This window comes from Malus domestica, chromosome 11 (assembly GCF_042453785.1).
Source record: "Malus domestica chromosome 11, GDT2T_hap1".
Classification (NCBI taxonomy): Eukaryota; Viridiplantae; Streptophyta; class Magnoliopsida; order Rosales; family Rosaceae; genus Malus; species Malus domestica.
The window spans coordinates 4,398,472-4,612,245 of record NC_091671.1 but is presented as its reverse complement, the minus strand read 5'-3'; the positions used below and the strand labels follow the sequence as shown (position 1 = coordinate 4,612,245).

The window sequence follows — 213,774 nt, the reverse complement described above, 5'->3', positions numbered from 1 at the left end:
ATTTTTTAAACTTAAGTTCTCATCCTTTCTTTCTCTGTTAGGACAGTTGGATCGCACAACACTTTTTTTCTTGTTCAAATCAATAATAGAGGGGTAGATTCCTGTAATAAAAAGTCACAGGATAAACTTACTTTAGAGGTGGCTCCACCTCCTTCAGTGACTCGATTGTGTTGGATAAGTCTTTTCTTTCAGCAGTTTCTACATCCTCGCTTGATAAATTGGCAGATGTGAATTTAAAGAAAAAAAAATATTTGTGAAGAGTAATCGCGTTGGTGATGGTAGAACTAAAACAGGTGGAGTTGACAAAGACAATTACTAATTCAAAATAAATGATAACTGTCATTGGGCTGCCCTTGCTCAACAGGTGGAAATCCTCTTAATGTAGATAATATCTTATATATCCAACAAAAGAAACTTACACACCACTACATTATTGAATGAGATACCACCACGTGTGCGAGAACCCCATTCCATTCCATGTATGTTTGCTCTCTAATAATAGAAAGTAAATTTAAAACCATACTGCAATACTTTGGCTTAAGGCTTGAAGACTAAAAATGTCTTGCTAACACATCCCCACTGTCATTAAGTTGAGAGAAATTCCCTGTAACTAAGATGTGTCATTACGTCGATATCCTAAGTAAATCGAGCACTACCATGCGGACTAGTAATAAACACATCGCAATGCTTAATTGGGCAGGGATAATACCACAACATCTGTGCCGAAAATATGAATAGCGAAACCGCTGCAAACTGTGGCATCTCTACAAACAGTAAGAATGGAACGTCAATTTCAGTGTACTTTGTTACAGTTTTCCCTAAACAATTCTCCAACTAAAACAACCCACATTATCCGAAAGACAAAAAGAAAATAAAACCCCTTCTCAAAAATAAAATAAAAAAATAAAAAATAAAATAAAATAAAACCATTCCATGGCTCGATATCTTACATCATCACCGCAATAATTCGGAAGTCCCTTGGGAATATGACATACCGGTTCTTCCAGACTGCATGCATTCCTGCTTCTTGACATAGGTTACAGATCTGAGACCACCACAAAGCTTCACTATCTTTACACTCGGACACAGAATACTACAGGTGAAGTCAAATAAGAGAACTCATATTCAAATTTATGGCCATTCATATTGAGGTCTTTTTTATCAAACATCAAAAGGCTAAATCCAACCCCATTTGACGATGTTAAAGTCTCCAATGCTGGCAATATTTACAGATCCGTCCCATATAAAACATGTACATTCTTAACACCATAATTCTTCTAAACTTGTATACAACCGAAATACTACTTCAACAGGAATATCTACATCAGGATTACCACCGAACGCAGACTATCATTCGTCTATTATCTTTAGCTGAAACCCTAATCACCATCCAAGGGTATTGTAGATGGAGGACCAGCACTGAATGAAATTTCGCTCCTCCGGGGGATCTCCAATGAAGTCAAAGACTAAATCTGCATTATGGAAGTCTTCTTCAGCTGTGTACCTGAAACCGGAGTTTTAAGAGATGAAGTGAACATGTTTATCATTTGACCCCGATAAAAAAATTTGACATATGTGACTAGCAAAGATTACACCCAACTCATGCCAATTAGCTTTTTAACAAATTTGAAGTATAATCTGAGACAGTGGCGGAGCCAAGATTTCTTGTGAGGAGGGGCCTCAAACAAGTATAGAAGAATAAAAAACGAATAGTGGTTATAAAATTACTAATGCAAAACATCATAATATTTATCCAAATAATTAAGTAGTCAAAATTAACATATGCATAGATAATTTTATCTATCCATAGTAATCAAAATTATTCTTGACAAATTGCAATGAAACAGTTGCATAATGTCATCTATTGTATTTAAATAATTATTAAACTGAATAGAGAGAAGTACGAAAATCTTTGCAAACCCTAAAACTCAAGTAAGAGGTGGGATAGAATAGAAACAAATGTTTTATAGTGAATAATAGAGTATTACAAACCTTTTTGTTCTTTATTCAATAAATTTGGGATTTAGAATGGCTAAATATATGAAATTCAATAAGAAAAGGTAAAAACTCTCGCCGTGAATAAGTGAAAGACGATTTTATTTTAATTAAAAGTGAATGATGGGTTTTAATTTAATGTTATTGATTTGTGAGAGGGTTGTGCTATCCACACACCTCTTTTTGCTTTCCATATACCCTCTCAATTTGCGATCGTCTGATTGAATGAATTGAATATCGAATGACATAAATTAACAAGAGTGTGTTAAAGGTAAAAAATGTATGCAGATAGCACTACTTTTTGTGATAAATGACCATTTAAAATATATACTTATTTTTGGGATGGCATCTATGAGATGAAAAATAGATAATGATTGAATTTGTTTTAGTTGTTGAGAAGGGCTGCAAAGCAATAGAAATAGGTGTAGTAGACTAATCTTATTTTTTAAGTGAGAGTAGGCCTAGGACTACTGTAGTCCTTAACTGCCTCCGCCACTGATCTGAGATATCAAGAAGGTGGCATATATGGAAGCACTCTTTTGTTCATATAGGAAAGTAAGTTACCCGCTTTTGGTTACGATACACTTCATTCCATCAACTTTGTCTGCTGCAAGGTCTATGCCGATGTCCTCGGCCACAACACAACTGCGGAAAAATGAAAGACGTAATTTTTTATCCTAGAAAGTTGGGGTAGAGAATGCACATGTGTTTGTAGGAGTAAGTAACTTGTTTGCAGCTTGAATTTTCTGCTTAAAATAACATAGACTACTTCCTTCATATCTGAAATGCACAATTGATTAAAAACACGATTAATTCTCAATGATAAAAATGTTAATCCTTTATAATGGCATAAGAAAGTGGCTCAATGGAGACAGTATTTGTTGAATATTTCAAGAATATATATATATATACCATTTATTATATATATATATATATATATATATATATATATATATATATATTTCATATATATTCATGAAATATTATATACATATATATATATATATAATAAATGGTATATATATATATATATATTCTTGAAATATTCAACAGTATTACCTTCACAGCCCCAAGAATCTGTAAAATACTGGGCCGGACGTGGCCGGACTTGGGTCGCACACCCACGGCTCACCGGAAAACTGGGTTTAGCACACCCGTGGCGTCTCCGTGCAATTTCGTCATCCCAAAAACACAATCCAAGTTAGTTATAGACCACAAGGACAAAGATGAAGGGATTTCAAGGGTCCCGAGGCTTACCAATCGTCGGAAAGACGACGAACTCGCCGGAGTTCCTCTGTGCTCAACAGAGACGAAGAGAGAGAGAGAGAGAGAGAGAGAGAGAGAGCTAATGTGGTGGTGATGTTGGTGCTGCCGTCGTTGTCGCCATGTCGGTGGTTGCATGGGTGTGTGGATGCAGTGGCGGATCCAGGATTTTAAATTCAGGGGGTCCTAATAATAAAGGTCAAAAAATTTATAGACAAAAATAACATTGAAAAGTTAAATATAATACACTTCATTCAAAAATTATATGCAAAACAACATTACAAGTTATAAAATCCTAAATTCAAGCGTCCAAGACGAGGTTTCATAGTCTGAAAATGTTTCATGATAACTTCATTACCAATACATGAAAAAACATCTTTCTCAATGTAAACAATTAAGATGTCACATAAACATTGATCTCCCATTTTGTTGCAAAGTGGATCCTTAATGATATTCATAGCGGAAAATGCCATTTCCACTGAAGCGGTTACACTTGGTAAAACCAAAACCAACTGAACAAGCAAATATACATATGCAAATGTTCGATGCAACCCTTTCTCCACCATTTTCTTAGTAAGATCATTAATCCCCTGCAATTGAGAAAAATCATTATCAGAACGCACAAAATGAATATAAATATCAAGTTAATCTTGAATTCCCAATCTATCTCGATCCGTCAAATCTTTAGGATACATCTGAGCAAGAATTCCATCCAAATTTCAATGATAAAATGAGTATACAAACATAAAACATATGAACAATCATATCAATAATAGACTAAAAATCTCCACCAATATCTAATATAATTTAATTGAGATTAGATTAGAATACCAAAAAACTTATTTGAATTTTGAACCAAATAGTGATGGCTTGGAGAATTGAAACAAGTGAAGGTATGATATTGGAGTAATATAATTATAATATGGGATTGGGTGGGATTAGAAATTTAGGGTTTTAGGGGAATATAAAAAAGTTGGGGATTAGGGGAAAAGCAGAGGAGCGGGGAAAGGAAAGGGAACTCTCGGGAAAGATGTGGCCCATGTGGGGCTAGGCTTTAAAAGAATATGGAAATTGGAACATAATAGGCAAACGGCAGCGTTTGCCCCTTTTGATTTTTTTTTTTTTGAAAAATTAAAACAATTGGCCAATTGTTAAAACAAACGGCAGCGTTTTGGACCAATTTTAAAAAGGCCTTGTTTTCTTTCTTCTTCCCCGCTGTCTTCTTCTCCATTGCACCTGCAACCTGCAACCTGCAGCGCAGACCTCGTGTTCGAGTACGAGGGGTCCCCGGAAAATTTCAAGCAGCAATTTAGGATCGTCGAAGGGTCCTGGGACCTCCCAGGTCCCTCTGTAGATCCGCCCCTGTGTGGATGTGTTAGCTACCCTCGGGGAGGGTTGGGTGCAGCGAGAGGAAGAGGGAGAGAGGTTTGTTCGAGAGTGAGAGACAAGGGAGAGGTCTCACGGGAGAAGAAAGAAGAAAGAGAAAGGGAGAAGAGTGGGCCGGGGACAAACTCAGAGGGTGGCCCCACGTGGCACACCATTTAATGTTTGAATGCATAAGACATATCTTGGATGAAGGTTTAGGTGTTGGCCATCTGGGGTATATAATCATTTGAAATCACACTTAGGCCTTGTTTGGCACACCGTATAGAGCATCGGATAGGACTAATTATACGGAGCCGGTTGTTTGGTGCCCTCCCGTATAAAATAGCCGCCGGATTAATTTAGTCAGTCTGCCTATTTAGTCGGGTATACACCTGCTTAATAAACCCTTCCAAAATGAGTGGATTATTAGTCCGGCTCACTTCCCTCTCTCTCGCACTTCGTTTCCACGACATCTCCTCTCGCTGTCATCCCTCTCGCCAACGTCGTTCTCCCCGTCGTCATTCTTGCCGGCACTGTCAACGCCTACGACCTCCATGTCTTCCTCTGCTACAAGATCCCCGAGGTCTGGCCGTCGGGCGTTGAAGGCTTTGGGCTTCTTCTACAACTGGATCTTGCAAATAGTCGGGGAAGAAGAAGAAAGGAGAGAGAGAGAGGGAGTTTGGGGGATGCGGCAGAGAGATCTGGGCAAGAAACTGTAAAGCTTGCAATCCGGGCTTTGCTTGAGGTTGTCGAGAGTGGAGGAAAACACATAGAAGTTGCTGTGATGACAAGGATCATGGTCTGAAGCAACTTGAAGAAGCTAAAATTGATGCTATTGTTGTTGACATAGAATCAGAGAAAGCATCTGCTGTGGCCGCTAAGAATGGACCACCCAGGGAGACATGATAATACTTTATGGTTAAAACTGATCTCTACAGTTTATCTTAAAATAATAATACTTTAAATTCCTCATATCTGGTATAGTACCAAACACAATATAAATAATACGATCATTAGTCCGATACTGCACCAAACGCCCGACTAATTTAGTCAGTACTATCCGGTGGCTATTTATCCTATCCGATAGAAATAGTCAGTACAATCCGAGCTGTCAAACGAGGCCTTAATATATCTGAATATCGATTGGTCAGGGACAACAATTTTTGTCAAAAATTGTTAAAACAGTGTTTATGAAGCCAAAATGTGATCATGCTTCCTTTCTTTATAGCTTTTATCTTTTTTCTTGCAAAACAAAATTCAACTCTTATTTCTGCCTCAATCTTCTAACGTCAGATATTTTCACACCGTCACACAATGTTATCCAATTATCTTGTACTATACTACACATATTTATTTATCTTATTTGGTCTCCCTCTATGACAGATTGAAATAGACAACTCACTATATTTAAAGTTATGATGATAGAGAATGAAACAAAATAAATGCATATAACTTGAAGGAAGAAAATCGAGGAATTATTGTTTTAAGTAAAGAAACTTATTCGTCCTCATATTCGTCTTTGTCTACTTTTATTATAAACATTGGTAGGTGAATTATTTCCTATATTTTCATGCCAATTATTCCTAAGTTTTGTTAAAGAATTAATTTTAAAAGAGCCTTTTTACTTTGCCTTTCTCAATTTCAGCTAAGTTGTGCACTTAAAACATTTTGTGATAAATTGACTTTTCGGAGGAATGTTTTTTGCAAGGCCAAGCGTAGAAGGAAGCTAAACGTTTTTTGAAAAATTCCTTTCTTTTGTGGCCTTTTAACAATTTAAGGGCCACACTTTTCTATCTGCGGCTAAAACATGCATGGACAATTTACGAGTATTTTTTTTAGAAGAGGTACAATATTCATTGATATGAGAAAGAATACGTACAGATAGTAGGATATAATGCATTTTATTGGGCCTTGATAAAAACCTTGCCGGGAATTTCAACCCAGTCGAAGGGAAAAAGAGCGTCCCGCACCACAAAAATATAAAACTTAACTATCCTCTATTATAAGGCCAGTGATTACATCAAGAGATTCCTCGAACCAAACTCATCGCTGTTCTAGAGTGAGTCCCAATTGCGCCAATCTGTGAGCAACCTTGTTTGTCTCCCTGCGAGCATGCTTGAGTTTGGTTTGTGGAGTGGAGCGCAGGAAGTAGCGCTCCTCATTTACTATACTATCCATCAACGACAATGTCATCTTAGATTTAGCACAGCAAGGACCAACGCTGCATCTCCTTCAAGTTCCACCAGTTCCTTGTTTAACTCTCACACCAGCAAGATTGCAGCACGTGCTGCCTCTATTTCTGCCAACAACGGTGAAGAGATGCCGTCCAGTTTCATCGCCAGCGCTGCCACAAACTAACCTATGTCGTTTCTTAACACCACTCCAATTCCCCCTCTATCTTCCTGTTCCTTCCATGCCCCATCAAAACTGCAATTTACGAGTATTAGATGTCATAAGAAGATAAACCATCTTTTTTTTTTAATCAAACAACAATATAATATCTATTCCAGCATTGCTATTATGGAGAAATATTGTTGCAAAAATATTAATAAAAAGGTCGTACCCAGTGCACAAGGCTCCCACTTTACGCAGGGTCTGGGAGAGGTGAATGTCGGCTAGCCTTACCCCCATTTTATGGAGAGGCTGCTCCCAAGTCTCGAACCCGAGACCTACCGCTCATGGGCGAAGGCACTTGCCATCGCACCAAGTGCGACCTCTTAAAGTAATTGTTGCAAAAATATTAATAAAAAATGAAAATGAAAGAGCGAGAAACAATGACCTCAGCTCAAACAAACTTTGAATCTCAAGAGAGAAACGATCAACGCAGAAGAAAGCCCTTGTAATAATTCACCGATGAAAACTTAGTCTGCTTGAGAAGAGCTAACTTGTGCTTCAACCGGAATATCAATATTCTACCGAAGACATTGTTACCTGAAGACATTGTTACCTTCACAGCCCCAAGAACTCTCTGTAAAATACTAAGGAGTTGAGACAGTGGTGAGTGAGTAAACACCATCATGGAAGAGACCCAAAGTACCCAGTATGGACCTACACCGACATCGTATGGGCATTCCATGTAAACTAATTTACTATCTTACAAGTAACAGAGCAAACCTTGTTTTGCAACACAAATGATCTTACGACATTGTTATCATCATGGCATAATGAGTAAAACGTTCATGGTGAATATGGAATGGAGAAAACCTGAAAAATGAAAAAAATACGTATGTGCTTAGATTGTTCAATGTAAAAGAGAAGGAGAAAAGCACACCTTATACACTGGAGCTGATATTACAGACTGATCCCAATAAAGCATCCAGAATTTCTATCTTTCATTAAGGACAGTATAAGTTCATAGCACTATACGATCCTTCCATATGTGCAAGCTGGCCTACGTCCATGCTTAGTAGTTTCTGCGGTTTTTACTAGAATAATGTAGGTTACATTTTAAAAGGAGCATGAGAGAGTCTTTAAGAGAGCAAGTGAAGAGAGAAAGAAGTTACAATTAGGGTAGTACAATAGTTGTTTCAAATCTCAAGCTCTCCCTCTATTCAATAGCTGGCTGCTTCTTGCAGTCTCCTTTCACAGCAATGCAGGGCACAAAAGATGCCAGGAAGCGCAAGCTTCTAAAGATCCACACAACACGAAAAATAAACTGAATTCAAATCTTGTGCAAACTCATAAGGATGCATTTCGATTTGATGATGAGTATCAAACAAAGAATATTGATCCAGTTGTAATCGACAAGATAAAAGATTACCAATTTCTATCCAAATTAAGATTTGATGATAAGGAAACATGATTGAAGTTGAAGAATGATATTGATCCACGCATGAGTTTTGGTTGAAATCCCAATTCTGCATGTACAAAGATAACACCAAAACAACTTAAGAACAAATATAAACAACAAATTTCAAGTTTTCAACTGAAAGTAAAATGTTAATTGAAGATTCATTTACCTAATCAATAGTGTGGGTACAGTCTGTTCGTCAAGTTACTCGAGGTTTCAATCACAGAGACAAAAGTCAACTGAATTCAAATCCCTCTGCATACAATTTAAATATCTGTTAAAAATTACAAGTAATCATAAAAATCTCAGTCCAAAATCTTCATAAGAATAATAACTAATTTTATGGAAGATTCAAAGAGAAAGCAGTTCCAGTTATTTTGCCCAATTTCCTCATTATGCAAGAATCAAATGAATAAGGAAAGTGCTAAACAATTTTCATCAGGATAAAAGTCATTAGTCCGTAATTTTAATCTCATTCGAACAAATCAACATCAGTATCACTCTCGATAATTGCATTTCAACTAACTTTCTCACTGAATCCCGAAAAGTCTCAAAATCTTGAATGTTCTGCTAGGAGAGACAAAATTCAACAGTAATATCGCTCTTGATCATTTCAGCAATAATATGGGTACTCAACAGTTCATCAAGTTACTTGAGCGATATCAACTGCAGACACAAAATCAATAGTATTCAAATCACTGTGCATACAATTCAAATATTACACGTAGCCCCAAAACTATCAGTCCAAACTTCATAAGAAAGCAATTACAACAGTTCCATATATTATATCAACATCGTTATCCCGAAAACAAGTCTTGGTTTGCTCATTGTGCAGGAACCAACGGAATAAGCGAACTGCAAGAGATCGATGCAACAAATATGATAAATCTCCCACTACTGTTGTGATCAGGATTAAAATTCAAGAGCTGATAATTTTAAGATAACAATCTGCCCAGAAGAAAAAGTCCACTTAAAAAGTTTTGGAACAAACAATGTGACTCAGAATGAGAACTAGTCAGGGCCTGTGAAACTAAAAGCGATCGACTGATGGTTGAACAACCAAATCCGCTTAGATTTCAATATATTTCTCAATAATGCAAGGCAATTCAGAAATTACATGCTAGCTTGAAAAGGACTGTAAGGCAAGTAGATTATTGAACAAGGTAGTATGAGAAATTTAGCAAGCAATCGATGAAAGAAGGACGAAACAATATCTAAACCAACAAACACTATTTTTCTGGAAAAACACATCTTGTGCATCAGTAACTGGACTCTGTTTGCACCTAATGCACTACATCATTCCAGTTGAGTAAGAGCGTCATGAAAAATGCCAAAGGATGCTAAAAGAGTTATATATGTGTTGAGCAAAAATTGCACACAATATGTAAACAAATAATTCACTCGACACAATTTCACCCTCCTTCATTTTTCCAAAGAGGGTTTTATTAATTCGAGTTCGACCCATTCTACGTTCATTTTTCCCGAAAAGGATGAAACAATCTAAAACAACAAACACCAAATTTCTGGAAAAACATATCTTGTGCATTGTTACCTGGACTCTGCTTGTACCTACTGCACTACATCGTTCCATTCCAGTTGCATATCTTCAAACAAACTGTTGTCCCAGGCCCAAACTGATCATTTAAAAGAAAAGGGAGAAGAAGAAACAATTTTGTTATACAACTTTAAATTTGAGTGTAGTACTAGTGGAGACACGGAATAAAAGAAGAAAAGAGATAAACATATAACGTCAGCTCTGTAATTTGATTTCAATATTTTTAAAACTTACTTGAGATATGTGGAATGTGAGAAATCTTAGGCCAATCTGTGCCGCAGTCCTTGGTGCATCTTTGCTCTAAAAGGGGATGACAATTATAAATCCTTAGAGTTTGTAATTTGGTGAGGCGTTGCATAGCTTGGACACTTGGTAAATTCATCAGATTCTTGCAATAATCAATGCAAAGATGTGTAAGGGATGTAAGGCTACCCAACCATTCTGGCAAAGTTTCCACTCCCTCAAATGAAGATATTGTCAAAGATGTTAGAGAAGTGAGGTGTTGAATTTGTTGAGGCATAGACTTGAGCTTAGGCCAACCATACAAGTCTAAGCTTGTAAGATGCGTTAGTGATCCAACATGAAAATCAGGGAAGGAATCCAGCTCCTCCCAAAACCCAGCAATATACAATTTCTCCAAGCCAGTGGGCCACTGTAGCCCCGTCGGCAGATATTTTACGTTTCGCAAACCTACAATCGACAAAGTACGGAGAGAAATGAGGTGGTCTAAACTTGGAAGAATCTCTAAATTAGGGATATTGAGTATTGCCAGCGTCTCAAGAGAGAGTGGGAATTGCAGGCTGCTCACCCAACTTCCTAATCTTTCACATCTTTCAATACTCAGATGTCGAAGGGAGGTCATGGTTCGCAAGTCTGAAGTAGATTGTAGACTAATGCATTCCTCCTCAAGTCTGCTACTTTTGACACCAAACGATGATACCTTTGGGCATCCACTTATCCACAATTTCTGAAGAGAGGGACATTGTTGTGGAAGAGCAGGTAAGCTTGTTAATTCATGGCAATTCCAGATTGTCAATTTCTCAAGAGAGGCGGTGAGGGACAAGCTGCCTTTCATTTCAATTGATGTCGGATTACTGCAGTAATGTATATCCAATTCCACGAGAGGGGACCATACACTCAATGGGCCTGATAATCCATTGCAACTCCATAAACTCACTTCTAGGAGAGAGGCCCATAAGCTCAATGTGCCTGATAATTCATCACAATTCCGTATAATCAAATTCTGAAGAACTGTGCAGTTCTCTAACCCACTCGGTAAGCGTGACAATCGTCCACAATCTCCAATCTCTAATTTACGTAGAGATGCCATGCCCTGTGTAATTGGAATCGACTCTACACTAGGACATTTTGATATATACATGTACTTAAGGCCCTGTGTAATTGGAATCAACTTTAGACTTGGACATTCTGATATATACATGTGCTTAAGGAGATGGAACGTGTGTATCCCACCCGGCAAATGCCTCAGCTTTCCACAATTTCGAACAACCAATCTCTCAAGAGAACTGTAGAACTCACCGTCAACACATTTCAAGTTAGCCATTTCAATAATCTCAAGCTCCGTAAGATTGGGTAGATGACCGAGCAGTAGGACTCCATCACACTTGTCCCATCCAAGTAACTGAATCCTCTTCAAGTTCTCAAACAGCAATGACCCATTCATCATCCACAATGGAAACTTATCGCCCATGAAGTTTTCAATACGTAAGCTCTCCAACTCAGGATGCGGTCGGAGGCCTTCTAGGACATCGTCCTCCTTGTTGTTGTCAGTCGTTGACCTATATCCCGTCCATCTGAATGTCAAGTGGCATGCTTTCGTCTTTTCCTCTAGCTTAGCTTTCTTTGCTTCTTGTCCGTTCTTTACGTGCTCCAAACCACAAATGATTAATTCACCTTTCAATTGATTCAAGCTAGCCAACTCTTCAATTCGATGACCAATCTCATTACCCACTGAAAAGTAAGGTAATGTTTGAAGGCAAGTCAATTGCCTTATCCCCTGTGGGAATTTCGTACTCTCATCAAAATGAATATGCCTCAGGTTGATCAAGTTTAGCAGTTCTTTTAGAAACTCTTCAAGGGCACATTTCGTTGCCCTTAACGTTTGAAGGTTATAGAGCTTGCCTATAGACTTGGGGAGTGCTTTAAATCTTGTTTTGGAAATGTCAAGATACCTCAAATGTTTCAGCCTACCAATTGAATCTGGAAATTCTTCAATATTAGGATTACCATATTTTAAGACGCGTAAAGTTTTGAACCATGGATGAATGTTATTAGGAACTTCACCGTCGTCCAAAAACAATGACTGCAATTTTCTAGCACTTTTTTTTGGAATCTTTTCTAGTTCGGAAGTAGAAACCCAAGCAACATGTCGAATCTCAAGTGTATTATCTATGCCACTTAAGTCACTTGTCAAGATTTCAGATTTGGATACAAATTCTGCAAGATCGTGCACAAGATCATGCATCTTGCATTCTCGAACAATGCCATCATAATTCATTGTAGCATCTTGAAATAAGGAGCTCTGCAATAGAATATCAAAATATTCATTGCCTATGTCCTCCATATCTTTACTTTCACCAGGTGAAGGGTGGAGTAGTCCTTGAGCCATCCAAAGTTGAACCAAGCTATCTCTTTGAATTTCAAAATCTTTCTTGAACATTGAGCAATATGCAAAACATTGCTTCAGTGATGATGATCCTAAATTGTCAAAACTCAACCGCAATACTCGCCTAATTCTATCTTCTTCTTTTAATAAGTTGTCCCATGTTCTACTATTTTTAAATGACAACCAGTCTTCAATACCTTTTTTAGTGCTCAAGATTCCTCCCAAAACCTGTTAATTGGATTAGAGAGTTTCTATCAAATATCATTAAGCAATTTACTTATGACTATAACGATTTTTTGGATCTATGTGAAATGCAACATATCTCCACCGTATCCTTTTTATCAGATGAAAAAAGGAATAGTTAGTAACTAGATTAACTTAATGCAATTGGCTGAAGCCGCTTAAGTAATTTAATTGATTATAACTAGATTGGTTCCTTTTGGTGACGTTTTTACACTTTTTGGAAAGAGAATAACTTACATGAAACAGGTTCACCACCACTTGGTGTCCCTATCCAGTAATACATTGCTATGTGCAGAAATACTTGCATATGACAATACATTATTAGATAAAAAATGCTACATAGTTGTGAATCCGGTTCATATGTGTTTCCCCTCTAGAAGACCAATCTATGTAAATTGAGGTTTCCGAATTTGAACACAATTCAATCATTTTGCAAATAATATAACTAAAATTCAATGGGCTTGGAATAGTTTGTTTGCTACTAAATATAAACCAAATTAGAGATTGTTTAGTCATCTATATATATTGAACAAATTGATGATGTTGGTACCAAGTAAAATATCCATGTTTAACATGGTAGAGCACATAACAAACAGAAGAACAAACGAATTACAACCTGCACTTAGAGACTTCATTTTGACCAACTTATATACAAATGAATAACAAACATCCATTTATAGTATACTAAATCCTAATATCTAAACAAAGGCCTAATTCTAACGGATTGAGCCTAAATCTTTAACTTATTATTTTCCAATGCCCCCGTCAAACTCATAGCTGTAAACAACATGAGTTTGTCAGCAAACAAAAGTGGATACATGATCTCATAGCTGTAAACAAGCAGGTTTCGCTATGCGAATAGATAAGGGAAATCTTGAAAATAGCCAATTTTAGAGGCATGAATTGAATTTTAACCACACTTACTAACTTCTTATAATTTTAACCAAAAACTCAAGTAAAAGGTTTTAATTACCCCTAATAATAGAAATTTCCCAAATTTAGAGAAAACCCTGTTCTATCATTTCACATTACAGAACCCAACACAAAACCCATAAAAGGAAACCTTGTATCCAAACAAGTCACCCAACACAAAATCTAGAAAAGGAAAACCTTGTATCCAAACAAGAAGTCACAGAAACACACACCAAGTCCAATTTTAAACGAAGCAATCTTCCCTGTCACTTCACAATGCAGAACCCATCACAAAACCCAAAAAAAGAAAACCCCGAATCCAAACTGCAAGTAACACACTCACACATATACAGACATGATCATATAGAATTCCAAATAAAGGAGGCTTATGAAATCTCCTTCAAAATTTCTTAATTTTCTTGCAAACCAACCACGAAAGGTAGTGTTGGGTACCATTCATTCATGTTCTTAGTTAAGTAGTCTCCAATTATCAACTTAGAAGATGATAAAGTCCTAAGAGGCCAAAGTCGGAGCCAAGACTGTTTTCCGGGTGGCATACACAGAAATCAGGCTAGGTAATACTATCGCCTACACCTCCAAACGGAAAGGATATGGATTGTTAGGGGTAATTAAGACTTTTTATCTGGATTTTTGGTTAGAATCATAAAAAATTAGAAACTTTGGTTAAAATTCAATTCATGCTTTTAAAATTGGCTATTTTTCAAAAATTTCCCAAACAAGACGATCCAACTTAACATCGTGTACGTGTACTCAACGTTACGTGAGTGGCTCCAATCTACTTGCAATCGTTGTGTCAGACCAATAGATTCCATACACAGGCACGGGCCAACGTTAGCAACAAATGGTTCAAACAGAAGTAACTTCATTACTGGGATCATTTTCTCGTCCCAATTCAATAAAGTGGTCCAACAAAAAGCAACTTTTTAATACTTTTTCAACTTTCAAAAATAAAAATAGTAGTAATACTGGCAGAAGACAAAGTGGGTTTTGCGGCAACAGTGAACAGTGCGATGTGGGTTTGAGGACAGTCAGCAAGACGGTGATGGATCGGGGTTGAAGGAGGGTTCATGCGGCAGCAGATGGTGGGGCGACGGCACGATTGCAGGCGTGAAGCAAGCAGACTTCGACAGGGCACGGAGGTTCAAAGGCGGTTAAGCAGCGGGCAGTCAAATAATATTTTTACAATATGACAATTACTTAAAAATTCAAAGAAATCCATAATAGAGTAATGTTATTCTACCCATAGCTCTAGCTATAAAATAATGTAGCCATGTAATTATCAATATATAATAAGAAATAACTATTAATATATTTAAAACATAAAATAAATACATATAATTAGCATGGTGCATTCACAAAAAAAATAGGGGCACAAATTAAATTAAAAAATGGGTGCATATTAAAAATTCAAAATTATGGATACAAAATAAAACTAAAAAGAATATTAGTATAAATTATAAATAAAAATATGTGGAAAATCTGACGATGACTTGTAAAATGAGAAGCCAATGGCGAATCTAGGTACATATGGAAATCTATATGAGCTAAAAACACTCAAAATTGTATTTCGTGCTACTTCTCCAGATCAAAAGCCAGCACCGGAGGAAGGGGGAGAGGTAGCGGTTTGATGAATCAAACTAATGGGCTTGACATATGATAAAGCACGGACAACGATATAGGTAGAGAGCTAGATACCAACCAAAGCATATCAAATCCGACAAGGATTAAACTTGCTCTGATACAAAGTTGAATATCATAGTGCGCATAACAAACATACAGATTACAAACTGCGAATATTATTTGATTAGTGGAAAAAAAGAAACAAGATTGTCGAGACGACTATACTTAAAGACTTGTGACCGACTTATACACAAGTGAATAACAAGCATACTATTTATAATAAACTAAACCTTAATCTCTAAACAAAAATATAATTCTTTAACGAGCTGGGTTCAAATCCTAAACTTATTATTTTCCAACAAATATCATATAGTTACTATCTATAATTTGAAATGAAATTTTGTATTAATGTACGAAAATGAATGGTTTTAATTATGAAACTTGTACGATCAAAATTCGTTTGTCAAAAGGCCTTGTCCTAATTGTAAGGTGGTGAACCTCATGGGGTAAATGAAGGTATTGTCCTAATTTATAAATTAAAACGTGTGAAAAAAGTAAAAATAAAATGGTGCTAATTGCATGCTATGATACATAATAATAGTACGTACCTTTGCTATCAATGGAACACCACCACAATTTTAGCAATCTCTCTTCCAATTGCCTCGAACGCAGGAGCACTGCTTTCGAACTCAGGAGCACTGCTAACTGGGAAAGCTCTATCTTTCATGATGGACCAACATTCATCGACAGAAAGTTCTCCCAATTCATATCGTGGAAGTAGCTTTTTCGGGATTGATGCGACTTTGTCACTGCGAGTGGTGATAATAATTTTGGATTCCCCAGCAGAATTAAGCTTTGACAAACATTCCATTAAATTATCCCATTTTTCGAGATCTTCGTTCCAAACGTCATCAAGTATGAGTAAGTATCTTTTACCTTTCAACTCTTCTTGCAGTTTTTTAAGAATTGCATCCTGATTACCTTTTGAAGGGGCTTTTGTCAAGATAAGAGATTCTAACATCCGACGAAGAATGAGAGTGACGTCGAAAGTGTTGGATACACAAACCCATATTCTCTTTTCAAAAAATTTGCGTATCGAATCCTGATTGTATACTGACTTGGCCAAAGTTGTTTTTCCGAGGCCTCCCATTCCTACAATGGCCATAACCGCAAGATCTTCTTGGTTATTGGTTTTGGAGTCGGTCAATGTTTTAACTATATTCGACACATCATCTTCCCTTCCAACAGTTTTTTCATCTTTGCCAATTAGTGAGTGGGTTTGTCTGTCCTATCTAATCTCCTGAGGGGTTGCATCATTATTCTTGGAAACTAGTCCAAGAGGAGTTGCTTTCCTCTCAAGATCCACCAAGGATGCATTGATCTTCTGAATTTTATGCGCCATTTGAAGACGAAATGCAAGTGGATTGGAGAGTGAAAAGAAGTTAAGAACCTTTTTGTTCATATGGTTTTGGATTTCGACTTTACACCGATCAACTTCGTACTTGAATTCATCCAAGACATCCTCAGCATCATGAGCTACGCCTTTGAGTTTCTTCACCCATTCCTCTATCGGCGGAGCTGTTAGAGAATGAAAACAAGTTAAAATACCTTGTCATTGTAGCATGTGTGTGCGAGATTATAAGAGAATTAAAAAATACTGCAAATATGATTTTAGCCCTTGAAACTCAAGTTTCTTTACATAAAACCCGACATAGTCTTTTTACTTGAATAAAACCCAATGACTAGGCTCCACATAAGCAAATTCATTAATTCTGTTTGACTTTACACATTTTGCATCTTTCAGATGCCTAAAATACCCTTAATTACAATTTTAATGTATACATTTAATTCTATGCAGATTTGAAGGGAGGGATTAATGAAATAAAATGTATTAATGTTTAAATTCATTGTATATTAATATATCATAACAAATTGTATGTTAATGCTTCTGGCAAAAAATAAATAAACATTAATGTTATACTTTCCTTTAAATAAATAAATAAATAACAATTTTAACTTAATCTTGTCATTTTCTTACCAAATGGAAACTGAAAGAGAACTATGGAGTAATTTACATAAAAATATAGGTAAATTATTTGGACATATGTGTTAGTAATAAAATATTCCCAGTATATGTAATAATACATGCAAAATAATTTATCTACAAAATAAAAAAAATGTTATTTGATTCAATATTAATTTATCTACATTTGATATAATAAAGTATAATTGCACATATATATTACTCAAATGTGCCCAATATATGTAATAATGCATGTAAAATTATTTACCTACAAAATAAAGGTATGTAAGTTGATTAAAAAAATATATATATCTACTACCTTTTTTTTATGAATTTTAATTTACCTTTTTTTTTTGTACAAATGTAATGTACCTACAATATATAATTCCTACTAAAACTAATATATATTTGCACATATATATATATATATATATATATATATATATATATATATTAGTACTAAAATGTGCCCGGTATATGTAACAATGCTTTAAAAAAAATTATCTACAAAATAAAGGAATGTAATTTGATTGAAAATATAATATATGTACTACTTTTTGTTTATAAATTTCAATTTTTCTTAAAAAAAAACATATTGTACCTACAATATAATTTACCTATTATTTAATTCTTATAAAAAATTAATTTACTTATACTTTACATATAAATATAGATAAAATATTTTTGATACGCATATATAATAACAAATCAAAATGGCTAATGTATGTAATAATCTGTGTAAAATAATTTACCTACAAAATAAAAGAATGTTAATTGATTCTTGTTTTTTTTATTTATCAAACAATATTATTTGATGCAAAATAACTGATTATACAAAGGATCCTTTTTTTTTATACAAAAAATATGCCTATAATTGTTTATGAATATGGGTAAATTAATATATATATATATATATATGTTAATAATATTTATGAAACAAAAAAGGTGGGGTTAATTGCTAATCATAATTAGGGTGAGTAATAATATTTATTAACATAATTAGGGTTTTGTGGCATAATTTGTAAATATGTTGTAATAATTGGTTATATATTTATCTACATGGTAGTCTATTTGAAATTTGGGTTTTATTTGAATGTTTAATATTAATTGGGTTTTTGTTTGAAAAATAGGAATTTCAAGGACCTTTCTCTAAAGAACCCTAAAAAATATATACCACCTTGTGGTTTGTAGGCAACATCATTCAATAAAAGTTCAATGGTAGTGAATGACTCTTTAAGCTTTCGAAGTTCAGCTTTGAAACCCCATGCAAGACTGAATTCTTTCTCAGCAAGTGAAAGCACCTTTTTCAGTATTCCCTCCGCAGCAAAAGTAACCACAGCTTCAGCTGCCATTCCTTCAATTCCCTGCAACTCAGCTAATCACAGTGTTTAATTTGTCTCTTGGATACAAATTACAATACAAGTGAAATGGAGGATGGTATGATAGACAACAAGCGTCGGTAGGTTTAACTTTTTATAGCGTGAAAAGGGGGTGCATGCAATAATTGAATGACTAGCCTTCATGACATCCGTCGCGTGCAAAATGTATTTTTTGAATTACAGCATGCTACGCGTGATTTACACATTTTAAATGTATTCATATACGTAAATTGATAAAAGAAAAGTCAAATATCTGAAGTAAATGAATAATCTTAGATCATGCTAAAAGAAATCCCTCATAAATCAATTAAAGCAGCTAAATTCACATAATAAAATCGGTATCTATTGAATTTATATTAAGAATAAAGAAAATAATATTTAATAAACAACTGATTGAATCACATTATTACTAGCTCATTGTGAGGCTAAGCCCACCCCCTCTCCCTTAATGTAGATAATATAGTTTGTTCAAAAAAAAAGAAAAACCAAATAAACAACTGATTGAATCACATTATTGCTAGCTCATTATAAGGCTAAACCCACCCCCCTCCCCTTTAGTGTAGATAATATTGTTTGTTCAAAAAAAAAAAAATACAATCATTTGACAACTAATTTAAACACATTATTATCTGTGTACGAAAGACCTTTTTTATAACCGGCATTACAACCTCTTAAGATGAAAATTGTATTATTCAACCTTGGAACCTGCCACTCTTGTTTCTTAAAGACTTAAAAAGTAAACTGTGTGATCTTTCCACTATTTTAGGTCATGTCTCAATGAGTACTCCACCATTTAGACAACCATTTTTCTAATTATTACGTTTTTTTGTTAATTTTAAATGAATGTCTCACTCCATAACTTCAAGACCGTTCTTCAAATCAACGTAACATATCAATCAGGATCCTCATATATATATATATATATATATATAGTTGATTTTTCAAACTTGTTGAAATTTGATTAGTTCAACTTTCTCATAGTTTGAAATTTCTATGGAAGAATAATCCTCCGGATGCCAAAAAATCTTTTGGTATAGCCAACTGATACAACAATCTTCATTCCTAACTTATATTGTATGCGTGTTGACAATTGGGTATCCCAAATCCATGAAGTTTCTTGATTCACCAAGCCCCCACGCATGTCTAACTACATCCCAAACTATTGTGTTTAGTTTATGATTCACTAACCTTCATGCACGCACTCACGCGCGTGCAGAAGGCATTTTTTTAATCATGACATGCTACACGCGACTTACACGTTTTAAATATATTTATATGCGTAAATTGATAAAAGAAAAGTCAAATATTTGAAGTAAATGAATAATCTTAGATCATGCTAGAAGAAACCCCTCATAAATCAATTAAAGCAGCTAAATCCACATAATAAATCGGTCTATATTGAATTTATATTAAGAATAGAGAAAATAATATCTAATAAACAACTGATTGAATCACATTAGTGCTAGCCCATTGTGAGGCTAAGCCCACTCCCCTATCCCTTAGTGTAGATAATATTATTTGTTCAAAAAAAAAAAAAACAACTATTGAATCACATTAGTGCTAAACCATTATGAGGCTAAGCCCACCCCTTCCCCCTTAATGTAGATAATATTGTTTGTTAAAAAAAAAAAACTACAAACAATCATTTGATAACTAATTTAATCACATTATTATCCGCGTGCGAAATACATTTTTTATGATCGACTTTACAGCTTCTTAAGATGAAAATTGCATTTTTCCAACTTCGAACCTGCCACGTTTATTCCTTAAAGACTTAAAAAGTAAACTGTATGATTTTTCCACTATTTTAGACCATGTCTCAATGAGTACTCCACCATTTAGACAACCATTTTTCTAAATATTACGTTTTTTTGTTAATTTTAAATGAATGTCCATAATCGTTATTCAAATCAACGTAACACATCAATTAGGATCCTCGTGTGTGTATATATATATATATATATATATATATATAAATAGTTGATTTTTCAAACTTGTTGAAATTTGATTAGTTCAACTTTCTCATAGTTTGAAATTTCTATGGAAGAATAATCCTCTAGATGCCAAAAAATCTTCTGGTATAGACAAATGATATGACATTCTTCATTTCTAATTTATATTGTATGCGTGTTGGCTGTTGGGTATCACAGATCCATAAAGTTTCTTGATTCACCAATCACCCACGCACGTCCAACTACATCCTAAACTATTGTGTTTAGTTTATGATTCACTAGCCTTCATGCAAGCACTCATGCGCCTGCAGAAGATATTTTTTGAATCACGGTATGCTACACGTGACTTACACGTTTTCAACGTATTTATATGCGTAAATTGACAAAAGAAAAGTCAAATATTTGAAGTAAATGAATAACATTAGATCATGCTAGAAGAAATCCCTCATAAATTAATTAAAGCAGCTGAATCCATATAATAAAATTAGTCTCTATTGAATTTATATTAAGAATAGAGAAAATAATATTTAATAAACAACTAATTGAATCAAATTATTGCTAGCCTATTGTGAGGCTAAGCCCATTCCCCTCCCTCTTAGTGTAGATAATATTGTTTGTTCAAAAAATAAAAAAAAACTGATTGAATTACATTATTACTAGCCCATTGTGAGGCTAAGCGCACCCCTCATCCTTAGTGTAGATAATATCGTTTGTTAAAAAAAATAAACAATCATTTGACAACTAATTAGTCACATTATTATCCACATGAGAATGATCTTTTTTATAACCGGCATTACAGCCTCTTAAGATGTTTTGAACTGTTTCAAAATTGAAAAAATAATATTTAATGAACAACTGATTGAATCACATTATTGTTAGCCTATTGTGAGGTACTAATTATTTGAAAAAATAAAATAAAATTGTACAAAAAAATTAATTATTAAAAACACACTGTTAAAATGACGAAAATACTCCTACCACATTTGATGCATTATTTTGGGTAACTTTTGAACTTTTTTGTTTTAGGGGCATTTTTTTCAACTTATTTTTTGATGAAGCTTGTGACCTCAAAAATACTATTCACTTTGAGCTTGGCTTTATATATAGAGATATATTCAATCAATTAATTAAGTTTACACAAAAACCACACGCTTATTAAATTATTGCAACACTAACCTTAAAATATACGATGGGGTCAATTATTTAGGCCCTAAAGAAATGATGAAGAGCCAAGGGCTGCTGCAAATTTGTTTGTCTACCTAGGTACGAATAAATCTCACATTGACGAGATGGAAAATCTTTTATATGCTTATAAGTAGTTAAACTATTTTTCATACTGTCAATTGATTTTATGGTTGAACTTCAACTTTCTTTATAGTATCAAAGCAGATTGTCTCATGTGTGAAGCCCAAGGACCACATGCCCTCCACGACAATCGAGTTGTGTTGTCCACGTGTTAGGCTTGAAAATTCACCACACATGAGGAGACATGTTGGGAATGAATCATACATTAATGAGATGAGGGACTTTACTTGTGCTTATAAATAGTTGAGCTACTCCTAATATTGTCAATTAATTTTATGATAAAATCTCAACTGTTTTCAATAACATTACTGGCAAACTAACAATCAACATGGACGTCAATTGGACGGTGTGTATACAGAGAGCATAAATTTTGTTAAACAGTTGATTACACACCGTCCACATGTATATACGTATTCGTCATATTCCCACATAGAGGAACCTTTGATGTTTGACAAATCAAAGGTTGCTAGATTTATGAACCATATGGATTATATATGTAACACTTCTTTCTAGAATATATTGCCGGTTAGTTATTAGATTTGTGAACTATATGGATTATCATATATGTAACACTTCTTTCCAGAATTTATTGCCCGTTAAGTATTAGAGTTTATTGTAGTTTTCTTTATACATAGGACTTTTGTATTCGTTTATTTTTGTTAAGTCTAGCAAGATATATACAGTCTTAGGGCTTATGTTGCCGTTTTAGCGAATTTGTATGGTTTCTAATTCCGTAAGGAGGAATCATAAGCTATCCTAAATGAAGTGGAAGAAAACTTCTTACCTGTTATGGAGCAGGGGCAAAAAATCTTAAAGTCGCCCTCATTGTGCAACTCTTTTCATATTTCTGTTTAAAATTAAACTAGGTCTGCCATTCTTGTTACCATCAGTTAAAACTTGCGGAATACAATTCTCCGGCGTGTTTACGTATCCGTAATCGGAATAAAAATGTGGAATTGAATTTCGATTACGGAGTACTCTAGTGTTTACTAAACATAGAGGAACCAAAAAAGCAGTGGGGCCCACACAAAATTTGGAATTCAATTCCTTGTATTGGTGGAATTGGATCCCCTAGATATAGGTGGTAATCCAATTCCTGATTGTTTGGGTAATCGGAATGACACTTTTGTTCATTTTATGCCCTCACTTATTTTTTATATTTCCAAGACTATCATTTATAAACCAATTACAGTATATAAAATATTTGATTTAGGACAAAGGCATTTTAGTAATCATACTAGTTTATATTCCGATTCTACTGAATTAGTAAACAGCTTTATGGAATTCTATTTCGATTTCAGAACATTTAAGTAAACAGCTTCAACAGGAATCCGATTCTGACTTCTCCTTATTCCAACTTCTTCTCAATTCAATTCATCATCAATTCAATTCCTCATATTTTCATTACCGTTACATAAACACGTCATCAATATCTTTTTGTTCCCTCCACTTCCCTCTCATTTTATTTGAACGGTCACAATTAAGTCATGTCAACTCTTGTGATAACTTTTTTAGAAAGAGAGACAAAATGAAGAGTGTGAGATGAGAGGAGCTTCTCTCGAGGAGAGGAAAGAGCAGGGAAATAGAGGGACAAAATCTTGGACAAGGATTGTCTGCCCTCCCACTTTCCGTGCCTTCTTGTTTTTGTGGTCACGGTTAAGTCACGTCAACATTTTATATTATTTTTTTATAGAGATAATAAAACAAAAATGAATAGTAATATAAAGTGTTGACATGACTTAACCGTGACCACACAAACAGAAGGGTATAGGAGGGCACGAGAAGTGAGAGGGCGGACAATTTTTGTCCCAAAATCTTACCCGTGGCAAGTTGGCAACATTGCACACAATAGTTAATTTATTAGACTGTTTGTTAATGTTGGACGCGAAGGCTGTTCTATCATATGACTAGGGGTGGATTTTTTTGCCAAATTGCCGTGCCAACCGAATTGCCAACCGTGCTATACCGATTTTGTGCCAAATTTTTTGTACCAATCGGTAATGGTACGGTATTGTACCGTACCAAAATTTCATGGTACGGTATTGGTAACGGATACCATTACCACGGTATTACCGTACCATACCGAAAATACAATATAATTTATAATTTATAATTTATATAATACATAATTATATAACACATATTTATAATATTCCAATAATTTGAAAATAAAACCCTACTTATATTAGCATGTTGTTGGTGACTTTGATCTCTTAAAATTGTGGAAATCAAACACAAAAGAGTTCCTAATTCTTTCACAAATAGCCAAAATATCTTTGTAACCCCCACTTCTACTGTTGCTAGTGAAAATGCATTTAGTCTAGGGAGGAGGGTTGTGAACCCTTTTAGGGTATTCTTGACTCCTAAAATAATTGAGGCACTAGTGTGTACTAGTGGTTGGCTTAGGGCAAGTGAAGTAAACTTCTACAAGGACCAACGGCAGATATGCTTCAATTTTACAAGGAAATAGAAGAAGAGAAAACAAGAAAGATATGCTTGAATTTTTTTAGTAAATTTGTTATTAAATAGTTTTCAACTTTAATTCTTCTTGCTACTAATTAATATGTTTTCTTTGTTTGTAATGTAAGCTTGATACAAACTCAATCTTCTACAAGTTCAATGCCTCCTCCAAAAGCTTCGACATCTCAAGCTTGAATAACTGATCAATGAATTCTCCTTCTTGAAGTTTACTTCCAATTTTCATTTGGTTTGAAACTTTAATTTCTATTTGGATTGTTAACTTCTATTTGTTTTGATTCGTAACTTCTATTTGGATTGTAAACTTAATTTTCATGATGAATCTTGATGCTTCATTTGAATTATTATGTGTGTGAATTGTGAATGATGAATAATAGATGAATTTAATCTATAATGTATGAGACAAAGGTACAAAAAAAAAAAGTTTTGCCCTTGAATTGGGTTAAAAAAAACAAAAACATATTTTGTCCCAAAACAAAATGGCAATTACCATTGCCATACCATGCCAACCAAACTTTTGGCAATACCGAACTTTGGTATACCGAAAGTTTGGTACGGTAATGGTAATAGATTTTACCAAACCGAAAGTTTGGTACGGTAATTGGTACAAGGGTTTTGGTACGGTAACCGTACCGAACCCACCCCTACATATGACACAATAGCTAATTTATTAAGACTTTTTCTAGAGTTTGCCGGTAAATAATGACATAGTGCACAGATGGTTACATTGAGGCTTTGAGTATAGTCCAAAATTTCGAATTTCAATATAGAAATTTGGCCAATAATGAAAACATATATTCAATGACAAACAAAAACTGACATTTTTTAGGTAAAGTGCTACATCAATAATCTTACCAAACAGTTTTTTTACTCAAGAGCAGCATATTAAATGATAATTGTAAGACCAACCATATATATATGAAGGGGTCAATTACTTGGGACCTAAAGAAATGATGAATGGCCAATGGCCAAGGTTGGAATTTGAATGAATGGCCAAGCTAAGGTTGGAATTTGAGTTGTTCCAAATTTGTTAGTCTGGCTAGGTAATAACAACCGAACCAAACAAATATGTCACTAGCAAATTATAAAACACAATATTTTGGAGAATAATAATGTTCACCAACCAGTCGTTCGTCTTTACTTCCAAGTTGTTGCAGACTCACAAATATAATTTACATATCTTCCAGAAAACTAATGTAACAATTGACGACTAATCTTGAAGCATTATTATATAAGCTTTTGGCCATGCCTTGGTAGGTGGTGGGAGCAAGTACAAAGAGGAGTTTAGGAGCATCTGTTAGGGGGCAGAGGCTTCAATCATACTCCAAAACCAATGATGATCACTTATCATTACATAATGCGATTTTTTATAAACTTTTTGTTACCTTATGTTTTTTGTACAATATTTTATATTGTTTGCATGAGAATTAACGTTAAATTATAAGGTGACAGAATCTCCATAGAGAGTCCCACTTAGAGAGAATCACCCTAACATTTCCTATGCATTAATATAATAATTTTGATTATATATTAACCCTGGTATTATAAAATAAGTCTTTAATTAAATAAACTGAATTTGGTGACATCGGTTTACAAATTTAGCACCTAATTTCATAAATGTCACTTTTTCTAAAATCTTTCAAAAATAACATAAAACCCACTTAAATAGACTTAAATACCCTCAAAATTAAAACCAAATAAACATAAGAATGTAGTTGGTAATGTAATGAAAAAATTCTGAATTGTGGCCTCTTCTAACTACATAGTTTTTCAATGAGGAAAAATAGTCAATGGCAGATGGATTGAGATATGAGGTTAGCAATCCTTCTTATATACGCATTTGATAAGGAAGATAACTTTTGGCAGCTGTACGGTGTTTTTCTACGTACCCAATGCAGATGATTGCCCTAGTCTGCTTCTAGCTAGTGAGGTAGATTAATTTACAGAACATAAATATTCATTGTTTCAAAACTTGTAAAAATTTTGGATAATTTATTCATGATTATCTTTGCTTCTGCTCCATATCTGTTATAGGTGGAGCTTTCAGAACTGCAGGATCCCAATCTTGCTTCAACTATGAGAGAACAGCAACACCGAGCCTTGGAATTTTGGGAAAAAAATTGGGTATTAATCAGCGCTTATCTTGTTATCATTATGTAGAAAAAAAATTGATTACCATTTGTTTTAACACCTTTTTGCACTGAGTATGGCACAAACACGATGCATTGGCATGCAAACTAGAATTGGTGCGCTTGTTCATGATGCAAATATGCTAATGGAGTAAATGGAGAAACAACAATTCATTCCAGGCATCAGGAATACACAATGACTGCAATCTTGAATCCCAACTTTCTTGAATTTCTTCTATGGATGTGAATTTTGAGGGTAATTAGGTCTATTCACGTGAGTTTTTTGTTATATTTGAAAGTTTTTATAAAAAATGACATTTATGAAATTTGATGTTAAATTTTGACTATTAACGATAATTACTCCCCTAGCATTATCCTAAAGTTAAGTAGAACTTGATATTGAGCTCACAAAATAAAATTAGACAAAGCCCATAATGACCTTTTGTGACATGAAAAGCCCACAATGTTCTTACTTGAAATTAGATGCCTTCCTTCACTGAAAAGTTAGACATTTAATGTAATGTTAACTTTGTTAAGAAGTCTAATTGACGAGGGTGCGATAATAAGTTAGAATTGAAATACGTTTATGGTTCAATTCTATCCATTATTAATGTATAGGCAGGCAACGTATGTATGCAACATCTATTTCACAATCAAATTCATTTGTTATATGCTAATGGCATGATCAACTATTACGAAAAGGAATGTAGTGGCCAAAGCTTCAAGTTAGACAATGTGCACAATTGCTAATAGCTGTTTGATTTAGCGGCACATAATTTCTGCTTCTATAAAAGACGTCATGAGTTCAAACAATAATTGTTGATTCATAGAAAACAGATTACACGTTTTCTTTTGTATTCTTATAGTACTTGATGGCAAGATTCTAAAGATACTAGGTGCTAGTTGGGCGGCGGGTTGAGGCCTAGCGCCTAGGCGGCTAGATGGGAACTAGACGGGGGCCTATGTGGATTAGGCGGATTTAAGTAAACTTATTACATATTGTATCAATAAGTGCCTATTTATACTTAAAAAAACACGTAAGTTTTTTTTTTTTTGAAACAAACACATAATTATATTGAGATACATAAATTGCACAATAAAATGACATATATATATATACATATATAAAGTATTACAATATATTGAAAACATGAAGAACAAACATATAATGAGTGTTAATTCAAGTATTCAACAAGTCTATTACATTTTATTGAAAAAATAAAATACAAAATGAAAGTTATCGATTTTCTGTCTAAAGTGGGAGTCGCGACCTAGGCGGGTTTACGCGGCTAGGCGGACGCCTAGGAGGGCTAGGCAGACTCTAAAGCGGGTCTAGGCTCCCTTTCTTAGTTTATAAATGTCTAAGGACTAATCGGGACGGTGACCAGCCGCCTAGAGCCCAGGTGGCACTGGGCGGTAATTTTTAAAACAATGTTTGATGGGGAACTAGTTTTCAAATTGTATGCGAGGCGGAGCCTGTTTCGTTGTTCACTATTTGTCAATGTCTCTACCCAAAAAGAAAAAGGCCAATTACTTTCTTCGTTCTTTATGGATTAGCTTGAGATTGTCCTATGTTATTGTGAAGAGAGAGAGAGAGAGAGAGAGAGAGATATATATATATATATATATATATATATATATATATGTGTGTGTGTGTGTGTGTGTGTGTGTGTGTGTGTATTATCGATGAGTCTACAACAATCATTGTGTGATCAGAGTCAAGTGAGGCAGAGGAGGGAGGGCGAGACAGTGAACCGGCCGGTGGCATGTGAGTTTCTCTTCCTAACTTATCGGGATAGGGAGGGCGAGACAGTGAACCGGCCGGTGGCATGTGAGTTTCTCTTCCTAACTTATCGGGATATATAAGAATCTTTCCAAGCGTAGAGAACCTCGACGAGTTCAGGTGCTACTATTTCCTAGCTTAGCTAGTTCCATGATTATCCAGTTGGCCCTAAAAAAAAGGTGTGGGGGGAGGAATGAGTTCATATTAGTAGTCGTTGACAAGAAGGTTTACAGGGAAGGAAACAACCATTCAATTACTATGAACATAAATTTCCAAATATTTAACACAATATATATTCTCCATACTGATCATATATAACTCTCCGTTAACGTGTATATATATTTCTACAGAAATTTAAGTCCTGTAAATATGCTTTTTTCTGACTAAATAAGCATATGATTAGCTAGAAAAGTAGATAGCTAGACTTTTGGGACACTAACACAAACAAAATAAATATCATAAAGCATATGATGATCATATTCATTTATTTTCACGGCATGTACAACTTGTTGCCACATTTGCACCTCCAAGCCTCCGGGTAGTACTCCGCCATCACCGGCGTCCCAGGTGGCACAAACACGTGAACCGGCTTGCAAGGGGTGCACCTGCCGCACTTGGATGTGCACCGAGGGGGCGACGATCCAGGTCCACTCAAGTACCTCCTAGCCAAGCTCAAAGTCATCATCCTCTGCTCCCTCATTTTGTCGCTGTGCTTCCCAAATTCCTGCACCACTTAAGTTAGTTAATCTCCCCAAAATTAGCAATTATATATAACACAATTATCCACCAACCCCTCTGCGCACACAGTTTGCTAACGTCTGCTGACTTGTCAACATACATCCTTAGTGCTAAAGTGCGCCTACCAATGCTAATGTTCGCCGGCCCCCATAACAATTTTTAGCTCACGGGAGTACACTATACAACATGGTTTGAGCGGGTAGGGCGCTGAGCACAGCAGGCGCAAGTTACCAAGATGCAGTAGAATTTTTAGAAGACGACAATATGAACAACAAAAGCCTTTTCTTTTGCTTCTGAAAAGCCAAATAAAAATAGGTGTCCTCCAAGCCCAAAGCTATGTGCTAAACTACGCCTGTGGTGCTGTGTGCTTCTTAATTAGGCAGGCTGAGCCGTACTACAAGACCATTTTTCTTAGTATGGACCAGGCCCGGTAAACAGCAGCAGGACCACCCTGTCCTTCAGTCAGTGTGTGCTACTTATCAAAGCACCATGGTGGCTGGTGGATTGATCAGTAATAACAATAATAATATGGTTCTATTTTTGTCTTTTCAATTTCATACATGCATATGCAGTCTTTATCAAAAACCCAGCTTGGGTCAAAGTTAGTCAAAGCTACTAGAGACTTGCTGTAAGGTCATAATATGTGATGATTGATGTGATTGATGTGGAGAACAATAAATAACATAAGAAAGAAGCATTAGTGCTCATTGAATGTTGAAGTATCAGATAAGGTAGAGATTTTGGCACTCCTGGTTAGTGATCTATATTTAAATTCCGGCACTTCGTAAGTGCCAGCAGGAAGCTAAAGGAGTGTTAAAATCACGGTCCATAAAAGATGATAGGTATAGTGGAACTACCTACCTGAAAATATGAATCCAGTTTGCCCGTGAAGGCACAGTTGTTATCTGCATTTTAGAAACAAGTAGATAATTAAATTCGGTTTAAATGAATATTAATTCAGTGAAAAATTCAAAATTTTTTTTTTCTAAAAAAAAAAACATAAAAAATTCACCTGGACATGTAGTGGAAGTGGAGCTGATGGTGGTGAAAAGTGCATAAATTGAGAAAATGCCGATGGTGGTGAACCTTATTAGTCTGTGAAGTCTTTTCAACTCCATGGACAGCAAGATGGAAGCTCAAGAAACCCACCAATGGCAGAAGAAAACAGCAACTTTATCTGATATTTTCTGGGCTCTCTCTCTCTCTCTCTCTCTCTCTGGCTATATTTCTCTCTGGGACCTTTTTCAGATTAACTAGGTTCCCTTGTTGCAACTGTCAGCTCAGCCCTTAAGTGAGGGTGGTTGTGTGGGAGGTTGAAAAAGAGGGATGGTATATTTAAGCAAGTTTGAGAGAGAGAGAGGGAGGAAAAAAGAAAGTGTGAATCTAAGAGGGCCGTCACATCCTAAGCATTGCCATGTTTGGTTGTTTGATACTCTTGCAGGCTTTTTTCTACTGTCTTTCAACAATTCCCAAACCCAGAAATGTAAAAACAACTATTGCTCTGCTACCTTCTACACCTCCTCCTTTTTTCCACAATCCACAATCCACAATCCACTCTCCTCTTTTTCCTTTTTTTCCCTCAGCCAACTCTTACTCACTCCCCCACCCTTCTTTAACTATATCTTCTTTGTTTTTTATTCTCTGCCATCTCTTTCCACTTCTTAAATTTTTAGAACCAAACTTCTATCTCTTAGTGAGATAGTGTATCTCATGCATTGAATGAATAAAAGGTTAAATATGTGTCCAGAGATACATTAATTAGGAATTTAACAGTCAAATTTCAATGTAGTATACACCGATACATATTAAAAAATCTCTTTAACACGTATCGTTGCATTAGATATATATATATTTTTATTATCACAAGAACTATACTTTTTTTTGGCTCCCACAAGAACTTTACTTGGGTCCTAACTACTTAGGACCCTATATCTATGATTAGGTTGAAAACAATTAAATAATTTGTTATTAATTTGTTTTTAAAGCCGGTATAAAATGTGTTGTATTAGTATTAACTCATACTATTGGATAAGGGGAACTTTAACGAAAAGCTCCCGGTACTGTTCACTTTAACGAAAAACCACATTTTTACACTAAAAAGTCAATCCTGGTACTATTTACTTTACCCTTTATTTTGTCCTTATCATTAAAACTCAAAGTTTTCAAGTCCTTTTCATTAGTTTTCCTTTGGATAAGGGTGTGCGGTTGTCAGTACCAAAATAATTACATTATTAAATAAGATAGCTCTTAAATTAAGTATATTATCATTTTTGTTTCAATTGGACTGTGAATTGAATGAGTTATTTAAAATTCGATGTAGTTGATAGAATATCAATGGAGACTTTGAATATGATGATAATCTGATCTGACTTAATTGATACTGTAAGGATGTTTAGGTCATGGGGAGTAGTTATTTTATATTCGTTGGGGATTCTCTAGTAAGTTTACTTTTCTTATTAAAAAATGTGATATCCATGTTAGTATAGAGGTGATTTTTTAACAAACGATATTATCTACATTAAAAAGAAGGAGATGGGCTTAGACTCACAATGAGCTACCAATAATGTAATTCAAATTCACATTTAACGAGAATCAAGCTTAAATCTTCTCACTTACAAGTGAAGAGAAATATCACTAGACTGTTTGTATTTTTTTTCCTTTGCCTTTCGGTTGAATATTGCAAAATATACTACTGAATATTAGTTAAAAAACACTTTAAGAATCATCTTAGAAACAAACCTATCAGAGGTTAAATATCTAATACAACAATAGTCAGGTGAAATAATATATAGTTGAGTGTATGAGTATTTGTTTTTCTTTCTGTAACAGTACTTTTTACTACGAAATCTGCTTTGATCGACAAACTTATTTGTATAGAGTCGTGTATAGTAAATTGGCAACTTGTAAAAATCGGGGAAGCATTATTATGCACCAACCATCTTTCAAGGCTTAGATGTGTTTGTTCAATTCACAACTCCCTTTTTACCCTGTTTGCTTTGGATTTTTGGGAAAAACAAGAAGTACACACTGCCTGTAACATGCAGCAGTGGACCTTTGGGGATGAAAGGAAAGCATTTTCTTTCTGGTCTATGGTGAGATTAAACTGTTAGCATCTAATCAAACTGCCGTGAAACAATCCCCAAGCCGTTAATATGTGACACTTCGGGCACAAGAGGATGGGATGTCATGGCAATATGCCACAGAATCTGACCATCAAATTGGCTGGCCACTCCACTGGACCCACCTAAGCAATGAAAACTTCGAGATTCGCGAAGCAATCAGGTGTGGACAAATTGTCCAAACAAATCAGCAAGAAAATGGTGGGTTTGGTGATGGGTTTGGAAATGCCCGATGTAGGGCATGGATAATTGACAGTTTACTTGTTCTTTCACATGGCTTATAACTTTCTACTTCTCTTATTAAGTTCAAGATTTTCTGAATGTTCTACTCTAAATATTAATCTATGTGTAGTTTCATTTCTTAGTGGTTTCTTTCTTTAAGATCAATAGCAATTCTAATCTTTGGCCGTTAAGCGCCCTAATGTAACCTCCGATTATTTTATAAAAAAAATCATTGACAAGATGTACATAATCTTTCTATCCATGATTAATATTCCTAGTGTCAATACACAACTTTTTCTTGAATTAAAAAAAAAAATATTAATAAAAACATTAACAATGAAGCAAGACTTTGTTTAATGGATATCTTTAAACCATTGTTCAATTTTCATAAAATGCACATATAATCTCTAATTTTACCTAACCCTGTTGTGTTACCTTAGAGGTTCTATTTTACATGATAGGGTTTTCTCATGTCATCTTCCTATATAGCTAAATCTCCGAGAACGAATCAATTTAAGAGCCAAATTATTGATATGGAGTGCATTAGAAGGAAAATGTTTGAGTACTCCCTACGTATATGGACTCATTCCTTCTTCTTTCATGTTTCTAATGAATAAATATGTGTATACATATTGTTGAGAAAAGTTGAAGTTTCATCTCATAAAATCAATTGGCTATATAGGGAGTCCAACTTAATTACTTATAAGCACACGCAAAGTCTCTCATTTCCCAATGTGGGATTAACTCTCAACACGTTCCTTCACGTGTGGTGTTTTCAAGCCTAACATGTGGACAATACAAATTGAGTGATGTGGAACACGTGTAGCCTTTAGGCTTTCATACAAGAGACAACCTAATTATACCATGAGGAAAATTGATGTTCCACATAAAATCAATTGGCTATAGAGGGAGTAGCTAGTCCAACTACTTATACGCATATGCAATATCTCACTCTTCCCCGATAATTCAAGAATTAACTCTGAACAATTGTGATTAACATATAAGTAGGAATGAATCTTTCGTTGTGCATTATAATTAGAGAATGTTAACTGTAGCAGAAAAGGTAAACCTCTTTAAATACATTACTTAAAAGGGTAGTGTTATCCACACACTCATTTTTACTTCTCATAAGCTCTTTTTAATTTCGGACTTGAACAAGAAATAACATGGATATAAAAATAATAGTAAAATAAAACATGAATGGGGAAATTAAAGTTACTTTTGCTTATCCATGAGACATTACAAAGAAATAATTGCAGCATTATGAAGTAATAGCTTTCGCTAAATTTGATCATTTACTCTATCAGGAAAAAAAGATAAATTTGCTATTTGCTAGCTAAATCCTTCATCTCACGCTTACGAAATTAATGATAGAATAAGCTTATGTACTCTTGGAAGAGATGGTGAAATGACAGACCTCTGTGTTTTTCTTTTTCCTAACATGAATTGACAACAGACAACGACATAAATCATGAACAAATTATTCAACATATAACCTAATCATCTGCAGCCCGCCTTGCACTCTTACCATACTATCCTTCCATCTGAAAGCATTTACATTTCTAACGTATCACTTGGCTAGGCCCCGTTTGGGATTGAGGTGATTTTAAAAAAAGCCACTGTGAAAAAAAGCTGAGGGTCATTTTTGTGTTTGGTAAACTGAAAAAAAAGGCTTATTTTGGAAGCTGCTGTGAGAATAAGCTGAAAATCAAAGGAAAAGCTGAAGCTGCTATTTGCTGCTTTGAAAAAAAGCCAGTTTTTTCAAAGCACATGGAGCTACAGTGCTCCTTTAATGAAAAGACACACTATCATCCTGCTTTTTTTTCCAAAAGCACTTTCACAAAAAAGTTTACCAAACACTCTACTGGCTTTATTTCACAGCTGCTTATTCTCACAGCACAGCCGCTTATTCTCACAGCAGCTTTTTTTCAAAGCACAGCAATACCAAACCAGCCCTAGGTGAGATGAAAAAATGCCAAGAGGGCAAATGGGTCCGGAATTATAATCACATTAGGGTTTTGCAAGGTTCTAAAAAACGCTAGGCGCTAGTCGGGCGGCGGGCTGGGGCCTAGCGTCTAGACGGCTAGGCGGGCGCCTAGGCGGACTAGAAGGATTTAAGTAAATCTATTGTATTTCGTGTAAATAAGTGTCTGTTTATACTTAAAATATATATAATTTCATTGTAAACTAGAAAATAAAATGACATATATATTATGAAGTATTGGAACATAGTGAAAATATGAGGACCAAACATATAATATGTGTTTATATAAGTGTTCAATAAGTCTTTTATAATTTATTGGAAACAATAAAATGTAAAAGGAAAATTATCTATTTTCTATTTAAGTGAGTTGCAACCTAGGCAGGTGTATATGTGGGTTTGGGCGGGCTAGGTGGGTGCCTAGGCGGTCTGGGCAAGTGCCTCAACAAGTCTAGGCGTCATTTCTTAATTTTCAAACACCTAGGCATTAATCACGATAAAACAGTGGGGTTTTGAAACACGATAAAAGTGAATATATTATTGCGCCATGAAGTAAAGACACAGAAAAACCAAATGTACAGAAACACATGTTCGACTTAATTACTCGTATCGTCCCTAGCAATGAATAAGTTGTTTGGAGCAAGCGTGGGCATTTGGGAAAAGTGCAGATGTGGAGAAAAGGAAACTAACTTATTGCAAGTCTCTGCAAATATTGCAAACCTGTTCTTGTTTCCATGCTTTTGTTTCTGCTCGATAGGGTTCTGATGCCCCTTGCTTTCCTCCTGGCCTTCCTCTTTGCTAATAGAAACCAAGTCCAGAGAGTCGTTGTCTCACATGTATATATGTGTGTGTATTATACATCTCTACAGATGTCGACCCACTTAGCCAGACGTGAACATTTCAATCTTGAATTAAATTTGACCGTTGTCCCACCAAAGCTAGGTTTAGAGTTTGATAGAGGTGTGGGAAATGCATTAGGTTAAATGAGGGTGGGACTCTCTTTTGAACAAAGCTGACAACTCTATATTTTGATTTTGATTTTGACAGATGGGGCTCTCTTTTGATCTGATGATCATAAATAATTGTTTGTGATAGCTGTGGCTGCCTTTCTCATATCAGGGACACTTTAGCGGCTATATAAGATATTTGGTCAGGATTCGATCCTATTGTGTGGTATGTATCATACACATACATTACCAAAATTGTAAGGGTTCACATCTAAGATATGTTTTCATACATACTTTAGTAAAGTAATTAAGCTCCTCAATTTATTACGTGGCTGATTTACAAAATTTTATGATTATGATTAGAACCGTTCATATTATAAATTGCATATTTTAAAGATCATCTCTACAAAAAAAAAAAAAAATTACATATGAGATCGTTTAGTCATCGAACCATAAAAAAATAGGAAAACTAATGAAAAAGAGCTTGAAAACTTTAAGTTTTAATGATAAGGACAAAATAAAGAGTAAAGTGAATAGTACTAGGATTAACTTTTTTGTGTAAAAATGTGGTTTTTTGTTAAAGTGAACAGTATCGGTTGCTTTTCGTTAAAGTTCCCTAAAAAAATAGATGGATGGATATGGTAAAAGAATGATGACCTATTTATCTATTTGTTACAGTTAATTGACTAAACAATCTTATTTTTAATTGATTTTTTTTTTTGGTAGAGATGATCTTTACAGAGTATCTTGAGGAGTAACTCCTCCTTAATCTTAAAAAAAAAAAAATTTACATATGAGATCGTTTAGTCATCGAACAATAAAAAAAATAGATGGATGGATATGGTAACAGAATGATTACCTGTTTATCTATTTGTTACAATTAATTGACTAAACAATGATAAAAAGCTTCGTGTCCACAATGGTAAAGGTATCAACTATCGACTTCTTAGAATAAGTTGTGCTTAGGACAATTTCCCAACATACAATCGTGTGACTATTAATTGTTGATGCAATCTCATCCGTATATGCATGTAAAGCCCATATTGCATTGCATCAACTGTTGAGAATTGTCAGATCTTGTTGTGCATGGACGAATGCTTAGAAATTCTCTTTAGATTAACCCAACAACAAATAGGACTTTGAAATTAATGGATATTATTCTTACTCCCTTTATGCACTCCAATACACTGTAGAAGAGTGCAAAATATAATTGCATTTCGGATATTTTTTGTTTGTACTCTCAGCTCCATACAAATTTACAGGGTTGAGGGTTCCATATTTATTTTCTTCTATGTGTTATGTCTCCTCTTCTTGATCCAAACGGTTCATGATATTAGATTGAAAAAAGCTGTACACCATCTTGTCTATTAGAAAACAGGACCTTTAAGGTCTGCCAAGACATATAACTACTACTTTTTATGGAAATATAATTCATTATCATATAAAATAAAAAAAAGAGGTACATAGAATGGTCCAAATACAAAGCGAAACACCAAGAAATAATATGGACCAGCCAAACAACAAAATAAAGGGACTAAAACAAGGAAATACGCCCAAAACAGAACAAACCCTAGAAACCCTAACTACTCATTCACCGCAAGAAACGCAGCCAAGCTAAATCAGATGTAACTCAAACAAACTAGTTTTTTTACCATGCTTGTAGTTTGAATTCAAACATGCCATACTTGTCCATTCTTATAGTTGTTTGTGGAAACAATTAAACTACAATCTTTTCATAAGTTTCTTCTACTCTTTTGGAGGAGTAGTGCTTGTAACATTAAAATTATATCAAACGGACAAGGTTTTATATGTCATATATAACTTATATGTGTCTTTCTCACATCTCAGACATATTGGTCACATACAACTTCTTTTAGTTAAGTACACTGATTTGGTTGAGAGCAAGGATACAAGCGATAAGCGCAAATGAACTAGGTTTTATGTTTCACGCCCATAATAATCCCATTGCAAGATTGAAACACTTTACTCTCCCTTATCTTATAATTTTGTTCCAGTAATATACTGTCATGAGAACTATTAATTATTTATGAGCATATGTGAAAACAGCAAGAAGAAACAAATTAAGGGGACAATAACATGTAGAATTTAATATGGTAGCAAAGATTTGGGGTTGGTATTGTCACTGTTTTCATGTAGTATAACAGTATTACAAGTGGGACTGGGATCAATATATTTGCGATTTAAAAAACGGTCCCCCATTCTTCTTCCTCAATTTGAATGTCGTTTTCACGATCTTGGCTCCATGCAAAGTCTCTCAGTATTAAACTTTTCAGGTTTTTGTGTTTGCTTGTGTCTCTCCCTATCTTTTTAATATTGGACTCACTTCTTGTCCCTTATAAGCTTGCATATTACCAACTCATCTGTTCAGATAGATTCTTCACGTGATTGTGCTTTCCAGTTCACCCCATATCAACAAGGCAACTGCTCTTCCAGTTACATTCTGCACTTTGACAGTTTCTGAAACAATAAGCCCTTCGTTCTATTAAGTTTGGTTTCCCCAACGCCTTGCCTTAGGGTTAACTAGAAGGGAAGCTGAGATTTTTCATATTTGTACCATATCTAGTATCAAATGAGAGTTTTCACTTTTAATATCTTCGATATTTTTTATTATAAAATTCAATACATAATAATAAGTAGTTAAGTTAGAACATATCGGTAATATTAGAGATAAGAACCATGTTTGGAACTATAAAATTTCGCATGTAACTTGTACTTCCTTTATGGAAATCCAGAATTAGGAAAAGCGTATTGATTGCGGCTTTTTTGGGTTTTTCCTTTTTAAATGTCCAACCTAGTGCGCGTACTCAACATTAATTTAACTATTAGAGATTTTTTATACACTATGTGATATTACTATTCTAAAAAAAAAACTATAATATGTAACAGCCATTTATGAAGAGTGTTCCGGCGCACGTAAAAATTTCTCTCTACACACGAGTCCATTTCCCTAAACGCCTGTGACATGTCCATCGTGTCTTATATTTTAGTTGGGGTAATGCTTTGAGAGGTCAAATTTAAAGGCTACGTTTACAAATTAAATAATATGTCACAAATAAAAATAAACACATCAATCATCAACTGTCATATATTTTAATTTTCAAAACTTTATGTATAAATTTAATTTCTCTATCGTTACTTTTTCGGTTGCGATCCCACATTCCACAGCATGTATTTCAACGGTACAGATTCAAACTGGAAATCCCAAACCAGCAGTAAAATTACAGAGCAGATCTCGGGATGCGCGTCGACGCTCTGAGTCCCTCTGAGTCTCTGACATAGACGTTAAAAGAAACTCGCGTGCGATCCTCTCTTTTTTTTTTACAATTAACTTTCTGGTAACTACGTGCGCTTCTTTTGGAGCTTCTTTCTCTAAAAAACAAAAAAAAATCCCAAAAATTAAACACTAAAAAACAATTTAAATTTAAATTCCAAAAAAAAAAAGCAGAAAAAGTAAAAAATGCAGGAATTTCAAAGTGGTGGCAGGAGGTTATTCAGAAGCCATAGAGATTCGCGGTCTGGGTTTTTAGCACATTTCCCAGAAAAATGAATAATATTAATTTAAAAAGTCACCAAATTTTATAGCCCTCACATTTTTCCAAACAATTTCTCAAAAAATAAAAAATTTGTACTGGTATGAAAATGTTAAAATATGATTACATTGGCATCTCCACCAAAACCCATTTTTCGCTGAGACTGGACATTGGAGAATGCAGAACAAGGAGATAGCTCTACGCCAAAACGCCGTCGTCTAGCTGCTTCACTTTGGCTTGTAAGTTTCCTGTGAATCCCAAATGCTGTTGTTCTTGCTTTGCATGTGCCCTGCTTCTACTGTAGAATCGCTTCTGTTGATTTCTGGCTTTTGGGTTTTGTAAAAGGGCTTTTGGGTTTGTTCCTGTTGAACTTTTGGTATATGGGTTTGGTTTGATTTGGGGTTTTTGATCCTCAAAAGTGCTTTTGGGTCTCTGCTGGCTGCTGGGGTTTTTGTTGAGTATAATATTGTGTTAGTGGGCTTTTTCTAAGCCGGGTTTCATGGATTTTCTCTGCCCAATTTGAGAGACAAGTTATATCAGATTCGTGTTTTTTTAATTTTGTGGAAGCAAAAGTGCTTTTAGTGAAATTGTTTATTGGATCTGCAGTGCTAGTTTCTGATTAGGGTTTTTGAATCTTTAAGGAAGGAAATGGAATTTGCTACTGCCAAACCCCTTAAACCCTCCTCAAACATATCTGATATTGTCTCCAAGTTTGCCAAAGTTTGCAAGTTGAGATCCATTGGCGTGTTTTCGTCCGAAAACCCGGATCATAACCATCAACCCAACAACCCCAACATTAGCAATGCACATTTGGGTGAGGATAGCAGCGATGTGACAGAGGAGACGGAGTGTGATGGGGTGAAGATCCACCCCCAACCCGTGGAAGTAAATAGAGCAAGTGATAAGTGTGGGGATGCAGAGTTATCCAAGTTGTTTGACATTGTTTCAGCTCTGAAATTAGCTTACGTTCAGCTTCAGCAAGCTCATTTGCCCTATAACCCGAAGAAGATTGTAGCTGCGGACGAACAATTTATGACTGAGCTTGAAGCGCTCTGCAAGATGAAGCGCGCACATAAGGAGAAGCAATGTATAAAGTTGAAGTCTGATCCCTCTCGTTCAGATATCTTGAAGAAGAAAGTTGAACTGAATGAGAAGCTACTGGACGAGTTGAAGTTTCAAATGGAAGTTAAGAACTCTGATATACTCTGCTTGCAAAAAGAGCTCAGGGATTTGGATTTGGTGAATGTGGCACTGGCTGAAAAGGTAAGGCAGGTAAGTTTGCAGAGGAAGAATGTAAGGGTGTGGAACGTTGCGACATTTCAGGATGCTTTCAGAGCTGCGTCGAAATCTATTCATGATTTTGCAAAGCCGTTAATTAGCTTGATGAAAGCTTCAGGCTGGGATTTGGATCTTGCGGCAAAGACAGTGGAAGTGGAAGCTGTGTATTCAAAAAGGGCCCACAAAAAATATGCATTTGAAGCCTACATTGCTAGGAGAATGTTTTATGGAATGTCATTGATATCTCATAATGTGGATGGTATTATGAGATATGATGACCCGATCGATGCCCTGATGGAGAACCCAGATTCCGATTTTGCAAGATTCTGTGGAGAAAAGTATCTCTTGGTTGTTCATCCGACGATGGAAGCCAAGTTTTTTGGGCATCTGGATCACAGGACTCTTGTATTGAGTGGCAAGCATCCGAGGACTTCATTCTACCAAATATTCGCGAGAATGGCAAGGTCGGTTTGGGTGTTACGTGGCACTGCACCTTTGATAGATTCTGAAGCAAAAATATTCGCTGTCGAAAGAGGAAGTAAATTCTCGGATGTCCATATGGAGTCCGTGGAGGAAGACGGGGAAGGCGCAGCTGTCTGGGGTGAACGACTGGTGGGGTTTATGGTCGTGCCCGGATTTAGAATTGGAGAGACAATTGTGAGGTCTCGGGTGTATGTTTCGAAATCAAAAATGTAACCATTGATTGGTAATGTTTACAGTTTACTGGCTAACTGGTAATTCAGCTGAACCTAACTTCTGTTATGAAAATGTTAATAGTTCAATTTGTCGAGAGCAATTGTTGGAGTTTTCCAATCCTAGATGAGTATGAATGTTGTAGACTGCATGAATCTGGTTAATGTTTCTTTCCACAATTTAATCATGGCCCCTGTTCTGCAACTTGGGGAACACATTGCTCGTTCGGCAACCACTTGTATTATGACATTTGATGTACCGTGTACTTGGTATATTAAAATATCTCTCGTTTACTTGGATTGGAATGGAACTATTTCGATTCTTGACTTTTCATGTGTTTACTAACATGTGTAAAGGTCGTACCCAGTGCACAAGACTTCCGCTTTACGCAGGGTCTGGGAGAGGTAACATGTGTAAAGGTCGTACCCAGTACACAAGACTTCCGCTTTACGCAGGGTCTGGGAGAGGTGAATGTCGGCTAACCTTACCCCTATTTATTAACATGTGTATTGGAATTATTTCGATTTTTGACTTTTCACATGTTTGATATCTCGTACTGAATCAAAAAAACATGTGGCTCCTACTATGAGATCAGTAATCCAGTACATGTAAAATCAAGATCCCATTTTCATTCCTTCTCTCCCATGTTTCCTAGTTTCTCGATTCATAATTATCGTCATTCTAAGTAAGTAAACATGTCATTAGCGATGATTGTTTTAGATTTAACATTTCAAGATTCCATTTCCATTCCGAAAATTTATACCCAACTCTGTCATCAAATTGTTCCCCATTTAGAGGATTTTATGCCTAGTGAATCATTTTTTGCACTTACACCTTATATTATAAAAATAAAAATATGACTTGGCATTTAAAACAAAGAATTCAATTTTTGCAAAATCACACTAACTTTGATCACTGGTAGGGGAAAACAAGTCCTTGCAAAGCTCCCCATAGAATCTCCCAACCAAATCAATGAAAACAGGGCACTTGAGGTTCTTCCAGCAATACAGAAGCTCTTCCACATCCATCAAGTCCCCCACTTTCCCTTCCTCAATGATCATCTCCACCAAATAGTTCTCAAAACTCCTGCACGCATCTTGCACCTCGTCATGACCCGAAGCCGCCGCCCTTCCTCCGGACATAGCCTTCAAATAAGCCGGTGTGACTGGTGACGAATAGTGCATTATTCCATTTCCGTCACCCCCTCTTTCGGAGAAGCTCTTGAGTGCTGCTAGTCTGTCCATTCCTTTCGGCTTCCTGGTTGAACAGAAAGATGATAGGAACAAAGTTATCCGACTCTTCTTCTTCAGAGACTTTTTATCGTCTTTAACTTGGGTGTAAGGAGATCGACGGAGACGAAGAGCTCTTAAAAAGAATGGTTTTTTGAGCTTGAATCTGAAGATTTGTAAGAAATTTCTGCATGGTTTGAGTAGCTTGGATCTCAAGGCAACTGATGCTTTCAACTTCATAGCTAATGATTGGAATAAGCAGTGTGATTGAAGCTAGGGATAGTGCAGGATGGTGACTTTGCTGCTTTTTATCACTTTTAAGAGTTTTGCTGTTGCAATAACGTTTGGTGTAACATACATACATATATATATATATATATATATATATATATATATATATATAGAGAGAGAGAGAGAGAGAGAGAGAGAGAGAGAGAGAGAGTTCTGTGCTTTCTCTTAATTGGGTGATAAATAATGTTGATGGGGTTCACGTATTGGAGTCAAAGTAAGTGGGATACCATGAAATTGGGAAATGAAGCGAACCCCAAAGTTCTTTAAGTGGGTGTCAATGTGAACAGCTGGGTTAACGCGTGGTCTTTGGACCTTGAAATTTTAGGAGTGATCTTTAGTCGAAGGTGTATATGAGGATAGGGAACACATATCGTGCTATGCATGTGATAGTATGTAAGTGAGACAATATCAGTCTGGTTAGTAATTAGTCGCTAGCTCATCTCTTTCAAATCTTGAAAAATTTGTATTCATTGTTCACTAAAATATAAATGAGATGTAAACATAATTTTTACGTGTGAAATTTATATCTCAACATTTGAGATAAAGAGACGGAGATAGACTCTAATATTTATAAAAGTTTGTGAGAAAATTGGAGAGCAAAAAGCCAAGCACTTGTGTGGATCAAATTTGACATGGTCTTGTTTGATAAGAGTACTCTATTTTGCTCAACGATAAGTTCTTTTTTCGGTTTTGTTCGAGATTTGAACATATGAATTGTTTTAACAAAATAGAGTTTGAATATCGCTACAAAAAAGTAATGGACAAAAATGTGACCCAAACCAATTTTAAAAACTAACAAAAAAATAAAAATATTATTGGCTGCCAATAATAGGGTGCCTAGTGTTAGCATAGTCCGGTCTAGCCCAACTAATCCATGGGCTGAAATGGTAGCCAGGTAAATTTGGACCTTTCAGGACTAATAATTGAGTTGGGCTAGATCTGACCCATTTTACGGGCCTATTAACAAACCCACGACCACGAGGGAAAGAAAAAGAAAAAAGAAATAGTAGAATGGTTTGTCGAGAGGTGTCTCATAATTCAAAAGTTGGGACCATTGATCCTCCTGGTCCCGATTGTTTTCTGTTTTTCTTGGTATGTACGAAAATTAATTCGATTTTTTACATGTAAGGAGTAATTGCCGTTTTAACATACTAACTGAAGTTTAATACGTGTGTGTAAACTTTTATGTTTGTGGTTTTAGTAACATGTTTATGTATATCAGTACGTGTAAAACTGCGACTTGCACAATTTACAAACAAGTATGAATGACTTCTTACAATCTCATTTGATATCTTGGGGTTGGATAAAATGGATAAACAACTACATTCAAAGTATGTTGAAAGTATACATAAATAATTTTTCAAATCGAGAGGATTTGACATGAAGGAAAAACTAATCTTACAATTTTGGGGATGAAAATAATGTTTGTCTGTCGGGACTTATTTTCATATCTCTGTCTTGAGCTAATGTCACTTGTCACAAAGTCACTTTGTTCCTATTTCATTGTCTCTATCATTTAATATCCCAATGCTCACACATTCATTTTACTCTTCACGTATTAGTCGATATCATGTTAGTTGTTAGGTCTTTTCTTAAATGTAACTTTAGGGTTTATGTCACATATGTATATATGAAATTCATCACTCTTCTTCTTTGAAGAAAGTTGAGTTTTACCATAAAATCAATTGGGCGATATGGGGAGCAATTCAATTACTTATAAGCAAATGCAACGTCCCTCCTCTTATCAATTTGGGCTTCATTCTCAATATGCCCTCCATATGTGGTGAATTTTCGAGTCTAACATGTGGACAACACAACTCGGGTGACGTGGAGCACGTGTGACCATTGTTCTTCACACGTAAAACAACCTGCTCTAACATTGTGAAGAAAGTTAGGTTCCTCCATAAAACCAATTGACAATATAGAAAATAACTCAACTACTTATAAGCACATGCAAAGTTTTTTCTTTTATCAATTGAAGATTTATTCTAAACATTTTCTCTTGTAATATATGAGGTTCAGTTTCAATCCATATCTATCAATTACACGCTTGCGGTCCCTAGTGTGTAAAGAAGAGATTGAAGCATTAGTCTAAACCAAGGACGAGAAGAAAATAATCGCCAATACCGAGCCCAAATTCTTACCGTTAACGTTAGTCTATTGTGAGCTCCTCCACAAACATAAACTGTAAGAAATAACTCATGAAACGTGAGCAACTGAACATATTTATATTGGATTGACATTGTATCAGTATTATAATTATATTGGATTGACATGATATCCTATAGTATAAACTCATAGGTTATCCATGCTGTTTACTATTTTATATTAGGTACGTAGATTAGATATTATCGTATAACAATATTTCAATATCATACAATAATTTTTTAAACGTTTAAATACTGAAAACAATTATGCCATAACTAGCAGCCAGTGGTTATCCAGCCTTAGCTTTGAGAGCCTGCGGGCCTTGTGGAAATTAAGCACTTTGGAAAAGGCGTGGAATATCATCATTTGTAAAGCAAGAAATTATGGGAAGATATACAGCACTTAGTAGACAGATGGGTCTTAGCTGTTACTAGAATCATGATTAATGTTGGCTGCTTTAGGTAAACAAAAGGAGGAGGATCCAGATGAGATAAAATGTAAAAGAAGGGGACAACAACGCATTTGGGGTATATATATATATATGCAGGAGCCTGAAAGCATCAAATAAATCAAGCTCTAATTATATTCTTCATTGTTTATGGTAAAGAGTAAAAACGATATCGTATCATATATTCTATGTATAAATAATATAGAAATTAGACTCCTTCAAGCTTAAGATGCACTACCTAATCACAGCGATCATTGCTTGGTGTTTGCAAGATATCACCATGCATAAACAGTGAACTAATTGGACTGTGCCAAGTAATACAAACCAAACAATTAACCCTAGTTAGGGCTAAATATAAAACTCTTTGCATAAAAGTGTTTCTCCTTGTTAGAACTTAACTTTTCACTAGTTATAGCAATGAAGAGCTTCTTCTTTTGTTTTTTTTTTGTTTTTGTAAAACGAAAGATTTGTTAAATTTAAGAGTTAAGGGTTTCGAATCCACACCATAGTGCGAGGACAATACTCCTCTCCACTACTGTGTTAGAGGGCCATTTGCTAATTATATATTCATTTTACTTGTAACATGTTGCTTTCGTACTAAATTTTTCTAGTATTGGACCCCAATTTCAACCTTCGATGTAGACCATAACATTCAGCTCTTTTAAGAGTGAGAGCCATACACACACACACGAGTCAGTGAGAGAGAGAGAGAGAGAGAGAGAGAGAGAGAGAGAGAGAGAGAGAGAGAGGGAGAGGGAGAGGGAGGGAGGAGCTAGCTGTTTCATTCTTGATGGGGAATTACAAGTTCAGATTTTCAGACATGATCCCAAATGCTTGGTTTTACAAGCTCAAAGACATGAGCAGCACCAGAAACAAAAACCACAACACCTCCCAGCACCATCATCACTCCACCGATCAGAAGAAATCAACCTCAAATAAATTCTCACCACCCCAAAAATCCCACCTATCTCAAACAAGAAGATACTCCTATTACTTCTCTACACAACCCAACATAGAAAACAAGTTCTCCAATTCACCTATCCACCCAAAAGCCTCAGACACACATTTTCCCGAAAACCCCAGAAGAATATCCACCAGAAGATCCGAAAGAAAAGCTGTTTACAAGCCTTCTCCTAACAAATCTGTCTCAAAGTCCTCATCAAATTGCAACTGTCATGCTCAGATTAATTCGGTTTGGACTGATGAGCGCCACAGAAATATTCGGTCTCCCGATTACTTTGGCTCTTCTAGTGAGAGTTCTAGTGAGCCTGACTTTCACGAATTAATCCCATCAGAATTTGAATGTGACCTGAAATTTCCTGACATGAAAAATGAAGGCTCAACAAGAAAAATCCATGATCAGAAGCTTGATGGGTTTGATTCTGATCTGATCTCAGAGGTAGAGCTTCCTCCAATTTTAACAAAGCCACTGAAATTTGATGAGGCCACCAAGTTCAAGAGAAGTTCATCAAAAGTGAAGGAAATACAAGGACAAAGGTCTCTCACTGTCAAAATTGTCAAGGAGGAAAGCATTAGGAAGGGTAACCAAAGGAAAGTTGCCCGGAATTCGGTTCGAAAGTCTTCTGCCAGTTCAACTGGCATAAGACTTAGAGGCAACTCTCCAAGACTTGGAAGCAAGAAGAAAGCTCAGCCATGTGGTAGAAAGAGTGTGCCATCATCACCATCGTCGTGCTTGAAGTCGAAGAACAGGCACCTTTCAGAGAGTTTTGCGGTTGTGAAGTCCTCAGTTGATCCACAGAGGGACTTCAGAGATTCAATGATGGAGATGATTGTGGAGAACAATATCAGGGCAGCTAAGGATTTGGAAGACCTTCTTGCTTGCTATCTCTCACTCAACTCAAAGGAATATCATGAACTCATTGTCAAGGCCTTTGAGCAAATCTGGTTTGACATGGCTCGCATCAAAATGTAACATTTTTTACTGTCTTAGATTGTTAAATGCCAATGCATGTATATAATCTTAATTTAAATTACGATGGCTACTTTCTGACTTCTGGGTTTCTAAGAAAATATCTTGATACCTCAAAAAAGCTGCATGCATGTACTGCTTGTTGAAAGAACTGGATTCACTGATTTTTTTTAGCAAGGTAATATTTAACTATATCCACACATACTTTTTTGCTCATCCTTTATTAATTTTTATGATTTGATCTTCTTAACCTTATGACGTGGATTGTTCTGTTTTGCATGTTTAGACATTTAGGTTTGATTTTAGAGGTGTTATGTTTCATGTCGCTTCCTCTTTTCTTTGTTTTTTTATTTTTTTATTTTTTGTTTCTAGAAGGGTAAGGATTATGTTTCCCATTCTTTTTTATGTATTTTTTTATCCTTCTTTCTTGTATTATAAGAGGTTAGGTTTATGTTTCCTTAATAGGTGTACATCTTTTTTTGTTATTAATAAAATTTATCAAGATTTTCTAAAAAAAAAATAAAAAATGAGGCTCTTATATAGGCCACAATTTTGTGTTCCCTTATCGTCTATATAGTGCCCACCAAATTCACAACAAAGAGACACTAATATGCAAAAAAAATTGAACTAATAACTAATTTTTTACAAAACAAAAAGTGGATCAAAGTAGATTGGTTTTTTTTTTTCATTCACTTGGATGGTGCCTCTCTCATCCGATGGTTCTTCCTACTAAGATCCTACAAAAGGTAGAGCACAAATTCTGCTTTGGGGAATATCTTAAGGAGAACCGCTTGCGCCGGCACATTACTACTAAGAACGGCGCCACGCGTCCTTCCCATGCTGTGTGACAACGGCGCTACCTCAAAACAAAGGGGCCACCCACCCTTTCCCCGTCTTCTCACTCCCTAAGGAATGAAAGGCCACATCTAGCTCTGTCCACAATTTACTAGACTATTAATTGTTTCAATTTAACTACAGTGTTTTGACATAATGTTAAAGTTGAATGTCCGAACGTCATGAAAAATGGTAGGCCTTACCATGTCAAAAGAGTATAAACATGTATTCCTGTTTGAGGGCTTTGGCTTGGCTCTTGTCTGGATAATTTTGAGAAAGATTGCTGTTCCCCCAGGTTTTGTTTCTGGAAACAAGCTCAACTAGTTGGTACTAGATCATGAGTTGCAGTAGTGTAATCCAAAGGAAAGAAACTGTACAAAAGCACAGAAGCCAGATGAGAAAACTTTGCTGTATATATTATTTTGTACATATTAAAAAATTGAACTAAATGAAAGTCTTAAACAATGTGGTTGTCATGGAACTGTATATCTGCATAGACTATCTTGCCATGTAACAGGTTAAATATATCATCATGCTAAAACCTCTTTCTATGTATTTATTAATAATTAATATATTATAACACATGACAACCCGTTAATCGAACAATACCCACTATTCAACTTCTTACGTGATAGAGAAGTCTGGTTGAAGTTTTCTGTCTTCTGGGGTTATTAGAATCTCTTCTCCATAAGAATAAAGGTTAAAGGGCGACTTCAAAGAACTTGTATATTTAGATACACATATATTCATACTAAGTAGCAATTTTAAATTAATAGTTTAATGACGTAATATGTAGATAGAGTACCAATGTTCTACGTTGTCACAACGCACAAGACTTGTGATAGCTAGGGTTTCCACATGACTACATGCCATTCCACGTACCGCGGGCAATGCAAGAGTGATGCAGACCACCAGTTACTGCTCATTAAGTTGCAATTGTGTGGCAGCTCCCTATGGCCTATATATGAATGGTTTAGGTGGAAATGGCAAAAGGACTCATCATTCCGAATGCATTTGACTTGTTGATTTTGACACACAATTAAGCATATAGTACGAGGGTTGATATAAATTCAACCTAATTTCCGTAGATTTGGGGTTACTGTGCTGTTTTCTTGATGACAGAGGAGATCAAGGTCGAGGACTACGGGAAGAGATCCCCTTCCACCAAAACCACACAATCAATTAATCTGGATCCTTGAAATTTGATTCAACGGCTACAAACAGGGTCTATTTAAAACTTATAATAATTTTAGCCGTTGAATCAAATTTCAAGGGTCCGGATTAATTGATTGTGTGGCTTTGGTGTGAGAGATCCGGAGGAGATCTCTTCCCGATGACTACGGACTCTGCCCAAAACATAACAACCGTCATCGTTTCATAGTGATAATAGGTTGATATTTAAGGGTGTAATCAGGTAATTTAGAACCACCAATGTTTCACCAAAGACTGAATTATTATGAATCTTGGAAATAAATACATAGCTTCATAGTTAAAAAAAAGAAAATGTTTATATTTTGTTTGTAAAAAAGGTATATATTTATAAAAGATAATACTAAGGAGATCAAATTTATAAATCAAATAATATAGTGGTTGATGATTGAATTATTACTTAAGTGTTGATTAACATACATATTTCCTCTTGGTTACGCATTATTTGGTCTGCAAATTTAATTTAAAAATTTGATCTCTTTAGCGTTATCAATTTATAAAAGTAAATTTCTTATCCGTGCTTGTATGGTGAATTTCTCACTTACCTTCTCACTTCTTTGCATGCCATATGTACTCCACTAGCACTTAAACCTAAAATATAACCATGTCAAAGTCCCACTATTTTTATTCCTTTGTTAATATAAGGGAATGTCGTTATAGGATTCATATAGTCAACCTCACTTAGTAAGAAAAGGCTTTGTTGTTGTTGTTGTTGTTAATATAAGGAATTTTTTTTGAAATGTCGTATGAACTTATACTTTTTTTTTAATTTGTCACATGAACTAAATTTTAAAGCAATTTGTTATATCAATTTTCTGAAATCATTAATTTGTCATCTCACCTTTTTCATCCAAAAGAAATCATGTACAATGCACATGACTTGTGTTCAGGGTTATTTCGGACTTTTGAGACCTTTTCATAGATATGGGGTGGGAATAAATTAGTTTAGGACTTTTGACCTCATATTTACAAGTTCTCTACTTTTCTTTTGTACAAACAAAAAACATTTGGCTGGTAAAAAGAACATGTCGGGTTTGTTTCAAAAACTTATTGTTAACTACTAAAAAAGACATTAGGTTCACTAACATGAATTTAACTAATTCCAAGTTTTGAGAATTCAACGTGGCCATTCATGTCTATTAAAAAAAATGGAGCTAAAATGTCTAAAATAACTTTGAAATTTTAGAAATAATCTTGAAGGGGAGTGGGGAGTTGAAACGTCCAAAATAACCTTGTAAATAAGTGTGCAATCTACGTAGCTTATTTTGGATGGAAAGAATAACAGAGTTAAAGTGAGATGACAAATTAATTATTTTGGAAAATTGATATGACAAATTGCTTAAAAAAGATGTATAAGTTCATATGACATTTAGGATAATTAAATGTTTAGCTTTGCTTGCTAGTGTAACACACGTAGTAATAGTATGAATAAAAGTGAGAAGGTTTAAATGAGAAGGCAAGTGAGAATGTTGTTAGCACTCACTTTGGGTAATACTAGAATGAAATCGAATTATTAACCTAGCATAACCTAAAGAGCATTTTCGGAAGAAGAATGTAGCTACCTTCCTCATTTGCCTTTCCCTATCTACCTTTTTCATTCATCACTTGACAATGTATTCTACTAACAAACTAAAGTACATAATTCATGCTTTTAAGGTCGAAAATTAGAATTTACACTTTTAATGCATTAATTATGTAATTTAATTTGTTAGTGAAATACACATGTCAAGTGATGAGTGAAAAAAATAAATAGGGGAAGGCAAAGAAAAAGTAGATAGCATTCCTCTTTTTGGAAAACTAGTCGACCCACATATGAAGTCATTAGATTGCTAATCACTCTTAAGCTAGCTACGAGCGAGAAAATAACTTTGTCAAATATTGGTTCTCTCTATTTGGGTCTGGCTACAATGCTACGTTCAACTTACTCGTGCGAATTCTATACAAAATTTCACCCATGTAAAGATTCATTAAGGGAAACTTTAACAAAAAACTCTCGGTACTGTTTACTTTAACGAAAAACTACATTTTTACATTAAAAAGTCAATTATGATACTATTCACTTTACTTTTTATTTTGTCCTTATCGTTAAAACTCAAAGTTTTTAAGTCATTTTCATTAATTTTCCTTTCATTAAATCATATGCAAGATTTAACTCGTAGTTTTACAATACAACCACTCAGTAATACGTACTTTAAGAAAGAAGGTATTTCTAACAATTGCGACTGTGCAGTATGACAAGCAAACTTTACATGACGAGATAACGAATTTGGACACATCGTAACATGCAAGAGGACGAAGGAACAAAGAAGTACCAGATTTGAAAACTGAGCAAAAAAAAATCCAATCAGGACCACAAAAAATTCAGGAAGGAAGTCTCATTAGAGGACCGTCATAATCATCTCCGGGAATGAATCCCATGATCTCACGCTTGATCGACCCTTTTTCAAAAAGTAGATTGCTCTTTGGCCTTTGTTACTTTCAACTCAAACAATTTCTAGTATTTTTTATTTTAATATTAGAAGACGTTTTAAGTTTAAATTTTTTACTCCTAATAACTCGTTGAAGAAAAAGTATTGGCTAAATATTTCTTTTTCGTATTGTAAGAGTTCATTTCATAGGATTCACTAAAAACATGATATGGGGCGGTAAGTATATGATGATTTATCAAACAATTACAGCATGCTGTTGCTACCTAATCCTCTCATCACTACAACTCATTGCCTACTCCAATTGGGTCCCTAATTATAGTTGCATGAAAAAGATCTTAATCATGTAATTTTGGAATGGAGTTAATTATAAGGGCATGGCCTTATTTTACATGGGACCAATCATTACAATATTTGAAAGGATGGTCTTATCCACACACTTACTTTTATATCTCACACACCCCTCTTAGCATTCAACCGTTGCACTTGCATCGAATGAATTAAAGAAAATCAATGGATAAAAACTAACAAATGTATGTGAATTGGCATGAAGTTAGCAAAATTTTTGGAGTACAATGTATGGCATGCATTGATGAATTCAAATGCTAGATGTATGTTCAATTATTCAAAAGAATTAAACAGATAGACACGAACCATCTAAAAGATAATATTATACGCATTGATGTATGGTAGAAGGACTCGTGAGTTAGAACATGATCAAACTCTTATTCATCAAACCCACAAAAAATGTGCAATCCAGGATTCCCGGGTAAAGACTGTTTGGATTTTGCATATGTCAACAAGTCTACAGCCTTCACGTATCCAAAATTGGCAAAACACATCCATCAAGAAACATTTCCTAAACCTGCTACCTTACCAAACCCTATCTTCAATAATTCAACATTATGGATACAAGTAATTTGTGTAAGTTCCCGTCCAAACAACCCGTACCTAAAACATATCAATCTTTGTGTTTACTATGAATTAGATAATACTGGCAGGGACTACTCATACCAAAAACACATCAGTCTCTGTGTTCACCATCATCTTATAATGCAAAATGGCATATTTGGCACTTGCAGCCTGCTAGCTGTAAAGGTTAGGACTGAGTTCCTTCCAAACGATAAAAACTTACCTACATCGGGATACTAGTTGTGGCAATATCGCAAACCCATCATGTATTGTCATGCACTTTACTTTTCCTTACATCCCTCAAAACTCCATTTTAGAACACCTGATCTAGACCCAACTGTTGTAGTACTATAGGTGACGAAATTCTGTGTATATAGTTTGATTCGTTAAGTGTGTTTTATTAACGTTAATCAGTTGTCAAGACTAAACTAAATAGGATTTATTTTATGGCAAACACTAAAAGAAAAGGGCATCAACACATTTAAGAACCTAACACTAGCCATTTATCCTGATATCGAAGACATTATGGAAGCATAATTACAATCTGTCTGCACAAAATTTTTTACAACATACAAGTCACTAGATTCTTGAAGTGGTCCACAAATTCATTCGTATAACTTTGTCCTTGCTTGTGGCTTGACAACTATTCCCGCCATATCAGGAGCAATCAAGACAGTAAACTGTCATTTCTTGCATCTCCAGATTGGGAAATAAAATTTCCACTCCTCCCTTAGTGAGTTTACTGCTCATGAGAAATGTAAAAAGGAACTGGCGTAATTTACCATTCTCATTTCTTGTGGTTCTTGTATAACAAAACAAACAGCACCTAATGGGTTCTACAACTTCTTTGAAACCTCACAAGGCGCTTGAAACCCAATAGTTTCCACAGCTCCCACCGTCTTAAACAAGCGCTTCCTATTCACCTCTTCAACCACAGACCGGTGTAGTAGTTGGCTTCTTGTGTCTCCTAATGACCTATTCCTCATCAATTTTCGGCTATCCATGATCCTTTTATCCTTGGAACCAGATGCTAGAAAAGCTTTGCATCTCTCGAAATATTTTTTCGCTATAGACTTCCCAGCATTGCGTGTTTCTTCGGGACAAAACCTTGTGGACTTGTGACATTTTGATATGGGATGTTTGTCTCCTCCTGCGGGGAACATCTTAGTCCCATGCTCATTGGCAGAAATGAAACTTACGTTGGGAGATGTTACCGAATGTGATGAGCTTTGTGAGCTGGTCTCGTCAAGCAAATCATCTGCAACTACAATCATTTGCAATTAAAATGTAAGACTCAAAATCTTAAGACGGGGCTTTGCTTAATCCCCATGTCAGTATTTTTAGCAGGAAAATGCAGCCCTAAAGGCCTGGCCTATAAAACTTTGTTAGAAATGCATCATATATGTACGTGGATCAGACTTCAGGAGTAGCACACAACAATAGTCAACCGGCCCACACTCAAAACACCCATCCCAATGTTCAAGCCTTCATCCAACTAGATTTAGTCGCGGTTTAGACATATTCTGATATGCCCAAAATCAGCCTCAGCTGGAGGGCATATCTATTGCAAAGTTGAGCCTTTGCAGGTGTTACTTATGAACCCGAGCTCATAATCAACATATTATCATGTGATTTATGTTCTGGTCAGTTCGGTAAAGTTTCTTGACATATTTATAGACTCCAGATTAAATCCTTTATTCACCAAGGATGTGTTATAAGAAATGGAACAGGACTGCAACTAGCCCCCTTGATCTCTAATGGACTACAACTAGCCTCCATAGGCAATGTCCTTCTAGGAAAGACTAGCATACAGAAAAAGACGGCTAAAGTCAAGCCATTAGGCTTTTAAGTTCAAGGAGTAAAAGGCCCAAAAATAATAGTGAGTAGTCACAGTTCAAATTAACTTAGTGAGTTCTATGAATCATACCTTGGAGCAAATCACAGCCATTTGTCATTCCATTAATGCCACGAGAATTGATCAAGCCAGATAATGACGAGCGAGATGATGAGTAGGAGTGAGAGTTAGAAGGACGGTGAGGTCCATCTTTGTCATCATCTTGATACTTAAATGAGTGGTAGGCTTCAGGTTTCCAATCTGGTACCAGAGCAGATATCTCCCCTTCAATCATATTAGCAATTTCAAATGGCTCCCAATCAGTGATCTCCAATTCCTTGACCATTTCCGTTGCAACATCAAATGGTGTATCGTTTAATACGTCAAAAGGAAAATATATGTTCCTAAGAGAACCTGCATGAGAAAACAGTTGAAGAAACGTTCACCATTTGAATCTCTAGTTCACTTGAGCGACAACAACAGCCAGAGGAAGTTAAATAGTACCGTCTTTATCAGCGATCTGAACTTTGAGAAAGATGGTATCATCTTCAGAATTTAGCTTCCCCGTGATTGTCATGTCAGTCCTGGTTGGATGATCACTCAATTGCAGCTTCTCCATTTCTTTGTCGTTTAAAAATGGCTTTGGGCGTCCAAGCTTTCCCAAAGGCAATGATTCATCTTTACCACAGTCGAGAAATGGATCAAGCAATAATTCTTTAGCTGATAATCTCTTTGAAGCATTTACCAAGCATTTGCCAACAAATCGCTGTGCTTCCAAGTCTTCAATCCGGTAGAATGCTCCTGGAAGCTTCCCCTGAAGAAAAACAGTAGCAAGGGGTAAGGTTCTGTTCACTGATACCTATTAATCTTGACTACGAAACTTCACCTTACCGCTGTCACTTTCTTGTAGATTTGTGCAGCGTTGACACACTCACTATATGGGTATTCAGATGTAAGCATCTCTAATACACACATGCCAAATGAATAGACATCGACTAGTTCGTTGTAATCTTCGTCATATAGTTCTGGTGCCATGAACTCTGGAGTGCCTAAAAGTATAGAGACAGATAATTATCTTCCAGTGGAAATAAGTGCCAGAATTTATGTGCTAATAATGGAGATAAACGAGTACCTATAACACTGTGAGCAGATTGGGAACCACGGAGAATTGCTGCAAGCCCTAAATCACCAATTTTGACTTGCCCAAGGTGCCCATTAGCAAAGATGTTGTCACACTTAAGATCTCTATGGATCACTGGAGGATCATGTCCATGCAGATATACAAGACCCCGAAGGATCTGGCGGGCCCAGTTCTTTATGGCTCGGATGTCTACCTGATTATATTTCTTCCTATACCTGCATATGAAAGATAGAGTAGTTTATCAATACATTGAGTCAAATGCATTGAATAAGGAATCCTATTTCATGCTTAAGAATTAGTATCAAGGACAACGGTTCCCAATCTGTTGATCACATTGTCCTTCTCATTAACATAGATTTAACGAAGAGACGACTTTGGAGAGAAGAGGCTACAATTAGGGTCTATTGTTACATTTTCTCCATTTTCCAGTGTTTTACCTAGTTCAAAAGATATGCAAGTTGAGGAACTAGAGTTAGCAATACTGGAGTTGGAAAGAAGATTACTCTCTTAGTGTCCCCGATGTGAACATTTCAGTAATGAAGTTAAAAGTTCTGTGCTCAATGTCGATCCAGGAGGTGTAGAACCGAATTATGGAGTCGTGGTTGAGGGTGCTTAGGAGGTGAACTTCTGAGTAGAGCCGTTGCAAATCCTCTGGTGAGCGAAGAACTTGATTAAGTTTTACCTGATTCCATGCCACCTCCATCCCAAGCAGCTCATCAATTGCCTTGTACACTGTTTTCATTGCTCCTTTGCCAAGAACTTCTTCAAACTAACACAAAGAAAATGCTATTGTCACTTCAAAAAGCAATCGAAAATATCATTTCCGTTTATTTATTTCCATACATAAACCAGAACAAATTAATTGACTCAACATTCTATTAATTTCCATTGACTATTATTATCACTGAAATTTTCAACATATGGTTAATTACTCTTGAATCTATAATTAACCATATGCTCAGGAGTCAGGAACTGACTTTTAGTTAAAGAGTACTATTCGGAGAATAATCGGATTTGAAGTTCTCACTCTAATAGTATTACAAGGTTGTCCCTTAAGAGATAATATAGATAGCATAAGCACAACTGAATAAAACTTCGACCAAGATGCTTGCTGGCCAAGAAATCCTTTTGATTTTGTTTTAGGGGAGTGCTATTCACACACCTCATTTTACTTCCAACACACCCTTGTTAATTTTTGTCCATTGATCTTGTTCAGTTCTTTCGATCAGACGGCTGGAAATTAAGAGGAGTGTGTAAGGGGTAAAAGTTGGTGTGTGGATAGCACCACGCTTGTTTTACATCTAAACTAATGAGGCACCAAATTAAACAATCAAATTTATTTCCCAAAATTTCTCAACTCCTAACATAATTGAAAACCAATATTATTTAAGAGAAGATTTAGCATCTTGTATTAAATTAACAATCTTTCTTTACACCAACTGTCATAAAAAAATAAATTAAAATAAATAAATAAATAAAAAACTAGGGAACTAATGGGTTAGAGTTCAAGGTCATCGGGATCACCCGGATGGCGATTACTCCAGCTTAAACTAAAGTACTTAATGATGAATTAGACAATGACTCACCCACTAAACAAGATTGACCAAATAAACTATTCCATCCTTCAAAACTATCTAAATTCTATAACCAGACTTAATGTTATTCTACTTGTGTATAAGAACATACATGGATGCATGCATGCATACATATACACACACACATACAATACAATATTGATCACCTACTCATGAGTCATGGCGAGCAAGAAATCCATGCTAACCAACCATTTGATCAAACTCAAATATCTGATGATCTGAGATTCCAAAGTTTAAGCATTTCCATGGTTTTTCAGATAGTTCTCAAAATTCATTTAATTAAATAATTTCAAGAAACAAATAGTAACCAACTTTAATATATATACAAAATAAATAAATTTAAAAAAAAAAATGTATAAGCAAGTAGTACACTTTGAGCCACCACAAAAACAATCAATTCCGGCAACTGGGTAACGTCCATAATTTCAAAAAAAAAATAATAATAATAATGGTGAAATGCATATTAGTATTACATACCCGACCATATCTCGCAGTAGGATCCATTTCAACATAGCCAGTCTTATCTGCCATCGACATGTTCGAGGATTCCAGCTACTGACTTCCCAAGCAAACGTTGTTTCTTTTGCTTGATGAACAAACCAGAGAGCAGGTGATTACTAGAAACAAATTAAAGGTTGCTAAAAATTATCAAAAGGGTGTGGTGGGAAAATTAAATGAGAAATTTGGGAAATCAAATCCGAGGCTTTCCCTCGTGGTTTTCATAAGAGAAGACACCAAACAAGAGCCAGAAGAGCCTCGAGTAGTCAATCCTCAGCATAATCCAACCCATACCCACTACCACGGCGCGAGAGACCCCCTCGTACTTGTTGGCAACCATTTGGGACTTGGGTTTTAAAAAGATGTCAAATTTCAGAGGCAAATGGAAAGAAAGTTTGAAACTTGGAAAGGGAGAGTTGTGTTTGTTTGGGGAATTGAGGAGTAGGGAATGGTTGGTGGGTTTTTGGGAGGGGCAGTTTGAGAAATTGTCAAAAGTTTTGAAGAATCAAAGAGATTGTGGTGTAGTGGAAGATGGGGTACGAAACTTGAAGAATCTGTGGCTACACTTTGTTAGTACCATTTGTGGGAAAGGGGAGGAATCCAAATTGTAAAAGCACTTTTGTGGGATGTTGCTGTTGTTGTTTGTGGGCAAAGCAATTGAGTTTTCAAGTGAAGGGAGAGAAGTAAAAGCTGTAAATATAGAACAGGGAAACCGAACAGGAAGAGATGTATAAGTGTGGTCCCCGTGTGACGAGAGGTGGTGGTGGTGGTGGCGGCAACTCCATAGGGACTGTTTGGGTTGTTTTTATTGCGTCAAATGCTTTGGCTTTTTTGCATTTGTAGTTTGAAATTCTGTTGGTAATGTTACATGCATGGCTGTCAATGTTTTACACGGCTCGTTAATTTGACACAAAATAATACAAAAATAACGAGTTTTAGGTTAACATGTTAAATAGTCGGGTGGTTATTGGATAACCCGTTGACATGTCGGGTGGCTATCATCATTCGTTAAGAACCTAATGAGATATCATTTGTCAAATTCCAACATTAAGCGTGAGAATTTTTTGCATGACCTATTAATCTAACATGAAACGACATGACTAAGTAAAGAATCGAATCATTATTAAATCACTTGTTAAGATAACAAATTTGACACAACATGACCCGTGACATCACACAAATACCACAGCCAAGCTAAGCTTACATGCATGTATGATGATGTATCATTATTGTATAGTTGACACGAAACTACTGGAAGTTCTTTTATAAAAAATTAAAAAAATTAAAAAAATTAAAAATTAAAAAAATTAAAAAAATTAAAAATAAAAAAAAAAAGAATAAAAAACAATACATATAAATAAGATCTATGCAAGATATTTGTATCTTAAGTTGTTAAGCGTATTTTTTTATGCATTCAAAGTCATAGATTTGATTGCGCACATGTGTTTAGCTTAAATGTAGGCAAAGCACGGTTTGTTTAGCGCTTGTCAAGGTACGCTCACTGCTAAACAAATCTGACGGTCTTGGTAATCTTAATAATTTTTTTTTTTTACTTATTGAATTGGCCACAGAGGCGAAGCAATTAATGGATCACGAAGCTCCCATGTCCATTCTAACATTTTTGGTTTTTTAATCAAAATGGTATATATGATTTGCATAACTCATCATTTTAGTCTTTGAGAATTGAAATCAATAAAAAAGGTTCTTGAATTTATCCAACATCAATCATTTTATCATTCCATAAAAAAATATATTAAATAGGGACCAAAATGATAAAAACACTATCAATTTAATAAACAATGGGCCAAATGATTTGAAATCTCATGGACCAAAGTGAGGAGTTTTGCAAATCTTAAAGACCATTTTGGCTAAAAAAGTTTAGTGTTATGCTTATGATTTTTAACATTTTTCGTAAGCTCAAGCTCCCAATCCGACATTTTTACTTTAATTTCTTACATCAAGTTTGATTTGAGGTGAGTGGCTCTTATCGAGTTTAGACAATTTATTGCTTGTGAGCTTTGAGTAAGACTTTGGTCTAGAGATCACTGGATGGAGAGAAAAAGAAAGTCATAGAGGCTTGAGGTTTAGGTTTAAGACAGAGAATGATGAAGACAACAACATACCAAAACCAAATAACATTGGTTGGTTGCTTATCACATGCAAAATAAATTTTATAAATAAGGAGAGAGTTTCAGATTGAGACATTAAGCCCTTCTTAAACTAAAATTTTAATTTGGCCACTGATTCGCTATAGCCTTATATAACTCATGATTTTTATCAGGTTTGTATAGTTTAACAAAAATCATTATAAAAATCATTTTGAAGTGAGTTAAGACAGTTCCATTAGGTATCTTTGGCATGCAGACGGGACGGGACGGAACGGAACGGAACGGGACGGGACAGAACGAAGAGGGAGTAAAGATGCCCTTGGATGGAAACAAGGAGGAAGAAGAAGGAGACGGAGATATTATAATTTTGTGTTCCACAAATGTGGAACAAGTCGTTCCAGAAGGTGAGGCGGAACGAAAATTCACCCAAAATTCATCCCGTGGAACAGCGCGTTCCACCCGTTTTAGGCGCACCAAACGTGGGACGGAACGCCTCGTCCCACTCTGTTCCGTCCCGTCCTACGTACCAAACGGTACCTATTGCACACGCCAAAGATCTTGTGAATACTGTTCACCAAAAAAAAAATCTTGTGAATACCTCAATTTTGCGAGGATTCTTAAAGTTCATGTTGGAGACCCGAAAGTAATTTTATTGTTTTTATGATTACATTTTAAAGGCAAACGGCATTTTACTATAGTAGTAAAAAGTAATAATGTTTATAGTCTTGGTACTGGTTTGATCTCACTTATTCTACCTCCCTTTCCTGACGTTTAATAAGTTAGCATGAGTCAAGCCACTAAGAGCCTAGAGTGGTTTCGGCCCATTCTGTGTACTGTGTAAGAAATTTTTGATAGTCTCAAGTCTGCAATTGTAGAACCTTGAGACAAGAAGAAGAAAATACATTGAAGAATTTAAGTCGATAGACATGTATCTTATATTTGTCTAACAATTTTGTTTGTAGTTGCTTTCTAATCAACTATTATTTCTAAAGCAATCTAATCAACTATTATTTCTAAAGCAATCTAATCAACTATTATTTGATGCTCTTCACTTTATCTTTCATTTTTTTGTCAAATAAATTAGATTTTCTTGTATTTTAGTGACGTATAATTTAATTTGGTTTGAAAATTTCATCTCCGGCTGTGTTAATCCACTGAGGGCTCCTCCCACCTCATTTTTCCAATTATTTAGTAGTGGGTTGGCAAATCAATCGCTATCTCACTTGTCTTTTCATGCATTTTCAATTTTTCATTGGGTCCCCCCACTGCCTATTATATTCTTATCCTCTCTTTCTCAATGATTTTTTTCTTTATATTTGTCCCCATTTCTCTCCAGATCTTTATATCCGATACTAATGCATCAGAAAATTCAGATAACTTATTTTAAATTTTACAATTCTTATTAATCAATTTTACCGGTTCATACTCACATAAATTAAAGATCCGAATTTCTTCCTCTTCGGTTTAACAACCCAAATCTCTTAGTTCTTAAAGATTTGAAGAGGATCTCAATTCAATATATAACTGTTTGTGTCTGTCTCAGATAAATTATAAATGCTGCATGAAGTCTGTGAAATTTATAACCAGAATTTTTATACCTTATAGAAAATAAAATTTAATTTGGTTGAGCATACCAGTCTTGCATGCAGACGTGCCATCTTGCGCCTCGCGGTCCGTAATTTGCAATGCATTACAAAATACTTGTTTTATAGAACTAACTAACAGTTTAAAACCTGAAAACCCTAGTTTGCGTTTGGACGAACTCATCCAAAAGAGGACAGGTAAGATTGGGGAAGCTTGTTGCTGTGGGTTGTAGTGTACAAATTAGCAAACAACAATAATGTCATAATTAAAATAAATAAATGTTTCATTTTGTGGTTTTATAATGCATGTCTGATCAGTAACTCAGCACACTTTTTTTTTTTCTAATAAAACAAGATACTTGATAATATCGTACACAGTCCGTTAAGTATTTGAATTATAAGTTTAATGAGATTGGGTTAAAACTGATAGAGTCACTAATATATCGTTAAATAAAGAGTTAGTTCAACGTCATATTCTATGCAATAAATTACAATCATAAAAGACTTGCGGATAAAACTTACAAGATAAATATATGAAAACCCTAGTATGCGTTTGGACTAATTCAGACAGGTGAGAATGGGGAAGACATGTTGTAGGTTGTAGTGTACAAATTAACAAAGAACAAATGGTATCATAGTTTAAATGGATAAACTTTCGCTTATGTGGTTTACACAGCACACCGTTTTCTTTCTTTTTTATAATGAAACAAGTCATGACTTGTACGTTCATGCACTACGAACGGGAAAACAGTCAAACACAATGATTGTTTCACATATATATATATATATATATATATACATATATATGGTTATATATTATAGTGCGGGTAATTATAGTTAAGTATTATTATATAGGCAGCTCTGTACCCATTGATTAATTTGGCATGTAAATCTTTACGTGCGTAAATAACAACAAAAAGTAGGATGAACAGGTACAAAAAATTACAGTTTTATACCTACCTTTGTTTTACTGTATTATTTCCTGATATCTCTCGATGTTTATCTGTTTTTCGAGTAGTTTGGTACGAAAAACCGTGGCTCTAATACTGTAGGAAGACTTGGATGTCATACGTCTTCGTACGAGTGCTACACTTGCACGGGAATATATATATACGACCTAATGACATGCAAAAGTTCCTCCTAATCCCTCAAATCACATATCGATCATATTTTAGAATATATAAATAACCTTGATAGAGAGATTTGTCTTTTATTATACGTGATAACTAATAGTAAATCGACACAAATAGATTTTTTTATGGTTAGCTTACCTTTCTCGTATTACGACCTTCTACGTGAATTAATTAAAGATGCGTACACGAACGTCATGATCTGCCTAATCGTCAAATAGTAAAACATATTGAGTTAATTAATCCGCCCACATTTTGCTTGGTCCGCAGAGCTTGAACCTGAACTTGTGGAAATTAGCAAGAGGTTTTTGGCTCGAAAGATTTATTGTGACGTTGAAGGAAGGAGGCAGGCAACTGAAATGAAATGGACAGATCACATGAATTCAGCCAATTTTTATACAGTTGAAGTAATTTAAGCATTGTCTTTGTATAATAATTAATAATTTAATTAAGAATAATCATTGTGAGGAGAAGGCAATTTAGATGCTCTTTTTTGAAAATCATCATTTCCACCAAATTCACATAATCAAAGAATTTGGATTTTTAAAATTTGTTAAAAAAATGAAAATTCATTAAAAGTTATAATAACTTTATCCATTAAGTCAAATTTTAAAATTTCAAATTCATTGATTATGTGAATTTGATATAAAAATCTAGAGAACATCTCTTTCCCACCTTCTTTACTTAATTAGTGCCGCCCAAGTACGACTTTATTGGTTTCTTCCCTAAAATCCGTTGCCACGTTGGAATATGACTAGACAAAACTATCCTTTTCATTATTTATTTTTCTGAAAAATCAAAGGGCAAAAGGTCAGAGATAAATCTCTTTCTCATGAACAAAAAAGTAAAAAAATGGATGCACCAGCCGGGAATCGAACCCGGGTCTGTACTGTGGCAGGGTACTATTCTACCACTAGACCACTGGTGCCTTCTTGGTCAGTTGCCTGAGAAATACGTAATTAATGTGAATGCCTAATTGAAGGTGCAACCCCAAGAATGTAATTGTAGTAGAAAACTTGCTACGTTCAATGTGCGTTGCATGAAGAAATGAATAAATATTGCCCAACATGAAGGTAGAAGAATTACTTAATTCTCACAAAAACGTAAAACGATGTCAGGTGAGAGTTTCTTTTATCTCTAATCACTTATAATTTTCTGCTAAAACAAAAATCATTCACTTTGACCCTCTAATCCAATTGAATTGTGGCACCAAACGAGCCCTTACGTGCGACAACTTGTTCATCTTAAGCATAAGGTTCCTGCATGGTAACCTTTGTAGAATTCTTGTGTTTTTTTAGTACAACGATGTTCTAATTGATCAAACTTAGGTTTGAACATGATTGCTGAGAGAAAAACACATTGTTCTAAGCAACTTGATTAAACCCACGTCTGCAACTGTTACCACTTCACCAAAATAAACTCAACTTCACTGCAATTAACTTTCATCGATTCAAAATAACATTCGACCAAAAAAAATCCACATAACCAAAACTTTCCTAGTTACATTTATAGATTTCATCATGTGTTTAAAACTAGAAACTTTGGGAGGGAATGACAAGCCGAGGGGCCAACTTTACCCCGTATATACATCATCCACCCCTTCCAATGAAAGCGCACGACTGTGCGCGTAGATATGTAACTACAAAAACGAACCAGAATGTACAATATGTGTATGCTATATCGAAACAACTAACAACGGAGGTCCCAAGGAGATCGAAGGTGAGGGGGACAAGTCTTCCCGGAAGCTCAGTCTAGTGTCTTCATTGTCCAACGCATAATCCTTCCTTCAACGGCACTCGAGAGTTGAGCGGCGGAAAATCATCTTCATTTTTCAGGTGGAATGCCTGATCTTCATTTTTCAAAAGGTTTGATTGTTCTTCAATCCTGAAGACACAAACAACAGGAGAGCTTTTTAGCTTTAGAAGAAAACCGTTGTGCAGGACTACTTCGAATTAACAAATCCAACTACCTTTCCTCATCGGCTCCAAAAAACTCTGCTTGATGGTCCAATTCCGGCATGGGTGCCTCCTCCCATAACTGAGGGGATGAGGATCTAGATTCGAGTTTCGCTGGCAAGTTGGAGAAACTGTTGCCATGAAATGATTTCCAAAGAGGCATGTGAGGTTGATGGTAATCTAATGTCGCAGAGTTTCCATGACCTAGAATTGGGTACTCCACTTCTGAGAGCTCTCGGCTGCATTCTTTAGGGGAGATTGACTCTTGAGGAGCTACAGTGAAGCCATAACCAAAGGCGTGTCTCTGAAATCGAAAACAAGTTCCTGGTGCCTGTTTCCTTCCCCTCCCAGGCAACCTATCCTTAAAGGGACGGTAACACTGAAAAGACTGTAAGCAGATAACCATGAGATTATGAAAACCAGGACTGTAGTCCTCTGAGAATGACTTTGTAGAAAAATAAACCCAAAAATATGAAGCTCATGAATCTAAAATTACATGAATGCAGTCTGAGAAAATGATTATATAGAAAACATAATGGCACTACCGCATTGGGGATGTAGGTTCCAGTCCCTCGGGGTTTCCTTTTTTCTCCTCTGAAAGCAGCAACGGAGATAATGGAATCATTTGCTTGGTACGCATGTACTCCCCAATCAACACCATTTATGTTAGTTTGAGAATTAATATGCTGATGGAACTGAAGGGCTTCAGACGTACCTCCCCATGGGTTCTCTTTCCATGGCTGAGGTGACAAGGGAGGACTGGGCAACAAAGGAGGTGATGTAGCAGATCCAGGGAAAAAGGGACCATATTGCAGGTTCATTCCATGACTGTCAAAATCTCCACCAAGCTCCAACAAAATGTTCAAAGCTTCAGAACCCCCAGACAACGCATTATTGTGCACATTTGTCTGACCATTGCTTCCACGCCTATCCAAAGTGTTTGCAAAAAACTTGGGCAGCTCATCTGCTATGCATTCCCCTGGTAACGAAAGAATCCAACTGAGCTTGCGAGCTCCATATTTAAAAGCACTGCATATTCGATAGAAGTTACCTGTACAAAACCCATCAATCATACTACGATAAAACTCCACAACAGCATGAGAAAGAGAGAGACAGAATGCATACTTCTGCTGACACTACGCCCAAGGTTGTTGTTCTGTTTTAGCGGATCTATTATATTAAGATGCTTCAGGGGAAAAGCTCGCAAGTTTGTCTCATGCCCCTTTGATGGAACAGAGAACATTTCCACACAATTTCTAATAAACTCTTCACTCAGCAGTAGATCATCTCTCCCATTTTCTGGTGCCTCAACTGCAGTTTTTAAGTGAGTGAGTCAGAGAGTCAGAGAGAGACAGAGCAAGAAAACATAAATAAAGCATCTAACATCACAAACAAACAATAATATCTCTTACCCACTATATCAGGCAGGGACGATTTGCATACTGGTCCATTTAAACTTATACAGTAGTTCTCCCAGTCAAATTTGCTGAAGTAATCCAAAAATCTATAAAGGACCTATAAAAATGAAAAACAATTAGGCTCTTAAACTTATCTATGTATTTGAAATAAGGACTCAAAGTTGACTTGGGAGTACTCACTGCCAGAGGGCCATCCAGTGACGAATGAAAAAAATGGAAAACATATAGGATTAATGTTTCCAAAGCATATGTTGAAATCAAACCATGATGGGCCCCAAGAATACGACTCTCATAGTAGCACCAGGCTTTTGCCAGAATAATACTCCGCTTGAACAGATGATTTTTGCCAATATAATTATCAACCTGCAAAGGAAGCAACATAAGAAATATGACCCAAAGATCAAACCTGAGTGAACTTTCAGTTATACAATATGAATCGTAGCTAATCAAAATTTGAATTGCTAATACCTGTTCAAGAAAGTGCAGTGTACTAAATCCTCCTAACTGATTGGAGGATATATCTACAACTATATTTTGTATAATGCACTTCACAAGCTTAACCTGCAACGAAAAGCTCCAAATTTTAGATAACGTAACCTCGCAAATGGAAATTGAAAATGTCTAACAAAGAAAATTATGATATCTTCATCAACCTAGGAGCGTCATCAATGAACATGAAGCACTGATGTTAAAACGCAAGAAAGTAAAAGCACTCAACAAAATGCCTGCAGATGTTGAGTTCCACAATATCCAATCATGAATATCAGGAACTTACCCTATTAATAAAGTAAAGTCAAACAAATTCAACCTGGCAAATAGAAAAGCTAAACAGTTTTTGTTGTATAAATAAAAGGGGGTGATATGCCACAGGAGAACTCCAAACCAACATAAACAGTTCTAGACAAAGTTCGGAAGAAACAATATTCGAGAGAAAATTGAGAACATTTAACAAAATAACTTTATTTTGCTAACCGGCTTATTAATATCTATTCTATTCTACACTCAGGACAAGTCCACAGTATCTGTGGAGAAAAACTTGGTCAGATATAACACATCAATCTCAACACTCCCAAACATACATTACCACAAAAAGAGATGACGAAGTTATAGGAAAGAAATCCCACAGAAGAACAAGTATTGTATGTCGATGCGAACAAAAGAAAAATGCGATAATACCTACATCAAAGACTCGAACTCTAATAATATATGGAATTATAAATGTTTTCAACTGAAGAGACTGAAGGTTCCCAACAAAATATTAAGGCATCGAGTGGGGAAGAACCTCGGCATCAATGTAATGTACATCCTTCACATGAAATGGACTAGCTTCGTTATTCTCCTCGCCTTTCATAATTGCATACACATCAGTTGCAAAGACTTCATCAATGTTTGCACTGCCAAATACCGTCATATCAATATCGCCATCAGGCAGATACGTTTTCAAAGGAACTGACCCATAAGGAAAAACCTGTGAGATAACAATACAAAAAGCGCCATCGTAACTTATAAGCAAGTCAGTGAAATGAACAAACACAGAAACAACATTATAACTTCACCGATTCCTCAGAAAAAAATGAACTCGAAAAACGATATTGCTTCACGGTTTGCACCAAGTACCAACATTTCGTTGCTAAACAGAAATCGAACAGGAAAACACGAGAAAATCCCATTCCATTTATTAAAGTCATTACCTTGAAAAACTAAATTGGACATGAGCAGATAAACCCACATCGCCATTACCACCTAATTGCACAAGAATTACACAAAACAAACACTAACCCAGATGGCAAAACAGAATTCGAAAGAAATGTAATTGGGCAGAATTGTAATTACCTGACACCCGACGTTACATGTGATGAGGTTCTGCACATATTGAATGACCTCCTTCCTCGTCTGGTGGGCCGCCAGAGTGGGCTGAATCTTTGAGACTATCTCCTGGGTTGCCTCCTCGGCTCCGGCCCAAGATTCGGTGGCTATGACGGAGGGATCGGGGTTGGTGGTCGGCAATGACGGCGAGGGCGGCGAAGGGCAGGGTCGATCCTCGCGGAAGACGACGTTGTTCGGCAGCGCCGAACAGAGGAGACGGGCCATGAGATCAACGGAGGCAAGATTGGGGGAGGAGAAGAGAGAAGGAAATGACAGGAGGAAGAGGAAGGAAACGCCGAAACGGCGCCGTTGAGGGAGTGGTTGACAGACGGTGGTCGGAGATTTGGAGGAGGAATCAGAGGGTGTGATTGGAAGGGAAGACCAGTTTCGTTTTTCGGTGGTGTGAGGAAAAACCTTTTAAAAACCCCCCCAAACCCAAACGCAAAAGCGGCAAAAATCCTCCTCTCTCTCTCTCTCTCTCTCTCTCTCTCTCCCCTCCTTCTTCTGTTTCTTTCTTAATTTTTTTTTTTTTTTTTTTTATTAAATTTTCACGAAAGACCCGTCGAATTTTCACTTTCGTTCAAGTAATATCTTTTTGCTTACACTTTCATCCTTATGGTTCCATTATATTTTCATTTAATTATGAGCACTTCTTTGTAACTCGAATCAAAGTTTTCTCCCTCATGAGTTGAGATCTTTTTCAATATCAATTTATTATCGATTTTTTAGCAATAAAAAAATTATGGGTACTTCTTATTTGAAAAATTCAACTAGACCATAGAGTTTACTCAGTTAAAAATGACTTCATCGTCATAAAATGGCATTGACACTATTTTTTTTTTGATAAATGAATGAGATTTTGCTTTAACTAATCCATAGTGTAAAAATGAGGATATCGACTAAATGCATTTAGAGGGTAGATTCACTCTAATAAATATGATATACGTCTACCTTTAATGGAATTAACACCAACTTTTATTTTAACAAACGATATCATTAACACTAAGGAAGAAATAATTGGCTTAATCTCATAATGAACTAACAATAATGTGATTCAAATTCGCATTTGGCAATAATCAAACCAAAGATTTTTTACTTATAAGGGAAGGTGGCGATAATTAAACCTAAGACTTTTTACTTGCAAGTAAAGATGAATGTCACTAAACTGTATTACTAAGTGGCAAAATTAACACCAACTTAGTTGTGCACATTGTTCTATCATGAAATAAATTAAAACACGTGCTTGAAAGGATTGAAAGACGGATTTCTTAGTTGGAGGAGGATGAAAATGTAAGGAAAACTATAGGGGCAAATAAAATATACAACAAAAGTACGAGGGCTACTAGTGAAATTTAGCGTTAATTTTGGGGATTTTCGGTCGTTGTGGGCCACACGAGGACACATGTCTGCCGCATAGCGACGCGACGCCATGCAAAGCAAGCGCGAGGCTGCGGAGGAAACGACGACGCATCAGCATGTCATCATTATTACCAAAGGAAATGCTGCGCCAGGCAGACACCGCAACACGCTGACGCAGTCAAACGACGTCGTTTCGTGTCCTGCTTACTTTTTTCAAACGTTTGGGGATCCTTATCTTACTGTTTAACTTTATTTCCTAATTTTGCATTCGTTCACTGATGCATGTATGTGTTCGAAAGGCAAAAGGTGGATGGCCCCTCGCACCGTTCTCCAAGGGTGAATGGCACTTTTGATGATGTTGGTCGGGCGAGCTCCTGCGGCTTGATGTGCTGCAGGATGAGTTCAACGTTAATTTTGAAATGTGTTTTTGTGGGGTATTTGGTATAGGTTTTGAGGCTCACAATTAAAACTAATAAAGTGCTAGAAATGTCACTATTATCTCCGTTATAAAAGATGTAAAACAGATTTGATTTAACTTAAAGATCGGATATAAATATATCTATAATTAACAAAATTCTATATTTTTATGAAAGAATAATAACGTCGTACAACTCAAATTTCAAAGATTGTCTTTTGTGGCATCCCGCTAAGCACAAGATGTGATCATTGTGTTGTGTGTGGATTTGGATGGCAATGCACATGGTTTCTTTCAACATTCAGATGTGTTGGCCATCATGACTTTTGAAAATTTCCAAATTTAAACTCACCCGATTAGAAACGCAACTACGCTTGGCTATTCTGGATAAGTATTATTTTCGGATTCTTTTTATGAAAATCTGGATGATCAATTAATCATGTTCGTTTATTGTACAAATGTTAGAAATATTTTAAATTTTTAAAATTTTAAATTAAATATAAATAGTATATAACGAAAACTGATCTCACAATATACGATGAACAGACACAATTAATTAATCTTGGGATCCCCACAAAGAGGACCCGGAGAGGATCCTTGTTCGTCAATTCTCCTTTAACCTGGCATGCATTTCCTACGCCCGCCACAGCATCCATGTCTATCTACATCAACTGTCAATTGCTCCTCTGTGGACTTGTCCACCTTTTTCCTTACCCCTTAAGATGCAAAACCAATGTTTACAAAAAAATAAATTATTGTTCAAATATAACCGCCACGTCTTCACGAAATGCAAATTTACGTAAGGCAAATTTACTCGTGTTATACTCCGTACAACTTTTTGTTAAATGCCCTAGGTCCATCAAGTATCCAGCCATAATCAGTGGCGAAACTAATAATTGTCGATAAAAAGAGCGAAACTTAACCACTGAAATGATGCCGCTTGTCTTTTTTCTTTTCTCATGTCCAAAATGACGTTGTTCTATCGTTTTGGACCTGTTTTTTTTTTTTAATTAAAAAAAGGTCACTCACAACACAACAACGGCAACAATAGCCTTCATTCAAGCATTATAAAGCATGAATACAGACATGACTACACAATACAACACGTCAATACGAACAATTGTATCATGTTGGTAAATATTTAATAATAAAAATATTTGCAACATATTTTTAAATGAGCAAAAAAAAAAAATTCAAAGAGGGATTTATGGTTTTGTTATGGTTGGGCTTTAATCCCATTTAAACCCAAGAAAAGATAGGATGTGGAATAGAATGTGGTGTCGTTTCAGTACAAAAATAAAAAACGGCAGGTCGTATTTAAAATGAACGCTCAACAAAACGGTGACGTAATAAAGATTAAAAGGGTTTTGCTAATCATCTTCTTCACGAGGCCTTCCACCAGACCGAATCATCGCCGCCGCCGCCGCCGCCGTCTACTGTCGCACAAGGAAATGGCACTAAACTGACGTTGGTATCTGGCAGAACGATCCGTCGAGATCATCGCCAAGGGAGAGGCTTCACGACTTGCAGGTTTTCTGACGAGGGCAAAGAGGCGGACCGTCGCTCATGGGCTTCATTTCCGACAAGGGGAGGGCCCCCCCTCCCTGTCCCTATGTAACTTCGCCTATGGCCATAACACTACACCACATAGTGGTAGTGGTGTTCGTGAAGCATCAACCCTAACACCACTGTCCCTGGCATAAGACAAATTTACTCTCCGGATCTTACAATTCAGAGCTCAAACACTAGAAAATTCAAACCATTCAAATTAAATTCGACTGACCCCATTAACTCAATTTATTAGCCCACCACACAAACACAAGGGCTCCAATTTCGCTTTGCCACACATTAAGACCCTGGATTCCCTAACTCTTAGGCTCCGGACACTAAAGTCGAGAGAATCCAAATTCCGTAGCATAAACTACATCACCTGGAAGTATGATGGTCAGCAAATTCGGCTTGAATGCTTAGCAAACTTACAGTAAGGACAAAGCAAAACAACTGATGTTAACAACAACAACAACAACAACAACAAAGCCTTTTCCCACTAAGTGGGGTCGGCTATATGAATCCTAGAACGCCATTGCGCTCGGTTTTGTGTCATGTCCTCCGTTAGATCCAAGTACTCTAAGTCTTTTCTTAGAGTCTCTTCCAAAGTTTTCCTAGGTCTTCCTCTACCCCTTCGGCCCTGAACCTCTGTCCCGTAGTCACATCTTCGAACCGGAGCGTCAGTCGGCCTTCTTTGCACATGTCCAAATCACCGGAGCCGATTTTCTCTCATCTTTCCTACAATTTCGGCTACTCCTACTTTACCTCGGATATCCTCATTCCCAATCTTATCCTTTCTCGTGTGCCCACACATCCCACGAAGCATCCTCATCTCCGCTACACCCATTTTGTGTACGTGTTGATGCTTCACCGCCCAACATTCTGTGTCATACAACATCGCTGGCCTTATTGCCGTCCTATAAAATTTTCCCTTGAGCTTCAGTGGCCTACGACGGTCACACAACACGCCGGATGCACTCTTACACTTCATCCATCCAGCTTGTATTCTATGGTTGAGATCTCCATCTAATTCTCCGTTCTCTTGCAAGATAGATCCTAGGTAGCGAAAACGATCGCTTTTTGTGATCTTCGCTAGATTGCTCCGGTCATTAGTGTGGATAAGTATATAAATGGATAGAGATAGGAAAGCAAACACAAGATGTACGTGGTTCACCCAGATTGGCTACGTCCACGGAATAGAAGAGTTTTCATTAATTGTGAAGGGTTTACACAAGTACATAGGTTCAAGCTCTCCTTTAGTGAGTACAAGTGAATGATTTAGTACAAATGACATTAGGAAATATTGTGGGAGAATGATCTCGTAATCACGAAACTTCTAAGTATCGGAGTGTGGTGTCGTCTTGACTTGCCTTTTCTGTCTCATAGGTAGATGTGGCATCTTCTCTGGAAGTACTCTTCCTCCATCCAGGGTGGTATCTTTAACTGGTGGAGATGCACAAGGTAATGTATCAATTTCACTTGAAGCTTACTTGTAGTTTCAGGCTTGGTCAAGCGCGATACAAACCATGTAGTAGGAGTCCCCCAAGTCGCCGAGCTAGGGGGTCTGCTGAAAGAGGTGACAGACAAGGTAAGCAATCAAAGCTCCGACTGATTGTTCACCTTCTCCCCATCTTGCAGCAGCATGAAGGATAAAGAGAAGAAAAATGAGAAGAGATGATATGGGATACTTTTGCTTTTGAAGAAGTAACTTTCCACAGGCTTATTCTTGAACTGAGCTGGAGGGTTTTCTGGTTTCCTCCAGAGTATAAGGCCGACTGAAGAATTTGAGGGTCAAAACAAGTCCATCAAATCTAGAGTACGTTCCACCCTGCTGATATGGGATACTTTTGCTTTTGACAGAGTAATGGATGTATCGGCACGTGTGCTGATACGCTTGTCTCCACATGCTTCCTTGTATCCTTCACACTTGCCCTATCTGTTCCTCAAGCAGATGCGGAATCTTCCCTGGAAACATAAGATGTTGAAGATGAGTACTCGAGAGCAATGCCAGGTAAGTAATCAGGTAAGGGGTTCCAGGCAGTCAGTTCCTGGCTGGAAGCTTGATTCCAAGTGCTGACTGATTGCTCTCTTTCTCCTTGTCTTGCAGGTAAAAACAAGGCCAAAGGAAAAGACAGGGAAAAAGCATGATATGGGATACTCTTGCTTTTAACCCTGATGATATGAGATATTCTTGCTCTAGTATAGCTTGTTTGCAGAGGTATTATCGGGGGGAAAGAAAGCTGAATATTTCGAAAGGCTTCGTTGGGAGTGCCCTCTCAGATATGATGAAGGGTTGAGCATTTTTGCAGGTCTGCCTGTCCGTTGGGGATGGAGGTCGAAATATATAGGAGTCTCCCTAACAACAAGTAGTAATGCTATTCCTTTACCCTGCTTGGTCATAGCACGGTAGTGGGAGCTGCCAATTTCACATGTTTTAACTCTGTCAGAGCACTTTGAAAAAGTGGTATGTGGTATCTGGCTCTCGAGATTCGGAGAACGATGCCTCTTCGATTTTTGAGAAAGCAATCATGCTGGGGGTCTGGCTCTCGAGATTCGGAGAGCAGTGTCTCTTCGATTTTTGAGGAAGTAATCATGTTGGAAGTCTGGCTCTCGAGATTCGGGGGGCGGTGCCTCTTCGATTTTGGAGCAAGCAATCCTGTTGGGAGTGTTGTCTCGAATGTGAGTAAAGGTTGGGCATGTTTGCTAGTCTACCTTGCCACGAAGCACAAAGGTTGACACACAGGGACTTTCCAATTATCCAGCAATGATACTGTTCCTTTACCCTCTCTTCGCTTTTGAGAAAGTAGTCATGTTGGGAGTCTGGCTCTCGAGATTCGGAGGACGGTGCCTCTTCGATTTTGGAGCAAGCAATCTTGTTGGGAGTGTTTTCTCGAATGTGAGTAAAGGTTGGGCATGTTTGCTAGTCTACCTTGCCACGAAGCACAGAGGTTGACACACAGGGACTTTCCAATTATCCAGCAGTGGTACTGTTCCTTTACCCTTGTGGGTAATAATATGGTAGCTAGACCTTCAAAATTTATGTGTCTAAACTTTGTTAGTGCTGTTTCTTTGCTATTCTTTTACCTTTCTTGGTCAGAGCGATGTAGTGGGAGCTGCAAGCTTCACGTGCTCAACTTTGGCAGAGAACTTTGGCAAAGTTATCTGTGGTACCCATGAGCTATTGTTGCGTGTGGGAAGTGGGTGATTGAACAGTAAGATTCATGTGCTTTCTACTTCACCAGAAGTCTTCGACAGAATGCCCATAATTTCTGCAAAGCTGAGTGTGCGTGTGACAGGTGCTGACAAGGCTAGAAAAGTAGGTGCCTCTTCGATTTCTGAGATCGGCCCTCGTGGTCTCTGAGCAGCCCAGCTTTGGAGAAAGCAAGCGCCTCTTCGATTGATTCGGAGAACGATGCCTCATCGATTTTTGAGAAAGCAATCATGCTGGGGGTCTGGCTCTCGAAGATTCTGGGAGCAGTGTCTCTTCGATTTTTGAGAAAGTAATCATGTTGGGAGTCTGGCTCTCGAGATTCGGAGGGCGGTGCCTCTTCAATTTTGGAGCAAGCAATCTTGTTGGGAGTGTTTTCTCGAATGTGAGTAAAAGTTGGGCATGTTTGCTAGTCTACCTTGCCACGAAGCACAGAGGTTGACACACAGGGACTTTCCAATTATCCAGCAGTGGTACTGTTCCTTTACCCTTGTGGGTAATAATATGGTAGCTAGACCTTCAAAATTTATGGGTCTAAACTTTGTTAGTGCTGTTTCTTTGCTATTCTTTTACCCTTCTTGGTCAGAACGATGTAGTGGGAGCTGCAAGCTTCACGTGCTCAACTTTGGCAGAGAACTTTGGCAAAGTTATCTGTGGTACCCATGAGCTATTGTTGCGTGTGGGAAGTGGGTGATTGAACAGTTAGATTCATGTGTTTTCTACTTCCCCAGAAGTCTTCGACAGAATGCCCATAATTTCCGCAAAGCTGAGTGTGCATGTGACAGGTGCTGACAAGGCTGGAAAAGTAGGTGCTTCTTCGATTTCTGAGATCAGCCCTCGTGGTCTCTGGGGAGCCCAGCTTTTGAGAAAGCGAGCGCTTCTTCGATTTCTGAGGTCGGCCTTCGTGGTCTTTGAGCAGCCCAACTTTTGAGAAAGCAAACGCCTCTTCGATTTCTGAGATCAACCCTCGTGATCTCTAAGCAGCCCAGCTTTTGAGAAAGCAAACGCCTCTTCGATTTCTGAGCAGGCGCCTCTTCGATTTCTGAAGCTCCGTCGAGTGCAGATTTTTATAGGGGCTGGCATTAAGTTCCAAAGCACACTTGAATCTCCACCAGTAGAAGCTTCATTCTTGCACTTCTAAGATCTTGATTTGTCCGACCTCTTCTCTCTTCAACACCTTTGAAAATGTCTGGCCCCTCCGACCGTCGTTTTGACTTGAACCTTGTTGAAGAGGCAGCCCCGCCTTCTCCAGACAACATATGGCGCCCATCCTTCGTCTCCCCTACTGGTCCTCTTACCGTTGGGGATTCCGTGATGAAGAATGATATGACCGCTGCGGTGGTGGCCAGGAACCTTCTCACTCCTAAAGATAACAGACTACTTTCCAAACGGTCTGATGAGTTAGCTGTTAAGGATTCGCTGGCTCTCAGTGTTCAGTGTGCGGGTTCTGTGTCTAATATGGCCCAACGCCTATTTGCTCGAACCCGCCAAGTTGAATCATTGGCGGCTGAAGTGATGAGTCTCAAACAGGAGATTAGAGGGCTCAAGCATGAGAATAAACAGTTGCACCGGCTCGCACATGACTATGCTACAAACATGAAGAGGAAGCTTGACCAGATGAAGGAAACTGATGGTCAGGTTTTACTTGATCATCAGAGATTTGTGGGTTTGTTCCAAAGACATTTATTGCCTTCGTCTTCTGGGGCTGTACCGCGTAATGAAGCTCCGAATGATCAACCTCTGATGCCTCCTCCTTCTAGGGTTCTGTCCAGTACTGAGGCTCCAAATGATCCCCCTCCGGTGCCTTCTCTTTCTGGGGCTCTACCGACTGCTGAGACTTCTCCTAAGCAACCTTTGTGAAGGCTCCCTCTTGTGTGTTTATTTTGACTCATGTATATGTACATATTTGTAGCTTATCGGGGATATCAATAAATAAGCTTTCCTTCATTTCAACGTATTGTGTTAAATACACCAAAGCCTTCTTCGCTAAGTTCTTTGAATTTTCTTTTGTTGAAGCTTGTATGTTGAAGCTTTCTGAGTGGAGCATGTAGGTTGGGGTAGTGTTCTCTTAATTTCCCGAGTGAGGAAAACTTCTCGGTTGGAGACTTAGAAAATCCAAGTCACTGGGTGGGATCGGCTATATGAATCTTAGAACGCCATTGTGCTCGATCCTGTGTCATGTCCTTCGTTAGATCCAAGTACTCTAAGTCTTTTCTTAGAGTCTCTTCCAAAGTTTTCCTAGGTCTTCCTCTACCCCTTCGGCCCTGAACCTTTGTCCCATAGTCGCATCTTCTAATCGGAGCGTCAGTAGGCCTTCTTTGCACATGTCCAAACCACCGTAACCGATTTTCTCTCATCTTTCCTTCAATTTCGGCTACTCCTACTTTACCCCGGATATCCTCATTCCTAATCTTATCCTTTCTCGTGTGCCCACACATCCAACGAAGCATCCTCATCTCCGCTACACCCATTTTGTGTACGTGTTGATGTTTCACCGCCCAACATTCTGTGCCATACAGCATCGCCGGCCTTATTGCCGTCCTATAAAATTTTCCCTTGAGCTTCAGTGGCATACGGCGGTCACACAACACGCCGGATGCACTCTTCCACTTCATCCATCCAGCTTGTATTCTATGGTTGAGATCTCCATCTAATTCTCCGTTCTTTTGCAAGATAGATCCTAGGTAACGAAAACGGTCGCTCTTTGGTATTTCTTGATCTCCGATCCTCACCCCTAACTCGTTTTGGCCTCCATTTGCACTGAACTTGCATTCCATATATTCTGTCTTTGATCGGCTTAGGCGAAGACCTTTAGATTCCAACACTTCTCTCCAAAGGTTAAGCTTTGCATTTACCCCTTCCTGAGTTTCATCTATCAACACTATATCGTCTGCAAAAAGCATGCACCAAGGAATATCATCTTGAATATGTCCTGTTAACTCATCCATTACCAACGCAAAAAGGTAAGGACTTAAGGATGAGCCTTGATGTAATCCTACAGTTATGGGAAAGCTTTCGGTTTGTCCTTCATGAGTTCTTACGGCAGTCTTTGCTCCTTCATACATATCCTTTATAGCTTGGATATATGCTACTCGTACTCCTTTCTTCTCTAAAATCCTCCAAAGAATGTCTCTTGGGACCCTATCATACGCTTTTTCCAAATCTATAAAGACCATGTGTAAATCCTTTTTCCCATCTCTATATCTTTCCATCAATCTTCGTAAGAGATAGATTGCCTCCATGGTTGAGCGCCCTGGCATGAATCCGAATTGGTTGTCCGAAACCCGTGTCTCTTGCCTCAATCTATGCTCAATGACTCTCTCCCAGAGCTTCATTGTATGACTCATTAGCTTAATACCCCTATAGTTCATGCAATTTTGTACGTCGCCCTTATTCTTGTAGATAGGCACCAAAGTGCTCGTTCGCCACTCATTTGGCATCTTCTTTGTTTTCAAAATCCTATTGAAAAGGTCAGTGAGCCATGTTATACCTGTCTCTCCCAAAAGTTTCCACACTTCGATTGGTATATTGTCTGGGCCTATTGCTTTTTTATGCTTCATCTTCTTCAAAGCTACAACCACTTCTTCCTTCCGGATTCGACGATAAAAAGAGTAGTTTCTACACTCTTCTGAGTTACTCAACTCCCCTAAAGAAGCACTCATTTCATGTCCTTCATTGAAAAGATTATGAAAATAACCTCTCCATCTGTCTTTAACCGCGTTCTCTGTAGCAAGAACATTTCCATCCTCATCCTTGATGCACCTCACTTGGTTTAGGTCCCTTGTCTTCTTTTCCCTTGCTCTAGATAGTTTATAGATATCCAACTCTCCTTCTTTGGTATCTAGTCGTTTATACATATCGTCGTAAGCCGCTAACTTAGCTTCTCTGACAGCTTTCTTCGCCTCTTGCTTCGCTTTTCTATACCTTTCACCATTTTCATCGGTCCTCTCCTTGTATAAGGCTTTACAACATTCCTTCTTAGCCTTCACCTTTGTTTGTACCTCCTCATTCCACCACCAAGATTCCTTTTGGTGTGGGGCAAAGCCCTTGGACTCTCCTAATACCTCTTTTGCTACTTTTCGGATACAACTAGCCATGGAATCCCACATTTGGCTAGCTTCCCCCTCTCTATCCCACACCCATTGGGTGATTACCTTCTCTTTGAAAATGACTTGTTTTTCTTCTTTTAGATTCCACCATCTAGTCCTTGGGCACTTCCAAGTCTTGTTCTTTTGTCTTACTCTTTTGATATGTACATCCATCACCAACAAGTGATGTTGATTAGCCACACTCTCTCCAGGTATAACTTTGCAATCCTTACAAGTTATACGATCCCCTTTCCTCATTAGAAGAAAATCTATTTGTGTTTTTGACGACCCACTCTTGTAGGTGATCACATGTTCTTCCCTCTTCTTAAAGAAGGTGTTGGCTAAGAAGAGATCATATGCCATTGCAAAATCCAAGATAGCTTCCCCATCCTCGTTTCTCTCCCCAAAACCATGGCCACCATGAAAACCTCCATAGTTGCCTGTCTCCCTGCCCACGTGTCCATTTAAATCTCCTCCTATAAATAACTTCTCCGTCTGAGCAATTCCTTGCACCAAGTCTCCAAGATCTTCCCAAAATTTCTCCTTCGAACTCGTATCCAACCCTACTTGAGGTGCGTACGCACTAATCACATTGATAAGTTCTTGTCCTATTACAATCTTGATTGCCATGATTCTATCTCCTACCCTCTTGACATCTACAACATCTTGTACCAAGGTCTTGTCCACGATGATGCCAACACCGTTTCTCGTTCTATTTGTGCCCGAATACCAAAGTTTAAACCCTGAGTTTTCTAGATCCTTTGCCTTACTACCAACCCACTTAGTTTCTTGTAGGCACATAATATTTATCCTTCTCCTCACCATAACTTCCACTACTTCCATAGATTTTCCCGTTAAGGTTCCTATATTCCACGTTCCTAAACGCATTTTGCTCTCTTGAACTCTACCCTTCTGTCCTAGCTTCTTCACCCTCCCCCGTCTAATAGGATCAAAGTACTTCTTTTGTGTGTCCCGGGTAAAGTTGATAGGAGCATATGCTCCCAAACAACTTTGAGTGGAGTCGTTCGAAAAGAAGTTTCTATGGCCCCCTTGCTCATTTAACACTGCATCCGGGTGCCGATGGAGATACAGGACCATTACCATTCGGAGCTGTAAAAACGATTAGGAAATAGGACCATTACCATTCGGAGCCAACGAGGGCTGATCTTCAGAGATACCCAGAGATAAAAACTAGCGTAACAAAATCTTCAGAGATAAAATTCTAAGTGAAAACCAACAAAAGTTGATGAAAGTTAATACGAATATGAAAGTGTAAAGACTCTGGTTTTGAATCTCCGGCTGCCCTTTGTAAATACCTTCCCGCAACATGATAAGTACGACATATAAGACTGAAGCACTATATGATATTACACATAAGTCACAACGGAGTCAAAGACGCATTCAAAGATAAAATGGAAATAAAGCGAGGTAGCAGCCAAAATTAAAAGTCTCAATGCACATCCTCAAAGCAATTGAGCAACATATGTGATGCCTTTTCATGGACGAGCAGCTGGCGCTCCAGCACCAACAGGGCGTGGACCCTGACCAGGAGCACCAGGTGCACCAGGCCTAGGTGTATCCTCCTGAAATGCATAAATCGAAATTGAAAGGTTTATTAAAAGACAGTGAATGATGAAAGCAAATGTACAAACTAAAAAATTACGGCAAAATGTGAACCAAATATATCAAATGTTGCTTCCGGGTAGCAACTATCTAGCCAAAAAGGTGAAATGCTAACATTGGGGAGAGGGGATGCAGCTGAACTAGACAGATAGGGTGCTTTTATAAGTACCACACTTCAATCCTAATATCGGCAAATAAAAACCTTTAATTAAAGAATGAAAGCAACAGCTGGATTCGAAAATCAGACGGAGGTATAAAAACTTTAGCAGGGGAAACTCCTAGCCAGTAAATGTTATTGAGATATTACTACGATACTACATACAATTTTGAAGTTAAACAAAAAATTGTTTAGCATGAGTCTTCAAGCTCCTAAATGCCACTAGTAATGGAAGTACACGGATCATTTAACCAAATAATAAGTCTAAAGTTTAGCTACCAAATATGTGTGTCCTAAAGGCAAAGGAAATAGAGTCTTCACAGTTGGGTGCATCCGAACCTCTTTTAACCAAATTCAAAATGGCATTAGCTCCTTTGCTCTTAAACTTGTTAAGTTTGTATGGATGGACCCTCGTCAACTTAGGTGGAATGTATAATGAAATAATTTCAAACACGAAATCCCAACAAACATAAGTATTGAACAAACACAAAACATACAGCTTACGTGAAAGCATACGGCACACTGAACCATAAGCCAAATTGCATAGAAGCATAAACTAAAACAAAATAAAAGATAAAGATATATGGGGATGAAGTTTAAAGCATACCCGGCGCCTGTAACGCTGAGGGGGTTCACGGTTCCTCCTGTTCTCGCGAGACCGAACCCTCACAACGTGGGAGTGGATGGCACAAGAAACGCAGTATTGCATCTTAGCATACAGCTTAGGAAGAGTGTAACCTTCAAATCAAACAGCATTCCCAGTAAAACATTATCAGCAGTCATCAGAAATCAAATACTAAAATAACACCGAAAACAAAACGAAGAAACATTTACGGAATTAAACAGAAAGGGAAAGGATTATTACCATCGTAAACACAAGCCTCCTGAACATCCCTAACTGCAGCCTGCTCAACAATGTTCCTCACCAGAAACCTCTTGATAGCTTTGTCCTTTTTAACACAAACCCAATAAATTAATCATAAAACTAATTCAAAACCAGAACCCACTTAAAAATAATCCAAAAACTAATTAGAAACTCAGAACCCACTTCGAATTTCAAATCTTTCACCTCCAAAGATTTAAACTTTAATAAAAATACAAAAAGGGATAATGAGGTAAAAGCACACCTTGGGGCAGCATTTCCCGCAGTTGGAGCAGCGGATGAACTTCACGTGGCCGCGGCCGTGCTTGTTCCGGCCGCCATTTCTTCTCTTGAAAGTCTGCAAACAGAGAGAGACTAAGAATTCTAATTTGAATGGTAAGTAAAATATTACTCGTTAATCGTGTAATTTGGGGATGGAGATATGGGGGAGAGAAGATTTACCATGGTTGCTGTTTTGCCTTCAGGGAAGTGAAACCCTAAGCCGCCCTCTCGATCTGAGCTTCTTCTCCTTCTGCTGCCAAATGCTTCGGCGGCCTCTTAAGGTAGGAGGGTATATATTTGTGTCCGCTTTCTTTTACTAGGGTTTTGCGGGCTTATGATCCATTCGGGCCGGGCCCGTTAATTCATTTTCTCTCTTTTTATTTGTTTCAAAACTAAAAATAAATTATTGCTTCCTTGTTGTTTTCATTTTTTTTCCCCAACACTCCTAAAATATGAGAAATGTTTCATTGTGATCGGAACACGTGTTTTTATATAAGTAGTGAAAATTTTTACTTTTTAAGTTATTAACTTTTTAACACATATATCCCACCATTTGTATAATGACATGTGGTGTACCACTCTATGTACCGGTCACACTGAAAAATCTCTCCTAAAATATGGAATGACAGCTATCTTTTTGTACCATGGTGATTACATTTTGTATTGACATACTAGCTCGTTTGCTAATGCTTTTAAAATGATTGTAAAATGTTTTTAAAACTAATTCTTGATAAAAATACAACCGAGTCTTGAAAAATCACTTAAATGCTTTTAAAACTCAAAAACATTTTGCTACTACCGTAAGTACTTTTAGAATCCAAAAAACTTTTTCTCTGAAAGTGTTTTAAGTCATTTAAAACAATTCCTGACTTAAAACCACTCCCAAACAAGCCCTACATGTGCTGGAGCCATATCAAATTTGATATAGAATGATACATATCAAATTTACAGTCAAACAACATAAACACCGTACATTCCCCGACACCATGGCATGAGAAAGCATCTAATCACAATTATGCCTTCATTGCTCCAGGAAATTGCTTTTGTTTTCTCATACTGGTACAAGTGCGATTATGTTTTTGTTTTCTCAACTACATTTAGAGGGCTAACCTCATGAAATCTGCAGACCAAATACTGTGGTTCAGCAATTTTCACTAATACAACTAAAATTTGGGTTACAACACAAAATTTTCGGTATAAATCCGATTTGCCAAACCCGTTTCAGACAAAGTTAATAACCAAAACTGCTATATAAAGTAAGAAAAATAAGACATTTCTTTGACCTGAAGCTTCCTTCTACAACGGAAATTATAAACCCACAATGCCACAGATAGAAACCCCTCTCCAGCAACATCTTCATCGCCGGAACAGTTTTTCCGCCACTAAATTTGATCTACTGCAAATGAACTCAGGGATCACACAGGCGTTTAAGCTTGTAGGTCCTTGTTCTTCCATACAGGAATTTTAGGATCGTTCCCATTTCCATTTTCCACACCTAATAACTGAGCACCTTCACTTTCTCTCGTCTGCAACCATGGGGAGGATAGGTAGTATTAGCCAATGAATCGGCACAAATTTGGGCCAAGTTAATATTTCAGATAAAGGATATGGGAATTATATAGAGAACGTGTGAATGAGATATGAAAAATTGGGACGCACCAGGGGTAACTGTTGGGATACTTCATTAGCCTTCCGCTGGCTCTCGAGAGTGCAATAATAAGAATAGAGCACCATCCCGACTATAGCAATCAATATCCCCAAAATGTTGCGCCAGCTAAATGGGTCACGAAGTAGAATGTAGCCAAATGCCAAAACAAGGCATGTTTTCAGATGTCCAAGGACCTGATAGGTTACTGCAGACGTCTTTCCAATAACCAAAAATGTACTGAAGTTTACGGAGACAGATATCAGGCAGGACAGAACAATGAAGAACTGCAACATAGACAATATCACGGTAAATGAAGGATATAGAAATGTTGGAAAGGGGTCTGGGGAGGCAGCACTGGGGAAATATTGAATACTCACCAGCACTTGAGGGGTATATGCAAATGAGAAAACATTTTGATTAGTCAAAAGTCCATCTAGAAATGGACCAATGACAAACAACGTTATTGCCTGATAGGGGCAAGATTGGTACAGAAGTTGGGTTGATGAAACTTTGAACTTCTTCTGGATGGTATTGGTCATCTGAAATAGCTGTTAAGGTCTAAAACAATAAACACTACGATAATGCCATACAGTAATCAGTAAATAATGCAGATCTTATTGATATGATTTCTTTTTTTTTTATCAAAAGCGGTTTGCTTAAACATTAAACGTGTACAATGCATCTAATGAAATAGAAAAGCTCAGTTCAATTTAGGATACAATCTGAGCAACACAGGTTGTTAAAACTGCCAGCAGGGACAAAAAAGAACCCAGAGCATTGAGTTGAAGATCCGTCACTGTTGCAACCCCAACTCCCAAAAGAAGGATGGAGAGTGAAAACTGGACACTTCGACTGTCATAAGGTAAAGAGTGTCAGAACAAGTATGCAGTTGTATCAGTTGAAAATTCAACGAAATCGTGCATCGAAACTTAATATAATGACTCAGGTAAATAGTGAAAGCAAATATAACATCCTATATACAAAATTTCCGGGTTTAATTCAAACTAGATTGAACTACAAACAAATTCATCCCACAACCGATCTATGATAAACACTGACCTGAATTTCTTCTTAAAGAAAAGGGTCTCCAGAAGAACAGTACAAGGGATGATTGCCAGTTTTGTCATCTGATAAAGAAAATTTCTTCAGAAATTGATAATTTACATTAAAACTGCTGAAACAGTAACAGATTTTAAAATGAAAATGTAATATCGTTTGGCAAAGAAGTAAATAATCATAGCACGAACAGGATCACATACAGTACAACATTAAAAATGCATGTCTCAAGTTGATGAAGGCAGCCAAAACTAACAAGAACTTTACCTGGTAAAAACCAACGGAATTGAAACCCAAGCTAAGATTCAGAAGGCCAATAGAGATTCCATTAAGAATTCCAAATCCCATTACAGAACTAGCATCAAAAGGCTTGTGTTCAAAAAATTTCATCCATAACGCTACGTGAAGCGAACAAAATGTGACTAGAAGATGCCAGCTTGTCAAAGTTGTGGCTGCATATCCCATATTGTGATTTAGTATATTAATTAACATTGACAAGGCGATAGTACAATATCATGATCATTAGCATGATGTTAAGCTAAAGAAACTACATAATTACAAGAAACAAAGCAAATACATATGATACTCAAAAAAAGAGAATACATATGAGTTAAAGATCATTAGCATGATCTTTGTAATACATAATTTTTTAATGAATCACCTTAGAGAATACACAGAAGTATTCTCAAAAAAAGCAAACGAAATGAGAATACATATGATACTCAAATCTTTCGTATTTCCCTCTGTGGTTATCATAAATTAGCTCTACATTCATGAATCATGACCAACCATCTTTTCGGTTTCCATCAAAGTAAACCACATTCAAGCTTTTAAGATGCACCAGCCGAATTAACTAGAAAATCTTTTGCCAACATTATATGTATTGAAGCAACCAAATTCTACCGACATTTATCATTTAACACTATCTTAAAACCAAAAAAATGTGCCATAGAAGGAATTCCAACCACCCAAACAAAGCAGAAAACCAATATATACATATGCCAAATTTCATATCAAACAGGTGCATCAAATTTCATATCAAACAGGTGCATTACTCACCAAAAGTGAAACCAAGTGTGCTAATAAGCGCCTTGTTGCAAATCACGATTGACACCGACGACACCACCGACAAACTCAGAGCCCCAATGGTTCCCAGCTGGAACTTCGGGCTCTCTCCCATCTTCCACATTCTTTCCCTCAATTCAAAGCCCAAACCTTTACACGGATCTAGCATATCCCAGAAAGAAATATCCAACCAATTTCAATCAATTTCCAGTAAAAATCACAAAACAGACATACCATAAATGCCCACATTCAAAATTCGTACCTCATTATCCGAAATTTCAGATTTTTCAGGCGCAAAGCAGCTCAGAACTGCAGCAACAACAATGGCAAACACACACAATTACAAATCGCCACCGACACTGGCTCCAATTTTCGATTATGAAACTCTAGATCTGCTTCTTACTAAGAAACACCAAATCAACAGAGAAAGCGAGAAAAGGAGGGAGAGAGAAATAACGTACGGAAACGAAGATGCGGAAGCTGGAATCGGCAAAGGACGGTCAAATCAAATCAATCAAACACCGATCACTGAGATTGCAAAGAATCGAGTGTGGCATTGATGGCGGGCATCATCAGCATGTGTTCTTCGTTTAATTCTTGTGAAAATTCGAAAAAAAAAATTGGAAAATTGGGAAAATGAAATGAATTTTTATTTTATTTTTGGGGGGTTTTTTGTTGATTTTTTATTTTTTGATTCCGATTTCCGGGGGAGGGTGGCCTCTAATAACGCCACATCAGCATGTGTCGATTTTTTTTGGAAAACTTAACGAAATATTCTTGATCCTGTTCACATTTAACGTTAATAATATTTTTACTCTAAAAAATCATTTTTCGTATTATTCACTTACAATAACTTTTTACCCTTTTGTTAAAACTCTGAATTTTTGATCATTTTTCATTATATTTTTTTTATTGTTTGGGGACCCATTTCATGCTAATTGTTAGGGGTGGGCAAACAAGTATAGGAACCGCAGTTCGGGACGGGTACATGCCGGTTCCTATTTTGTAAAAACAAAAATGGGGCGGGGCAGGCTTTTGAAATTTTCAGTTCGGACTGGTTCCTGAAGTATAAGAACCCTGGGTACCCGGACTGGCCTATTTGTAGTTAGAATGGACGGATGAGATTGAAGAAATCATCTCTCCATCCAATCTGAATCGTTGGTTTTAGGTTTGCTAGTCCTCAAACCTATCGAACTTAAATATCACTCTCACTCTGTCGATCGAGTCTCTCTCGCCGTCTCCAGTGCGTCGTCCCCTTCCCTCCACCACCCCGACAGCACGACGACCCAGATGACCACCATATTCTCGATTTGTCACCTCTTTCTCGCCGTCTCTATTTGACATCCCAAAGACCCAGACTTATAGAACCCAGCCACCCCGCCACCCATCTTTTTGATTTGTTACCTCTCATTCGTCGTCTCGAGTGCGTCGTCCCCTCTCTTCATTGAGGAGGCGGGATTCAGATCCTGCAGGTTTACTCCAAGGAGATTAGAAAGCACATGCTCGACACCATCAAGTCCAGGAACGCCGTTGCTTCTGCTGCTCCAAAACGGCCCCATAAAGTCCGAGACTGCGAGCTCTGCGGTGGAATGTACCGATGCTACTGCCAGTGAGGATGCTAAGGCCGAAGAGTACTGATCTCTCCATATGTGTTAGGTCACTCTTAGCTTCGTATTAGGGCTTTCATATCGAGATTTGTTCATATTTATCATGGATTTCTTGTGATGCCTATATACTTAATGACCTGCTAAATATTTACACTTTGTTAATTTGGCTATGCGCTTCAACTTTTTGTGGATTATATTATCTGGGTTTCTGTTGTGAGTATTGATTTACTGAGTCTCAATCTGCTTTGTTCGGAGATGTTTATGCTGAAGAATTTATAAGGAAGTGGGTGCATTTGGAATTGGAAATTTTTCGAAATCTTTCCTCTTGCATTATCTGGGTTTCTTATTGCATAATATGCTACATTGGTGAATCTGTGCAAATTCCAGTTTTTTTTTTCAAAAAAAAAAAAAAAAACAAACAAACAAAACCAAGGACCCGTGGACCCTACCCGAACCAGCCTATTTCAATCGGGCCAGGTAAGGTCCAGTTCCTATGTAAGAAAATGTAATCCCCGACTCGCCCATGCCCGTCTCCTTTACACTCGGGTCTGGTTCGATCCCTTCAAATTTGGGTCCGGCCCGGCCTGTGCCCACCACTACTAATTGTTTCTATTGGATAAGCCCTTGGTTTTCAAAAGTCAAGGACTAGAATCCCAGCGTAAGCGATTTGTTTGTTTTAAACTTTTTTAGGGTTTAGGGGATCGCACATGCTTTAAGCTTGTAGGTCATTGTTCTTCCATACTTGTATTTTAGGATCGCACAGGCTTTAAGCTTGTAGGTCATTGTTCTTCCATAATGGTATTTTAGGACCGTTCCCACTTTCATTTTCCACACCTAATAACCGAGCACCTTTACTTTCTCTCGTCTGCAACCATGGGGAAGATAAGTAGTATTAGCCAAAGGGACATAGGTCAAAATATATCATGTTTTAATACAAAAATCGTCTTCAACATAAGGCTAGACCAAAGGGCTTGTGAGCCTTATCGGGCCATAATTCCATCTACTAGGCCAGCGGGTTGGCCAAAAAGAGCCAGCCAGCCCGTTTGCACCAGCCCAAACCTAGGCTAGCAGACGTCATGTTATTGTTGAATTCGATTTTTTTTTTAGACAAAATTTAAAAAAAATTCTAATTTTTTTCCTATAAATACCTAAGCCATTTCTATACAATTTCTCACATCATTTCATAATTTCATACTATCTTACATCATTTTATTCAATTCTTCACCAAATTTTCACATCCTTTTCATTATATAAAGATAAGAGAACCATAGCTTTATTCATTTAGCGACAAGTGACACTCAAAATATATCTGAAAATCTTATTTTAATATGATAGTTTAATTCAATTAGACATATTAATTCAATTAAAATAATAAATTATTAAGTGGGCTAAAAAATAGCCCCCTTCGATTAGAGATGAGTTTTTTTTCTTAAACGGGCTATGTTTTGGCTTATGATCATTTGACTCACTTGGTTGGAGATGATATAAAATATAGTTTGACACTGTTCATTAAAAAAATAATTTCTTACAAGGCTATAGAGTTAAACATGATCCTTTGATCTCTTTTAGGTTTGAGATAATCTCATGGTGGGAAGTGGCCGAGTCCCACCCATTATTTCGTTTTCGTGCTTCGATTTGGGTAGTGCATGTGATATGTTCTGTCACTGTCCATCCCTCACACATCTATTTGGGCAGTGCATGTTAACTTATTAAAGGCAATAAATTAAAATTTTATATTCTAGTTCATTATACATTGTACGATAAAAAATTATTTTATTTAAAATTAAACATAAATAATACTGATCGCACACGTATGATGAACAGGTAAAATATAAGGATCCCTATAATTTCATAAAGAAAATATAGAGAGATCCGCATAAGGGAGGGTGGCCTCTAATTACGCCTTCACCACCATGTGTCTCTTTTGTATGGTTGGAGAAGCATGGGGCCCATTTGCTGCGACTTGTCTCAGTAGAGCGATTTCTTACCAAATTCTGTGATATTTAATTTGGTTACTTGCCACGCTTTTTTGGTAGTTGTAGGAAAGAATAAGAGCTCCTATGTCTGAATTCCTACCGACATGGCATCAACAACCAAAAACTAGACCAAAGACCGAAACAAAAAAAATTTCTAAAGCCTCCACAGATGTTGACTTGCGCGTGGAAATCTTTGTGGGATAAGGAACATATCTGAATCTCTTCTACCAATTCATCTAATCAATCCATTCGAGCTCTTGAAATTTGATTCAACGTCTAAAAACAGGTGGTCATTTTAAAAGTTATAATAACTTTAGTCGTTGCATCAAATTTCAAATGTCTGAATGGGATGATTAGGTGGATTTGGTGGAAGGGATCCGGATGATCCCTTTCTATCTTTGTGAGCCTTGTCTATTTAATGAATTCTTATCTTCTTCGGAAAAAAGTTCACACTTGGAAATGCTCGACTCAAATAATTTCTCATCATATGCTTTTATTAAGATTTACTTGTAGTTCCGTTTTTTTAGAGCCTTTTTTAAGTACTCAAAACCCCAAAACTTTTTTCGAGGTTCCTATCGATCAAAGAATTGAGAATTCGTAGTTTGGTTGGCAGGGGACTTGGTTGTTCAAGAGCTTTCATTCAAATAAATGAGTTATAATCCTTCTAAACCGTATAATTTTCGTAGTATGGCACAACACTCTGTGGAAAACATGAGGCGGGAGAGCGTCAAAGCATGTAAAATAAAAATAAGAGTTATGGGATTAAATCTCATATTGCAAGAAATCCAAGAATCTCTGGGGCACTAGCACGGATTTCTGGAATTATTTTTTGCTCCAAGATTGGAAGAATCAATCTTATATCTTGCCTATTAGCTACATTGAGTACAAATGTGGAAAAGAAAATAGAATTTTATTTGCGTGCATAGCTCACCATGATTAAAAAAGATCTTTCGCATACACATGAACATGTCCAAAAATGCTAGTATTTATAATAGTAAGATAGGAGCGAATAAACACATTTACGTTGCTTTCGAAGATTAAACTTCAAACTATGAGCTACCAACTCACAAAAAGGAACGCCAAAAGCATGAGCTACAAAATAAGAGACTGAGTGCGTTACTCGGTGCATTTACGCCATGCGAATAAGAAAACAACACACTTCATATTAATATACTGTTATTTTTCAAGTATAAACTGTTATTGATACGTCAAAATAATCTTAGTGTACTTTTTCTAATTAAGAACAAAAATACAAGAAGATAAGAATATATGATGTGTTGTGCAACCTAGTGTTAGTGTCACATAGAGATGTATGATGAAGCTGTGAACACAGAAAATTCCTGAAACGAAAGAGACAAGAACAACGTGCACAAACAAATATTTGTATTTTTGATGATTTTGGTTTACAATCTCTCTCTATTTTGATCATCTGATTCGATCTCCGTAAGGTGTTGATTTGTGGGATGTGCGATTGATCCAAGGGCCGTCGAGGCTTGATCTTGGACGAACGAGGATGAACGGATCTTCAAGGGCTTTTGGGCTTGATTTTGAAGAATGGTGATTGACGGATCTTCAAGGGGTTTTGGGCTTGATCTTGAAGAACAGTGATGAACGGATTTCCGAGGGCTTTTGGGCTTGAACTCGAAGAACAGTGACGAACGGATCTTCGAGAGCTTTTGGGCTTGAACGGATCTTCAAGGGCCTTTGGGCTTGATCTCGAAGAACAGTGATGAACGGATCTTCAAGGGCTTTTGGGCTTGATCTTGAAGAACGGTTGGATGTGTGGATTTGTCGACGTTGTTGATCCAAATGGCCGTTGGGGCTTGATCTTGGATTAACGGATGATGAACGATGGTGCTTTCTTCAAGGGCCGTCGGGGCTCGATCTTGAATTGGTGGATGGTTGATCCAAGGGCCGTCGGGGCTTGATCTTGGAAGAACGAAGAACATTTTCTTCAAGGGCCGTCGGGGCTTGATCTTGAATTGGTGGATGATTGTTGATCCAAAGGGCCGTTGGGGCTTGATCTTGGAAGAACGATGAACGAAGAATGAAGAATGCTTTCTTCAAGGGCCGTCGGGGCTTGATCTTGAAGGTGGATGATTGTTGATCCAAGGGCCGTCGAGGCTTGATCTTGGAAGAACGATGAATGAAGAACGAAGAACACTTTCTTGATTCTTCGGGAACCTGGATGCTTGAGAGTTTTGGAGTTTCAGAGCTTCAGAGCTTCAGAGCTTCAAGGTGTAATATGAATTGGTCCCTTTAAATGAATGAAATGGGCTTGTATTTATAGAATTTTCCAATGCCTAATTTTGAATATAATATCCCAGATGAAATAAGTCGTTTCTGCCAGATGTTGACACGTGTCCTATTTGATGACTTTTCCAACTCATTTCAATTTTCGTTGAGTCACACGCTACGTGTAAAATTTATGTAATACATGAGCGTTGACACTTTGATTTATCGGTCAACATTTATTTAAGAAATTTCGATGTCTACATAAGCAAAAAGCATGCAGCCAAGTAAGATCAATAAAAAAAATGAGAGTCGAAAAGCTACCTGGCTTAAATAGTTGTTAGTTTGCTTTTTACTATTGTGGTGCGTTACATTATGAGTGTAACAATTTTTTGGGATTATTCAACTTAGGTAAGTTTGAAGTGACCTAATCTTTCATCTAGATCTGTATTAGATACATTCATATAAAGAGAAATGGACATATAAAATCATAATTTTCAACGTGTTGCAGTATAAATTCAGAGAGAAGAGGTCGGGGGAGAGAAATTGGTAAAGAAAAGAAATGAATAAATTATATGAAGTGACACGATAAAAAAACTCTCTTAAAAATTAGATTTTTTTATCTATTCTTTATCACTTTACAATTCAACAGTCAATTTTCATACTAATATTATAAATTATTATGAAAAAACAAAAAGTAAATAAAAAATTTGTAAAGAGTCTTCGCTTTTGTTTTAATCAGGTAACGAGCACTCTTTTAAAATAATCACCATAGCATTTTTCTTATATGAATCGTGAATGAAAGGCGGATATTAATTTTAGTCGGTAGAGATATCGGTCACCACTTGCACTAGCCTTGCCAGCTTTGGCCGCTTTTTTAGACTATTGTGGGAATTAAATTATATGTGTTTGACAGGCAGGTTTGGATTCTGATAGAACTGATCATGCCAAATAAAAACAAGCGTTTGGTGTAAGCCATCACATCATCATTTGTATTTCCTTCCATCCACTCGAGAGAAAATTGAGTGAAAATTTAATCGATCGGCATGGAAGGGAAGATTGCAGGAGCTGTGTTTACTTTTTCTGTTGAGGGTATACTGTCGAAGGTGGCATCACTTGCTGCTCAAGAACTCAGTCTTGCTTGGGGTTTCAAAGCTGAACTAAAACGGCTTCACCATTCATTACTCACCATTCAGGATTTCTTGCAAGCTGTTTCCGATCAACCACAAGATCGGGTCATGGTGGTGGAGGAGTGGGTGAGGAAACTTAAGGCTATAGCTCATGAAGCTGACGATGTGTTGGATGAGTTCGAGTACGAAGTTGTTCGCCGTAAAGTTGAACTCCAAAATCATATGAAGAAAAAGGTACTTAACTTCTTTTCACTCTCCAATCCATTTGCATTTCGTTTGAAAATGGCACATAAAATTAAGAACATCAACCAGTCCTTGGTAGATCTCAAGGGTGAGGCATCTTTCATTGGTCTAGTTTCCAAGAGAATAGATGCAACCCCTCGAGGAAATACATGGGACAGACAAACCAACGCATTCGTTGGCAGAGATGAAATAACTGTTGGAAGGGAAGATGATGTGTTAAAAATAGTTACAACCTTGACCGACTCCAAATACAATCAAGAAAATCTTGCGGTTATGGCCATTGTGGGAATGGGAGGCATCGGAAAGACAACGTTGGCCAAGTCAGTTTACAATGAGGATTTGATACACAAGTTTTTCGAAGCAAAAATATGGGTTTGTGTATCGAACACTTTCGATATCAATTTGATTCTACTTCAGATGTTAGAACAGCTTAATCCGACAAAGGTCCCTTCGAAAGATAACCAGAATGCTTTGCTTATCTTCCTTAATGAAGAGTTGAAAGACAAAAGATACTTACTCGTACTTGATGATGTTTGGAACGAAGATTCTGAAAAATGGAATAATTTAATGGAATGTTTGTTTAAGCTTAAATCTGCTGGGGGATCCAAAATCATGGTCACTACTCGTAGTACAAAAGTTGCATCAATCTCAGAAAAACTACTTCGACGACATGAGCTGGGAAAACTTTCTGCGGATGAATGTTGGTCCATCATGAAAAAGAAAGCCTTCCCAAATAGCAGTGCTCGTATAGTTCCTCAGTTCAAGACAATTGGAAGGAAAATTGCTGAAAATTGTGGTGGCGTTCCATTGGTGGCAAAGGTACGTATTATTATTATGTACATATAACTTGGAATTTGCACTTAATTTTTTACATGTTTTTTATTTATAAATTAGGAAAATAGATCACTTTATAAATTAGGACAAGGCATTGTGACAAACATATTAATCAGAGCCATTCATTTTTGTAATTATCATTTAAAAATCATCATTACAAAATTTCATTTCAAATCATAGATATTAGCTATCTGATATCACATATATTTTACTTGGTATCAACATCGTCAATCCCTTCGAATTTTAGTTATATCATTTGCAAGATGATTGAATTGAGTTCCAATTTTGAAAGTACAATTTACGTAGATTGATTTTTCATTACTTGATATAACATGTACATATCACTTATGCATTAGATGGTATACAAAAAATGTGTGGTCTCCCTTAACATTTTCTTAATCAAAAACCAACATTAGTTAATGGATATTTCGGGAATTTGACAAACACGGAAGCTAGTATCACATTTTGCACATGGCTCAGACTTTTTCTAGATATATCGTACAAATTTTATAATTGAAACCATTCAATTTCGTAATAATAATTAAAGGACCATCTGCATTATTATTGGATGAATACTTTGTTATAACTCAAGTTTTTTCTACATTGTTTTAGGAAACTTTTGAACCTGATTATAACTATACCCTCTTTTTTCAATCATGTATTTTTCTTTTTATTTTTCATCAACTTCAGTTCAAACTACTATACTCTATAAATCATTATGTGATAGAAACTCTCTAATCCAATCAACAGGTTTTGGGAGGCATTTTGTACACTAAAAATAGTATTGCTGAATGGTTGTCATTTAAAGAAAGTGGAATATGGAACAACCTACCGAAAGGAGAAGATAGAATTATGTCAGTCTTGAAGTTGAGTTTTGACAATTTAGAATCACCATCATTGAAGCAATGTTTTGCATATTGCTCAATATTCAAGAAAGATTTTGAAATTCAAAGAGATAATTTGATTCAACTTTGGATGGCTCAAGGACTACTCCGCCCTTCACTTGGTGAAAGTAAAGATATGGAGGATATAGGCAATGAATATTTTGATATTCTATTGCAGAGCTCCTTATTTCAAGATGCTACATTGGATTATAATGGCACTATTAGCGAATGCAAGATGCACGATCTTGTGCATGATTTGGCAAAACTTGTATCCAGATTTGAAAGCTTGACAGGAGACTTCCATGGCATAGATAATACAGATGAGATTCGACATGTTGCACGAGTTTCTACTTCTATACTGAAAAAAATTCCAGAAAGAAGCGCTGGAAAATTGCGATCACTGGTCTCTGATGATGGTGAAGTTCCTATTAACATTCTCCCACGGTTCAAAGCTTTACGCATCTTGAATCTAAGTAATGCTAATATTGAAGAGTTTCCAACTTCAGTTGAAAGGCTGAAACACTTAAGGTATCTTGACATTTCTAAAACAAGGTTCAAATTACTCCCCAGCTCTATAGGCAAGCTCTATAACTTACAGACGTTAAGAGCGACAAATTGTGCCCTTAAAGAGTTTCCAAAAGAATTGCAAAACTTGATCAATCTGAGACATATTTATTTTGATGAGAGCACAAAATTTCCACAGGGGTTAAGGCGATTGACTTGCCTTAGAACAATACTATACTTTTCGGTGGGTAATGAGATTGGTCGTCGAATTGAAGAGTTGGCTGGCTTGAAAGAATTGAAAGGTGAATTAGTTGTTTGTAATCTGGAACGCGTAGAGAATGGAGAAGAAGCAAAAAAAGCTAAACTAGAGGACAAGAAAAAAGTATGCCATCTGACACTCAGATGGACGAGATATAGGTCAACAACTGACAACAATGACGAGGGGGATGTACTGGGAGGCCTCCGACCGCAACCTGATTTAGAGAGCTTAAGTATTGAAAACTTCATGGGCGATAAGTTTCCATTGTGGATGATGAGTAGACCATTACAGCTCAACAACTTGAAGAAGATTCAGTTATTTGGATGCAATAAATGTGAAGAAGTCCCACCGCTTGGCCATCTACCTAATCTTACGGAGCTTAAGATTAGCGGAATGGCTAACTTAAAATGTTTTGGAGTCATTGATTATGATCTTGCCCCCGATATATTCGGTTCTTGTGGTTCTCTTGAGAGATTGGTTATTCGTAATTGTGAAAAGCTGAGGCAGTTGCCGGATGGGCTAGATACACTTCCTCTCCTTGAGTACCTGGGTATATACAGATGTCCTAATCTAGAATTGATTCCAATTAGACAGGGCATGGCATCTCTACGCAGATTAGAGATTTATCATTGTGAACAATTGTCACGACTACCGAGTGGGTTAGACTACTGCACCTCTCTCCAGAAATTGGTTGTTCATAACTGCAGTGGTTTGTCAGGCCCATTGAGTGGGCTTCAAGGCTGCACCTCTCTCGTGGAATTGTTTATATGGCGTTGCAATAATCTGACATCAATTGAAATTAAAGGCGGCGCGTCTCTCACCTCTCTTCAGAAGTTGACAATCAGATATTGCGATGAACTATCGAGCTTACCTGCTCTTCCACAACACTTTCCCTCTCTTCAGCAATTGTATATAAGTGAATGCCCTAAGCTAACGTCGTTTGGTGTCCAAAGTAGCAGTATTGAGGAGAAATGCGTTTCAGATTTGCGCACAATGATACCCCTTCAACAACTGAGGATTGAATACTGTGAAGGATTGGAAAGTTGGGTGAGCGGGCTGCAATTCCCAGTCTCTCTTGAGTGGCTGGCAATAAACGATTTCCCAAATTTAGAGATTCTTCCAAGTTTAGACAACCTTCATTCTCTTCGCTATCTGGAGATCAGAAACTGGCGAAAGCTAAAATATCTGCCGGCGGGGCTACGGTGGCTTTCTCACTTGAAGAAATTACAAATTGGTCCGTTCTGGGAGGAGCTCGATTCCTTCCCTGATTTTGGAGTTGGATCATTGATGCATCTTACAATGTTAGACTTGTGGGGTTGGCCTAAGCTCAAGTCTTTGCCTCAACAGATTCAACACTTGACTTCTTTGACAGATTTGATGATGGTTTCATTTGACGGAGTGGAGACTTTGCCAGAATGGTTGGGTAACCTTACATCCCTTGCACAGCTGGAGATACAAGATTGCAAGAATCTGTCGAATTTACCTAGTGTCGAAGCTATGCAACGTCTCACCAAATTACAAATCCTGGACATTTCCGGATGTCATCCTCTTTTAGAGCAGAAATGCACCAGGGACAACGGCACAGATTGGCCTAAGATTGCTCACATTCCAAATATCACAAGTACGTTTTGCAATTCTTGAAATCGAATTGCAGGGTACATGTTATAATGTTTATCTCTTTTGTTCTTCTATTCATCTACACAAAAATTTCGAAAACTAACCAAAGTTGTTTATCCTTCTCAATTTTGTTTCAAATTAGTTAAGAGTCTGGGACAACAGTTGGATTGAAGCTACGCAACGCCTTTAGAAACTGCAACAAATGAGTTGCGGAAAAACCAAAGTATGTACAGTTGAATATTCATGGACGCAACTTCCGCATTGGAGTTAGTCCAAGTAAGCTTTTCACATCCGCACCTCCTCTTCTCTTCTAAATGCAGTGTACTGTTGAGTTCTGACTTACTACACATGTTGTGTTTTCCAGTGGCATCTATATTTCTTTTGGCATGCTGTGGCGTTTTTTCAGGATGCTCAATGGGTGCAAACTGAGTACAGGTACTGATACATAAGATATTAAATTTCTCGCTCTACCTTCTTTTCACAAAAAATATACCTTAAGTTATAGTGCTTATCAAGCTAGAAAGCCTCTTTTTTTGGTACCATGTGGGCGTTCTCCTTTACATGTTATCGTTCTTAATTTCCGCAACATCAGTTGATATGTTAACTTTCTTTAGTTCATTTGTATGAGTGTTGAAACACCAGCTTAATTACCCGTTCATGGTTAGAAACTTGGAAGAGTAATGCTTCTAATCATGTAAAACCATATTCATATAATAAGAAAATATAGATTGACTGCAATTGCTTTTCGTCTATTATTATTCTTATGAAGATTTTGCGCTGGTATTTTTATGATTACTTGTGATTTCTGAACAGATTTTTGAATCGTATGAACAATGACTTGAATTCAGTTGATTATTTAATCGACATTTCATATCCCTCAAGTAGCTTTACTGTCAAATACCTGCATTATTGCAGAAATTAGGTAAAGAATCGTCAGTTGCAAACTAAGTTAGGGATTTTATAATTTGGCGAATTTAAGAAATCTGCGAAAAGGTTTACAACCCCGAAATTGATAAAATTCACCATTGGCGGGTTCTGGCAGGAATCAACTTCATTCATGATGTTCAAGGTTGATCATTGCAGCTTGAATTATTAGATTTGAAAGGGTGGACAAAGCTCAAGTCTCTGCCTCATTAAATTTAAATGTTTTATGTATCGACTATTTGAGGGAGTGGAGGCTTTACCAGAGTGGTTGGGGAACATTACATCCCTTAGAGAGCTGGGGATTTAGAATAATTTGATGAATCTACCCTCTGCCAAGGCTAAGCAACGCTTCGCCAATTTACTGTCGCAGTGAACTTAAGCAATGTAAGTTTTTCAAATTCCCACCTCCTTTCCTCTTCAAGTAATCAAGTCCGACTTACTATATGTGTTGTGTTTCCAATAGATAATATATAATCTTTTAGCATCCTTTGAGTACTATTAATTTTGTGTCTGTAACTGATATCGCTTGAGTAGAGGTCGCACTTGGTGCGATGGCAACTGCCTTCGCCCATGAGCGGTAGGTCTCGGGTTCGAGACTTGGGAGCAGCCTCTCCATAAATGGGGGTAAGGCTAGCCGACATTCACCTCTCCCAGACCCTGCCTAAAGCAGGAGCCTTGTGCACTGGGTACGACGAACTGATATCGCTTGAGTAACTTTAACTGTTGAGTACCTGTTTTACTGCTGAAATTATGGAGGGTGATATTTTTGTTGATTTTTGTGTCTTTCCAAGCAGAACGTTCAAGATCTTGGGACTTTTTGGGATTCAATGAGAAATTTAGTCGAAGAGCAATTATCGAAAGTGATATTATTGTTGATGTGTTCGAATGTAGGATTTGGGTGGAATCTGAGCTTTAAAGATGAAGGTTTTGGCCTGCCTCCCCAGAGGTAGAAAGGTGCCTGTGAAGGCTGCTAAAATTTCAGGTGCAACAAGGTAGTTTCCATAATTTTCAGTTATTACATAATATACTAGTCACTGGTACAAATATATAAACCGATTGTTACTTTCAAGTGTTATTCTTTTTTGTGAAAACAAACAATAACTAAATCATAAGCAAGAATGCTGTGCATAGCACCTATGTGTGTTCCGCGTTACCCAATTTTTATAATTGTACTGCTTCTGTACATACTAATACTTTGTAAACTATATGAAATGTTCATTTTGCAGCAAGCTCACTGGACCTCGATATCACTCTCAAGAGTCTTTGAGGGATGTTTTCGTTCATGGAACTCACTTTGCCTCAGCGGTGAAAGGGAATGCTGTTGAGGTGCTGCGAAAATTGCAACATACAAAGTATGCGAGCTTTTCTGCTGCGGTCATATCAGGCCATCTCAGTTGGAGCATGTAACGTCTCAAATGTCTCAGGAGGTTGCTGAGGAATATACGATGCCAACAAATTCGAGGGGACTTTGTTCATCCTTCAGCGGATTACCTTTGGTTCTACAGGCCCAGACTTGTTTTATTTGTGATGTTAATATTAACGTGTTCCGTAATTCTTCTCAAATGGCATTTTCTTCATTTGCTTGGATTGACAATCAAGAGTTCCAAACTTCCTACTTCCGAGGTACCAGAGGACTCTTAGAGTTTCTCGAGTAGTGGCGTGGGAGTGCTTCTTGTGAATCTAAATGTGTTGAACCATTTTCACTTTTCTTGTGTCTTCACCAAATTCTTTTCAACTGGAATGATTTTTCTAGAAGCGAGAGAGATTATGATAATCTACATGTATAAAGAAAAAGGACGGTTCATTATGGATATGTTACTTGGTAGCAAACCCGGCAATTTGTTCATGTTCGATACAAATACATATGGATGACTAGAAAGTCTTTAATTTGATTGATATTTGGTAGCAAAAACAGATCTAAGCTCCTGAATTTTGGTTATTATTTGCAAAATTATTAAATTGTGTTCGAGTTTGAAAAAATTCAATTTACATAGATTGGTCTTTCAGAAAGTGTAAAAACTTCAGCAAAAGGAATCAATCTCGTTAAGATCAATTAAAAGTAGTTAAGTGGCTCAAGGCAGTTGCATTATTATTAGATGAATTATTTTGTTATGATTCAAATTGGTATTTGTTAGGCTATCTCTAAATCTAATAGCTAAAAGTTAAAACTTTAAAGTCAATTTTGGAGTTAAATTTGATTCTACTGTGATATATCATTCTCAGTGCACATCAATTAAGAGTTAAATATAGCGTTTGAAATCAAATACATAGACATATACGACTATTTAAGTCAACACAAAATCAAATATGAATTTGCACTTTACGTTCATGATTGAAAACTTATTTTTATGACTATGCAATGTACGTAAGCTTTTCAAACTCCCACCTCCTCTTCTCTTCTAATTAACCAATACATTGTACTTTTGACTTCTGACTTACTATATATGTTGTGTTTTCGGTGGCATCTATATTTCTTTTCGCATGCTTTGGCATTTCTCAAGATGTCCAATAGGTGGAAACTGAGTCAAGGTACCGAGGCACAAGATATTGTCCTTATGAAGATTTTGGACTGATATTGTTACGGTTATTTGTGATTTCTGAACAGATTTTTGAATCGTATGAACAGTGATTTAAATTCGGTTGATTTCTTTATCTCTAATTCATATCCCTTGGGTGATTTGGTGTTTTATTGGACCAGGCAGAAGTGGGATTCCAGTACAAACTCATGCGCGAGAATCATTTTTCGCACTTCCATGTTCCTTCTCAAAAAATCGAAGCTCTCATCCCTTTAGTTGCAGCGGATCAACATTCGTTGTTTGACAATAATCCCAAAAGTTTTTCCACACTATTTTAAGTAATCTTTAATTCAACACACTTTCTCGAGAGTTTAGATATCACATTTATCGATCATCTGATCACATTTCTCAGAAAGACGAAATCTATTCCATTTACTTAGATAAATTCCAAATGATAGTTCCTTTCTTTTTATCCAAGTTTCTGATTTGTCTGTCACCCTTCACAACAATTAGTTGCCCCATGACAAAAACAAACCTTTGCTGCAGCACATGCCCGTGTCCACGTGGCCATGTTCTGCTGTTTGTTAGATGCGGGCCTTTTTATATTGCTGAAAAGGATACAACACCAACTTCTAATAAAAAGTTACCACTTACTACCAACAGCCAAAAAGAACAACTTGAAAGTGATCGTGTGGATAGGGTTGTGTTTCCTCGTATTCTTTTGGACTCTGCAGGTAAGTTATCAAATATTACCTACTACTGCGATGTCATATCGACTGATTGACTTGAAATATCGACATCAGAAATATAGCGGAGAAGTTATTTTCCATCGAGTGATGTATCGACCGTAATAAAGCTTTTTTTTATATTTTATTATATATATCATTAAGGTTACAATTGAGGAAATTGATTACAACCTGAATGAGGTAAATTTCGTTTCTGCAGAAAATCTCAAATGTGAAAGGCCCAGCGGGTGTTTTTTAGCTCACCTCAGCAAACCTTCACTTCGCAACTACTCCTTTCTTTTGCACTAAGAAACTTAAGGGAAAAAAATGACACAGATAGATACACAATTTTTTGCCAATAGTCTAGTGGAATAATTCTAAAATTGCCCCCCTGAGAATGTCTGGCCAAACTGCCAATTACCAGGAGCCACGTTGTAGCTCGTGACGGTTCTACCGTCACTGGTGGTGACTTGGAAGGAGAGGGCTTGGCCATTGAGGTATGAGTTGCTCTGCCAGTTTTGACCCCAGTTTCTTGACATGGGTTGCCACCCTGTTCTGGACCCCTTGATTGAAACTGAATGGACGTCTCCTGCACCAGCCACGTTGGTGATCAAAACCAGGTTGAAGTAGGAGTGGCCGTTGATGGTGAATCTTATTCCTCCTTTCTTCATACAAGGTACTCTGCCAAGAAATTGTAAGGTGTTAACTTGTAATTATAGTTGGCTAATGTTCGCCCTTCAGATATCTGACGTGCTAGGTTATCAAGTCACTAATTTTCAGAAAAGAATTCACTCAATTAATCATTTAGATTCTCAGTCTGATAACATAACATCTTTGCATTTCCGATAACCATAGTAATGTCACCGTGATTAACTTCAGGGCCTACCTTCTGAAGGAAACCGGCACGATTCCGGCGCGGTATTGAGCAATCTGCAAGAAAGCAGGCTCGGCCAAATCGAAGTGCTGGAGAGGAGGATTGCACCATCCGCCATTGTCGTTGGACTCAGCAAAGTTAGGAGGGCAAAAGTTTGTAGCAGTAACAATAATGGATCCAGGACGGCACCATCTCGGGTCATTGTTGCACATCATTTCATAACAAGATCCACAGCTCAAGCCATTGTTGAACAATGCTGTGCTCAAAGCTGCAGTGTTGGTTCCATATCCCTGGCTGTACAGATTCCCATAACCACATGCTCCTCCTGCAAAATTTCAAATCAAATTAATATCAAACCCCAACTCTTAAATTAAACACTCTTTTTAGACGGCCGGTGGATCACGGTGAGCCGTTCAACCAGGGGTCTATCAATAGTTTTGTTTCGTTACTAAAATGTTATTCACACTTTCAGTTTTTAACTCATTTGGACTATTTCTACAAGAAACACTTCAGCTCATAGAAAAGTATAAAATATATATTATTGCAACTTAATCACCTCCAATACATAGAAACGGTACTTCTATAAGCAATTTTTTTTTTTGTACAAACGATATTATCTACACTAAGGTGAGGGGAGTGGATTTGGGCTACCAATAATGTGGTTCAAATTCGCTTTTGGCAAGAATTAAACCGAAGACCTCTCACTTACAAGTGAAGAAGAATACTGCTAGACTCTAATACTCAGTGCCGGAGGCATTACCACCGCCGTAAGACCTCTCACTTATAAGCAATTTTAGTTGTCTAAAAACTTCTTTTTTTCTTACTGTGGTAAATAATTGATGACACTTGAGTTTTGGACTTACCCATTGTGCCGGAGGCATCACCACCGCCGTAAAATGTGGCATGAGCGCCTTCCCAGCTACCATAAACAGCCAACACACCATGCAGATGTAGGTTGAAGAGAACAAGAGAGAGGGCTATAGATGCCAAAGACAATGGATGAGCTGCCATTTTTTGTGACTTCAGTTTTTGTGTAGGGCAGGTGGAGTTTGTTTTGTGCTTAGAGTGCACGAGGGTTCCTCTATTTATAAGGAAACTTGGGAGGCTAGTGAGTTAGTCTGCATATTATATCACAGAAAACAGCCACAAGTGATGGAGGAAAACAAGTGCACATGCCGGTTGTGGTTGGGATTACCAATCGATATCCCCGTGGGCCAAACTTTCCACATGCATTTCTCATCCATTAAATCTCTTACAAATTTTAATAAGTTATATAGTCTGATTTTCTTTGATGGCACTTATTTGCTTTTCGTGTTCTTCACACTTTTAGTTTATCATTTCATTTTAACAAATTAATATTTCACTTTGAACGTAGTCGAGTATTTGATTTAGAGTAGACTACAATTACATTGGACTAATGACATGGTTGGTGATTAGTGAACTTATAAATGTTGAAACAGGACTCATTGAATTGGCCAACAATCCAACATATATATTACATCTTACAAATCGCGTCTAGAGAGGTGAGACTCTATACAATATGCTTGGACTCAGTTTCGATCTTGTTTGGTTCCTATCATCAAATGGGCATGTGAATGATGGTTAGAATTGTCAATAGCATTTTCTTTTAGTTTTTGGTGCTTAATTACACTTAAATATAAAGGTGATAATTCTTAGTTTGGGGCCCAAGAAAGTTGAAAATCCCCTTCTATTTGTTGAATAATGGTAGGTAGTCTTAACAGATAATGGTATCTTTGCACATGGGAGAAAATTTTGCTTAATCAAAGCATGTTCACTTTCTAATCTTTTTCCATTTTTCTTTCAATTTTTATGAACATTAATCCTTAAGTGAGAAACAAAATTAAGGGCATGATATAAAGTACCATTTGTGAGCTTGCAAGAAGAAGTTCCAAATCTGTGCAGAATGTGAATGGCAACTTGGAGTAGTCTTGAGTACTGCTCATGGTGGGAAGTGGCCGAGTCCCACCCATTATTTCGTTTTCGTGCTTCGATTTGGGTAGTGCATGTGTTATGTTTTGTCACTGCCCCACCCTCACACATATATCTCTTCATTCAAGTAACATAGCATCAACTTATTAAAGGCAATAAATTAAAGTCTTACTTCCAAGTTGAATTTGGATTGGTGTGGTTTCTCTTTTGTGGACTGTTGGACCCCTTCAATGTGACCTCGTTTAATACAATGGAGATTGAGGGTTGTTATGTCAAACAATTATAGATATTGATTATACCTAAATAAATGGGATTCAAATTACAGTCATAATATATAAAATCCTTGTTATACCATGATGTATGCGTATTATGTAAAAGTATTTATGCAGGACATCTACTCTTTGTTAAATGACGGATTTTGTATCTTATGGATAATAATATTAACACTTTATTGATATAACCAACGTTCGATCCAAAATAATTGTGTATTATATATAATATGTGTAAGTAAAGAGAATAAACTTTCTAGGCTCCTATCCATGTAATATATTTAATTTACATTTGTATGCTTGTATGATGTGTGAAGCTTCCCTTATAAAAGAAAAACTAATGAAAATGGCTTGAAAACTTTGAGTTTTAATGATAAAGACAAAATAAAGAGTAAAATAAATAGTATCAGGATTGACTTTTTAGTGTAAAAATATGATTTTTCGTTAAAGTAAACAGTACCTTGAACTTTTCGTTAAAGTTCCCTTGTATAAATTAGTAATGATTTTTTTTCTTCTGAAAAACAAAAAAAGAACTCTGGTGTTACGTGGGCATGGGGGACAACAGGAACTATATGTCCCCTTTTCGTTGGGCGTTTGGTCACATGGATGGCCTACTTACATTGAATAGGTGAGAGCCCTCATGCCTGAATTTTGGACCGCCATATTAAGGCAAGTAGCTGGGAATTTGAGGTTATTAGAGGCTTAGGACCAAACCGATGTCGTACTGCCCTCAAATTTGAGTCATGGGGCATTTGTCTTCTGTAAATATTTGGATATATAATGTGATATTGTGAATGTGATCATGCAAAAAGCTCCAGAATCCAGATCCATCGAAATACCTCTGAAGCATGCTTTCTTTGAACTTGTGAACTGCAACACCTACGCCGAAAAAGGTCGAACGTTTATATATCCATCGGTCTTACAGATATTTCCGCGGAAATGGCCAAGAAGAATTTAATGTAAATTAATAATGAAAATAGTTTTCGCAAATATCACTCTTTCATAAATACATTATAAAATAAATTTCACATAAACGTGTGTAAAAAATTGAGATCCGTTTATGTATATAGTTTGTCAGTTAAAATAGTTTGTCACTCATTGAACGACATCATTTGATGGTTCCAAACTTTTTACATGAGTTTTGGGTTCAGGTCTTGTCATCTTGTTTCGAACTTTTGATCTCCAATAATATAAATCATCGTCATGCATGTGTTTATGTAGGAAGTAAGCAATTCACTAACATACAAAACCCTAATTATAGGTGTCACCACACTGGCGGATCCATTAAGGGGCAGGGGGGTCAGCTGACCCCTAGAACTTGGATGAACGTTCATAGATACCTTAGGTGCTGACCCTCCGAACTTCGATGATGTCCATGGATACCTTGAATGCTGCCCTTTTGAAGATTAAAGTTGGCTTCATACATGCCCTCCAACCGACTTCAGGCCTACCAAAACCCGATGAATGTCCATGAATACCTTAGGTGCTGCCCCTTGCATACATTAACAAGTGTGTAGTATGCATTTCCAAATGATTTTAGGCCTACCAAGACTCGATGAAATGGCGATATGCATGCTATTTCTGGTATAAAAAAATTTGCACGCTGCGCGCTATTTTTACTGACCCCCCTAATATTATTTCCTGGATCCACCAGCCTATGACTCTATTTGATTTGATGTCAGTTGAGGCATTGTTTTATTTTAATTTGGTCCTAATCAAAGATTTTATTAAGAGATGGAACAAAAAAATATACTGCTACAATTAAGATTAAGTGTTCATGAACCATGATTAACAGGACAAATGATTCAGATTAATTGTCTTATGCATGAAAAATTATTAACAAAATATTTTTATGTATTATATCCTCATTAGAAATTGCAATTATTTACTCTCAATCTACCGACCAGGGCCTTTTAAAGCGAAAAAGGCAGCAGGATATATATCAATCTAGGTGCCAGCATGGCAGGTTTGGACAACTATTATATTTTCATTATTTAAAAGAAGGCGGAATCGAATATGAGACTCACACTTATAACAACAAAGTTGAGTGAAACATACGTACAGTGTCCACAACTCATAATTCACAAAATCTTATATTGTTATGATGTGAGCATCTAAATTCTAATTGTGAAAACCAAATGGTACGTAACGGTTAAAGAGGTCCGAGATCGTTTAAGCAATTGCATTGTTTTGTTTCTTTAAATAAAAATCATGGTTTGTACGTAATCAGCAATGGTAAATGTATTAACAGTACAATTGTTGGTGCTTTCGGTTCTGTTTTCTGCAGACTTTTCACTGCAGTTTAACTCATTTGGAATTGCATGATCAAATTATTGTATGCCAACAAAACATAGATAAAACTATTATTTAATTAGTTATTAGAAATAAATTGAGTCTGAAAAGTTGGAGATATATCATAGACATGTCGGTCCGCAATCTTAGAAGCACATGCAAAGTTCTGTGTTTTCGGCCTTTAGCGTTCATGCATGCATGCATCACTTTTTCCTCAATCTTTGATATATTCATAAACCTAATAGTTAAAAATATTGTATATCCCATGCAGCAGTTACGACAATATATAAAGTATTTTTTGTAATCTGCAAGAAATGAAGTTTGAGGAAGCATCTTAAACCACCGTTTTGTCCCACGTCAAAACCCTACTGTTCCCATGCCTTCAATGTAATTCTTGTCCACGCCTGAAAGAAGGGAATATTTGAGTTGGGGTTTTAGGGTTTTAATTAAATTTTGTAGCAATCCGGAAGGAATATTGCATCAGGACTAGCAATCTTTACTGCAGATCATTGTGTACGTTTTGTTAAGGATTGTCTTAAATAGGATCTTTATAGATTGTCTTAGGATCTTTATTCTTTTTTAGCAAAGATATGATATTCATTAATAGAAAAGTTGAATACGTGCAACATTGAGGATATGATGCATACAGTGAGCCTCAAAGAAAATCTTACCAAAGATTTCAACTCGGACGAAGAGAAGAAGAGCTTTCCCACCATTATAGATTACAAATGATTACTATCTTCAATGAGAAAATCTAAAATTACATTAGAGGTTCCTCAAACCAAATTATCGAATTAGTTAAAGTTAAACTCAATCTAACCAACTTGTATGCCACCTTGTACATCGTTTGTCGGCCAAATGTAGTCTTCCAATGAGTAAAAGGATCTTTATTCTTGAATTCTTTAGTTGTGCACTTTTTTTTTCCGAAGTGCATGCATCAAGAGATCTTTCAAAACATGAGATTGAAAAAACTTGAGCCGGGTTGTTATTGTCACTTGGTAATACTAATAAACAGAACATTCCTTCAACAAGATCGCATGCTTCAAATTTTGATAGTAGAACATTTTTTAGTGTCACTTTTTATTTACGTTTTTATCAATCATTAACGTCGTCCGATAAAACATGTAATTTAATTAAATGATGAATGTAATGTATTTTGATCTTATTCTAAAGATCTTCTACTCCAACACAACAAATTTCATGGGCCTTCATTAGCCTTGGAACACCACATAACGAATCTAGCAAACAGCAGGAATTTGAAAAAAATTGAGCCACAAAACTCTTTTTTTAAATTTAATTCTTAATTTTTTGTCATTTTCAATCATAATTCTTGGTCAAAAGTCGGGTCGAACATGATTTGTGAAATATCGACAAGGGAGCATAGGGATTGGATTATCTATATATTACAGTTAGTTAGGGGTCTCTGAAAGTGCCCTTGACAAGGACTTGTATTGAGTTTCATGGAAAAATAATAGACCTTCATATCAGATTTTTTTATATTTTTTATTTTAAACAAACGATATTATCTACACTAAAGGGGATGAGGTGGGCTTAACCTTACGATGGGTTAACGATAATGTGGTTTAAATTTGCCTTTAGCGAGAATCGAAGCTAAGACCTCTCACTTACAAGTAAAGAGGAATACCACTAGACCGTAGTACTAAGTGACACCTTTATATTAGATTTTGATAGGGAAAATTAAGAACATGGTCTTAACCAGAGCTCAGCAAGGACCCTACAAATTAACAAGCTCATAGATGCATTTCAATCAAATAAACCAAAACCCTACCATGTGCATTTCAAACCAAACTTTGGAAATTTGAACCCAATACAAATCCTTAGAGATTTATTTAGCTTCATCTTATTTATGATTTGGACCTCTTATGTTAGTTACATGTTTAGAAGCCGAGAAACTTCCTTGCATCTAGAATTGTCACATTAACGATATTTCAAGCCAATCACGTACTGTAACACGCTTCAACCTCTTTCGGGTTAGTGTCGCAAACCCCAAACACAAATCCGCGCAATGGCTTTTTCTGTCGAACCTGTACTTGTAGGAATGCTTCGGGTCCAGGATCGAAGAATCAGAGCAAGAGATAATTGGCATCACAAATTTCACTTTATTCAAATGAATGTAATTTTACATATATAATCCCAAATTTCTGGTAAATGTTTGTAATTTAACTTTGCTCTTCCAGGTGGTCACACAGTCCACCTACAACTAGTCAAAACTGAGGCATTCAGTGTTTCTAATGGATCAATTTAATCAAGAAATCAAAGCTGGTTCATATTTTCAAGAAAGGCTAGGATAGAACTTAGATGACTTCTTAAACGTTGCAGGGTCTTCGATGGCTTGGATGGATTTCGGTTGTGCTTCCGCCTCTTTCGGGTTAGTGTTGCAACCCCAAACACGGATCGCTAGTCTACGACACTTGGGAGATGATTGTTGCAAATACATTTTGTACCAGTTGATAACGTCCTTCTTGTGAATACTGCTGAGTTCTTCTGCTTCTCGTTTTGACAGGTCGAACATATACCTGTGATCAACAAGTATAGAGTTAGAATGAGCATCGAATCACAACAATTAGAAAGTTTAAAGACACAAATCTGTTTAACAGAACGATGTTTGAATGCAATCTTTGGAAATTACAATCTGGACAAACCAAAGAGGACAACAGCACCTTTTATCGATAATCTGATTCCAAAATCTATTGGTTTCATATGTGAGGGACGGATCTTTCTCCAATAGCTTAGCAAGTAGTCCATTTTTATAATTCTCGAATGATTCATCATCAAGCCCGTCCTGCAAATGTCAACGTATTGTCAGTAACTGAAATTGCAAGGCAGAAACAATAATCATTTAACTCAAGTCATCGAAGTAGAAATAACACGAGGTCAGATCCAAGCAAAGGTTTCCACAAACAAGAATTTCCTCATATATTTAACAATAGGGATCCTCAAATTGCAAAATCGCATATGCGCATCAGCTTAGCATAGCACAATAGTTATAAAGCTTATGAGATGCTTAAAAGACCAGAGCATTGAAATAAGAGGGAAACTTGACCGCTTACCAACAATTCTTGCAGACCATCTATAAAGTTATCAACTCTCCCTTGTAAGTATATTGGGTCGTACTCAGACGATTGAACACAGAAACAAAAGCCAAGTACACGGTATGTTACCCGTGGGCTACACTGGACAACATATCCAAGCTGCTCCTTCGTCCTATTTCCAGAAATAGCAAACAATTATATGAATATAGATTCAAATATATTAGAAAAAATTATTATCAGATCCCAGATTCTTTTGCTAGCCAGTATGTAAGTAAAAGTACCAGCCTCAAATAAAATCACCTTAGTTGATTGAAAAGTGGTTCCTCCACAATTTCATCGAAAAGATCTATCAAGGATTTCAATCTGACTGACTCAATCCCTGCTTCTTGCTCAATTTGAAAATACAGCTGCAATATGAAACCACAACCAAGGGAAGAATATCAACATAAGACAAAGAAAGTACATCTTCATATAGGGAAACCACTCGAAAATGTTTCCATTTTGAGTTACCTCAATCACAGAGTTCGTTTCCGACTTATTCTTCACATTGGAATCTCTAATCAGGTTAGCACCAGGAGGAAGACAAATAACATGCTCTTTATGCCTCAATTCGATAGGCAGTGGTGGTACGGTAAAAGTCGATTTAAATATATTTGACAGGTTAATTGCTTCTTCTTCTAACAAATTTCCATGGCAAAGGCCCTCAATGTATAGCTGCACATATTGAGGAGAGGGTAAGATGAAAGAAAATGCCTGAATTAAACTAATTCTAAGAGCCTTGATAAAAATAAAATAAAAATCTAAAAGCAAATGTAAAAAAAAAAAAATTTAAAGAACAGTCAAAATTAACTATTGGGTTCACATTTGGCAACCACTCTCCAATTCTCTAACTAGAAAATGCCACTCTCCACTTATCAAGTTACATATTAAAGTGAAGAATAAGAGGTCAAGAAGCCTGAACCGCATGAATTTCTCATGAAAAGAGACCCGGCTGGAGGATGATGTTGAGAACTTGAGTTTCATGAATTGACTGCAGTAATCTATAACAAATATACATATTTGTGCGTAGTGTACCTGGGAACAGAGCTCGGGAATGAATGACTTCAAATCAGATATAGACAATTCATTCAAAACATGCAACTTCTCATCTGCATCATAAAAAGTTTGACACAGAACTTGCAGCCTTAAGTATGATGAGTGACTCAGAGGCTTCATATTGGTGTTCTTTAACGTTCGCTTCATATCTTCTTTAACATCCTGTTAAGTGTGAATTAGCAATGGACAAGCCAAAAGAAACAAGCAGGGTATGCAAAAATAAACTTAAACCAGACATAGAGTGGAGTGATGGAAACGAAAAGCAACACACATACCTTAAAACGATCATCAGTCGGCATGAAACTTTTGGCTGTTTCCAAAACTTTTGAAAAGAGAGCTGGAAGTTTATCATTAAAACCATAGACCTTCAGCTCCAGTTTGTCACTAAACATAGATACAGAAGTTTCCAGCTTGGCAACAATGGCCTGCACACACAGAAGAAAGGTGCTCAGTACAGATTTAGATGCATGTTTTAAATGAAAAAAATAAGTCGGGCATGTCACTGAGGATAAAAAAGACCTATATTTGCGAAATACAGCATCAACTAAATAACTACACTGGCAGCATAGGTTAATATTTTTACAACCGAATTACTATATATTGAGAATATTAGAAAGAGGGCATTATGGATAAGAATTACCATTTGTAGTTTCTGATTTACATAATGAAAAGTTAACTGAGTATATTTTGTTTGGACAATTAATTATACCGGTTTTCTAGTCTGTATTGTAAGCCACTATAACATCCAAGTCCCTCTACAGAACAAACTTGGACAGAGACTGCAGAGATATTCTAAATAAACTTAATGGAACAAGTGTTCCCTAAAATGTATTCAAGTACAAAAGAGTTATCAGCTATATAAATTGAAGCACAAAATAATTAGTTATAAAGGACAAGACATGAACCTGATAGACAATCTCATTCAGCTCATCCTTAAGAAGGAGAATATATAGTTCAGTCAAAACACAACTCTTCAGATTAGCATATCCACCCTTCAGATTGATGCGGAAGTATGTATTTGCCCGCGGAAATTTAAATGAATCATCGAGTTTGTACCAGAACTTCATCAATGGTTCATCAATTATACATCTTGGATAAGATATATTTGCAGGATCAAGGCACGAGTTATCAGAGCGGATCGAAAAATCACTAGGAATGAACTCATTCTTTGAAGGTAGATACAATGAGTCATCAATTTCTGGGGGATTCTTCCACAAATCCATCAAAGATGGAGATATATCTTCCTCAGTATAATGTGACCCAAACCAAGGCTCGCACTGGAAATCTGAAACAGTTAGAGAAAATAGAGCTTACATCAAAATTATAACACATATAGAATGGGACAAATAAAAATTATGGATACATTTGTAGTCATAAATACTGCAAGATGGAAACAAGACTTTTTTTCTAGGTTTTGCTTCTACTTTCTTTTTTTACATAAAAGGGCATGTGCGATTTACCTTCTGACTTAATTGAGGACTTTGATACCACATCAACCCTCATGTTTTCTGGTGTGAAGAAACCAAGAACATATTTTATCAGTTCCGCATCCCAAATCTTGTACACATAGTCCCCATAAATAACGTTCTCTGCTGGATACAGTAGTAAATTTTCTGCAACAATAAGATTTTACAATATTAAACAGGTCATGAGTTTGGGGATATCCTTTTGGCTAAGAAAAACACAGAATATAGATATCATAAAGAATCTTTTATGGAGTAGGGATACTTTCAGTTAGGTAAAACATGACCAAGGAAAGATATACAATTTTGCCAACAAAAGAAAACCTGCAAGTTCTGCAGCATAATCATCTTGGGGCTGCTCCTCTGCGAATCTAAAATCCATATTCCCAATATCTTGAAGTTCCCTAAATATCCATTCTTGTGGAGACACTTGATGCAGTAACTTAATGTACTGGTAGACATAGCAAATTATTTCGGAAATCTGCAAGATAAGCATCACATATAGCAAATGAGAAGTAATAAAGAAAAAAGCAAACTTTGCTCCACAGTTACTGATGCTTACAGTAAATGCGCATGTAGAACACATAATCTATGAATCTGTGAAAATTTATCTTCTACCAAAAGATTCTCTACAAGGATAAACTTGAGATGCTACCTTTTCCAATCCAGAGTCAGTGAGGTGTATGGACATGCGGAAGACATAAGCCACAGAAGATCGTTGCATCCCCTCGTCCCCAACACCAGCAGACAAAGATGTTGCCCACCCTCTGGTTTTGAGGTAAAAATGCAAACTTCCCCGGCCCTCTGAAAAACCCATAATTTAGTTCTCAGAATTTAAGGTCATAATCATGGCATAGGTGGCCAAACAGCTTAGATGACTAAACCCATTGTGAGATATAATAAATAACATGCAGTGTATATGAAATGCAAAAGCAACAAAATCTAATGCAGAAAAGCAATGACTCTGACAGATACCTTTCCAAGGTGAAAAATTATCAGTGAGACAGACGCAAAGTGACAGAAGGAACTGAAGGATTTAAGCTCCGCTCAAATTAAATAAAACTATATCTTACTATCAAAGTTTCAAGTAACGTCTACTCTAGGAAGTTGTAACTGCTGCTTGTACTAAAAAAAATTGAAAACTAACAATTCTAAACTTAACATTTATTTTTCCTGCTACAGAAATTTTTGTTCTCTGCAGAGGAATAATAATCAACATCAAATTAAGTAATAATGAATCAGCTTACCATGCCCAAGTAGATGAGCTAAATAATCTTCTGGTTTCTTCAAATAGTCTTGATGAAGACATGGAAATGTCCATGTAAGGTTGAGTATGTTAACATCTCTAACAGCCTCTAGCCTATATAGTTTGCCAACTTTCCAGATAGGACCTTCAGCCTTGAACTCCAGTTTTACTTGGGGGCCTTTCTTGACATTACCATACAATTCCACAACCCAATCCTCAAGTACATCAAGAGATTCTGCAGCAATTAGAACTATTATAATTAGAATGAAATAGATCTGATATATAAGCAGAATAAAAATATTCTACTTGGTTAATTGTATACATAAATAATTGGACAGTATCACAGGAATGGTTTTTTATTTGATACAGAAATCAAATTACAAGCTAAACATCATTCTAGTAAATGCAGGATTGAGATCCTAGAAAATGAGCTTTAAGGCACAACCACACCATTTAAAGACTGATACCAACAATAATTACATCTTCACTACTAATATATACATTTTTGCCAATAAATATTGCCAAAACAGCTGTATCACCAATAAAGCACTATGGATGACGAAATTCTAATGTGTAATAGACTAATAGTGAACACCAGTATCAAACTCTACCAGTTCAAAGAACAATCATCTACAGAACAGAAACCCTAAGTAGATAAGTAATGTGATTGAAATCCACTAAGTCAAATTGAAACTGTTTCATTATTTCCATTCAAGCACGCCCTGTGTTGTGCATGATACAAAATTGATAGGTTTTAACTAACATTCATTCCCCAAAAAACAACGGTAGAAGAAAAAAGAACAAAGAGCAGAAGAAAAAAGGAAAGGAAAGGAGTATATTCACCTCCACCAATGACAACTAGCTTCATTAGTCCACCATGGTAATAATCCTTGTACAATTTTAGTATTTGTTCTCGCAAGTTGATCCCTTTTTCCATTGCATCAACCAAGCTCTTCTTATTTCCTTTCAAGCAAACATAAAAAAAATTAAAGAGAGAGAGAGAGAGAGAAGAATAAGATTGCACAATCGATTAAAGTTTTACCCCAACAGAACCTATTAAATGGGTGACCAGGTGCGGATGTATGACACTGAATTTGTTCAAGGCGGCAAGAATCATTCTGCAGAACCTGGTTAAATTCTGCATTCCATTTTGATTAACAACAAAGAATACCATTCAGCATTAGAAAATTTGCAATGAGTAATACTGCAAGCAAAAAGCTTGGATACTTTTTAAGAAACGTGGAAATCAAGAATTGTAGGTAAGACATGCACGCACCAGAATCTATAGCTTGTACCTCTCGTTCCATCGCTTCAATTTTCACTAGAGGTGAAACAAAGAACTGGGAAAATCTGACAAAATAAAGAGCCATAATAAATACAAACAGCCATAATAAATACAAACCAGGTTTCTGAAACAGAAATTTTGAAAGAGAAAAATATAACTAGAGTATTCTATACTAAGGGCCAAGTACATCCTATTAACTAAATGTATTGCAATTGGAACATATCGAACACAGAACGCTTTACTGGGCACATTAATTTAAAAACTATTTATAAACATTTTTTATCCAGTGAAACAATTATGGCGAGCCAGATATTGAGGAACCAAAAGGAACATATTGCTGGACCTTATGAATCTGAAAACCCCACTCCCATAGTTCCATTCCAACATTTTTTATATGGTTGTGCACTGCACCCCGTAAGTAATATCATTAGCATGCATTCAGAAAATCATAAAAAAAAAAAAAATGACACATAATCTAATGATTTAACCTACGCTTTTCATAGCCATATTGCGTTTTGAAACAAAAGTATGACAATCATAGATATTTTCAACTACAAATGCTGAGGCAGATGCAAGATTCAATGTCAATGCATGAAGCATCAATAAAACCTATAGCCTTGTTTCATTGACCAAAATACATCCTATAGCCTTGTTTCATTGACCAAAATACATAGTCAATACCAAGGACTTCAGCTTATAATATTCAAAGCATGAAGAGCTCAGAGTTTACCTTCTCAAGGCACCCTTAAGAAACTCTGGCTTCACTTCAAAATGGTAGCAGGTATGCTCTGCTTCTGTGTATGCATTTGATGAACCTCCATGCTTGGACAAGTAACTATCATACTAGCAAACAGAAGAGTCAAAACGAGTGGCCACAAACATAGGATACAGACTTCTCCTATTTAACTTGAGTGAAATTTTAATAAATGTTGTAGCAAGTAGAACAGATTACTTTTAAATATCTATTTTACAATTAAACAATAAGCAGAAAAAAAGATAAAAACTACCATAAACAATTTCTATAATAAATCTGAAATGGCATCGATTCCTATAAGGTTTAAGTCAAAGGGCGACCCCAAGCCAACAAGACTTCCCCGCTTTGCGAGAGTCGGGGGGCGGGGAACGTTACGCAACTGCTTACCCTTACTATGCAAGGAGGCCGTTTCCCCGACTCGAACCCGTGACCTTTCAGTCACAAAGGAGCAACCTTTCACAAATGACACAATCATACGCTGAATTAGTTGTTCCATACAGCCTGACCCATCTGCGAGCAGGTGGGCAGCAAAAGAACAAACAAGTCCTCCCACTCACATATACATAGAACAAGCAAGCTGGTGATGCTTTATATATATATATATATATAAGAAACAGAACTAAGCAGGCTCATGATGTTGCTTAAGGACGAGTAAATATAAATAGTGAGATTACATCTAGTAATCTGTATTGAGGGAAAATTCATGCGGCTTAACTATTTCCATATACGGTCAGTACACCTCATTTATGGTGCATAGCACAAGGGATCATGTGCATCTCGAAGTGACTTGCCAAAACAAAAAAAAACGAAGATAATTGGCACCTAAAAACTGAAAAGAATACTCCGAGTACAAACAGACCTCATTTTCATCTGGAAACTCTGTACTCCCCATGAAGAGCATGTGTTCTGCAAAACATTCAACATGTCAGTAATGCATGCCTCAACACTCAATAGTACGTCCCTTTATGAAGCATGTAAGCATGTGTAACACAAACCTAGAAAATGCGCAAGCCCCTGTGCTTCAAAAGGGTCGGAGAAGCTTCCTATTCCAACGCACATTGCTGCTGCTGCCTGCAAATACGACCAAACATCTTCACATAAATCAAGTTCTGCTAACTGAGCTGAGTAAACATCATCCCAATCATTAGAGTAGAATAAAGACCAGTGCCATTCTCAGTAATTGGACTTCCAAACAGCATGACCAAAAACAACACCAAGGTTTTACTCGAAGAAAAGGAGTACCCAACATTGGTTCCACTTGGAATTATGCTATCAAAGCTTCATTACCATTTTAAATGAAATTTGTACAAAGGTACCAATGGTCGATAGCTAAAGATTATCAGATAAAACAATGATGGTGGAATCTTGAAGCAGTAACCAAGTAAAAGTTCAAAACTTGAAGTTCCTATAATCTGGTATCAATCATTCAACCAAAAATTCATATTGTTTTTCAACCTAAAATCAATTTGTTAACATCGTTAAACCGATTTCATCAAGTTTCTCCAACTGGGTTTTCACTTTTCAATCAAATTAAATCAAATAAACTTGAATGCGAGATGGGCAATTTCAGAATTTCAATGGAAATCAAAATACCAACTTTCTTAGTATGAGAATCTCCTCCTTTCCCCTTCTTCTTCAGTTCACCATCTCTGCCTTCCGCTTCTTCATCTTCATCGTCATCGTCCTCTTCATCGTCCTCTCCTTCACCGTCTTCCCCTTCCTCCCCATCCTCGTCGTCCATATCATCATCTTCTTCTTCCTCTTCAGCTTCGCGGTGCTCGACGGACTTGGAGTTCTCCGGCGGCCCTTCTGGGTAAATCTCAGGATCGTGAACAAGCAATGCAGAGAGGCCGTTCTCGAGCTCGATTAACCTGTATAATCGTCTGTCATTCGGGGACTTTATTATGATATCGTCCGATTTGAAAGTGCAGCGAGCCATTGTCGGAGAGAGAGGGAGAGAGTACGGAGTCGGCTGAAGGAAGCTCTCCCAGTTCTCTCCACTGCTATGGGTCTTGAAACTCGGTAGGGGTCTTGGAGCAGCTCGGAGGAGGAAGAGCACGTTGTCAATTCGGGACGGGGGTGGAATTTATTCCTTTCTTGTGGGTCCTTCAAGGCATTTTAATTTATTCCTTTCACTAGGGTTTCAATTGCAATTTTGGTGCGTCAAGTCAGTTGGATAAAGTGAGCATGTGGTCACTTTTGCATTAAGGTACTAATTATTTATTAATTACTTGTAGTTTAAGTGGCTAATGATATCGGTTATTTGTGCGTATGAAATTTTCAAATCACTATTATTAGTTCATGTGAGGAGACAAATGGTCATCATATTATCATGGTTGGTGGAGATATTTTTGCATTATTGATTAAAATTATTCCTTATGTGAAATCGAATGTATGGTCATGATTGAAAATTAGATTTCATAATAATAGGATGTTTTATTGTCACTTAATGTCTTTGTGAGTCTTTCTAACTCCGAAAAAAATAAAATTCTGTATCGAAACCACCAGCTTTAAAAAAAAAAAAAACAAAAAAACAAAACCCTAGCATAACTATTTTGTATGGGTGAGTTCGGTTTCAATCGGTTTGGTTTTTTGCCAAAATCGAAATTTCGATTCGGTTCAATTTTTTCAGTTTTTATTCAGTTTGGTTTGATTTTTTCAGCTCAGTTTCGATTCAATTCGGTTTTTTTATAAAACCTATTTTTTTTAAAAAAAATTGAAAATTGGCCTACGCTCTACAACTTTGCTTACAGTTTTTCCATTTCATAGAAAGTAAAGGAAGAAAAAAAAAGAGAAAGAGAAAGAAGATGCAAGGAGGTTAGGTGGGGAGAAAAAAAAAGAGGAAGAAAGCAGAGGGTCGGATGGGGAGAAAAAAATGGAAGAAAGAAGAGGGTTGGGTGGGGAGAAAAAAAAGGACTTGGATTATGGGTTAATGGTTGGTCTAAAAAGAAAACTTAAAACTTTGGTCTAAACTTAAATTTGGCTTGGAAAATAAACACTCAAATATCAAATAAATAAATAAAATTAATTATATTTAATTCGGTTTGGTTTGATTGTTGAATCACCAAAACCGAAACTGGACCAAGAACGTTCGGTTTGTTCGATTTTTTTTTTCGGTTCGGATGTTTTTGGTTTCGATTCGATATTCGGTTCAATTTTTTTCGGTTTTCGGTTTTTCTAATCCATCACCCCTACTATTTTGTAGTGCTAAAAATAATTTGCATAAAGGAAGGAAAAAGAAAGACCATTAATGAAGGCCAAGTTAAGTTAAAGGTCCAAATTTTAAGCCCAAATCCGAGGCCAAATTTACAGTGTCTTGGCCCACACAAGAAACGAAAAAACCAAGCAGATAATAGACAGTAAAATTTGTGTACCATCATCACAAATAGCCCCAAATTCAAAGCTTTACGACGTTCACTTTCGTCGTTTCGATGATCAACTCAACTCTCACCCCTTTCAAAAATTCCAATCCCTAACGTTTTTCTGTCGCTCCCAATTATTGCATCGAAAAAACCCTAACTTCCCAAATAAGCAAAATCAGCGTGCTTCAAGAGCTTCACTTTTCGATCTCCGACATTCAATTTTCTTCCCTTCTTGCAGAATTAGGGTTACGATTGCCTTGTTCAATGGACTCAGACGTCGACGTTTCGCGGTGGGTCATCGAGCTCCTTCTCCGGGACCGCGAAAAGGATTGCATTGCCAAGAGGGTCCTCGCAGTCGCACCCTTCTCGGACCAAGACTATCGCTTGAAGAAGACGGTACTCCTCCGAACCATCGAGTGCGAGGTATACGAAGCTTCGGTCTCCGAAACGATCCTCGAAACGCTTGAAATGATTGAGGATTTGGATATCAGAGAAGGCATTTCCACCATGGAATCCATGAAAGCCGCCTACTGCGCCGTCGCCACTGAGTGTACTGTCAAGTTCTTGGTGGGTTTTATGGGAAAGCCTAGTGGAAAGTACTTGGAGGCCGTGGATCGCATTTGGAGAGGGAGGGTTGGGGTTTTGGAGCGGTCTGGGAGGAGCCAGCTGGTATCGGCGGAGTTGAGGCATCGAATGGATGAGGTCGAGGCAGGGGTTTGGGATTTGAGAGTGTCGAAGAAGCTGTCGAGGATGAACACGAGGAATGATGCGCTGAGGTTGCTTGCAGTTTATGTGAAAGCAGCTTTGGCGTTGTTGGGACCTCCGTTTATTACTTGGGCTATTAGATTGAATGTGCCCAAGGAAGTTGCCGACTTGGAAGCTGATCAGATTACAGTGGCCAATGAGGCTAATGTTGGTTGTGGGTCTGAAGTGGAGGGGCAAAAGAAGAAGGGGGCTTATGCGGGTGACAGGACTGAATTGGAGGTACAAATGGCGAATGGGGATAATGTGGGGGCAGGTGTGTCTGAATTGGAGAATCAAATGGCGAATGGGGATAATGCGGGGGCAGGTGTGTCTGAATTGGGGAGTCAAATGGCGAATAGGGCTAACGTGGGTGGTGATGGTGGGTCTGAATTGGATGCTCAAATGGCAAACCAGGCAAATGTGGGGGTGCGTGGGTTGGATTTAGAGGCTGAAACGGAGAATGAGACTACTGTGGGTGGTCGGTCTGATATGGAGGTGCAAATGGAGAATGGGACTGATGCGGGTGATGGATCTGAATTGGGGGAGCAAATGGTTAATGGGACTAATGTGGGTGACGGGGATCAATTGGAGGAGCAAACTAGGAAGGAGGCTAATGTGACTGGTGACTCTGAATTGGAAGCACAAATGATGAGTGGAGCTAGTCTGGTTGATAGGTCCGAGCCAGAATCACAAACTGTTAATGGGACTAATGAGGGTGTTCGGTCACAAAGGCAGGCACAAACTACGAATAGATCTAATGTGGGCAGTCAGTCTGCATTGGAAGAGCAACAATTGAATGCGATAAATTTCGGTGAGGAGTCTGAATTGGGTCCGATATTAGTTGCCGTCCCATTGAAGGAAGTTCGGGCAGGGAGCTCGCCTAGTCTGAATGGGGAACTGGATCTCAGTATTGACCATACCACGAAGGATAAAGGTACTTTTTTTTCATTAGCAGAGATTAAGGTAATTTTAGTGACATTAACTTATGTGCGTGGATGGTGAGAGAATGTTTTGTATTGTATTATCTGTCATCTGTTGTTCTTTGAAGTGCATGATCTTGTTCTGGGTTGTTTAGCGTTGCCAAATATACAACTTGCCAACTCGTGCATAATATAGTTATTGCAGACTTCAGTTTCGAATTATTATATTTCTGTTTTTTTTTTATTTCTTGTAGAAAATCAAAGTGCTGTGCCTAGACACAAGCACCTTGCTCATAGACGCACTAGAGGACCAATTAGGATTGGGGATGCTGAAGATTCAAGCACAGAGGTATCAAATAGAAAATTTGGTTCCCTTTCTTCCCCTGAAGTTAACAAAGCACAAGAAGCACTTAAATCCAGTATTTCGGAGCTCCAAGAAGTAGTGACTGATCCACTTCCAGATGCATTACGAGTGTCTGAAACCATAAGATCTGGTTTGGCAGTGAGATCTGCGAATCATGTAAATGGAAAAGATGTAGGTGCAGATAATCCATCTATCGAGAAGGGTGCTGGGCCTGTTCAATCTAGTAATGATAATGTTGGAAATCTGCCATCCAGACATCAGAATGATCCTCAATCTAGTGGAATAGAAAAGGATGTACCAAATCCGCCTGTCGACCAGGGAGGCACTGAGTCTGTTCAAACTGATGCTGCCAATCTTAGAAATGCTTCTCTCAATAATCAGAATAACGTTGCACGTTCTAGCTTGATGGAACGTAATAGTACTGCCCGCACTTTCGAGGTATTTATGTTCATGCGGTTTTTTTTTATTTTTTTTTTATTCGAGTGTGAGACCTGATTTGCTTTTATCTTTGGCAAGGGGAACATAACAAATTCCTCGTAAACATTTTACTGAATCCATGAGTTTCTCTGCTGTTAGTTATTTTATTCAGTTTCTATTATGGTTTATTCCCTGCTGCAATTTTGTGGTTCTGGTTGCATAAATTTGTACTCCATGTTGAAAATTGTTTTTTCAGTGGGAGGACTCAATAGATACGTCACAAGAAGGAACAAAGAAAGATGCAGGCAGGCTTCACCTTCCGAGCCCAAAGAGGACTGCTGTTTCTCCATTGAAGAAGTATGGGAATATCAGATTGACTAAGAGAAGAAAAGTTAAGAGATGGAGCTTATTGGAAGAAGAAACCTTAAGGACTGGTGTACAGAAGTAAGTTGCATTCTTCTCTCTGGCCTCTTTTTTGTTTCCCTGTTTTCCCCCTCTAAATTTAATGATTTAGATCATCATTCGGTAGGTCCTTGTCTTGACAGAATACCTGTCATTACTCATTACAACTTGAATGGATAAGTAGGATCTGATATTAGTTTGAACATTGTGTATGCTTCTGAGTCTCATTGTTTTGGTCGTTTTCACTGAAGGTATGGAAAAGGGAACTGGAAACTTATCTTGAATAGCTACCGCGATATATTCGAAGAGAGAACTGAGGTACCCATGTTTCGTAATATATTCATAAGTACATTCCGTAAACAAGTTTTTCTGTTCATCTTAAATGTCTCTACTTCATCAGTCAATGTTGTGTCTAAGACTTTTGGGGTTACCATGTCCTTCCAGGTTGATCTAAAGGACAAGTGGAGAAATATGGAAGGGTAGCGGCACCTGTGAATAGTCTGCTCGGTTGTGTTTTGGTCATCCGGTACCTTATCGGACGTGTACATTAACTTTTTGCATATTTGTACAACTACAGGATGTGGATGAAAGATGTTTTTTGTAGTGTCCTTTTATCAACTAGTACTAATGTACCATAGGCTAGTAGTATTTTTTTTCACTTGTAAATGAGAGATTTTAGGTTTGAATCTTGTGACGTGTTTGATATTGAAACATTGTGGCTTGACCTAAATCTTCTGCTCCTTGGTGTAAATATACCAATAATAACAAAGCCTTACTCCACTAAGTGGGGTCGGCTATATGAATCCTAGAAGTTCATTGTGCTCGGTTTTGTGCCCCATTGAACTCGATTTCAATCTCATTTTACTTTGGGAGTTCAAATTTCGCCACTTAATTCCTTGAAACTTGATTTTTGTTCCACTATGTACGATTTATGTTGAAGAGTTGTAGATATGAGGTGGTGTTTAAAGAGAAAAACTCTTGAGAAATAATTGCCAAAGCCAAAGAAAGAAAAATGCATATGATGAATTAGAATTTAGAACTAGATGAAATCGAAATCGGGTTATCATCGTTTTGAATTTTCTTGCCAGGAAATACCACTCTTCTTCTTCCATCAGAAAAGTCAGAAGGAAAGACCAAGGAAAGCAAGTAATTTCAGATACAACAAAAACAGTCGAGGTAGTTCCGAAAGCTGACACTTCCTCGACTGTTTTATTAGCCTGACAGTACCGTGCTGTAATTCGAACCTTGCGTTGTTGAGACCGGGATATTTCGGAGTAGAGGAAGAGATACGGAAGCTTCATTTTTGTGGAAAGTGTCCCTTCTCTCTTTGTCCCTTGGCATGCATTTCTAAAACACTTTCTCGGCCATTTTCCCTACTCAAGTTCCTCCCGGAACCCTTTTGTCGACGTGATCTCACTCGATCAGGACCCTTTGTATTTTTCTGCACTCATTTTCCGGCCGTGGGCCATTCGGTGCACGAAAAGTTGAATTTTCCTGCAGCCCCTATGACCAATGCTAACAGATAATCAGATAACGTTTTGTCACACACAGGTGATGGTTAACTTGCACATAGCGAAGACCAAGGCTCTCCAGCAGATGGGGCGTTGAGGGTGTGCAAAAGGTGCAGTGACATAAGGCCATGAATTTTTTAGGGGCCCCAAAACTTTTCATCATCCTTTATATTAAATATGTGTATAAATTTCTAATAAAAAAGTTTTAAACTGAAAAGAAAATTATCAATTGTCTGATTTTATCTATATTACAATTTGATTAAGTGGAACTGATACTTAACATATAAATTTTCTACTTTTATCTAGCAATAAAAAATTTGTGTATTACTTTCTTCCACTTTTCTATTGAGCAATAAAAAATTAATGTGTGTATTACTTTATTCCACAAATACAAAAGTATTTTCATATATTTCTTTCAGTTGTGCTCCATTTTTTTATAGATGAACCATAAATCATGATTTTATATTGGAGATTATTTAATTAGTAAGAAAGAATGACATTCTGATTTCAATTAAGTTTGAATATTGATTGTTGAGCTTTGTAAAATATATTGTCCAAAAATATATTTTTTAAATAAGAAGGCCTTTTTATTAAACTCGCATAGGATCTCCAAAATGTCAAAGACGGCCTTGCTCTCCAGTATATAAGGGCAATTAACATGTGTGTTTCCTGCCCAAACAACCTAAAGGAGAAAATATATTAACTGCAAACCCAGCAACTATGGCAAGGACTCCGGTGTGACGGTGTCTAGGGCGGCATTTACGGTCGTGCTATTATCCATGCTGGTGACTGCTCCTTACACCGTTAATGCAACGGTAACTTGTGGTCAGGTTGTCACCTTACTCACTCCATGCATCCCCTTTGGAGTGTTTGGAGGGGACGTGCCACCGGATTGTTGTGCCGGCATAAAAGGCCTGCATGATATACAAAACACCGCGGAGGATCGAAGAACTGCGTGCAGCTGCATTCAACAAGGGGCTGCAATGATTCCAGGATTAGATTATGACCGAGTTAACACGCTTGGGGATCGATGTGGTTCTCCTTGCCCCTACACAGTTTACCCCTCTACTAACTGCTCCGAGTAAGCCTTGTGTTAATTCATACACATTCCCGTTTTTGTTACTGAATTTTACGTACAAATTAGCATGCAAACAGTACATGGATGAAATTTATTTGCAGGGTAAACTGAATAATGCCTTTGAAATCAAGCTTCCTGGAAGACTATTCCTAAAAATCTAGCTACAAGAAGGGTCACTTATTGAAAGCACAATGCTTTATTTTGTCGCATTCGATTATTAATTATTTGAATATGGGTAATGGATCGTATGGATCGTATGTAATCCAAATTATGATAATAAAAACTCTTTCTTTCATTTTACTATACAAACGTTTATTTAAATAATATTGTTTAAAAGAACTGTTATTGACGCTTTGTTAAGTTTTTATGTGTTTGAAGTGCATGATGATTTTTTTGAATTGTCAATGATAGACGTCATTGTTCTATTGCTTCTGCATTTGTTTTAATTGTGAAAATTATATTTACATATCATTTATAATTTTGGGAAATGTAAATATTATTTTTACTCAAACGTGGAGATGTTTCATGTGATTCCTCTCTCAGTTCACGTGGTAGCCTTCTTCTCTCATTATTTTCAACTTACGAATTCCACCTCATTTAGATGTAAAATAAATCAAACGAAAATGTAAATTACATAAGTATGTACATCTTTCAATCAAGATCGATATTTTATTTTCAAAGTTGAAACAAATTAAATAAAAAAGATTGTACCGTTATGCATTTAATATAATTGTTAACCAATGTTATGTAACTGAAGGATTTTTGTTTTCAACCAATTTGAAAACAACAGGTTATTAGTAGAAACAATTAAATGCCATGTCCAAACGGTCAATTGAAATAAATTTGGAATAAAAACATAATTAGAAAAATTCATTGAATTTGTAGTATAAAAACTTAATTTGGAAAGTTAATTTTAAAGATATGGTCAACAACTGTTATACCAAAAGAAAATTAACTTGAATAAAAGAATAGAAAACAAAGGTAATTAAATTGCATATATTTGGTATTTAGCATGCAACATGTATGTCCCAATTGAAACGTTAACAATTACACTGCGGCTCCCCAATAAACAAAAAAAATGTAGAAGGTCCCGAGTTTGATGCTTTGGCTAGTGAGTTTGCTTGACTGTGACCACGAGTAGGGTGAAATTCTCCATAGCCTTTCCGAACTCGAAAGGGGTGCATAATTGTAGTTTGTCACCCGTTGTTCCCCTTTTGTAGGAAAAAAAAACATTAAGAATTGGAAAAAGAATTGATTTAGAGTTCAATGCAATCGAATGGACGATTTTTCTCGATAAGGTAATGAGACTTGCTGAGAGTACATGGATTCTTGCTAAAAATAAGCTTACTTTCCATCCTCAACACCCCAAAAGTGCAATGATGATTTATATATTTTTTTACAAAATTATTAAAGTCTCAACTTTGAAAAAGAATATTGGACACGGTGTTGGGTTTTCACACATTCATCCTAAGTTCGAACACTTATCTCTTTTAAATTATTGTAATAGCTTCGAACCCTTCTTTAATATAAAATAAATAAATAAACAAAAAAAAAACCTAACTTTGAATAAAAATTAAGGAGTCTTCAACAAATTCACTGTCGATCACGCCTGATCTGAAAAGGAAATATTAATAATCCGTAGCATATCTCTAATAGTTCAAAAGTGCTAATTAACAACAAAATCATCTCTAAATTAAATGGGCATTAATTTCCTAGATATACACCATTCTCCCTCCACAATAGCTATCACATATATATACATGCTAATATATCATGGCTGGTTAAGTGAAATAGTACACAGAAAAAAGCTGAAGATTAGAAGATGGCCATTGCACGAGCGCTGGTGCTTTTCTGTATTGTCACCTATGCTTTAAGCACAGGTCTGTGTAATACATATTTATTTTCATCAAATGGTGGAGTAAATTTATATTATATGTTATAGCTTTGTTGGTTTCATTAACATATTAGGCCATCTCCAACCGATGGCTGGCCAGAGGGCTCGTTTTAGCCCTCTGGCCCTCCAAGATTTTTCAAGATATTAATATTACAGTGGCCATATTTGCCTCCGTCTCCAACCGGGGCTGGCTGGCTGGCCGAAAGCAGCCAGCCCTCCAGCCCTCTCTGATCCCGTGGGGCCCTCCCAGATTCCCGAGCCCTCTGGCCTAGCCCTCAGTTGGAGACGGTTTTAGGGCTATTTTCGGCCCTCTGGCCCTCTGGACCCTTCGGTTGGAGATGGCCTTATATGGTCATGATCGGGGACACATACTTTTCAACCAAACAATTTGACAAATTTTCTAAGGGCTTTTGTTCAAGAATGTGATTCAAAATATGTGAATGTATGTATTTCAAATTATCAATCATTTCTAGATCATTTGTGTAATAAAAAATAAATAAATGTAAAACCATTAAGACATTCATTTATAGTGAAAAAAACTGACGGATTTGGAACACAAAATGATTGCCTTTAATCCAACGATTATATAGTTTTGGATTTGGCTGATTATTATAAAGATAATCTATGAAAAAATACCTAAAAGACAGGGTATAGGGATCGTAAGAAAGTGTATCAAAACAATGTATCATTCAATCCTAATCGTATTTCAATTGCATATGTCCTAATCCGATCTACATAAAACTGACCCATAAATTAATCAATAAAACTAACCATATATCGTATAGCTGACGGAGCTCAATTCATGTTTTACAGCTTTTCGAGGTGAAGCTGAACAAGACTGTTGCCACGAAGAAACATGTTGCCGTGATTACCTTCAACTTAAAATATGCAAGACGGCATCGTGCGATTATTTTTGTCTAGAGGAATGCGGGCAAAGTGGTTCTTGCATAGTTAAGGAAGTCCGTGGACTTTACCTTCCACACTGTCGTTGCTGCACTATACCTTCTCCTCCTCCTCCTCCCGGTGGAGAAATCCAAGGATCTTTTTCTCCGCGCCCCGTTTATTCACCAGAGGATAAATAACTTTTCAGTGCCGATAGATAGTGCAGGATGACATGATTGGAATGCTAATAATAATTTCATAAATAACTTTGGTAAAAAACTATATTGTCATCCTTTTCAATTTTGATGTACAAAGTGATGCCGTTATCAATAATAAAAGTACATAATTAAAAATTAAAATCTATAATTCAATAAACTCTACGCCAATGTTTGGAATCCAAAGTATTTCATTTCTTTTGCCACTTACGCTTAGCACTATGATTTTAGTGTTATTAGTCTCTACTTATAAGTGAGATTTTCTTTACAAGGTACAACTCAGGTACAACATTCTAAGAACAGTGCAGTTTTCAGTGCATCGTAAAGAAAGTCTCTCAACTCAACGTACTTATGTCCAATTCCATCATTAAGAATTTCAATAAGAAATGCTTTAAAAGTTAGAACACAATTAATCAAACAAGTCAAATAGAAAGAACAAACAGTCAATCAAGTGTGCTGTGAAGAAATTGGAGTCTTGCTTTGGTGACGCCATGAATCTTGGATTAAATTAACATGGAAAATTCAAAACCTAGTTGAAACATGCACAATTGACGGGGGATTCTAGCATACAGTTATGACGCAAGAGACAAAGAGAAGCACTGTTGGTATTTCAAAGTTTACTAACTCAATACCAAAAATATTTGGGTGATAAGTTTTCTAACTTTATCACACCTCTCACTATCACTCTCAATAAAATTGGACAAACGAAAGGAAAGAAATAGCAAGCTTGTTGATAACAAAACACTTTGATATATTTAATAAGAGTTTTCAAACTCAATTGTTTACAAGCTGAAATGGAAATGAGATTCTAATGGAATGGGAATTCGGATGGATTTTTCTAAAGCCTTACAAGAGACTTAATTATACATGCAAAAGTTACAAACCACTCAAGTGCTTTTTAATAAAAAAAAATACACACACATGCAATCAATGATGGTGATTACCATCTTTACACCCTTTCACGCACCACCTTTTGATGCACACACATGCAACTTTTCTAAAAAAAGTTTCACCACTTTCTGAAAAGTGTTCCACTACTTTCAGCTACTGTATTTGATTTGAACTTCCAACAAGGACATATCCTCCGTCACACTCAATAATCTTCCATGATTGGCATTACGCTGATCATAAATCTCTTTTGGCATTTGTACAACCAAGTATCCCTCACGGAACCCTTTTCCACAAGAAGGCTCAATACCATTTGAAATCTCCTTCCTATATTTTCCTTGAGCCATCGGTACAAGGAAAATTGAATTTCTAGCAGCAGCCCCATGACCTTCATAGGTAACAGACAATCAAACCCTATTTTTTTCCCTAGCCACCCTTGTCAACATATAGTTTGATATGCTTAATTTTTCAGGGTGAGATCTGCGAATCATGTAAATGGAAAAGATGTAGGTGCAGATAATCCATCTATCGAGAAGGGTGCTGGGCCTGTTCAATCTAGTAATGATAATGTTGGAAATCTGCCATCCAGACATCAGAATGATCCTCAATCTAGTGGAATAGAAAAGGATGTACCAAATCCGCCTGTCGACCAGGGAGGCACTGAGTCTGTTCAAACTGATGCTGCCAATCTTAGAAATGCTTCTCTCAATAATCAGAATAACGTTGCACGTTCTAGCTTGATGGAACGTAATAGTACTGCCCGCACTTTCGAGGTATTTATGTTCATGCGGTTTTTTTTTATTTTTTTTTTATTCGAGTGTGAGACCTGATTTGCTTTTATCTTTGGCAAGGGGAACATAACAAATTCCTCGTAAACATTTTACTGAATCCATGAGTTTCTCTGCTGTTAGTTATTTTATTCAGTTTCTATTATGGTTTATTCCCTGCTGCAATTTTGTGGTTCTGGTTGCATAAATTTGTACTCCATGTTGAAAATTGTTTTTTCAGTGGGAGGACTCAATAGATACGTCACAAGAAGGAACAAAGAAAGATGCAGGCAGGCTTCACCTTCCGAGCCCAAAGAGGACTGCTGTTTCTCCATTGAAGAAGTATGGGAATATCAGATTGACTAAGAGAAGAAAAGTTAAGAGATGGAGCTTATTGGAAGAAGAAACCTTAAGGACTGGTGTACAGAAGTAAGTTGCATTCTTCTCTCTGGCCTCTTTTTTGTTTCCCTGTTTTCCCCCTCTAAATTTAATGATTTAGATCATCATTCGGTAGGTCCTTGTCTTGACAGAATACCTGTCATTACTCATTACAACTTGAATGGATAAGTAGGATCTGATATTAGTTTGAACATTGTGTATGCTTCTGAGTCTCATTGTTTTGGTCGTTTTCACTGAAGGTATGGAAAAGGGAACTGGAAACTTATCTTGAATAGCTACCGCGATATATTCGAAGAGAGAACTGAGGTACCCATGTTTCGTAATATATTCATAAGTACATTCCGTAAACAAGTTTTTCTGTTCATCTTAAATGTCTCTACTTCATCAGTCAATGTTGTGTCTAAGACTTTTGGGGTTACCATGTCCTTCCAGGTTGATCTAAAGGACAAGTGGAGAAATATGGAAGGGTAGCGGCACCTGTGAATAGTCTGCTCGGTTGTGTTTTGGTCATCCGGTACCTTATCGGACGTGTACATTAACTTTTTGCATATTTGTACAACTACAGGATGTGGATGAAAGATGTTTTTTGTAGTGTCCTTTTATCAACTAGTACTAATGTACCATAGGCTAGTAGTATTTTTTTTCACTTGTAAATGAGAGATTTTAGGTTTGAATCTTGTGACGTGTTTGATATTGAAACATTGTGGCTTGACCTAAATCTTCTGCTCCTTGGTGTAAATATACCAATAATAACAAAGCCTTACTCCACTAAGTGGGGTCGGCTATATGAATCCTAGAAGTTCATTGTGCTCGGTTTTGTGCCCCATTGAACTCGATTTCAATCTCATTTTACTTTGGGAGTTCAAATTTCGCCACTTAATTCCTTGAAACTTGATTTTTGTTCCACTATGTACGATTTATGTTGAAGAGTTGTAGATATGAGGTGGTGTTTAAAGAGAAAAACTCTTGAGAAATAATTGCCAAAGCCAAAGAAAGAAAAATGCATATGATGAATTAGAATTTAGAACTAGATGAAATCGAAATCGGGTTATCATCGTTTTGAATTTTCTTGCCAGGAAATACCACTCTTCTTCTTCCATCAGAAAAGTCAGAAGGAAAGACCAAGGAAAGCAAGTAATTTCAGATACAACAAAAACAGTCGAGGTAGTTCCGAAAGCTGACACTTCCTCGACTGTTTTATTAGCCTGACAGTACCGTGCTGTAATTCGAACCTTGCGTTGTTGAGACCGGGATATTTCGGAGTAGAGGAAGAGATACGGAAGCTTCATTTTTGTGGAAAGTGTCCCTTCTCTCTTTGTCCCTTGGCATGCATTTCTAAAACACTTTCTCGGCCATTTTCCCTACTCAAGTTCCTCCCGGAACCCTTTTGTCGACGTGATCTCACTCGATCAGGACCCTTTGTATTTTTCTGCACTCATTTTCCGGCCGTGGGCCATTCGGTGCACGAAAAGTTGAATTTTCCTGCAGCCCCTATGACCAATGCTAACAGATAATCAGATAACGTTTTGTCACACACAGGTGATGGTTAACTTGCACATAGCGAAGACCAAGGCTCTCCAGCAGATGGGGCGTTGAGGGTGTGCAAAAGGTGCAGTGACATAAGGCCATGAATTTTTTAGGGGCCCCAAAACTTTTCATCATCCTTTATATTAAATATGTGTATAAATTTCTAATAAAAAAGTTTTAAACTGAAAAGAAAATTATCAATTGTCTGATTTTATCTATATTACAATTTGATTAAGTGGAACTGATACTTAACATATAAATTTTCTACTTTTATCTAGCAATAAAAAATTTGTGTATTACTTTCTTCCACTTTTCTATTGAGCAATAAAAAATTAATGTGTGTATTACTTTATTCCACAAATACAAAAGTATTTTCATATATTTCTTTCAGTTGTGCTCCATTTTTTTATAGATGAACCATAAATCATGATTTTATATTGGAGATTATTTAATTAGTAAGAAAGAATGACATTCTGATTTCAATTAAGTTTGAATATTGATTGTTGAGCTTTGTAAAATATATTGTCCAAAAATATATTTTTTAAATAAGAAGGCCTTTTTATTAAACTCGCATAGGATCTCCAAAATGTCAAAGACGGCCTTGCTCTCCAGTATATAAGGGCAATTAACATGTGTGTTTCCTGCCCAAACAACCTAAAGGAGAAAATATATTAACTGCAAACCCAGCAACTATGGCAAGGACTCCGGTGTGACGGTGTCTAGGGCGGCATTTACGGTCGTGCTATTATCCATGCTGGTGACTGCTCCTTACACCGTTAATGCAACGGTAACTTGTGGTCAGGTTGTCACCTTACTCACTCCATGCATCCCCTTTGGAGTGTTTGGAGGGGACGTGCCACCGGATTGTTGTGCCGGCATAAAAGGCCTGCATGATATACAAAACACCGCGGAGGATCGAAGAACTGCGTGCAGCTGCATTCAACAAGGGGCTGCAATGATTCCAGGATTAGATTATGACCGAGTTAACACGCTTGGGGATCGATGTGGTTCTCCTTGCCCCTACACAGTTTACCCCTCTACTAACTGCTCCGAGTAAGCCTTGTGTTAATTCATACACATTCCCGTTTTTGTTACTGAATTTTACGTACAAATTAGCATGCAAACAGTACATGGATGAAATTTATTTGCAGGGTAAACTGAATAATGCCTTTGAAATCAAGCTTCCTGGAAGACTATTCCTAAAAATCTAGCTACAAGAAGGGTCACTTATTGAAAGCACAATGCTTTATTTTGTCGCATTCGATTATTAATTATTTGAATATGGGTAATGGATCGTATGGATCGTATGTAATCCAAATTATGATAATAAAAACTCTTTCTTTCATTTTACTATACAAACGTTTATTTAAATAATATTGTTTAAAAGAACTGTTATTGACGCTTTGTTAAGTTTTTATGTGTTTGAAGTGCATGATGATTTTTTTGAATTGTCAATGATAGACGTCATTGTTCTATTGCTTCTGCATTTGTTTTAATTGTGAAAATTATATTTACATATCATTTATAATTTTGGGAAATGTAAATATTATTTTTACTCAAACGTGGAGATGTTTCATGTGATTCCTCTCTCAGTTCACGTGGTAGCCTTCTTCTCTCATTATTTTCAACTTACGAATTCCACCTCATTTAGATGTAAAATAAATCAAACGAAAATGTAAATTACATAAGTATGTACATCTTTCAATCAAGATCGATATTTTATTTTCAAAGTTGAAACAAATTAAATAAAAAAGATTGTACCGTTATGCATTTAATATAATTGTTAACCAATGTTATGTAACTGAAGGATTTTTGTTTTCAACCAATTTGAAAACAACAGGTTATTAGTAGAAACAATTAAATGCCATGTCCAAACGGTCAATTGAAATAAATTTGGAATAAAAACATAATTAGAAAAATTCATTGAATTTGTAGTATAAAAACTTAATTTGGAAAGTTAATTTTAAAGATATGGTCAACAACTGTTATACCAAAAGAAAATTAACTTGAATAAAAGAATAGAAAACAAAGGTAATTAAATTGCATATATTTGGTATTTAGCATGCAACATGTATGTCCCAATTGAAACGTTAACAATTACACTGCGGCTCCCCAATAAACAAAAAAAATGTAGAAGGTCCCGAGTTTGATGCTTTGGCTAGTGAGTTTGCTTGACTGTGACCACGAGTAGGGTGAAATTCTCCATAGCCTTTCCGAACTCGAAAGGGGTGCATAATTGTAGTTTGTCACCCGTTGTTCCCCTTTTGTAGGAAAAAAAAACATTAAGAATTGGAAAAAGAATTGATTTAGAGTTCAATGCAATCGAATGGACGATTTTTCTCGATAAGGTAATGAGACTTGCTGAGAGTACATGGATTCTTGCTAAAAATAAGCTTACTTTCCATCCTCAACACCCCAAAAGTGCAATGATGATTTATATATTTTTTTACAAAATTATTAAAGTCTCAACTTTGAAAAAGAATATTGGACACGGTGTTGGGTTTTCACACATTCATCCTAAGTTCGAACACTTATCTCTTTTAAATTATTGTAATAGCTTCGAACCCTTCTTTAATATAAAATAAATAAATAAACAAAAAAAAAACCTAACTTTGAATAAAAATTAAGGAGTCTTCAACAAATTCACTGTCGATCACGCCTGATCTGAAAAGGAAATATTAATAATCCGTAGCATATCTCTAATAGTTCAAAAGTGCTAATTAACAACAAAATCATCTCTAAATTAAATGGGCATTAATTTCCTAGATATACACCATTCTCCCTCCACAATAGCTATCACATATATATACATGCTAATATATCATGGCTGGTTAAGTGAAATAGTACACAGAAAAAAGCTGAAGATTAGAAGATGGCCATTGCACGAGCGCTGGTGCTTTTCTGTATTGTCACCTATGCTTTAAGCACAGGTCTGTGTAATACATATTTATTTTCATCAAATGGTGGAGTAAATTTATATTATATGTTATAGCTTTGTTGGTTTCATTAACATATTAGGCCATCTCCAACCGATGGCTGGCCAGAGGGCTCGTTTTAGCCCTCTGGCCCTCCAAGATTTTTCAAGATATTAATATTACAGTGGCCATATTTGCCTCCGTCTCCAACCGGGGCTGGCTGGCTGGCCGAAAGCAGCCAGCCCTCCAGCCCTCTCTGATCCCGTGGGGCCCTCCCAGATTCCCGAGCCCTCTGGCCTAGCCCTCAGTTGGAGACGGTTTTAGGGCTATTTTCGGCCCTCTGGCCCTCTGGACCCTTCGGTTGGAGATGGCCTTATATGGTCATGATCGGGGACACATACTTTTCAACCAAACAATTTGACAAATTTTCTAAGGGCTTTTGTTCAAGAATGTGATTCAAAATATGTGAATGTATGTATTTCAAATTATCAATCATTTCTAGATCATTTGTGTAATAAAAAATAAATAAATGTAAAACCATTAAGACATTCATTTATAGTGAAAAAAACTGACGGATTTGGAACACAAAATGATTGCCTTTAATCCAACGATTATATAGTTTTGGATTTGGCTGATTATTATAAAGATAATCTATGAAAAAATACCTAAAAGACAGGGTATAGGGATCGTAAGAAAGTGTATCAAAACAATGTATCATTCAATCCTAATCGTATTTCAATTGCATATGTCCTAATCCGATCTACATAAAACTGACCCATAAATTAATCAATAAAACTAACCATATATCGTATAGCTGACGGAGCTCAATTCATGTTTTACAGCTTTTCGAGGTGAAGCTGAACAAGACTGTTGCCACGAAGAAACATGTTGCCGTGATTACCTTCAACTTAAAATATGCAAGACGGCATCGTGCGATTATTTTTGTCTAGAGGAATGCGGGCAAAGTGGTTCTTGCATAGTTAAGGAAGTCCGTGGACTTTACCTTCCACACTGTCGTTGCTGCACTATACCTTCTCCTCCTCCTCCTCCCGGTGGAGAAATCCAAGGATCTTTTTCTCCGCGCCCCGTTTATTCACCAGAGGATAAATAACTTTTCAGTGCCGATAGATAGTGCAGGATGACATGATTGGAATGCTAATAATAATTTCATAAATAACTTTGGTAAAAAACTATATTGTCATCCTTTTCAATTTTGATGTACAAAGTGATGCCGTTATCAATAATAAAAGTACATAATTAAAAATTAAAATCTATAATTCAATAAACTCTACGCCAATGTTTGGAATCCAAAGTATTTCATTTCTTTTGCCACTTACGCTTAGCACTATGATTTTAGTGTTATTAGTCTCTACTTATAAGTGAGATTTTCTTTACAAGGTACAACTCAGGTACAACATTCTAAGAACAGTGCAGTTTTCAGTGCATCGTAAAGAAAGTCTCTCAACTCAACGTACTTATGTCCAATTCCATCATTAAGAATTTCAATAAGAAATGCTTTAAAAGTTAGAACACAATTAATCAAACAAGTCAAATAGAAAGAACAAACAGTCAATCAAGTGTGCTGTGAAGAAATTGGAGTCTTGCTTTGGTGACGCCATGAATCTTGGATTAAATTAACATGGAAAATTCAAAACCTAGTTGAAACATGCACAATTGACGGGGGATTCTAGCATACAGTTATGACGCAAGAGACAAAGAGAAGCACTGTTGGTATTTCAAAGTTTACTAACTCAATACCAAAAATATTTGGGTGATAAGTTTTCTAACTTTATCACACCTCTCACTATCACTCTCAATAAAATTGGACAAACGAAAGGAAAGAAATAGCAAGCTTGTTGATAACAAAACACTTTGATATATTTAATAAGAGTTTTCAAACTCAATTGTTTACAAGCTGAAATGGAAATGAGATTCTAATGGAATGGGAATTCGGATGGATTTTTCTAAAGCCTTACAAGAGACTTAATTATACATGCAAAAGTTACAAACCACTCAAGTGCTTTTTAATAAAAAAAAATACACACACATGCAATCAATGATGGTGATTACCATCTTTACACCCTTTCACGCACCACCTTTTGATGCACACACATGCAACTTTTCTAAAAAAAGTTTCACCACTTTCTGAAAAGTGTTCCACTACTTTCAGCTACTGTATTTGATTTGAACTTCCAACAAGGACATATCCTCCGTCACACTCAATAATCTTCCATGATTGGCATTACGCTGATCATAAATCTCTTTTGGCATTTGTACAACCAAGTATCCCTCACGGAACCCTTTTCCACAAGAAGGCTCAATACCATTTGAAATCTCCTTCCTATATTTTCCTTGAGCCATCGGTACAAGGAAAATTGAATTTCTAGCAGCAGCCCCATGACCTTCATAGGTAACAGACAATCAAACCCTATTTTTTTCCCTAGCCACCCTTGTCAACATATAGTTTGATATGCTTAATTTTTCAGGGTGACAATTTTTGCACGACATAGAAAAGCTACTTAAACCCAACACAGTTAGATTTGGTTGGATTAGCCATTTCTTTACACCAACACGAATATCTTGTTAATCATTGTGGGCATATATATAGTCTGAGATTGCTCAGACTTATTGTTGTGTAAAAAGATACTCATTAGTAAAGGAAAAGCTTCGTCTTCGTTCTTTCTCTCTGGCTTATCTGATAAGAATTCTAGGGTTTGTCAATATCTCTCATGGATTTTATAAGGAATGCTAACAGATGAAACGACACGAACATTATAAACAAGTTGAGCTAGAATCATTCGACACATGATGAGATTACGTCTGACACATGATGAGATTATGACTCTGGCCAGGTTGTCAGTCATTTTGGCAATAGTATTCTTATTTGTGACGGCTGCTTCCGTCAGTAATGCCACCATAACTTGTGGTGAAGTGGTAGTTTTTCTCACTCCATGCATACCCTTTGGAGTGTTGGGAGGCACAGTACCTCTAGATTGCTGTAAAGGTATAAAACGGCTGAATGCTGCACAAAACACGACTATGGACCAGAGGATTGCTTGCAGTTCCATTCAGGAAGGAGCTGCAAGAATCCCCAGGATTAATTATGACCGGATTAACACTCATGGTGATGTCTGTGTGGCTCTCCTTGCCCTTACAAAGTTTACTCTCTACTAAAGTCTCTGCCTAAGCCACAGCCTCCTCTGTGTTTTTAACTTTTTGTAAACATACCGCCAAAGTAGGGCTTACTTATCAAAATGCCCCTTGAACTATTGGTAAACTTTATCCCGTACTTTTGCAACTGTACCACTTTGTTTTCATGAACTTTCATTTTGCGTCTCAAATTGCACCCATTTAGTCTAATCATTGTAGTGAATTGTAAACTTTTTCTTACATTGTGCCTACATGAACTAATTCCTGAGGTCATGTTTGGCCAAAGCCCACGTAAGGAAAAGTTAATGTTCACTTGTGGAATTGACGAAATGGGAAAATGTGAAATGCAAAAGGGCAAAAGAAAGGAATAAAGTTTGGAGGTATTTGTTAATTAATAAACAAAAGAAATAGCATACTTATTGTACATATGGGTGCAATTCTTTTCAGGGTAAGCTGAATCCATGGGAGGATTGGAGAATGAAGAATAAAGCTTTCGAGAAGACTATTCCTCAAAGCTACAAAGCTGTATGTATGAAAAATTTATGTTCGACATTTTTATTTTTAATGCAACGATACTTCAATTAATATTTTTTGTAGAGTGCTCTTTGGATGATATTGTTGTGAGCATTAGCTCAAATCCGATAAGTAAAAACATCATGTTTATGGCTAGTACGGTGTACCGAACTTCAGTAAGATAAGGAAAATAAGAAAAATTTTATTTGAACTCATATTTTGTATCTCAACACTCAGCTTACTTTTTATACCCACATTGTATTTGATTTATCTATCATTATCTCTTTACAACCAACGTTATATTCGAAACCGCCCTAACTTATCAAAACTCAATTCAATCAAACTTCTTTTTACACTCAACTCAATCTACTTAAAAATAAAAAAATAAAACCCTAATCAATCCATCATCTCCATTAGACCTGGCATTCGTGTCGTGTTTTCCGTGTTCGTGTCGTTTTCGTGTCATACCCGATATCTTAACGGGTCGTGTCGTGTAACACCCGTTAAAATAAACGGGTAAAATGACCCGACCCGAAATCGACCCGATAATATTAACAGGTAATATGACCCGACCCGTTACCCGTTAAGGAAAATATATTTTAAACCAATAAATAATCAAATGAAAAACATAATACTAAATAAGTATATACATTTCATATTATCACATCCAAAACATAAAAACGCAATTTTGTTTTAAGTATATTTTCGCTTACCTAAAGTCTTTAATAGTTTTTTAATTAATGTAGAAGTGTAAAAAAATATAGAAAAAATATATAAACACTCGTAATGACAAGTTTTTTTCAACGATCCAACCGTCAAACTTATTTGTACACATTCCAAGATTGCAAACGTAAAAAATTGTAAAAAAACAAACATTCAAATATTACGTAACGGAACAAAAGTTATCAACGGTTATAAACGAAAAATCACAATTTAACGGTTATTTTAGCTCCGATTTTGATGATTTTTTTACAGATACACTCCTTGACCCTATAAGAATGTAATGAATAAATTTGATCTTTAATTTAAAGTATTTACACTAGTAGATACCACAAAAACTTATTTTATACTTAATAGAAGTATAATATTAACTTTAAGTGTTTGTTTAATCTATTGTTTTGACGCAATATGCATTCTACGAAACTTTTTTCAACGATCCAACCGTCAAACTTATTTGTACACATTCCGAGATCACATACATAAAAAATCATAAAAAACAAACATTCAGAGATTACGTAACGGAACAAAAGTTTTCGACGGTTATAAACGAAAAATCACAATTTAACGGTTATTTAAGCTCCGATTTTGATGATTTTTTACAGATACACTCCTCGACCCTATAAGAATGTAATGAATAAATTTGATCTTTAATTTAAAGTATTTACACTAGTAGATACCACAAAAACTTATTTTATACTTAATAGAAGTATAATATTAACTTTAAGTGTTTGTTTAATCTATTGTTTTGACGCAATATGCATTCTACGAAACTTTTTTCAACGATCCAACCGTCAAACTTATTTGTACACATTCCAAGATCGCATACATAAAAAATCGTAAAAAACAAACATTCAGAGATTACGTAACGGAACAAAAGTTTTCGACGGTTATAAACGAAAAATCACAATTTAACGGTTATTTAAGCTCTGATTTTGATGATTTTGTACAGATACACTCCTCGACCCTATAAGAATGTAATGAATAAATTTGATCTTTAATTTAAAGTATTTACACTAGTAGATACCACAAAAACTTATTTTATACTTAATAGAAGTATAATATTAACTCTAAATGTTTGTTTAATCTACTGTTTTGACGCAATATGCATTCTATGAAACTTTTTTCAACGATCCAACCGTCAAACTTATTTGTACACATTCCGAGATCGCATACATAAAAAATCGTAAAAAACAAACATTCAGAGATTACGTAACGGAACAAAAGTTTTCAACGGTTATAAACGAAAAATCACAATTTAACGGTTATTTAAGCTCCGATTTTGATGATTTTTTACAGATACACTCCTCGACCCTATAAGAATGTAATGAATAAATTTGATATTTAATTTAAAGTATTTACACTAGTAGATACCACAAAACTTATTTTATACTTAATAGAAGTATAATATTAACTTTAAGTGTTTGTTTAATCTATTGTTTTGACGCAATATGCATTATACGAAACGTTTTTCAACGATCCAACCGTCAAACTTATTTGTACACATTCGGAGATCGCATACATAAAAAATCGTAAAAAACAAACATTCAGAGATTACGTAACGGAACAAAAGTTTTCGACGGTTATAAACGAAAAATCACAATTTAACGGTTATTTTAGCTCCGATTTTGATGATTTTTTACAGATACACTCCTCGACCCTATAAGAATGTAATGAATAAATTTGATCTTTAATTTAAAGTATTTACACTAGTAGATACCAAAAACTTATTTTATACTTAATAGAAGTATAATATTAACTCAAGTGTTTGTTTAATCTATTGTTTTGACGCAATATGCATTCTACGAAACTTTTTTCAACGATCCAACCGTCAAACTTATTTGTACACATTTTGAGATCGCATACATAAAAAATCGTAAAAAACAAACATTCAGAGATTACGTAACGGAACAAAAGTTTTCAACGGTTATAAACGAAAAATCACAATTTAACGATTATTTTAGCTCCGATTTTGATGATTTTTTACAGATACACTCCTCGACCCTATAAGAATGTAATGAATAAATCTGATCTTTAATTTAAAGTATTTACACTAATGGATACCACAAAATCTTTTTTATACTTAATAGAAGTATAATATTAACTTTAAGTGTTTGTTTAATCTACTATTTTGATGTAATATGCATTCTACAAAACTTTTTTTAACAATCCAACCGTCAAACTTATTTGTACACATTGCAAGATTTCATACGTAAAAAATCGTAAAAAACAAACATTCAGAGATTACATAACGGAACAAAAGTTATCAAATGTTGTAAACAAAAAAATCACAATTTAACGGTTATTTTAGCTCCGATTTTGATGATTTTTTACAGATACACTCCTCGACCCTATATGAATGTAATGAATAAATTTGATCTTTAATTTAAAGTATTTACACTAGTGGATACCACAAAAACTTATTTTATACTTAATATAAGTATAATATTAACTCTAAGTGTTTGTTTAATCTACCGTTTTGATGCAATATGTATTCTACGAAACATTTTTCAACGATCCAACCGTCATACTTATTTGTACACATTCCGAGATTGCAAACGTAAAAAATTGTAAAAAACAAACATTCAGAGATTACGTAACGGAACAAAAGTTTTCGACGGTTATAAACGAAAAATCACAATTTAACGGTTATTTTAGCTCCGATTTTGATGATTTTGTACATATACACTCCTCGACCCTATAAGAATGTAATGAATAAATTTGATCTTTAATTTAAAGTATTTACATTTTTTATATATGAGTGATTGTATATATATTTTTTTACATTTTTTACACTTCTACAATAATTATTATTAATTTTGCCCTCAAATAAAAAACATTATTCATGAGGGTTTGAAGGATTTTAAAAATCTAAACGATAATATAAGTGTAACAATTATCTATTCGTGAAGGAATAATGATAAATCACGAGTGTTTATATATTCTTTCACATTTTTCATACTTGTATGTATGTCTTCTTAGTTTTTGCATATACAAATACTATACTAGTATATTTTAATTTTGGACAAGAATATGTTATGTAAAATTTATCCTAGTAATGATAATAAGGAACTCTCATAATAAAAATAAATAATGACTAAAACTTTTTTTTATTTTTTTATAATTTATATAGAACAATAATACAAAACTATATATTTAATATAGAATATATTGTATATATTAATATGACTATTGTATTTTATAATAAATCTTTTAGTAATTAAACTTTAAAATTATTAAAATAATTTTTTTCTTAACGGGTCGAAACGGGTTACCCACGTGTTACCCGCGTGTATACCTGTTAAGAACCCGTTATTAACAGGTTCTTAACGGGTCACCCGATAGTGACCCGATAAGTTATCGTGTTGACCCGAAACCCGTTATTTTCGTGTCGTGTCATCGTGTCGTGTCAAAAACTGCCAGGTCTAATCTCCATGGAGCAAAGCCCCTTCTCTCTCTCTTTAAAAAATCCTTCCATCTCCCATGGTTGTCATTCTGGAGAAATTTTTAGTTGTGACGGGAATACAGGTGGTACACCATGTATTTTTATGTAAGTGGTGAGAAATTTTATTTTTTAAGTTATTAACTTTTTAACACACATATCTCACCATTTATTTAAAGACACGTGTTGTACCATTTTGTGTGACGGTTACATTGAAAAATCTCTCATCATTTTGCACCCCTATCTACTCCTTCGTAGTCATCCAAACCTCTTCTTCTTCCTTTTCTTCATCATTTGACATCTCTAAATTTCTAGAGCACTAATTAGCTTAATAATTGGAATGTGTTCAATCGATTGGTTCAATTTTTACGCATTGATTCCTTTTTCTTTTCAATTAAATGAGCTTCTAGTTAGAGTGTTTAATGAGTTTGGTATGTTTCAATTAAATGAGAATCTTCTAGACTCTATATTCCTAAATGTGCTAGAAAATTGGGTACGTCCATGATAACTTTTGGTAGATCAATGAATATTTTTAACCGTGGATTATTTTTTGGGAGTTTTAACGAAAAGCCCACAGTATTGTTCACTTTAACGAAAAACCACATTTTTACACTAAAAAGTCAAACATGGTACTATTCACTTTACCATTTATTTTGTCCTCATCATTAAAACTCAAAGTTTTAAAGCTCTTTTTTTTTTGTCGAAACCGTGGATATTTATTAGATTCAAAAGTTGCGGACAACAATTCTCATTACATTGAACTGTGGCTAAAAAGTATATCGCCTTTGCACGTTTTAAAGGCGAACTCATAGCTAAATAGTTTTTACTATGGAGCAAAACTTCGGGAATTAATCTAACTTGGATGTGTAATTGAGTTTATGCATTTTAATGATTAAACTGATAAATATTTCAACCGCATATGTATTTAATATCGTAGTATCTTTTAGCCTCTATATGCCACAAAAGTTGTGGACAAAAATTCACAATACATAGAATTGTGGTAAAAAAGTGTATCACCTTTGCACGTTTTATAGGTGAACTCATAGGTAAGCAGTTTTTATTGTTGACCAAAACTTCAGGAATTGATCTAACTTGAATATATAATTGAGCTTATGCATTTTAATGATTAAATTCATAAATATCTCGACCGCATATGAATTTAATATCGTAGTGTCTTTTAGCATCTATATTGGTATCTGTGGCAAAAAAATGGGTACCTCCATGAGAAAATTTTGTAGATCGATGAATATTTTCAATTTGAATATTTATTAGATACCAGAAATTATAAGTCTATTCGCAAAAGTCTAAGTCAATGCCACATACAATATTTGTTAAGATATATTGTCACAGCCGTCCCGAAATAAATTATCGATGGCATGGAAGTTACTAAATTACCTTTGGACGTTGAGATATAATTGAATTATCTGGTGGTGTGGTTTAAGTTTAAATTTATTTGGACAAATTCTAAATTTTTCATAAGTTTTGGAAAATCTTAGGACTCAAAGTGTTTTCTTTGGTTTTGGTTGGTCACCCACGTGGACCACACACACACACAAACTCTCACTCTTTCCTGTGCCTTCTTTCTCTCCTCCCTCTCGGATTTTTCAGAACATCCGCACAAACGTACATACGAACTTCAAAACCAACCATACACGCACAGATTGAGGATTCAAAGGGCACCATTGTGTTCCTGAGGTTCTTACGAGTTGAATGGTACCATTTTTAGGTAAGAACTTCTTCGAAAACTCGTGAAAACCCTAACCTGATTTTTTTCACTATTCATGCAATCGTAAAATCGTGTGTTTTTTGGGATTTCAAGCTCACATGAAGCTTTATGAGGTTCTCACGAAGCTCGGAGTGGTTCGTTGGAAAAAATTGGATGTCAAATCATCGAGAACGACGGGTTTTAAGATTTGCCGGAATATCGAGGCTTTTTTCGACGAGTTTCTGGTGGTTTCAGGGCTCGACTCAGGTATGGTTTTGTTCATCTTGGTGAGATCTTCAAAATGGTTCAAGTTTCATGAAGTTTGGTGTTAAAATGAGAGAGAAATTAGGGTTAGAAACTTTTCCAGAAACCGGCGAACAGTCACCGGTGTCTGGTGACTCGTCAGGGAAGAAGAAGCATATTCCGTCAGTTTTGACGGAATATGCTAACGGTGTAAGGCAACGCCGTTAGTTTTTAGGCAGAATACCCTATATTTTAACGGAATATTCCTGACGGCATTAAACGAAATATTCTTGACGGCATTAACTGTCGCCGTTAGTGTGCCATGCATGTGGCGGCACGTGAAGAGTTGGAAATTTTTTCTAAAAATATGGGAATGTTCGTGAGGTTGTGTAGATCACATTGGTATATTCAAACACCTCATTTGAGCATTGTATGATAAGTTATTAGCTAGTATTGGTTATGTGCTTTAAATTAACATTTTTATAGTTGTTTCGCATATAGGGAGACTTATCCTGAGGACGGGCGTAGTCAAGGGTGACTCGGGGGCTACGACCCTTCGACATACCAATGAGTGGGCTTTTGGTTTTTAGTATATACTTATATACTTTATATTTTCCCAAAAAATGTGTTTAAATGAAAGTATGCCTTGAAATGCCATGCATATAAATTTATGTTCAGTATATGAATTAGTATATGATGCATTATATATAATTGTGGTGCTGTGGATGCTCAGGTAAGCCCAGGTGAGTTTATAAATTGTGAATGTAAATAACGGTTGTGATTAATTGAGAAACATTGAGCTCATAAACCTGCACCATAGTGTTAGTGATTTAGCCAGAGATATAGCACATGCCTATTTATAATGTCACATCCCGCACCATATGCTCACATGGGATCCAATTTAGGTGCACAGTTTTGTCGTACAGACCATTATAGGTGGTTCCGACTCGTAACTGACTAGCGATTTATTGCACAAGTATCATGAGAGCGTAGCATTGAGCAAAACTATATCACACTCAGTCTTGTCGTACAGACCACTACAGGTGGTTCCGACTCGTGTGCAGATGTAGTGTCGTATAGGTCACTGGCGATGACTCCGGCTAGATTGATAAATGAGCTATGAACCTTTGCGGGGGTTCCGGCTAATATGTTATTTTCCATGAATTTATTTTCACCTGAGTTACTTATTCTGTTTTATATTTTTGGCATGGCATACTTATGATTATGGATATGTGAAGCATGAATTGAAATATATATGTAAATATATATTTATATTTCATTTATAGGAAAAATTATACATGTTTTACGGCGAGGGGTTAGAGCATTTGATAAATGAAATGATTTTGAAAAGCTTTGTTTTTGCCCACTCACGTTTTTTGTTTTGCACCCCTCCAGGTTTTAGGTTGATTTGTTGTTGGTGGCATTTGAGGACTGCACCTAGACTTTCTATGCTCTGATTAGGTGTATTTACACTTGTATCTCATTCCTAGCACTTCCTCTTTATTAGTGCACATTAGTAGCTTTCGATTTTTATTTATTCGTATATCTATTATCCTTATCGTTTCTGCACTGTGCACATGGCTACGTCACCCTCACGTGACGGCCAGCACGCCGTGACTTAGGTCGGGATGTGTCATATATTTAGGGAATTGTGATTTGCACTCCAAAAAATCTTATTCTACACTTTGCACAAGTGTATTTTTCTTTCTAATTATAGAAAGTTTGGAGTACTAAATAAGATTTTTGGAGTGCTAATAATAATTTTCTATATTTATATACATTTTATTTTAGTTTGGAAGTCGACTTCCTTTTTTTTTTTATCAAGTTGGGAGTATCACTGACTATGACCCTATGCGACTAGTTGTTGATTTGTTTTGAAAAATCAACAATATTTCTTGCAATGTCTTGGCTATGAATAATAGAAAGAAAATGGTCATGATACAAGCTGAATAAGAGTAGTACTAATTAGTAAACAAATTGTGCATGATGTTTACTTATAACCAAGTGGCATGAAGGGACAAATATGTATGTTTCATGCATGACTTGGAATAGTATTAATTAAACTCACTTAACAACAATAAATAAAGGCATTATCTTAACTTAGAGGTGGTGAGCAATCCCATTAAAATAGAACTTAATATATACATATTAAAAACAAAAACAAATTGATGCAAAATATCTCAACGACTAATACATGCATGAAACATACACATTTGTCCCTTCATGCCACTTGGTTATAAGCAAACATCATGCATCCATAAAACTTTACCTTGCGAATCCAACAACCAGAGAAATGAAACCAGGTGGGCCTGCAAATATTCCCGAGAAACAAACAGAAAAAACAATCCCTTCATGCCACTTGGTTGTTAGCAAACATCATGCACAAGTTGTTTACTAATTAGTATTACTACTATTAAGCTTGTATCATGACTGTTTTCTTTCTGTTATTCATACGCCCAAGACATTGTAAGAAATAATGTTGATTATTCAAAACGAATCAACAACTAGTTGCACAGAGTCACAGTTAGTGATACTCCCAACTTGAAAAAAGAAAAGAAAAAAAAAAGCAAGTCGACTTCCAAACTAAAATAAAATGTATAAATATAGAAAATTGTTATTAGCACTTAAAAAATCTCATTTGGCACTCCAAACTTTCTATAATTAGAAAGAAAAATACACTTATGCGGAGTGTAGAATGAGATTTTTGGAGTGCTAATAACAGTTCTCTAAATATGTCTTAACAAATATTGTATGTGGCATTGACTTAGACTTTCGCGAATAGACTTATAATTTCTGGTATCTAATAAATATCTAGATTGAAAATATTCATCGATCTACAAAATTTTCTCATTGAGGTACCCATTTTTTTGCCACATATACCAATATAGCGGCTAAAAGACAATACGATATTAAATTCATATGTGGTCGATATATTTATGAATTTAATCATTAAAATGCATAAGCTCAATGATACATTCAAGTTAGATCAATTCCCGAAGTTTTGGTCAACAATAAAACTGCTTACCTATGGGTTCACCTATAAAACGTGCAAAGGTGATATACTTTTTAACCACAGTTCTATGTATTGTAAATTTTTTTTCCGCAACTTTTGTGGCATATAGAGGCTAAAAGATTCTACGATATCAAATCCATATATGGTTGAAGTATTAATCAGTTTAATCATTAAAATGCATAAATTCAATTACACATCCAGGTTAGATCAATTCCCGAAGTTTTGCTTCACAATAAAAAATGCTTAGCTATGAGTTCACCTAGAAAAATTGCAAAGGTGATATACTTTTTAGCCACAGTTCAATGTAATGTGAATTGTTGTCCGCAACTTTTGTACCTAATAAATATCCACGGTTTCGACAAAAAGTTATCATGGACGTACCCATTTTTCTACCACAAATAAGAATATAGAGCCTAGAAGATTCTCATTTAACTGAAACATACCAAACTCATTAAACACTCTAAGCAGAAGCTCATATCGATTATTAAGCTAATTAGTGCTCTAGAAATTTAGAGATGTCAAATGATGAAGAAAAGGAAGAGGAAGAGGTTTGGATGACCACGGAGGAGTAGATGGGGGTGCAAAATGACAACCATGGGAGATGGAAGGGTTTTTTAAAGGGAGAGAAGGGGATTTGCTCCATGGAGATGATGAACTGGTTAGGGTTTTATTTTTTATTTTTAAGTATATTGAGTTGGTTGTAAAAAGAAGTTTGATTGAGTTGAGTTTTGATAAGTAATGGCGGTTTAGGAAATAATGTTGGGTGTAAATAGATAATGATAGATAAAGTAAATACAATGTGGATATAAAAAGTAAGTTGGGTGTTGAGATACAAAATATGGATTCAAATAAAATTTCCCAAAAAATAAAATGAAATTTGGTAACGAGTACAAGAGTTATTGCTAAACATAAGCCTACTTTCCATCATCAAGTCCTCCACAATCCATTATTGTTTTTTTGTTTTTAACAAAATGATTAAACAGCCTTAACTTAAAAAAAAATAAATTAAAGAGTCTTCAACAAATTCACTGTCGATCACGCCGGATCTGAAAAGGAAATATTAATAATCCTTGCAGCATATCCTAATTAATGGTTCAAAAGTGGTAATTAACTTTCAACCTCTAAATTAAATGGGCATTGATTTCCTAGATATACACCATTCTCCCTCCACAAAAGGAAATCCAGTTAAAGGAGTCTCCGACTACATCACCATATGCACATATATATATATATATATATATATATATATATATATATATATATATATATATATATATATATATATATATATCATGGCTGGTTAAATGAAATAGTCCACAGAAATTTGAGAAGATTAAAAGATGGCCATAGCACAAGAGCTGGTGCTTTTCTGTATTGTCACCTATGCTTTATGCACAGGTCTGTATAATGCTATAGCTTTGTTGGTTCACGCTATAGCTTTCTTCTTTCATTAACATATATATATATATATATATATATATATATATATATATGGTCAGGATCCGGGATACATATTTTTCTAACAAACATTTTGACATATTTTCTTAGGGCTCACTACGTAATCTCTTTCAAAAAATGCAAATGTCTATTTCAATTTATCGATCATCCTTGCAAAGACAAACCCAAAACCATTAAAACATTCATTTGTAGTGAAAAAAAATGAACGGATACAGTTCGACATATAGTTTTGAATTCGGTTGATTTTATGAAATGATCTTTGAATAAATATCTAAAAAATAAGCGATTCAAATCCTTGAAATATAATTTTTAGTGGAACCTAAGAAAATGCGTTAGAATGTATGTCAAAACAATGTATGTCTCTCGATCCTAATCCTGTTTCAATTCATATGTCCCAATCTACATAAAACTGACCAATAAATCAATAAAATTAACCATGTATCGTATAGCTAAAAGAGCTCAATTGATGTTTTACAGCTTTTCGAGGTGAAGCTTATCAAGACTGTTGCCAGGAAATACCATGTTGCCGTGATTACCTTAAAAAATGCAAGCCGACATCGTGCGATTATTATTGTCTAGAGGAATGCGGGCAAAGTGGTTCTTGCATAATTAAGAAAGTCCGTGGACTTTACATTCCCTAATGTCGTTGCTGCACTATAACTTCTCCTCCTCCTCCCGGTGGAGAAATCGGAGGATTCGTTTCTTCGCGCCCCATTTATTCACAAGAGGATGAATAATATAGTCCAGGATGACATAATTGGGGTGCCAGTAATAACAAATTTCATAAATAACTTCGGTAAACAACTATTTTGTAATCCTTTTTAATTTTGATGTACAAAGCGATGCCGTTATATCAATAGTAAATGTACTTAACTAAGACTTATAATTCAATAAGCTCCCAGTGAATGTTTGGAATTCAAAGTATTTAATTCGTTGACCACTTAGCATTACGGTTTAGTGGTATTATTCTCTATTAAGTCAGATTTTCCTTACATGGTGCGACTCGGGTACAAAATAATTCTAAGAACAATGCAGGTTTCAGCACATCATAAAGAAAGTATCTCAACCCTACGTACATAGGTCCAATTCCAATTTTAAGAATTTCAATAAGAAATGCTTTAGAAGTTAGAACAGAATTCAATCAAACAAGTAAAAAAAGAAAGAACAAACAGTCAATCCGGTGTACTGTGCAGAAGTTGGAACCTTGCATTGTTGACGCCTTGAATCTTGGATTAAATTTGGCATGGAAAATTCAAAACCTAGTTGAAACATTCATAATTAACGGGGGATTTAGCATACAGTTATGTGATGGGAGAGACAGAAAGAGGAGGATATATCTCGGGTCACGCTAAGAATCTTAGTCTTTGACATTATTGAGCCCTATCCAAGTAATAAGAATTGATTAGCCACGCATCCTTATCCACAAGAAGGCTCAAGACCCGTTGAATTTTCCTTCCAATAATTTTCTTGAGCCATCTGTTCAAGGAAGATTGAATTTTCTAGCAGCAGCCCCATGACCTCCATAAGTAACGACAGACAGTCAAACCCTATCTTGTTCCCAGGCCACCCGTGTCAACATATAGTTTGGCATACTTAACTTTGAAGGGTGACAATTTTGGCACGAAAGGGAACCCTACTTAAACCCAACACAGAATTAGAATGTGGTTTGGGTTAATTTGCCGTTCCTTGACATCAACATTAAGATCATATTAGCTTACACCATCAAACACGTGTCATTTAGCTAGTTAATTAATTTGTCTAGTTAGTACGTGCTCAGTTAGGTCAGCTTTGTTCTAATTAGTCAGTGTGGGTCAGGACATGTCATGGATTTTATGAGGAATGCTACTAGATCAACGAGTTTTATAAACAAGTTAGTTAGTGTTTAAGTCATTCGATACATGATGAGATGGCACAACCGCACAAGCTGTTGTTCATAACATCACACTCTATATATAGCCCCATATACATGTGTAGTACTCCTGCCCAAACCCAAACAAAGGCAGCTAACCATGGCCAGGTTTTCGGTCATCGTGGCAATAGTGTTCTTATTTGTGATAGCTCCTTTTGTCAGTAATGCCACCATAACTTGTGGTGAAGTGGTAGCTTGGCTCACTCCATGCATACCCTTTGGAGTGTTTGGAGGCACAGTGCCTCCAGATTGCTGTAAAGGCATAAAAGAGCTGAATGCTGCACAAAACACGACGATGGACCGGAGAATTGCTTGCAGTTGCATTCAGGAAGGAGCTGCAGCAATCCCCGGGATTAATTATGACCGGATTAACACTCTTGGTGATGTCTGTGGCTCTCCTTGTCCTTACAAAGTTTACCCCTCTACAAATTGCTCTGCGTAAGCCTCAGCCTCCTTTATGTTTTTAACTTTTGTAAACATACCACCAAAGTATGGCTTAATTATCAAAATCCCCCTTGAACTATTGCTAAAGTTTACCCGTACGTACTTTGGCGACTCTATCACTTTGCTCTCATGAGCACTCATTTTGCGTCTCAAATTACTATATTTAGTCTAATTTATTATAGTGAACTTTTAACTTTTTCTTACATGATGCCTACGTGGACTAATCCCTAAGGTCATATTTCGCTGAGGTCCACATAAGAAAAAGGTAATGATTCACTTAATGAAAATTGAAATAGGGCAACGTGAAACGCAAAATAAAAGTTCAGGAGAAAAAAACAAAGAATAGAGTGATACTATTGTGATAGTTTAGGAAGCATTGGATAATTAATAAACAAAAGCAATAGCATACTAATTGTATATTTGGGTGCAATTTTTTTCAGGGTAAGCTGAATCCATAGGAGGATTGGAGAATGGAGAATAAAGCTTCCGAGAAGACTATTCCTCGAAGCCATATATCTAGACAGACCTCTTAGTTGTTTAAATCACAATGCTTTTGTGGAACTTAATAATTTGGAAGGGTCGAATCGTTCTGTATAAGGATTGTACGTAATCCATTACCATCTATTAATAATAAAATGATCCCCTTTTATACACAAAATCAGTGCCGGCCCTGAGGGTGTGCAAGTAGTGCCACCGCATAAAGCTCCCAAAGGCCTCGATTTACGATTTTACTTTTCTGTATATTTCATATATAAATTTAAACGTGCAAAGATATAATCAATTGTTCTCTCAATGCAATTCTCTTGAGCGTATTATCCTTAACCTAGGAACTGGGTTCGAGTCCTCCCAATGGTGGTATTTTTGTGTGTTTTATTTTTAATTATTTTGGTATCTAAAAGCATGGTTTTGTGTTTTATTTTAATTATTTTTGGTATTTAAAAGCATGGTGTTTTAAACCCAAAAACTTAGGGGAGGCAAATAGGCAACTAGCTACCACACCAAGAATTTTTTTTTTCTTTTACATTATTATTTTTTATGATTAAAAATGTAAAAGAAAACATAGCAACTATAATGTTAGACTTTTTAAGGGTTTTATTCTCTTTTTTTATATATTTTTTATTTTTATAAATAAGGAGTTTCGAACTCAAAAACATAGGGATGCAAATAAGTACCTAACCACCGGTCCACCACCTAAATTTTTTTTTTTTTAATCTCAATTCATTCATAATCATAAAAATTAAAATGTAAAAGAAAACATAGCAATGAAAATTCTATACAATTTAAGGGTCTCCGTTAAAGTCTCACACAGGGCCCCCATAATCTCAGGACCGGCCCTGCACAAAATATACGCATTGTCTGTATGTATGAACAATTTATCTATGACATTTTTATTTTCAGTTTTGATAAAACAATAACAACAACAAACAACAACAAAACTTTTTCCCACTAAGTGAGGTCGGCCTAGTTTTGATAAAACAATACTTCAGTTAATTTTTTGTCAAGTATTCTCTAGATGACATTGTTCGTGAGTCTATTTCAAATTCGATAAGTAAATACATCCGGTTTACAGCTACCACAGTGTGCCAAGTTTCAATAAGTAACGGGTGACCCTGCCAATAAGACTCCCCACTTTGCAAGGGTCGGAAGGCGGACGTCTACCGAACTTCAATAAGTTAAATAAAAAATAAAATAAAATAAAATGAAAAACTAGATGAGTAAATTTTATGAATATGATTTTCAGAAAAGCATGAATATATCAGAAAGGAAAAAGAAAAATGTGGCAGTAGTACACAGAGTTACAAGGTATTACATAACAAACAAGATACAAAGGATGAGAATGCTGCCATGAATTGACAGCATCTCCACGCCCATGGGAATGACCTTCCATTCCCAGAATTTATAGCACCCCCATACACAAAAAATCAACCTCGAACAGACAGATGAAAAGGGTGCCTCCCACTTTTGGGGAACAGCCCTAAGAATAAACAATTAAGAATAAATTCTTGACACAAATTCAATAAATAATGAAATAAATATGGAGTAGCCTCTCTAAATGATCGGATATCAATCTATGAACAAACCTACCAGACAGCGTGTGCAATGGACAAGTCAGCAGGCGAGCAGCTCGACAGCCAGTTTGTGTCAAAAAGTAGAACTACTTTCACTAGCAGAAAGCGAGGGGTCTTCAGACTTCACGAGAGGTGCTCCTTTGCTACCAATGTCGAGTCCCTGTAACTGACCGACAGGACCATTCTGCAACATATCTGAAAGATGAGTACGAGAATTTGCCTGATGCAGGTGTTGGGTTGGCATACTAGACTGGGAATGATTGAATTGTGGCAAATGCATGGTCTGGTGACTAGCCGGTCCTGGTTGTTGTTGAAGCGGAAAATAAGCTGATGGATGGTTGTATGGCATCTGGTGCATTCCCAAGGTGAATGAATCAGAAGCACTCATCATCTCCCCTGTGGCAATCTTGAGCCTCTCAACCTCCTTCTTCAGTGCTTCGTTTAATGCTGCACGAAATATTTCAAACAAAATAAGTACCAGTTGGATTAAGACCATTCTCTTCTGATATAATTCAGAAATAAGAAAAGTTTTGAGTATCAAATATGATAAAAGTTGGCATGTTGCTCACCATCGCGCAACTGAGCTTGTTGTTCCATAGATTGTAACCGACGCTTAAGTTCTGTGTTTTCAGTACTCAGACCTGTTGTGTCCCTCTGTAAGTGACAAAAAACAAAAAAAGTCATAACCTTTAACCAATTAACAAACATTTGTGTATATACGTAAGAAGTGAGCAGAACAACACAGTCCAGAACCAAATGAAGGCTAAATATTAACAGAACATTGCAGCAAAGGATGAATTGATGAAATTCTATTAAAATACTTGCTCCAAGTATCCTTTGTTTTGATTGACGAATACCTTTTTTTTTTCCATACTACGTGTCATCTATCAATTTAAAAATGCATAACATAGAGCGATTAGCAATGTTAGATCACAAAAAATGGCTGAACAGAGATTTCATGTTTGATTTTAAGGCAGTGTTGTCAGAAAAGATGTGCACATGCAGTACATTTAACGAAAGCTGCTAAAATACACCGACACAAACCTGGAATAACGTAAGTTGGGCAGAAAGAGTGGTTGCTTCTGTTTGAAGGGTCTGAACTTTGCGCTCAAGTTCTTGCATATAGCGTGCCTTCCGTTCTTTTGAGCGAGCAGCAGACTGCCGATTCGCCAGTATCCTATATATGACAACCAAAATGTAAGGCTCCCAAAAATCCCTTAACCGGAAACAAATAGAGTTCAAGAAGTTTGTAGGCAACTAGGCACACAAGTCTTGCATGCCACCATGAGTTTTTGAATGTACAAAACACTCGTACAGCAGTAATCTAAATGGTTTGCTTGGGTGAGAGAAAGTACTCCATTGATACATTCTCGCAAAATACGGTTATTGCTGTATCCATTTCATGCATGCAAAAGCATATATAACTTGAGGAAAAGGAAAACTATGATGCATATGAATGAATCTCAAATAGGAGGACGATGGATTCATACTTTTCCAAATTTTATAAAATATTATTCTCCAAATAGAACCTTCATGCAGTTCAATTCTAATTAACACTCGATCTCAGTCGAAAAGGAAAGTCTTGAAAACCGAGAAACAACCTACCTCTAGTAGTGAATTCTAGCAAAGGCAAAGCCTTTGATCAGAAAAATAGCTGGTTTGTGGCAACATCAGTTACTAATATTTTTTTTATGCTAATTTGCAGTTTCTGGAATTCAGTTCATTAAATTCAGCATTTATATGTTCGCGATTTCCATATCCCCAAAACCCAATTAGGATTCCTTCTCACATTTCACATTTTCTCAGCAACCAAACAGAATGCAACAAAACAAAGCAACCCAGAAAGAAAAAAAAGGAAGAAAACAGAGCATTTTGCAGACCTTTTGGCACGCTTGGGATCAAGGTTCCAGAGCTCCGCGAGCTTATCAGGAGGCATAGCTTTTTTGGCATCCATGACCTCCCCAAACACGCCGGTCGACGTGGACGACCCATCCACCGAGCTGCTATACCGGTGCCTGGACAGCTTCTTCTCTCCTCCTCCATCACCGCCACCGCCATTCCCATTGGACCCACCATTAGGCCCACCATTGGGCCCATCGTTGCCGCCGCCATTCTGATCCGACGAATTATTGGACCCGCCAAGCTTGTCGAGGTCAATGTACGTGGAGAACAGGTCCTCCTCCGATCCCATCTCCTCGAGACTCGCCGTCGACGATCCGCCGTTAAACGGATCCGCCGCTGCCGCGGACATATCCACCATGTCCTCCGACAGCCGAAAGCTCACCTCCGAGTGGGCCCTCCTGTGGCTCCCGCCGTAATCGTGGTGGAGGTGGGACCCGTCCGCATCTTCCCGGATGAAAGGGGAGGCAGAATTGCCCAGCATTGTCGCCAAGCTCAGGGATGTAGACGTGGTGGACGAGGTTGAAGACGAGGACGTGGCGGCCGCTGCTAGTCCCGAAGCATTGGCATTGCCACTAATGCCAACGCTTCTGGGGAGCGGTGGGATAGGATTGGATTTGGGATTGGGATTGGGATTGGGATTTGAATTGAAGGTGAAGAAATTAGAGTTAGGGTTGGGTTGTTGGAGGAGGTGTTGATCTTGGTGCATCGGCGGGGTGGTGGTTTCTGTGGACATTGTGGGTTTGTTTGTCCCTCCCTCCCATGTGTTTCGCTCCACTTTGTGTCTTCTGTTCGGTTTCTGTTTTTGTTTTTTTGACTTCTTTTGTTTTGTTTTCTTTCTTTCTTTCTTCCCTCGTTCGCAAGAAACACAATGTAAAATTTAAGTCATTACCATTTGTCGGAGAGAACGAAAAACGAGAAAAAGTAATGTTAGAGAGATCAACATTTTTTTTATGTAAAATCACCTCTTGATATACTTTTTGTCACGTACCATGCATGATTGATTGACGATAACACAACTGCAAAGTAGACCGGTGATCAAACAGTCCAAAACACCGATCTTGATGCCTTGATTGGTGGAATGTGTCAATCACATTGTCATTGTCAACGTACCCAATGGTGGACACTGGTGTTTATTCAAATGAATTTCTATTTTTCTAGTAAAATTAAGGACTAGTCCTAAGGCTCATTTTACATCCAACTTTAATGTTCGGAACTGTCTTTTTTTCAAGTTATAGTCTATACATCATCTTTGTAGAATATTAATCAAATCGAAAATGTTTGGGACATCCAATTATGTTCAAAAAAATTGACAAACATTATATTTTAAGAAATATTGAATTTTTTGGAATAAAGAATTAAACATAGATGGTTTGAATAATTGAAATTCGACGTATAATGAGTGGTCCATATTTTTACTAAAAAATGAGAACCTCTTTGAATAAAGGCTTTGTTACATTATAACATCAATAAACGATGTTCTTAATATATTAATAATTTTTATAAAACAATAATACCACGTAACTATATTATGAGTAAGAAAAAAATTACTTGAATGAAATTCAGAAATAGAATAAGCCTTGCCCCCTTAGTAAGCTCCGCCTAATTACCGGAGTCAACAAGAACAAGATTCAAATAAAAAAAATGCAAGCTGGCTATGCATGGATGGAACTTGAGTGGACGAACCATTGTCCAAGTGTAGGGGCCACACAAGGTTCAGTTTCTGCTCATTGGGTCCATTGGCTACCATTAAAGAGGGTGACATCAAATGAAAGGAAAATACTTTGCCACGAATTGAGATTCTCTCTAGATCTCGACATTCGGATTCAACATAATCAAAGATTCGAACTACTTACGCGAGAGAAAGAGAGACTCGAACTTTTAATTGTGTGTGGCGGACTAGTGAGATGGACTAATGGATATCTAAGTTAACCGGCTCAGGACACAGAGATCTGGATATGATGATCTATGAATGAAGACTTAAATATAGGCGGTTTGAATAGTTAAAATTCGAAGTATAATGCGTAACGACCAGTCCCCGATTATTACGAATTTTATAATTTTAAAATGTGATATTACGAAAATGCTCTTCGAGGAAAATACGTTGACTTTTGTTGACCGTCTTGTCGTGTCACGTAAGATCTGTTTTCTTGATGTATCCTAATAGTACTCGTCGCTACAAATGCGTGGGCACAAACAGAACGCAATTTGGAGTTATAACGAATGAGTTATTAACAAACAAAGTTGAGGACAAAATGGTCATTGCTCATTTTCTAGAAGGCTCCAGATTGTTGGAGCACAAATCTAGAAAGCCACTTGTGTGGCTAGGATGGAAAAGAAATAAGATAAAGAAGGGATGTGGATGGATAAGAAATAGAGAAAATGAGGAATAAGGAGAGGATGATGCCCAATTGGGAGAAGGGAGATGAGAGAGTGACCAATCAAAGAGAAGAGAAGGGAGGGAGGAAAGACCCAGCGAACCAGACCCTCTTTCTATGCTCCAACACTCATTTGTGACCCGGTTAGAACCCGACCTCCACGTGTGATTTTCCGATGGTTTTGCGCCATTTCTATGACGAATTGGGACACCTCATCAATTGCATCCATCATCACGACCCTTCTTCTTCGATGTCCACCCACAAAACGATGGAATTTGGCCCGTGTTATGGCGAGTTACGACAGTAGCCGTGTGCCCTTCGTCGGCGATCCATCTTTTTCTGAAGACAATCACATCAATCTCCACCACCATTAGACTCCCCTTAAGCCTAGGAACAAGGCTCAAACAACCTTAGGGGTAGCGAAGCACCAATGACGGCAAATCGAAACCCACTCTTTTTAGGGTTTCCAGCAAGATCGAGGGAAATTAGTGTCTTTCCCGGCCAAATTAGGCTTAGTCACAATTATGAAACTTGCTCCACTCATTGAGATATTTATTCCTGTAAAATTTTAGAATTTTTGGAGTTGTTCAATTTTCCGATGAGTCGGGAAGGCCGTCCGCCATGTGCGTCGGCACATGGGGGAAAACCCGAGGTCTCTTCTTAGGTTTTTCGACATGCCGAATCCCAATCCACCGTTCGTTTTTCCAAATTATAACGTTTTAGTAGAGTTTTGCTAAAATGTCCCTAATTGTGTTTAGGCGCATTGGCGAGAAGCGATGTCATCCTCGCTAGTTCAAGCGGTTCTTGGGCAATAAAATCTGTGAGTGGACCCCTTCCTAACTTATATGTTTTCTTAAAATAGTTGCCTAGCATGCATTTCGTATTTCATGATTTGAGTATGTTTTATATTATGGTTTATGAACTTCCATAATTACGGTTTACGAAATATTCATAATTTTATCGAAATTACGTTTACGAACGGTTATGAATTATTTGATTTGCATATATGGATTTCTATTGATCTCGAATATGACTTATATAACGGTTTTATGAACATAAATTATGATTTCATGAATACAATTTATCTTGGATTTATGAGATGAGACTTTGAGCTAGTGAGCTTCGATGTTTGATATGAGATTTTGAGTTATGTTTTTGGTACTTACCTAGAGGGTTATCATACGGCACATCCGCACACCATGGGTACAAATGTCTATGGCCATAGTATTGAGAAATGATTTCATTACATTTATAATTAGTTACACTGAGGTATTTATATAAACTAGATTTACACAAGTAAAGAGAATAGTTACAGTGGTAACTATTTGTAACTATTCTAACAACTAACTAACTTGACTAACACTAATGTTTTACAATGGTAACTTGCTCTTCACACCCCCTCAAGCTTAACGGAGAAGGTTGAAGTGAAAGCTTGGATCGAAGATGAAGAAAACGTGGTCTTGGCAGAGATTTGGTGTGAATATCCGCTAATTGATCCGCACTGCAAACAAATTTGACAGTAAGAAGCTTAGCCAAAACAAGCTCACGGATGTAATGATAATCGATTTCAACATGCTTTGTTCGAGCATGAAAAACCGGATTTGAAGCCAAGGCAATTGCAGAAACATTGTCACACCAAATTTATGGCAAAGAGGACAATTTGAATCCAATATCAGAGAAGAGTTGACAGATCCAAGTGATCTCAGCAACGGTATGTGCAAGGGAGCGGTACTCAGCTTCGGTAGAGGATCGGGCAACTGTGTGCTGTTTCTTTGCACTACAACTAACTAGACAAGGACCAAGAAAGATGCAAAAACCACCAGTGGAACGTCTATCCCACGAACATCCTGCCCAGTCAGCATCGGAGTAGGCGTTTAGAAGTATGTGGTTTTGGGAAACTATAAGCCAAATCCAAGTGTCCCTTTTAGATACCGGAGGATGCGTTTCACGGCTTGAAAGTGAGGCTTCCGGGAAGAGTGCATAAACTGACACACCAGATTAACCGCAAAGGATAAATCAGGCCGGGTCCATGTAAGATATTGGAGGGCGCCAACAATAGAGCGATAGTCCTCAGGATTCGACAACAAGGAACCAGTGTGATCAAGCTTGACAGAACTAAGGGGAGTGGCACATGGCTTTGCCCCATCCATTTTGGTACGCTTGAGAAGATCCAATATGTATTTGGATTGATGAATGAAGGCTCCTGAGGTGGATTTCTGAACTTCCAGACCTAGAAAGTAATGAAGATCGCCAAGATCCTTTATTGGAAAGTTAGAGCTCAACTGAGAAATGATGGTGTTGCAGACACTAGAAGAAGGTCCGGTCACTATGATATCATCTACATACACAAGAACCAAAACCAAGGTAGGTTTATGCAGCACAAACAGACTATGATCAGAGTGTGAAGCTTGAAATCCCATGGAGAAAAGAGCAGATTGAAGTTTTTCATACCAAGCACGAGGGGCTTGCTTTAAGCCATATAAGGATTTCTTCAAGTGACAGATATGAGTAGGATGATCCTGATCAATGAACCCAGGTGGTTGAGCCATATATACATTCTCTTTCAAAGAACCATGTAGAAAAGCATTACTTACATCCAGCTGGTGTAAAAACCAGTTTGATTGGACGGCGAGGGTGAGAATGATGCGTATAGTCACAGGTTTAGCAACCGGGTTAAAAGTATCACCATAATCAATGCCCTTTTGCTGATTGTAACCTTTTGCAACGAGTCTAGCCTTGTAATGATCCACAGAGCCATCTGGTTTCCTCTTAATTCGGAAAACCCATTTACAGCCAACCAAATTATTAGTGGAGGTAGAAGGAACAAGCTGCCAAGTGCCTGTACTTTGTAAAGCATTGAATTCATCCTGCATAGCAGCCCTCCACTGTGAATGTTTGGAAGCCTGGAGATATGTAGTAGGTATAAACTCACTGTCAAAATGAGAAGGCAGAGGATGTGTTGTGGCAGTAAGGGCCTTAGGTTTGTATATTCCTGACTTAGAGCGGGTTTGCATTGGGTGAACAGAGGAAATACGTGGTACAAGATGTGGTGCAGGGTGTAGAGAATAAGAGGCTGGGAGAGGAGAATAGGGAGGTGAGGGAGGTTGCAGAGGTGCAGGACAAGGAGCAGGAGAAGTAACGTGCTCAGGTTGAGTAACTTGCTCAGGTTGAGTAACTGACGCATGTTGAGTAGGTGAGGAAGATATGGGTGGTGGAACACGGGAAGTGAAAGAATTAGGAGAATAAAGATTGGGAAAGGTAAGGGAAAAATGTGAGTAAGTTTCTGGGGTATGGGGAGTGGAGGACTTTAGAAGGTGGGGATCATGAAAGGGAAATGTATGTTCATCAAAATGAACATGTCTAGAGAGATAAACCCGATTAGTGAAGGGATCTAGACATCTATACCCCTTGTGAGCTAAGCTGTAGCCAATGAAAACATACATCTTGCTCTTGGGATCTAATTTGGAATTGGTGTATGGTTTTAACCAAGGAAATCATTGACATCCAAATACCCGAAGAGACTTGTAATCTGGAACTTTCTTGAAAAATTGTTCCCAATGGGAAGACTTGTTGACTGGAGGTAGGCGATTGATAAGATAGACGGCAGTAAGAAAACTTTCAACCCAGAATTTGTGAGGAACTTGTGAGGCAATAAGGAGGGTTCGAGCAGTCTCAACAATATGTTTGTGCTTCCTTTCAGCACAACCGTTTTGCTGAGGAGTGTAAGGATAACTGAATTGTTGCTGAATGCCATGGAAAGACAAATGATGCTTGAAGTTAGAACTTGTAAACTCACCCCCTGAGTCTGATCTTAAAGTGCCAATTTTGTAACCAGACAGATTCTCAATAAGAGCTTGGAATTGTACAAAAATGTGAAACACTTCCGATTTATGTTTGAGAAGATACAGCCAAGTATATTTGGTAAAATCATCTACAAATATGACATAAAAGCGATAGCCACTAACAGAACATACTGGAGCTGGCCCCCAAACATCCGCATGAACTAATTCAAGAGACCTAGAAGTAGTACAGAGAGATTCTTGAAATGGTAACTTGGCACATTTGCCTAAAACACAATTGGAGCAGAAGAATTGTTGAACATTATTAGAAACAGGCAGTATAGACTTTGATAACAGTGATCGAAAAGTCTTGAACGTTGGATGCCCAAACGTTGATGCCACACATGAGAAGAGGTCCTTATTGCAGAATGAGCATGAACCTTCGGTGCAGGTGAAGAAGAAGCATAAAATGGATAGAGACCATTGCTGACAGGAGCTCTAAAAAGCATCATCCCCGTAGTAAGATCCTTGACATGGAAGTCAAAAGGATTGAGGGTTAATGAACACCAATTATCACGCAAGAACATATTGGCAGAAAGAAGATCATGCTTCAAGTGGGGAACATGTAACACATTCTTTAATTGAAAATCTGCAGAAGGTGTTTTAAGTAAAGTAGAACTAGTATGGAGAATTGGCAAACCTTGGCCATCTCTAATGTAGACTTTATCTGGACCAGTATAGGGCTGTGGATTCTGAAGATGATGAATATTATTGGTCATATGTGAGCTTGCGCCGGAATCCAATAGCCATGGTGGTGGAGAAGAAGTACTAGAAGATGCATACATCGCAAGTTTGGCTGGCGGAACACGGCCTTGAAAAGTTGGATTCATGCGGTGGGAACAGTCAATGGCAAGATGTCCAGTGTCCTCACAAATTTGACACGGAATGACTGCAGAGGTGAAAGAACGGAAGCCACGATTTCCACCTCGATTTCCACCACGATTAGTTGAGGAATTATTAAACCGATTGGAACGATGACGGTTGTTGTAGGTCATTTGAGAAGTGTTCCGCTGAAAATTACCGCGATTATTGCTAGGGTAATAATTCTGAGAACCATTAGACTGAGCATTGTAGGCCTGATGTGGTGGAGGTGTAAGAAGCAAAGGAGGAGCATTGGAAGCTGCTGGAATAGAGGTGAATGCCTGATACGGTTCAGAGGAACCTTGAGATTGCTTGCGACGAGCAAGAGCCATTTCTTTGCTAAGAAGAAATCCATGTAGATCATCAACAGTAGTATCAGCAAGACGAAATTGAATTGAATCCACGAAGGAATCATAGTCATCAGACAAGCCATTAAGAATAAGGTGAAGGATATCTGACTCCTCAACTGGGGCACCGGCAGCAGCGAGAGCATCATAAACTTCTTTGATGCGTTGCAAATATTCAGATATTGTGGAAGTGCCTTTCAACATCAATTGAAAATTCGATCGCAATTGATGAATGTGAGAACGAGAGACTCCACCGAATCGCTTCTCAAGATTTTGCCAAAGTTCACGGGAAGATTGAACACCAACAGTAAAGGGAATCAAATCCTCAGAGAGAGTGGAATTGATCCAAATAAGGATGTTTTGATCCTTTTCATACCAGATCTCGAAGGCTGGATTCGGAATCGAGGACAAATTTCCAGAAAGATCAGCAAGAAACTGAGGCGGTGGCGGTTCAGATCCATCAACCATGTCGGTGAGCTTGTAGCGGCGGAAGATCGGTTCGAACAGAGAACGCCAAACAAGGTAATTATGACGTTTGAGTTTTGTTTGAATCATACTCCCAATGTTTTGGATCGTGATGGAGTTGATTGAAGCTTGAAAGGAGGAGTTAGGGTTCATTGGAGAAGGATTGAGATGTGGAGGCAGCGAAGAGGAAGGATCCGCGATCGCCGGAGAAGAAGGATTCGCAGCCACAGGAGAGGAAGAATTCGAAGAATTTGCTGCCATTGATGAACAAGATCGAAGATCTGCAGACAGAAGCTATGGTGTTTGGTAGGTAAGAAAATAAGCAAGAAAGTAGCAGAAAGATGATCGAAGTCGGTGGACTTAAGCGAGTGATACCATATTGAGAAATGATTTCATTACATTTATAATTAGTTACACTGAGGTATTTATATAAACTAGATTTACACAGGTAAAGAGAATAGTTACAGTGGTAACTATTTGTAACTATTCTAACAACTAACTAACTTGACTAACACTAATGTTTTACAATGGTAACTTGCTCTTCACATAGGACACATATGATGGAGGAGTGAGATATGATATATTATATACCCTAGCTTCACTACTGAAAGCAGTGTCGGACAACTTAGATGTATGCTATTTTATACAACTTCACTTTCGGGTGATGGACATGTTATTCAACTTCACCTACGGGTGATGGACATGTTATTCAGCTTCACTTTCGGGTGATGGATAGGTACTGCCTTCGGGCGACTATGATACGCCTAGTTGAGTACTTCATTGATGAGATTTACGGATTTGCCTTCGGGCGACGTTTTCAGCATTATTGAGCATGGTTTTACACATACATGTTTTACGAAGTTTTTGCGTGGTATGCTAGGATTTTTATAAAACCTATATGTAGTATTATATATGTTTTCAAAATAGGGGGTTAGTATGTTCAAAAATAAAATGTTTTCTTATTATTAGTATTATTATTATAAACTTTGGTTCACTCACATTTTCTATTTTGGCGCCGCCTCAAGAGTTAGGATCAAGGAACATGATTCTGGTGTCAGGACACTTCTGCATAGGTATTCTGGAGTATTCTCAGTATAGGTATCATTCCTTTGTTCGTATATTTTCCTAAAAATTCTTTCACATTATTCTTGCTTTGTTGTATACTCTGAACACAGTTCTGCATTGGTTTATATCTTTCTAATTACATGTTTTATCGGTATGCTTGTTTTTAAAATGGCTTCATCACCTTCGAGTGTCGACCAACACGTGCCTACTCTGGTATGTGGACACGTCGAGATTAAGGCGTATCATAATAAATCCCACAAATAGTCTATATTTTTACCAAAAAAATGAGAACCTCTCTGAATAAAAGCTTTGTTACATTATAATATCAATAAACGACGTTCTTTATATATTAATAATTTATGTAAAACAATAATATCACGTAACGATATCATGAGTAAGAACAAAATTACTTGAATGAAATTCAGAAATAGAATAAGCCTTGCCCCCTTACTTAGTAAGCTCCGCCTAGTTACCGGAGTCAACAAGAACAAGATTCAAATAAAAAAAATGCAAGCTGGCTATGCATGGATGGAACTTGAGTGGACGAACCATTGTCCATGTGTAGGGGCCACACAAGGTTCAGTTTCTGCTCATTGGGTCCATTGGCTACCACTAAAGAGGATGACACCAAATGAAAGGAAAATACTTTGCCACGAATCGAGATTCTCTTTAGATCTCAACGTTTAGGGAAGGGTAAATATCCATTGGTTATGGGTAATCGCGGTTACCCATTCATTTAAATTAAACGGTTACGGTTATGAGTATAACCGTTTACTCGTGAAATTTAAATGGACGGTTATGGGTACTAACCACGGTTATAAACGAGTAACCGTTTACCCATTTATTTTATATATGTAAAACTAACACAAACCATGTTCTCGATCCAATAATACTTAGCGCCCAATAAATTAGCAATGAATTCATCGGTCATTCTCTCAATAACACTGCTACAGGAATGATGATTCTCATCATCAAGTAATTCGCCAAATTAATTTAAATTCCTTGTGGGTAACCATGAAATTGATAGAAATGTTTTGACAGAAATGTCTTCTAAACAATTTTTATAACCCAATAATACTTAGCAAATATTATATTTACCTTCATTGGTAACAGTTAAAAATATCGTCCGTAAACTATTATTTCAATTATTGGAATGGTATAAGGACTTAAAAAATTAAAATACGGAAATGTATGATGAATGTACCTATAACGGTGTTTAATTGTCAAAAAAAAAATTATGACAATTTTTTAAAATTTTCAAGTTGTTAAAAAGCATGTAGACGGGTGAAAAAAAGGTAATGGTGAAAAAAAAGATAAACGGGTTAAAAAAGGTAAATGAATAAACGGGTATTAAACGGTTACGGTTAAATGGGTATGCGGTTATGAGTATGGTTAACCGTTTATAAACGGTTATGAGTATAGGTATAACCGTTTATGCAATTACCCAACGGGTAAACGGTTATGCGGGTATGAACATGAATGGTTATGGGTAAATAACCACGGTTACTCGCCCACCATAACCGTTGTCCATCCCTAGTTCAGAGTCAATGGAATCAGAGATTCGAGCTACTTATGCGAGGGAAAGAAAGACTCGAACTCTTAATTGTGTGTGGCGAATCAATGAGATGGACTAATGAATATTTAGGTTCATTGGACACAGGGATCTGGACATGATCTCAATTTACTTTGCCACACTGCATAGAATTATTGTGGTCATTCTTCATTACAAATAAATTACAATTAATACGAGCATAAATTTTTTTATGTGTTATAAATCCACCACTTGTTATAATATAGTTCGATGACATATCTCATCAACTTGTAGTTTAATTTATGGATGACATGTGTTTAAATATAATTAAGGAGTTCCTCTCATAAAAAAATATAATTGAGGAGTCGAGCAATATTTTTAAATAAAGTGGGGAAGACAATTTCTAATTGTTGTCACGTACCTTTCCAAGTGGGATAAAGCTTACAAGATATTGCAAACAGCTATGACATGTATGATTGTTGCCTAGGGGCTAGGAGATACAGATCAACAATGACCATTTCTATTTTCTATACGAATAATAAAAGGAAGTGATATTTACACGGCCATTTTAATTTCTCATGTATTCCTCTTTAATTATGTAATCAAATTAAATAAAGTAAACAAAATTAAAGGGCATGACTAAAATGGAATATGCATGGAACAAAAGATGTGTGTTTTTAGGGTAAATTACATAGTAGCCCCTCAGATTTGAGGTCTATTGCAATTTTATACAACATCTTTAAAACATTTCACTTTCATACCTCAAGTACTATTTTATTTCAATTTCATACAACCGTTACATTTTCCATCCATGGATCTGTTAAATGCTGATGTGGCAGCCACATGTATGCCATGTGGCTGCCAAATGTCAGCCACGTGGCAAATAAAATATTTTTTTTATTTTTTTTTAAAAACTTGTTATCCACTTTTTTTTTTCTTTCTTCTTCTTCTCTTTCTCTTTCTTCTTCTTCTGGGTTCGGACCCTTTTTTTTTTTTTCTTCTTCCCTATCTTCATCATCCCCCCCCCCCACCTCTGCACCCTACCCACCCTCCATCCCTCCCTCCCTCACAATCCCTTTCCACAACTAACACCCAGAAGAACTCACACCCATAAAAATGGCGCCCTCCTCCTCAGATCCCATAGAGCCGTCGCCTACCTCACCTTCCCCACCCCTTCTCCTTCGTTGACAGAACCCCAAAAAATCCAATCCAGGCTTCTACATTTTAGATACAAAAGTATACCATAAGATTTACAAAGATCAAAGCTTCAACATTTTAATCAAAATCTCATATGGGTTTGATCAGAATATACCCAAAAAAGTTTAAAAATTAAAAAATTCAAGGGAAAAAACAATAAATGTTGATTACAATGCACCCAAATTTCAGATTTGGTACAATGTTTTGATTAAATTCGGATGAAAGCAAAAAAAATACATGAGGAGGAGAACCAGATGAGTTGGAAAACTGAAGGTGTTGAAGACCAGTTAACTGGAGCCACCTTTCGTTGGACGAAGTCTCCAAGAAATTATCAGAGTATTGTCGCTGGTGGTGCACCCCCGCCGCACCAGATCTTTGCCCTTGTCTCCCAACTTCGTTCATCTCTCTCTCTCACTTTCACCCGATCCAAATCTCAATCGGACCCTTCCAATCAAAAACCCATCTCGGAACCTCAACCCATCTCGGACCATGTGATGGAATACGCAGTGGGAGAGCTGCTGTCGTTGTGCTTAGCGTCGGAGAAGAGCCAAAATGAGGCCATACCGGCGGGGGTTCTGACGTAGGTGAGGGAAACGAGGGCGCTGGCTGTGGGAAGAGACGGGGGCTCTGTGGGATCTGAGGAGAAGGGCGCCATTTTTATGGGTGTAAGTCCTAGGCGTCGGCTGTGGAGAGAAAAGGGAGGGGATGGAGGGAGGAAGGGTGGGTGGGGAGCAGGAGAGGGAAGTGAGTCTCGGGGAGGGAAGATGGGTTATGGGGAAATTTTTTTATAATTAATTATTTTTAAATGTATAAAAAATTATTTTTTTTGCCACGTGGCATAAATTTGGCAGCCACGTGGCACAACTGTGGCAGCTACGTCAGCATTTAACAGACTAATGGATGGAAAATCTAACGGATGTGTTATTTTGAAATAAAATGGTACTGGATGTATGAAAGTGAAATGTTTTAAAGTTGTTGTATGAGGTTGTAATTGACCTCAAACCTGAGGGGCTACTATGTAATTTACTCTAGTTTTTATATTGGCACTTCAAAAATGTCATAATCCTCATTTATAAAAGAATCGTTTTTGCTAAATCTTAATTCTAGTGTGGCATTGCCCCTTTCTTAGAACTGCGACACATGTTTAAAAGTCTGACCATATTAGCATGTTGCAATTCTCATGGGTGGAGCTATAATTTTTTTTCTTGAGTGGGCTATATAGCTGAAAGCAGTACCACAAAATTAATATGTTCATTTTTTTACCTATATAAAATTATATAATAATCAACATGAAACAACTACAATGAAATATAAACTTTTCTCAAAATTGTAATCTAATCGACAAATTCAAGGACCATATAAATAATAAACCTACTAATTAAATCAAGAATAGTAAATAAAGAGATTAAGAATGTACCAAATGTGACATTCATTGGAAAATCTCCACGGAAGGTAAGGAAATTGCGGAGCTTGCGGTTTAATGGTTGATTAAAACAAAATCTTTTTCTTTTCTTAAGTAAGAATCACAATGGCTAGATTGCATATGGTAAATAGTCTTTTTTTTTGGGTCAAACGATAGATTTGTTAGATTAGATGTTAAATTAGGCAACACGCTGTGGTGCGAAGACAACACTCTTCTCCACCACTGCAAAAGGATGGGAAATAGAGAGAGAACTCATTTTATTTTAGCATAAAATGTATTATTTATTACCTATAATGCATAAGTATACATTAAATATTAATATGTATTAAAATTGAAAGAAATATATAGACTACATGCATTAACATAAGCAATTAAAGCATGAATTTATAAAAAAACCCTCCTGATTACAGCCCATCTAAACCTTGTGGGTGGCTCCGCCATTATCGATAAGGGGACAAATGCTACACCAGGATTAAGAAAGTTTGCACAAAGAACTCATTATGAAATCACAAGAGACACAAGTAGTACCCCTATTAGAAAATGTACATGAAGAAATACACAATAACATTTTAAGTGCCAATAACATGCATGTCTCTATCATGTTTGTTTACATATCCGTCAGCTGTGGAAAGAGTCTATTAATTGCTTAATTAGATACGTTAATTAATAAAAAACCATTGTGACGATCGATGCTGAAAATGAAAGGGTCTAGTGTTCATCGTTTACTTTTGTTATCCCAAACCATATGGCTCAATTATATGTATAATAATCCTTTTTTAATTATAAACTAATCACAATCTAACTGTATTTGGTAGTTAATTAAAAAGGTTCGAACAATGTTCACTCATATTTCTTGTTATGAGAGAATTAATTTTGAAAATGACTAGAAGTTTAGGATGTAAAACGGTGTGTTGAAGTGTGAGAATCGAACATAGAATTTCGAGTGTAAAATTTAAAACGTTAATTTATTATTGGTTGAGGTTCTCATCTTCATGATTTTTTTTTAAAACAAAAAAATGCAAGTGATAAAAGTTTTAAAACTATGAGGATGTGAAGGTAAAAAAGTCTCACATCGGTGAAATGAGAAACTTTGCAAAGGCTTGCTAGTTGATTTTATGACGGAACCCCAACTTTCTCTATGTTATTAGAGCATATTGACTGACTGCTTATAAGATGTTGGACTACTACTCATATTACCAATAAATTTTATGGTGAAACTTTAACTTTCTTAAGAAACACATGCAAGTTTGTTGAAAAGTTAAAGAGATGACTGCTCTCAGATCAGGTCAGAGTTTTGAAGGCCCTTAGATTCAAAATGAAGGAAGAAGAATATGCAGCCATGCTTCTGTGCATGTTGCCGTTTACTCAATTTAGTTAATAATCCATTATAATATTTCCATCACTTTCAATTGGTTTGTTTGTAGCAGCCGGCCATGGTTGAGCATATATTCATTTAGTTCAATGTCTCTCTGATCATAGCATTCTTCCACAAACATGGCAGCTTTCATTGCAGTAATTGTAATAACTTTGTTCATCGCTTTTTTCCTTTCAAAATTTCTGTTTAAGGATCAGACCAAAAACCTGCCAGGAGGGTCTTTAGGGTTTCCCTTAATCGGAGAGACGTTCAGCTTTCTTCAAGCACAGAAACAAGATCAAGGACCCGAATGGCTCGAAGAGAGAACATCAAAGCATGGACCAATGTTCAAAACCTCCTTGATGGGTTCCCCCACTGTGGTGGTTGTTGGTCAAGCGGGTAACAAGTTCGTCCTTGGTGCTGAGGATGATGTCCTTGCCGCCAAGCAACCTGTCACCCTGGTAGCCATTTCTGGAAAGCAAAATATATTTGAACTTACAGGCTCAAGGTACTTAATAAGCCCTCGTCTTATGTTTTCGGGAGATTTTTCTCTTTATCTAAAAGTCAAACACTTTATATTTTAAGATTTACAGTCTGATAACAAATGCATGTCACGAATTTGGTCCAATAGGATGACGAATAATTAATATCGTGCGTATTGCGGGTACAGATTGGTAAAGGGAGCAATGGTGAGCTTCTTAAAGCCAGAAAGTCTACAGAACTATATTAAACGAATGGATGGACTGATCAAGACCATGTTACTAAAAGAAACCGAAAACAAGGACACCATAAAAGTTGTGGTCACCATGAAGAAATTTACATTCACCATAGCATCCAGCATCCTTTTCGGCATCGATGATGAGCGCACCAGGGAGGTTTTGTTTGATGATTTTTCTTTAGCATTCAAAGCAGTTTGGTCTCTTCCTGTTAACTTCCCTGGCACTGTTTACTGGAAAGGCCTAAGAGCCCGGTCAAGGATTGCTAACCAGATTTTGCCAATACTTGAGCAAAGAAGGGAGGCGTTTTCAAAAGGAAAATTAAGCCCTACAAGCGATGTTTTCTCATCATTGCTAGCATTAAGAGATGAAAATGAAGAACCTGTTTCAGATGATTTGATCGTGGATAATTATGTCACATTGATGGTAGCTAGTCACGACACTTCAGCCATTCTTCTGAGCCTGATGATATGGAAGCTGTCCAAAGACTCTGAGATATACAACAAAGTTTTAGAGGGTATAATATTGCATTAGGTAAATCTCCTTTTTGATCATCCCAAATTTCTCACTAAATTTGTATGCCTGTATTTTCTTTGCTTGTAGAACAAATGGACATTATAGGGAAGAGGGAGGAGGGAGCAGAAAATAGGCTGACTTGGGCTGAGATACAAAAGATGAAATACACATGGAGAGTTGCACAAGAGTTGATGAGGATTATCCCTCCTGTGTTTGGCAGCTTTAGAAAAGCACTTAAAGACATTGAATATGGTGGCTATGATATCCCCAAGGGATGGCAGGTAACAACATTTTATTTATATCATCATCTTCAAATATCATATCAACAACCTAGAACTAAACTATTTGTTAGGACTTTTTTACTTGGGGTGTCTAGTGCACGAGAGATTCTATCTTGTAATCAGTGACACCATTTGGCAACTATCTAATAGATGACAAATGATGTACATGACAATCATCTATGTCACTGGTTATGTACACCGGGACAATATATTAGTTTCAAGATAGTTTGTCTCTCCTAGAGTGCACCCAAGCCACTCCTAGTTTGTGCCTAGTTTTCGGACTAGCACTTTTAAAGAAGGTCGAGTTCAACTCTTGAGAATGAGAATTAACATGTGAATTTTGGTTTTGCAGGTGTTTTGGGTGGCCCATGGAACTCATATGAACAAAGAGATATTTGACAAGCCTACAGAGTTTGATCCATCAAGGTTTGAGAACCCATCAAAACCAATCCCTCCCTATGCTTATATTCCATTTGGAGGAGGCCTCCACACTTGCATAGGGAATGAGTTTGCAAGAGTAGAAGTGCTCACTATCATCCACAACTTGGTGACAATGTATGAGTGGTCTTCGGTGTACCCTGATGAAGCTATCACCAGGCAACCAATGCCATATCCATCCATGGGTCTCCCAATCAAGATCAAACCAAGGAAGCCTTAATTACTACACAAGGCTTTGTTTATATGCCTTGCAAAGAATTGATCATTTGTATCTGCATCTCATGGCTTTATTAAGATTTTCCATCATGAAAATTGGTTGTGACTATATACTTATTAGTCATAAGGGCTTGTAACTAAATCTTTTAGTCATGAAGAGTGATTGAAACTAAAAGATGTTGTGACTAAAAGTCAGGATTTGGTTTAATTTTCTATTAACAAGTTGTGACTAAACATTTTAGTCGGTCAATGTTTATTTTTTGTGGCTAAATCAACTAGTCACGAGGTTTTCAGTCACAATCCAATTACAGAGTTTTTTTGTGACTAAATATTTTAGTCACAACGTTTTGTACTTTCGATCACGACTTTCGTTATGACTGAAAGACTTTTTTTTTTATATATAGTGACTTGTTACAATCCACAATTTGGTGAAAATGTTTTAAGTGGTCAAAGTTGCACCTTGAGGAACCGATAAATCGTAACCTAACCCAGCGCCATATCCATCCATGGGTCTCCCAATCAAGATCAAATCAAGAAAGCTTTAATTAGTGCAATGCTTGTTTATGCCTCATGCTTTGTGTTTGATAATATTCGTTTGTCCTTCAAAAGAAAATCTTGTATGAATTCATGAAATTATTAATGCATTATAAAATAAAGTTGGGTTAACCTAACTCTTTTCCTTGATATATCTTACTTTATTCCCTCAATTTTTACGGATTACTATAGCCTTATTTGCTCAATCCTGTTCACATCCGGATTAGGGTTTGTAATGTGGACTTATAGTCCAAATGGTAAGAACATTTACCTCTGCATCTAAGGTCATTTTCAAATTCCCTTCCACCCCAATTCTTCTATTGTTTGGCCCAAAAAAAAAAAAAGTGTTACCCGCAACGTCTTTTTTTAGTTGAATCATTTTAATTTTAATTTCTATTCATTTCATCCTTCTTTTTGTAATGATTTATCCGTAAATATTTTTTAGTTATGCGTTTGAGAGAATTGAACTTCAAACATCTCTTAATTTGTTTGTAATGATTACCTACTCTTCCTTACCAGATGTGCTAACTCAGGACTTTCATTTTATCTTTTGATTGCTAATCTCATAGCATATCTCATGCCTCATATATTACAAGCTTTCGTTTCTTCAAGTTGTCTGCCTCCAGGGATTTTAAAGCCCACATTTCCCAGCCTAGCAAAGTCTAGGCTATGGAATTAGAGGTGAAAAATCAATCATTTAGATTGTTAATGGACAACCATTTAGTTTGATTTTACCTTAAACCATCATCGTCACTACCAATTTTTCCTTTAATATTATGGTGATTTCAAATTAAACGGATTTTAACAGGTACCCATTAACAACACAATAGGTTGATTTGCCACCTCTATATGTAATATATGATATCTATAAAATGTTAACACAAAATGAAGATACATATATATATATATATAATGATGAATTAATTAAGAAAAATCCAACCACTGGAAGAATAATGTTTGGGAAATAATTCAGTGACCATAAGAAAACTGAGAATGTTGGATAAATTGTGGTCTCCAAACTCTCTAGAGTGGAAGGTGGTGGCGATGACTTGGTGAATATGGGGAATATGATGAACTATTCATGACAAAAGAATTTGGGCCACTAGCATGGCCTCTGTTTGGGGTCCTCGGAGTCATCGGCGTCACTGGGCTTTTTGATATTGGCGATGTCATCGAGCTCCGGCCATAGCCTCCGTTGCCGGTACTTCTTCTCGGCCCTTTCTCAGCCCACTTGAGCTCTGCTTGCTTCACCCTGGAAGGGTACCTTGACCAACACCTAAACTTCCCTGCTCTTTGTATGTACCTATAAGCCAATTTACTTGTGTCATAAAATAAATAATGAGACAAAAATATTGTTTTATCCAAACATCTTGTTGTGGAGTTTCTTTCTTCTTGTATTAGGCCACTGTCCGTTTGTGAAGTACCAAGTATGAAGAACCAAGTGATGAAATTGATTCCACCATAAAATCAATTGGCTATATGGAGAGTAGCTCAAGACCATATAAGCACATAACAAATCTTGTCCCTCACCAATGTGGGACAACTCTCAACACCAAGGACAGCAACGCTACGATACATTTTATATGTTGTAATTTATATGTTACTATCGGCCCCGTCGGTTAGAACAACCTCATTGCCGGCCCTTGTTTATTTTTCAGTTTTCTTGTTTGTTTTTTAGTTGTGTAGCTTGCTTGTAATTTATCGTTACATGTATGACAATTGATGTATTAAAAAATTCAACATTATAATGGTTTTCATCGTTTTTCTTGAGCATATATTAGTCTATTACCATTTTTTCTAGTGTTTGACACCATATCGTCCAATCTATGGTTTAGGAGTGGAAAACAATCCATGAAAATGGTATATTATTCTTTGTGATATTTTTTTTTATTAATGGGAGTGAGATAGAGGACTCAGATTAATTGAGACGCATTTCAACACTGAAAGCGAAAGTACCACTAACTACATAATAATTAGTAAATTTAGGGCAGTGTTTAAGCACTTAAGAGCTCGGTCTCATAATGTTATTTACATAATTAATTAATAACATTTTCACCACAAACCTAACCATGTAGTAGGTCATTTTCTATAAAAACTTTCCACATGCCAAAAACTTAAAAAGAACTGTTATTGATACTTTATAATCATCATAAAGTACAATTTCGCTAATCTATTTCTTTATAGAATAAATAAATGATTATCTTCATAGAATGCCAATAACGGTTAAAATAAGAAAATTTAATCATTTTAAAGTTACTCGTAGGTAATAATCGTGTTGAGCTCATGACTTGAATCTAAATATCTAGTAATTGTATGTGATAGGAATTCAACTAAGTAGAAAAAAACTTAAATCATAGTTTAACTTGACCATACCTTTGGCTGAATCTCCTCCCTAAACACTCGATGCATTTTCTACCTTCTGTCATTTCTCCCATCCCTACAATCACGCATTGTCTACAATACACTCTTCCACATACCTGCACACAAAATTAAATTACTACCATCTGATCCATCGCCATTTCCATACATGTGTTCTATATTTTATCAGATAAACCAAGCATTAGATATTGTAAATTTGTACAAATAACACGTACCAGGCAACGGTGGCGGAAAATATAGATGTAGGTACTGCAAAGGGTGCAGATATTAGAGTGGGGAATCCCAGGCCTTCTTATTCCTCCTCTCTCTTTCTGGTACATGGAAGCCATGCTCACACCGCTCACACCACTCACATCATGATCAAAAGCCCCCAAGCTAGTCTCCAATCCATGCTTCATACCTGAATTACACGTGGGACCAGGACTATTCAGACTCATATGATGACCATTATTAACTGCATGGCCATCATGACCATGTTGCATCCCATGATGCATCTGATGGTTATGATGATGGTCGCCACCACCCATATATTGACCGTGACCTCCATGACCATGCTGCATGTCATGGTTGACTTCACGTTGATGACCATGATGACTATTCATATGATGATCAATATGCTGATGATTATAATCATTGTTACTACCAATGTCATATGGACCGACAGGGACATTGTTTTCGTTGTTGTGGTGGTTATCTCTGGATGCTTGCAAGGCACGGTTGAAGTCAAGGCTGGGGAGTTTGGTCAAAGGAGAGGGGGAGGATGCTTGTGCGGTGGATTTGAGTTGAGAAATTGGATTCAATAATAATGGAGTAGGTTTTTTTTTCTTTTCTGATGTAACTTGGTGTAGTTTGAGCTCTGCAAAGTCCTGGAAAGTTAGGTTAACTGACTCATCTGGGATGCCTTGGTACATGTCTTCAAGCTCCATTCTTGCCTTGCTTAATGTTGCCTTGTCCCCCATCTCTACAGTTTTTTAGAGAGAGAGAGAGAGAGATGTTTAGGTTCCAAATGTTTAAGAGTGAATTAGTGGTTGGAATTAAGATGGGAGATTAAGTTGGTTTAATAGGTTCCAATGAGAACGAAGACGGTAATAAAAGGACAAGCTGAAGGGCCGGTCGTGGACATTGAACATAATTTTTTTCTCCCATATTGAAACAAGGTAGGTATTAAGGATTGTGATGTGTATTACAAAACCCCCCATAAAAATGGGTTGAATTGGCCCTCAACTTTGACGCATATAAATTACTAATTATTCCCCATGCTACACTATTTAACTGGTTTGAATGTTAAGCTGGATTAGATCAGTTGGCAAGAGAAAGCGCGTTCGTCCGGTTGCATTTAAGTGCAAATCATTCCCATAAATTAGAGTAGTTTAGAATGCGTGTATACGTATAAAATCTGTCTAAAAAAGCCTATGAATGTTGCAAAGTGAATGGTTATTTTGTAAGGAGAACTAATGAAAAAAATTTGAAAATTTTGAGTTTTAACGATAAGGACAAAATAAAAGGTAAAGTGAATGATAACATGATTGACTTTTTAGTGTAAAAATGTGGTTTTTCGTTAAAGTAAACAGTATCAGGAGTTTTTTTGTTAAAATTCTCTATTTTGTATAAGGTTGGGATTAAAACAAAGCAAATTAGCAGACAAAAACTTATTGTCATTTCATGACTTAGCTAATAAAAACAAACCAATATTGACCCTCGTAGTGCGATGGTTTCTTCCTCGATTTTAAATAAAGACTTCTTTTGTGTTTGAATCAAAGAAAATCTGATACATCGTGAATAATTTAGGTTTAAATTTGATTCTTAAACCTTTAGTTTATGAACTGCATCCCATGTTTCTATTATTTGAAGAAAAAACTAAATAAATAAACAATAAAATTGGATATAAATCAACATGGATAACGGATATGATCAACCCGGCCAAGAAAAAAATAACTAATCCGTGGCCGGCCAATATTGTTTTTGTTTTTCACCTACTACAGCCAGTAATAAAATGTGTGCTGGTATCAAAACATTGGTCTTCACTCTCTTTTTTTTGTTTGAAAAGCGGGGCTAAAAGCAAGAGTCCAAACAAACTTACTGAATAAGAAGGAAGAGTATCAAAATAAAAATTACCTAAATCTAAATCAAAACTATAGGTCGCTAAACTGTCTGCCACAAAATTCTTCTGTCTGTAGACATGCTGAAGTTTGCATTGCCAAAATCTTGAAAGCAATTCTCGACAGACCAAAACAAGGGGACCTTACAACACTAAATGAACTGTGACTACAAAGCTTGATTCCACCAGTAATTTATCAATTCGTATTCTTCATGCCAATTGTAAGCCTTCACTCTTTGCTTAATGAATTTTAACGCCTAGTTGATGAAACAAAAATGGCCGTTTAATATTGTCGTTGGACAAATAAACTATGATTTATTGCATTTTGTATCTGTTTGGATTCAAAGATGGAGCAGCATTTTAAAAGAGAAAATTAAACATGAGTATGAATGAGCAAACAGAAAAAAGAGAAGCACTTGTGAATTTCACTGAAAATTTGTAATATTTATCAAGATTAACGTAATAGTTTAGGAAAAGAAAAATTTTGACAGGGGACACTTGTATAGGGCTTGGCAGACACATTTTTTCACCTTCAGCATATCTTTTCTTATAACACTCATTTTTAATTTTCAGGGATTGAATCTAACCATATGAACACTAAAAGATGAATATGAATATAAAAGTTTAAATAATGCAGCAAACGCAAAATTAAATAATTATCGATGTCATCGAAATCACTAAAACAATGAAAACTATGAAGTCTTACCTCATGTGAAGCTCCTGAAACATCGATTTCATGTTCCATTCGTCAAAAATAATTTTTCTTAATCAACATGTTTGATAGTTGAGAAGATAAATAATATGCTAAAAGTGATTTGGGGTGTATTTATAAATCTTTATTTTTTTAAAACCTAATAAGGTCAAAATTGTCATTACATGGTAGAGTAAATAAGTCATTTAATATTATATTTTAATATGGGGTGCATTCAACATTTTGTAGGATGTTAATATAAAATCCCTAACTAAAAATACACAAGAATATTAAAAAAGTGAGAAATAGTGCGCATAAATTATGTTATTTTTCACAAATTTAGATTTGGCGTAGGAGGATCAAAACGTATCCGAAAAACCGGGGGAATGGGATACAAAAAGTAGGAGAGGCACACAAACTAGTTAACCGTATCGGCCATATTGTTAATTTGGAATGAAAGGGAAGAGTAATGCTTCCTAGCACGGGACATAAAAATACTTCGTCATGACCACCTAGCTCGGATTTTCTTGTTTGCTTCGTTCTTTCCTTTCTCATTCATAACAATGGCATGTTCAGCCATTGAAACATTCAGAAAAGCTTAAATGCAAGAAACTATGGAAATCGCAGAAGAAAAGAGAAGAAGAGAGAACGAGACAGAAAAGTGACTTGCAAAAGAAGTTGTTGTATTAACTGAACAAAAACTAAACAATTACACCCTTATCCAGCCTTATATAGCAGCTGTCCAAACTTAATGACTAAGTAATCTAATATCCTTCATTTAGCTGATGTGTATAGATACATAAGAAAAGACTCAAATACCCCATACATTGTTAATACTCCCCCTCAATCTCAGCTGGGATATCCCAGTCGGAGATTGGAACAATGATGAACAAACAGAGGACTATGTAATCCTTTAGTTAAGACATCTGCAATCTGAGCCTCAGTGGGAATATACTGTACCTGCAGATCACCTTTTTGCACCCGTTCACGAACAAAATGAAAATCAGTATCTAAGTGTTTAATCCTAGTATGAAAAACTGGATTAGAACACAATGCCAATGTAGACAGATTATCACAATGTACCAATGGTACTGAAGGAAGAAACATATGGAGATCCTTAAGAACTAATCGGATCCAAGCCACATCCGCTGCTGCATTAGCTAAGGCTTTATATTCAGCCTCCGTTGAGCTTCGAGAAACACTGCCTTGTTTCTTAGACTGCCAGGACACAGGATTTGAGCCCAGAAAAACAATGTAACCAGTAGTCGACCTCCTTGTATTTATATCTGCTGCCCAATCAGCATCACTATAAGCCAATAAATCCATATTGGCTTGAGCAGAGTAAGTTAATCCACATTGCCATGTACCCTTCAAATACCGGAGGATTCTTTTAACGAGACAGAAATGAGCTTCAGTTGGAGTTGTCATGAATTGGCAAGCATAGTTGACCGCATATGCAATATCAGGGCGTGTAAAGGTGAGATATTGCAATGCACCAACTAAACTTCTGTAAACTGTAGGATCAGCTAATGGTTCTCCTTCATCTTTGACCAATTGAGTATGAGGTTTACTTGGAGTGGAACAAGGTCTGCAATTTATCATGCCGGCCTTATGGAGTAGATCAGTCACATACTTGGATTGATTAATGAATATATCACCATTATCTTTGTACGTGATTTGAAGTCCCAAAAAATAAGTAAGCTTGCCCATGTCCTTCATATCAAAAGCACTACTCAATTCAGCAATCACTTGTTGAATAAGGAAAGATGAAGAACCTGTGATGATGATATCATCCACATATAACAACAAGATCACTACATCATTCCCACACACTTTCACAAACAAACTAGGATCTGAATGAGATGACTGAAAGTCTAAAGAAGGTAAATAACTTGTAAACTTGGCATTCCATGCCCTTGGAGCCTGTTTAAGACCATATAAGGACTTGAGAAGCTTGCACACATGATTAGGATGCTGAGGATCTTGAAAACCCTGAGGTTGTTTCATAAAAACTTCTTCTTGTAATTCACCATGAAGAAAAGCGTTCTTGACATCCAACTGCCGCAATTCCCATCCTTGCATAGCAGCAAGAGACAAAACCAGCCTCACTGTTGTATGTCTTACTACCGGACTAAAAGTCTCATCATAGTCCAATCCTTGTTCCTGACTATAACCCTGAGCAACTAAACGTGCCTTATATCTGGACACTTTGCCATCTTGATCCTTCTTGATCTTGTACACCCATTTGCTCCCTATGACATTTCTGTCAACCGGAGGTGGTACGAGCTCCCAAGTACCTTGTTTTTGTAAAGACACAAATTCTTCCTTCATAGCATTCCTCCAATCCTCAGAAAGAACAGCTTGTTTATAATGAGAAGGTTCTAGTGAATCATGAATGTTAAGAATCGCAGTGAATCCACAAAACATCACATCATTATCAACAGAAGTATTTGAGGCAAAAGCATAATAAGCAGAGTAGTCTTTTCGCTGCAGGACTCCACTTTTTAAACGTGTAACCATATTATGCTCAGAAGAAGTATGTATAACAGGAGATGAAGATACCTGATTTTGGTCAAGATCAAGGACAGGCAACACTTGAGAGGAAGAAGGAGAGGGATGTAGTGTAGTAGCTTGTATATCTGATGAAGAATGCAGAACTGGACTTGAAGAGAGACTGGAAGATTGAGATGCCATAGAATGCATATCCACAGATTGATCATTTCCACCAATTTCTTCTCTTGTTGGGGTAGAGGAATTAGGAACCACAATATATCTCATTCTTGGTAACTCTTGCTGTGAGGAAACAACCGGTGAAGAAATATGGACAGAAGAATGAGACTTCTTAAAAGGAAACACATTCTCATCATGGATGACATGCCTTGATAACAATAACCTTTGTGTATTCCGATTATAGCACAACACTCCCTTATATCCAATAGAGTAGCCCAAAAACACACATTCATCACTTCGAGCTTGTAACTTATTGACATTATAAGGTCTTAAGTAGGGATAGACTGCAGTACCAAAAATCTTTAAGGAACTCAGAGATGGTGATTGGGCAAACAATTTAACATAGGGAGACACCATTTCTAAGTTTTGGCAAGGCATTCTATTAATCAAAAACACTGCATGACTACAAGCATGAAACCAAAACTGTTGAGGTAACCCTGCAGCACTCAATAATGTCACAGTAGTCTCAATAATATGCCTGTGTTTCCGTTCTGCCAACCCATTCTGTTGAGGGGTATAAGGACAAGAGACAAGATGTAATATCCCATTTGTATCCAGAAATTGTTTAAACAACCTACTCATATACTCTCCTCCGCCATCAGATTGCAGTGTTTTAATATTGCATTTGAAATGATTTATAACAAATGCATGAAACTTAACAAACACAGAATAGACATCAGATTTATTAACAAGAGGAAAGATCCAAGTGAACCTTGTGCATTCATCTACAAAGATTACATAATATCTGTAACCTTCAAGAGATACAGTGGGTGAAGGTCCCCATACATCAGTATGCACTTTCTCAAAAGGAACACTAGACTTATTACAGTGAGAATGAAATGGTTGTCTAGTCATCTTACCCCTAATACAAGCTGAACATAACTGTGGACTGTTATCTAAAGAGACAGATATCTGAGACTCCTTCAACATTTTCAACTGAACTTCATTAGTAGGATGCCCAAGTCGTTGATGCCAAATTGAAGTCGTCACAAGTTGTCCCAAAAGAGCTTGAGGTGTATTATTTACTAGCTGAGAATAGTTGAAAAACTGCTGCTGAGGAATGTAATACAAGCCACTACTACTACTCCTTCCTCTCAGTAGAACTTTCTTTGTTGCCTTGTCCTGCACCCAGAAACCAAATTCATCAAGTATAACATAGCAGTGATTATCTTTGCATAGTCTATACACAGATAATAAACTAGCTGCTAATTGAGGAACATGTAAAACCATTTGAAGGGTTAAAGGTTTGGAAGAAGTTAAAAGAGAACCCGAACCAGTATTGGCTACAGGTAAACCTTCTCCATTGCCCACTGTGATCCTGTCAGTGCCTTCAAAAGGAGTAATAAGTGTCAAATGATCCAGATCAGCTGTCATATGGTGTGTAGCCCCTGTGTCGAGCACCCAATTTTGTTGAGAAGAAGAATGAAGGTTTGGATGAGCTTGTGCAGTGAAAGCATTGAAAGAAGAAGGAGGTTGAGCACCTTGATATGCATAATTTCCTCGATGATAACAATTGAGAGCAGAATGACCTTTCTTCCCACAGATTTGACACTCCAGAATTGGAGGAGCAGAGCTTGAGCTGGCATCATACCTTGAATAGCAATTAGTAGCGGTGTGGCCTCTTTTATGACATATTTGACATTCAGGAATCAATGTTGGCTTAAAACCACTATTTCCATTCCAATTCTGCCAATTTGAACCTCCTTTAGAACTACCAGAAAAACCATTACTGTTTGATCCTCCAGGAAAACCATTGCTGTTTGATCCTCCAGAAAAACCATTACTGTTTGATCCTCCAGGAAAACCATTGGAATTGCCTGAGAATCTGCCATTATTATTCCCATTGTATCTGGACCTATTGTTAAATCTTCCATTGTTTCCACCATTATGCTGATATCCTCTATGATTCTGAAAATTCCCATTTCCTTGTTGATGAAAATGAGGCAGAGAAGCCTGAGAAACTATGCCACCAGTGGGTCTGTGAGCAGTACTTTGAGAAGAATTAGTAGCTTCAGTGACAAAACCATAGCCACCAGAGAAGTACTGAGAAGCTCCTTGATCTTGTGAGGAATGAGCATTAGAAGATTCTCCTTGACAATACATGGCTGACATAGGAAAATGCAAAGTAGACTGCGAATCATCAGCTGTTCTCTCAGCAGCCAACAATTGTGCTCGGAATTCTTTTAAAGAAATAGGAGTTTCACGAGCCACAATCACAGTACGAATCATATTAAACTCAGCCGGTAAACCCGCAAGAGCAGCAACAATAAGGTCATTCTCAGACACTACTTCACCTGCCGCCAGTAGCTGATCTTTAAGAGCCTTAAGCCTCAACATATATTTTTCAACACTATCAGACCCTTTCTTGATAGTCAACAATTCAGTTTTGAGATGATTCACCCGTGCTCTGGAAACAGTAGCATATCTGTCCTGCAAATTCATCCAAGCTTCATGTGCAGTTTTACAACCGACAACATATTCCACAGCCTCATCACCTAATGTAGCAAGAAGAAGACTAACAAGAGCGCGGTCTTGTTTAATCCATTCCTTGTAAGCTGCTGTAATCTCAGTAGTGATACCATTAGCTTCAGTGAACACAAACTTCGGTGGACAAACCGATGTGCCATCAAAGTGATCAAACAAATCATATCCCTCAAGCACCGATCGAAATTGAAAAGACCACTTGACAAAATTATCATCTTGCAGCCGAATGGTGAACATACCAAGAAGACTTTCCACTTTGAGTGTATTCATATCGAGACGTCAACAAGAACCAAGAAAGGAAACAAACAGGAGCAAATCACAATAGGCTTCGTGCCGATCAGCAATTCAGAAAGAAGCAAGGCTTCGTGCCCAAACAATCAGCAAGTCAGAAAGAATCAAGGCTTCGTGCCCAAACAATCAGCAATGGCAAAAAGAATTTCAGAAAGAATCAAGGCTTCGTGCCCAAACAATCAGCAATTTAGAAGAAATCAAGGCTTCGTGCCCAAACTGTAAGGAGCTTCGTGCTCAAAAACACATCAAGTAAGCAAACCACAATAGGCTTCATGCCCTAACATGTATCACATCAACAAATCGTAGATCCATAGCCATACCATGAAATTAAACACAAAGGCCAGAAAATATGGACCAGAAAACACCAAAATCAAGTGGATATAACCTGAGTCAGCACCGACGAACCGAAACCAAAACTCCGTCGACAAAAGCAGAAACCACCGCCTCGCAGATTCGGCGGGAAAAAAAAAACTCCAAAGCTTGATGAGCCCGTCAGGATCCTCTTCACATATTCACCAAACCTAAGCTCTTGATACCATCATAACAATGGCATGTTCAGCCATTGAAACATTCAGAAAAGCTTAAATGCAAGAAACTATGGAAATCGCAGAAGAAAAGAGAAGAAGAGAGAACGAGATAGAAAAGTGACTTGCAAAAGAAGTTGTTGTATTAACTGAACAAAAACTAAACAATTACACCCTTATCCAGCCTTATATAGCAGCTGTCCAAACTTAATGACTAAGTAATCTAATATCCTTCATTTAGCTGATGTGTATAGATACATAAGAAAAGACTCAAATACCCCATACATTGTTAATACTCATAAGTTCCCAACAAATCATTTAGATCTGAGTTGCATGTAAACGAAACACCGAAGAACAAAAGGAAACTTTTAAATCGAGTTGTAATTGTACCCGACATTAACAGTTAATAGGTGATGGAAACGAAACACCGAAGAATAAAAGAAGACTCGTAAAGATGTATAGCACTGCCCTCTATAAATAAAGCCAAATAAGGATATATTTCCGACAAAAAAGAAGGGCCACGGCCGGATTGTTTCAGTCCTCATTACCTCTACCCTCCAAGTCCCACGCCGCTGCTACGGATGAAAGGCTGCCTTCATTACACAAGAGTTTATCAGTCTCCACAGTATCTTGTGAATGTAAAGAAGAACCAAGACTCTGTGGCTCGCACATTCTGTTTGTTAGGCCACTTTCCTTCGTGCTGTTCGTTACTGGTTGTTGAGCAACAGCGTCAGCAAGTCTCAACAAGGTCAATCCTGAAACCTGCACATAATTGTGTTTGGGCTCACAATTCAGATCAATTTGTCCAGCGCATGAACTTTCTGCCACGTCAGCTTGAATTCTCTTCTCGCAGCTGCTTCCATTCTCCGATGAGTGATTCATATGCAACTCAATCTCTGTTGACATGCCATTCATTTCTGATTCGTCCTTGTGGTCATTATTATCCCTGTGGGCATTCTCCATTTCACGTTCTGATTTGCGTTTCCTCTTGTTCATCATCAGGGTTTTGAAGCGCCGTTTTACTGTCATGCACACGTTGCATGTACATGTTGACTTGTGCTTGCCCTTCCCGCTTGGGGGTTGAATACATTCTATGCAAGTGCAACCTGGGCGATGACAGGGAGGTCTGGTTGTGGGTCCAACTGATTGTTCATCAGCGTAATCCACACTATCTCCCAGAATGGTGGCACTAGCACTAGCCAGGGCATCCAAGCCAGAAGGTTCGTGTTCCTGGGCTTCATTATGGTTCACTATGATTCTTCGCTTCTTTTAATCTGAGTGAAAAACAGAACAACAAAAATTTATCAATGCCTAATTTGACGGATGTGGTTGGGAACGATACATGCATGCGTGTTTGATAAATGTATTATATAAAAGAGAAGGGACACAAAGGTTCAAATTATACCTTTGCTTGGTCTTAGATTATCCAATTCCTTTTGGCTCACCTCCTCTGGTGCAGAACATGAGCACCTGCAAAGATAAAAATAAACACATCAATCTTGCATCTTAGTGATCTTATATTCTCATGGACAAAGATTAAAGATTTAAGTTGCACCTGTTTACATCCCAAGAATTTTCAGAGCACGTCCACTTTGGAGGAAGAAGAACGTCGACAGGCAACCTCCGCCACTTGGAGCAATCGTCAATCCGAGCCCATTGTTCCTGTCTCCTGGATATAAGTTCCAGATTTCACAATGCAAGGATAAAGTTAGTCCTCAGTTTACAGTAGAGGGCCTACTTATCAGGCGCATGCTCATGTGCAAAATAGGTTCGATCACTACATTTTAATAGTGGTTTTTTTTCTCAAGAAACTTGAAGAAGCTCTTTCAGGTGGCTAGGTATAAATTAAATACAGCCCTCTTTCTTGATATGATAAAAGTAACATAACACATTATATCTCAGAAGTACTGACTCAGATTCGGCAATGAATAGAGATCTCTTCCCAAAAACTGGGGGCTCCTGGAAGAAATGAACAACATTGATCAGTCAACTCACCAAAGAACGCAATGGAGTTTGTAACTTTTAACGGATTGAATCTCAGAAGTACATCCTCACTTGTAAAGTGACTATGGTTCTCATTATTATGCAAACTCGTATCCCCATCAGCCAAATGCAAATGTCCTGATAGAGCATTTAGGTAAGGGTCTTTGCTTCCTGTACTCGTTTGATAAATACTAGAGTGACCACTTCCTGTTACCAGATTCTCAACAACGCTAGGACAGGAAGTTTCCCCAGGAGTTCCATTGGGAAGGAAAGATGATTGGGATTCCTAATTATTTAACATTTGCATAGAAATGTCGGATTCCATCAGAACAAAAGAACAAAAACACAGTATGAAAGTAAGAGGCTGAAGAATTTCAAGAAATATGAAATTATGACACTTGACCTGCACATCTAAACATCTTGATGCCTTACGAAACCCAATTACAAGTCTGCCTCCGGGATCTATCCGACTGAATGTCACTGCAACAAAAAGAATCACATCCAAATCTAGACTTCAGCTGGGAGGTCTTTTTCTATGGTGAAAGGAATGAGAAAGCTAATGAAATAACTGGAAAGATGAAAATATGTGGACTTTTTATCTTAATCCTCTAAGCCAGAATATAGTTAAGCATACCAGTATCACCAGCTTCAAGCTGCATAGACTGTATGCAAGGCGTTACTCCTTCTAAAACATACATCCTGCTATTATTATTTGGCCAAAATCTGAACTGAAACGTCCATTCATTATCCTTGACATCTTGAATCCTTATAGGAAGGCCTTCTGATTGAGAAATAGGAGGAAAGTATGCCTGCATTCACTTCCAGTTCATACAAATGTGGCAAAGGGGAATGTTGGAAGAATGCATGCAAGTCATTCTTTGTGTAAAATGCATGCATGAAATAAACATGTTGGATGACTAGTGAAGTTAGGCTAGTCAACATTCTTTGTGTAAATTAGGCAAGTTAGGCAAGTTAGGCTTATGTCTACTTTCTTTTCCTATATATATGTTTCATTTGTAATTGTTTCTTCATGAAATACACATCAAAAATTCTACATGGTATCAGAGCAGGTTCATTTATAACCTGTCTCTGCCATTCTTGCTGCTGCAATTTTTTCTTTCTTTCAAAGTCTAAGTCATGACTGAAGAAAGTTTTGTGAACCATGATGAGGAAACCCGGCACAATCTCTCTCCAAACTTCTCAGACGTTGAGGTTAACACCAATCAACGTTTGTGTTCAGTTCTCTTGAACGAGTTCAATTATCTTCCTTGGTCCCGAGCTGTTTCACTAGCTCTCGGAGGCAAAGGGAAGTTAGGGTTTGTAAATGGAAGCGTGGAAGCTCCAGACAGTTCTTCCTCTACATACAATGCATGGCTCTGCAAAGATCAACTTGTCATGTCCTTGCTGCTCAACACCATGGAGAAACATGTTGCTGAAATTTTTAGCTACTCCAATTCCGCACATGATCTTTGGAAAGCTTTGCAGGATATGTATGGAAATCAAAACAACTATGCACGGGTCTTCCAATTAAAGAAGGACATTGCCAGTGCTCAACAAGAAGGGAAAGCATTTGTTCAACACCTTGGGAGCCTCAAAGCCATGTGGAATGAGTTGGATGTATATCTCCCTCATACCACAGATCCTACCATTCTCCTAAAACGAGCTGAGGAAGACAAAATTTATCAGCTGTTAGGGAGTTTGAGCTCTGAGTACGAGGACCTAAGGAGTCACATCTTGATGAGTCAAGACCTGCCTACCTTCAACAATGTTTGTGCAACTATCCAACGAGAAGAAGCAAGGAAGAAGGTTATGAATGTTGATCACAATCCTAGATTAACGGAGACTCGGGCATATGCATCAAAGTACAAGAACTCAGAAGCCAAGGTATACAAAGGAAGAAACACACATCTAAAATGCAAATATTGCAAATTCATTGGTCAATGACAATGGATTGGCAGTGAACTCCATGGATCCTTGTGAGATAGTAGGAGCGTGAGCATTAGCAAGTTGTGCCTTGAAATGAGGTTGAAATTGTTGTGAGGACCTTGGTATCATCCTTCCATCTTTGCTGAACTTAGGCTTGAGTTCAGGATGAAGTTCCCAACACTTGTCTTCCTCATGACCAACACCATTGCAATGAAGAGGGTAGTCACACAGCTATGTTGGGACAATTTGCCGGATTTCTTGCTGGAAATGAGAAAGTTCCAAAGGGAGAAGCATCAGGTATACTCAAAGCCTTTACTACTGCCCTATTAACTAGTACTGAAATTGATTGTTGGATAATTGATTCAGGCGCCACATATCATATGACAAACAAAATTACAAATTTACATCATTTTAAAAAAATTTCAAGCCCCTCACATGTGTCTGTTGCAAATGGAAAAAATGTCTTAGTTTTGGGAAAAGGAGAAATAAACTTACTCTCTCAAAAAACACCTTCCACTGCCCTCTATGTACCAACCTTTCCCTTCCAACTTTTTTCAATTGGAAAGATCACCAACACCCTAAACTGCCGTGCTATTTTCTCACCAAATAAAGTAATGTTTCAGGATGTTCTCACCATGAAGATGATTGGTGAAGGGGTCTTCATAAATGGACTTTACTACCTGTGCAAGAATGCATGTTTCACTCAGGCTCTTCAAGCTCAATCGAAGTCCATAGATGAAAACCAACTTTGGCATAGGAGATTAGCTCACCCCTCTGAACTTGTCTTGTCGAAACTGTTTCCAAATTTTTGTAACCTCTATCCTACTTGTGATACTTGTCAATTTTCTAAGTTTACTAGGCTACCTTTTGGTAATTCAATGTCTAGGACAAGTAAACCTTTTGAAATGGTACACACCGATGTATGGGGACCTGCAACTGAATCAATGGAAGATTTTAAATATTTTGTTCTATTTGTTGATGATTTCTCTCGAACAAGTTTTCTATATCTTATGAAATCAAAAAGTGAAGTCCCTACCATTTTCAAAGACTTTCACATGCATGTTAAAACGCAATTTCAATCAAACATTAAGGTTTTAAGGTCAGATAATGGCACTGAATTTCTATCCAACAACATGCTTCAATACATAAGTTCTCAGGGTATCATACATCAAACCAGCTATGTGGGGACTCCCCAACAAAATGGAGTAGCCAAGAGGAAAAACAGAGATCTCTTGGAAAAAACTCGTGCTCTCATGATTCACATGCACGTTCCAAAGAAATTTTGGTCGTTTGCCATCCTTACTGCCACTTATCTCATCAATCGACTTCCAAGTCGTGTGCTAGGGTTTAAATCTCCCTATGAAGTTCTCAAGGGGAGGAAAATAGATTTGACACATCTCAAGGTGTTTGGTTGTGTGTGTTTTGTTCACATCCAAACCTTGAACCGTGACAAACTAGATGCCAGGGCAACCAAGTGTGTGTTTATGGGATACTCGACCACTCAAAAGGGATACAAGTGCTTCAATCCAGTCACTAAGAAGTGCACAGTTTCAAGAGATGTGAAGTTCGAAGAAGACTATCCCTATTTTACAAGTCAGGGGGAGGATTTAGTTGACATGTTCTCACTCCCTCAAAACTTTAATTATCCGATGTTGGAAAAGAGATCAGTCATTGTAAGTCCAGATTGTGAAGAAGTTCAAACTGACCAAATTACTGCCAGTGAGAGTGAAGACGAGCCCTACTCTGATCCTTCTCCGCCCTCTACAGAGTCTCAGGTGATTAAAAGAAATCCTCCTCGAATCAGAAAACCTCCAGCTAGGTTGCAGGACTATGTTACATATGCCTCACGACATCCAATCAATGAATGTATCAGCTTTAGTAAGTTCTCAACATCTCATGCTGCATTTCTCAGTGAAATTGATAAGCACTATAAACCAAGAAGCTTTCAAGAAGCTTCTCTTCTCCCACAATGGAACCAAGCCATGAAAGAAGAGATTCGTGCACTGGAAGAGAATTGCACCTGGAGCCTAGTTCAACTACCACCAGGAAAAAAGGCTGTTGGAAGTCGTTGGATTTACAAGACTAAATTCAAAGCTGATGGATCTATCGAGAGACATAAGGCTAGACTTGTTGCTCGAGGTTTCACCCAAACCTTTGGTGTAGATTATAAGGAAACATTCGCACCGGTGGCCAAGATGAACTCAGTCAGGGTTTTACTGTCAGTTGCAATCAATTGTGGATGGTCACTCTACCAAATGGACGTGAAGAATGCTTTCCTTCACGGCGAGCTGCAGGAAGAAGTGTATATGCAACCTCCTCCAGGCTATGATGGTATTAAAGGCAACATGGTTTGTAAATTGCACAAGGCAATATACGGATTGAAACAATCACCAAGAGCTTGGTATGCCAAGCTCAGTTCTGTTCTGGAAAAGGCTGGATTCATGCGAAGTAATGCTGATTCTTCGTTATTTGTAAGAACTGGCACCAGGGGGAAGTTGGTGGTCCTCGTCTATGTTGATGATCTTATCATCACCGGAGATAATACCGTGGAGATTGAGGCACTAAAACTCTCACTACATCAAGCTTTCGCTATCAAAGATTTGGGGAGGTTAAAGTATTTTTTGGGGATCGAAATGGCAACATCTTCAAAATGACTGTTTCTACATCAACGGAAATATGTATTGGACCTCCTTCAAGAAGCAAAATTGCTTGACTGCAAGCCTGCTATCACTCCCGTTGATTGTAAACTGAAGCTCAGCATAGATGGAGAAGCCATGCATGATGTAAGCTACTATCAACGATTAGTAGGCAAGCTCATATACCTCACTATCACTCGTCCAGATATCACATATGTAGTGAGCTTCGCTAGTCAGTTCATGCACTCTCCCACTGTTGATCACCTTAACCTTGTTAAGAGAATCCTTCGTTATCTTAAGGGTTCAATTGGGCAAGGAATTACAATGCATAACAATCAGTCCACTGTCATTAGTGGCTACACAGATGCAGACTGGGCAGGTAATGCAATTGATAGGAAATCAATCACAGGCTATTGTACATTTGTTGGTGGAAACCTTGTCACATGGAAGAGTAAGAAGCAATAGGTAATTGCTCGTTCCAGTGCAGAGGCTGAGTATCGAGCCATGGCAGCCACTGCGTGTGAACTCATTTGGCTTAAAGGGCTTCTTTCAGACTTAGGGTTTCCTAGTTCTACTCCTATGACGCTTATGTGTGATAATCAGGCAGCCATGCACATTGCTGCCAATCCTGTGTTCCATGAAAGAACCAAACATATTGAAGTGGATTGTCATTTCATCAGAGCTCAAGTTCAAACGCAAATCATCTGGACCATATTCACACGAAGCCATGATCAACTAGCAGATCTTTTTACAAAGGCACTAGCATCATCTCAGTTTCATCGGTTATTGGGCAAGCTTGGCTCAGTGAATCCCCTCGATCCAGCTTGAGGGGGAGTGTTGGAAGAATGCATGCAAGTCATTCTTTGTGTAAAATGCATGCATGAAATAAACATGTTGGATGACTAGTGAAGTTAGGCTAGTCAACATTCTTTGTGTAAATTAGGCAAGTTAGGCAAGTTAGGAAATTAGGCAAGTTAGGCAAGTTAGGCTTATGTCTACTTTCTTTTCCTATATATATGTTTCATTTGTAATTGTTTCTTCATGAAATACACATAAAAAATTCTACAGGGAAAGAACACATACACAAACATGGGGAAATTGTAAGGAAAGGAAACGAAAAAAAAAAATTAACCCCACCTAAACTTCCCAAAACTAATAAATAACATAATCTTGAATTCATAAAATGCCTTCAAAGAAATTAACTTGTTAATTTTTACCTCAGCACATGCTTTTGGGAGAACCAGACGACCAATTCGACCTGCATCGCTGGCACTCAGTACCTTCTCGAACAATGGCACAATAGTAGAATTCAAACTGAAAAGCATTTAAGGAAAATACTACATTCATATTGACAGATAATCAAAAGCATATATATATATTAAGTAAGAAGTGTTCAGCACCAAATAGAAATATAAAAGCGATTAAGGATACTCTCCAGCTAATTTCTGCAGCTCTTGGTCAGTAATCCTTGGCCAGTATCGAGGAAGTAACTGACTCTTCCCTCGCCCTTCAGCAGGTGGCCTTGCAACACGCACATGATGAACAGGAGGGGGAGGTCTCAAGGGTGTGGGAAAAATAGGCCGAATTTTTTGCCCCTGTTGGAAGGAAGAAGACATCTTGCTCTGATCTCTTCTCTCCAAAATTCCCCCAGTAAAGGGTTGAGCAAAGTTGGGAGTTGCAGATGGGCCTCCCAAAGTCATACTCAAACACGGCTCAGAGGATGTCTTATTCATATCTTTGACCTCTATCATTATTCTACCATTGTCTGGTTTGGCAAATGTTAATGATCCAAAAGATGGCCTGGTGGTGATACTTGAAAATCCTGGGCCAACTTCCCCCCTTGGATAAGTAACTTCTTCTCGTTTGGTTTGCACAGGAGATACATTTATTTCACCTCTCTGAGATTGAGACGAAAGGTTGGATTCATTAGCCTCCATGACTTGGCACAATTGCAAAAGTTTTCCCTCATTAGCAGTATCACTTAATGCTCCATTCTGAGGAACAGTTGATTGCTGATCACCGGAATCACTTATTTTCAATCCAACAAACCCATTTAAAACATCACCGTCCTGTATCTGCACATAAGAAAATAAGAATCCGTGAAATTCCTATAGGTCATCTTTGTGTGTATGTGAGCAAGAGTGAGAGATGCAGACGGATACATTGTGACAGATAAAGACCAATTGCTTACATATACAATGATTACTGATAGAGGATATCTAAAAATACTATTGGGAACCTGTGAGCATTTCACAGTATGTCAACCATAATATTTTTCCATCTACTTGAATAGGTTTGCCGTTGAGCAAGTGAAAACAGATGAATCAATGTTATGAATATATGTAAGTACGAAATAAGATACATATATGTGTATATATAATCTATGTTCTAAAGGATGAAGTTAACTATCAACCATGGAAGCAGATGGGAGAGTTTAATGCAAACAAATGATACGGTGGAGATAAAGATAGTGACTTATAAGGGGTATATTATAACCAAAAACCGAAGTTGTTCATACCATGTGAGGTTGAGAAGCACAGCCAATGCACCCTATACCTCCAAAATCCAGGTACTCATACAATGTCTTTGAGACTATGCATCCACAGTGGAGAGGCTGCACAAAATTGAATAATTTTCTAAAGTAAAGTCAGAGAGAGTAACGGAGTGGTGTGAAGAGAGCTTGAATACTATTTTTTTACATGACCAAACTGCAAGCTAACCTTGTGGCACAAATTGCAGTCCCTCCAACCAGTTTCCCCAGAATGGAATGTATTGCAGTAAACTGAATTCTCATACTCAACTCTGGAGTACACGCAATGCCATGACCAGCAACGGAAATATATTTAAACCAACAGGGGAAATATGTAAGTATTTACGAGTATACAAAAAAAAAGCCAACCCTAATGATATGGCATGTTTACAACATAAAGTCTCAGATATTAATGTGGGAGCAAACAAACAAATCAAAAGAGGATAATTCTTTCCACGATACTAACATCTGATATCAAGTAGCTTCTGAAAGACTAATATCCAGTTCAAAAGAGAGTGAAGTCATCCGTTCCCGTTAAACTTTCAATCCGTGTAAAAACAATAAAATACAATTGCAAGTACTAAAAAAGGCAAAATATTGTAACATCTGAAACAACAGCAACTTATAGGAAAACATAAGCACTCCCACATTAAGATGAATATGGCTAAAGTTAGGTTCTACAAAGGTTAGCTGATATAATTTCGGCTCCAATTACTTGGGAATAAATAATTTCACAATTTATTTACCTCCACCTTTCCTAGACTCCGTGTAAAGCAGAAGCCTTGTGCACTGGGTACAAAAAAAAATACATAAATTAGCCGGACCACAAGGATAGCAAAAACTCAGCACACTATCAAAGATACTCTAAGGCAATAAAAAAGTAGACAATTTTCTTTTTCTTGCAATTTCTCCTTTACATCAAATCAATTAAAAGCTACGAGCTTTATAGTATTTCTATTAAGGATTTTAATTATAACCCGATTATATGTTGATCATCGACAATTCCGCTCATTCCTTCATGGCCGACGATAAAAATAGAAGCAGTTCGTGAACAATGCAACTAGTCCTAACCCACAATACACATAAAATCCCACGCCAAGAACCACTAATGCCCCCCCCCCCCCCCCCAACACCGTACCAACAACTGAACAGCTGAAAGATCCAAACTTTGGTAAGCAAAAATTAAAAAGAGGGAAAAAATTTACCCGCACTTGTAGCAGAGATGGGCAAATCCACCGGTACGCAAAGGCCAACCTTTATTCTGTTGTGTTTGGCTCATACATTTGTGAGTAATTATGAGTCATGTGTTAACAATAATGAAGTGACCTGTGTTTGCTTTCGGTGGAAATCACATGGTGTGTGTTGCATGAAAGTTGCAGATAAAGTAAAAGCAAAAGTTTGGTGGACATCATCATGAGTAAAGACATAATGATGATGTTTGCTTTTACTTTAATGATGATGTTTGTGGAAAAATGGAAAGTTGATTATTTTTTCTTTTGCTATTTATTTGCTAAGAATCGAAGAGGAGAGAGGTAGCGAGAAGCACCCAAGGTGGTGAGAGCATTCAGCTCTCCCATGGGAAAGCATGGGCACGGGTGAGAGAAAATCAAGAGAGCTAGAGTGAAAAGTATTCTAGTGAAAGAACTCTTGGGGTAGAGTGAGGCTCTTGGGAAAATTCTATGAGTGGGTGTGCAAGGGATTTGGGATTGGGTTATGTTGATTTAACTCATGTGTACTTACTGTTATTCTCATAGTGAAGAACAATATCTCTCCGGGGACGTAGGCAGGATTTTTGCCGAACCTCGTAAATTTCTCGGTGTCTTTATTTCTTGTATTTTATTATGTTCAACTGAGTGTGATTTGGTGAGGTTGTAATATGAATCTCGTTTCCGCACTGATAAACGGGCCAAGGCACAACAATTGGTATCAGAGCATTGTTGGAGGCTTTGGTTCGTTGGAGGTTTAGATTTGTTGTTCACCATGAATTTTTCAGTTGAGCAATTTAATGGGAGAGACGGTTTTACTCTTGGTAAAGGAGAGTAATGGAAGCCTGAAGAAATTGAAGCTATGTTCAGAGATGCTTAGATCAACTGCGAAAGTTGATGTTGAGGAAGAAGACAAAGGCCTCTTTCTTCTTACCTCACTTTCAGATTCGTACGAGAACCTTGTGAAACTTGACTGCATGGAAAGATACAGTAAGTTTGGAGCAGGTGCAAGCTTCTTTGGTGTGGAATGATACACAAAAGAAGATGACCATGAATGATGGTGGGCACAAGACTGCTTTAGTTGTTCAAGGTTGGAATCGTGAAAGAAAATTGGAAAGAGGATCTGAGAGAGACAACCGGTTCAGATCCGGTTACGAGTGCAAGGCCGGGTTGTAGCAAGTTTGTGGCGGAAGACTTTGAGTATGTCCTCTAGGTACTCGAAGCAACACTTCTCCTAGTGATGTTTAGTCTCAAGTGTTGCAGGGGTTTTGCAGCAGGTGGAGCTATAGGATTCACAGGTGATCAAATGGTCTTGAGGTAGGAGGAAGTGTGGGAATTTTGTCTGGCTCGATGGGTTGTTGCTGGAAACGGGTGCGCTGACGAGTTTCCAGGTTGCAGACAATGAAGAGGAGGAAAACCTGTTGGAGGAGACGAGGATGTGTCGAGATCCTGTCTGAAGCTAAATTGTGATTTTTAGCTTGCAGCAGCTGCACATGCATTGGCAGTGACTGAATCGGAACAGGACCAATGAGGTGGATTCAGAGTGTGCATGCTGGTACGTAAGGCCAATGGACTTTGGTGATGGGTGCAAGGATTTTTGCATGGTGTATTCGCCAAGGTGGAGATTGTTGTGTTTGGCTCATACATTTGTGAGTAATTATGAGTCATGTGTTAACAATAATGAAGTGACCTGTGTTTGCTTTCGGTGGAAATCACATGGTGTGGGTTGCATGAAAGTTGCAGACAAAGTAAAAGCAAAAGTTTGGTGGACATCATCATGAGTAAAGACATAATGATGATGCTTGCTTTTACTTTAATGAGGATGTTTGTGGAAAAAGGGAAAGTTTATTCTTTTTTCTTTTGCTATTTATTTGCTAAGAATCGAAGAGGAGAGAGGTAGCGAGAAGCACCCAAGGTGGTGAGAGCATTCGGCTCTCCCATGGGAAAGCATGGGCACGGGTGAGAGAAAATCAAGAGAGTTAGAGTGAAAAGTATTCTAGTGAAAGAACTGTTGGGGTAGAGTGAGGCTCTTGGGAAAATTCTATAAGTGGGTGTGCAAGGGATTTGGGATTGGGTTATTTTGATTTAACTTATGTGTACTTGTACTGTTATTCTCATAGTGAAGAGCAATATCTCTTCGGGGACGTAGGCAGGATTTTTGCCGAACCTCGTAAATTTCTTGGTGTCTTTATTTCTTGTATTTTATTATGTTCAACTGAGTGAGGTTTGGTTAGGTTGTAATATGAATCTCGTTTCGGCACTGATAAACGGGCCAAGGCACAACATCTTCCATTCGTGCGTATTGGCCATCCTACACGAAGGATTCATGCAAATCTTGGACTCCATCGCCCCAAAATCAAGCTCTCCAAACCCTTAAATCAAACAAAACAGAGTAATCAAACCCAAATTCCTAAAGCTCTTTTTATCAAAAGCTAGAAATTTAAACAAAAACCCCAGCATTAAACACAACATACACAACATTTGAGATTTGGGCAATTATTAAACAAATACGTAATTAAAAAATTAGCAAAGAACAAACCTTGTTTTACCCAAATCGAAACCCAAATCTCGAAAACGACTAGTCATTCAAGAACAGAGTTGAAACCCACTCTGGAAACCAACCAGCCACGGCGGAGGCTGCGGTGGCGAGCTCGATACAATGAGCTGATGAAGAAGAAACGAGTCAAAACTTAGTCAGCCGGGTTTTACCGTTCACAAACGTAATTAGTGGGGAGTGGGGTTTTTGGGGTCTGTCTGGGTAAGACCAGGAGAAAAAACGTGCATTTAGAGAGAGAGAGAGGGGGAGGGAGGGAGAGAGAGAGAGTGTGTGCATGCAAAGCAACAGATGCATAAAATGCATGCACGACACTTTAAGACACGTCGCTTAACACAAGTCGTCTCCTTTTGTACTCCATGTATAGAAATTTGTATTTAGAGAGAGAAAGTGAGGAGAGAGAAAGGGAGGAGTGAAAGCATTCCTATTAGAGCAAATCCACCCCTAAGGACTTTGCACCAGCACCCAGCGCATTTATCCACTTAAGTGAACAGTAATAGACTGGAGTGAACAGTAATAGGCCAATGCATCTCCATCCCTAAAAAAATGCGCTGGCACCTAGCGCATTTATTTTGTGTGTTTTTTTTTTAAGTTTATTTCGGATAAGATTTTTAACCAATTTCAGATAAAATTTCAAATAAACTTAAAAAAAATACACACTAAAATAAAATTACATACTCATCAAATAAACTTAAAAAAAACACACTAAAATAAAATTACATAAACTCATCAAATAAACTATAAAAAACACACTAAAATGAAATTACATAAACTCATCAAATACACTTTATTCTTCAACCACAAGCTTTTTGGTATTTTTTTTCACACAAAAAGTATATGAAAGCTTCGGTAGAAAGTGTAGAAAATATTGAAATGTGGTGTAAGGTAGAAGATAAGAGTTAGGTATTTATAGAATTTTTTTTTTAATTTTCTGTATTTTTTTAATATTTTTCTGTATTTTTTGATAAATTTTAATTTAGTTAATTAACGTGGACCGTTGATCTGTGATCGGACGGTCTATTTTAAAAGTAAAATTTAAATTTTTTTTACCGTTGGAAATCTAACGGTCTAGAAAAACTAGCTGTTGGAAATCCAATGGCTATGAGCGTGCCGCGTCACTCATGGAATCTGGCGCACAAGTGGGCTGACAGCCCTCTGCATTCTTGTCGGCTACTCGCCCTGGGCGCGAGTGTTGTACACGCGCTAGCCAAATAGGGCGGCTCTTGGGTCAGTCAAAATTGGGCTGGTCTGTTGCCTGGCATGGTGACACACCCTAACCCGAAGACTAGGACGTGCTGGCCGTCACGTGAGCGTGACGTAACCATAACGCAAGCAGAAACGATTTAATAATAAAATACGAGTCAACGAAAACCACTAATTGCAGTTATTTACAACCTAGCATTCTATGTGCATAAGAGTGTACTAAACACACATAAACAGAGCATAAGCATCTAGGTGCAGTCAAGTAGGAACAAAGCTATTTTACAACACCCTCGGGTGAAATCCTACATTTATTTATTTTGTCAGAACGCCGAAGCAGTCCTCGTAGGCCATCAACGCCTCAACTATCAACTAGAACCTGGAGGGGCGAAAAACAGAAAACGTGAGTGGGCGAAAATAAAGCTTTTCTAAAACATTTCATGAATCCACATTTATAACCCCTTTTTGGAAAACCTGTATACTTTCCCAGAAAAATAGTATATAGCATATATATCTCAACTGTCTCGATCATCAATCTTATAACAGATTCAATAAAGAATGTACCATGCCAATTTCAACAGTTTAGTATGAATGCATTAACATAATATAATCAGGTAAAACAAATAATCAATCGGAGGCCCTCTAATAGCCCTGAACGATTGAACCTAGAGCTCAACATCTATCAATCTCACTCTGCCGGAGTCACTCCGCGTGACCTGTCCGGCCTTCTGCACATAAGTCGGAACCACCTAATGCAGTCTGAACGACTCATGGTAATATTCGCTCTAGTGCTTCTCTCATCAATCATCTGTATACAATAACCTAAGGTCACCCACCAGTCATAATCTCACTAACACTCTACGACTGGCCCGTCGTACCCACTCCGCGTGGACTGTACGACCAGCATCTACTTGGATCCAAGGCGAGCGTGCGATGCGGTGAATACTATAAGCACTAAACCATGGTGCAGGATATGAGCTCAATATATCATCATCATCATCATAATATTAATTAAATACTTACCTGTGCTTCCACAGCACCATCATACATATATGCATCATACGACAGTTCATAATATCCATAACATTCTATGCATGGCAATCAAATCATATTTCATTTCATTTCACTATACTTTTCATTTAAATTTGATTTCTGGGGAAATCGAGTATATAAGTATATATATAGAAAGCAATGCCCACTCACTGGTATGTCGCCGGGTCGTAACCCCCTTGACGCCCCTGGATGTGCTCGTCCTCGTTAAAGGTTCCACCTAGAAGTGAAATAACTTAAAACAATCATTTAACGCACATTTAACGCACCTAAACCAAACTAGGTAATAAATTCTTCATATGTTGCTCAAATTGGGTATATGAATATACCACCGTGACCTACACAACCTCAGGATCATCCCCAAATTTTTAAAATAATTTTTGGAGGTCCCACGCGCCCCCACGCGCCTGACGTGGCACGGACCTATGCGCCCCCCACGCGCGGCCACGTGCCAGGCACACTGACGGTACAGTGAACGGCGTTAGGGATATTCCTGGAATATTCCGTTAAGTATCCAACGGTAACGGTAACGGCGTTGGAATATTCCGTCAGTTTTGACGGAATATTCTCTGTCTTCTCCGGCGAGTCGCCGGTTTCTGGAAAATTTTCAAATCGACTTTTCTCCTTCGTTTTTCGTCCATTTTTCACGTAATTTATACCAAAATGAAGCATTTAACATGTACAATCACGTTGGAAGGGTTTTAAGGCCTAAAAACAACAAGATCAAACCTTTCAAAATTCTTCAATTTCGGCCAAACTCGAACCCGACGATCCCGACGTCCATTTTGTTCAAACGAGGCACTCCGAGCCTCCTTGGAACTTCCTAAGACTCGTGGTGATCTTTGTTTAACCTAAAACACAACCATATTTAAGTTTGTGAATAGTGCCATTACACGGGATGTTTTAAAACTAGGGTTTTTGAAATAGAACTTACCTAAAACTTATACCTCCGTGATCGTGAAGTTCCCAAGATCACGATAGTGCTCTTAGATTGGACGTTGGTGCACGTTTATGGTTGATCTTGGTGTTTGTCCGAGAGTTTGAGAGAGAATGAGAGTAAGAGAGAGAGAGTGTTTCTGAGGGAGTGTGAGAGTGACTGAGGGATGAGGAAGAGAGAGAGAAGGAGACCACAAAACGGGAAATGGGGAAGGAATTCGGGAGGTAGGACCCTACCTAAGTCCAAATACAAAATAAAATAACACAGTGTAGAATTTTTGGTAAAACAATTATCGTACAAATACGCACCTTAATCCCGTTTAGGGATAATTTAGTACTTTCACGTCCTCGGAATTAAAATTCCGGGACGGGCTGTGACAATCTCCCCTCCTTATAGAATTTCGTCCCCGAAATTCCAGTCACCAACCATAACATCAAAACTCATAGAATAGTCTCGGATACATATCTCTCATCCTTTCTTCTGTCTCCCAAGTAGCTTCTTCCGCTGAATGGTTCCTCCACAATACTTTTACCAAGCTCACGGTCTTATTCCTCAAGGTCTTATCTTTCCAATCCAGAATAGTCACTGGTTCCTCATCGTACGTCAAGTCCGGATTAATTTCCAATGGTTGAGGAGGAATCACATGTGAAGGATCTGACACATAATGTCGAAGCATCGAGACATGGAACACATTATGTACCTTAGACAACTCTGGAGGTAGCTCCAACCTGTAAGCAACTTCACCAATCCTCTCAGTAATCTCATAAGGTCCAATGTACCTGGGACTTAGCTTTCCTTTCTTCCCAAAGCGAACCACACCTCTCCAAGGTGATAATTTCAGAAAAACATAGTCGCCCACATTATACATTCTATCTGTGGTATGTCTATCCGCTAGGCTCTTTTGTCTATCCTGGGCCACTTTCAGGTTAGATTTAATTACCTGAACATTCTGAGTAGTCTCATCCACAATCTCTGGGCCCTCAAGTATTCTTTCACCGACCTCTGACCAACATAATGGCGTACGACAAGCTTTACCATAAAGTGCTTCAAATGGAGACATTCCAATACTCGAATGAAAACTATTATTATAGGCAAACTCCATCAAATCCAAGCGATCATGCCAAGAATCACCAAATTGCATCACAGAGGATCTCAACATATCCTCGAGTGTCTGAATAGTTCTCTCTGACTGACCATCAGTCTGTGGATGATAAGCTGTACTGTAAAGCAATCTAGTACCCAAAGCTTCTTGAAAAGCTGTCCAAAACTTAGAAGTAAATCTTGGATCTCGATCAGAAATAATATTCACTGGGACACCATGATACTTTACAACCTTCGATATGAATAACTGAGCCAACTTATTTAAAGAGTACTTCTCCCTTACTGGAATAAAATGTGCTGATTTGGTAAGTCGATCTACAACCACCCAAATGCCATCAAAACCATTTTGTGTACGCGGCAACTTATACACAAAATCCATCGTTATATTCTCCCATTTCCACTGGGGAACGGGAAGTGGTTGCAATCTCCCAAATGGCTTCTTTCTTTCAGCCTTAACCTGCTGGCAGACAATACACCTACTAACATACTCCGCAATCTCCCTCTTCATACCCGGCCAATAGTAGAATGGTCGAATGGTATGATACATTTTAGTTCCTCCTGGGTGCATAGCATAAGCCGAACAATGTGCTTCATCTAAGATTTCTTTCTTCAGTTCCTCATTATTAGGTACATACATCCTGTTCTCTTGCATAAGCATACCATCTGATCCTCGGATCCTGAGATCTTTCTTCTTTCCTTCATTTCTTAAACTGATCAATTCTTGAATTTCTTCATCCAACGATTGAGCTGTAAGTACCCGATCAATTAAGACTGGCTTGACTTGAAAATTGGCAAGAAAAGCTTTACTTTGTTCTTCCAATTCTAACTCTACTCCAGTAGATCTCAACTCTGCCAGAAGAGGAACACGACTGGCATACAAAGCATTAAGTCTCCCTTGAGGTTTTCTACTCAGAGCATCAGCTACCACATTTGCACGACCCGGATGGTACTCAATCGTGCATTCATAATCACTTAACAATTCCAACCATCTTCTCTGACGAAGATTAAGATCATGCTGAGTGAAAAGGTACTGAAGTCTTTTATGATCTGTAAAGATCTTACATTTCTCGCCATAGAGATAATGTCTCCAAATCTTCAAAGCAAACACAATAGCTGCCAACTCAAGATCGTGAGTCGGATAGTTTCTTTCATGAGTCTTCAACTGCCTAGAAGCATAGGCAATCACTCTACTATGCTGCATCAAAACACAACCCAAACCATTCAAAGAAGCATCACTGTAGATCTCGAAGTTACCATTATCATCAGGAAGTACTAACACAGGTGCATGAGTAAGGCAATACTTCAACTGCTGGAAACTTTGCTCACAACTTTCATCCCATTCAAACTTAACATCCTTCCTGGTTAACTTCGTTAATGGCAAGGCAATTATAGAGAAGTCTTGAACAAACCGTCTATAATAACCTGCCCAACCAAGAAAACTCCGCACCTCAGTGACCGTTCGAGGTTGTTCCCAACTTTCCACTGCTGCTATCTTTTGAGGATCCACTTGAATTCCTTGAGCTGATACTACATGTCCCAAAAATGCCACTTGATCCAGCCAAAATTGACATTTACTAAATTTGGCATATAACCGGTGTTCCCTCAATTTCCTTAACACCAAGTTAAGATGTCGAATATGGTCTGATTTCGACTTAGAATATACCAGGATGTCATCAATAAAAACAATAACAAACATGTCTAAATATTCCTGGAATACTTCATTCATCAATCTCATGAAAGCTGCAGGAGCGTTCGTTAATCCAAATGGCATCACCAAAAACTCATAATGCCCATAACGAGTCCTGAAAGCTGTTTTATGAACATCCTCATCTTTAATCTTTAGTTGATAATACCCAGATCTCAAATCAATCTTAGAAAACACACAAGCACCTTTGAGCTGATCAAACAAATCATCTATACGAGGCAATGGATAACGGTTTTTAATCGTCACCCGATTCAATTGCCTGTAGTCAATGCACAATCTCAAAGTTCCATCTTTCTTTCTTACAAACAACACCGGAGCTCCCCAAGGTGAAGAACTAGGTTGAATGAAACCTTTATCAATCAACTCTTGCAATTGAATTTTCAACTCTCTTAATTCCGCTGGTGCCATTCTATAAGGAGTTAAAGAGATAGGGTTCGTACCTGGAAGCAATTCAATCGAAAATTCCACATCTCTATCTGGAGGCAATCCAGGCAAATCATCTGGAAATACATCAGGATAGTGTCTGACTACTCCGACTTCCTCCACACTACCGGAATCAACATCATTCAACACCACATGTGCCAAGTATCCCTGACAACCCTTGGATAACAACTTCTTTGCCCTTATGGCTGAAATAACACCATGCCTCACTCCACTTCCTTCACCCACAAAAGTAACCTCATGTAGTCCAGGACGAAGAAAAGTAACTGATTTCCCGTAACAATCTATATGGGCGCGATTATAATGCAACCAATCCGCCCCTAAAATCACATCAAAATCCACGATGTCTAACGGGATAAGATTAGCAGGCATAATTACATTATCTACCATCACTGGACACCCAGAGTAAAAACTATCAACATAACATTTATCCCCTCTAGGCATAGCAAACTCTAAATCAAACCCTAGAGGTGAAGGATGAGGTTGCGTCATTTGAGCAAATGTATGAGAAATCACAGAGTGTGTAGCACCACAATCAATCAAAACTCTAGCAAAATGACCAAGAACATTCAACGTACCCATAATCAAGTCTGGATGGTTCTGAGCATCTTGCAGCGAGATGTGGTTAACACGTCCCTGAGCTGGCTGTCGTCCTCCACGACCTCTGCCACTCTGGTTACCTCGTCCCTGATGAGTACGTCCTTGACCTGCCTGAGCAGGCGGCCTAAACGACCCTGCACTACTAGCAGCAACTCCGCTCTGTTGGGGCTGACCCCCCTGATACCACTGAGATCCGCTAGCTGGCATAGACGGATATGAAGTATAACCTCCCTGATCCTGAGAATATCCACTCTGAGAATAAGGATCCTGGGAATAATGATACTGTCCCGGAGCATAAGGAGCAGCATCACCCTGATAGTGATAAGCACCACCACAACCACTCTGGCCATAACTGCCTGAATTAAAGTTCTGTTGAGTCGGTGCTGGTGTTGGCATAACAGGCTGTTGGGGTCTCTGCTGATTCTGGGGACAATTCATAGCTCTATGTCCTGTCTGACCACATGTAAAGCATGCACCACTGCTTCTCCTACATTCCCCATGATGTCGGAAATTACAACAGCGACATAACGGAGGACCCGAACTACCAGTACTACCAAAGCCTCTCTGACCAGAAAATCTAGGTCCATTACCAAACCTACCACCTCATCTCCTCGGACCTGTGGCACTAAATCCACCACTGGAAGAACTCGAACTCATTCCACTTTTCTTGAAATTCTGCATCTGACGAGGTCCTGGAATGGAAACACCTTTACCTTTCTCATTTTTCTTCTGACCATTACCCTTATCCTCTTCATCCTCACTGTCCAGAAGATTATCAGAGTCTTCCATCCGAACCAGAATCTCAAAATACTCATGATAATCGGCACAGGGAAGTGCATTGGCAAACGTTCTGTACCTCTTCTTAGATCCTAGCTTGAAACGACGAAGCATTTCTGATTGATTACTCGCTAAATCAGAATCATAACGGGATAAATCAGTAAACTTCCTGTAGTACTCATGTGCAGACATATTTCTCTGCTTCAGACTGGTGAATTCCTGTTTCTTGCGATCTATATATTCCGGAGGAACAAATCTCTTCATAAAATTTTCCTTAAATACTTCCATTCGGCTGTCCTTTCAGGTGCCATGTGCCTCGACTGATTTATCCACCATGCCGCTGGCTCACGGCCCAAAAACCAGGTGGTGGTCTCCACCCATCTATTAGCTGGCAGGTTTCCTTGACTTTGCATCACTTGAAAGGTCTGCTCAATCCGATCCAACCACTTTTCTGCCCCCTCATAACCTTCATTTCCCTCAAAGGTTTCCAATTTCAGATTATACATCGTCTCTACGGGTGTTCTCTGAGGAGGACGGATATTAGCCTGAAAAGCTTGAGCCATTGCTGCCCCTAACTGAGTTATATCGGGGAAATTAGGCTCAGCAGCACGGCGATGATCTCTACGAGGCGGCATAATTCTGACAGAAAACATCCAAAAATCAATAAAAGAACTCATTAGTTATACAGGACTGCAACCTATGCTCTGATACCAAACTGACACACCCTAACCCGAAGACTAGGACGTGCTGGCCGTCACGTGAGCGTGACGTAACCATAACGCAAGCGGAAATGATTTAATAATAAAATACGAGTCAACGAAAACCACTAATTGCAGTTATTTACAACCTAGCATTCTATGTGCATAAGAGTGTACTAAACACACATAAACAGAGCATAAGCATCTAGGTGCAGTCAAGTAGGAACATAGTTATTTTACAACACCCTCGGGTGAAATCCTACATTTATTTATTCTGTCAGAACGCCGAAGCAGTCCTCGTAGGCCATCAACGCCTCAACTATCAACTAGAACCTGGAGGGGCGAAAAACAGAAAACGTGAGTGGGCGAAAATAAAGCTTTTCTAAAACATTTCATGAGTCCACATTTATAACCCCTTTTTGGAAAACCTGTATACTTTCCCAGAAAAATAGTATATAGCATATATGTCTCCACTGTCTCGATCATCAATCTTATAACAGATTCAATAAAGAATGTACCATGCCAATTTCAACAGTTTAGTATGAATGCATTAACATAATATAATCAGGTAAAACAAATAATCAATCGGAGGCCCTCTAATAGCCCTGAACGATTAAACCTAGAGCTCAACATCTATCAATCTCACTCTGCCGGAGTCACTCCGCGTGACCTGTCCGGCCTTCTGCACATAAGTCGGAACCACCTAATGCAATCTGAACGACTTATGGTAATATTCGCTCTAGTGCTTCTCTCATCAATCATCTGTATACAATAACCTAAGGTCACCCACCAGTCATAATCTCACTAACACTCTACGACTGGCCCGTCGTACCCACTCCGCGTGGACTGTACGACCAACATCTACTTGGATCCAAGGCGAGCGTGCGATGCGGTGAATACTATAAGCACTAAACCATGGTGCAGGATATGAGCTCAATATATCATCATCATCATCATAATATTAATTAAATACTTACCTGTGCTTCCACAGCACCATCATACATATATGCATCATACGACAGTTCATAATATCCATAACATTCTATGCATGGCAATCAAATCATATTTCATTTCATTTCACTATACTTTTCATTTAAATTTGATTTCTGGGGAAATCGAGTATATAGGTATATATATAGAAAGCAATGCCCACTCACTGGTATGTCGCCGGGTCGTAACCCCCTTGACGCCCCTGGATGTGCTCGTCCTCGTTAAAGGTTCCACCTAGAAGTGAAATAACTTAAAACAATCATTTAACGCACATTTAACGCACCTAAACCAAACTAGGTAATAAATTCTTCATATGTTGCTCAAATTGGGTATATGAATATACCACCGTGACCTACACAACCTCAGGATCATCCCCAAATTTTTAAAATAATTTTTGGAGGTCCCACGCGCCCCCACGCGCCTGACGTGGCACGGACCTACGCGCCCCCCACGCGCGGCCACGTGCCAGGCACACTGACGGTACAGTGAACGGCGTTAGGGATATTCCTGGAATATTCCGTTAAGTATCCAACGGTAACGGTAACGGCGTTGGAATATTCCGTCAGTTTTGACGGAATATTCTCTGTCTTCTCCGGCGAGTCGCCGGTTTCTGGAAAATTTTCAAATCGACTTTTCTCCTTCGTTTTTCGTCCATTTTTCACGTAATTTATACCAAAATGAAGCATTTAACATGTACAATCACGTTGGAAGGGTTTTAAGGCCTAAAAACAACAAGATCAAACCTTTCAAAATTCTTCAATTTCGGCCAAACTCGAACCCGACGATCCCGACGTCCATTTTGTTCAAACGAGGCACTCCGAGCCTCCTTGGAACTTCCTAAGACTCGTGGTGATCTTTGTTTAACCTAAAACACAACCATATTTAAGTTTGTGAATAGTGCCATTACACGGGATGTTTTAAAACTAGGGTTTTTGAAATAGAACTTACCTAAAACTTATACCTCCGTGATCGTGAAGTTCCCAAGATCACGATAGTGCTCTTAGATTGGACGTTGGTGCACGTTTATGGTTGATCTTGGTGTTTGTCCGAGAGTTTGAGAGAGAATGAGAGTAAGAGAGAGAGAGTGTTTCTGAGGGAGTGTGAGAGTGACTGAGGGATGAGGAAGAGAGAGAGAAGGAGACCACAAAACGGGAAATGGGGAAGGAATTCGGGAGGTAGGACCCTACCTAAGTCCAAATACAAAATAAAATAACACAGTGTAGAATTTTTGGTAAAACAATTATCGTACAAATACGCACCTTAATCCCGTTTAGGGATAATTTAGTACTTTCACGTCCTCGGAATTAAAATTCCGGGACGGGCTGTGACACATGGGCTGGGTGCCAAGCAACTTTGTGGGCTGGAGCAATTTGACTGAGGGCCAGGTTATTTTTTGTGCTGGGGGCTGGGCAAAGCAAGCCCCGATGGACTTGCTCTTAGGACAGTGATGTGATACGATAACCCGACGGTTTCGTTATGGGCTTTTTGGGTTTGGGTGAGCTCACACCTGCCAATTGGATTTCTTGGTTTTTTTTTTTTACCAAGAAAAAGGAAAGACTATTATCTGCCTATATGAATAGGCTTTTCAAAAAAATTATATTTTTGGTCTTTGTGTTTTACTTTTATTTTCAATATTAGTGCTCGACTATGTAAATGTCCGTAATTTTGACTATTTTAGTTTAGTGATATTTTTTTTTACTTATAAGTAAGACGTATTATATTTGATTTTCGTAAATAATAAGTTTAATATCAATCTATTATAATTTGCCCATTGTATAATTATATATATATATATATATATTGTTTTATATTAAAAACAGAATTTGACATTTAGACCAACTCTAACTCTTAGAGTAAGTCTCAAAATTAAGCTTCTATTCCCCTCCCCCCCCCCCCCTCCCCAAACAATTTCATTCTAACCCTTAGGCCAATTTTCGGTTTTGGGTTAAAACTCAAAAATGGGCCAAATTCCGGCCAACTTTTGAGTTTGGATTAGTGGGAAAGCCCATGTGCAAGTGGAAGACAGGAAGTTGGACAACAAGCGCCCAAATTCACGCATGCCACATGAGGAACGCGCTACAGCCCACCATCAATGCTGCAAAGTGCAACCCTACCCATGTAGGTGTGCCGCCCACATGTCAGCCAAGAAAACAGAGACCAACGGCTCTTTTGGTTAACCAATGGCTCAAATTCAAATAGACAGTTGGTTATTCACGTTGATAATTACTTAATATATGAATCATGTGAGATTATGTAAACCTTGTGAGTTTTTGAGCCTATACATGATTGAACCATTATGCATCAATCTCATTCCTTCTTGTGCATATGATCTCACTGTACATGTATCTCTAGAACTTGCTTTATATTTGGCGTCTCATTCATCAATTCATGTAATAACTTGGAAGTGATATAGGCCATCTTTGGATTGTTTGAGCCTTTCATGCCTACCTTATATGCTATGTGTGTCCATGGTAGCCTGTTGAGTCTTTAACTAAGCCATTTCTTTGTTAGCGACATCTCTTTACCATGCTCCAATATTGGAGTTGAGCCCATACAAAGAAATCGATTCCTTATTGTTTTAAGAAAGTATGACATGGGTTGTGCTCTTGGGGTTTCATTTATGTGGAAAGATGGATGGAGATGTGTATTACAATGAAATGTGAATTTGATGGGTGATGTAGCTTTTGCAGATTTATGCATAGCTTTGCAGATTTGTTTCTTTCCAAAAAAAAAAAAAAAAGAGAAAATTGGAGAGTGTTGATTTGTTGAAAATGTGTCTGCGGAGTATAAATTTCCTTTTGAAGTTGAATTTGGGGAGTAGCAAGTGCTCGAGGTTTTATTATTTTGCTTTCAATTTGAGGTGGTGTGATATTGAGGTGTTGGAAAACTACTAAAGTGTACTTTCTCAAAAAAATTTATTTCCATATCCTTTCTTTCATTAGCCTATCACCTTTAGCCCCATTACAACCGTAATAAAGTCCTATTGATCCAAAGTATTACTTAAATATTGATAGCGAGTTAGGTGGACAAGCAAGCATATGGAGACATGTACAATGAGATCACTTGAGTGAAACACATTAACCAAAACTTATGAGTGAATGAGCGTATGTCTTGTGAGAAACTCACATGTTTGCATATAATGATTTAAAAGAGCTTGGAATTGCATTGACATGGCTAGCTCACACATGACATTTCAATAGTTAGAGGAATTGATCCATTAGCTTCAGATGAAGAAAGTCACGATGACATCCCTGAAGCAGTTGCAAATGAAGTGCCTGCAGAACCAGATAATGCTGATCAGGGGGAGCCTGATCAAGATGTGCCAGACCATGAGATTGCTAATCAAGGGGAGCCTAGTCAAGAGGAGCAGATTCAAGGAGAACCCAATCAGGGGGAGCCTCCAGCCCCGTAAGAGAATGAAGATCAGGTCAGAAGATCTAGCAGAAGTCGAAGACCGTCTACCAAGTATTCTTCATCAGAGTATATCATGTTGACTAATTATAGAGAGCCCAAAACTTATGAAGAGGCCAGAGCTCATAATGACAGTGATAAATGGATGAAGGCAATGGAGTCAGAGATGGATTCCTTATTAAATAATGATACCTATGAGCTGGTGGAGCCATCAAAGAGCAGAAAAACATTGAAAAACAAGTGGGTGTTCAAATTGAAAAGGGACGACAACATGACAAGGTACAAGGCTCGGTTGGTTGTCAAAGGTTTTGGTCAAAAGAAAGGAGTTGACTTTGATGAGATTTTCTCACCGGTGATGAAGATGACTTCCATTTGAGTTATCATTGGTATGGCAGCAAGCATGGATCTTGAGCTCGAGCAGTTAGACGTTAAAGCTGCATTTCTCCACGACAACTTAGAATATGAGATATATATGGAGCAACCCAAGGGCTTTGAAGTCAAAGGTAAATAAACTTTGGTGTGCAAGCTCAAGAAAAGCTTATATGGTCTTAAGCAGGCTCCGAGACAATGGAATAAGAAGTTCAACTCATTCATGGTGAGTGATGGGTACAAGAGAACTCATGTTGACTCTTGTGTCTATATCAAACAATTTTCTAGAGGTAAATTCATCATTTTATTGCTTTATGTTGATGACATGTTGATTGTCGGTCAAGATGCTTCTATGATTAAAAAGCTCAAAGAAGAGTTATCTAAGTCCTTTGACATGAAAGACTTAGGGCCAGCCAAGCAGATTTTGGGCATGGAGATAATTCGTGATAGAAAATCCAAAAAGTTGTGGCTGTCACAAGAAAAGTATGTTGAACGGGTGCTTGAAAGGTTTAACATGAAAGCAGCCAAACCTGTAAGCTCACCTTTAGCCAATCATATCAAGTTGAGCAAAGAGTCGTGTCCAAAAACATATGAAGAAAATGAGAAAATGGCAATTGTTCCGTACTCTTTAGCGATAGGAAGTATCATGTATGCAATGTTGTGCATACAGCCAGATATTGCTCATGCAGTAGGCGTGGTGAGCAGGTTTCTCTCTAATCCAGGGAAAGACCGTTGGGAAGCTGTTAAGTGGATTCTCAGATATTTGAAGGGGACTTTTAAGATGTGCTTGTGCTTTGGCAGTTCCAAACCAATCTTGGAAGGATTTACAGATGCTAACATGAGAGGTGACTTGGATGGTAGAAAATCTACGTTTGGGTACTTGTTTACTTTTGCATGAGGAGCCGTGTCTTGGCAATCCAAGTTGCAAAAGTGTGTTACTTTGTCCACAACTGAGGCTGAATACATAGCCACTACAGAAGCATGCAAGGAGTTGTTGTGGCTGAAGCGGTTTCTCCAAAAGTTGGGTTTGAAGCAAAGTGATTATGGTGTTTATTGTGATAGTCAGAGTGCTCTGGATTTGAGCAAGAACATTACATATCATTCACGCACTAAGCACATTGATATTCGTTATCACTGGATTAGAGATGCTATCGAGAACAAGTTGCTACAACTGAAGAAGATTCATACCGATAATAATTCTTCAGACATGTTGACAAAGGTAGTCACAAAATCAAAGTTGGAATTCTGCATTAAGGCTGCTGGGATGGACTCCAGGTAACTTGGAGTCATGATCGGAATTCCTCCCTCATGGACTGGAGGGGGAGATTGTTGGTTTATGGTCCAGCCCATGATCAATGTTCTAGATTATTCTAGTAAGCAAGTGAGGTGGTTGGAGCATGCTAGACAATTCTAGCATGTTATTAAGTTGATGGAAGAAGCTAGAGAGTACTAGCTTCCTTGGTTGCAAATGGAAAGATCTAGAAGCTACAATTTTGTGGCTAGTCTAAAATTATCTATGCTAGAGGTTTGAAAAATACACTAGAATGCCAAACCCTCACCTATAAATATGTGTGTGATGTTGTAGTGAAGTAACCAATTAAGAACCAAGTGTGAGTAGCAAATGATCAAGTCCAAAGCTAGAGTTCCACTCCAAGAGTGAGAGTGAGTGTGTGTCATACTTTCTTGTATCCATCAAGCCTTGTCTTTGGCTTGGTAAGACTACTCTTGTTGTACTCATCTTTTTCATATAGTGAAGATTGATCCTTGTTTCGTGGACTTATGCATAAATTGTCGAACCACATAAATGCTCGGTGTCCATTTTCTACTTTACCTTGTGCATTCTTTATCTTGTAGTACCGACATTCCTAACAACTCCAACAATCGAAACCTTCAAGGTAGTTTTTCCATTGGATGTCCAGCAGCAAGCATCGGTAGATTCTTGGGTCCAGTTTGCATTGGCCAAGAGGACAGACTGTCTCATCTTCAACTTTTCGGGAAGATGGAACCAAGTAAACGCCAAAGATATATTCTCGACTTGCTACAGGTTAAGGGTGCAACACCTTCCTTTGGCCCTTGACAGAACTGCCGGTGATGGTTTTGGGTACCTGAAAATCTTGAGTATGCAGAAGGTGGAGCTGGAAGGATAGGAGATTTCTTTCCTCGTTCGAAACTGTCTAAAACTCCACGAGTTATCTCTCACATGTGTTCCATCTTTGGAGACAATAGTTCTTAACAATTCTCGATCCCTCGAACTAATCAAGATTTCAAATTGTCATCACATTGAGTCCATCTTCGTTTCTCTACCAAACCTGCGGAATTTCTCGTACAACGGAAGGTTTGTTGACATACAAATTGAGAGGGCACCCACACTTTGGAAACTTTCGCTAAAGGAGCAGCCTGATGTCCTTGATAGGGATGTGCAAAATACCCATGGGTTTGGGTAACCGCGGTTGCCCGCCCATTTAAAGTTGGTGGTTACGATTATGGGTAACCATTTAGACAAATAAACGGTTATGGGTATAACCGTTTATCCGTGAAATTTAAATGGGCGGTTATGGGTATTATCCGCTATTATAACAGATATCCATCGATTATGGGTATTACCCGCAGTTATAACAGGTATTCATTTACCCATTTAATTTAATATATGTAAAATTAAAAAAAATTAAAAACCCTCATAGAACTCACAACTCATTCACTCTCTCTTTCCGTTTCTCGACTTCGACTCGACCTCACCAGCGACCTCGCTTAGACAAAGCCCAGAAGCAAAGGCACTGCACATACCGTGCTCATGGCGGAATTAATCGCGAGTGTTTTGGACAGCCTAAGACTCAACTGGCTAGCAGGAAAAAGAAGGGAAATCTCTACCTCTGCGCAGTGGTGCTTCTTCTTAAACAACCACAGTTGAACAGGTCATGAGAGCTGTTGGTACTTTTGTTGTTTCTCGGAGCTTATGTGGAATGTGAAACATGTTTGAACTACTTCAAGTTCAAGTTGTCTGCCTTCGGTGCCCCAACCACATTGTTGCTACAACTTTTACTTATGAATGAAAAATTATAATGGATGATTAAAATTATAGATTCAAGGTTCAAGTGTTTAGTTTCGGAATATTTTGGAGCTTTGATTCATCTAGTATTGAAGATAATTACTATTTTTTGTTTTTAGAAGCTTTACTTTGTAATCATATGGATTATAATTAAAGACTTGCTTGGGTGTAGCAGAAAAATATCGTTCGTAAACTATTATTTCAATTATTGGAATTGTATGAGGACTTAAATGATTAAAATAGGGAAATACGTGCTAAAATATACCTATAACGGTGTTTAATTGTCAGAAAACGAAAATTATGACAAAATTTTCTTTTGTAATTTTCAAGTTGTTAAAAAAAACATGTAGACGGGTGAAAAAAAAAGTAAATGGGTAAAAAAAAATAAACGGGTTCAAAAACAGGTAAATAGTTATGGTTATGGTTAAATGGGTAAATTAGGGGTGGGTTCAAAAAACCGAAAACCGAAAACCAAACCGAACCGAAGCCGAAAATCAAACCGAACCGAAACTGCCAAACTGAACCGAACCGAATCTGGTTGGTTCGGTTTCGGTTTTTGAGGTTCGGAAACAGAACCAAACCGAAAAAAATCATATATAAATTCTAAAAAAACATGTTGGCGCCAGGGTTTGAACCCCTTCCCTACAGCTTGCGATTAGTTGTTGCCAGCCAACTTGACTGTAGGCTTTGAGGTGTTATAATTGTATCAGTAAGCTATTTATAGGTTTCTTATATTTAATGCTTTATAAAATTTCTTAACTCTACAAACCCTAGCCGTCTCACACTTTGTCTCACTTCCCATTTCAGATTTCAAACACTCTCCCCTCCGCTACTTCCTCTCTTTGCCTTTGCTTCCTCAGCCTCTCTCTCTTTCTCTCTCTCTCTCCTTCCTTTCTTCCTCCAAATCACTCCCTCTCCAGTCTTTTCATGTCCTCCTCGCGGATTCCTTCTTCCAAACCATGATTTTCCCTCGCCCCTTTCGAATCAGAACCCCCTCCAAATTGGAAGATTCTAATCCGGGTTTTCCGATCTCTCACAGGTAATTTTTGAATCAAAACTAATATGATTTATAATTTTATATTGTGATTTACTGAATTAAAATGGGTTTTTCTTTTAATTATTTGTTGGGATTTTTCATGTTATAATCTTTGCAGATTTGTTGGGATTTTATATTGTAATTTTCGTATTCATTTGCAGATTTGTTGGGATTTTATATTGTGATTTACTGAATTAAAATGGGTTTTTCTTTTAATTATTAGTTGGGATTTTGCATGTTATAATCTTTGCAGATTTGTTGGGATTTTATATTGTAATTTTTGTATTCATTTGCAGATTTGTTCCAGTTCGTATTTATTTGCAGATTTATTCCAATGTAGATTTGCAGATTTGTTCTAGTTCATATTCATTTACACCAACACCCAATAAGTTTTTGCATCTTCAGTGCTCGCAATCAATCGTTGCAGATTTGTTACAAATTAAAAAAAATCATGGAAAAAACCGAACCGGACTGAAACCAAACCAAAAAAAACCAAAACCGAAAAAAACCGAACCGAAAAAATTTGAACCGAACCGAACCGAAATTTCGGTTTGGTTTCGTTTTTTGCTAAAAACCGAACCATTTCAAACCGAACCCAGCCCTAGGGTAAATAGTTATGGTTAAATGGGTACACGGTTATGGGTATGGATAATCGTTTATAAACGGTTATGGTTATGGGTATAACCATTTATACAATTACCCAATGGGTAAACAGTTATACAGGTATGAATATAAATGGTTATGGGTAAATAAGCACGGTTACCCGCCCATTATAACCATTGCCCATCCCTAGTCCTTGATGAAACCAAAGACCTTCGCCATACGCTGTTCAACAGAATCAGCTCAACCATTCCTCAACTGACCTACCTCTGCCTGGATCTGTCAGGGATTGTTAGTCCTTTATATGCTTTTTAAGTAGTTAGGCCATAAATGAATTTTCTTGGTATCTTTAATCTGAAGTATAATTTTCTTTCAGACTCGCATAAAAGTACATCATGTTCCCGCACTGCCGAAATTGACAGATTTGCGGCTAGTTCTTGATCCCGAAGAGAAGATGGTCCTGCACCAAATTTCCAACTTCTTGAGAGCAGCCTTAACTTTGTCAACCTTTGTGTGGCAGTTTGCTGCACCAATAGTTGGCGATGGGCAGGTTGTAAGGCCTGATGCCCTAGCGGTAAGCACTGCATTGAAACAAATCGAGTTTTGCGGGTACATCGATTCGAAAAACGTTGTTGATCTAGGAAATTTTGTAAGGGTGTGTGCACCAGAGTTAGCAAATGCAATAGTCCACCTCGCAGGTAACCAGCCCATGGTCGTTTTGGCATTCAGCCTACAATGACATGTAAAGAAGGGCTTGCAAGCAAGGTGAAGCATTTCCTCAAACATGTCAATCGTAGGCCAAACGCCAAAACGACCATGGGCTGGTTACCTGCGAGGTGGACTATTGCATTTGCTAACTCTGGTGCACACACCCTTACAAAATTTCCTAGATCAACAGCGTTTTCCGAATCGATGTACCTGCAAAACTCGATTTGCTTTAATGTAGTGCTTACCGCTAGGGCATCAGGCCTTACAACCTGCCCATTGCCAACTATTGGTGCAGCAAACTGCCACACAAAGGTCGACAAAGTTAAGGCTGCTCTCAAGAAGTTGGAAATTTGGTGCAGGACCATCTTCTCTCCGGGATCAAGAACTAGCCGCAAATCTGTCAGTTTCGGCAGTGCGGGAACATGATGTACTTTTATGCGAGTTTGAAGGAAAATTATACTTCAGATTAAAGATACCAAGAAAATTCATTTATGGCCTAA

The 213,774-nt window shown here is 37.2% G+C and overlaps 21 protein-coding genes, 4 long non-coding RNA genes and 1 other non-coding gene across 45 annotated transcripts; 9 read left to right on the top strand and 17 right to left on the bottom strand.

Moving 5' to 3' along the window:
- Positions 1–1,100: 1,100 nt before the first annotated feature.
- On the bottom strand, positions 1,101–3,409 carry LOC103409713 (uncharacterized). The gene is made up of 5 exons (XR_011572825.1): positions 3,253–3,409; positions 3,055–3,158; positions 2,722–2,775; positions 2,560–2,640; positions 1,101–1,504 (listed from the first exon to the last, which is right to left on the bottom strand). It is a non-coding gene; the product is annotated as an uncharacterized lncRNA (long non-coding RNA).
- A 3,096-nt stretch (positions 3,410–6,505) lies between these two features.
- Positions 6,506–12,753, bottom strand: LOC103412773 (putative disease resistance protein RGA3). 8 transcript variants are annotated; one of them, XM_070807600.1, is made up of 8 exons: positions 10,203–12,753; positions 9,966–10,047; positions 8,583–8,668; positions 8,384–8,480; positions 8,127–8,249; positions 7,895–8,036; positions 7,403–7,591; positions 6,506–7,050 (listed from the first exon to the last, which is right to left on the bottom strand). In XM_070807600.1, exons 1-2 carry the CDS (start codon positions 12,646–12,648, stop codon positions 9,983–9,985), a joined length of 2,511 nt encoding a protein of 836 aa, XP_070663701.1. In that variant the 5' UTR covers positions 12,649–12,753; the 3' UTR covers positions 6,506–7,050; positions 7,403–7,591; positions 7,895–8,036; positions 8,127–8,249; positions 8,384–8,480; positions 8,583–8,668; positions 9,966–9,982. The 8 variants fall into 8 exon arrangements, with proteins under 8 accessions (XP_070663701.1, XP_070663700.1, XP_070663707.1 ...); XM_070807599.1 differs by having other exon boundaries at positions 7,403–7,827; positions 7,895–8,048; positions 8,141–8,249; XM_070807606.1 differs by having other exon boundaries at positions 7,738–8,249; positions 10,203–10,658; positions 10,777–12,753.
- Positions 12,754–14,613: 1,860 nt separating this feature from the next.
- On the bottom strand, positions 14,614–16,232 carry LOC139189181 (uncharacterized). The gene is made up of 2 exons (XR_011572827.1): positions 15,999–16,232; positions 14,614–14,891 (listed from the first exon to the last, which is right to left on the bottom strand). It is a non-coding gene; the product is annotated as an uncharacterized lncRNA (long non-coding RNA).
- Positions 16,233–16,541: 309 nt separating this feature from the next.
- LOC139187627 (disease resistance protein RGA2-like) lies at positions 16,542–18,871 on the bottom strand. Its single transcript, XM_070807607.1, has 2 exons — positions 18,591–18,871; positions 16,542–16,968 (listed from the first exon to the last, which is right to left on the bottom strand). Exons 1-2 carry the CDS (start codon positions 18,763–18,765, stop codon positions 16,679–16,681), a joined length of 465 nt encoding a protein of 154 aa, XP_070663708.1. The 5' UTR covers positions 18,766–18,871; the 3' UTR covers positions 16,542–16,678.
- A 9,794-nt stretch (positions 18,872–28,665) lies between these two features.
- LOC139189179 (EPIDERMAL PATTERNING FACTOR-like protein 6) lies at positions 28,666–31,128 on the bottom strand. The gene is made up of 3 exons (XM_070807608.1): positions 30,190–31,128; positions 30,039–30,082; positions 28,666–29,163 (listed from the first exon to the last, which is right to left on the bottom strand). Exons 1-3 carry the CDS (start codon positions 30,293–30,295, stop codon positions 28,930–28,932), a joined length of 384 nt encoding a protein of 127 aa, XP_070663709.1. The 5' UTR covers positions 30,296–31,128; the 3' UTR covers positions 28,666–28,929.
- Positions 31,129–38,950: 7,822 nt separating this feature from the next.
- On the top strand, positions 38,951–41,071 carry LOC103447275 (protein GRAVITROPIC IN THE LIGHT 1-like). The gene is made up of 2 exons (XM_029088135.2): positions 38,951–39,236; positions 39,639–41,071. The coding sequence occupies exon 2, from the start codon at positions 39,646–39,648 to the stop codon at positions 40,969–40,971; it is 1,326 nt and encodes a 441-aa protein (XP_028943968.1). The 5' UTR covers positions 38,951–39,236; positions 39,639–39,645; the 3' UTR covers positions 40,972–41,071.
- A 667-nt stretch (positions 41,072–41,738) lies between these two features.
- Positions 41,739–42,518, bottom strand: LOC103447276 (transcription repressor OFP17-like). Its single transcript, XM_008386454.4, has one exon. It carries the CDS (start codon positions 42,435–42,437, stop codon positions 41,871–41,873), a length of 567 nt encoding a protein of 188 aa, XP_008384676.2. The 5' UTR covers positions 42,438–42,518; the 3' UTR covers positions 41,739–41,870.
- A 3,280-nt stretch (positions 42,519–45,798) lies between these two features.
- LOC103447277 (transcription repressor OFP4-like) lies at positions 45,799–47,095 on the top strand. Its single transcript, XM_008386455.3, has one exon. The coding sequence runs from the start codon at positions 45,875–45,877 to the stop codon at positions 47,015–47,017; it is 1,143 nt and encodes a 380-aa protein (XP_008384677.2). The 5' UTR covers positions 45,799–45,874; the 3' UTR covers positions 47,018–47,095.
- Positions 47,096–52,875: 5,780 nt separating this feature from the next.
- LOC103447274 (probable serine/threonine-protein kinase WNK4) lies at positions 52,876–58,145 on the bottom strand. Of its 2 annotated transcripts, none has more exons than XM_029088133.2 (7): positions 57,443–58,145; positions 55,874–56,139; positions 55,362–55,585; positions 55,121–55,278; positions 54,734–55,043; positions 54,323–54,643; positions 52,876–53,659 (listed from the first exon to the last, which is right to left on the bottom strand). In XM_029088133.2, the coding sequence occupies exons 1-7, from the start codon at positions 57,500–57,502 to the stop codon at positions 53,232–53,234; spliced, it is 1,767 nt and encodes a 588-aa protein (XP_028943966.1). In that variant the 5' UTR covers positions 57,503–58,145; the 3' UTR covers positions 52,876–53,231. The 2 variants fall into 2 exon arrangements, with proteins under 2 accessions (XP_028943966.1, XP_028943967.1); XM_029088134.2 differs by having other exon boundaries at positions 52,876–53,653; positions 57,443–58,130.
- A 4,996-nt stretch (positions 58,146–63,141) lies between these two features.
- TRNAG-GCC (transfer RNA glycine (anticodon GCC)) lies at positions 63,142–63,212 on the bottom strand. Its single transcript has one exon. It is a non-coding gene; the product is annotated as a tRNA-Gly (tRNA).
- A 554-nt stretch (positions 63,213–63,766) lies between these two features.
- Positions 63,767–68,018, bottom strand: LOC103422646 (uncharacterized). 6 transcript variants are annotated; one of them, XR_011573203.1, is made up of 10 exons: positions 67,491–67,954; positions 66,940–67,125; positions 66,126–66,218; positions 65,838–66,020; positions 65,652–65,754; positions 65,365–65,550; positions 64,955–65,290; positions 64,785–64,833; positions 64,254–64,627; positions 63,767–64,168 (listed from the first exon to the last, which is right to left on the bottom strand). XR_011573203.1 is itself a non-coding variant. In XM_070808198.1 (10 exons), exons 3-10 carry the CDS (start codon positions 67,066–67,068, stop codon positions 64,045–64,047), a joined length of 1,698 nt encoding a protein of 565 aa, XP_070664299.1. In that variant the 5' UTR covers positions 67,069–67,125; positions 67,349–67,400; positions 67,491–67,912; the 3' UTR covers positions 63,767–64,044. The 6 variants fall into 6 exon arrangements, 4 of the variants coding, with proteins under 4 accessions (XP_070664299.1, XP_028943961.1, XP_028943962.1 ...); XM_070808198.1 differs by adding an exon at positions 67,349–67,400 and having other exon boundaries at positions 64,785–65,290; positions 67,491–67,912; XR_011573204.1 differs by lacking the exon at positions 64,785–64,833 and having other exon boundaries at positions 67,491–68,016.
- Positions 68,019–70,501: 2,483 nt separating this feature from the next.
- LOC139189180 (uncharacterized) lies at positions 70,502–79,299 on the bottom strand. Its single transcript, XR_011572826.1, has 3 exons — positions 79,284–79,299; positions 71,081–71,227; positions 70,502–70,991 (listed from the first exon to the last, which is right to left on the bottom strand). It is a non-coding gene; the product is annotated as an uncharacterized lncRNA (long non-coding RNA).
- Positions 79,300–79,426: 127 nt separating this feature from the next.
- On the bottom strand, positions 79,427–81,437 carry LOC103447273 (small ribosomal subunit protein eS26x-like). Its single transcript, XM_008386449.4, has 5 exons — positions 81,246–81,437; positions 81,049–81,141; positions 80,787–80,871; positions 80,529–80,659; positions 79,427–79,724 (listed from the first exon to the last, which is right to left on the bottom strand). Exons 1-5 carry the CDS (start codon positions 81,246–81,248, stop codon positions 79,638–79,640), a joined length of 399 nt encoding a protein of 132 aa, XP_008384671.1. The 5' UTR covers positions 81,249–81,437; the 3' UTR covers positions 79,427–79,637.
- A 632-nt stretch (positions 81,438–82,069) lies between these two features.
- Positions 82,070–85,570, bottom strand: LOC103447272 (UDP-xylose transporter 3). Of its 2 annotated transcripts, none has more exons than XM_008386448.4 (9): positions 85,296–85,570; positions 85,097–85,143; positions 84,829–84,996; positions 84,037–84,221; positions 83,773–83,840; positions 83,433–83,565; positions 83,091–83,252; positions 82,725–82,997; positions 82,070–82,591 (listed from the first exon to the last, which is right to left on the bottom strand). In XM_008386448.4, exons 3-9 carry the CDS (start codon positions 84,956–84,958, stop codon positions 82,493–82,495), a joined length of 1,050 nt encoding a protein of 349 aa, XP_008384670.1. In that variant the 5' UTR covers positions 84,959–84,996; positions 85,097–85,143; positions 85,296–85,570; the 3' UTR covers positions 82,070–82,492. The 2 variants fall into 2 exon arrangements, with proteins under 2 accessions (XP_008384670.1, XP_070663689.1); XM_070807588.1 differs by having other exon boundaries at positions 85,097–85,144; positions 85,292–85,389.
- Positions 85,571–91,562: 5,992 nt separating this feature from the next.
- Positions 91,563–98,940, top strand: LOC103447268 (putative disease resistance protein RGA3). 5 transcript variants are annotated; one of them, XM_029088123.2, is made up of 8 exons: positions 91,563–92,841; positions 93,607–96,124; positions 96,263–96,396; positions 96,485–96,555; positions 96,934–97,042; positions 97,163–97,428; positions 97,936–98,026; positions 98,271–98,940. In XM_029088123.2, exons 1-3 carry the CDS (start codon positions 91,696–91,698, stop codon positions 96,289–96,291), a joined length of 3,693 nt encoding a protein of 1,230 aa, XP_028943956.1. In that variant the 5' UTR covers positions 91,563–91,695; the 3' UTR covers positions 96,292–96,396; positions 96,485–96,555; positions 96,934–97,042; positions 97,163–97,428; positions 97,936–98,026; positions 98,271–98,940. The 5 variants fall into 5 exon arrangements, with proteins under 5 accessions (XP_028943956.1, XP_028943954.1, XP_028943955.1 ...); XM_029088121.2 differs by having other exon boundaries at positions 97,839–98,026; XM_029088122.2 differs by having other exon boundaries at positions 97,936–98,036; positions 98,271–98,747.
- Positions 98,941–100,382: 1,442 nt separating this feature from the next.
- LOC103447269 (expansin-A4-like) lies at positions 100,383–102,214 on the bottom strand. The gene is given in 3 exon segments (NM_001294111.1): positions 100,383–100,966; positions 101,172–101,484; positions 102,023–102,214. Coding segments are annotated over 3 exon segments (765 nt in total). The 5' UTR covers positions 102,171–102,214; the 3' UTR covers positions 100,383–100,662.
- Positions 102,215–107,770: 5,556 nt separating this feature from the next.
- LOC103447270 (nardilysin-like) lies at positions 107,771–116,709 on the bottom strand. 2 transcript variants are annotated; one of them, XR_011572948.1, is made up of 20 exons: positions 116,164–116,709; positions 115,562–115,637; positions 115,426–115,472; positions 114,543–114,655; positions 113,804–113,877; positions 113,570–113,665; positions 113,371–113,490; positions 112,529–112,762; positions 111,937–112,085; positions 111,606–111,762; positions 111,279–111,431; positions 110,724–111,103; positions 110,094–110,243; positions 109,798–109,980; positions 109,234–109,437; positions 109,024–109,130; positions 108,742–108,895; positions 108,352–108,473; positions 107,877–108,207; positions 107,771–107,832 (listed from the first exon to the last, which is right to left on the bottom strand). XR_011572948.1 is itself a non-coding variant. In XM_008386446.4 (19 exons), the coding sequence occupies exons 1-19, from the start codon at positions 116,503–116,505 to the stop codon at positions 107,964–107,966; spliced, it is 3,105 nt and encodes a 1,034-aa protein (XP_008384668.2). In that variant the 5' UTR covers positions 116,506–116,709; the 3' UTR covers positions 107,771–107,963. The 2 variants fall into 2 exon arrangements, 1 of the variants encoding a protein (XP_008384668.2); XM_008386446.4 differs by having other exon boundaries at positions 107,771–108,207.
- A 1,170-nt stretch (positions 116,710–117,879) lies between these two features.
- LOC114819592 (uncharacterized) lies at positions 117,880–121,505 on the top strand. Its single transcript, XM_070807586.1, has 5 exons — positions 117,880–119,606; positions 119,847–120,394; positions 120,630–120,817; positions 121,027–121,093; positions 121,220–121,505. Exons 1-5 carry the CDS (start codon positions 118,193–118,195, stop codon positions 121,256–121,258), a joined length of 2,256 nt encoding a protein of 751 aa, XP_070663687.1. The 5' UTR covers positions 117,880–118,192; the 3' UTR covers positions 121,259–121,505.
- Positions 121,506–127,461: 5,956 nt separating this feature from the next.
- LOC103429929 (uncharacterized) lies at positions 127,462–129,127 on the top strand. Its single transcript, XM_070807855.1, has 6 exons — positions 127,462–127,512; positions 127,617–127,639; positions 127,716–128,016; positions 128,252–128,439; positions 128,649–128,715; positions 128,842–129,127. The coding sequence occupies exons 1-6, from the start codon at positions 127,462–127,464 to the stop codon at positions 128,878–128,880; spliced, it is 669 nt and encodes a 222-aa protein (XP_070663956.1). The 3' UTR covers positions 128,881–129,127.
- A 19,635-nt stretch (positions 129,128–148,762) lies between these two features.
- Positions 148,763–150,103, top strand: LOC103422644 (uncharacterized). The gene is made up of 2 exons (XR_011572824.1): positions 148,763–149,439; positions 149,886–150,103. It is a non-coding gene; the product is annotated as an uncharacterized lncRNA (long non-coding RNA).
- A 1,054-nt stretch (positions 150,104–151,157) lies between these two features.
- Positions 151,158–154,377, bottom strand: LOC103447267 (transcription factor RF2b-like). Its single transcript, XM_008386444.4, has 4 exons — positions 153,395–154,377; positions 152,559–152,691; positions 152,084–152,168; positions 151,158–151,961 (listed from the first exon to the last, which is right to left on the bottom strand). The coding sequence occupies exons 1-4, from the start codon at positions 154,147–154,149 to the stop codon at positions 151,588–151,590; spliced, it is 1,347 nt and encodes a 448-aa protein (XP_008384666.1). The 5' UTR covers positions 154,150–154,377; the 3' UTR covers positions 151,158–151,587.
- Positions 154,378–168,013: 13,636 nt separating this feature from the next.
- Positions 168,014–168,471, top strand: LOC114819591 (taxane 13-alpha-hydroxylase-like). The gene is made up of 2 exons (XM_029088790.1): positions 168,014–168,381; positions 168,459–168,471. The coding sequence occupies exons 1-2, from the start codon at positions 168,014–168,016 to the stop codon at positions 168,469–168,471; spliced, it is 381 nt and encodes a 126-aa protein (XP_028944623.1).
- A 71-nt stretch (positions 168,472–168,542) lies between these two features.
- LOC103412897 (cytochrome P450 716B1-like) lies at positions 168,543–170,215 on the top strand. The gene is made up of 3 exons (XM_029089482.2): positions 168,543–169,106; positions 169,193–169,386; positions 169,739–170,215. Exons 1-3 carry the CDS (start codon positions 168,560–168,562, stop codon positions 170,042–170,044), a joined length of 1,047 nt encoding a protein of 348 aa, XP_028945315.1. The 5' UTR covers positions 168,543–168,559; the 3' UTR covers positions 170,045–170,215.
- Positions 170,216–171,597: 1,382 nt separating this feature from the next.
- Positions 171,598–173,951, bottom strand: LOC114819826 (uncharacterized). The gene is made up of 3 exons (XM_029089481.2): positions 173,169–173,951; positions 172,948–173,051; positions 171,598–171,877 (listed from the first exon to the last, which is right to left on the bottom strand). Exons 1-3 carry the CDS (start codon positions 173,910–173,912, stop codon positions 171,598–171,600), a joined length of 1,128 nt encoding a protein of 375 aa, XP_028945314.1. The 5' UTR covers positions 173,913–173,951.
- A 7,998-nt stretch (positions 173,952–181,949) lies between these two features.
- On the bottom strand, positions 181,950–192,125 carry LOC103408225 (B3 domain-containing transcription repressor VAL2-like). The gene is made up of 13 exons (XM_070807854.1): positions 192,052–192,125; positions 191,037–191,118; positions 190,835–190,930; positions 189,748–190,391; positions 189,534–189,630; positions 184,389–184,563; positions 184,158–184,234; positions 183,819–184,040; positions 183,684–183,751; positions 183,327–183,440; positions 183,177–183,241; positions 183,064–183,082; positions 181,950–183,029 (listed from the first exon to the last, which is right to left on the bottom strand). The coding sequence occupies exons 1-13, from the start codon at positions 192,123–192,125 to the stop codon at positions 182,306–182,308; spliced, it is 2,457 nt and encodes an 818-aa protein (XP_070663955.1). The 3' UTR covers positions 181,950–182,305.
- LOC139189234 (uncharacterized) lies at positions 184,612–185,698 on the top strand. The gene has a single exon (XM_070807785.1). It carries the CDS (start codon positions 184,892–184,894, stop codon positions 185,696–185,698), a length of 807 nt encoding a protein of 268 aa, XP_070663886.1. The 5' UTR covers positions 184,612–184,891.
- Positions 192,126–213,774: the final 21,649 nt, after the last annotated feature.

What these genes read in the sequence shown, in the direction of transcription:
- LOC103412773 (XM_070807600.1), bottom strand. Translation starts at nt 12,648, where the DNA reads ATGTTCAAGAAAGATTTTGAAATTCAAAGAGATAGCTTGGTTCAACTT. An exon ending in TCACATTCCACATATCTCAA is followed by an intron (nt 10,048 to 10,202) that starts GTAAGTTTTAAA and finishes TTAAATGATCAG; the next exon opens with TTTGGGCCTGGGACAACAGT.
- LOC139187627 (XM_070807607.1), bottom strand. Translation starts at nt 18,765, where the DNA reads ATGGCAGCTGAAGCTGTGGTTACTTTTGCTGCGGAGGGAATACTGAAA. An exon ending in TGTTGCCTACAAACCACAAG is followed by an intron (nt 16,969 to 18,590) that starts GTGGTATATATT and finishes ATTCTCTAACAG; the next exon opens with CTCCGCCGATAGAGGAATGG.
- LOC139189179 (XM_070807608.1), bottom strand. Translation starts at nt 30,295, where the DNA reads ATGGAGTTGAAAAGACTTCACAGACTAATAAGGTTCACCACCATCGGC. An exon ending in CACTTCCACTACATGTCCAG is followed by an intron (nt 30,083 to 30,189) that starts GTGAATTTTTTA and finishes TCTAAAATGCAG; the next exon opens with ATAACAACTGTGCCTTCACG. An exon ending in AACTGGATTCATATTTTCAG is followed by an intron (nt 29,164 to 30,038) that starts GTAGGTAGTTCC and finishes TAAGTGGTGCAG; the next exon opens with GAATTTGGGAAGCACAGCGA.
- LOC103447275 (XM_029088135.2), top strand. Translation starts at nt 39,646, where the DNA reads ATGGAATTTGCTACTGCCAAACCCCTTAAACCCTCCTCAAACATATCT.
- LOC103447276 (XM_008386454.4), bottom strand. Translation starts at nt 42,437, where the DNA reads ATGAAGTTGAAAGCATCAGTTGCCTTGAGATCCAAGCTACTCAAACCA.
- LOC103447277 (XM_008386455.3), top strand. Translation starts at nt 45,875, where the DNA reads ATGGGGAATTACAAGTTCAGATTTTCAGACATGATCCCAAATGCTTGG.
- LOC103447274 (XM_029088133.2), bottom strand. Translation starts at nt 57,502, where the DNA reads ATGTCGATGGCAGATAAGACTGGCTATGTTGAAATGGATCCTACTGCG. An exon ending in TCTACAAGAAAGTGACAGCG is followed by an intron (nt 55,044 to 55,120) that starts GTAAGGTGAAGT and finishes GTTTTTCTTCAG; the next exon opens with GGGAAGCTTCCAGGAGCATT. An exon ending in TGGCTGTGATTTGCTCCAAG is followed by an intron (nt 53,660 to 54,322) that starts GTATGATTCATA and finishes AAATGATTGTAG; the next exon opens with TTGCAGATGATTTGCTTGAC.
- LOC103422646 (XM_029088128.2), bottom strand. Translation starts at nt 67,748, where the DNA reads ATGGCCCGTCTCCTCTGTTCGGCGCTGCCGAACAACGTCGTCTTCCGC. An exon ending in TACATTACATTGATGCCGAG is followed by an intron (nt 66,219 to 66,939) that starts GTTCTTCCCCAC and finishes TTTTCGTTGCAG; the next exon opens with GTTAAGCTTGTGAAGTGCAT. An exon ending in GAACCTACATCCCCAATGCG is followed by an intron (nt 64,628 to 64,784) that starts GTAGTGCCATTA and finishes ATCTGCTTACAG; the next exon opens with TCTTTTCAGTGTTACCGTCC.
- LOC103447273 (XM_008386449.4), bottom strand. An exon ending in GCGGGAAATGCTGCCCCAAG is followed by an intron (nt 80,872 to 81,048) that starts GTGTGCTTTTAC and finishes TGTGTTAAAAAG; the next exon opens with GACAAAGCTATCAAGAGGTT. An exon ending in CTCAGCGTTACAGGCGCCGG is followed by an intron (nt 79,725 to 80,528) that starts GTATGCTTTAAA and finishes TATGCATTTCAG; the next exon opens with GAGGATACACCTAGGCCTGG.
- LOC103447272 (XM_008386448.4), bottom strand. Translation starts at nt 84,958, where the DNA reads ATGTGGAAGATGGGAGAGAGCCCGAAGTTCCAGCTGGGAACCATTGGG. An exon ending in CACACTTGGTTTCACTTTTG is followed by an intron (nt 84,222 to 84,828) that starts GTGAGTAATGCA and finishes TGGGATATGCAG; the next exon opens with CCACAACTTTGACAAGCTGG. An exon ending in ATTCCGTTGGTTTTTACCAG is followed by an intron (nt 83,841 to 84,036) that starts GTAAAGTTCTTG and finishes TTTCTTTATCAG; the next exon opens with ATGACAAAACTGGCAATCAT.
- LOC103447268 (XM_029088125.2), top strand. Translation starts at nt 91,696, where the DNA reads ATGGAAGGGAAGATTGCAGGAGCTGTGTTTACTTTTTCTGTTGAGGGT. An exon ending in GCGTTCCATTGGTGGCAAAG is followed by an intron (nt 92,842 to 93,606) that starts GTACGTATTATT and finishes TCCAATCAACAG; the next exon opens with GTTTTGGGAGGCATTTTGTA. An exon ending in TCACATTCCAAATATCACAA is followed by an intron (nt 96,125 to 96,262) that starts GTACGTTTTGCA and finishes GTTTCAAATTAG; the next exon opens with TTAAGAGTCTGGGACAACAG.
- LOC103447270 (XM_008386446.4), bottom strand. Translation starts at nt 116,505, where the DNA reads ATGGCTCGCTGCACTTTCAAATCGGACGATATCATAATAAAGTCCCCG. An exon ending in ATTTAATAGGTTCTGTTGGG is followed by an intron (nt 113,491 to 113,569) that starts GTAAAACTTTAA and finishes TTTGCTTGAAAG; the next exon opens with GAAATAAGAAGAGCTTGGTT. An exon ending in GCTAGTTGTCATTGGTGGAG is followed by an intron (nt 112,763 to 113,370) that starts GTGAATATACTC and finishes TAATTGCTGCAG; the next exon opens with AATCTCTTGATGTACTTGAG.
- LOC114819592 (XM_070807586.1), top strand. Translation starts at nt 118,193, where the DNA reads ATGGACTCAGACGTCGACGTTTCGCGGTGGGTCATCGAGCTCCTTCTC. An exon ending in GTACTGCCCGCACTTTCGAG is followed by an intron (nt 120,395 to 120,629) that starts GTATTTATGTTC and finishes TTGTTTTTTCAG; the next exon opens with TGGGAGGACTCAATAGATAC. An exon ending in TTAAGGACTGGTGTACAGAA is followed by an intron (nt 120,818 to 121,026) that starts GTAAGTTGCATT and finishes TTTTCACTGAAG; the next exon opens with GTATGGAAAAGGGAACTGGA.
- LOC103429929 (XM_070807855.1), top strand. Translation starts at nt 127,462, where the DNA reads ATGATTGGCATTACGCTGATCATAAATCTCTTTTGGCATTTGTACAAC. An exon ending in TTAAGGACTGGTGTACAGAA is followed by an intron (nt 128,440 to 128,648) that starts GTAAGTTGCATT and finishes TTTTCACTGAAG; the next exon opens with GTATGGAAAAGGGAACTGGA. An exon ending in TATTCGAAGAGAGAACTGAG is followed by an intron (nt 128,716 to 128,841) that starts GTACCCATGTTT and finishes ATGTCCTTCCAG; the next exon opens with GTTGATCTAAAGGACAAGTG.
- LOC103447267 (XM_008386444.4), bottom strand. Translation starts at nt 154,149, where the DNA reads ATGTCCACAGAAACCACCACCCCGCCGATGCACCAAGATCAACACCTC. An exon ending in GATCCCAAGCGTGCCAAAAG is followed by an intron (nt 152,692 to 153,394) that starts GTCTGCAAAATG and finishes TGTCATATATAG; the next exon opens with GATACTGGCGAATCGGCAGT. An exon ending in CCCAACTTACGTTATTCCAG is followed by an intron (nt 152,169 to 152,558) that starts GTTTGTGTCGGT and finishes TGTCACTTACAG; the next exon opens with AGGGACACAACAGGTCTGAG.
- LOC114819591 (XM_029088790.1), top strand. Translation starts at nt 168,014, where the DNA reads ATGGCAGCTTTCATTGCAGTAATTGTAATAACTTTGTTCATCGCTTTT.
- LOC103412897 (XM_029089482.2), top strand. Translation starts at nt 168,560, where the DNA reads ATGGTGAGCTTCTTAAAGCCAGAAAGTCTACAGAACTATATTAAACGA. An exon ending in ATACAACAAAGTTTTAGAGG is followed by an intron (nt 169,107 to 169,192) that starts GTATAATATTGC and finishes CTTTGCTTGTAG; the next exon opens with AACAAATGGACATTATAGGG. An exon ending in ATATCCCCAAGGGATGGCAG is followed by an intron (nt 169,387 to 169,738) that starts GTAACAACATTT and finishes TTGGTTTTGCAG; the next exon opens with GTGTTTTGGGTGGCCCATGG.
- LOC114819826 (XM_029089481.2), bottom strand. Translation starts at nt 173,912, where the DNA reads ATGGGGGACAAGGCAACATTAAGCAAGGCAAGAATGGAGCTTGAAGAC. An exon ending in TTTTCCGCCACCGTTGCCTG is followed by an intron (nt 173,052 to 173,168) that starts GTACGTGTTATT and finishes TTTTGTGTGCAG; the next exon opens with GTATGTGGAAGAGTGTATTG. An exon ending in GGGAGGAGATTCAGCCAAAG is followed by an intron (nt 171,878 to 172,947) that starts GTATGGTCAAGT and finishes ATTGGCTTATAG; the next exon opens with GTACATACAAAGAGCAGGGA.
- LOC139189234 (XM_070807785.1), top strand. Translation starts at nt 184,892, where the DNA reads ATGACTGAAGAAAGTTTTGTGAACCATGATGAGGAAACCCGGCACAAT.
- LOC103408225 (XM_070807854.1), bottom strand. Translation starts at nt 192,125, where the DNA reads ATGAGCCAAACACAACAGAATAAAGGTTGGCCTTTGCGTACCGGTGGA. An exon ending in GTCACTTTACAAGTGAGGAT is followed by an intron (nt 183,752 to 183,818) that starts GTACTTCTGAGA and finishes AGTTGACTGATC; the next exon opens with AATGTTGTTCATTTCTTCCA. An exon ending in AATTCTTGGGATGTAAACAG is followed by an intron (nt 183,242 to 183,326) that starts GTGCAACTTAAA and finishes TTATCTTTGCAG; the next exon opens with GTGCTCATGTTCTGCACCAG.